Consider the following 288,358-nt stretch of genomic DNA (forward strand, 5'->3'; position numbering starts at 1 on the left):
TCAGGACTGAAAATGGTGTTTTCCATCTTCGGCCAATACAAACCTTCCTATATATTCAAAGTGTGGTTTTTCAGCAGCTACCAAAGTGACAGTGGAGAAGGGACTGGAATTTGCGCAGTTCCTATTGGATGCTTTCAGCAGGTTGTAAAACTTCAAGTAATCTGCTTTTTAGATAGAGCCTTTTTTCTGTGCAGGTTGACAGATGTAGGGGAAAATGCCCCATTTGGCAAACAAGTCATTCACAATCTACTTTTACTTCACAACAATTCATGTTGTGCCATGTAAGTTGTTGGCAGCAAAAGTACATGACTGAGCAACCTGCCTGTCAGCCCTCCAGTGCTGAAGATAGGATGATACAGGTCAGTGGTGAAATTCAATTTTTTTTACTACTGGTTCTGTGGGCGTGGCTTGGTGGGCATGGTATGGCTTGGTGGGCGTGGCTTGCTGGGAGTGGCAGGGGAAGGATACTGCAAAACCTCCATTCCCACCCCACTCCAGGGGAATGATACTGCAAAATCCCCATTCCCTCCCCACTCCTGGGGGAAGGGTATTGCAAAATCTCCATTCCCACCCCACTCTGGGGCCAGCCAGAGGTGGTATTTGCCGGTTCTCTGAACTGCTCAAAATTTCCACTACCGGTTCTCCAGAACCTGTAAGAACCTGCTGGATTTCACCCCTGATACAGGTGATCCAAAAGTTGGGAACCCAGAGGTATAGGATGATGGAGACTGAAGTTGTTTCAAGGGAGTTCCTGCTAAAGCAGGAGAAGGAGGAGCAGGAGTCCTCACCCACTCCATAGATCATCTTCTGACAGATTGCCAAATTTACCACTCTGTTGTCTGTCAGCATCTGCTTCCTTTCCTAGACCCAGCCCTACACCACTTTAGAAATGTCAACTGGTGATGGCTTTTCCCACTGGCATGAATGAATCACTGAATCGAACAGTGTACTGTTAGCCCAACACCCTTCGCCAGTCTTGTTAATGAAGCAGAATGGAGATCTGATATGTGGATTGAGAAAATGTACAGCAACATACTTTATATCTCACCTATGTGGATGTATACAAACCCCCAGATTTCTTACTAGATTGTTTCTATGTATTCTAGAGTCTGTAAATCCCATTGTTCATGCTTACATTTCTGGTAGTCATAGTTTAGCTAAGTTTAGCTATTATAGTTATAGTTTATAATTATAGTTTAGCACATACCTAATGTGCCTCAAGTTGTCTCCTTCTGTTATTTAGCAAGATATTGCTAATCCCATCATGCTTCAGTGGGGTCACAATGGGGGTCTCCCATGAGGCATGATCGATCGGTTCCAGGATGCCCTGGGCGATCAGCTTATCCAGCTGCTCGTCTACTTTAGGCCGCAGGGCAAATGGAACCCGGCGGGGCTTCATCCTAATTGGGGTGATTCCCTTGTCCAGATTAAAAGAGATTGGCCTCCCCACAAATTTCCCCAGCTTACCATCGAAGACTTCCTTGAACTCTTCGATGAGGTTGTCGAGTTCGTCCCTGCGAATTTGGTTGATGCCTTCGATTGAAAGCCCCAGCGGCTTAAACCACTCCACTCCTAGCAGGTTCGGTCGGCTGTCCTTCACAACGGTGATGGGAAGCTTGCCTTTGAACTCGTTGTAGGCGACTCGGATGTTGGCTCTTCCTAACACTCCGATGGGGTTCCCCCCAAAGTCGACGAGCTTGGAGTGTAATGGCTTCAGGTCTCGCTTGGTGATGTTGGGTTGCAGGCGCTTCAATTGTTGCCAGTTCATGATGGAGTAGACCGAGCCCGAGTCTACTTCCATTTCGCAGGGTGCTCCCTCCACGTGGATGGTCACGTGGAACTTGGTGGCATTGTCTGAGTTCGTGTGTGCGATGGTCGTCTGGTGGACCGCTCCGCTCCGGGGAAAATCATCGTCTCTGCGTCTGGATGGGCCAGAGGACCGTTTGGATGATCTCTGGTAATCCTTCCGATTCTCGCGGGGATGGTGGCTGGATGGCTCTGGGGCTGGTTCCTCGGCTCTGCAAGCTTCGGCGATGTGACCCCTTCTGTTGCAGCGTCGGCAGGTCGCATCTCTCCACTTGCAGGTCGCCCTGGCATGGTCCCCTCTGCAGCTGGCACAGCGCTCCCCCTTGTAGCTTCGTTGGGCAGTTTCCCGCCTTGGGGGTCTGGATACCTTGTGTACGGTGGACTCCTCCTCCGACTCGGATCCAGCTGTGGAATCCTTGGTTGATGATTGCGTTGTAGAGCGAATCTTGTGGATTCCCTTAGCTCTGCTTACTGCGGCAGCCACTTTCTCCGAGATTTCGGATGCGGTGGCTTCCTCCACCACATCCTTGAGCACGAGTTTCTTCCTGCTCAGGAATTTCTTTTGCAGGCCTCTGTCCCTCATGCCGAAAACCACACGGTCAGCGATGGCGTTGTCCACGTGGTCGAACTCACAGCTGGCTGCGATCTGGCGCAGGGCGGCCACGAATTCTTTGATGGTCTCACCTTCCTTTTGGTCCCTCTGATGGAAGGTGAAACGGTTCGCCACTGGTGTTCCAGTTGGGGCATAGTATTCTTCCAAGATCTGCAGTAGGTCCGTCCATGGCACTTCTTCGATGTCTCGTGGTGCTACGAGATCGATTGCCTTATCAAGGACTTCAGAGCCGCAGTTGGCCAAGAAGATGCCCTTTTTTCGGTCATCATCGGCATCCCTGATGTTGTTGCCTCTCAGGTATTGCCGAAATTTGACCACGTAGGATTTCCACTTGTCCTTCCCTGGGCGGAATGGAGCAAGGGCTGGCAAAGTGACTTCAGCGGATGCCATGCCTTCGGAAATGCCTACTGTGGTTTCAGGTGCCGGAGTCTTGGTCTTGTTGGCTTGGCGCCACGAGGTTCGTCTCTTTCTCTAGTCCTTCGTCGCCAGTGTTAGATCGGCGCAGGAATGGAAGATGCGACCAGCTCGTTACATTAATAACTTTATTTAGGAAACTGTAGCAAGACTGACTGCGCGCTGCCGGAGCTCTCCTTATATTCGCTCCGGCAGTCGCACCGCCCCTGACAGTGATTTAAACTTTCCCGCCCGATGGCTGGCAGCCAATCTGGGCGGATGTCCTTATAAGGACATAACATTAGGCTAATTTATGAGGAGACACTTTCCTTGCCTTGTTTTGACATGACTATCTTGTTTTGGTGCATATAAAGGTATCTGTAATGGTAAAGCACTTTTACCAAGCCTAGGTCATCTGGAGCTCTGAATGCATGGAGAATTTCATTCAGTGAACGCTATAAAATTTATTTTTATGTGTTTGTTATCTCCCTGAAGGCAGTGGAATGTTCATGTGTATGGCTGCTAGGAGGTGAGGTGCCGTCAGAGACAGGGCTAGTGAATGGCATCTCCAGCCCTTGGGGAGACTTTTCCCTAGACACAGATAATCACTTCTGAGGAAGACTTGAGCTGCCGAGACAAACAGAATATGAGAGTTCCAGGCTCTAGAATTGATTATCTATGGTACCAATCTGGTTATTATATTACAATTTGTCAAATAATTGAAGGAGCACTTTATCATTTCTGTTGAAAATCTCCAACATTAAAACATCCAATATTCTAAATTGAAGCAACACAACGTTATTTGTTTTATTCTGGAATTCTGTTATTCTTAGTAACAATTCAACTGTAGTATTGGGGAAAGGTTTCCTTGGGATGTGCAAACGTTTCAGGAGGGACTTTCCCTAGTTTCTTGGGCTGTAAGACGAGAGGGGAGAAATATACTTTCAGACTTCTGATAGGTTTAATTCTGTTAATGTAACCTTACAATAAAATAGAATTAGTTCATCTGGACATGCTTCCAATCTGGGCAAGACTGGCAAGATCAAGGATCCCTTGTGAGATGTTTGCTATGCTCACAATTCTTTTGTGGGCTAAGCTGCCTCTTAATTTGCCCCTAATCCTAAACTGCCTATTCATTTGGCTGTGGCTTTTCCTGTATCTCCCAGGGTCATTCTCACATGCCATTGTATCACCAGATTTCTAAACCCTTCCTTCCTTCCATATTACCAAGCATCTTGGAATTAATTCCACCCTGTATACATACGCACTTAGTAGCTTCATTAATTCTAATACTTGTTTGTGATACTTTAAGACAGGGGTCCTCAAACTTTTTAAATAGGGGACCAATTCACGGTCCCTCAGACTGTTGGGGGGGGGGGGGGCGGGCAGACCCAACATTTCCAGGAAAACCTGGAAACTTTCAGATTCGGGTTTTCCCAGATGTGCCAATATGACATCTCTAATAAAATGGAACTTTGAGGGAACTCAAGCCTTGGAGTTTTCTTTCATTGGGGGTGTTACTTGGAATCCTGACAGCAGGGGTCCCTGCACAGGATTACAGTTACATAATGCATTTCTATGCTTATTTATACTGAATTTCACAAAATTCAAGGGACCAGTTACTTTTCTTTAGTTCCTGTGACTAAGTTAATTGGCAATAACTGACCTTGGCTGATTTTTAAAAAACACGGTAAGATCTGGTTATACTTAAATGAAAGACCACCAGGGATTTGGTCTTGATTAGTAAGTAAAAAATAAATTGAAAAAGTTCTTGAGAAAAAGTAACAGCTATCCTTTTCCATATTATTGTGAAGGAAACTATCAGGACATCCATGAAAGTGCTTAGAAGTCAAGCTGGAAAGAAATTTTATTTTCTAATCTACGGAAGAAACATCAGAGAAACTGGGTATATGCCAGGGGTGAAATCTATTTACCTTCCTTACTGGTTCGGAAGTGCACGAGCCACACAAGTGTGCTCACTTTGCTTGTGCACATCACATGCGCGCATGGACCCTCTGCGCATGCGCAAAACTTCTGTGCATGCACAGAGGGTAAAAAACACATTACTTCTTGGTTAAAACCAGGAAGTAATGATCACCGGGTGGGTGGGCGGAGCCTCGCGCCGCCATCGTTACTGGTTCTTTGAACCATCATCATGATCGCTACCGGATCAGCCGAACTGGTCTGAACCGGGAGCATTTCACCCCTGGTATATGTCCAATACAGGGAAAAGAAGCTGAATTATTATTCTCACATAAGTATATGGCACTGATTCACTCATAATCTCGTCCCACACATCTCTATCTGAGTCAACCTCTAAGGACCAAAGGGAAGCATCTTCGTAAAGACAGAAGAGGATTTGAAGAGGATAATGATTCTGCAACAACTGTTCCAGCCCAGTGATTCAGGAAAAATGATGCTCATGGTAAGGATATAAAAATAGACACAACTGAAGCCTAAACCTCTTTGAAAGACTAGAAGAAATCTGGTATTCAAACATAAAGGAAAATATTTATCACTGCAGTGGAAAGCTCAACCATCTTAAATATCATTTGGGTTCTTCAAATAAAAGTGCCAAGAGTGCACGAAAGAACTAGGGGAGGAAGTAAAGGGTTCCTTCACAAGGATGAGTTTTTCCCTCAGTTAAGGAAAGTCAAAGAACAGAAGGGCCTGTTTTTCCATCTTGGGGGAGAAACGTTTGATCCACGAAAGTCTTGTTTTTTAAGATATATACTAAGAAAGCAAAATATTAGTCTACATCAGGTAATATATATTGATTGTCATTGATGATATTTACAAAGCTAATCAAAACTATAAATGCTATTTAAGAGTCAAAACTATTACCAATTAACAATGTTACTGAACCTGGTTCAAAATGCATAGGCTTTAATTCTATGACAATAACATTTGCTTCTCTTTATCAAGTTGATATAGTATATCACATGAATATAAGAAATCATAATTTAATAACAAATGTATAAAATGTACCCTGTTTCCCCCCAAATAAGACATCTCCTGATAATAAGTCCAATCGGGCTTTTGAGCGCATGGCAATAAGGCCAAGTGCTTATTTCAGGGTTCCAAAAAATATAACACAGGGTCTTATTTTCAGGGAAACACGGTAACGTATTAAGGCAATATCATTCTTCTTAGTGGCATCTACTGCTTTTGTGAATTTTGATAAGATCTGTATTCTTCCATGGTCAGGTGGGGGTGCTAGAGACAAAGGTTTAATTGGCCATTTTAATTGGGAAGAACTGCAGGTGTATTAACTTAGGTTCTTTCAGACTTCAAAATGGGATACTGTTGGCTTACTGTCTGTCATTCCATGAAGTTGCTTATGTGCCAATCTCTATTTATTATCATGTTCTGCATCATATTTGATTATTGATTTGATTCACGTTGTAGATCTGAACTCCTGTATTCTTAAAACATATGTTTGGTTCAACTGTCATATCATGCAGACCTCAATACGTTACAGAAAATAATTGGATTAAAAAAGTGGTGAGTATTCTTCTTTCACGGAAGTGAGGCTAGTAACGTTTAGTTGCAGGCAGGAAAAAGAAGATTGCTATCTTAGGTCAGAATCCTAAATGCATGCACTTAAGAGTAAACCTTTCCCAAGTAGCTTAGTTGAAGGATGACTAATAATTTATAATTCTCAGTTAACCCACTGAGAATGTTGTGAAAAAGAACTCCCATTTTTGAGATGTCATCCCCATCTATGCTATTTTCTTCTGCTTATCTTCTAAATTATCTATTGCATCCTGAGTGTGCCAATATATGAATATACCTCCTAACTGGTGGAATGCAAATAATGTTGGTTTAGTAGGGTCAACATTAGTTATCCAAGTTTTCATAGAAGAGAATGAGTGTGCTTGTGGATTTTGGTTGTATTTGCAGCATATAGGCAAAAAGGTACTAAAACTAGCTAATATTGACATTACAATAATTGGGTAATCCTGCACGTAAGGTGGTATAATTAAAGCTAATAGCCTAGCATAATCTTTCTTACTAAAGGTACTGTTAAAAAACATTTTGTGAAAGTCTTAGCTAACAACAACCATGATTGCTTGTGGAGATCCATTTCTTTGGGTCCAATTGGTGACAATCATAGCATATGGAGCATTGTAATTTGGAATGCAAGAAGAATAAAGAGCATGAATTAGTAATGGAAATTAAAGTCAGTAAAGCAGTATCTATGGAATTAAAAGGAAGCAGAGGGATAAATAAAAATAAAAGTGATCTGATTTTTTTGGAGTGGAAAGGGAAGTGAAAGTATAGGTTTAATCGTGAATGAAAAAGCTAAAATATATGTTAGAATGGATTTGTATTATCAAGGTTGTTGTGAGTGAAAAAGGAACCCAGAGGCTGGTGACAACTGCATTTTATGCTCCAGTGAATGCTGATAATGGAAGAATTAGAGACGACTTTTGGGGGAAATTGTGCAACATTCTGAATGAATGTGAGCCAGCAGTAAAATTCTTCCAGTAGGTGACATGAATGGATAGAGGAGAATGAGATGAGAGAATACAGAAAAAGTAATTGAGCCATCTAGAGACATACGAATAAATAAATGGCTGATGAGTTCCTGTTTAGAAAAAGATGTGTTTATTCAAAAAACAGGGTTTCGGAGTAAATTTATTCATATATACAGACAACAAAGAATTAGGTTTATATAAATGTAGAAGCATGATTGATTTGATTGCTTTTGATGAAAGATTAAAAGGATTAATGAAGGATGTAGGGAAAATGAGAGGTTCTGAACATAGGTGCTTCTTGGAGAAAATGGACATGGAAAAAAGGAAAGAATTAAGGAAGCAAAAATTAAAGTAGAACAACTGCAGAAAAAAAATAGTACACCTATGGAAAAAAATGGAATATGGTTCTAAGGAAACAGGACAAGGAAACTGCTTAGAGGGAAAATAATATCATTTATTTGTTTATTCAATAAAATTTATATGGGCATTCACTCACATTGACTCTGGGCAGCTTACAGAAATAAAGTCCTAAATAACAAACACAATAACCCCCACCCCTCTGGCGATAACAATCAAACAAACACTTGATGGGGTCCGTATCTCTCTGAGGTCCCGAGGCTTTCTGGCAAAATCTTATCTTTAGGATCTTTCAGAAGAATATCAAGGTGGTGCCCAGTCTTATCTCTTATCATCTAAAACAGGAGTGTCAAACTCGATTTCATTGAGGGCCACATCAAGGTTGTGTTTGACCTCAGTAGGCCGAGTGGGCATGGATAGGATGGGTGTGGCTGGGATGGGTGTGGCCAGTTCGACGTCCTGCAGCCCTCTGCTAGCGAAAACGGAGCCCAGGAGGGCCGCACGCCTTCCTCCTGAGCTCCATTTTCGCTGGCAGAGGCAATATGGGCCAGTTCTTTGCTCTTTCCAGGGTGGCCCCGCAAGCCAGATCTAAGCATCCCACAGGCCGGATCCAGCCCGCTAGCTTTGAGTTTGACACTCCTGATCTAAGAGATGATATTCCACCAGGAGAGAGCCACCATGGAGAAGGCCTTTCTTCTTGGTCCCACTAGATAGAGGTCTTTAAGAGAAGGAACCTATAACATACTCTGCCTCCCCATTCTAGTAGATTGCCATAGAAGTTACATGGCATTACTTTAGCAAGAATATAATAAAGAACACTTAGTGGAATGAGGAAATGAAAGAGGCTGTAGTAGAAAAATGCATTTAAGAGAACAATTGTTGCAGCATGTAAGGATAATGCAAATGTTCAAGTAGTGAAAGAGAGTAAGGAACAATTTAAGATGAAAAGAGAAAAAGAAAATGTGTTTATTTTGAAGAAGTAAAAACTGTTTGAAAATGGGTAGAAATCAGCTAAACAAAAGAGCCCAGGCGAGTCAATGAAATTAAACATAAAAGTGATGAAATGCATGACTTCACTTTTATTTTTGACAATAAATAAAAATCATGTAACGAAGTCATGAAATAATGAAATGAAACGCTACAAGAAATACTTTACATATTTGTATGGAGATAATAGTGATGTATCAAAGAATAGAACTGTCAGAATATTGCCTGCATATGATGCACCAGAGACTAGAAGGGGTTAAGTCTTTACAGATATCACATGTGACTATATCAGCCAATGAACTCTTTTATTGGACTCTTACCCAGAAACCACTTGGACATCTTCCCTGTTTTTTTCTCTCTCTCTCATCTATCTCTCAGCAAGACAACACGTGAACTTATCTCTCCTCTCAACATCTGAGTCATACAGTTAGGGTAAAAGGTGCAACAGGACACCCTGTTCATTATTGTATGCATGTATATATTTTGTAAATAATAAAACAACCTTTTGAACCTGAAGCTGTATTGACCAAATAACTTCCTCATAGAACCAAATGAGCACGACCATCGATATATATCTGACAAGAACAGAAATACCTGCCATAAATGTGCACATTGCAAAAACAATAATAATGATACTCATAAACATTTTGATATCTTTGATAAATAGGAAGGCTACGTGTGTTGATAATGCAACTTGGATGATACGAATGTGGTTTGTTCATGGAGTGGCTGAACAGCTTTTTAAGTGCAGGTGTGAAAGCTGCAGCTGTACATGACAAGAGGAAGTAGGTGGTTATTATTTTCCTTTATAACTGGAAAGACAGCAGCAGCAACTGACAGCAAAAACTAGGGCATTTAAATGTGCCTGGGATGTTGTTTGTCAAAATTCAGATGGAAAGCATGGATGTATACTTGTTAGGCTCTGAGGGGTGCAGGAACAGTCTGCAACTAAGTTCTAAGTGTTTTCATATAGAAGGTGAACATTCAAAATAATAAAAATTGCCTCTGGGAAACTTGGAAGGTGGCTGTACCACTCTCTCTTTCTTTCACACCCAAACTCCTCCCCACACATGTGGCAACACGTGAAAGAAAGGATTCAGGAGTTGACAATGAGCGCATTGGGGAATTTTAACAAATTATTCAGAAATGTATGAATGTGGAAAAAAAAGTATTTTGTATGTTTGCTGATTTGGAAAAAAACAGGATAAAATTAATTATGACAGATGCTGAGTAATTTAGAGTTGAAGGTTAGGTATTGTAGGTGAGAAAAGCAATTCATGAAGAAATACAGCATGTGTGGATAATAAATTGGTTAAGAGTTGAGCAGAACACAATATACACAAAAATGGTGCTAGAGGTATGTTGATTGGGAATGTGAAGGCATGCATGATTTTGTATGTCAGTGGTATTGGGTTTATTGACCAGGCCACATTATTTGCAGAGAACTTTGAAGAGATTACATCTGCAATGAGGCATTTCAACAACAACAACAACAACAACAACAACAACAACAACAACAACAACAAAATCTATCAATGTAGCTGTGTTTGCCAGAGAAAATAAATTGCAAGTTATATATAAGAAGTGAAAAATCAGGAACAGGTGGAAGAATATGTTTCCATTGGTATTACACTAACTAAACATTGGGAAATGGGTAGAGAAAATTGAAGATGTACAATTGCTGTAGAAATATAGTGGATATATCTGATCTGTTGCAAAAAAAAATGAATGTTAAAAGAAAATGGCTGCATAAAAAGCTTAATTGTGTCCCTATATTATATAGAAGTGAGAGTTGGATATACCAGGAAAACCAAATTAAATGGTGCCTGGGCTACTTAAGAGGTGTATATGCTAAAATAAAGGGTAAAACAAAAGTGAATGGATACTGAATGATTGTAGCTACAGAAGTACTTGGAGATTTGCTTGTATCGATCAGTGGGAATTGAATTGCATAACCAATATATGAATATAAAAGAGAGTTCATGACATTTTCAAAAAGAGAGAAAAGGTTAAACAAAAGGCAATGAAGAAAACAGTGTATGGATACTGTGGAATTAAGAATGGCTTTGGAAGTTGCTTTTGTCAGAATGATCTGTTGATCAGATAAGACCAGCTCTTTCAGAGATCCAATCTTGTTCAGAGCCAGGGTTGTGCCATTTCAAATACAGAAGCTTCTAGACCAGGGCTGTCAAACTCCCAGCCCATGGGACGGATACGTCACGCGCTGGCTACACCCATGCCTGGTTTAGCAAAGGGAGGAAAAGTCTGAATATGTCCTGTGATGCCGCTGTGACAACATGAGTTTGACACTTGTTGTCAACTTGTTTCATCCTGTCTACTCTCTCATTGCCAATATAGATGATGTTGGGTAAGAAATTCTAATGGATCTTCTGTCTATGGAGATTCTCAGTCATCCCAAAGTTATCCCAAAGTTATAGATGTTTCGCTTCTCATCCAAGAAACTTCTTCAGCTCTGAGCTTCTTGGATGAGAAGCGAAAGTCTTCAAAGAAAAAATAGAAAGTCCCCTCGCCTCTTGAAAAAGCACCTTTGAGATAATGGATCTCCTGTTTGTCTCAGTGAAAAACAATACTTAACATATTAATTCCTCAGTTGAATAATTCCAATAGCTACCTTTGTCTTGCCTGTCTGTCACTGTTGAGTGTCTGTTCAACATGGCTCTATATTTGATAAAACCTCATATGTTATGTATGTTTTCCATCTTCTGCAAAATAGCCTTGGGGAATGGGACAAAAGTGAAAGTGGGTATGGGGAAGGAAGGAAAGATAAAACCTTCTCCTCATCATAGCCAGTTTCAGGGGATTGCAGCATGGGGCCCAGAGAAATGTGGAACCTTATGAGTAGAGTAAAACAGGCTCCAGGCAAGGAATGATATGGAAGAGGCTATAGTGGTTATCTCCATTATCCCACTCCTGAGAAAGCGCTTTCAACTACTTTGAGCTGTTAGGATTTTCAGGTCAGCAACTGTGGCCTTCCTCTCCATTTGCTAATGTGTTGACCAACAGGTCATTTTTTTTGGCTAGGATTTTACTGTATTGCAATTTTTTAATCCAATTTTTTCTTTCTAAATACATCTTTATCTTTTAGTTCAGAATTCCTATGAGCATTCCTCATTTTGCAATGTTACTCTAGGCCTGTGATAGCAAACCTATGGCACGCATGCCAGAGGTGGTACGCAGAGCCCTCTCTGTGGGCACGCATGCCATCGCCAGCTGCTCTTCTGGTTTCCGGCGCTCCAGCACACACAAAGACTAGGTGGCCGGTGCAAGCATGCCGGCCAGCTGGTCTTTGGGTTCCTGGCGCTCCGGTGCATGCATGCACACACACAATCTGGTTTGGCCACTCAGTGCCGAAAAGCTTCACCATCACTGCTCTAGGCCATATGTAGGGGTGGATTCCAAATTGGTGTGGATCATTAAAAGTCATAAATGAGTCCTGACTTTCACAGATATAGTCTGGATGAAACCTGTTTATGGCAATATCATATGGTTTGCTCTTTAGCCTATGCCAACAGCAAAAACAATTCAAGCAGCTTTCTCAGGTTGCTGGCTTCCAGATGTATTGTTTTCAATTCCCAAGATTCCTAGCAATATTAGCCAAAGGAAACGAAGCCAACATGTCTAACTGGGGATTATGGAACTCAGATTCAAGTGTCTCAGAAGTGCAAGGATGGGTATACCTTATAAATGATCTTTAAGAAGCACCGTATGAAGAGTTGTCATTTTTACAGATGTCATAAGGATATTGACAGACAAGTCAAAGTTTTTAAGTTGCCCATGTGTCTACAGAGTCAACAGAGATATTGTTCTGCATTTCATACATTCTTAAAATCAATCTGGAAATAAGGATAGGCACAAATCTAAGGACTTGCTCAAAAGGAACATGCTGTAATTCTCTCTTGTTTTCAAATCTGCTTTTCCCATTTGTAATAGATGAACCAGGGGCATAGAAAAGGAATTTTATTATATGCCTTCCTCCAATTTCATCATGGCATAATGACAGAAATAAAATGTGTCCTGAAGAAACCTGAGGGCCATGCTGTGCCAATTAGAATTTGAGATATGTTGCCTCGGGTTAGTATGTCATCCACCTCATTGCATCTTTGAAGGCTGTTTCTGAGGAAACTTAACTAAGTCACAGATGTAGCCCATAAAAGCTTGTTCAATATGCTTGTTAGTTCTTAAGATACTAGAGCAGAGGTCTTCAAGCTTGGCAGCTTTAAGACTTGTGGACTTCAACTCTCAGAATTCTTCAGCCAGCTATGCTGGCTGAAGAATTCTGAGAGTTGAAGTCCATAAGTCTTAAAGCTGCCAAGTTTGAAGACCTCTGTACTAGAGGATTCTTGGCTGTTAAAGATAGTTATGCTTCTCATTATTCATTGACAATCCTACTCTTTCCATTCATTGTTTCCCCCCCTCCCTCTCTTGCTGTCCCTGCAACAGTTCTGGGTAAATTTGTGTCTTGGTGTATGTGCATCAGAGGTGGGTTTCTGCAGGTTCTGACCAGATCTGGAGAATCGGTAGCGGAAATTTTGAGTAGTTCGGAGTAAAAATTCTGACTGGCCCCGCCCCCATCTATTCTCTGCCTCCCAAATCCCAGCTGATCTGGAGGAAATGGGGATTTTGCAGTATCCTTCCCCTGGATTGGGGAGGGAATGGAGATTTTATAGTATCCTTCCCCTGGATTGGAATAGGAATGGAGATTTTACAGTATCCTTCCCCTGCCATACCCACCAAGCCATGCCCACCAAGCCATGCCGCGCCCACCAAGCCACACCCACAAAACCGGTAGTAAAAAATTTTGAAACCCACCACTGATTTGCGTAATGAATGTGTGTATAGTATCTGAAGCTGAAGAAATGAAATTTAAATCAGTTGACCTTATAGATTAAAAATAATTTAGCCTTTTAAAGAAAAAACAATGGGAATACTGCAGCCTAGCACTGCAATACTCATGGAAATTAGTGCTATTTGAAGAGCAATTTCAGAGCTGCCCTATAAAAATTGGCTAACCTAACTGTATCTACACTGCAAGAATCCTCCCAAATAAATCAATTTAGCATTCTAAAACTTCAAACACAATAACCTATGGTATATTAAAGACAATTTATTATCACATACATTTTAAGGACTATAGTCTATTTAATTAAATGCTAATTCAACATCAGTTTATTGTGGCAGAGAAGTGCAAGAAGGGTATCCCTGAGGGATCCACAACACTTATAAATCTATAAGCAAAAGCAAACTAATATTCAATTGCTTGTTTTAAATAATTTATTTTTCTAGATTTCTGTGTTACTTGATTGGATTACCATGATTTTAAGAGAAATCTAAAGCATCTATTCTGCTTTGAAGATAATATAGATAAGTTACATTATAAAAATACGCATGCTTATAAGAATTTTTTTCATTCTACATAATGAACTGGTTTATTTATTTATTTATTTATTTATTTAATTAAATTTTTATAATAGGAAGATGGAAAAAGAAAGCATCTTACATTTGGCTTTTGATTTTGCTTCAAGCAAAAACACTTGTGTTATTGTGTCATTTCTATGTATTAATTAGCAAATCCAAAGTGTGATATTGTAGATTGGAGTGTGTTTGTCTCCTTTTACTATCACAAAATTTTATTTATTTATTTAGCAAACAATAGATGTTATTTAGGATTAAATAATTGCTTTAACTTCTTTTGCTTTTTAACAATTTTATTATCAAATTTCCTTGACCACTGTCCGCCCAGTTTGGGGGAGACAAATGAATTTTGTCTAGCAATCGGACTAAGTAGCAAGAAAGGATGGCAGATTTTTTTTCCTCTGCCTGACTCCGACTCTCAAGTGCCCTTTTGGACAAGCAGTTTGCAGAGAAAGAATTATTGATATTGTATATGACTGTGTAGCTCAATATATTGTTTATCTAATTCAATGTTAACCAGATCCAATTGTTTTGAACTAATTGGGATACTGCTGAGAACTTGGCAAGGTCTCTCTGAGATGCTGTTCCCTGTTTCCCCCCCCTCCCTCCAATCCTTTCGGGTGTTCTCTTCAAAGTTTACCTTTACCTACTGCCAAAGGTTTGAGTTTCCATCTTTATTTTGCAAGAATGCATAGTGGCCCCAAAATCTTTCTTGGAAATGTTGTTAGAGATTGCCACTGCTTTGCAACATGCCTATTTCTAATCTCTGCCCTTAGAATATTCCTATTGCTGTAGTATAGGATGATTAGAACAGATAAAATTTAAATGATGACATTGATTCAACTTAAAATGTACTTTATTTTTTAAAGATATGACATTGGAACAACAATGGCTTTCTTAAAATGAGATGTAGACTTCTCATTAAAGCAGATAAATACCGCATAGAAATGCCCTCTTACATAACATTAGGGAAAAAAAGATCTATTTTATATGCTATTCCTTCCTTCTTTTCTCTTCATTCACTGTTTTTCACATTTAAATGCTAACCACAATTTGTACTTTACAGACAGCTGCTCATGATCAGAAGACTCTATATCAGTTAATCCGGCTCACAGCTGGACCCATACTTACAAAAACATGCTTCCCTTCCTCTCCCCCACTAGCTACTGCTCTGCTGAATACTCAAGGAATCTTAGCAAAAAATAGCAATCCGCTTGTTAAATTACTTGGCCTGAGGAGAAGGAGGAGGAATGCTGTGGTGTTCATATGAGTTAGTGGATCAGCTAATGGATATTCAACTGCAACCAGGGAATGTAGCTCCAGAAAAACACACATTAAAAGCTAAATATTATATGCATGAACGTGGCACTCTTAAGCAAGTGCTGTGGAGTCCAGCGGTCCCATTAAAGCCCTCTTGAAGAGCTTTTGCAATTGTTGTAGTGGCTGCCACTGCAACTCTCTACTATTGTGCACAGAATTATAATGCAGAGAATTAAAGCATAGTTCTACTTAAATGATCTTAATCCTCTACCTGGGCCAGGTTGATCAATTCTGCATTGCAGGATCATTAGCACAGAGACAACACACAAGAGCAGTACATTTTTCTCAAGGCTGTGATTTTTACAATTTGACATATGGCTGTAAAAAGTATCAGAATGAAGAAAAATGATGACTTTGAATTGTGTTGCTAAAGAAAATGGTTAAGAATACACTGGATTTGCAAGAAGTATTCTTCATTTGGCAATAAGACGCCAATAAAGAAACTAAAACTGTTATTTTGGAGACATAATGTGAAAGCAAGAGTTACTGGAGATGACCCTGATGCTTGGAAAAATGAAAAGTCAATTGAAAATGAAACTGAACAGAGAAAAACAGCTACAGTAAATATCATTGATGGTATCAGTGTAAACTCACAAAGAACTTCAAGTCGTACTGACAGTACTGGCAAAATGATGTCTATCAGGTCTCCAAGAATCAAAAGAAACTGTAGACTTATTTGAAAAAAAAATTGAATAACATTGAGCAAGTTGAGCACAGAACCAACACCAACATCAGTTTTGCTAAAGAGATTAGCTGTGTTTTCTGTTGAAATTTGCAACTAGTAGAAACTTCCCAAAGAATACAGTGGACCAGAGCTTTGATTACATACCTACAGCCCCCAAAGTTTCTTCTATTGTTGTTCATGGTAGCATTTCTGGGAATTGCCCAGGTGCTGCTTATTGTAAATCTTCTATAGCTAGTTTACTGACAACAAACTTTTCTCTTAGAGGTCTCAGTTGTTTTGTTATAGCAGATCAGAGCTTTCCTGTCAGTGTTTTGCATCTTTTCAGATGACTCTGTTTTTCCATCATTCTTTTCTTTCCAATTTTATGGCTTTTGATTTCTGCATTTTAGGTTTTTTTCTTTCATCCTCCCTTCCCTGCATTTAAGTTGTCCAAGAAATAATTAATATCCTTGATTAATAGAATATATATGTTATGATGACAATGATCAGTTATTATCTGTTATTATTATATACCAAATAGCTACATATCCCTCAAGTTCTGTTATGTTACTTCATCATAATGATAGTAGTGGTGGCTGCTCCTCAGAGAGATGAGCAAAGAATGCTGGGAGTGTACAACAAGAGTATATACTTCTAGCAGAGTCAGCCAAAATGTGAAGGTCATTCCAGCTGCCTAGCTAAATCAAGCATGCACCTACATCGGGCAGCAGCAATATAGGAAGATGCTGAAAACAATGATAATTTTATTTACCAGGGCAAAGGCATTTCATTCTGAGCATGAAAAGGCTCAAACTACAAACTACTCCATGGTGGTGCAATGGTTAGAATGCAGTATTGCAGGCTAATTCTGCTGACTTCCAGGAGTTCGATCCTGACTGGCTCAAGGTTGACTCAGCCTTCTATCCTTCTGAGGTCGATAAAATGAGGATCCAGATTATTGGGTGCAATATGATGCTCTGTAAACCTCTTACAGAAGACTGTAAAGCACTATAAAATGATTTATAAGTATTATTGCTATTGCTATAGCTACACCTATATTTTACCAAGAAAACAACATGTATATATATAAAATAAAGTTACTGATAATTGAAGTGTGGATTTCTGCATCTTAGAATCAACTGTCAAAGCAAAGGAATTAGCAATCAAGAAATATGCCACAAAGCGGCACTTGGTAGGGTAGTAATGAAAGCTTTGGAAAAGATGTAAGACATGATATGTCTATACTTACAAAGATCAGTATTGTGCATATTTTAATTGATTTTCCTGCACAATAAAGAATAAAATTAGACTAAACGATACTGTGATTTCTTCCAACTCCACAAGTCTATAAATTTGCTACTACCGGTATCAGAATGGTATATAATAGGAAACTACATTCAATCTAAAAGCTCCGGTATGAAACATCCATATCCAAGCTTCAGTTCAGTTAATTCCTCTAGTAAAGCATTGAGTGCCTTTACAGGTAAACTGGCAAAAATCTAGTTGCACAATTACTATACTATGCATGTGTGATACACAAATATTTATACATAGACAACAACACTTGACTCTATATTCAACTCACAAACTCCTTTTTGGGAATCATCTGAGCTGATGACCTCATAGCTTAAACATCCAACATTTGGATTTCTCTGCTTTTTTTCCTATCCCATTTCTTTTTAGCGTTTTACCAGATGACGTGTTTTTTAAGAACTCATAATCTCGTACATCCTTTTATGTTGCTTCTGCTGGTTCCAATGAAACAGTTATGCATTATTATTGCAGTTATTTATAGTTATGCAGTTATTTTTTATTTCATGGATCAATACACCTTCTAACTGCTTGCACTTATCTGTCTGTCTAATCTTCATTTTTAAGTCTAGAAATCTAGGAGGAGCTAGCCTTACTGAGATAAATGTTCCTGTTTTTAATGAATCGATTCTTGGAAACTGGGGAAACACATGTATCACTACCATGTTTTCTTCTTAGATTATATCTTACTTTATCAAAATGTTGGCCATAAACACATACATACTAAATCAGAGGTTTTAGATATCAGAGTAGCTGAAAACAACATGCTCTGGCTTAATTTATGCATATATATATATATATATATCTACAATTATCTGGTTAAGATAAACAATCCTTGTGAAACTGGCTATTTTATAGTATGCTCTCAATTTTAAGCAACATTAAAGCTTCCTATCCAAAAACTAACCCAAAGTGCAGCTACTTTTACTTCTTGACAGGACATTAAGGCAAATGGAGCGCGTGTATGTGAATGTTTGTGTTGGGTATAAATATGAAAAGAAAACATGGAAAAATGACATATTTTTATTTTGTGGCAGTTATCTAAAAGTTATTTTGTAAAATGGGTGGCCTTTATAGCTGGCAGGGACTTAACTTACACTGCTCTAGATTGTCAGCTCCAGCGTGTTGTCGGCATGGAGCTGCCATTCTTGGGGGGGAGGAACGCACAAACCTCGTTTCAGCCCAGCATCTGCTTCATCAAGCCTCCCAGGAACTGATAGGATTCACGGGAGGGAATAGCTGGGGGATGACATCATCATGGCCAGCCGGAAATAATAAATGGATTAACTGTTGAGATGCTGGTTGTAAATACTCAAGTGAATTAACTATTTAGATGCTGGTTGTAAATACTCAAGAATTAAACATAAGACAACTTCTGGATCACATTGGAGGGAGCAGCATGCATGATTGGGTGGGTGGTGATAACTAATGGATAAATGGTGGTTGTAAACACAGGGCAGTAGCCCTAACAAGATTTTCATCTGCGATTGTCAGTGAGTGCCAAGAAGTGATTAAATTAAGGTAGCAGCCATCCAGGTTTGTTTCCTTTTATTTCCTTCTGTTTGGAACATGACATAGATATAACTAGAGGTGGAACAGTTGCTTTCGTGGTGTGGAGACAATAATTTGGTCCTTAACACAAATGAGACCAAGGAGCTTATAGTGGACTATAGAAGGAATAGATCAGACAGCCAGCCCTAGCTTATCAATGGAGACCGAGTGGAGCAAGTGGCCAGTTTTAAGCTTCTGGATGTTACCATAAAAGAGGACCTGACCTGGGCCACTCACATTGCAGCACTGGTCAAAGGCTGGAAGAGCCTTGGTGGCACAGCAGACTAAAGCACTGTTAAGTAACACCAGCTGCCAGCAATTACTGCAAGTTCAAATCTCACCAGGCTCAAGGTTGACTTCCATCCTTTCGAGGTAGGTAAAATAAGGACCCGGATTGTGGGGGCAATAAGCTGACTTTGTATAAAAAAGGACACCGCTTAGGGAGGGCCAAAAGCCCTACTAAGCAGGTATATACAAAAGTATGTAGGCTAATGCTTAACGCATTGTAAGCCGCCCTGAGTCTCTGGAAAAGGGCGGCATATAAATTGAACCAATAAATAAATAAATAAATAAATAAATAAATAAATAAATAAATAAATAAATAAATAAATAAATAAATAAATAAATAAATAAATAAATAAATAAATAAAAGGGCTCAGCAGAGATTATACTACCTAAGACTTCTCAGGAAACAACAACTGAATGAAAATCTGCTGGTGGCCTTCTACTGCTGCACCATAGAGAGTATCTTAACTTACTACATCTGTGTATAGTTTGCAAATTGCACAGTGGCAGATAGGACAGCACTCCAGAGGGCCAACGTCATTACCCAGAGGATCATTGGTTGCCCTCTCCCCTCTTTGGAAGAGCTTTATAGCTCCCGCTGCCTTCAGAAAGTTCAAAACATTCTTAAAGATCCATCTCATCCTGGGCACTCTTTTTTGGAACTATTACCATCTGGCAGACGGTATAGGATAATAAAAACAAGGACAAATAGGTTGAAAAACAGCTTCTATCCCAGGGCAATAACCATACGGAATTCTACAGTATAGTGCAATATTGAGTTTTCAATTTCAATTATATAGAATGTAAAGGATGTATGTTTGTGTTTTTATTTTTATAGTTATAATGTACACTGAAGACAGCATTTAATTTTGTTGTACCATGTGCAATGACAATAAACTAAACTAAACTAAACTAAACTACAATTTTTTGAAATCATACATCTCATATAAATTGTCCAATGCTTCATGAAATCCAGTGGTCAGAATGGAATGGGATGCTGCTCCCAAAAGATCAGCAACATGCAAGCTGGTACCTTTAAGATGTATTGGATTCCTGTCATCCTTACCAGTTACTATGGTTCTTATTACAATTAGATAATGGGGATTGTCATCCAAATCATCTGGAATGATCCAGATCATCTGGGAGCTACCAAGCCTAGCTAAATCATCTCCTCTTTACTCCCATGTCCAACACTCCACTTCTGCCAAAAGCCATCCTATTCCATGTGCTGAATAGGACTAATTATGTACAGAATTCCTGGGATTTCCAGCAAGCTATTTCACACTCTTTTCCATGAGGCAGTTAATTTCTGTATCACAAAATACATACATTAGTGAGTCTGGACAAGACATCATTATGTTGGCAATTTCTTTTCTTGCAATAGTCAGGGCTGCCTCTGCTGAGGAGGCAGTGGTCTAACTTCTATGCCTTTTTCTGCTATACTAATGGAAGTGCAAACTGGACTGTCCTGCCATTAAAAAAGGAAGAGAAAATGAGGGTTATGTCTTTTCCACATGATCGCTGGCTTCATCCCACAAGCAGCATTTTTTCATCTCTGCAGTGCTTCACAATTTAATCAGTGAAAATACCTACTCCTTTGTCTTCCCTCACTGCATTTTTGTGGTGAGGAAAAACATTGTGTGGGGGGCATGGCAAAGTCAAAATGGTGAAGAAACAATGAAGGAATGTTGGCATGGCAATTTCAATACAGGAAACAGCCATTCAGGAACCAGAAAGTGGACAAGACAGGAGTTCTTGCCAATTGAGAAACATCTGCCTGCACTTTCAGAGGAAATGCAGCACATTTATCTTTGTTGTGTTTTCTCTGGAGCAGCAACTGAATTAATTAACTTAACAATATGTGAAGACCACAAAGAGAACAATGTTATATGGTATTTTTTGAACAAACCTAAGGAACATATTTTTGAGGATCATAAGGCAGATATCTAGATATAGCCACTGTTGTAGATGTTTCTCTTCTGATGTAAGGACTGCAACAGCCACTATGTAGGACAAACAAGCAGAAGACGAGCAGAGTGCATCCATGAAGACCACTAACAGTCAAAAGTCATGATAAAAACTTAATTGCACAACACATGGATAGATGTAACCATAGTTTTAACTGGGAAACTGATCATCCTAGATAAAGTCAAATTCAAAAAACAATAGATACCCAGAATTCCTTTGACAAATTGTAAACAAGTAGACATAAACAGCATCTACATACCATCCAAAAGAGACACCAATGACTAAAAAAAAAGAATAAAAAGCCAAAACAACTAGATGAACAGAGATTAACACCAAGATTAACAGCAGATCAACAATCAAGAAGTAAACAATACCCCAATCAAGGAACCACTAAACAAGCTAACAGTAAACAGGCTAATCAAAGAACCACCAAGATCATCCCTAACAACACTGACATAGCAAGATATTAGAATATAAAATCAGAGCAAATCCCACTCCTAACAGCACTGATGATATTATGGCATTTGGGTAATGAAATGTTTGCAAGAAAATAATCAAGCTCAGAGAGCACCAAGGAACCTTTGTTTCTGTTCTGTTCTAATTATTTATTACTGTCTGTATCTAGAGTTGCTTTAACACTGAGGCAAATAACATGCAGATTCAATAAATAAATGGTAATTTCAAACATATAGACCTTACAATGTGAAAAAGCTTTCCATAGGTTCTTTACTGCATTGAGGTGTTGATAGTTTATCTGTATCTCCATTGTTTTTCTTCTGTGACCCAATCCCTCCAAATATAGTTGCCAAAATTTGATAAGTTCATTTTGTGTGTTTTTGAGGTAAGAAACAGAAAAACATAATAGAAAGGACAAAAGGTCTAGGTATACCTACTCTAAACCCCAAGAGATGTTCTGTACTGTATTTTTAAAGTAAATAATCACCACAAATATCCCCAAACTCAGGAAAAAAAGGAATCTAATCTCTGCTTCATGTGTGATATGACACATACACTTTGATCCCTGCCTCACCCATTAAGCTGTTGCTATTCCAGAAAGAGCTGACGACTCATACCTCCAAACTAGTGTAGTGTATCCTTGCTGTAAGGAACAAGGGATAAAGTGTATTTCTTCCCATATAATTATTATTCCCTACTTCACTTCTGCATTCACTTGGAAATTTATATTAAAGTATCCATCAGCACAGTCACATCCAAATTACTTGTTAAGGAACTTGTCTGATTTTTTTTAAAAAAGTTATGATTTCTTGATTTGAAAAAACTGTAGAGAAACTTGCTTCCTGGAACAAAAACAGTATTCAACTTCATCAGTTATGGAAAATAAAATACTTGTAAGCATATTTGCATAAATATTTAACAGGCACTCAAATCCTTGCTGTCTTCATAACATGGCAACCTATCCCTTTGCTCCTCTAAATAAGCTGCTCTGGAATTATTACTAGAAGCAAGACTTATTCCTTTCCTTCTGGACTATAGTCCGGGCATAGCTTTCTTCCTTGAAATTATTCTATGGCCCTAAGATATCATCTCGGATTCTACACAACAGACCTAATCATTTCTGGTCTTTATTTATTGAATATCATACAATGTTGCTTAATTATTTTGCATCTCACAGAACAAAAGAAGAGCAAGAGCCAGCAAATAAGAACTGATCAAAATTTCAGTACCCAAAAAGCTGCTTTATGCAATAATTTGATTTTAGTCATTTTGGGAACTAATATTGAAAAGTTGGCTTGTCAAGTCGCCCATTCTCTAAACTCAGCATACACATGTTGTGTAACAAGAGGCCCAGATAGTTTTCAGTACTGTATGTACAGTATCAGCTGACTAGCTAATGTTTCCTGCCATCCATCTATGTTTCCACTTGAATGAAGCCAGGACATAAATACTTTATTTTCTCCAGCTGTTGTAGGACAAGAGAACTTGGTCTGGAAAAATGGAAGAGGAATAGCATAAGATTAATAGGTATGTAACCATAGCAATACAAAACATGCCTGGCATCATAAATATGATTTACAGGAAAACTGTAAATTAGATTCTGATAACCATTTGTGTTGCTTTTTACAAATAGTGTCATTTAGAATAATAATAAAAAGCTCTGATTTCTAGAGTTTGCCAAAAGGCATGACAATATATTTTTTTAACATGGAAATTCAATTTGGTATAAAAATAGCAAACATTGCCCTAAAAACCCCTTTTTTGTATGCCTCAGGGATTTTTTTTCTCAAGAGAGCAGTTTTTCCTGTGGCAAGAGAGCAGTTGTAAAAACTGCAATTTATTTTCACAAATGTTCAGCATTTAAACCCAAAACCTGACCATAAAGCTGATTGTTAGGATGGAATTCTAACTCTATAAGAATTAAGTACCGCCAAAATGCATTGAATTTATTTTTAAGCAGATGTACAGGCTTATCCTGTTAATGATATCATTAATCTTTGACTTCCCCAAAACTGCTTTTTAGACTCATCACTCAGTAGCAAATAAGATATGGAAGATACAAAGTGAAAATTGCTTACAGAGCCATACTGAATGTTGGGGTTATCCGCCATGATTTTACAATCTGATTCCAAAATACTTCCTATAGAATTATCTCTAAGAATGAGAAAGAGATAAAAGGCAAGCTACAGTAAATACATTGGTTCACATATCCTATTAAATTATAGTTGGTGTAATCATGATTTTAGATGCCATAATTAGTTGAGTTCATACAACATGCTTTTGGCATATAAACTACAATAGCTAGGTTCATATATCATCTAAGCTATGTTGTTTGAGCTTAATTGAGTGTACTATCTGAATTGAACAATTCTATTTAAAATACCAGAGAGAAAGCTCAATAAACTACATTGTCAAAATGTAGTTATAGTTAGTCATCAACATCACCACCACTACCATCATACTGCTAGATCATATTAATCTCTGAAGAAAATGTACCAGTTTATTTGATTCCATGGCTTGCTTTATTATGACAATAGAGTAACAACAAAAAAGTTATAATACAAAACATCCAAACATAAAAAAATTCATGGCAGAAATAAAAAATAACTGAACTTTTCTCAGATTCAACTTTAAAAATGAATTGCTACAGCACATTTGGCTACTTTTCTAGAAATTTAGAATATTGATAATTTAATAAAAAATGCACACCGGCCTGTTGAGATCAACTAGTAGCATTCACTTGCTATTTTTTTTTCCTAGATGAAGAGTTCCCACAGCCTTGAAGGTGGCCTCTATTTTGAACCTGTTTGAATATAGGCAGGGGTGCATAGCCTGAGACCCCAGGGCCACATGCAAGACCTCAGCGAAATCCAGATGTTATATAAAGAAAACATTATTAAATTCTTTCTGATGAGCAATCATAGGAAATCTATTATTTTTAGCAGCAGAAGCAACATCAAATTTAGTAGAGTGACAGGCATGTCAAAGGGCTTAAAGTCAGAAACTGTACGTTTCTATTCTCTCTAGGTGGATTTTGAATTTTTTCATGGTCAACCCGATTACTTTTGTCAAGTTGTATTATGAACACTTGGGGGGGGGGGAAGAAGCCCTACCTTGTTTGAAAACCCTTATCAAGAAAAAAAGTTAACACTTCTTTTCAGATATTTTTTGCATAGGCATCTACAGATTCAGACAACAAATGAAACGCCTACAGAAGTCACATGAATTTTTAATTTTATTGTTAGACATCCCAAAATATTGTTATAAATACAAGATACGTGAAGAGATTGCTACATTCTTTATTTTACAAAGTAATATTCTGTAAGTACATTTATATACAAAATTTACAAACTTATTCAGACAACTATGTCTCTACATTCACAGAATACTCAAGTAATTTAGAGAAAAGTTGATTTGTTTGATTTGGCAAAATAAAGTCAAACAAAAAGAAAGCTGTTTGTTTACATATGAAAAATGTAGAATTAAGATATCCACAAAAAAAATCAGTTGATTAAAGATGCCATTTTGATTAAGTCCTTTGCTAAAAAAATATTGATTTAATTCAGAATTAAATTTTGAGTCAATGAAAGCTCTTGCCTAGATCAAACTCCAAATTTATGCAACCTTCCATATTTTATTTCATCAGTGTTTTACAATTTCCACGGTAGTGTACCCTGTTATTTTGTGGCACTAGCTAGGTTACAAACAGAGGCCCAGGGAGCTACTTCAAGCAGGTACAAAAAGGTTCATAGTATCTCTCTGTAAAATGTGCCTTCAAAACTCCACACTATTCAAGTATCTCAAGACTTAAATATTTCAATATCCCCTTTCTTCTTATATAACTTATTTTATTCCTTCCTTTTTCAAGCCAATCCCTAACCATCTAACTTTTAAACAACCCATCCCTCCTATTAGCAACTGTCTAGTTTTGATTTGGACTATTAGTGTTATTAATTGTGGTAAAATTACTGCTAAGCTGAAATGTTTCTCAGTACCATTATGGACAGATGTTACAAAATGAACTCGACTTAGAGACTTTCAGGAAATGCCAATCTCTATCCCTATAATGAATAACAACGCACTGCTATGGCATTATATTGCTCTCTGCTGCTGTTTTTATTATATTGTCGTGTGCTTTAGACCTTTAGATCCTATACAATAAATAAATAGACTGTAACAAGAAAGTGTCAAGGACAGAGCTCTATGTACAGCAGTTCTGAGCGGAGTATTACCTACCATTCTTGGTTCAAGTACTTGGGGAAGCCCATGCTCATCAGGAACTCCATCTGCAAAGATCAACATACTGCACATGCTAAGTATCCTGTCAATTCATTAACTGAAACATTCTACCCCAGAGAAAAGGCTAGGTCATTCAGGTTGGTGTTGATGTATTGCATTAAGGCAAAAATCAATTGCATCTCTAGCACAAAACAGGTTAAATAGAAGTAATGCCAATTGCTATGGTTGAAATCAGAAATGGAGTTTGAAGGACATTCTCCCCATTCCAGAGAACTTGAAATTGCTGGAGAAACATGAAAAAGGTGTCAATGAGTAAGAGAGAACAAAGTAAGAAAAAAAGGACCCAGTAAAAATGGCTACAATTTGTATGCAATATGCTTTCAGGCAGTTAATCAGGCTTGTCCAGGCCTTTCTTTGTAAAACTAGATTTGAATAAAGATTTAAATAGGAAACAAGATGCCAATGGCAGTAAGACTAGTTTTTTAAAAAAATCTATATTCTTTTAAAAATAGCATACATTGCATATATTTACCATTGCTTGCACAAAGTGTTTCGAAATGGCAAATACCATTCACTATTCACTGTTCTGTGTTAACAGGCTGATACTTTAATTTCAGTATTTGAGCTATTGTAGAAAACTACAAAAATGCTAAAAGTGGGGATCCAGTACCTATTCTGATATACAACAAGCTGCGGTTCAACATGATTGTAGTCAAAACTGAAAAGTAAATTCCAAAAAAGTGAAATCCTAGCTTTTGGTCAAAAGACATATTGACCTAAAAAGGCAAGCATTATGCAGCATTAAAGGTGACATTAAACAGCATATTTTACAATTACCTAGTGATTTTTCCTATGTTAACTTAGGTGTAATATTTTTAACATGACCATAGAATAAATTGGTTAAATGAATGGACCTGTACCCATGTCAAGTTATCCTTTGCCATAGATTCATAAAGACATAGATTTAGTGCAAATATTGACTACAGATGAACAGTTTCTCAGAACACATGTATAAATATGAAATTAAAAAAACTATAAGGGCGACAATCGATTCAGTGAATTATTTCCTTCCTCGGCTGTAGAAAGTTTGACAGTTGTCAGCTTACGAGGAGGATGCTGAGGGCTCTTGCGAAGATTATCATCCATCTGCAGAAGCAAGATAAAGGCCAGTTTGGATATTTGAATAAAATTACTCTTAACATTGTTTACATTGTAACATCCAATCATTTATTTTATAACTTAATTATATACACAATAGTGCAATTTTCTTGAGTTCAAAAATAACATTAACCAATAAATTCAATGAATTACCTTATGAATGCCATGCATAATTTTTTTTATACTTCAACCGCTTAACTCTGACTAGTAAGTATATTATTTCTTGTTTATCCATTAAAAGAAATGGAGATGTGGCCCTTTAAAGATTATCTATGTACGAGATACACTTTAAAGTATTTCCTATCCAATTCTCTGTAATTCATCTCTCTTTTTCACCATGTTCTGATTTTGTGGGCCTGATTCATTCAGCTGACCTGACTAAACATTGTTGTATGCTTTATTTCATGTCATCACACGAATGATAACATGCTTTCCAATTTATCTGCACTAATTTCTTTTCCCCTCTCCCAGGGAGTTAAGTGTAAAACCATGCAGCTTCCCATCAGATAAGAAAGCAGTTTAGAAGTAAGTGGAAAAATGAGAGATAATATTCTTGACCATTCAGAGTTAATACTACTATTTCCTTAAGATCAAACAATGGAGAGCGAAAAGTACTACTAATAAAGTTAAAATATCTGCCAATGACAAAACAGGAAATGAGCTTGTTAAATATTTATTTAACAAGAAAATTAGAGTCAGACAGCAATTGAACACTGCCCAATCGTTTAAGAAGTATGTTCCCTCCAATGATTCTGACAAACCACTGAATATCTACTGTTATATAAAGTTTCTGCCGAACAGGAAGCTACAAATCTTTCGTCTAAAGTTATGGTTAAAAAGAATTCGTGTCTGCAAAGAGAAACAAATACTGAAAAGTTGATTGCTCTATCTTAGTTGCCAACTTCCTCCTGTCCAGCTTTGCTGGCTGGGGAATTCTGGGAGTTGAAGTCCACCAGGCTTAAAGTTGCCAAGATTGGAGACCCCTGCTATAGATGATTAACAGGTGGAAGGGTACTGACATCAAATGGCTAGAAAATGTATAATTTATCTTAATTTACCAAAGTAATAGTACTTTTTGCTCTCTGTTGCTCTTTTTGATTATCTATCTCAATTTTTCTATCAGTAATAAAAGACTCTATAGGGAAAATACATCACTTGATTGGAATAAATAACCAGAATGAAACCAAGACTGAGCAAGCATCTCTAGTATCTCCCTCTATTAACACTTTAATTTACATTACAATCTGACAACTTGTTAGGAAATAACTGCTTCTAATCATTTTGACTGATAGTTTATTGTATTTATGGAAATACTCTTTTATCTCATGGAATATTAATGAGTGATTTACTTATCATTCCTTTATTATTTACTTAAATAGTTGAGAACACATAGTTAGCTGTTATATTTGAATTATACTTCTCTATTGAATCCTGGGGTAGTTTAGGGCTGTTAATTTCAAACCAGATATTATTAAGACACCGTTTCGTGCTCACAATGCTGCTGAAACTTAAACACTTCATCAAATGCTAATTAATTTATATATGCATTAAGAAGTCAAACATTTGTGGAGATATATTGCTAATTTCCTTGCATTAAATTATATAGAATTATACGGGATGATCTAAATGCCCAAAAGGAAACTTAATCCTGATCACTGTGTTAATTTTTCTTATGCACCTAGAACACTGCGTTGAGTTCTTTCCACGGACTGCATTTTCTCCTTGATCTTTTCCTTTATTGGTACTGCATTTTAGAAAGGGCATTGATAAATTTGATGATGTACAGAGGAATGCAACCAATATGATAAGGGGCCTGGAAGGAAAAATGTAGGAGGAATAATTATAGGATTTCTATATGTTTTGCCTGGGAAAGCTGTATGGAAATGTGATAATTATCTTTAGGTATTTGAAAGGCTCTCATGTAGAAGATGGGGGGAAATGTTCAGTTGTTTAGAAAACAAGACAAAAAATAACAAATTTAAATTATAAGAAAGTAGATTTCAGGTGGACACCATCATGGTGAAAAGAAAAGCATCTTAGTTTAATTGACTGAGGCTTATCCATCTAATCTGTGCTTCTATGTGACTGACAGGCAGATGGATGCAATAATCAACTTTCAGCTGAGGTTTCATTTTATATCTACAAACTATTTATTCAACCTTGTTTATTTAGTACTCTCTAGAGCAGAGCTGTCAAACTCCTGGCCCAGGGGCCAGATGCGTCACGAGCTGGCCATGCCCATGCCCACACCTGGTTTAGCAAAGGGGAAAAAAGTCCAGATACATCATGTGATGCGGCCGTGAGTTTGACACCCCTGCTCTCGAGCCTTATCTTTGGCTCATTTCAACACTTTACCCCAGGAGTACTAGATGGGAAGTAGGATCCCTACATCGAAAGATGCTGTCCTTGTGGTTGGAATGAACTTGAAACCCTATTATTACTGTAATAATGTTATATTTTGATCACACATTTTTAATTATGCATGTATAAGAAATCCTCATGTTACTTACTACCAGTTGTTCAATTTATGATGGCAGTGAATGAGGACTTACAATGGATACTGGGAAGTCTGGCCATCACAGCATCCTCACAGGCATGTGATCAAGATTTCCAACGTTCCATGCCAGCTTCCCTCAAGCAAAGTCAATGGGGAAGCCAATAGGAAGTCAGAAGTACCTTGTTTAATTGTCCATGTGGTACTTGTTTAACAGCAGCAATCTGGACCACCAGAACTCCTGTCGCTAAGCAATGTGGTCACATGATGCCACACTTCACAACTGTATTGTTTAGCAATAACAATTCCAGTACCAATTGCAATCATAAACTGAGGGCCAACTATATAACTGAAGGCAGCAAACACACCTAATAATCTTGCCTCCTATTCTCTATACAACATCTCTATGACCTGGGTTGGGCTGAGAGAAAGTGACTTGTATTTGGTGTACAACAATATCTTTATGACCTGGGCTGATCTGAGAGAAAGTGACTGACTCAGAGTTACTCAGCTGGCTTTTATCCTTAAGTGAGTGCTAGAACTCTTAGTCTCCTGGCTCTCTATTGGTATTTTTTCACTACACTATACTAAATTATGTGCAGACATATCTTGACCATGCCTTAACAAAACTGCAATCTTTATGAGGGAGAGGTAATAATTTTCTATCAGCAGATTGGAACCATACCATCACCAATATGGTGGCTAAGTTACTATTTTTAATTATTTCCATAAGAAGTCATATAAATTTGGAGTGATGACATTATGAAGTATTTATATTATTTATTAAATTTATATACTGCCCATCTTACTATCAAGTGACTTGGCAATAATTATTGCATTTCTCTTGTATGTTTTATATTGTTTTATAATAATTTATTCAATTTCTTCCTTCACTGATTTTAAGTCTTAATTTTATAAGTTTTATATGACAGTAATATTGACTTGGCTATATCTGTCATTGCTTCTGAAAGCTTTTTTTAACCTTGCTGGTCAGTAACTTCAGTTGCAAAAACTGTCTTCTCTAGAGTGAAGGTATTATTGCAGCTTGGTCTTGGTAGGCCTCAAGCAATCTGCCATAGCTCCAGAGCCTGGGAAGCCTATGTTTAGTCACTATGTCGTAAGCATGGCAGTTAGTCTTGTTGATTCATGGCTTGATTAGCTGTCACTCTCCATCTTTGGTATGAAAAAAATCATTAAGCAGCTCACAGGGGACAAAGCTGGTATATTAGTACCATAACTTTTATTTTTTCATATTAATACATTAATTATGCCTGAAAAGACATAGACCTTCATGCCCTTAAATTATTTTGGATATTTTTATTCTGAGCCAATCAGAGTTGCTAGATAATGACTAAATACAATAAATGTGTATAAATTCATAAAAGCTACATTTAAAATGATATTGTTGAGGAGGGTTAAAGACACTTTGTGCATCGAAATTTAATTACTGATTAAAATTTGTCCTAGTTGAGCTAGTTCTTTTAGTATTTACTGTTAATTTTTAGTTGAGTTAGATGATGGTCACTTTAGGGAATCTGTTTTCATGTTTTTTGCCAGAATTCCTACTATCTGTTGTTTATGAAAGGGCTAATGGATCCTTTGTAGAACATCAGAATAATGTAAACATATCCAAAGGTTTCAAATGTTGGAGTCTGAATTCACAGCCTTTTATAATTTTACTACTCCCAAATACTGAAAAGCATTTTCTAGGGTATGTTCTAATGCCTGGCCACCTGCTTTGTTAGATTTAATAATATTCCTTTTGATCAAATTTGTCCTTCCGACTCTGGAAGTGCTTAAATTATTGCCTACATTTTCCATATTGCATTTGTATATAGAAATATACATAAGGCCTATTTGATAGCTTCCTTAATTCTCAGATGACTTTTTTCTTTCTTTTATCAAATAAGCATTAGTTATTGTTAGGTATAGATTCTAAGTACTAATTAAATAAAACCCACCCAAATATTATAAGGAATCTTTCTGCTCCTTTAAGTGGCTTATATAGCTTATATATTGCATGGTGGTATTATGTGAATTGTCCATACTGTACCCAAGTGATATATTTACTTACTAAATATACTTATGTACTGCCTACTCCCTTTTTTTAAAATCAAGTGCAAATGCTGAATTTTTAAATATACATAATCTACCAATAAAGAAGAATATTTGTACATAATCTAATGCTGAATATTATCAGTTATTTCAAAACCTAAATTATTGATACACAATAATTTAGGGTTCAATCATCCAATGGCAATTTCATATATTTGTGCAAAAGAACTGCCTCAGTAAGGCAGAGAAATGGGCTAAAGCTAAAGAATGAGACACTATTAAAAGAAAAAGCAACATAAAGATCATAAATGCAGAACCATTCTTCTCTTTTTCCCCCCCCCTCCCGCAGTCTATCATCTCATATGATTTTCTGCAGTGAAGGTCACTACAGGCATCAGAGACTGAATAACATAAAAGCAGCTGAAACCAACTGCAATAGGAAGCATCCCAAAACTTGGGATGGATTCTGCTCTCCTTGGCTGCTCTTTTCTACTTCTGGCTGTCATTCTCTTTCTAGCTAATTAAAGCCAAAAGTACTATCTAGCCCCTATCTATCAGTTAGAAAATCAGAATGAACAAGAACCTTTTCAATCAAATTAGATTCCTTGTTCACAAGCTGTGTAAGTTTCTGGAGATTCGCATCAACTGTATCTTGTCCCTCCGGAGAGGTCCCTAAATAGGCAAGACACACAGAAATAAAATTAGAAGCAACCAAGAATCTCTACAAACATTTCAAGAATTTTCAGAGAGAAAGCATCATATAATATATGCTAATAGAGTCCTAAACCTTTACCATTTTTAAAGCCCTTACAAATTTATAAGGCAGATTTCAAGATTTCTGGTGAAGAATTTATTTCTAGTATAGACTTAGTGCAAACAAGCATCTGTAGATTTCAAGATGTATATGTGTAGGGACAAGTGTACATTTACCTGAGAAGTTTCGTCTAAAGTAGCAACTCAGAATATCATCACAGAAGTGACATAAATTAGGAAGCTGCTTCAGATGTTCCTGTAACTGGACTTTAAGGAATGGTGCTTTATAAAGAGGTGCAAGAAAACCAAACACGAAGGCATCAAGAGTTGTAGGTCTAGATATAATAAATACATGACATTATTATCTAAGTCCCTTTAAAAACGTTCAGAAATATATAAGTAAAATGTTACGTTTGAACATTTTGAATTCATACAAATGTAAAATGCTTGACTATAGAAATAGTCAATAAATTGCATCATTATTTCATGGTAGTTTAATAATCTAATAAGACTGTATTTTGTGAAAATGACTAATTTGTCTTCATTATTTATTATTTATTTGACATATGGCATCCACAGAGGTCATGCAATCACTGATATACAAGACTAATAAACCACATACATACACAAATGTAAGTTCGAATAAAGCATCAGCAAATACATGTATGTGAAGTGTGTGGACAATATGTAGACGAAATAAAATACTGAATTAGGGTAAAAACATTATAAAATTGTTTTAATATGACTCCATAGAATCGCAATAGGATAGATGCTATAGTTCAATATCTAAGGAAGTAACCCATCTAACTGCTTCTACTGTTGCTGCGATGAGATCATCCCAGATGCCTTTAAACTTCCTGAAGAGACTTTCTCGGACTATATGTATCATCATTTGCTCCAATGCACCACAGACACATTGCAGGCTTTCGGCCATTCCCCACTTAAAGAGCTTTGCCTTACTTCTCACATGGCCTGTCCTGATTCTATTCAGATGGCTCCATATTTTTCGGGGCAGCTGCATTCCTGGAAGTGGTTTTATTGGTTCCACATGATCTGTTTGCTTATAGTTGTTAAGAGTCATCCATTTTGATTGCCATTCTTCATCTAGATTGTAAGACTGCGGTATGTTATTCCAAATTGGTTTCCTAGACTTAAACTGGTGCAAGATAGAGAATCTAATATTTTATGTTTTGGTAGATCTCTAGGAGTCCATGGATTGTTTATCTTATTCCACTCTCCAACTGTTTGTTGTTGTCACCTGACATAAGGGGGAGGCAATGTTAGAAAGAACATGGAACCAGGACACTGGTGTAGATTTGAGGGTTCCAAATGTTATTCTTATTGAATCATTAAGATAAACTTCAATCTTGTTGGTATGACAACTTCTTCCCCATACAGGTGTACAGTATTCAGTGACAGAGTAAATTAATGATTGTACCATTGTATGCAGTGTTTATGCTTGTGCTCCCCATCCTGCAAGTTTCCTAATCAAGTTGTTCCTTGTTTTCAATTTTTTCCAGTTACTTCAAGATGTTTTCTAAATATGAAGGATCAGTCAAGAGTTGTCTTCATCAAATGGGCTTAAACCAATTAATTATAACATTCAACTAAGCAATTGCAATTAGCTGCAGGCTGTACATGCAAAGCAGCAGTTTTTCTGAAGTGTAAAGCCTATTATTAGTAATGTCAGCTGTCAATGCCAGAAGATGGTCCTCATACAAAGGAATTGATAAATGAATAGCTTTAAGACAGATGTTAATGTTTGGAATATAATCTAGATTTCATCAGCAGACATCAAATTAAGTCTAACCCTTATATAAACAGATGAAATTGGCTTCAGGATAAATCTTTTATCATGTGGCCCCAGAAAATCTAGATTGGAATTTAGACAAGGTACATAAATCTCTTCCATGGCCATATTATTGATTCAGATATATGAATGTGTTTTTTCTCCACATGAATGTAATTATGAAAAAGATGATTTTCCATCATTAAAGGAAAACAGCATCCTGAATGTTATACAAAAATCAACATCGCTTCAGCATGCAATGCACTGAAAATGGAAACACACAGAAGGTGAGGCCCTTTTGCAGAGCAGGATCTGAGAGCTATACCAATGAAAATAACTGGGCATCATTGTCTTAGTTTTAGCAATTTAAAGCTTTCATCAAAAGCACCATAAAATAGTGCCGTAGCAGGAAAGCTGCATTATTATGCAGAGAAATAACTTCTGATATCTACAATTTAATTTTTTTTTAAAAAAATCCACAAACTGGGGAGGGTTCTAGAAATTTAATTTAGTTGGTAATCAAATTGGTAATTGGTAATGAGGAAATTGCCTGGTTGAAAGAGGGAAGAAATGGCCACATTAGCCGTAAGTAACCTGTTGATGATCAAAGGACATGCAGTAAACATGGTGTGTAGTAACTATGTATATGGCTCTTGGTGATTAACTTGGCTTTTTAAAATAATTGTTAAGCCTGTTAAGAATGTACGTTGTACCTTTCTTGCTTTTTTGACTCAAAATTGTGGGAAATTATGCCACTGATATTCAAAGTACAAGTATGTCATTTTATATAGAATCTGAAGGAAGGTGTTCTTGAATTCTTTTTAAAATTATTTTTAATTAGTCATCATTTAGTTTATGGTGATCAGTAATTGAACAAGTGTTGATACTAAAAGCTGGCAAATCAAATAAAGTCTTAACATACTTTTAAATACAAAATGTAGTAGCATTAAAATGCCTTACAAACACCATAAACATTCTATACTCACTTATTTCCAAAGAAAAATGGAGATGAGCCTAGTCTATTTGACAGAAGATTAAGACACTCTTTTGCATCTCTGTAGATCTAAAATGGAGAAAAGTTCATCTGCACAACGTTTCCAGTACTTATTTCAAATCAATGCAGAGTCTTCATAATAGATAGTAAAGTATTAACTTTTACATTATCTATCCTATATCACAATGTTAAAAAATGTGCCATTACAGACATAGCCACTTGCAGCCAAACACAATGTTGCTAAAATGACATGCACGATGATGTCATCAAGCAAATGCTATTAGCACACTTTTGTGCAGGGGTGTTAAACTGGTGGCCCATGGGCCAGATGTGTCACGTGCAGGCCACGTCCACCCCAGTTCTGTGAATGGGAAAAAAGTTGCGAAACATCACGTGATGGCAACATGATGTGGTGAGTTTGACACCCGTGCTCATGTCTTAATGTTTAACAAAACTGCGTAAGTTGCATTATTTGCATAACACCATCTCTTATATGCTGTCATTTGCTCTCTCATGCAACGGTTACAGACTATCTTTATTAATCTTAAAACAGTTCTGAGAACTTGACTCGTTTGTGGAAACATACAAAATATCACAGCTCTACTTACTCCATTATATATTATCCTATTTTCTATTTTTTAACAGGATTTTACAGGAGCCCTGGCAGCACAGTGATTAGAATGCAGTATTGCAAGCAAACTCTGCCCACACCCTGGAGTTCAATCCTGATGGGGCTCAAGATTGACTCAGCCTTCCATCCTTCCGAGGTCGGTAAAATGAGGAACCAGATTGATGGGGACAATATGCTGACATTGTAAACTGCCCAGAGAGTGCTGTAAAGCACTATGGGGTGGTATACAAATGAAAGTGCAATTGCTATTTTTCTCTGTGGCTGATTCATTTTATTATCATATTATTCCTACATATCAAGAGTACCAAACCTATATTTTGAGACAGTAAATATACTACAAACTGGAGTGAATGTGATACCCCAGTCTTATCATAATTAACAAAATTAAGAATCCTTCAAAAACTAATGAAAAAAGTTAGCTCCATGTTGCATTTTTGTTCCACCTACAATGTTCCTTGAGCTTCCCAAAAATGTTGTGCAACCCTCAGGCATCAAAAACTTGCTCATTTTTGATAACCTAATTTATCTACCATAATTTTCAAGGAAGCTACCCCTGAATTTTGTAATGCTTCAGTTAATACAAAATGCAGCAAAATGCATATCTTGAATGTATTTTTCCATTCAAACAAGTTATCAAAAAACAAGTTATCTGCTTTGAAATTAGCAGATTTCAAAGCAGTGATGCTAAAATTAGAAAGTGTCATTTTATAAATGTGTTTTAAGGAAGTTTCTGGGGAGAAATTGCCTCTTAAACTTTACATCCACACAAAAAATTAAAAAATCCAAGATGTTGCTTTAAGACCCACAGATGTACTAGGGTTTGAGTATAACTCATGGGCTGCCCATCTCTACTATTAGCAGTGTATATGGTATGTATTATAGCATACTATAATAGCAACACTATTGCCTTGTGTATCATGTTGATGGGCTACAGGAGTATAGAATAGAAAAACAAAACCCCAAAGAAAATTAAATTCAGGCCATCTCTTTTCTAAAAGGACACTCTAATTCATATTAGATTCCAATACATGGAACGTATCAGAGAAAATATTGCTCATAGGTTTCAAAAAAAGCAGTAGGAATTTTAGCAACACAGATAAAACCAGTCTGTGGAGTGCTTTTACAATGGTGGATACTTTTTGAGCACTACTTTTGTGGTGAGAATTCTCTCATACTGATTGCAAAGGTTGCAAAGAAAGTTATGTAAAAGCTCTGGAAAATGTTTCTGTATGGTAAACAATTGTTTTCACTTATTGCTTTAATTTCTATTTTGAAAAAAAGCTGGAGCAGGGCTTTAGATTTAATTCCAAAATAATGCTTTGGCATATACAAAGGTATAAACAAAGTACTTGTCTGGAACGCCTTCAAGGTTACAATTTTTCTTAGTTTCTATAGCATCATATTAGATCAATCTTTTTTTAATGTTAGTAATAAAGTGCAGGGAGGAGGGATTTGGTTTAGAAAGCAAATGGATCTTTCTATAATGCTCTGGAAAAAAATGAAGGTGTTCTCCCACAAAATTAGAGTCCTTCTCAAAAGAATATATTATCTGTAAACGCAAGACAAGATTGTATATTCTGCCTTGATAGAATGGTAAATATTCTATAAATAATATCAAACAAAACAAGACACCACTACATTCTGAAGATTAAACATCTACCATTTTATGAAGTAGACTAGTAAACAATACTGCATTTATCATGCAGTGATAGTACATCTGCATCAATTTTAATTGACTAAGAAATTTACCTGAACTTCTATTTCAGTGATGCTATAGAGCGGAGGCCCTCCCTTTGTCAGCAAGATCCTATTAAGAGCGTCCCTGGACATCTTTCTAGGTAGGTACCAACTCAATGGAAATGGAATCCTTGAAGCAAACCATGGTTTTGTCACATTATAGTAATTATCAGCTTCAATCCAAAAAGTATACAGCTGTACCATGAAGATAAAGAATGTTAATATTCAGGAATGAAGACACATTCTATAAAGACTACAATATCCTTTTAATTCCTAAAAACTAAATTCATATATATATATATTTACTGAAGCTTTTATCTCTAAATTTGAAATCTAAGAGTTTATACATATACATAGCCCAGATTTATGACTAGGGAAATTCAGCACATTTATTATAATGAAATGACTAGCAATAACACTTTTCTTCCTCTAAGGCATATTCTTCCTGAAATATAATTTGTGTAAATAAGCAATAAAAGTAATTAATTTGAAAAACATACATGGTAACAATAGTTGAGCACATATCACACCAATGTATGACTTGTTTTGATCAGTTGCTCAACAAGCCACAGAAATTTGGTTCAAACACAGCAAACCATAATGTCAGGGTTCATGAATCTTGCTAGCTAAAATCAAAATAAGTAACATTATGGTTTAGCATGATGTGTGAATATAACTTTGAAATTTCAAACAATTTCATAATTAGCTTAATGATTGTGATATCACAGGCCTCATTTTTACAAACTGTAGGCAGAAATCTACATAATAAAAATGTCAAGAACATTTGTAGGTTTTTTTGCTTGTGCCACTTTGCAATATAAATATAATATAAAATCCATTTATTTTGAAAACTAATAATAAACTATTGCATATTACTGCTTCTTAATTTCATTCACTTTTCTGCATTTGCAGTTCTATGTTTTGTATGACCCACCTACAGAAAACATATAAATATTTTAATAAAATAAATTAAAGAACCTTTTTCACCTTCTAGTTTTCCTTTTGAAATATTTTAATAAAATCTCCATTTGCAATGTGAAATAACACAGTCCAGACTTAGGCTGAACTATTGTTTTTAAGAAGTAGGCCATACAAGTATAATTTACAAAGCTGATTAAGCTTCCTGTTTAGTTGACTAAAGTAATCTCATTTTCAATTATAACTTTAAATGTTGATTTTAAACATTTTAAATAGACACTTCCTTAAGTGTTTCATAGCTAACACTAATCCCAAATTAAGTTCCATTAATTTCAGTGATAGAAATATGAGAAGATTATTAAGTTATACTTAATAATCTTCTCATATTTCTAGCACTGAAATCAAATTCAATTTAAAACTAACAGAACATGAAAGCAAAATCTGCTGCTTGTGATTGGAGACTGGATTGCCAAAGTTGGAAATATTAAGGAAAATGTTACACTGCATGGTTCAGGGTGGATTTAATTTAAATCAAGTCGATTTAAATCATGATTTAAATCACTAGTAAAAAGGCTTGATTTAAATCAACTCGATTTAAATCATAATTTTTAAAGAGCAACTGTCATCTCTGTCCTGCAGCGGCTCCTCCTCTGACCCGCTGTTGACTCACCGACAGTCCCAATATTGCATTATATACAGTCTCATGCTACATAACTAAGTTCCATTTCATGCTGAATAAACTAAATTATTAATGTATCTTAAATAGAAAACTGTCTTTAGATAGATTTTTACTCCAAAAGAATTTTATTAAAATAAATTTGATAAAAATAAAAAAAATCTGATTTAAATAAAAAAAATCTCATTTAATGTTTTTTTTAAAAAAATCATCGATTTTTATCCACCCTAGCATGGTTTAAGAATCGAAAATGAAGGAGGACATCAACATATCAATTTCTGCCAATCTATTATTTCTTTATAGCTAACACTATCTTCAAACAACCAAATGATACAGGTATCCATGGAAGCACCACAATCAAATTGACTACAATTGCTAAAATAGGTTAGAAGAGTTTGCTTATGGTATTAAACAGAAACCCAGGTGCTGACTGTGTAAGAGATTAGAAACTACAATGTACAGGTTCTAAGTTGGGCTAAAGAACAAGAAAAACAGACAGTTTCCACAATATGAACATATATCTACCATTTTCAGAGAACATCAGGAATCACTTTGAAGTTCTGAGGTCATTGACACAGAACCAGAGGAACTGGCTAAGGAGGAAAGTGAAAAGAGACTGCCAAAGATGAAGAAACAGAAGAACGCAAACTGGATGTCAGGGAAAAAAACCATCAAAATTGCCAAGAAGAGAAGAGAAGCCAAAGCCAAGAAAGGTAAAAACCTGAGGAAGAAACTTAAGAGTTTCAGAGAGCTTTTAGAAGACACTTGAGGCACTATTAAAACATCTGTAAAGACACAGAAGATAGAAGCAGACATTTAAAAAGGATAATCTTGTGAAAAAATCTCTGAAGAAAGTTTCAACCTCAAATTGGTATGCTAAAGGATGCCAATGGACAAATAGTAATTGATTTGAAGGAGATAAAAGATCAAAGGAGCACACTGAAATATTACACAGTAGAAATGTCAACATCCAAGATATCTTAAAACATATTCACTATTTACACAAATCTTAGTATTAGAAGATGAAATTATAGTAGATCAGCACCCTCGTCATTATCAAGTCAGAAGGCTATAGGAACTGATGGAATATCCACAGAAATATGGCCAACAATAAAAGAAGAATCATTAAAAGTTCTAACCAAGCTATGCCAGCAAATCTGGAAAATAACACAGTGGCCAATAGATTTGAAGAGGTCAATCTACATTCCAATACCAAAAATAAGAAACTTAACAATGCACACACACTTATCATACAATATCCTTAATTTCACATCCTAGCAAAATAGTACTTCAGATCACTGAACACAGATTACAGCCGAAATAGAAAAACAAACACCAGATGTTCAAGCTGGCTTTAGAAAAAGCCAAGGAACATGAGACATTTTGCTGATGCAGGCTGGATAATTGAGAAAGGCAAAGAATACCAAAAAGTTAGTATGTGATCCATTGATTATAGAAAGGCCTTTGATTTTGTTAATCATGTCAACCTATGGAATGTGCTTAGAAAAATGGAGATTCTAGAATATCTCATTGTTCTAATGTAAAACCTAATACAGGATCAAGAAGTCACAGTATGGACAGAACACGGCAAAACAGATTGGCTCCAGATTGGCAAAGAAGTGAAACAAGGATGTATCCTTTCATTTATTTAACCTATTTGCTGGATATATATTAAGGGAAGCTGGGTTGAAAGAGACTAGTGTGATTTTAAAACTGGAGAAAGAAACATCAATAACCTGCATTATAATTATTATTCTTGACAGCTGAAAATGAAAAGAATCTGCAAACCCTAATAATAAAAGTCAAAGAGTATAGTGAAAATTGAAATTAAATAAAAAGAAAACCAAATAACATCAGGTATAAAAACAAGGCTTAGAATTGACAATGAAGATATTGAAGTGATAGCTTCTGCTTTTTAGGATCAACCATCTAGTAAAAGAACAAATAGTCAAGAAATACGCTACAGATTAGTATTTGGTAGAACGGCTAAGGCCTTTGAAAAGATGCCATGATGTGTTTATACTACAAAATTGAAATAATGCTAGCAGTAGTATTCCCTATGCCACTTCATGGGAGCAAAAGGTGGCCTTTGAAGAAGCAGGATAGAAACAGTACTGTTATTGACAATTTTGAACTCTGGCATTGGAGAAGCATCCTGAGAATACCATGCACTGCCAAGAAAACAAACAAACAGATCACTGAATAAATCAACCCAGAGTTCTCTATGAAGACATAAATGACTAGGTTCAAATTATACTATCTTAAACACATTATATGAAGTCCTAACTCTGGCGAAGGAGCTAATGCTGAGCAAAATGGAGGAAAGAAGAAAGAGATGATTACCTGTAAGACTGATACATCACTAGAAGACTTGAATGACCAGTTTAGCATCAGATTGTCATAGAGAAAATCAATCTATGTAGTTGCTAAGAGTTAACTCTAACTTGATGGCACATAATTTCAAAGACAAAATATTAACTTTGGCACATGTAATAGCTCTCTATGCCTATTTTTAAAAGTATCCTCAAGTGATCCTTATCTTAGTGCAAACCTACATAAACATGACATTTACTGACCATTGCCTAACATTATCCTGGCTTTTCTAAATCACTAATGAATTCTAGTGATTTCTAGTATTGCTTATGTATCTGCAGTGCATGTTGGATAAAAGACTGGCTAAGTACTACTGCTTTGCTGCCATCATTTTTCAACATGTTACAAAGTCAGGAGAAACATCTGCCAATCATGTTTTTGCAGCAGAAATGGAAAGAGTGCAACACTGGGCTCTGTTGGATGGCTTTAGGCCAGTTTGTGTACTGTTGTTTCAACAAACCATTCTGGCATAAGACATTTGTAAAGTGTCAACTCATTCCCATGCTGTTTTCCCTGAGAACAATTCCTGGTCTTTCATTTCACTGTCATGTTACTATAGCCTTGAGGAAACCAGGAGGAACAGTAGAAAAAGTATTCACAAAAATATGAACTAAACGTTTTAGTGCCATAATGCAAATCCACCCAACTTCTGACACATCTGCAGGTTCCTTGTGTAGCACTAGGTGTCCATCCAATGAAAACACAAAGCTATCTTTAGGCTGAGTTTGCCCATAAGCACCCATACTGATAAGTATATTTACATCTATTTAAAAGTGAGGAATTGATTAAAATAATTCTCTCAAGCTCAGCAGGAAATGAATAGCAGAATGGTGACAGAAGAGGCTTATTGGGAACCAACAGGGAGAGATCAACCCACTGCTAATCACCTGACTTCATCTCCAATATAAAGGATAGTGAAACATAACAACCTTGCTAAATCACAATAAGTGGAGAAACATTATTTTAACATTGATACAGCTATGTACAATTTAAGTCTGACAATCACACTTGTGGACCAGGGAGAAGATGAAGGCCATAATTTGAGGATGGAGAGGAAATAACTGTGCTATGGTTAAACGCAAGTTGAGAGACTAGTTGGCTCTTACCATAGCAGGATGTAGTTTTTCTTCAAGCAGTGCAATATATGCCAGTGTGTCAGCTCCATCCTTTGAAGACAATTCATAATCAGCATTATATTTCTGCCAAAAAAAGGCAGCAGAGAGTTATATGAAACTTTCTAAAAAGAAACTAGATGTAATAACTGAAGTTACACATTTTATATTTCACTAAACACATGGTATAATAAAAAAATAACATTTCTTTCTTTTTCTACATACTTAAAATGCCTGTTTGAAATGTTCTGAACATGGAAAATTGTGTTTTCAGTTTTTGCTTTGAAACTGCAACCAATGGAGCTTTGTGAGTGTTCCTGATGTCTACAAGTGTTTTGTGTTTATTAAAAAAAATATTTAAGCTATAAAGATCTAGAGAATGCATTGGCCAATAAAAGGTTTCATCTCTATTGACACTGGATAGAGTTAAATGAGGTGAGATATGATGGAATGTAACCTGGGAGGGAGGGAGTATATTCCAGAGAAGAGACAACTGAGTTCAGATAATTTGTGTAAGAAAAGGAAAATAAAGACGGCCCCTCCCTAATAATTCTCTTGCTTCAGTTTGGCAAGATTTTGTCTATAGGTGTCGAACAATACAGAAATCTGCTTGGAAGAATCACTCTGTATTTTTCTTAGTGTCGGGAGCCTGACATAGGGTGAGGGAGAATCAGTTAAACATGGACTGCTCTCTGCTGATAACTGTTGTGTTGTGTTTGGGTTGGGTTTTTGTTTTTGTTTTTCTTTGAGGAAGTTAAACTGCATGGGTTGCAACATAATGCTATTGTTCCTATGGAGTCTTTATGTGTTTTATCTTTCAGGCAGGTTACAAAATACCAAGGTGTATACTGTGCATATGCATCCTAAATTATGTTGCTATGCTGCTCTCCTTTCAGAGTATTAAATGCATGAAACAATGTTACATTGTCCGTTGAATTTTAAAGGCAGGTTGTTAAATCCAAACAACTAACAGAATTATCTACTCTCATTCAGTTCTTCCTACTTCTTAAAACATCAGAATGTCTCATTATGGATACATTTGTCATCAATAATCAATTCAGTTCTCTCTGGTGGTGGGCTCCATATTATTGAAATGAATCCAATAAATTACTGGAGCTGAAACAAGCTTGCTTTGAACTACAGTTAAGGAAGCAGGTTAAATTATATTTTGTCAACTGTTTTACATATAGTCCTCAACTTACAATAGGTCATTTAACAACTATTCAAAATTACAATAGCCTTGGAAAATATGCTTTATGGTCTATGAGTACTTTTGGCCACCATAAACGCCATGGTGCCTCACAAAAAAGTATGTATAAATGTTGCTTACATTGATTCAATGGGAACCTTTGAAATATATCTTTTTTAAAGTTATGCTTTTGGCATAGTATATAGTATATACTATAATATATAACAGGATGAATTATTATTTGCATGAGTCTATAACAACAAAGGAAGAAAGCAGCTGATGTCTAGTTTCTATTCTATGATAAACATTCAAAACATTTCAAATTGCACTCTATCAGAATATTCTGAAGAAATTATGGATTTAGGAGACACAATTTGGTTCTACAGTAAATATGCATACCAATATCCAGTTTCAGAGTGGCTCCCTAAGAGAACAAAATATAATTCCCTCTGCTGACCAGATGCTATAGTAGAAATCAATCTGCAGCCATTCTTAACTGCTTCACCATTCATGAATTTTACTTTAAGCAGAAGCCTGTGATTTGAGCAAGGTAACTTAATTTCCTTCAGTTCTTTTGTAAGCAGTTTCTGTTAGCAGAAGAGTTAAACAAAAAAAGAGGAGGAATTCTATGTGCCAATAAAACATGGTTTTTATTTGCCCTGATGCGTTTCAGGAAATGTGTTCTTTTTCAAAGACACTTCTAGAATATCCATGAACTGACTCTGACAATTTGTTCATGTACATTCCAGGAAAGAGTGCCCTTGAAAAAGAACACATTTTCTGAAACATCTTGAGCCAAGTTTTTTTAAAAAAACCTTTTTTTACTAGCACCTGGGATTCCTCCCACTCACGGTTATTTACTTTACTGCCCGCCTTCTCTTTTAACATTTTGGAATTCTACAATGTTTGATATAACAGTAACCAGGAAAGAGGGAAGGCATAGCTCAGTATTACACACCACCTTTACATGCTGAAGGTCTCATGTACCTTCAGGACTGTTAGAAAAACTTCTGCCTGAAAAATCTACCAGTTAGTGTCAATAATACTCGCATAATTATGATTCAGTGATAGCAGTGTTCTAGGTTTCTAATTTCTACTTGACTCCTTTAGAAACAGATCATCTAGTCTGAGTCTAGAAGAGAAGACTACAGTATTAGACTTTAAACAGTTTTCAACTTTTCTTTCCACATGGATCATTTTAGATTGTTAGGCAAATGTTTCTGTTACATTTTATTATATCATGGAGCTCTGAAGTGATTAGAAGAGATGAAATTCATTTAGAGCAGGGGTGTCAAATTCAACGTCCGGGGACCGGATCTGGCCTGCAGGGCTGCTTTGGAAACAGTGAAGGACTGGCCTGCGGTGCCTCTGCCAGTGAAAATGGAGCTCGGGAGTGCTGCCCTCCCGAGCTCCGTTTTCGCTGGTATAGGGTTGCAGGAGGCCACTGCAGTCAAAAATAGACCTCAGGAACCCATTTTCGCTGGCAGAGCACTCAGGCCACCACAGGAGCCCCCAACACAAGTGAAGTCAAGCTGGCCATGCCCACCTTAGCCACGCCCATCCCGGCCCCCTGAAGTCAAACACAACCCTGATGTGGCCCTAAAATGAAATAGAGTTTGACACCCCTGATTTAGAGCATGTATGGGCATGCAGATCATGCATATCAATATTTGTTAAATCAAACATATTTTAAGGCATCATTTATTTATTCAATAAAATTACTACATAAATACATATCTGATGAAGTAACTGATTAACATACAACCATTAAAATAAAACAATAAATATATAAAAAGAATTATTTAAAAAGTAATTAAAAATTCAACTATATAGTACAGGAAACAGAAGATTAAACACTACAGCCTTCTTTCCCCGAGACCCTACCAGGCATGATAACAAAGCCAGTCTTGAGGGACCTCTGGAACATCAAAAAGGGATGGAACTTTTTGAGAAGAGCTCTGGTGGCTCAGCAGACTAAAGCACTGTTATTAACATCCACTTACATCTGCTGCCTGCAAGTACTGCAAGTTCAAATCTCACCAGGCTCAAGGTTGACTCAGCCTTCCATCCTTTCTAAGGTAGGTAAAATGAGGACCCAGATTATGGGGGCAATAAACTGACTTTGTATAAATATACAAAAGTATGAAGGCTATTGCTTAACGCATTGTAAGCCTCCCTGAATCTCCGGAGAAGGGCAGCATATAAATCATTTTTTTTAAAAAAACTAACCTAATATGGGTGGGGGGAGAATGTTCCAGGCGAGTACTACAGCAGAGAAAGCCCACCTCCTGGGACTGAAGAACTAAAGCATATCCTAATGGGATGGGCAGATGTAATTGGGGAGAGGTGATCCTTCAGATAACCTGGTCTCCTGCCATGAAGGCTTTGAAGGGTTAAAACCAATACCTTGAATTGGATCCAGAAGCAAACCAATGCAGCTCCTGGAGCAGATAACTGTCCATGCCGCTGCAATGCATTCTGCACTACCTGAAGCTTCTGAATACTCTTCAAGAGCAGCCCCATTACAGAAATCCAATCTGGAGATGATTTGGACAGAGCCTCCCGATCTAAGAATGGGTGCAGCTGGTGCACAACATGCAGCTGTATAAAGGCCCTCCTAGCCACAACTGCCACTTGCTACTTGAGCACGAGTTATGCATCCAGGGGGCCTCCAAATTACACAATGGGTCTATCTGGGGAAGTGTGACCCCATCCAGCACCAAAGATGGCAAAGTCCTAGAACTGGTAAATCCCCAAACCCAAACCCACTCAGTTTTTCCAGGGTTCAGCAGACCCTCACATTCTAGAACCTCTCAGTTTCTAGGCACTTGAATAAGAGGTTTATAGCGTCACTTAATTTGTCAGAGACAGATATATATGATTGGGTATACCAATGATACCTCATATCAGGGCAAGGAATAAGCTTTCTCATACAGCTTCATGTAGATGTTGAATAGGAGAGAAGAAAGCACCAAACCCTGCAGCACCCCACATGGAGAAGGCTGAGGGCAGGATCTCTCCTCCCAAATCAGCACCAACTGGAATTGACTCTTGAGGAAGTAGGCAAACCAGCTCAACACTTCATAGCCCACTCCAAATCCTCTAAGCCAATATAGAAGGATATCATGGCCAATGGTGCTGAAGGCTGCAGAGGGCTCAAGTAGAAGAAGAATAGATGTACAACCCCATCCCTCCCTCCTCAGAGATCATAGCAGTGGTGAAATCTAAACCAGTTTACTACCGGTTTGCTGGCTGCGCATGCACACTACGCACCAAAGGAGAGATGCGCGTGCGCAGTGCATGCCAAAAGGAGGCATGCGGTAAGTAAAACAGCATTGCTTTTAAAAGTAAAAAAAAAAAGCTTCTGACAATCGTGTGGCTCAGCTGATCATCAGAGGCTTTTTTTTAACTTTTTAAAAGCATTTTTTTAACAACCAATTTGGCCGAAGAGGTTATAGAAAAAATACTTTTAAAAGTAAAAAAAAGCCTCTGATGATCGCGCATCTCAGCTGGGCATGGGCGGGGGGGAGCAGGGGTTTTTGCTACCGGTTCTCCGAACCACCCGCTGCCATCACTACCGGATCGGGCAATCCTGTCTGAACTGGGAGCATTTCACCCCTGGATCATAGAAAAGCATGACCAATGCCATTTCTGTCCCATATCCAGGCCTGAATAGTGCCTGAATGTGATCCACACAATCTATTTTTGTTATGCAACTACCTTCTCAATCACCTTCTGCAAAAAAGCTAAGTTAGATACTGGATGAAAATTGTCCAGTATGGTGGGATCCAGTAATGGTTTCTTAAGAAGGGAGTGAACCAGTGCCCCCTTAAGAGGTAAAGGAACAACCCCCTCACTCAATGGAAAATTAAGATTATTTTTTTAATTTAAAAAGGTAGCAATACAAAGAATAATCCTACTGCAATCCTATATCCTACGATCACAAAAACAAAAGGATTTGTACTATGTAGCTGGTATCAATGCTAACTAATGGATGTGCTACATCAGTGTTGCCGAACCTTTTCGGCACTAAGTGCCGAAACGGGAGTGCAGGCACACATGGGAGCACCAGAAATCGGAAGAGCAGTTCCCCAGCACTTGGTCTTCTGGTTTCTGAGCTGCATGTGCGCATGAAGACCAGCTGAACCCGGAAGAGTAACGGGCAACAGCTGGGGTGCCTGGACATATGGCTCTGCGTGCCACTTCTGGCATGTGTACCATAAGTTCGCCATCAGGATGCCATATTTTCAGTTTCAAAAATTCCACTTCTCTATTATACCACTAATAGAGCTATGGTTTGTAGTAATCTAAACCTGATATAATTATGTCAGAGAAAGTAAAAATAGTTTACTGCTAATACTGTCCATTTAGTATAGAAAATTAAATTAACTGGTACCAGTTCTTCCAGTATTCCTGTGACAAAACTATATACAGTACTAACAAATATAAAACAACTCTACGGTATATCATCCTTACTGTTTAAACATACTGAATAGGTAATAGTAATTATAAAACCTACCTGTTTTCTTAAAAAGTTTAATATTTTTGCTGGCTGAGAAATAACAATATCATCAGATATTAATAATGGTATACTACCTAAAAAAGATTAAATCAGATAAGATCATATAAACAGAAGAACTGCATTGATAACTCAACAGACCCTAAAGTTTGATTATATCAGATAATGACTAGTTCAGTCATGCCTTTGTAATAATGCTTACACGTTGCAGTTGTGATACTATATCAGCATACCAGATGAGTTTGGATGGGTTTTGATTCTGTTACTAGATAGAGATTATAGCTCTAAATGTTGACAATCTATTATGCTACCTAATTCCTCTTATATGATTCACACATAGCTTGCATTGTGCAATTATGTTTTAAACCATGGGTCCCCAACCCCCAGGTCACAGACCTGTACCAGTCCATGGTCTGTTAGGAACTGGGTTGCGCAAACAGCAGGCAAGCAACCGACGCTCCATCTGTGCATGCGCGGGATCTAGGTTGCGCGCAAAACCACTCCTCCCTCCGGTCTGTGGAAGACAATATTTCTTCCAAAGCCAGTCCCTTGTGCCAGAAAGGTTGGGGACCACTGTTTTAAATAACAGAACTGCATCAAAGCAATTTATTCAATATTTTGCTGCACTTGCCTTGCAACATAGTGCAGATATAAAACAAACTTTATTTAGATTCTATCCACTGTTTGCTTTGTATTTCAAGACTGGACTATAAGCCAAGTCAAACCAATTTCTTATTTAAACAGTTCTAAATATATATACAATCAGGGTGAGAAATTGGAATAGTTGTGGAGGGCTGGTGCCGGCGTCCCCCACGCCCACCTATCCCTTGTTGCCTCCCCCTCCCACCACCATGGGTCAGACAGGGGCAGTCAAAGGGCCAGATGTGGTGCATAGGCCATAAAATGCCCAGGTCTGACTTTAAATGTGCCATAAAAATTTTAAAATATTAAAGTAATACCTCTTGGTGCGTTCCATGCATTATCTATTACACTGATTTTCAATGGTGCACCGGAAAACCTGGCATAAGTCTGTAATAAAAGTTAAAAAAAAAAACACAATTCAATAATATACCATTCAGAAATTTTTAAAAAGAGAAAATGACTACTCAGCTTGGAAAAACAGCATCTACTTATTTCCTTTAATGTTCATGCTTGTGTTATGCTCTTGCCATAGTAAGCATCAAAGCTATAATAACCAATAGGAAATTATCCATTAATTCTACGAATTTCAGTGGAATATTAATTGGCCACTAGATTTAAAGAGCTGGGTTTTTTTTAAACCAATATTTAACAAAGCAAAATAGTTGAATCCTACAAATAGCTAAATAGTTGAATCCAGTTTAGTCTAGTGGTTAAGATGCTGGCCAATAAAACAGGAGATTATAAATTCTAGTCCCACTTTAGGCATGAAAGCCAGCTAGATGACTGGTCCAGTCACTCATTCTCTGTTGGCCAACTCACTTCACAGGGTTAATGTTGTGGGGAAAATAGGAGGAGAAAGGAGTATTAAATATGTTCACTGCCTAGAGTTATTAATAAAAATAATGGCAGAATGGCTGGCTGGCTGGCTGGCTGAAGAAACAAACAAACAAAATAAAATCTCACTTCCTGAGATTATAAATACATATATTTGGAAATGGAAAATATCCATTTTTAATTTTTCCACATATGAATCTAGTTTATCCTAAGACAAACAATATAGGAATTATAAATGCTGACACATATTTTAAATCATTATTAGCCTCAGAATCAGTCCTGAAAGAACACAAGACTTCCGAATGAAACCCAACTTTCCTCAATCCAATGCCCTTGAATGTACTACTTTTTCAAGTTTTATCAATCTCATTCAGAATGCTCAGTTTTACAGCATACTAAGAGTTGTAATACAAGTATTTGAAGGGCACAAGTTTGGGAAAGGCAGTTTTAGTCAATAACATTAATTCCTGTGGAGCTTCTGTGATGTTACCAGAGACATATTTGAGACATATTTGGGGGGCTGCCACAGAGAAGATGGAGTCATCCTATTTTCCAAAGCATCAGAAGACAAGACAAGAAGTAATGTATGGAAACTAATCAAGGAGAGAACCAAGCTAGAATTAAGGAGAAAATTCTGACATTAACAAGTGAAACAGCTTGCCTTCAAAAGTTGTAAGTGCTCCATCACAGGTAACTTTTAAGAAGAGACTGGACAATCATTTGTCTGAAATGATATAGGGCAGTGATGGCTAACCTTTTCCCGTCGTGTGCCAAAAATGGGGGGAACGCAGGGAGGTTGTGCTCTCATGTGCCCACACCCATAATTCAATGCCCCCCCAGCGCCCCCCATGTATGCGCGCACAACCCCACTGCGCTCCCCTGCTTTTGGCACGTGACGGCAAAAAGGTGGGCCCAGTAGGCCCATTTTTTACCCTCCTCAGGCTCCAGAGGCTTTCTTGGAGCCTGGGGAGGGTGAAAACGGCCTTCCCCATCCCTTCGGAGGCTGGAAACAGCTTGTTTCCCGACTTCCAGTGAGCCCAGAAGGCCCGAAAATCAGCTGGCCGGCACACACATGCGTGCTGGAGCTGAGGTAGGGCAATACTCACGTGCCCACAGATATGGCTCTGCGTGCCACCTATGGCACACGTGCTATAGGTTCGCCATCACGGGTATAGGGTCTCCTGTTTGAGCAGGGAGTTGGATTAGAAGACCCCCAAGGTCCCTTCAACTCTGTTATTCTGTTATATTGTTGGGGGCAATATGCTGACTCTGTAAATCACTTAGAGAGGGCTGTAAAGCATTATAAAGCGGTATATAAGTCTAAGTGCTATTGCTATATCATATTTTCAGAGACCAGACGGTCCTCTTCTTCAGTTTAGCCCCATATGTGTTTGCTTAGAAGTCAGACCAATCATTAATCCTATTTTTATAATATATATACCCAGTGTACTTCAGACACATCTGCCAAAGAATGGCTTTATTGTGGAATGAGCCTCAAATAATTAGCATCTAAAGAAAAAAACCATGCGGATTCCCTGAAGAAAAACAATGCAAATTCCATGTCTGCATATAAAAAAAGGAAACAATTAAAATATTGTAGTTCAGAAATAAGGTCAGAGGAAGTTTGCCTTGTGAAGATGGAAAGCATCGATCTAATAACTCAGGAAATATATCCTGCAGCTATCAGATTATAGCAGTTTTTCAACTCCATGCTTTCCAAATGTGTTGGAATTGGGAGCATCCCTCATCATTGTCAAGCATGGTGGTTGGATTAAATTAAGACCGGCATTAAAGGCAATTCCTAATTACTTTACTAATTACTTTATCTGGGAGATACTGCCCGTCCCTGCGATGCACCAAGGTATAGACCTCGAAAGCTAACGCCGCAATACTTAATCCATTTTATTTCCATCTAGAATTGATGCCCCATTTATGCAGACTCGTTTCAACTTTCTGGGGAAGACAGCCCAACAACAGCCATGAAAACGCGGACGTTCCGTTTCCCCAGTTCTACTCCAGGGACGCGACCGGGCCCACCGGGCCGGTTCTTGCAGCATCCAGAACCGGATAACCCTCCCGTTTTTGTAGGACGTCGCCTTCTATAATCTATAGCAGCAGTTTTCGTTTCTCCTCCCCACAAGAGGCTTTCGCTCGCGTGACCTGGCAAGTTCCCCCCCCCGTTACCATGACAACAAGGCACTCGGCGTGCACAGAGGGCAACCCCCAGTCGCCGCCCCAGCAACTCAGCTCCATTGAAGACGCCATGTTGACACCGTTCACCTTTGGCCTCGCAAAGCCCCGCCCCGTGGGTCGTCTTCGCCTCGCCGTAGGCTGGGCGCTGAGGCTGCCGCTTGCGCGTATGACCGTTGGTCTCGGGGACGAATGAAGCGCGTGCCCGAGTCAACAGCTTGCGCGCGCGGGGGGGGGGGGGCGGGCAGAGGACCTCCCAATCGGGCGTTCTAAACAGGCAGGCGCCTTCCCCAACCTGGTGCTCCTCATTAAGTTCTGGGGTGTAAAACATGGGCGATCTCAAATAGGAGCAGGGAGGTCGTGTTTTGAATCTTTTTTGCTGCCGAATCACCTGATTTCTTGGCTCTCCAAAATCAGACAGCGCAGAAATACGCTGGGGCTTTTTCACTTTCTCTTCTCTCCCCAGCCAACATTTCTTTTTGTGGGGCATAATGATGAGGCGTTCAAGTTCAACGTACGTGAAAAGTAGTTGGTGGGGAAAGCTGCACTTGGCAGTTCTCTAGGTCCAAACTTGAGGTCTTCAAACTTGGCAGCTTTAAAACTTGTGGACTTCAACTCCCAGAATTCTCCAGCCAGCTATGCTATGCTATGGTATGCTGGCTGGAGAATTCTGGGAGTTGAAGTTCACAAGTCTTAAAGCTGCCAAGTTTGAAGACCTTTGTCCAAGAACGAACTATTGGCGCTGTCAAGAGATTGCTATGCAAAAGACTCACTTACCTTCATTTTCAACAAATTCATATTTTACGGGCAAAACAATGTTAGTGAAATAGGGCTCACCTTTGTAGCATGCATAGATTGGCAAGGTACTTCCAGCTAAGGCCATCTCGGTTAAGTGTAAACACTCCCAGCTTCAATTTTCTGCACTTAAGGAAGAAGCTTTCTTGATACAGTTCAACAACGCTCAGCAAAAGTTTTCTAAAACAACAACATTGAATTAACTTATTCACTGACCATTTACAGCTTCCTCACAAGAAATGGCACTCAATCAGATATTTCTTAATACTCTAAAAAAATGTTGACCTTACAACATAGGTCACTGAAGCAGAATCTTGTGGTTTTATTGCAAGTGTCATCATTTGGCTTTAAAGAATGTGATTGTTATTGATTTATGTTCCCCAAGAAGGCTAAGACAACAAATGGGTGCTATTAAGTTTATTTTCCCCAGGCATTAAAGTATCACTTCCTCTTTCAGTTTTATCCTCAGATAGGTTAAATGTATAGACAGCTTTAAGATGGATGGACTTCCACTCCCATAATTCTCCAGCCAACTTTGAGAAATACTGGATTAGACTGTGAGATAATGGTTGGTCAACTGAAGTTCCTTGTCTGAGGATGATTAGACTCTGGCTCTTCCCAAAGTCCTTCTCCTTCTTCCGTCATTGGACGTTGGCAATCATATTTTTATCAACAGCCGCTCAAAAAAGTGCTGCTGAGTCACTTAGATTTTGAAGCCATGATGTTCAGAAGCCTGAACCTTGTTTGCCTTCAATCTTTTCCTGGAGGATTAAGTGAAGTATGCCGTATTTTTCTGGATGTTGCATCACATGTCCGAAATATTCTAACTTTCACTTTTAATGGTTTTGATAAGTTCCCTTGGCATTCCCAGGAGGCTTATCCCAATGTCAATGCAATGCTTAAGCATAACTCTTCATTTTACTCTTATACTCTCTCCCAATTTTATCTGAAATTCTTTACATAGAATGATCATTTTTACATAGAATGATCAGTTTATGGCTTTGTGACTGAAGGAAAATGAACTTGGATTTTCAAAATTTGCTGATCATATTTCAACCTTTAAGCCATTCTTCTTTTAAATGTTCAGTGTTAAACACGGGTTGTTGACAAAAACACAATTTATTTCAGATATTATAAACTATAATATCCTGGATTGTACAACTAAGCCAAGAGCACATTAGGGTGGGGATGATGTATGCACCCCAAATTTTAGAACACCATTCCACAAGTTCTGTATTAAATTAACATGTAAAGTTTTCAAGATCTGTTTTAGAAAAGCAGTCCTTCAAAGAAAATATTCTGCGACTTTAAAAGAAGATCTTGGGGAAAATATTTGGTTTACTTGGGGATAGAAGAAAAACTATTCTAAGGCACACACACAGTATTCTTTGCAAATTGTCCTATTGAGTCAATGTTACTGTTAAAAGTTTTATGGAAAGTTTATGGTCTTTGCAGAATGACTTAAAATATTTTGTGGTTTCAATAAACCCTCTGTAACTAAAGCTATTTTTTAGTTTATGCTTTCTCCACCATGGATACAGAAATTCACAACCTTAATAGTGAAGCAAGTAAAGAACACACAAAATCATTTGGCTATTTTCCACATTTCTGGTGAATTAAATGTGTTTAAAAATTACAAGTTAACCTTTGAATGTATTTTGTGGACCATTTTTCAGGGTGCATCTGAGAAACTTCTAGTGAAGCATTTACATAGTAATCATTCTTTCAAGTAAACATGAATTATACAAAGATGTAATTAAGGCAACAAAATACTTTCGTTGTACAGCAAAATGTTCCTCTGATAGCCCAACCTTATACTATTGCCACAAAGTAGGGCACCTAAGACACTGATTTTGTGAATCTTGACTTTATTCCTAATGTCACCTTTCTATATAATTCTTTTTGACTTATCTTCTTGGTGTTTCAGATACAAATTCTACCTTTTAGAGGATAAACCTATGCTCCTCTATTTAGGAACACATCTGTTAAACTCAGTTGGATGTGTTAGCTTGCTCTTTTATTTACATGTTTATTATGTTTATGCCTGCATAAGATTCTGCTTTCATTTGCTTTATCCTTTAGTTCTCCCATTTTTCTTTTTGCCAGACATCCATTAATAATGTCATCACTAGTGCCCAAGAAGCTATCAATCTCTATTTTTTTTTCAAAAGTCTTTTTAAAAATGTTTTACTTTAACAAGTTTGATGTAAGAATTGATCACTTCATTAGATGTGTAACTTGACTTTCCTCCAGGAAGTCAAGGCCTTACATACAGTGTTCTTTGCTCACCACAACAAATTGAGTCAATGGAGCTGACAAACAGCATTTGGTTTAAAGTCATCCAATGAGCTTCCATGTTTGAGGATGAACTTAAATCTGGGTTCTTCTTGATCCTACCACATTAACCAGGTTGCAGATACAGTAGATAGACAGACAGATAGAGATATTTAGATATCTATATCTTCTTCTGTCCATCCATCCATCCATTTTATCTCAACACCAAAGGCTTCACAATTCAGCCCTGAACTATGTATATACACATTAGTATTACTAGAAGAAATAGAGAGTGAGATAAGCTATAGATCTGGCACTCCAAATAGGGGTGACATAGCAATCTCAACTTCTGTCACTGTTGGTCTAGGTTGCTGGGATTACTAGAATTTTAGTTGAGCCGCATCTGGAGATTGCAAGCTCCTCATTTTTGCTAGAGCTCAACAGTGAGAAATGTTTTTATTGCCAGAGGCTACATTTAAGATTTTTCTGAGGAGTAAGAAATGTAAGAGTGGGCAGATGATAAATAAATAAGTAGGTATGCAAATGGATTTTCCATCTTTGGAGAAGATTTATTTAATTTAGTATTAAATTATCCTTATTATAACTTGCACAAAGATTTTCAGGTTACCATAATGGTAACTCTATAATTATAATGGCATGGAACTCAATTAGTTCTGTATTTGATGTAACTCCTAGATTCTAGGTTACTAATTGGCTAAACAGTTGTGATATCATTTAAAAACAAAAGCCAAAGCATTAATACTATTTTTCAGAATCAACAATTTGGAGCTTATTCATGTGACAATTGAGCACCTAGTAGTTAGAGAAAAATAGTAGAGTTTATGTATGTTGGCTCACATACCATATATTTTGGCATACCTTGGCACATACTGAATAAGGTATAAGCAAATTTTAATTTGTAATGCAGAAATTGAATCCTGAAGATGGTGGAGGTATACAATTAGCTGACTTACAAACTTTTCCCCACAATTGTCATCTATCCAGGCAGGATCTGAAAAGATGCTGGCACTTGTAATAGTTAATTCCACACTAACTAAATTAGAGTTAGGCAAAAAAAAAACAACAACCCTATTAAGTCCCATAGTTCCTTAATAATCTGTTTGATGCTGCAGGTTGGGTCAGCCTACAGCAAGAAGTGAATAGAGGCAAAGCCCAAAGTACCGTATTTTACTTTGGATATTCATCTTTTTGCTCTTTCTGACATCCTGTTCCCTCCTCCAGTAAAGAGCAAGTAGCTCTTAACAGAAGTCTAAACTTGGCAGATAGGAGGGAGGGTGGGTGGGATTGAAATTAGGCCAAGGATTGCATGAAATTAACTGGAGAGCCCTAAATTGCCCACACCTGCCCTAGGCTGAAGCAATAGTTTGATTCAGCAGGAAGCATTTTCACATGCCATGACTTCAACAATACTCCATAAGCATGAAGTCACAATGATCTGTATCTTCTTACATTCATACACATTAAATTAACCTCCTCAGGATATGATCCAGAATAAGCAATTTGAGAATAACATGCCTATTTTTCTCAGAACCATTTTAAAGAAAAGATAAAGATTCTTTTGTTCTATTCTAGGAATAGGATTTAGAACTTGTCTTAATCTATTACTCATTTCTCAGAGCACTGACATTTTCTTAAATAAAACCAGCACAACCAGATCAATTTTCTATGTGCCTAAAATGCACATAGAAATTTGTGATTATATAAACAGAAGGGAAAGAAACATTGTAAAAGTTGAGTTGAAACTCATACTTTAGCTCATGTGAAAAAGCTAAAGATTTAAAATACAATAAACGGTTTCTTGTCCCAAGTATCTAGTTAAGGCTATTTGTCTAGTGCAGAGTTTTAAACGTTTTCAGGCTGTGGAACCTATTACTTAAAAAAAACAAAACCTTTGACTCTTAGTCAAGAGGTAAAGCTCTATTTCAGTGATTCTCACTCTTAGCAACTTTAAGATGGGTGAACTTCAGTTCCCAAAATTTTCCAGCCAGCATCTAGTTAGTGATAGAAAACTAACTGCCTGAGTGATACATTTGGGTAGGGAGTTTTTTTGTCCTTAGTCCTTGAAGAATCTCCATCAAGTTCTGAGGAGTTTAAAACTCTGGTCTAATGTATAACCATGAAATCTCTGAGAACCAACTTATTCTCCTTTTAACCTTAAACACAATTTGAAATCTTATATATAAAACCTACCCCTGCTACTGATTATCAATACAGTACATTTTAACATGAATCAGTATCAGTTCAATGGCAACAATCCCTTTATATGGAACAAAACAATAATGAGGATTTAAGAATAGCAAAAACCTCTCAGAGGGAGATGGGTGGTTAAACATGAAATATAAGATAAGTAGTCCTCGACTTCTGACCATAATCAAGCCCAAAATTTCTGTTGCTAAATGAGACAGTTGTTAGGTGGGTTTTGCCTCCTTTTACAACCTCTGTTGCCACAGTAGTTAAGTGAATCACTGCAGTTGTTAAGTCAATAACATGGTTGTTAAGTGAATATGACTTTCCCATTGACTTTGCAGGTCAGAAGGTTGCAAAAGGGGATCACATGACCATGGGACATTGCAACCATCATAAATATGAACCAATTGCCAAGCATCTGAATTTTGATCACATGACCATGGGGATGCTGCAACCGTCATTAGTTTGAAATGTCATTTTTAGAGCCATTGTAACTTTGAACAGTCACGAAATGAACTAAATGAATAAGTCAAGGACTACCTATACCTGAAATCAACTGCAACCAAGGTATTTGTGGAATATTCATTGAGGTAATGTACAAATGTGCATGAATTTAAATATGTTCCCCACGTTAATAAGTATTAGCAATCTGTCTTCAGTTTTGGCAGTTTCATAAATTAACAGATTAAAGTGTCAAGAATTTAGCTTTATTAAATAAAACAGTAGACATTAGGGTTGTACACACTTCTAAAACCAGATGAAATAAACGCTTTAGACTTCACATAAGCACAGCATCTATGCCATAAATTAAAGTAGCCCAATGTTTACATATTTCTCTTCTTTAAGAACTCACTCACTATAGTCCACGTGATTCATAAAGTAGGGGCGCTGGGTTGTTTTTTTTCAGGGTCAAGCAAAACCCTGAAAAATGGTCAAGATAGCTAAATGAATTGGAAATAATGCTATGCTTGTAGTTGTCCAAGGTCTAAAACCCTTTTTTCAAATCGTTTTGCAACAGATAACCCTATTAGTAAAATGAATATCTAAGTTATTAAAAATAATATCTAAGTGCAAATTTACACAAATGTGGAATTTCATATTTCAAGGTGTTTATAACTTATCTATGGATTGAGACATTTGTTTTGTTTCCTTCCCATCATAATTATATGACAGTATAAATAAATAAACATTTATAAATAGATATTTGTATATCTTACAAATAGATATTGTACAGAATGTACAATATTACATTCTGGATTCCTTTTAAACTAAGGTTATTGTCTTCTTCTTTTCCTTAAATCTCAGGGTACCCTGGATTTTCTGGTGGTCTCCTATCCAAATCCTAAATTGGCTTATTTTAGTGGATTTGAGATCAGCCAAAGGGGCAAAGAAAACTTTCAGAAACTCTCAAAAAACCAAAACACTGTGCTCAGTAGCCCCAAAATTTAGAATGATAGCTGGGAGAAAAATACAGGGAAAAATGGGTGATGAGAATAGGATTATATTCCTTGTAGGAAATGATTGGCTGGAATTCTGAACAGGCAAAGACTGGATAGCCTCTAGTCGTAATGGTGAAACTATGGCACGCGTGCCCAAAGTGGAGCAGAGCCATGTCACCTGGCATGTGCGGTGTCACCAGTTCTTCTTCTGGGTTTCTGGCTGCATGCGCACCTGACGATCATCTTACCTTTGCTTAAGCTGGAAACTGGAAGAGCTGGTTTTCCATTTTCGTGCGTGAGCATGGGCACCAGCCAACTGATCAGCGCACGAGCATGCATGGCAGTAACCGGAAGACTTGCTGGCCAGCGGACATGAGCGCTCCAGAAACCAGAAGTGCCTTATCTGGTGCGTGCATGGCCCCTGGGCAGCTCCTGTTCCTGGTCGTGACCCTGACGAGTGTGAAGCGTGTGCGTGCGCGAAGTGCTCCCTTTTCAGCACTTGGTGCCCCACGCGTGTGCATTCCCTTTTTGGCACTTTGTACTGAAAAGGTTCGCTATCACTGGCCTATAGCATTTTCTAGCAGGTAGCACTTGCTTACCTATACATTAACTCAATTAGAAACCTTTCCTAAAACATAGATACTGTTGCTCTGATAATGTGGTTAATAATCCCACTAAATGAGGAAATAGATTCTTAGAACTATGGGCCACACATATTTAATTAATTTTGAATTTCAAAAAGTTCTTACAAAGCCATAATTGTTGGATAACTTTTGAAACTTGCTGCTTATCATATGGCATCCTGCTCTCAGTTTTACTATGAAACATTAAAAAGGAAATGATTCCTGAACAAAAATTAAGCCTGTTAGCATTTTATGAAAACCACATAGATGCTTTCTAAGAGTGCTGGATGTTTATGTCAAGTGACAAAAGACAGTGATAGATTTCTAATTGCATTTTCAGAGAAAAATAATAGTCCTGACCTCAACACATACAGACACATCACTCAGAGGTGCAGAGCTGATTATTTAATCATAAAGCTCACACATAAATATACAAAATAAATTATAAGAATTAAAAACTAATAAACCTAATGCCAAATCCTCTGCATATTTAACCCTAATCCTGGGACTTACTCCAAAATATGTGCAATCCTACTTTTGCATAGGATTGCATCATAAAGAATTAAAGTTCCATTTCACAGTCAAATCGGATTGTTCAAAATCTGCACTGAACATCCTCATAAATTACAAATTATATATATAAAAAAAAAATGGCACTGCTTCTTGTGTACTCTATGTTGTTTATGAACTCTATCCATGCATCCTGTTCCCATCTTCCAGATGCACATGCCTTCCAGAAATGGGAATCAAAAGCCCATTACATGTGGAGAATGCCAAGTTGGGACAACAGCCCATTGATCTTCATGTTTTAATTGAGTTTTTTAACCGGCAACAATATCAACATAAAGTTATCATCACTGCTCTGGGCAGCTTTGTAAATACTCTCTACCAGGGGTGAAATCCAGCAGGTTCTGACAGATTCTGGAGAACCCGTAGCAGAAATTTTGAGTAGTTCGGAGAACCGGCAAATGCCATCTCTGGCTGGCCCCAGAGAGGGGTGGGAATGGAGATTTTGCAGTATCCTTCCCTGGAGTGGGATGGGAATGGAGATTTTGCAGTATCCTTCCCCTGCCACGCCCACCAAGCCACGCCCACAGAACCGGTAGTAAAAAAATTTGGATTTCACCACTGCTCTATTATACACGTGCTAAAATTAGGGGCAGTTTTTATCCCTCATTTGATTCGCACATATTGATGATCCCGAGGTTTGAGTTTCCAGATCCCGCCTGGAGATTCCTCCAATAGTAGTTGGCGGCGGAAGCGCACGATTTGGTCACTGGAGCCCAGTTCGCTCCCTTTCGATCGCCCCTTTTCCTAAATCGATTCTCCAGCTCTTGCTGGAGTGGGGGAGGGGGCGGGGGGAGGGAGGGGCCTGGCATCAGGTAGCTTCCCCTTTTCTTAAGGGGGAACCGGCCGCTTCGCCTCCCCATTCCGCGCACGTGTACAGGCAGAGAGACCAGCGGAGCCTGGAGGAGAGCAGAAGCAACTGAGCCGGCAAGCGGGCTGTGGGCGGGATGAGGAGTCAGCGGACAGGTCCTTTCCTTCTTCTGCTGCAGACTCTGCTGCACTTTTCTCCCGCTTTTCGCGCTCAGCCCGTCCCTCAAGGTACGGCGGTCCCTCTTGAAGACTTGAGGGATGAGGGGATAGGCGGGGAGGGGGGGAGCCTTTTCGGGTTTTGCCCCTCGTTCCTGCAGCTGCACTTTGGAAGAGAGAGGGATGAGCCAGAGTAGGTCAGGAAGTTATGTCCAGGTTGGTCTCCCGAGTTCCTGCTGAGCAGGCAGTTTGATGGGCAATACATGACAGCTACAGGATCCTCAAAAAAGTATCTAAATAATTTTCCTTCCTTTCTCTCTGTTCTGCGGAACTGTGGAAGAATCCTAATTTAGAGATCACCAGTGCCAAAGATGCTGTTTTTAAGTAGTACACCTTGGAAAAGGGGGATTCAAATTGTGTTGTTACCAGAAATCTGTTTTTCGAGTTCAGATTTTGATACTCCCTCAGCTTTTCTCTTACATGAGTTTTTTTAAAAAAGAAATTTCTCTTTTAAAAAAAATTGTAAATAATCATTTCCATAGGTTTGTGGATCTCTGTCCCTTGGGCATCGATTGCCACACTTTGCCATAGGCACTTTGAGATAGACATACACACTTGTTTGTCTTTGTTCAGTCTCTGCATCTTCCTCTCTTGTTAATAGCCAACAATATTAACAACATTATATTTTAAAGATTTCTAGCTTGTGCCAAGGATCTCTCATTTGAATGCTATTAGTATAAATGTGTTTTGTTTAGGTAAGAAAAAGAATTTAAAAATTTGTTATTAGACAGTCCTGTGAAAGACCATATCCTATGCCAAAACTGACAATGGGACTTAATCCCATGTAAGTTTGATGTGTAAAGCAGTGTTAGAAAAATAATTATTTGTTAACTAAGGAATACTCTTGTTAATCACAATGTGATCTTGTTCTGGGTAAATGTAAAGAATTTTGTTTATCCCAAATTGATTTGTTTATTCAAAATCATACCCTGCCATCTGTTATTAAATAAAACAAAACAAAAAGAAAATAATAAGATCTCACTTAGCTAGAACTACAGAGCAATGAAAATCAAATAGAATAAAGAGGTAAAAAGTAGAAATAAAAAGAGGAACAAAACCCAATAGGGCTCAACAAAATCAATTTCGTATTTCTAAAAGGCCACTAAAGAAAATAGGTATTTCCAGTGTCAAAAATTATATAGAATCTTGAGTCTGCTGGAAAACTTCTCACTTCTTCTTCTAGACATCATCTAAAAAGAGGAAACATATTGGAAAAAAAAGATTGAATGGCAAAAACGGATAGAGATTTGTTTATGCTTTAAAGTACTATAACATAACTTGAAATCTAATATGTTTCCTGTTAGTGGGCAAGACTGTGATCAAATAATTTATGAGTCTACTCAGTCTGCTGCTGAAGAAGTTGAAGGGCAATTCCAAGTCCTCATTTCTTCCCCTAGCTCTTCATTTTTAACTACGTTAAAAAGAAAGGGTACTTTTTTGGAGAACTGTATTCTGTAAAGATAAACATATAGTCACCAAGTGGAGGAAGACTTATAAAGTCAGCTTAGGGTGAAATCTGATGATTCCCGTTGAGGGACAATGACCAGAGTCCTCTTACTGATGAGGTTTTTTGAAAGATATATTGAATAGTTAAAATGTTCTCATGTTGCTTAATAAAAGCCAATGGAATTTATTTTTGAAAGAAGAACAGTTTGAAATAAATTTAGGCATGATCCATTGAGATTTCCTATGTGCATTAAATCAAAAGTACAAATCTTTTTCCAAATGTTGTAATCTAATTATGTTTAGTGGGAAAGGAGAAAAAATTAAATATATAAATTTAATATTAAATATATAACTAGAAGGTAGTCATCTTTAACTATTTTATTTGCATTTAAATGTAATCTAATCAAATTTATTTTTTTCTAGATTTCCAAAAACATTTGTTTTTGGAGATGAGTTGCCAGGATGCCATTTAAATGTAAAATGTGGCATTGAGGTCTTAAAAGTTTAATTGTGAATCATGGGTGGCCATGTGCAACTATGTGTGAAATAAGTTGAAATGACACTACAATTGCACGTAAGCCCTTTTTTCATGAGTCACATGGAGGTTCTTTTTGGAAATTGTTATCACCAACTATTTAACTTCCTTTTTCTCTCTTTATAGTATTGGATCTCCTCTCAATACCCAACCAGAAACTAGTAAAGACCTACTTACAGCAGGCATTGGCTGACCCTACTGTCAATGAAATATATGTGCTCTCAACATTCAGACTACAACCAAAAAGTACAGCCCTTATATTTGGGTTATACTCTTCCAATGAAAACAAAAAATATTTTGAGTTCATAGTAATGGGGCGAGTAAATAAAGGTAAGTTGTACACAATGAAAACATTTTATGTACTTTATATCTGCTAACTATTTGAGATCCATTCTACAAATGTAGGATATTGCTTAGCAAGTTTTCTGGCAAGAAGACTCATAGGGTTCTGGGTGGCTTTTGTAGAATCAATTAATGCAATTAGATACAGATGTTCTGTGGACAAAGTTTTTCTAATCTTTTCAATCTTCTCCTTACTTTGATTCTGGGACCCTGCTCATTTAAACAGAGATTGAAACAGTAATTAGGCCAACATTAATTCTGAGAATTTTTTTTTGTTCTTCATTATTGATATGTCAGCATCTCAGACCTGGGAAAAAAGGGAGGAAAAACAAGTGTTTCATTCCCAAAGTAGACTGAGAAAAATAAAAGAAAATAATTTTGTTATCTGATGTCTGGTTCATTTTGTTAGTTCCTTAGAGCTTTTCTTAACATTTTTCAAATGTGATGACGTTCTTCTTGAATAGTGGTATAAATAGGGGTTACTACAATGCTGCTAAAGAAATTTTAACAGAGCTAAGTTAAGAAACAAGGAGTCTGAACACAATTATTTTTTATTTTGTTGAATTGTTCACTATGGTATTTGTTGTTTTTTACTTTCAAGGAAATGTATTAGTTTATGGCAAAATCTTGTTTCTATATTTACACAATCTTAATCACTGTTCATTCCTTCTCTTTGCTAACAAGATATCCCAAACAAGTAGCTAAATGAGTCCCCCCCATTTAATTATTTATTTATTAAATTTATATGCTGCCCATCTCACTATCCAGAGTGACACTGAACCACTTACAATGCAATAAAAATGGAAACATAAAAGCAATTATATAGAAACAGTTAAAATTAAATACAGAAAAAGAGTAAAACCATTTTCTTATTTTCCCTTGAAAAATCCTGTTTCAAATTACTGAAGAATTTGATGGATAGCGCACATGCTGAATTCTGCATATGAAAGAAAAGAAAATGATATAGTTGATCCCTGAGTTTAGCTCTGATTGAGAAAGTTAAATATTCCAAGTGCAGATGCTTTCTACAATCAGACAACAGAGCAAGGGGATGCTTGGTTAAGCTGAATTTTAGAGCTATGGCCCAGATCTGAAATATAAGTACACCTCGACTGGATCAAACAAGGCCTATCTCCGCCTAGCAGTTTTTTGTCAATCTGAATCTACCAGGTTGCTTGCAAACAGGAGATGGAGACATACCCCTTCTATCCCACTGTTTCCTATAATTGGCATTTGAAGGCACGCTACCACCAGATGCAGTGGTAGGCTGCTGCCGGTTCGGACCAGTTCAGGCCGACTGGTAGTTCCGATGATCACCTGGCCCCGCCCACCTGCCCCCACCCTATCCTGTCCTATATTTCCTTCTTTCTGGCTCAGCTGATTCACGCAGCACAGCTAATTTCCATGCCTTCGCTGTTCTACTTACCGGGGCTGCCTTAGAAGGTAAGCAGCTGAGCTTCAAATTGCTATATTTTGAACACTGCGTGCAAGCGCATTAGGCACGTGCACGCTCAAAGTGCACGTGCAAACCGCATGCCCACCGAACCGGTTGTTAAACCTGTTAGAGCCCACCACTGACCAGATGTAGCACCAAATCAAGATTAATAACCCTAAGTAGACTCAGTCTCCTTCCCTTTTAAAGCCATCCAAGTCATCACATTCTATGATAACTAATTCCACAGGTTAATTGTGTGTTTTGTGAATAAGTAATTTCTTGTATGAGTCTATATTGCAGTATGGAAATTTTTGAATGGACAACATGAACAAATGAAAATTGTTATCCAGAGGAAAAGTGAATGAGGAATGTGCATCAACTTTTTAATTAATATTGTAACCAAGCCGACTACTCCATTTAATTGCACTTAAATCCATCCCACAACATTTAATAGATTTCTTAATTTTTAAAGAATGATTGTTGAGATGTATATTCAGTGCTCTTTTATGTGTCCACATATTCAGAAGTAAGCCTCATTCAAGAAAACATGCCTTGATCAGAAATCTTCACTGAGGATTAGATGCAATTAACTTAGTATGTTAATCCTATCCTATTCCTTTGAATACAAACAAAAATGCAAGTATGAAGCACCATTTTTTAAAAGGCCCTTTCTCTCAACAGGAGATAATGCCTTCACTAGGATGATGCTTGCTTTGATGAGTTGGACATATATCATATAAGACTAAAGAACAGATTTTTTTTGCTTGCGTTTTGTAACCAGCCCCTGCAATTTTACCATATTAGAAATAGTAAATTTAAAGGAGAAAAAGAATTTTGGGATTAAGAGCTTTGTGTGTTGAATGGGTATATGTGGGTGTTTTGGTATGAAACAGAATTATAGGCATGTCTGTGATGGAATAAAGAATTGGTGTGTGAATTGTGTGGATTATTAGTGTGCTGTTTCTTCAAAATAAGAACATATGACTCAAAAACTGGAATTTTAGAGTGGTATGGAAGGTACCATTTAAATGTTTCGAATTAGTCCTGTTCTGACTTTTGCTTTAAAAAAATGTGATAAGAAAATGTTTATTTTAGCCAAATTAAATTAAGCAAACAAAATATATAAAATAAACTTCATGACAGCCATTTGGATCTATTTTATTCAATGGAGATAATGAAAAAAACCAACTACTTCAGAAAAATGAAAAGTTGTTGCCACTCAGGTGACCTACTCATTGTTTGAAAGATATGAGAACACATCTATAGCATGATATTCATTTCCATTGGGAGGGACAACATAGTAGCTATGGACTAAAGCAGGGCTACCAAAACCCCCGGGCCTGTTCGGAACCTGGCTGCACTGCTGAAGGTTACCAGTGAGCAAGCAAAACCAAAACCACCCCAAGTCCATGGAAAAGTTGTCTTTCACAAAACCGGTCCTTGATGCCAAAAAGGTTGGGGACCACTGGACTAAAGGCATTAAAGTAAAAAGGCCAGATTAGACATCATTTGGTTGTATCATTTATAGCCTTCATAACTGTCTTTTTACAATTGCATGTAGACTTGTTTTATTTAGGCACCAGGCTACTTTTGGAACTTAAATATCCTTTTCCACCTTAGTTGCTGGGATTTAGTTATAGAACAACATTTTTAAATTTGGAACTTTCTTGTTAAAAATGCTGACAGCAGCAAGAATGTTTTATGCACAAAAATGGAAAGATACTTTAATTCCCACAATGACTGGCTGAAGAAACTGATGGAATGAGCAGAGGTGGCTAAATTGATTGCCTTCATCAAAGAAAAGAATACAACTAACTTTGTTCCCAATTGGAAACTGCTTCTGGACATTGTGCTTGAAGTGGAAAAAAAATGAAAATCTTGGGTTTTGTTGATTAGATACGTTTGTTATTATAGGAATGACTAATATACAGTATATTACTATGTAACAATAAATTGTTGAGGCTGTATATTAATATCTTAATCTACTGTGCTAAAGTCAATACTTGTCTTTCTTTTCCCCCTTTCCCTCTATACTTTCCCTCTTCCCTTTTTCCTCCCCTGTTTTGCCACTCTCTTCATTTTTCTCTGTAGTTAGTTTATTTTGATAAGCTAATAATCAATTAGAATAACATTTTTAGTTCTGGCTGGATTTTTCAGTGGTATCCTTTCAGTTTTCCTCATAAGGATGTGATTGGAGGAACACATTTCCAACCCCCCCCCCCCGGTCTTTTTCTATTGTGTCTAAGGCTTTCCAGTGAAATGTTTCCTGTACTCCCATTTTTTCTTCCAGCAATTGCTTTGGCAGTATAATTTGCTTTCTAAGCTTATTTTCCTCCAGCCTTGAAACTGACTCCTGCTTCTCTCTATATATCCTGAAAGCATTTCTTGGAGTCCTTTGATCTACAGCTTTCCTGGCTCACTTTCTTGTCTCTTTCTCTATGAATTTCCCATTCTATTAGCTCATTTGAGATTTTTCTTCTTTCTGGTTCTTTTTCTAGCTTGAACGACACTTGTATCTTCCGGCCCACTTCACTCCATTTCCTCACAGTTTCTTTCTCTTTTGGTCGCTCTTGTTTAGTCTTTTTTGCTCCTCTTTCACTCCCTCTCCTGTTTCACATCTTCTAATTTGTTTGTGCCCCTCACCACCCTCCGAATATTTCCCACATCATTTATATGCCTTCACATTTTCCAGTTTCCTAGCTTTGATCAGACACAGATACGATGTGGTCTGGTTTCAGGGAGGGTTGAAAATGCAACACCTGCTTCTAAAATCTGTGAAAACATTTATAGAATCTCTTGGGAAATCATGGTCTCTTATAACCACAGAACAAAGAAGAACCAAAAAACTGGGAATATTCCTGTTTTACTGTAAATCCTCAGACCATGGGATATAACCAGGATTCAGTGAAAACACCTTTTGATCTACCTTTGCTTTTGATCTATCTTAATATTGGAGAAAAGCTTCTTTGATGTCCTTCTTTGATCAGAATGGCAGTCCTTCTCAAAGTAGAATCAATGAACCTCAACACAAAGTCTTGGCCATTTGTGCACAGAGAGAGATGCATTTTACCAATAAAGGAGAATATTTGTAGCTCAGGGTTGAAATGAGGGGCCCTTGGTGCTCTCTGAACTTGGTTGTTTTCTTTGTTTCATTACCTAAACCAAGTAACATCATTCCTCAACTGAATTATGGGAAGTGTTTATTCATTATATTTAGAGTGTGTTGTAACCATATCTATGATCAAAGCCCTGGGCATTTCACATGTAAAAGAAACGGCTTTGATCATGCAGCTGTAGCCATTATCTTGACGTTATTTTTTTGACATCCCTTCTCCTTCAATATCCTATCAACCATATAAATCTTTCTAGATTGGATTATTGTAATTAACTCTATATGAGACTATCTTGGAAAAGTCTTTTGAATCCTCAGTTGATCTAAAAGTGGTAGTGAGGATGTTAAGGGATGTTTGCTTATTAAATGATTTTATAGCTGCTTTGAAATAGATGCATTGGTAACTAATAATTTTTTAATTATTCTGTCATCTTGTTTGCAAGATTACACATCTTGCCTATTATCAAACTAGTCATACAACCATAACATAGTTAAAATTCAGATATCTGATCATGAGAGATGCCTGTTTGATCCAAAAAGGAACAACTTCTCAGAGGTCAAGGTCAAAGAACTAATGAGGAGAGCATGCTTGAAACTAAATTAGCATTTGCTTTTAATTTAATTTTTAATTAGAATAAAAAATAGATAAATTATTACAAAAAATCCATAACAAAAATATTTAAAAAGAAAATAGTAATACATAAAAACAATTAGCAATATAATCTGACAACTAGTTCTTTCGGACTATTGATTTAGGGAAAAGATCTAGTTAATCATGAAAGGACGAAGAAATAACAGTGCAGAACAGATTTTTATAAATGTATATTTGCTCTTTTCATATTGGCAATTTTTATTCCTTTTTGAATTAGTTTTCTTAGTTTAATAATTTTTAGGTAATGTCTTTACAATGTTCCAACTGTATCTCTGTTATATCATTGATATTTTTATGGAATTTATATAGTTTACAAAGTGCTTTAAACTGTATCAAATTATGTAAGCATGACAAAGGTGGTGTAGATAGTGTCAAAATATAAAAAAAATATTTTTCTATAAATAATCTTGGAATTGTGCTGCTTTACGCAAATAATTATAGGTTATTAACAGTTAAAAACATATTCTAGAAACTTCATATTTTGAGATTGTTAGCTCTGAATGCTACCAATCAAAATTGTATAGTTCATCAATCTTTTCTACCTTGATACATTTTATTTGCAAATAAAAAAGAAGTGGGGGTACGCAAAAACCTATAGCTGCCAAGGTTGCCTCAAACTGATAGGAAGCATATAAATTTAATAAATAAAAATAAATAAATAAATACAAGTGGCAGATGCAATACTTATCTTTCGTAATGTTTATGAGACAAAGTAATTATGCAATAACACTGTCAGTGATTCATTGCTCATTTGACTAATAAAAGGAACAACAATAGTTAGGGAATTGATTACTGTTACACCTGTATTGCGGTTAAAGACACTGAACTTGTCGCTGGAAAGCTGACAGCCCAGGTTTCAGACATGAGTGCTGCTTGATAAGGTGACCTCCCGTTTCTTGCCCTGGCTCCTGTCCACCTAGCATTTTGAAAGCATGCAGATGCAAGTAGATAAATAGGTACCACTTCAGTGAGGAGGTAACAGCATTCCATCCACCTCAGCATATAGTCATGCTGGTCACATGACCATTGAAGTGTCTTTAGACACAATGGCTCCCTTGGCTAAAAAATAAAAATAAAAATGAGCATCACCCTCTAGAGTTGGACATGACTGGACAGGGGAACCCTTTATCTTTACCTATAGCTGCATTATGGATTAATGAAGCTGAATGTGGATAATGCCCTCATATTGATACAGAATTCACCCGTATAACCCTAAGATTGGGATAGGGTACGTTATCTACTGTGGTCATTAAGGGTAACATCATGGACTGTATCTTTATTGTCATAGTGATATATTTGTTCTTTAGAGGTGTTACATTCAAAATACAACAGATTTTGAACATTATTAAAAATACATTGATTTAAGTGGGATAGGTTAAACATCTAATTGGTTGAGAAATGCAGTTTGTCTTAAAGTTCTTCATTTTCTTTAGATCATAAAAACTGACTGGGTTAAAACAATAAAAACGTATTTGCTAGAAACTAAGCAAATAATTACCGAAGCATCTGGGAATTGAAAGGCTCCCTTTTGGGTAGGCAGCAATATTTTCAGATGCTTCCGCATCCGTTCAATATCACCACCATCTGTAGCTTCTCTTTGAGACAAAATGGCTTACCTTTAAAAATTGTTATAAATGATGTGACTTCAGTTAAACACAATGCTTTGAAACCCATTCAACTATTTGATGAGATCTCTGGTATCTTACATTTTGTACAAATGACACTGTTTCTCAGAAACAGAACAGGGACTTTTGGGTTCCCCACATTGAAAACAACTTCATTGTCTATTGGCACCAGTAATTCAAACTTTTTTTTTGTAGCACAAGGGGACAGAAACACAGATGTTTTAAATATAATTATGCCTTTGGTCCTAGACAGCATTTCCCTCCAGCTCTCTCCAAAAACAAGATTCCTCCCCCTCAGATGTGCCTTGATCTTCCATCCAATCTTGCTGCCTTCAGGCTTTCCAGTCTCTTGGTCCTTTGCCAACTCTGGGCTCTTCTACCTTCTTCTGTTTTTTCTTGCTCACTGACTTTCTGTATAGTTCTGCTCCAGATCTTACATATGCAGGAGACCTGCCAGATTCAAAGGCCAGCATTTGTTCATCTAGCTAAAGTTGCAATGCAGTGAGTGAGAAAACAGTTTCTTCTGTACGTTTCTTCCCACCCAGCCTTGTAGCCACATCATACCTCAAAAGGGCATAAAGAATCTGAAGTCCAAGAAAGCTGAGGACAGTTTTACTCAAAACTTTATCTCTGCTTAAGATAGTCCTGAGGTCATTTCCTTCCTTCCTTCCTTCCTTCCTTCCTTCCTTCCTTCCTTCCTTCCTTCCTTCCTTCCTCCCTCCCTCCCTCCCTCCCTCCCTCCCTCCCTCCCTCCCTCCTTTCTTTCTTTCTTTCTTTCTTTCTTTCTTTCTTTCTTTCTTTCTTTCTTTCTTTCTTTCTTTCTTATGCTTTCCATCTTGCCATCGTGGCTTTTTATTTTGTTTTGTTCATTTAAAAAATAAAAATAAGTGAAGTTCAATATATTTATTTTATCTTCTTTGATGAAAATTATATGATACTTTGTATATTCAGAATTAACCTTAGTTTTGAGGAATAAAGTGCAGATTAGATGTATTATTTCTCATATCATATTTAGTTTGATCCTAAGGAGCTGCATGTGGACTAAGATGAAAATGGAAAAATGGATTAATATAGTATTATGTACTTAGCATGGACAAGGGACAGGTTTATCTGAATGTTCTTTGCCAAGCAGTAAAATATCTTAAGCAAATCATGTTCTACTTCTATTTCTGTAGAGCTAGTTAGGAAATAGAAATTAGATTTGTGGCCAAGTCCAAGACTATCCAGTGACTCTTTGACTTCAGATTCAAGTCCAATAATCTGGCTACAAGGTTACACTACTGTTTCTTTAGCAATATCTAAGAAAGTACTAGTTTCTAAATAAGCTTGTGTTAAGAAAAAAGTGGTTTCTTTGGTGCTGCAGAAACTCATTCCAGTTTAGCAAATAAAATGTACTATAGTTATAGTTTACTATGGTATATGAACCAGACTTAGGTCAGCTTTTCCTAACTAAGATCCTCTATATTGGATTATCTCATAGAAGGGCATTAGATTGGAAGAAAGCTGCATTCCATGTGATATTTAGGTTATCATCTGTCCATTCATCCATATGGATAATGTACAAAGGAATATACAACTAGGTATTTATTTATCATATTTATGTAGCTATCCATCTCACATGACAACAGACCATAAAAATAATTTTAAAAGCATAAAAAGTATAAAAGATAATATTATTATCAAAATGCTAAGAAAGAGTGTCAAGACATTCTCAACAATGATGCCGCATCAGTTCACTGTTCTTTTGTGACTCCGGGCCTGTTGATATAATTGGGTTTAAGGAACCTAGGAAAGTCAACAAAGATTGGGTCAATCTCACTTGTGGGGGGGATAATGTTCTATAGGGAGAGTGCCACATCAAAAAAGGCTTATCTCCTGGGTCCTGTCAAATGTAACTCCTTAGTAGGCAGAACCCACAACATAACTCTTACTATACCTGAAGAGGCAGACCTTCAAATAACCCACTGTAGGTGATAGGCTAGCTGAGCCAGGAGGAGGAGTCAAACAGGGGCTTAGTCTAGAATCCCTACATGGGCACAAGAGGACCCTCCAATTGCCCATGTAGGGATTCTAGACTAAGTCCCTATTTGACTCTTTCCCCAGCCCGGCCAGCCTCTGTCCTACACCCAGGGCCATGCTATGAAGGGATTTAAAGATCAGAATCAGCACCTTGAATTGGATGTGGAAGCAAACTGGCACAAACCTGTGTAACTCATGTACCGCATTCTAGAGGACCGTGCCACCATATTCTGTACCAGCTGAAGCTTCTGGGTATCTTTAAAGACAGCCCCATGTACAGCATATTACTGTAGTCCACCTGGAAAGTGACCATAATACCATATGATATAAATGTAGATATAGATACAGCTGTAAAGTCAAGTAGAGGACTGTATTGCTACAAAAGAGTATTTTCACTTAAGAACAGCTGTGTAGGCAAAGAGTTGCTATAATTTTATTTTCACCTTCTCAAACAGACTGATAATTTCTACTATATGTTGTGAATTTTATTGTATTCATATTTTCCAATAATATTATTTGCTGTTAGTTTCTCTGAGATATTTGAGGAACGATGGGAAATTAAATGCTGTGATCTTCCCCAATGTGCCTTTGGCTGATGGAAAGCGCCATACAGTCCTCCTTCGGTTAAGTGGAGTGCAGCATGGCAACAGTAAAGCTGAATTGTATGTGGACTGTATGCAGGTGGATTCTGTTCAAATTTTGCCTAAAATCTTTTCGGAACTGCTGCAAAGCTCAGAATCCATAGAATTAAGAACACTCCAGAAGAAATCACAGGTGAGTACTGAAGGAGGGGAAAAATGTTTGTGATGGAACGGCTTATGGCCCAGGAGCTAATGTACTCCTGATCCATATTTGCACGCCTGGAATCTCCCAAAATTCATCGCTGAAATCTGGTAGCAAAATGGCAATTTTTAGTAGTATGATTTTCAGAGTTTTTATTGTAATAAAACAAAGATGTGTGAAGCCTTCTCTATCTTAGCATGCTTCGTTTGCTTTAAAAGAAACATTATCAGCTCCCCCAACATTAAATAGGGGATCAGAATTTCAGCCCCATCCTCCAGTGAAATCACTGCATTGCTGCCATGTCCTTTGCAGCCCATAGTGCCCTTTCATCCCAAATAAAGGAGAACAGTTCAGATTCTAAGCCCAAAACGTGGCCTATCCTTTGTGCAGTACAGGTAGTCCTTGAGTTACAACTATTCATTTAGTGACCTTTCAAGGCTACAATAGTAGTGAAAAAGTGACTTATAACTTTTATTTCATACTTACGACTGTTGAAGCATCCCCATGATCACAAGATCAAAATTTGGGCACTGGGCATGTATTTATGACGGTTGCAGTGTCCTGGGATCATGTGATCACCTTTTGTTGCCTTCTGACAAGCAAAGCCAGATTCACTTAACAACAGACTCACTACCTGTGAGCTGTTACTCACTTAACAGCTCCAATGATTCACTTAACAACTGGGGCAGGAAAGGTTGTAAAATGGGGCAAAATCCATGCAACAGTTGTCTTGTTTAGCCACAGAAATTTTGGGCTCAATTGTGGTCGTAAGTCGAGGTCTACCTGTATTTTGCCTTGTTTCTGTATTGACAGCATCTGTTCTGATCACCTGTTGACAGCATCTGTTCTGGCCATGTGCTCACCACAGATGGGATGGGATGGGAAGAGTGTGCAGGCAAGAAGAGGGAATCCACCAGGTCAACTCCCTTGGCATAATACTTGAGTGAGGTCTTTGCAAGGTCCAGTCCCCCTCATAACTGAAAGAGCTCTGCTGCATTGCTTGCTTCTTTCCTGTTCCCTTTTCAAAGGAGAAGAACATATGCACACAGCATGCAGAATAGAACACAGACATATGCTGGCTGCATGAGAGGCAAAAACAACAGCTATATTATTCTCCCATACCCTATGGAGATTACATGAAAAAAATGACCTATTCATGAAGTTGCTAAACTTCTTCTGGGCTGGAAGTTTTTCTCTAGCCATGGAATTATTTTATTGGTGAAACTATATCCATGTAGCTCTAATATATTTCTAAAGGAAAGGTTTGGCTGCTTCATATATATTCAGTGCCTGTTTTCCCTGCATGTCAATAGTCAGAAAATCAAGGTATAAATCAAAACAATAAAATGAAGTCAATAGAACCATCTTTCCTTGGCCCCCTATTTTTTATTGTCCAGGAGACTTTAGATGACTTGAAGCTGATTGTGAGGGGGTCCTTGTCCCAAGTGGAAACTCTCCAAGACTGTTTTCTCCCACAGACAGAGCCACCAGTTCAGTATTCAGGTAAGGTTGATATCTTGATTGTAAATAAATTAAACAACTCTACATGAAACTGTTATTTAACACCTTCATACAGCTGTATTTTTATCTGGGACTCCAAGCCATCTGCTCACCATATGCTGAATGCACTTCCAGAGCAGCAGGATCACTCAAGGAGTTCTTTAACATTAGATGTTCATGTTCTTAGAAATATATTTGCTTGGTGGACATGTTTCCTAATATTTCTTGACTTAGCAAGTCTTAACAGCCAAAAATAATTTTAACAATTTCGTTGGCAAATGAAATCTAAAAGAATATGGACGTGTAAGATTAGTATATTTAGTGTATCAATTGAAATTAATGATAAATATGTAGAGTAAAATTATATTATTTATTTATTTATTTATATCCTACCCAGCAATGACTCTGTGAGGTGGGTTGGGCTGAAAGTCAATGACTGGCCCAAAGTCACCCAGCCAGTTTTCATGCCAAAAATGGGATTAAAACTCACAGTCCCCCAGTTTCTACTCTTACTACTCTTGTTCTCTAGATCTTGGAAAAGTCACAGCTTTCTGCTCTCCTTTCCTTTTATTTCAGGGATGGGCAACATTAGGATGGTCCTTAGCATGTGGTTAATAGTTGAGTACTGCCAAGGGGGTAGGGCCATAATGAAACATATGGGTGGGGCTTGGTTGGGGAAATTTAGGGGGCTGTCTTTCTTTTTTAATCTGAGGGATGCCTATTTCCAATTTCCAATTTCCACCTGGTACATTTGGATGGAGTAGATGTGCTCTGGGTCCCCTCTATTAAATGTTGTCATCTTGTGGTAGCAAGGAAATATGCCTTCTTTTTTTCAGCCTCGGCCCTGAAACAGTCCCCTCCCCACCCTGAGACACAGACAGGGGTTTCTTGCCAGCGGTTCTGGGAAGCCCATAATACTTGGCTTTGCTCCCAGATCAAGAATTAATGTATTTGTGGGACTCTTGTGCTTGTATTGTTGTGGTTGTTTTTAATTCAAGCTGTCATGTTTTGTTTTAATGTTTTTTTAAATGTTTTAATCTCTTTTAATTGTGTATTTGAATTTTGAATTTTATAAGCTGCCCAGTCTTCTAAACTGGGTGGCCATTGTAATGAATGAATGAATGAATGAAGGGAAACTGCTGCCAGCATTCAACAATCATGGCCTGAGGGAGTTGGAGTCTTTTGGCTCCCAAACCACAGTGAGATGCTCCCCTTGCTTTATTTTTAAACCATGCTTGGGTTGGAATATCTTTCCAATAAAGAATAGTTCCCTGTAAATTGGAATGCCTAAGTATCTTATGGTTAAATGAGAATTTCACTCAAATTCAACTATATGATATACTTAGTGTTTGAAAGGACTGTATCACTGCTCGTATTGCTAACATTTCTGATCTTACTGTATTTTCTGTTAGTTGCTTGATTGTCATACATGTCTCTACAGGTGACTTTAACAGGCAATTATTAAGTCACATGTTGCAAATGAACCAGGTACTAGTTGAAGTGAAAGATCTCCTCAGACAGCAGGTATTTCTGAGCTTTCTGTTACAGCTTCTTTGTTTTGCTCTAAGAAATACTGTATATACGATAATATTATTTTAGGAAAGGAACTGATTGTGTTCATATGCCAAAAAGATAGTTTAATCTTCTTCAATTTAGTTCTTAGTTCTTCTTTCATTTGCTGGATTTCTGTTCCCAAAATTGAAAATGATGTTTCAGAATAGGAAGATGTGTCTAATTTTATTACATTATTTATCAGCAAAGAGCCCATTCATGCAAACACTTTTAGACCTGCCAAAATTATGAACACTAGGACTATTTAGGCTGAGAGCAAGAAAATGATGCAAGAAATGTGTGTCATAGTTAAGGCCCCACTCCAAAGGTATTGAACTGACTGATCACCTGACTAAGAATCTAGATTTCCACTAGATTTAGTTGCTGGTGCACAATTTTAATTCAGCAATCAAGCTGATTACTTGCAATAAAGGTAACATTCATGAAAATGATCATATGTAAATTTTAAATTAATACTTTGGTTTGAGAGATGTACATTTCAAAGCTTAGACTTAAGTGTTAGCTACTCTATGTACTCTATGTACTTCTAAATTCATCAGAGAGCTAAAATATGAAAGGGCAGCTGTTTACTTGGAACAGACTTGGCATAAGTTCAGCATGAATAATTATGCTAGTATCAATCTCATACTGATGATTTGCAAACCTAAGCTATGTTATAGCATTAATTGTATAATGTGCCTTTTATGGACAAAAAGTAATGAAGTCAGAAGAATTTGAGGTAGATGGCTCTATTTAATACATTTTATTTGTTCAACTAAGGTTAAGGAGACAGCATTTCTGAGGAATACCATAGCTGAATGCCAGGCATGTGGTAGGTCCTTTTGATCTCCTGGGTTTAAGTAGGATTTTTATAAACTTTACAATTAAATCACAAGAAACCTGTTGTTATGCTTAGCTGCTAAGTATATAGTTAGATGGCATGAAATGATTGATTTTTATGGGGCTTCCTTAAATAATGGTGGAATTATGCACATAGCCTTAATTGATTACTATAGCAATTAATTTAATAGCCTCACCCTAAGCATGCTAACTCAGTAATTGTGTTATGCATGCTGCTGTTCACATAATAATTGCAGAAATGAACTACTCTGATTCAGTAGGAGAAATGACCTGCTCACTTACTGAGGGATATTCTCATTGGCTCTCTCAAGATTTACTTGATTTAAAATGCTATACTTTATCATCATAGGATTGGGAATCGGAAATTTTCCCACTCCTTCCCCACTTCCCCCGAAACCCAAGTGTGAAGCCGATACTTGTTTCCCGGGGGTACACTGCACAGACACAACAGATGGGTACCAGTGTGGTCCTTGTCCTGAAGGCTTCACTGGAGATGGAATTATTTGCAGAGATATTGATGAGGTGAGTTATTCTTTGAGTGCTTTTCAGGGCTAGCCTGAGGTACAGTATTTTGCTATCCAAGATATAGATGAAGACCAGAAGCTGAAGCTAACTTAGAAGAGAATCAGGTTTTCTAGCACACCCAAAGGCAGCAGGTGAGTTTAAAAGTTGCAAGCATCTGGGTATCTGTGAGGGAGAAAAACAGAGGAGAATTACTTCATCTGCCTTTTTGCATTTGTTCCCTATGATACAGATAGTCCTCAACTTACTGCTGTAATTGAATCCACAATTTAAATCATGATAATGGTTAAGTGAGTCACCATGTGACAGCGCATGAACTTTTTGTCTTTTATGTGGTGATTTTTAAGCAAATTTGATGGTTGTAAAGTGAATGCTCTGGTCATTAAACAAACACAGTGGTTGTTAAATGAACTCATTGTTTGCTATGGGATTTTTTTTTACTTCTGGTAGCTAGAAGTAGATACCACTTTCTGGCAAAAACATAATAAATCACAGTAATATGACCACAGGGGAGCCTGGCTGTCAGATTGTACCTCGAATGCAGATTGTAATGGGTCCTTTGTACTATAACTTCAAAAAGTCGAGGATTACATACAGGTGTGTCCCTTTACCTAATGGCATGATTGGTCCTGCATAGACAAAAACATGCAGTACTGAAGATCAATGCAATCCAAGCAATCTTATTCTTTGGCTAAGGATAATTTCTCAATGTCTAGAGCACCCATATTTCAAAAAAAAAAAATAAAAATAAAAATTGTGGGGCTCTTTTTTAATTCTAACATTAGAATTAGGGATTCAGAATGTGAGTCAAATAGAGCATCTAACAAATATCTGCACGTTTAACTTAGTTGGCTGGATGCCTTATAATTAGCATGTAGTAAAAACTGGAACTTTGTCTTTCAGTGCCAATATAAACCATGCTTTGCAGGAGTGCAATGTGTGAACATGGCTCCAGGTTTCAGATGTGAAGCCTGCCCACCAGGATATATTGGGCAGATCATCCAAGGAATGGGAATAAACTTTGCCAAAAACAACAAACAGGTTTGTCATCTCATTATTGTTCTTTGCAACCAAGTGCAGTCTAGATCCTATCAATATTTTGCTTCATATAGCTGAACTAATCTTTCTTCAAGATCCAATTAATAATCACTGTACAAATGCCTGCATCATTTCTGTATATACAGCAAAATATAGTTTATAGTATTAATAGGTTACAAGCGTGATGGCTCATCAGAGAGGGCACACAGGGCCCTCTCTGATGGCACGCAAGCCGTCGCCACAGTTCAGCTCCACTGTGCCTGCACGTATGTCTCCTGCCAGCCAGTTGGTCTTTGGGTCTCTTCCGCACATGCACGGGGGGGCAAAGTGCATGCATGGGACCGCACACACATGTGGGGGGGGGGCTGCAGGGGGAGCTGCACATGTATGCATGGGGGTGGGGCGCATGCAGGGGGCTGCACGTACATGCGTGGGGACGAGGCACAAGCATGGGGGCCATGTGATCTGTCCCCGTCTACACACACACACAAACACAGCCAGCCGAGGGTTAAGAAAGTACTTGGCACGCACACAGGTCGTTATCTCAAACTTGGCAACAATATAAGCACCATCTGCCAAGAGCTTTACTGCAACAGATAACATAAAATTACATACGCATTGCAAATAGTCCAGCAAAACAATATCCCTTCGGCAGCTTCAGACGTTGTTCAAGTGACTAGCCAGAGTTCGTTTTTGTTCGTCACGGAGTTTTACCAGCCACCACCCTCTCTTATATAGTCTCTGGGGGTGTGGTCCAGTGACTCAGTTCTAATCCCTAGCACGCCTCCTTAACTGCTGCAACCGTTTATCACGCCTTCGTTGGCGTGCATCCAGGAACAACGGCTCTTCTTCCTCGCTCTCATCAGAGACACCTGGCTCCTGGCTAATCTCCTCTCCCTCGGCCGGCACCTGAGACAGTGCCAGAGGGGAGGGGCCTGGAGAGGGAGGCCTGGCTGACTCCTCTCCCTCATGTTCGGAGCCTTCTTCCTCCGATGAGTTAGGCTCAGAGGGCGGGGCCACAACACCATGCACGCATTGCATTTTGGGGGTTTGGGCGCACACATTCGCGCACACACCCATGCACTTTGGGCACTCGGTCCAGAAAAAGTTAGCCATCACTGGGTTACAGTATTTATTTCAATTGATGGCCCACTTATTTTAAGGCCTCCAAGGGCTTTGTAACATTTAACATTTATTTTATCATTGTTTTGTGTCTGGCCCAACATTCATATCCTTAGGTGCTTCACAGTTAGCTTTGTTGAAATATGATACTATTATGACACATTATACCCTTGCCCTTTCTTGAGTGAAGCTTCACAGGTTCTCCCCACTTCCTCTGAGGCACCCCCCGGTCTTTACCTGGGATTCTGTCCAGTTGTAAGATTGCTTAATGCTACAATGGGAATGCTGGGATTTCGGAGCAGTCACATGGGCATCTTGCTTTAGGACTGTTTCACTCTACAACCGAGATTCTGATCCCAATTGTGGTTGTAAGTCAAGAACTACCTTTAATTTAATTTTCATCTGCTTCTCACTTCAAAGGCTTGCATTCATGACCATTCAGCATTTATGACCAGAAAAGGCTGTGAGTGCTTCAAAAAAGAGATTTGAGGTCTGCTGGTGTCTCTGAAGTTTCAAGTTGCTCCTTTTTTTTTTCTAGACCTGCAACTTTCTCTGATGTTCTGTGATCAGATTATAACAAAATGGAAACGTTGTGATTTAAACTTTTCTTCCTTCTTTTTGTACTCTGGGTTTTGCTTTGTTTATTGTCCTGCCTCATGATGAGTTCTAAAAATCTCAAAAGTTCACTCATTATCTTGGGAGCTTACATTGATTTATTTGATTGGGTTTTTAAAAAAATGATCTTATAATTTTTTAAAATTAAGAAAATAAATGCCTATAATTTTTAACTACAAGATAAAGCAGCTCAAAATAAAGACTTCTCTACAAAGAGCAAATATAGACTTAATGTGAGTTACGTGTGAAATGTTTTGCTTATTTGCAATAACAGATTACATTTGTTCCCTAGTTAGTTTAATAGCTAAATTTCCTCTCTTGTATCTCCCAATCCAATATATCCATTCTCTGAAATATGTATTCAGTTATATTGTCTCAATACACCTGCTGCAGTAGAATGATTTGCCTTTTTCTTCTACATTAAAACTCAATTATGATTTAATAATATAATTCTTTAAAAATATTCCTTTTTCTATATTTTAAAATATATATTCCTTGCTGTAAACATTTTATTCTTAAATAGAGGATCTGTTAGAGTCAACTTGCTTTTTTAAAATTATTATATTAGGCTTGCTTGGACATAGATGAATGTCAGCGTATAGCAAATGGAGGTTGTGTCCCAAACTCCCAGTGCATAAACACCATAGTAAGTATTACTTACAATTGTCTGAATTTACTCATTCTTTAGATTTCAGAAATAACAGTAAAGTTATCTTGCTGATGATTTTTTTGCAGTGAATAGAAAAAGGCACAGGCATATTAATTATCGCAATAGCAATAGCACTTATATACCGTTTCAAAGTGCTTCACAGCCCTTTCTAAGCGGTTTACAGAGTTAGCATATTGCCCCTAACAATCTGGCTCCTCATTGTACCCACCTCAGAAGGATGGAAGGCCGAGTCAACCTTGAGCCAGTGAGAATCGAACTGCTGGCATTTGGTAGAATTAGTTTGCAATACTGCATTCTCACCACTGTGCCACCATGGCTCTTATATCCTTGACTTATTACTAATTAATGGCTAAAATGATAAAAACATGGAAGTTTGATATTAATGGAAGCATGACACAAACTGCTTCCTTACTTTGAATAAGTTTTGATCTCCAAGGCTAGATGAATTGCATCCAAGACATGGACATTTGTTTGTGAGTGGGGAGAAGTGTTAAATGATGACATGTACATCATGACAAAAATGTTGGAAAGCCTGTATAGTATGTAAGGCTGGGACTTCCATCGTGAAACGAATGTATACATTTATTTATAGACATATTTATTTATATTTTGCATTTCTAGATCACCTATCTCCCTCAAGGAGGGACTCTGGGTGGTATATAGTATCATTTTACTTCATAATGGCTTTCTGCAGTTGCTGCAAATTACAAGATATCAAAAGAAGTTGCTGATAGTTTAACTCAGTGTTTCTCAACCTTGGCAACATGGCTGGCTGAGGAATTCTGGGAGTTGAAGCCCACCCATCTTAAACTTGCCAAGGTTGAGAAACACCGGTTTAATTAAATGTATAAGGATTATCTTTAAGACTTCTTAGATAAATGGGTAAAATGCCAAATGACTGAAGAACAAAAATTGAACCTAATCTTCAAAAAGGTGTAAAAGGAAAATCCAAGGAACTATAGAACACTTAGTCTGACAAAATGTTCGCAAAACCCCAAAGCAGATCATAAAATAAATCTGACCTGTTAAATATCTTGAACTCAATTCAATAATTAGAAGTCAGCATGGATTTGGCAAAGAGCAAGTCTTCCCAATGTAACCTCATTTTTGTTGTTAGATCTTCTTTGATAAACTGTAGATCTAATATATATGGATTTCAACAAAGAAACTGTGAAATTCTGAGTAGCAAGTTAATAAGGGTGGACTGGATAACAAATTAATGATTTTAAGATAGAGGAAGACAGATTCCAACTGAGCATTAGAAAATATAGCAAGTCAGCAATGGAACCACTTACCTAAGTAGTGGTTGTTTTTAGTCCCTGGTTGTTTTAGTTGCAATGTTTAGTTTATGGATTTATGTGTTTTTCTCAAGGGTTCTTACCACTGTGGTGCTTGCAAGCCAGGATTTACTGGAGACCAAGTCAGAGGATGCAGGGCTGAACGAAGCTGTAGAAATCGTGTTTTGAACCCTTGCAGCATCCATGCCCATTGTTCAGAAATAAGACAAGGGGACATCTTGTGTGTTGTAAGTCCGTGCTCTTCCCATTATTATTTAATATATATAAAACTTACTCTAGAGCAGCGATTAAGAAGAAGAGAAAAGCAAGAAAAAGAAAAACATACATGAAAAATCATATTTTATAATTTATTTTTAAAATATGCTATAGTAGTATTTTGGAAGCAAATTTGTATCCATGTTTTGTTTGGAATTTTTACAAAAATATTTCTACATTAATACATTTTTAAAAAGTTTCTTAGTGTGCCTACCTTTCCCAATTTAATAGCTTTTGGATGTGTTGGGACTGCAGAATGTTAGCCATATAATCAGTCATCATCTCACCCTGCCTAAGAATTTTGGAAGTTGCAGACATATCTCATTTTAAGCAACTCAGAACTGAAAAAGCTGTAGTATGCATGTGTAAAGAAGGTCTAGAATATGTTCTAAATTTGATACTATTATGACATACTGCAGGCTTGCCCAATTTAGTATACTTAGATATTATGGGAATATAGCTCCTGAAATTCATTGGCTATGCATGTGGAAATTCCAGGGCCTAAAAACTCATTCAGAAGACATTAGAAAGCGAAGGCTGATATACAAGGACAGGAATCAAATTCTTTTTGAATTTCAGTTGAAAAAGAAAGAATAGGAAGGACTGTGCCCACAAAGACATCTCCAATGTTGCTTTCATTATGTAATACTTTTGCTCACAGTGTGGCATTGGCTGGGCTGGTGATGGCTTTCTGTGTGGAAAAGATATAGATATTGATGGCTATCCAGATGAAAAACTTCCGTGCTCGGCTGACAGCTGCAAAAAGGTTAGCAGTTTGACAGAGGCCTGAGTGACAAGATGAGTATGTTTCATGTTTGTTTCATGTTTCAAAATTTTATCAAAGAACTGCTGGAAAAAAAGAGAACTGAAAAACTATTGTGTCCTACAAGTATAGTGAAATACAATATGTATCCCTTCTATTGATGCTAGTTGGTGATTACCAACACTGCAATCCATCTCATCTGATGGCACTAGTTGGAAAAAGATGCTCTATTGTGTTTACTTTGTAGGACAACTGCATGTTCGTTCCAAACTCTGGACAAGAAGATGCTGATGGAGATGGTGTGGGAGATGCCTGTGATGATGATGCAGATGGGGATGGTATTCCTAATGATCAGGTACTGGTTAGGAGTTGGTGTGTTTTCTATAATTAAGCAATACTGCTACTAGTCTCGACTAGTATAAAAACTGTATAAAAAAATTACTCTACCTCTATATTGATTTTTTCACCATCATTGTACCAGCATTTTTGGCACATCTAGAGATTAAAAATACATTTTATGCAATAGTATAAATAGACCATGTCAGCTAGTAAACATGGTAAGAATAATTGGGGATGGGGGAGCATTTTGTTTTCCCAAAGTTGCAATAAAAAAAAGAAGTTTGAAAAGAACATTTTTACTCTGAAATCACGATGTCTTTTTAAAACTAAATGTTACTTTTTATTTTGTGGGGTACCTCAACTACAAAAATTGGGCCACAAGAATCTGACTAAAGAAAGTGAGTAAGCCTATCCTTTTACTGTTAACACTATGCAAAAACTTCAGTGGCTATAAGTTGGGAAGGATTTACATGTGTTAGATTTGTCTTTCCAGTAATTGTAAAGGTTTCTGCAGCTGTCTGTGCTCTGGGTAACAGGTAATGTTCTTGATATTTAGCCTTGTTTTCTCAAACAAAGGAGAAACTCTGACACAGGAAGGCCAAGAGGGACAAGTGATGTCACATACTTTATTGTATCGTTGTACAAATGATGCAATATTCATCAATCACAAAAATTTATAATTCACAGCATTTGCATGGTATCATAGCTCTACTGGATGCTTACAAACGTGGCATCTTTTAGTGTGTTTCTCTCATCCATTCATCTGTTTGTATAATTTTTGTATTCAGATGACCAATATTCTGTCTCCCAAATATACTCAAAGTTGATGCAGATGATTTGGTTATTTTCTTACCCATTCAGATAGGAGGCTGCAGTGAGCATAAATATGTTTGCATATTTGCAAATCTTTACAGGATGCAAAGAACCACCAGGTTTTAGTGCCACCTGACAGGGCCACCTGAAAGGGCAGTGACAACGAATCCATCCTAGGTCCCATTAGATTAGATTGTTTAATCAAGGGGACCCAGAGTATATCCTTCCTATTAGACTTCATGGGGGGGGGGGGCAAAAAGAATTGGAGTTAGACAGTCCTCTAAATAATCTGGCCCTGTCTCATGAAGGCTTTAAAGGTGACAATCAGCACATTGAATTGCATTTGGAATTGCAACTTTCACAGGCCTGAAAACAAAGGAAAGCTGACGTAAGATCACAAGCAAGTCAACATTTTACTTAGCAATTCCTTCATTTAACAACATTTGGTTGTCCTGGAGCAAAGACTGATGATACCCAATCCTGGCCATTAGATGACCTCGATCAGTGGCTTCATACAGAGATTAGGTGGGAGAGGGGAGAGAGTAAAACCTTGTACAAAGCAGTGTCTAAGGCTAAACTTCTAAGAAAGATTTATCTAACTCTCTATTTCAGGACAACTGTGTCTTGGCTCCTAATGTTAACCAGAAGAATAGTGATCAAGATATCTTTGGTGATATTTGTGATAACTGTCGCATGGTATTAAACAATGACCAGCGGGACACTGATGGAGATGGCAAAGGAGATGCCTGTGATGAAGATATAGATGGAGATGGTGAGTCAATCTTCATTTCTGAGACATATTGAAAAATCATGTAGGCAATTACATGTAGCTTTTAGGGCTTTGTAGTTTGCATATCAACAATCACACTTAGGCAACTGTATATGCTTTCAAGTATTTCAGACCTGTTTTCTCATATCAGTTTATCAGAAAGCTACTTTTGAGTCAGATAGGCAGTGACCTCATTGCCACATCATGGGCAGGAGATGGGAACACAGCCTTAGATTGAAAATCAGGCAGACCCATCTACGTTCATTCTTTGCTCTGATATTGGAGGCACTGAAATTTATAAAATCTTGCCTGTGACAGAGCAGCAGCACAAAACTGAAGGTGCACAGATGACAGATCCTTTTTTTTCTAGGATACTCATTTAACTAACAAAAAACAATTTCTTCCTGGTGCTTGCAAGTATTCCTGTTCAATCGCCTTCACCTCATCCCTTGGGCTGGAGCCATGATTGAGGGTTGGCAAGGCTTTGGATTCAAACTCTCTTCCAGCACACCTTCACCTAAACCCCATCATGTTTCTATTTCCCTATTTCTTGATCTTGAACAGATGTCTGGAAACAGTGTCAATGTGCAGCAGGGGATTTTTGGCATCAGATTTCTGGTTGATGCTCCTTATTTATGCTTCAGAAAGTGCATCCTAAATTATCCTGTGACCTCTGAAATATCTTCCCAGAAATATATGTTTGTAGGCAATGTGTTTTATTGATTTTTATTTTTATGCTGTCTTATATTTTAAGTATTTATTATGTATTTTATGATATATTTTGTATGAGGCATATACTTTGACATATGAAGCATGGATAGAATGCTACTCTCTCACACAAGCCATGCACAACCTGGGAGACCTAGATTCTTAATTCCTGCTTGAAGAGTAGGTGGTGATTATGGCTATGAGGATCCATTGCAGTGGTGGGTTGCCCCCGATTCGCACCAGTTCTATAGAACCGGTAGTAAAACCGGTGGGAGGCTCCGGTGGGAGGCTCCGCCCACCGACCCCAACATCATCAGAACACTTCTGCACATCCACAGAAGAGTACGTGCATGTGCTTCGCTCATGCGCACGCAGCCCCGTTGCAAACCGGTAGTAAAGGTAAGTAGAACCCACCTTTGATCCATTGGGGGAATTTCCATTGCATCCAGTACCAACAATGGAAGCTTTATGTTCTAGGATGACATAAAACCCATGTCCATTTGGCCTTTCCTAAGGATGGTAACAAAAACTGAGTAGGGCCAGGATACACCACCTTCATCTGGATCCTACCAAGGCTAATCCACAAGCGATATCTTTCCATCTCTCTCTTTAAAATAATATTGCATATAAACACATACAAAAAGCAAACCAAATAATAATTTGAAAGATGTCTGCCCAGTCAACTCATTCTACTATTCTATTTTAACAGGCTACCCTAAGAATTAAGATGTGGTAGAGTAGTGATGAACAATCTTTTTATGGCTAGGTCCAGTATTTATTTTTCCTTCCCCCCCAGCCATGGGAATATATCCATGTCAGAAACTGAAAAAAATGTCAACCTTTTTTTTTTTACATGGATGGGTTCAAATAGTACTTTTCACAGTTGTTTAAGAAAACCTTTCCTCCCCCCCCCCCCCGGCCGCCATGGGGAAAAAGAAACCCGGAGTCAAAATTGTGATGCCAGAACTTGGTCATTGTATTTAAATTTCTAGTCTGGGCACAGCACGGAAACGGCATTGGTCGCGTTGGTTGATGATCTCTGGAGGGCTCGGGACAGGAGTTGCTCCTCTGTTCTGGTCCTGTTAGATCTCTCAGAGGCTTTTGATACCATCGACCATGGTATCATGCTGCACCGGCTGGAAGAGTTGGGGGTGGGAGGCACCGTGTTGCGGTGGTTCTCCTCCTTTCTCTCTGACCGGTCTCAGTTTGTGTTGGCAGGGGGGCAGAGGTCGACCTCGAGGCCTCTCATCTGTGGAGTGCCGCAGGGATCGGTCCTCTCGCCCCTTCTGTTCAACATTTATGTAAAGCCGCTGGACGAGATCATCCGTGGCTTCGGGGTGAGATACCACCAGTACGCTGATGACACCCAGCTGTACATCTCCACCCCAGGCCACCCCAATGATGCCCTTGAAGTGATGTCCCAGTGCCTGGAGGCTGTGCGGATCTGGATGGGGAGGAACAGGCTCAAGCTCAACCCTTCCAAGACTGAGTGGCTGTGGCTCCCGGCATCCCGATATAGTCAGTTGACTCCATCACTGACTATTGGGGGCGAGTCTTTGGCCCCCACAGAAAGGGCTCGCAATCTGGGAGTCCTCCTGGATATGCAGCTGTCCTTGGAGGAACATCTGACAGCTGTAACCAGGGGGACCTTTTGTCAGGTTCGCCTGATTCGCCAGTTGCGGCCCTTTCTTGATCGGGATTCCCTGTGCACAGTCACTCATGCGCTCGTCACCTCTCGCCTTGACTACTGCAACGCTCTCTACATGGGGCTCCCCTTGAAGAGCACCTGGAGGCTCCAACTGGTCCAGAATTCAGCAGTGCGGGTAGTGACGGGAGCAGCATGGCGCTCCCATGTAACACCGCTCCTGCGCGAGCTGCAATGGCTCCCAGTGGTCTTCCGGGTGCGCTTCAAGGTGCTGGTTATCACCTTTAAAGCGCTCCATGGCATCGGCCCTAGCTATCTTCGAGACCGCCTGCTGCTACCGACGACCTCCCATCGTCCCGTGCGCTCCCACAGAGAGGGCCTCCTCAGGGTGCCATCAGCCAATCAATGTAGGCTGGTGACCCCCAGGGGGAGGGCCTTCTCTGTGGGGGCACCTACCCTCTGGAATCAGTTGCCCCCAGAGATAAGGAGAATCCAAGACCTTAGTGCCTTCCGCCGTGCCCTTAAAACCCACTTTTTCCAGCAAGCCGAGCTGGCTTAAGAAGAAATTTTAAATGTTTTAATTGGTTTGTATTTTTAATTTTGGGCCAAATTTATATATATTTTAATTGTTTTTTAATATTTGTATTTTATGTTTTTTAATTCTGGCTGTACACCGCCTTGAGTCCTCAGAGAGAAGGGCGGTATATAAATTTAAAATAATAATAATAATAATAATAATAATAATAATAATAATAATAATAATAATAATAATAAATTTCCGTGATCCGGTCTGGGAATATATTTGGACACATTTTTCACCCCATTCTGGTGTCTTGGTGATCATAAGGTAATTATGTCTGTAATTTTATTCAGGGATTAAGAATGTTTTGGACAACTGTCAGAAAATAGCCAACTGGGAGCAGAAAGATAGAGACAATGATGGTGTTGGTGATGCATGCGACAGTTGCCCTGATATCAGCAATCCTAATCAGGTGAGCAGATAGCTGGTGGATCTGCAAAGACACCAGTCTTCAGTGGAATTAAAAATGAGAATTACAAATTGCTGTCCAGTTTAAATAAGACTAATAAAGTTTCCAGTTTATTAGTCTTACTTCAGGCTTGTAAAAAAGTATTTTATGAGATATATTCAAAACCATCGCTGCTTCATCTTACAATTACATTCATAAATTTGCAGCGCAGTCAAGGATAATTGAATTAATATACGTAGTCCTTGACTTATGTCCACAATTGAGCCCCAAATTCATGTTGCTAAGCAAGACAATCTTTTAAGTGGGTTTTGCCTCATCTTATAACCTTTCTTGCCATAGTTATTAAGTAAATTAGTAAAACAATTGTTAAGTGAATCTGGCTTCCCCAACAACTTTGCTTGTCAGAAGGTTGCAAAAGGTGACATGACCCTGGGGCACTGCAACCATCATAAATAGGAACCAATTGCCAAGCAGCCAAATTTTGATCATGTGACCATGGGGAAGCTGCAATGATTGTGAGTGAAAAATAGTCATAAGTTACTTTTTTCAGTGCCATTGTAACTTTGAAGGGTCACTAAACAAATAGTTGTAAGCCAAGGACTATCTGTACCAAATCAGAACAGTTTTTAAATACCTAATCAAATGACTGCTTCAATATTTTCTAAAATGGAAGACTTTTATAAGCTCCCAGAATGTCAATAAGATAACGGTGACAGTTTCATTTGGCCACAAATATTCAGAAAGAGAAGAAAAGCCTATTGTGAAAAGTTTCATCCAGACCATTTTCCCCAAGTATCTTTAAATGGGATTCCCTCCAGAATTCTCTGCAAAATGCCAGTTTGGAAAAGCTGGTGTAGATAATTGTTTTTCAGTACAATGTATTTACCTGTAGAGATGCAAATGTTAATATTTTAACTGAGTATTGTATTTATTTGTGTTATTTATTTAAAACATTTATATAGCTGCCCATCTTAAAATAACTCTGGGCAGCTCACCACCAATAAAACTGTATAAAAACAGTTTAAAACAATATATAGGTAAGGGTAGTGCAACAATAGTAATATAATCTTTTAACTACCTTATACACTCCATTTTGAATCTATGTGGTTCAATATGAATTAATTTAAAGGGTACCAGATGTTCAAGTTCTTCAATCTTTCCTAGAACTTCTACCTAAGAGCTTTAAATGAAAATGTCATCTTGAGTATATAACTTCTTTCATATTCTTTTGAGTTCTCTTAGTTCCACACTCATATAAATTCATGGAAGAACTACATGGCAGTTTTTTCTACAAGGTAGTATACAGTATTCCTAACCTTTCAACTTATACCATGTAATTTATTTTTATTATTATTGGGTTTTACAGTCAGACTCTGACAATGATCTAGTTGGAGATTCCTGTGACACCAACCAAGACAGGTAAGTTAAAATTTACTGTAATATGCATTAGTATTGTGTTTCTCAACCTCAGCAACTTTAAGATGTGTGAACTTCAAATCCCAGAATCACAATTTTGAATCACAAAATCAGAGAGTTGGAAGGAGCCATGCAAATCACTGAATCTACTTCACTCAGAGCAGGAAAATAAATTATAATTCCCAGAAGATGGCTGTCTAGTTTCCATTTGAATAAACCCAGTAAAGAAACATCCACTCTATGTAGTCTAATTTGTTCCATTGTATGAACTGTTCTTGGAATGTATATTAACATTTTTCCTACAAAATGTTTGTCTTCGAGCCAAGTGAAATGAAGTAGTCCAAATCCATGATTGGAATTGTTATCTCTTTGATTTTTTTTTTGAAAGGTTTCCCAATGGGACAAATATTCAAGTATAATTACAATTACAGGAAATAACATTTCTGCTCTACTTAGCATTGGTCACAGCCCACTCTAAGTCCTGTCTCTTCTTCCCCTGACTACATTTTAAGAAGGGTTCCTAAACTGAAAAGGGCCCAATGTAGGGCATCTGGGATGATCAGGGACTGGAAATTAAATTCTACAGGGAAATAGAAGAAATTGGATGGGTTTAGCCATGCAGAAAATCTATTGAAGGAGGATAAGATGGTACTTTAGAGATTTTTTTTTTGTCATCACAGAATATACAATACAGAATTATGATTCAGGAAAGCGGATTCTGGATTCATGTTAGGGGGAGCTTCTGAGCAACAGACATTTTCAATATTTTTTCAGTGAAAGAAGCATACCATTTGTTCTGCTTCATGTAGAAAATAGAATCATCAACTAAGAGGATGCCAAAAAAGAAGGAAACAAACAGAACAAAAAACTATTCTGGTTTAATTTTGTGCAAAAAAAAAAAAGATACTAAAGTCATGAGCATCTGAGAGAGCAGAGGAGCAAATAATGAAATGTGCATCACCATATTATTGTGTAAACACTGCCTCTTTTGTACTTGTGTTATGTTGCACACAAGTATGTAATGGGTAGACCTGGACAGAATCTTGGCTTGCTGTGTGTCAGCCCTTCAAGGTAAGCCTAGTCAGGAAATAGTCTCCTTTAAAGCCTATTGAAATCAGAGGTGGTATTCAGCTGGTTTGCACCGGTTCACCCGAACCGGTAGCGGAAATCATGGGTGGGCCTTCTCACCCGCCCTGGTTCTACGCCATCCTATTTAGGCACGAAGCAAGCGTGCACACGTGAGGCAAACCGGTAGTAAGATAATCCGAAACCCACTGCTGATTGAAATTCTATTGCTGCAGTGTATAATAACAGAATCTTGAAAGTCTGATGGAGTGTTTTGCTCTTCCCTCTTATACCAAAGAGAATCAAGATGGTTAACTTTCTCACCCTTCTTCTCTTTCAGTGTTTATATAACTACCCTTGCACTCCTTTTTTTGTGGATGTCTCAAATTAAAGTAGGGTTAGTTAATGACTAAATGGAAGGAAGGGGTGTATGAAGTTAACCTATATTATTAAATTAGAGAGTTCTCACTCGTCATCTGCACCATTTGTCTAATTATGTCAATAGATAGTATAAATTATTTTTTATCTCATTTGCTTCAGTTTTTTTAATCGTATCAATTTATGCCATTTGCATTATTTATGTCATTTACAATGATGTAATTATCAAGGGCATTTATGGAGGGTATTAAAGAAACGAAGGGTATGGAGGGTATTGAAGAAACGAACAATCATTTAATCCCACCCGTTTTAAACTTTACTGGCAATTATCTTCATTTTTGGCTTCAATTAGTACTGACATCTGTCAGCCCTTTAAAGTAGACCACACTAGGAAACCAATGCCATGTGGCTCTGTTCTACTTTTATTGTAGAGCTATGTAACAGAATTTTGCAAGTCTGAATGTGCTTCCCTCCCTTTATCTTTGTGTGAACTAGGGAGGAGCTTATCTACAATATTCACTTCCTTGTTCTGGACTCAGATCCCTTTTATCTATCTGTTGCCTTGGTAGTGGCTCTTCCTTTTGTCCTTCAGGGCCATTCCCCTTGCTGTCTATATCATCAAGCATACTATGAATGGAGATGTTTCTAGCACTCTGTGAGATGACACAATGCCATGGTTTTTACTCATATAAGAATATAACCCATATCCTTACATTTGGGGACTTATCTTCATTATTAACTTCACTCAGCTTCAATATTAATTGAGCTGGCTGGAATGATGGGAATTGTCCTATTATGTTTAAGAGCCAATGCAGTATAGCAATTAAGGTGTTGCACTAGGACTGGAACACCAGACTCAGGCCTTCTTCAGTCAGGGAAGTATATGGAGTGACTTTAGGCCAGTCACTCTCTCTTGGTTCATCCGCCTCATAAAGTTGTTGGATGGAGTATTATCTCAACTGCCTTGAGATTTGGTTAGGATGGTGGGATACAAGCAGATAGATAAATTGGGAGAAAAGGGTTGGAAGAGATTGCTTGGGAACATAGACATAGGAATTAGCATATTATGTACATGTGTTTTTTTCCTACCTTGCTGTACCCTAGTGATGGGGATGGACACCAAGACAGCACTGATAACTGCCCCACAGTCATTAACAGCTCCCAGCTTGACACTGATAAAGATGGTTTGGGGGATGAATGTGATGATGATGATGATGACGATGGAATTCCTGACCACGTCCCTCCAGGGCCTGATAATTGCCGGCTGATTCCTAACCCAGGACAGGAAGATGAGAACAGTAAGGCCATTCTCTTTCTTTTCAGTCCTCACTTCTGATTTTGTTTTTGAATTTATTATTGGTGACCTAGTGCTTCATTCCCCTGAGCTTTTCTGGCTTTTATGGGTTTCTCTAGCCTTCCTCTTTACTGTAGGGGGCATTAAAAATGAGTCCTTGTCATAATTTTCTCATCCAATTCCTTTACATAAGGAAGGTACAAAACTCACCGACTCCCCTCCAGATCATGCCAAAACTCCTCTATACTGTGTAGTTCCAGGGCAGTTCAATCATTTGGGAAGTATATCCTTGAAATAGGAAACAGTTTGATGTGTCCCAGGGATGGTCTAGCTCTGAAACAGGCTGTTTTATCCAGATTGTCATGTTTGGGGAACCTTCAAATGCTTTGGCTTGGTGAAGATCCATTGCCAAATCAGTAATTTTTGCATATCACTTTGCATCTTATGCTTTGGCAAATGAACTTATTTCAAGCATCGGTTTAAACTCCAGCTATCAAATGGCACTCCTTAAACACTGAATTTTGGTTTGCAGGTGATGGAATTGGTGACATTTGTGAATCAGACTATGATCAAGATACAGTGATTGACCGGATTGATGTTTGCCCTGAGAATGCAGAGGTCACCCTGACTGATTTCAGAGCTTATCAGACTGTTGTCCTGGATCCAGAAGGAGATGCTCAGATTGATCCAAACTGGGTAGTTTTGAATCAGGTAAATACTTTTTGAAATCTAAAAGTAGCCAGGAATGAACAGTTGGACAATCTGACTCTTTATTTGTTTAGCAAAAAAACCCAGAGTTGTCTACAAACAAGCTAGAAGTAAATCACCTGAGCAGAAATTTGCTTTGAGAGTTAGGAAGGAGCCCCTAATAAATTTGCTTTCTAAGTCAAGAGGTAATACTTGGTTAACATAAGAACCTTAAAGGAAAAGCAGTAAGAGCCATTCTACTCAGGGTGCTCTAAGATTGAAAAGTCCAAATCAATGTAAAAGAGTCTGCAGCTTTAGCATACAATGTTTATGGCATGTTTCTTTTCCTGCCCAAAAACAGCAGGGATATATCTGTATCAAAACCAAGCTTGTGGTTGTCTTTGAAAAAGTTAAGAGGTTTAAGTAGCCAATGGCCATAGTTCAGCTGGTAGCAAAGAACAAGTTCGAAAAAAGGCACAGAAGCAGAAACTGACATTAGAAGCAACTCTATGGAATGATAGAAGAGCAGGCCCAGTGGCTGAGAATCATAACCAGAAAGAAGAGATTTAGAAAATGCTGTGCACTGCAGGAACCCAAAAACAATTGTCAAGACTTTGCAGATAAAACAGGAGTGGCCAGGAGAGAAAAAAATTAACTGCAGGATGTGTCAGGCTTTACCTAGCCAACACCGAAAGTCAATGATTCAGAACAGATGATAGATTCTGTTTATTGCAAGCGCTAGAAAAGCCATTGAAGAAGAAATCTAACAACTGCCAAGAATAAAATGCAGGCCATATTTATTGCAAAAACAAGTTTGTGTACCTCTTTCTACTGCCAGCATTACATTACAGACTAAGAATTTCTTGCTTGGGACAAGAGTTAACAGTTGGCATCTAGCCATTGTTACGATAACAATCCATTTTGATGTCAGGTGTTTTTTCTAACTTTGCCAGGTGGTGGATTCCTAAAGTGCAGAGGGGAAGAACAATTGTTGGAGCCAAAAATACTACAAGATCCTTAAGCCATAAAATACTACAAGATCCTTAAGTCATAAAAAAGAAAAAAATCAAAACATTGGCTTACAAACTGTCGGATCTTTGTTCTCTAATCACTAATGCTTAGAGCTCATTCAACTCATAGTACAAAATAACAAATATGATTTCACTGATACAATGGAGATGCTGGGATGCTTCCAATGGTGGGTTGCTCCCGGTTCGGGCCGGTTCTATAGAACTGATAGTACAACCAGCAGGAGGCTCCGCTCACTGACCCCGATGTCATCAGAACACTTCTGCACATGCGCAGAAGCTTCTGCGCATGCGCAGAAGAGCACCCACATGGCCCTGTTACGAACCGGTAGTAAAGGTAAGTAAAACCCACCCCTGGAAGCTTCCCATATAGTAACTAAAGCTGGGCTGTCAAACTCATGGCCTGCGGGCCGGATACATCACATGCTGGCCATGCCCATGCCTGATTTAATGAAGGGGGGGAAAGTCCCAATACATCACATGATGCTGCCATGATGCCGCGAGTTTGACACCCCAGAGATAGAAGCCATTGAAAAGGAGAGGGAAATCACACTGTTAAGAATATGCATTCTTGCTCATAAGTTTAAATGAATGAACTTGCTAATGCTGTAGAAGCATCTGGATTAAGAAAAAAGAGAGGAACAAATAAAAGCAGTTTTGTTGTTACTGTTTACTATTGCCTGGCTGACCAAACAGAAAAAGCAGATAATGCCTTCTAAAAATGCAGATCTTTCAAAGAGGCACGGAATCATAGTGATACAGTAAGAGATTTTAATTACCAAACATCTGTTGGGAGATAAATTCTATCCTGGCCTTTCCAGTTCTAATTTGTCTTGGTAATAACTTTTTCTTTAGAGAATGGAAGGAAGTACAAGAGGATCAACTGTCCTTGACTTGATAATATTCTATAGAAAAGACTTGGTTGAAGAATTAGTAGTACAGGAAAAAAATGAGGAAATTGAGGAAAAATGACCATGTAACATTGGAATTCCTGATTTTACATTTATACATATACAGTATAGACTCAGATATGTCACATTATTCCCTTTTGGGTTATAATATTATGCAAAAGACAGAAAAATAGAAGTAGACAAAATGAAGGCAGAATATAAGAGAAAAAATTGAATTCTAATTCAATTTAGTTTACACAAACACTATACTATTTTATGCCATTCAGTGCCAAGATTAGTTTTATACCAATCTCTCCATACTTTTCTGTCTTTGCACACCTTTCTTATTTTCACTTTGTAGACAGTGTTTATTTAGCATTTTAAAGATTCAGAGAAATATGAAAGAAAATGAAATACAAATAAACAAAAATTGAAATATGAAAGAGAGTATAGTTTTCCAGAGCTTCCAAGTGAGGAATGGTGAGGTAGGACATCTCTGAGTGGAGAAAATGACTTTGAATAAGACCAAAGGACCAGTGAATTTTTCACTTGGTGAAAAATTAACCATAAGCTTCAGAATTTAAATAATTAGAAATAAATGGCAAAAAGCTGAATAAGAATTTTTATGATAGTATGATAGGCATGTATGTGTGTAGAGAGCCAATTTGATGTAGTAGTTAAGGCACCAGGCTAGAAATCAAGAGATTATAAATTCTAGTCTTGGTTTAGGCATGTGACTTTCAGTTAGTCATTCTCTGTCAGCCCGTGGAAAGAAGCAACAATAAACCATTTCTGAAAATCTTGTCACGAAAACTACAGGAACTTGTCCAGGCACTTGTCAGGAATAAAAAATGATCTATGCAAAAAATTATGTGTATGTACATTTACAAAAGAGACCTTTCTGAATTTATTGGTTTGATATTTTTGTATTTTACTGCAGGAAGCAAAATCTAATTTCTTATATTCTTTGTTTCACTAATTGTGTTACTTACATTTTGCAGGGTATGGAGATAGTGCAAACTATGAACAGTGATCCTGGACTTGCTGTAGGTATGTACCCCATTTCTCTGAAGATAGTTACAGCAAATCCATACACACAAAAATATTTTGGGATAATCAATTTAAACAATGCAATTCACTCCCCATTCTTCAGCCAGTTGAATTTACAATAGAAGTGTTCATTGCGTCTCTCCTTCCAATTCTTCATCATTCTACTTAATAGGAAGTGCTCATCACAGAAAGTCTAGTGAAGAATGAATAAGATGCAGGTGCACCAGTCTCTTGTAAAGGGCAAGCTTTAATTCCTTCATGTTTGGTTAAAGACTAAGAGAACCAGGACTTGGAAAAATCCTTATTTGTGCCTTGAAGTGCTATTGAGCCTCACTGAGCCGTGGTAGCACAGTGGTTAAATGCAGTACTGCAGCCTACTTCTGCTGCCTGCCGGCTGCCTGCAATTTGGCAGTTCAAGTCTCACCGGCTCAAGGTTGACTCAGCCGTCCATCCTTCCAAGGTTGGTAAAATGAGGACCAAGATTGTTGAGGGCAATATGCTGACTCTGTAAACTGCTTAGAGAGACCTGTAAAGCACTGTGAAGCGATATATAACTCTAATAGCGACTGCTATTGTTAATTAAAGTGGACAGTGGTGGGTTTGAGTGGCAACCATGAGACTTGGCATAAAACAGTTGGTATTTGTTGATAAGTCTTCCTGGTGCTGGTGGATTGGGGCTCTTGGATCCAAAAGAACCAGCAGTCACTTGCAATGGTATTTCCAGTGGGGTTGTTCTTCATATGTTTAGAATTGTAATTCCCATAGTTTTCTAGCTTTCATCGATACCAGCGAACAATTCTGGGAATTGTCCCAAGGCATGTGGAAAACTCCAGGTTGGGGAAAATCTTATCAGTGAATCAGATTCTATAATTGCAGATGGTTTGGATTTCACGCATCTGTTTACATCTATTGAATAGGTTATACAGCTTTCAATGGAGTTGATTTTGAAGGCACTTTCCATGTGAATACAGTAACAGATGATGACTATGCAGGCTTCATTTTTGGTTATCAAGACAGCTCCAGCTTTTATGTGGTAATGTGGAAACAGACGGAGCAGACCTATTGGCAAGCCACTCCATTTCGAGCTGTTGCAGAGCCTGGGATTCAGCTGAAGGTATTGGCTTAAGCAAAATGATAAAGGCTTTCATCTAACAATATGCTCAGAGAGAATTGCCAACATCTGTGTTGTATAACATTACTTTGTTGGGATGTTTTACAGACTGAAAAGACCATTATAGATGTTGGCATTCCTTAGAATATGGAAGAAAAAATGTTGATAGATATTTCTTTTTTTAAACTTGTCTGTGTGAAGGCTGTTAAGTCAAAGACTGGGCCTGGAGAACACCTCAGAAATTCACTTTGGCACACTGGAGACACTAATGATCAAGTCCGATTGCTATGGAAAGATCCACGAAACGTTGGCTGGAAAGATAAAGTTTCCTACCGCTGGTTCCTACAACACAGACCTCAGGTTGGATATATTAGGTAAAGCTTTGAGGCAAGAAGGGCCTTATTGTTTTATATCCATTTTCATGGTATTGACTAACATGTACAGTATTTATATTTACCCATCCACAAATTAGTACCCATGTATGTTTATGCACATGTACACATACCAACAACTGGGTTATACTTGCTGAATTGAATATATGTCTTCATACTACTAAACTGGTAGGCAAGGAAACCCTTTGCACGTACCTGCATACACGTTAATCAAATCTAATCTTCAAAGTTTGAAAGATTTCAATCAATTCAATATTCATTCCTCTTTTCAGCAGTTATATGTACACTTATAAATTTACTTTTTTCTTTAAAGTTACACCATGACTCACTTCTTTCTATAATCTATCCTGTCTAATCATCAAAATCATATACCATATCTTATTTTTTTCTGTTTTATGTAAAAAGCCCATCTAGAAAGAATGTTGACTTATCAAGTGAATTTCTCTTATTCTGACGGTCAGAAAATCTCTCTTTAGCTTAAATTGATTACGCTGAATCAATTCAATATTTTGAAGCAAATTACAAATTACAAAGTTGAAGGGATTCAACTAATTTTTTGGGATCAAGCTGATATTCAACTTGAATTGTGCTTGATTTACAACTCTCTAATAGATATAATAACAAAAAGGTACATAAATTAAATTTAGATATAATAGCCTGTGTGTTAAGTTTCATTGAACATAATGAACAAGGTTGGTAAAATGAGGATCCAGATTATTGGGGGCAATACGCTGACATTTGTAAACTGCTCAGAGAGTGCTGTAAAGCATTATGGAGTGGTATATAAGTTTACGTGCTATTGATATAATGACAGATGCTGCACAGAGAATGAAGTCACTGACATTTTAAACTTAATTTTGTTTCTATTTCGAAAGGGCAAGATTTTATGAAGGATCTGAACTGGTAGCAGATTCTGGAGTAACCATAGACACCACCATGCGTGGAGGAAGACTTGGTGTTTTCTGCTTCTCTCAGGAAAATATTATTTGGTCCAATCTGAAATATCGTTGTAACGGTAGCATTTTTCTTCCATCCATTTTCTTGCATAATCAAAACCCAACTGAATAAAGGCTAACTCCATTAGTACGGTTACACGAATAACTACATCTTTAGTCACCCTTTTACATAAACACTGCACTACACCAGCCCACTATTTTTTATTTGTAAAAATGCATATGGTGCCATTGTGAGTTCCAGGAGTTTTCCTTATTTTAAAAAATGATGCTTTATTTATTTTAATTAAAAGAATCTTTTAAAAAATACTTTCCAGTGCTGAAATGGCAGATCAGTCTTGCAGTTGCATAGCGATATTGCATAACTCCTCAGCTCTGAAGTTGGGATTCTTTGGCAGCAAACAGGCCAAGCAACAGTGTCTTTCTTTGCTTAGAAAGAGAAAGTCATATGGGTCATTATTAGTTCAAAGCTTTCCACACAGATTCAAAGCACAACCTCTTCCAGCCATGTTTCTCATTGGCTTTTCCTAGAAGTGAATATATACTGTGGAGGCTGAAACAGCCACTAAATGATGTGCTGGAGACTTAGACTAAATCTGTCATTCACCAGATTTGTCAATGGGGAACCAGAGTGGTTCAGGTGCTGAACATGGACCAGGAAAATCAAAGTTCAAATCTTAGTTGATCATTTTGGATGATCAAATGACTTTGGGTCCATTGCTTTCTCAGGCCAAATAAACTGGAGGATAAAATTAAGGGAAAGCTTAACTGCTCAGAGAAAAGAAAAAGGCAGAATATAAATGCAAAGAAGTATTATTCTGTTGATTTAATTCTTTTTCAAATTCTTTTTCATTAGAGGTGCATCTCTGTCCTTAATTTTCATTGGGATGATAGAATAAGTACAGGGAGGTTTTGACTATTAAAATCTGAGAAATCATCAGTGTAGCCTTGGGGAAAGTTTCCACTGAAGCTTGCTCTCTCTTTAGCAGAATTATAATTTGGAAGACAAGAAATGACATGCTTGCATTCATATTTAATTAGTGAAGTACTTTTATTTAAAGTTTTATAGCTATCTCTACCATATCCTAACCAGCAATTTTTTAAAAAAACTCAGAAGTTTAGTAACTACTGTGGGCAGTGATTCTATCTCCTTTCTTGATTTCAGATACAATCCCAGAAGATTTTCAAGAATTTCAAGCTCAGAAGTATGGTGTTGGAGGTATTTAAGGAGAATCAAGAATGCAAGATATTATGGTGACTAACAGTGCAGTACATTTTTAATTCTTATATAGTTGTGTGTGTATAAATGCCCAGTTCATTTGCTATGATTGATAAATAAAAAGATAAAAGTAGATTAGGGTTTCTTTTGGTTTTCATTTAACTTTCAGTTTTCATTTAATTTTCAGTTAAATTCAAGATTTAACTTCCAGTATGATTTTGTAGGAAATAACAGACAAAGACTAATAATGTGTTACACAAAAACATCTTGATCAGAGGCTGTGTATGTAAATGATTTGGTATTTATAAGACACAGATATGGAAATAATTTTGCTTGCTAATTTATATATTGATTCAAATCCAGAACTAAGTGCAATAATTGATTTGAATCTCACACAAGGAGGGCCTAGCGGATTAATTTCCCATAGAAATTGCCCTGTAAGACCAATTTTTCAGTAAACTGACACCCCCAGTAATAAATCACTCCAAATCTCATGTTCCTCCTCAATTATAGTATTTACAATGGTTCTGATTAGTCATAAAAGCATTCACAAGAAGGGTGGATGGTAGGATTACTTTTAATGACTTCTTTAAAGTCCCATCCAAATGGTAAATAATCAGAAGATGGAAGAGCAAGATGTCATCCAACAGCCCTCCAGCAGATGAAGCAGACTTTAGATCACTGCATTAGCTAACACAGCTTCCTCTGATCAAACACATTTTCATGTTTATGTTATCATTCTGGCCTCCTAATATAATCAACACCTGGCTGCTCAACCCACTTACTTCAGCCCTCTGAGGAAAATCAGTGGCTGCTTCACCACCTGGAAACCGTTTTAGGACAAGAATAAACATGAGGGCAAAGTCAAGATATCTTTAGAGAGAGGAGGGAAAGGGATCCTAACATTTGTGTTCCGATGTGATTAAACTTTGCTAAATGTCTGATTGTTGATTTCTTTTTCTTCTCAAGTTGTGTTCTGTAAACTTACTGGAAGCAGCAGAGTCAACGTTCTTAATGTATTTTCTTGGGATAATAACCTCTGGGCAACTCTGCCTCCACAGTGTCTTTCTCAATCTTTGCCAATACTGGCTGGAGAATTCTGGCAATTGAAGTTCACACATCTTAAAATGGCTAAAATTGAGAAACACTGCTCTACAGCAGTTCAGACCCACACTGACCTTACAAATGTATCACGAACTTCATTCCTACTATTACTTCTCTTCTCTAAAGCTCTTCCTGCCAGAATAACCACTTGTATATAAAATGTGAGTTTAATTCACATTTGGTAATAAGCCAGAGATTCTTTAAATGTAGTTTGTTGAAATAAGCACAACAGGTCATATTCATTGGAGGTGCCTTAATTGTGTTGGGCTGTCACATTTATTGGAGAAAACAGAAATCAGAAGCTAGCACTCTTGCAACAGATTATACAGTCCTATTTTCGTTTATTAAGCTCTGTGGCATAGATTGAATTAATAAATTAGCTCCCAGTATGAGAGAAAAATATACCAAGGCAAAAAATGTAGCAGCTTTTAATGGACACATTTAGGAGATGCACACAGGAGGCTTTCCCCCACAAATATGTAGCAAATAATGAGCATGTCACCAACTGTTCGGAAGCTGTGCATACAAAACAGATGTTGTGCCCACCATTGGCCACACGGACCCAAGAGTAGGGGGTTGTAACCCTGTTAAAGGACGCTGGAATTGTAGCAACTAGCTATCTGAATGGATAAGGAAGACTTCATTGCCTCTGCTTTAAAAGAGGGGTCTGAAGGCAAGAATTAGGAACCCCTGCAGTTTTCACCTACTGTTCTTCAGTTCAACATTTAGCTTGCAAGTGATCTACTGTTTACTGGGCTGTCCTGGGGCTGAAAATCAGTGCTTCTGCTTCTCCCCCATCCCTTTATCTTTTCTCCAGTCCCTGCTTCCATGCTGAGCTTCTTCTGGTCCCCGCTGGTTTCAAAGACGTGAAAAGTAGCCAAGGCTTCCTTTCACATGAAGTCAGCCAGCTTGCTGAGTGCTGAAATAGCTGCTAAGCAGAGGCATTCATTCAATGGCCTAAGAATGGCCTCCTCCTCCCCCACCCCCGCCCTGCACAACACAGCACATGGCGAGACACACAAGGGTGCCTGTTGGAGTGTTTATATACTTGTGCGTGTGTTGGAGGGTGTTTATATATATTTCAACAGACACCTGTGTGTGTGTTTATGAATACACACATGCCCCACACACTCCTTTCTGGATTATTACAAGCTTTGCATTAACAGTTGGAAAAAAAATTAAATGATAGATCTTGCATGTTAATCTCAATGAAGCAGGGAAACATGGGCTGTTGCTTGTGTATCATTTTATCCCCCTGATTTCACAGCTCCAATTGTCTGCATTTGAATCTTCCATCCACTTATGCAAGGACAGGATTACAAAGAAACATCGCTGTTGCATTGGATGAAGTTTATTGTTTCAAATAGGATGACCTAGCTGCTGAGCTTTCCTACAATGTAGGGGGAAAAAAATCAGTTTTCAACATTAAAACAAGCCTAAGCCAGGTAAGAAGAGTCAGAAAATACTACAGGTAGTCCTCAACTTACAACGGTTCATTTAGTAACGTTCAAAGTTACGATGACACTGAAAAAAGTGACTTATCTCCCTTTTTCAATTACCTTTGCAACATCCTCATCGTGTGATCAAAATTCAGATGCTGGGCAACTGGTTCATATTTATGACCGTTGCTGTAGCCCAAGGTCATGTGATCCCCTTTTATGATCACCTGACAAGCAATGGGGAAGCCAGATTCACTTTACAGTCGGGTTACTAACTTAACAACTGCAGTGATTCACTTAAATACTGTGGCAAGAAAGGTCGTAAAATGGGGCAAAACTCAACAAACGTCTCACTTAACAGAATTTTTGAGCTCAATTATGGTCATAAATTGAGGACTACCTGTACTCAGTTCCTCATGATATAAAAGATCTCGAGTCTATCCCATATTATAGAATTGCTCACAAGAATGTCCTCTCTCATTAATTTCAATGTCCTTGGGTATATTATTTAATATATTCCATATAATAATAAATTGTCCAAGAGCATGACAGTTTAAAGAGCTTTCTTCACTGTTTAAAAGCCAGATTATCTAGATTCCACAAGTCTGCAGCGGTCACACTTATAACAGCATGGTTGCAGATGGTGTTGATGTGACCCCAGGATGCTGCAACCATCGTAAAGACATTCCAATTGCCAGGTACCTGAATCTTGATCAAGTGACTATGGGGATATTGCAACAATCGTTCACTAATCTGACACTCTAGATGTGTTGGTTCAGCTTTCAGAATTCTGATTTGGAATTCTTTGAGTAGCCATGCCAACATTTCTAATAGGCACCAACTAGAAGAGGGAGAGCTACCTACCTCTTTGTAGATTTGATTGGTAAACGATCAAATTTTTTTATCAATGAAAGAACTAGACTTTAAATCAATATAAACAAAGGCATTCCTGTGCTGCTGTTGAGCAGAAGGAAAGATTCAAAATTCAAAAACATAACTTGGTTTGATTGGAACTCCTTTTTGAATTCATTTTGTTTCTTTTTACCTTCTGAAAGACACATACTGCTGTAAAGATATTCCATCAGATTTTTCATGTGAGATAGATATTTACTTTCTTATTTATTTTGAGGGCAGTGGCTAAGACGCTGAGCTTGTTGATTGAAAGGTCGACAGTTCAGCGGTTCGAATCCCTAGTGCCGCGTAATGGGGTGAGCTCCCGTTACTTGTCCCAGCTTCTGCCAACCTAGCAGTTTGAAAGCATATAAGAAATGCAAGTAGACAAATAGGGGCCACCTTTGGTGGGAATGTAACAGTGTTCCATGTGCCTTTGGCGCTTAGTCATGCCAGCCACATGACCACGGAGTCGTCTTCAGACAGCACTGGCTCTTTGGCTTTAAAACAGAGATAAGCACCACCCCCTAGAGTCGGCAACGATTAGCACATATGTTACCTTATAGTGCCATGTATGAAAAATTTATCATGAACAGCAATTTGCTTGGGAAGCAGTTGGAAGAACTTTGTTGGGTTTTTTAAAAGATCACAAAATAGGGTAGAAAACTCAAGTACAGCCCAAAGTCAGTTGAATTTACTAAGAATTTAATAAATAAAAGAAGTCTACACACTGAAGGAAAGCCCCAATAAAAACCATGAATCTCAAACACTGATTGAATTGATGTGGCATTCACGTCATTTCATCATGTTGCAAATTTTTTGCACAAAGAAAATTAGTCACCAGGAAGAATATGGTATTTGGCTTTTTCTTACTTTTCCCCCTCTATCAGTAAAATTCTTACTATTTTCATGGGAGGCATTCAAGCTTTGAGCTTCCATTTGTCTGTGAGGTCATGGTGAATTTTCACAATATGCTACCTTCTGATCAAGTTAACAAATTGTCTAGGTCAGGGGTTTCCAACCTTGGCAACTTTAAGACTTGTGGACTTCAACTCCCAGAATTCCTTAGCCAGTTGAAGTCCACAAGTCTTAAAGTTGCCAAGGTTGGAGACCCCTGGTCTAGGTTCATTCAGTAACATACCAGTCAACAGTCTTTTAGCTCTGTGGGTTATATGAGTACAGCCAGGTGGGGCAGAAGTGATTAACCCTTTAACCTGGGTTTTATAAAAAAAAAACTTATAAAAATTGTAAGATATATTGTAATATAATCTATCTTTTTTTCTTCAACTCTATAAAGAGAGGAACTGCAGATCATGTAGTTTAACTTCCCACTAGGTGGCAACAATCAGCTTAGACTTCCCAATTTACATTAAACTGAGTCCAGATTTACATCAGGACATTTCATACAAAATGTTGCACTTTTTATCAATTTTGGTTAAATTCCTTACCTTACTGATAGACCCATGGATCATATAATGTAGGCTTTCTCTTGAGTGAAAGTTATAATGATAAATTTCCACTCTATCTATCTTTAGGATACTCAATTTTTTTTTTGTCCATGGAGTTTGATGGACCATACTTAAGTCTGTGATAAATATCCTAAACTTGTTATGTAATCTGATTCACATTATATTTCTAAGTTAATGGGTGGTTTCTTAGTTTCTCTCCCTTGAATTGACAGTAATGGCTTAGACCATGGGTGTCAAACCCGCGGCATCACAGCGGCATCATGTGACATTTCGGGACTTTTCACCCCTTCGCTAAACCGGGCGTGGGCGTGGCCAGCATGTGACGCATCCGGCCTGTGGGCAGCGAGTTTGACAGCCCTGGCTTACAGACTAAGTGATTTAGGTCACCTATAGTAGCGGATGCCTTTGTTCATCTCTCTTCTGGTTCTGAAATGTTAGTTATTTGAAGAAACAATTGACCTATTTAGCTGCTGCAAGAAGATTGCAGACTGACTACAAACAATGGCAGACAAAGTAGTAACAATGTTGCATTGGAATATCTGCAAGTAGTACCATTTGCCTGCAAGTAAGAACTGGTGGCACTACAAAATAGATGAAGTAATAAAAAGTGAAAAAGCTAAATAGCCTCTGCGACTTTAGAAATTGAACAGATAAGGACTTGCCGCACTAACAATCCAAACTCATCAACTGTCGATCAGAAAGATGTTGCTGAATCTGTAGGCAGCAGAGAAAGAATTGCAGAAAAATCCCAAAACCCAAAGACTTGCAAATAGAAGAATAACTGTAGCAAAAGAAAGCAAAGTTAATACCAATATTAATAGGTGTCTTAGGTACAATCCCAAAACAATTGGAGCACCACTTGAACATCATCGGCATTGACAAAATCACCATCAGTCAATTGCAAAAGGCAGCTTTATTTGGAACAGCTTGCATCCTGCAACAATATCTTTAATACCATCAAACAACATCTACCTATCCCACATCCTGCGGAAGAACTTGAAAGATGGATTAAAATGCTATATCCATTCTAAAATACTGGCTGGCTGTGCGGCCAACCATAAAAAATAATTTAAAAAACTATACTGGGTTAATGAGTGACCCAGAATAAACTATGAACCATTAGCTGAATTTGTCATCTTGCTTCCAAAACAAGGTCCAATAGTTCCAAAATATGCATAACTTTGCGTAACATTCACACACCTGATGGTCATCTTTATTCTCCAAATGTTTCTGGATACTCCCTTGAAAGAGTTACTGGACACTCAAGAGAAAATGAAAGGCTAATTACCAATGTCCAACGACAGGAAAGGCTCTGGGAGGGTAATCTGGGAAGAGCTGAGATTAAATAAAATAATAAAATAATTATTATGCATTCACAGTTCTAGAGTTTACTGGCATAGCTCTATCACTCTAAACACCATACTGGTTTTAGCGGAGATTCTGGTGAGTAGTTTGAAAACACAATGTTTCCGATCATTTTTAACCATTCAAAGTTTTTCATGATCAAAAGAAGTAAAGAGAGTTTTCCACTGCTATTTAGACACAATGTCCTATTTAGATGTAGAGGTTTAGCAAAAACCACTGTAACAATAAAATGCTTCTATTTTTAGAAACTTGTACTTTAACTCCCCTATATTTTTCTTAACACTATAGTTTTGTGATTCAGTTTAAATATAACCAGGAGAGCCTTCTACTTAGCAACCACAAAACAAGCTGTCAGAGAGTTCTCTCCAGAGCAAATTGTATCATACAATTAAGCACTCAGCAGGGAAAGCCTGCATTAGATGACCTAACACTTTCAAGAAAAAAGACTGTGTTGTAAAGCACAAACTCAATAGCTTTCCTGTTAATGTTCATATTTTACGGTTTTAGCTTTTTGTTTTTCTAATTTTTTATAGTTTGATGGTTTGCTTCATTATGTTCTGTCACTTATAACCTGGTCATCTCATATTTGGACTATTGCAATGACTTTACATGGGGCTACCCTTGAACGGTATTAAGAAGCTACAGTTAGGGGGTCCTTGATGGCCTGTGTAACACGGCTGTTGCATGAGCTGCACTGCAGAGTCCTTGATCTTTGTCAGTTATTAGCTCTGCTTTCTCAGATACATCTTCAGTTTGTCATACCTCTTCTGGAAGCCTCTCAACTGGGGTGGCACTTATGATCCTACTTCAGCTTTCCTTTGCTTTACAGATCTGTGGAAGTCATAAATACAAGGACTGGTTGCAAATTTATTTTATTATTGTCATAACTGAACAGTCACTAAGTGAGGCAGTTGCTAAACCAGGTCTACCTATATTCAATAGAAATCAATTAGTGGAGATTAACGGAGTTATAGTACCTTTGTTATATCAATCACCATATGAATAAAAATCTTGCTGATACTTTTAGATATGCATATATTATTGATTACTTATGATTAAAGCTATCGAAGGTTGAAAAAGATTCGAAAGTCTAAATATACAATAGAAAAGTCATGCTGCAAAATGATGAGAATACACATCCCTTTCCCAGTGAAATATTTGCTCCCGAATTGGAAACTGGTTTTGATTAAAATTATCCAATTTTTTTCTAAAAAAGCTACCAAGAGATAAAAGATATAAATAAATGGACGCGACCATGAATATATGACATACCAGTAATTGAAATTTTTAACAAACTCAAATTTATTGATCAAGGAATTACATCTATAATACTTTTTGAATATGAAGTTATTCTTGAAAACTCCAACAAAACACTTTAAAAACATCAGTTGCTTGACTTGTACTATGGATTCATCTCAAAGTCTCAACCATTAACTTCCCCCAATATAGACTTACATTTCATGCAAGTAAAAACTAGTGTATACAGAATAAAGTCCCTGGATATTTACAAAAGTTCAACACTGTATCAAAAGCTTAAAAAAAGAATTAAAAAAGAATTGCATATGAATCCCAAGATGAAAATACAGTAAATAAAAATAGTAAAGCAAATTATTAGTTTCTCTGAAGTTAAAATATTGCAGCTTTATCAAGCTGCTTAGCTTTGAAAACAGGCACTTCTTTATCATCGTGGTTGGTTTCCACTTATCAGAAATATTAAATGGAAGCAGCTGTTGTAATTAATGTAATTCACAAAAAAAACAAAAAAACCATGACAGCACCAGCCTACTAATTTTACTGTAATTTTTCCAGCACATGGGAATTGAGCTTCCACAGATAAATCAAAAGAAAGCAGTAATGCCCATTTCCTAGTAAGCTAATTCTTAAATTTACAATTTCAATGTAATCCTAAACATGTTTAATCTGAATGTATTCTGGTGTATTTCATGGTTCTTACTTCCTGATAAAGAAGCATGTTTGGACTGGAATCTCCAAATGAAACTTGATAGGCATGGGAAAAACCTCTTATGTCAGATTAGGAATTGGAAATGAAAAATGTTTATTACCACTGAAGATACAGTTCAAACTATGATAATAAAATTACTTTGAATTAAATTGTTTTTTCCTAATTTATCTACTATTGAATTTAAATATGAGTGCATCGAAATATATTTAGGGATGAAACTGAAGAGATGCAGCAAAGATAAAGAAAATTAAAAAAAATTCACAGACCTAAAAATACTCTTTGATAAGATAGAATTCTTATTTTGTTGTCCACTATTCCTAACCGAAAATGCATCTAGTCCCACAGTGGCTCATAATAATTAATTGCACCGACATTTACAGTGTTGCACATCCCAGTCAAATTTTCAGGTTCCATGTTTTGTCACCCAATTAATTCACAAAAGGTGCTTTTCATTAATATAAATAAATATTTTTATACCCACAAATCTTTCTCATTCACAATCCAGATTTGTAATAATTTACTATGAGATCTATTACAGAATAAAAACCTTCTTGACCTCATACTCTTCCCACCAAATATGACATCTCATCTAGTGAAGTGTTAAACTCTTTTTCATCTATCTAAATAAAAGGGTTCAGGTGCATGACTTCTTATGGAATACCAAATACATATGCACATATATTCAAGGTCCAGCTGACTTGCGATATTGAATTAAGATGTGTTTTTTCAGTGTCCCTTAAATTCAGATAATAAAAAAAATATTTAGAAAAAAACCTGTCTCAAAATGTAAGTGTTCCATGAGAGAAGCACTATCCTAACCATCAATGTTAGGAAAATGATTATACAGATAACCTTGTGATTTATTAAATCAATGGAGTTATAACAAAAGCAGTTTCAAACGTAGAATCCTCTGGTTGGGCAGCAGAAAGGTGCTAGAAGAGTCCATAGGTAGAGAAGGACACAAACCCAGCAAGAAGCCATTTTAATCCAGAAAATGGACCAGGTTCCAACGAAGAATTTTTCAATTGCGGCATTTTCATAACTACGATGAAAGGGAGTGGAGGTTACCAAATTTGCTGACACACAAATCAATTCTAGAAGGATGATGCACTGGTCCAATTCTCGGAGGACTTATTTCAAAGAAACCATACTGATCTTCCCTGGAACCGGTTTCCTCACATTAACTACTGTGTTTCCCCAAAAATAAAACCCTATCTTATATTTTTTTGAACCCCGAAATAAGCGCTTGGTCTTATTTTCGGGGAGGTCTTATTATTTTGGGGCACATTGAGCAAGACGGGACTCCTCTTGCCATTGTGCCTGATTTCCAGCTCTGTCTAATCCTAACCAAAAGAAATGGTGGGGACCGGCTGCGCATGCGGTTAATATTTTTGGGGAAGGCTTATTTTCTGGAAGGGCTTATTATTTGGGGGGGGCTTATTTTAGCGCATGCGCTCAAAAGCCCGATTGGTCTTATTATCAGAGGATGTCTTATTCTCAGGGAAACAGGGTAAGAAATGTGTGTACATTAAAACACATTCAGTACTACTTTCTCCCAGATAGGATAACACCTGCATATGATTCTGCTTTCGACTAATTTGTGCAAGCCAGACATCATGAATTTAATTTTTATTACATGTCTTGTAAACCTGTGATAAGAAATGTGATTTTAATAAACCATTTCAGATTGCAGTTCTGTAAATGCCAGCCATCATTCATTATCGTTAATTTGCAGTGCAACAATTAAATCTAAAATATTTACTTTTGAAACTTCTATTTGATGTATCCTGTTTCCAGAAACAGAAAGATGGATTTGTGCATTTAAAGTATCTAATTGCATCATCTCAGTAATCTTTATATAACTGGGCAGAATTATTTACCTGATTTTACAGGGAACGAGGTTTATGCTGCAGGAATGAGTTGTTTAAAACCACCAAATAGTTTGTGTGAAAAGTGAGATTTAATTCAGAAGCTTCTGTTACCCTAAGCATCACCTGGCAGAAGACTACCATGTTTCCCCGAAAATAAGACCCGGTCTTATTTTCTTTTGACTAGGACTTGTTTTGGGGGGATGTCTTAATTCTCCCCTCCCTTACCCTTCAGGACAGCTCAGTGTCCCAGAGAAGCCGAAAATGGCACTTTGGCTCCAGTCTCTGCTACCGCAAAATGCATTGTTGGCGCTCACTGGGCATGTTCAAAGCCAGCGAGTAGATGTGGTTGGATCACAGCTGCAACTTCTTCCTGCTTTATCTTTGCCCTCAGTTGGGAGCGGGGTGATTCATGGCGAAATGGTGGGTGAATTCGCTTGTGAGGTATTCCTAAAGCCTCAGCAGGAAGGGTTGCTTGGGTAATAGACTGTAGGTCTTCGCGAGGTTCGTTGCACCAGTTGTGGCAGGACGTCATGAGGCTTGTGGGAGCAGCTGCACCTGCATGACGAATCTCGCGGCACTGCCACTGCTCGCACACACAACGCCACAACAAGTCCTGTGGTGTCCTGCTGCAAGCAACTGCGCCGGTGTAACAAGCCTAGCAAAGACCCATTTCTGCCGGAGTTTGGGGGAGAGAAACAAGACAGGGTCTCTGCTGCATCTGCTTTCCTTGCGTGCAGCTGAAAATTCACAAAAGGTGAAATGCCAAGCTCGGCCTGTACCAACAACTTGAGTATTAACCCCACTTTCTCAACCTACTACCCAAACGCCCCTCCCCTCCTGATGAGGCTTTAGAAATACCTTGTAAGCGAATTCACCCACTATTTCGCCACGAACCACCTCGCTCCTGACTGAGGGCAAAGCTATAGCAGGAAGAAGCGGCCACTCGTGTCCCCTGCTGTAAGTGGCTGCTGGGCAGCGGCGTGTCGGGGCATGGGAGACTTGGCTGCGGCGGTCCTAAGGTAAATGGGTGTGGGGCGCGTGGGGCAGCTCCACCCTACCACCCACACTCTAGTTTGATTTTTACACCTGGGCCTCACCCCACCTCGTACAACCAGATGGTAGATGGGGCTTAACTGGGGCTTGTTTTCAGGATAGGTTGTATTTTCGGGGAAACATGGTAGGTTTCTTGAGGGACAACTTCTTCCAAGAACATCTGCCTATTTACGTGATCCCAGAGCATGCATCTTTCACATTTTGTCATCTTATGGGACCTACAGTGATCTCCCTCCCTCTCCCCCCAACTTTTCTCACCTTTCAGAAACTGTCACGGCCTGAGTCTTCTCTCAGGCATTAAGGGGCCAGTGGAGTGGAAGTCCCCTTGTGGTTTTGTTATGTGCACAGTTGCTATTTTATATTTGGTGTTTTGTATATTAATCCAGTCAGGAGAGTAATTTCATTTCTACCCCATTAGGTTCCATGCAGTCCTCCCAAATTCTTCTCCAGGAGGCTAGACTGCCTTGGAGCCGTTATGAAGGAGCTTACTGGAGAAAGAGGACCAGAGGGGTCCCCACAACGTAACATCAAACTGTACATTTTTTTCAAGGGACTTACTGGAACCAATGGGTAACAGTCATCATCACGTAAAGAGACGCCAGGAAGAATACAAAGTGGAAATAAGCATAGCTGTATACTGTTCCTTTCTTTTCATCATAAATTACTCTCTGACCGCTTTTTTTCCCAATTTGCTCTTCAACTTCAGCTGGGTAGAACAAACATAAAGAGAAATATAATATACTTAGATCTAAATCAGTAACATATACTCAGAATGAAGTTAACAATGCAAAATGACCCAGTGTTGAGTTTGAAAGAGCTGTTTTAAGCCTGGAATGGCCCTGCGACAGCGGTTTTAACCTCAAAACACTTCTGAAAAAAATTGATACAGCCATTTTGCATTTGAACAGGGTCTTCTCAATTCTGAAACATTTTGCACCCCCATACTATACACACTTACCTGGGAAAAATCCCTGGGATTACTTTTCAGTTAACCCAGTTGGATTGCTTTGACTGAAACTCAACTAAAAAGATTGGGGCCAGGAATCCATTCTTAAAGTGGCATGCTAAAACTAACCATATTCAATTAGTCCCCTTTCATACTTATTTTTCTATAAGAGTATTTTTGCTTTAGTTTTTGCTTTAGTATAGTTGCTGGTCTTTGGTCAAGGAATACAGTCATCAAGAGCTTAAGACTCGTGACCTTGAGAATTGATAGTACGGTCAAGCATCCTGACTAGAAGAGAACCAAAGGAAGCTATCTGAAGTGGCTCTTCTTCTGTTTGATATGTGCTTTCATATTGATTTCTCCCTGGCCTTGATATTCTCCCCACTTGTGGAAGGACACAAGAATACAAACTTTACTACTGAACTGCAATCCTTCTCACTGTTGAGAATTTTCTTCTCAGTTTAATGGCAATTTATTATAATTAATTCCAGAAGAAAATATATTCCACTGACACATGGGATGAAAATGCTATTTTCCATCCACAGATATGTTCTTTTTAAAGTTGTGTCTGTAATCAACATGCTTGTGGTTATAACATATATTTCAAGTTTTATGCTTCTTGTGTGGTTATATGGTTTTTCTCCACACACAGAAGCAAATCTAAAAAAGAAAAATTGCAGTGCTTTAAGATGACAAAAATAACTTTTCAAAGAAATCTTTTTAATACTCATGTTTTAAGAGATTCTATATGCATTTGAAGATTCTGAAAATGCTGCCATATCTCCAAACAGGCTCTCTCCCACTCCAAATATGTGATAAACTAACATCCCATGTAGCCTTTAAAACTCAAGTCTTGCTGGTGAAGGCAAATAACTGGTAGCTGAAAACTCCAGACTAATCCAAAAAAATAAATCATAGTAATTCTGTTAATATTAGTAATTCAGAATTTATTAACTGCAGCCTTAAAAAGAATCTATTTCTGTGTCTGTGTATGTTTAAAACATGATGAAACATTTTTATAGCAATTGATAGCACTTTTTATAGAAGTTGATAGCACTTATCAACTTGTATAAACAATGTGCAATTGTGCATTTTATTGTTGTGAGCCACCCTGAGTCCATTGGCGATAGGGCGGCATATAAATCACATTAAACTAAACTAAACTAAACTTATAAAATCTACAAACCAATCAAATTCAAAGGTAATCAGAATTAGAAATGTAGCATGACAGTTCTCAAGTTTATTTATTTATATCCTGAGTGGATGCGGTGGTGCAGCAGCTTAATGACACTGAAACTGCTGGCCAGAAATGGCCTGCACTCCAGCAGTTCAAGCCCAGCTCCGCAAGATGGGGTGAGTTCCTGCCGCTTGTTCCCCGGTTCCTGCCCACCCAGCAGTTTGAAAATATGAAATATTGCGAGTACATAAATGGATATCACTTCAGCGGGAAAAACCTAGCTGTGTTCATGTGTGCGGAGAACGCAAGATGGTGCTGGACCTGGTCAGATGCGAGGCAATGGAACACGAGGAAGGGGAGCCCAGCAGAGCCAGCAATCCAAGCGCCTCTAGTCAGCTGGTGTAATCTAGTTTGCCCCCTGTGGTGCAACTAGGATAAGCACACAAGTGTTGAACAGAATGAACTAGCAATTTAAGCTGTCAGGACTGCATTGTGTCTAGCATTTGTAGATTGCTGTATGTCATACGCTAAATAAATTATTATTAATTATTATTAATAATAATTATTATTTTTACAAATAACTCAAGACAGCAAACATATCCAAGACACCTTCCTCTTGTGAGGTGGGTTGAGCTGAGAGAGAGTAAGTGGTCCAAAGTCACCCAGCTGGCTTTCATGGCTAAGGTGTGACTTGAACGCACAGTCTCCCGCTTTCTCTGTTTTAAAGAATACAAATCTGCACGAAAGAAAAAAAATGGCAATTCTTACCATCTCCATCAGGAGTACAGCAGAAACAGCAGCGAGCTATCTATAACAGAGACACAAAACCAAAAGGTTTTTTCCACTAATTCAGAAACAAGTAAGTCAATACTGATACTCCTCAAAATATTTCAATGAAACATTATTAGTAAAAGGACAACACTGGATTAAATTCACTGTACAGTGAATTTAAAACCAATCAAATTAAGTTGTAGTCTTTCTGAAGTACTTTCATTTTTGTTCAAAGGACCATGGTGCCATGATTTTTATATTGGCAACTTTTTCTTTCGTCAATAGCTTACATTAAAAAGAAAAAGCTTGAAATATATGCTTGCAAAGAATGGATTTTGCTCTTTTAGTTTTTTTCTTTGAAATCAGAGATTGTTTTTTTATAATAGCAACATATAGGTACTCCTTGCTTAATGATAGTAATTGAGACTGGAATTTCCATTGCTAAGCAATGTGGTCACAAAGCGAGACACCACATGATTGCCCCAGTCTCTGTTGCCAGGTTCCAGGAACTTGTGACTTCCTATTAGCTTTCAACCAAGTCAATGGTGAAGCCAGCAAGAAGTTGTAAGTCCCTGTCACAAGCTTTTCCTTCGGTGGCTAGCAAGGAGGCAGGCAGGCAGGGGAGTGCTATGGAGTGTGGCCGAGTGGCGGAGGGAGTGCTGTGATGCATGAGTGCAGCGTGAGTGCAGCATTCCTTCCCTGATTCAGGCTGTAGAACATGCGTGTGGCAAGGCTGAGAGGTGCACAGCTCTGTGGTGTGCGACTGCAGTGGAGCTGTGTGCATATGGTGCAAGTGTGGCAGGGCACAGTTTGAGTGTAGGTGGGCTGGGTGTGTAACAGTAACAGAGTTGGAAGGGATCTTAGAGGTCATCTAGTCCAACCCACTGCTCACGCAGGAGACCTGTACTAAGGATTCGAACCGCCAAACTGCCGACCTTTCTGATCAACAAGCTCAGTGTCTTAGCCCCTGAGCCATGTGTGTGCATGTCATGTGTGAGGGCAGCTAGTCATCTGCTCACCCTGTTGCCTAGGGACTCCTTGGGAGAGAAAGTGGCGGGAACAGGAGCAACTTACAATCTTTCCTGCCAGTTTCCCCACTGACTTTGTGGGAAGCCAGCAGGGAAGGTCGCAAATAATGATGTATCCATGGGATACTGCAACTGTTGTTAAGTGCAAGCCAGTTGCCAAGTGCCTGAATCATGATCATTTGACTGCAGGGACACTGTGACTGGCGCAGTCCTTGAAATTGTTAAGTCTCACTCGCTTACAACTTTGAATGGTTATTGAACAAGTGGTCGGTCAGCAAGGACTATCTGTATGTATGTATGTATGTATGTATGTATGTATGTATGTATGTATGTATTAGATTTCTATGCGGCCCTTCTCCCGTAGGACTCAGGGCGGCTCACAGAATAAAAAACATATAACAATAAATAAAACTAAAAACATCAGGGAATTTGCTGAAAAAGCCATGTCTTCAGTTCGGCGCGGAAAGCGCGGAGGTCGGGGGCCGTCTGAAGCCCGGTGGGTAATTCATTCCAGAGGGTTGGTGCGGCCACCGAGAACGCCCTCATCCTGGGGGCCACCAGCCGACGTTGTCTGGCCGATGGCACCCGGAGGAGGGCAGTCCTATGTGACCGCACTGGGCGGTGGGAGGCCGGTAAGAGGTGGTCCTGCAAGTACCCCGGGCCCATGCCATGTAGGGCTTTATAGGTCAAGACCAGCACCTTGAAGCGGATCCGAAGAGCCACTGGTAACCAGTGCAGCTCGCGCAAAAGAGGTGTTACACAGGAGTAACGGGAGGCTCCCGTAACAACCCGCGCGGCTGCATTCTGGACCAGTTGAAGCCTCCGGGTGTACCCCAAGGGCAGCCCCATGTAGAGGGCATTGCAGTAATCCAGCCGAGTTAGCTATGCAATTTTGTAATATACATACAGTGGGGCAAAAAAGTATTTAGTCAGCCACCAATTGTGCAAGTTCTCCCACTTAAAAAGATGAGAGAGGCCTGTAATTGTCATCATAGGTAGACCTCAACTATGAGAGACAAAATGAGAAAACAAATCCTGACAATCACATTGTCTGATTTGGAAAGAATTTATTTGCAAATTATGGTGGAAAATAAGTATTTGGTCACCTACAAACAAGCAAGATTTCTGGCTCTCACAGACCTGTAACTTCTTCTTTAAGAGGCTCCTCTGTCCTCTACTCATTACCTGTATTAATGGCACCTGTTTGAACTTATCAATATAAAAGACACCTGTCCACAACCTCAAACAGCCACACTCCAAACTCCACTATGGTGAAGACCAAAGAGCTGTCGAAGGACACCAGAAACAAAATTGTAGACCTGCACCAGTCTGAGAAGACTGAATCTGCAATAGGCAAGCAGTTTGGTGTGAAGAAATCAACTGTGGGAGCAATAATTAGAAAATGGAAGACATACAAGACCACTGATAATCTCCCTCGATCTGGGGCTCCACGTAAGATCTCACCCCGTGGGGTCAAAATGATCACAAGAACGGTGAGCAAAAATCCCAGAACCACACGGGGGGACCTAGTGAATGACCTGCAGAGAGCTGGGACCAACGTAACAAAGGCTACCGTCAGTAACACACTACGCCGCCAGGGACTCAGATCCTGCAGTGCCAGACGTGTCCCCCTGCTTAAGCCAGTACATGTCAGCCACCAATTGTGCAAGTCTGAAGTTGCTAGAGAGCATTTGGATGATCCAGAAGAGGATTGGGAGAATGTCATATGGTCAGATGAAACCAAAGTAGAACTGTTTGGTAGAAACACAACTCGTCGTGTTTGGAGGAGAGAGAATGCTGAGTTGCATCCAAAGAACACCATACCTACTGTGAAGCATGGGGGTGGCAACATCATGCTTTGGGGCTGTTTCTCTGCAAAGGGACCAGGACGACTGATCCGTGTACAGGAAAGAATGAATGGGGCCATGTATCGTGACATTTTGAGTGCAAACCTCCTTCCATCAGCAAGGGCATTGAAGATGAAACGTGACTGGGTCTTTCAGCATGACAATGATCCCAAACACACCTCCTGGGCAACGAAGGAGTGGCTTTGTAAGAAGCATTTCATGGTCCTGGGGTGGCCTAGCCAGTCTCCAGATCTCAACCCCATAGAAAACCTTTGAAGAGAGTTGAAAGTCCGTGTTGCCCAGCGACAGCCCCAAAACATCACTGCTCTAGAGGAGATCTGCATGGAGGAATGGGCCAACATACCAGCAACAGTGTGTGCCAACCTTGTGAAGACTTACAGAAAATGTTTGACCTCTGTCATTGCCAACAATGGATATATAACGAAGTATTGAGATGAACTTTTGATATTGACCAAATACTTATTTTCCACCATAATTTGCAAATAAATTCTTTCCAAATCAGACAATGTGATTGTCTGGATTTGTTTTCTCATTTTGTCTCTCATAGTTGAGGTCTACCTATGATGTCAATTACAGGCTTCTCTCATCTTTTTAAGTGGGAGAACTTGCACAATTGGTGGCTGACTAAATACTTTTTTGCCACACTGTATTATAAAGAAAAGTTTAAAGATTTTAAAGAAAAGTTTATTTTTTAAAAAAAAAATCTGTATAAAATATTTATTAAAGCAAAGGAATATGCCTCAGTTTTGACAAATGATTATTACAGCACGCAAATACATCCTGTAAATGCACGTGTTTAATTTTGGCAGTCCCTAATTATGTTCTTCCAAATAAATATGAAAACCAAAATAGCAGTGTAAAAAGTTATGTTTAGCAGATATTCTGGTCTCGGAAATCCTTGCGAGATGCAGTTAGCAATGTTGCCATGCATATAAAGAGTCCTTCACAATGTGACTAACAGTCAAGTTCAGATGCAAGAAAGCCTCTCTATTTAAAAGAAGCAGCTGGAGAATTATGTTTACATTTCTAATCAGGAGACAAAAGAGCTTCTGTCACAGGGAAGAATGAGACCTACAATTAGTTGCCTGCTGCTAGTCTTCTCTTTATGTTTCCCTACAATAGTTCTTGTAGTGCTCTTTAAGAGCAAATGATCTAAAAATAATGCTATTATGGTACACTTCAGTACTACATTTCTGAGCTCTCCCGTGCAGCTCGTACTGTCCCAGACAGCATCCATCTGTGCTGGCTCTTGCTTAGCACAAGAACACTGCTTTCTGGTAGCACTGTCTGAAGTGGCAAATGTGTGATACCACATGTCGCAACTTGGACATTGCTGCTGGTCCAAATGAGATGGAAAGGATAACAATGACAGCAACATTATGGAAAGCATTAAAATAGGTTAATACCCAATATCCCAGACAAGACATTGAGGGAGGGGTGAAATGCTCCCGGTTTGGACCGGATCACCTGATCCGGTAGCGATGGCGGTAGGTGGTTCGGAGAACCGGTAGCAAAAATCCCTGTGCCCCCCTCATGCCCAGCTGAGCCGCGTGATCATCAGAGGCTGTTTTTTTTACTTTTAAAAGCATTTTTTCTACAACCTCTTTGGCCGAAAAAATGCTTTTAAAAGAAAAAAAAAGCCTCTGATGATTGCGCGGCTCAGCTGGGATCGTCAGAGGCTTCTAAAAGCATTTTTTTCCTGCAACCTCTTAAGGTTGTAGAAAAATACTTTTTAAAGTAAAAAAAAAAAAGTTGGCCACACCCACCCAGTCACATTACCCTCCCCCCCACCAAGCCACGCCCACAGAACCGGTAGTAACAAATTTTAGATTTCACTCCTGCATTGAGGCCTTTTTTGAAGTATCTCTTCAAATGCTAACACTTCAGTAGCACCTGCAAAAAGTAGCAACTGGTGGGATACTAACATAAACACAGGTTTTAGATCTTCTGTTAACTCAAACAAGTTGGCAGCAACAGATACTAAAAACCGAATTGTGTTTGCATTTGATTGTGTTTATACAAGCCAGACCAAGATACAGATAGTTGGTATGATAGTTGACTTGCCCAGAAAATATGAAGCAGCACAGGTTATGATATCAAGACTCTGAATATTGTGGCTTAACCTCCTTGAAATTATAATGCTGCATTTATTTCTTCTTTCTCTATATGTAACTTCACATAACATAGAACGGACTACAAACCACTAATACAATCAGTATCTGCACATACACCCTAGTGTAAAATGTATTTTCCATCTCTCTGTATTCTATTGTTTTTTTCTTCTACGCAAACAGCCTTCATCTACGATATTTAGAATCCTCCTCAGCAAAAACTCTAGTTTTCGTAATATGTGAAACTATGTTAAATTTCTAGGTGAGCTTCAATAGACAGTAAGTAGCAAATGAACAAAATATTTAAAAAATATGATGATAAAACTTGAAAATATGCAACTCTGTGGGATCATTTGTTACATTGTTATAATCTCTGAATCCAAATATTTCCCCTGAAGGAACACAACATTATAACCTTATCTTATAGTTATTTGCTACTGTACATCAAAGTAGGGCTCACTTTTAGAATAACTAACCATGAAATGTAGCCAAACTACATGTTTGCATTTGTAGACTTGCTCTAATATGGAAGCTTCACTATGCAGATTTCTGTTTCAGGGGAGAGGAAGAGGGCATCATGCCAATAAGGCAACAAGACTTAAGAAAAAGAGACCATCTTTTCAGAAAAGTACGGTAACTTTTGGAGTGTAAGATTCTTTTTGGAGTATAAGATGCACTTCCCCCCCAAAAGTGGGTGAAAATTGTGGTGCGTCTTATATACCAAATGTTGCTGAAGACTCGTCCACCCACCGGCCCCCACCCTTCGGCCATTTTCAGCCTTTGTGTGTCACGTTTTCGGCCTCCGCACCAGTGGTGGGGTTGCTGCTGGTTCACACTGGTTCTATAGAACCGGTAGTAAAACCAGCGGAAGGCTCTGCCCACCGACCCCGAAGTAATCAGAACGCTTCTGCGCATGCGCAGAAGAGAGCGTGCTCGTGTGAGCAAAGCAAACCTGCGCGCGTGGCCCCATTGTGAACTGGTAGTAAAGGTAAGTAGAACCCACCCTGCTCCGCACGCCCCGTTTTAGGTTGCTGGGATCACCACAACACATTGCCGCTGATCGCCGCCTCTGCGCATTACATTTTTTGCCTCCATGCATAGCGTTTTCTGCCTCCCCACGCCCTGTTTTTTTACATTTTTTTTTACATTTTATTAAATTTGTTTTAGCCTCCGTACGTTGTATTTTCAGCCAGTTCCAGGAGGCAGCAGTGGCAATCTCCGCCACCTGGAACCAGCTGAAAATGCGACGCACGGTGGCCAAAAATGGCATGCAGAGGCAGAAAACACAATGCGCTGAGGCAACGATCAGCAGCAATGTGCTGTGGTGATTCCCGCAGCCTGGAACGGGTCTAAAACAGAGCATGCGGAGGCCAAAAATGCGATGTGCAGAGGCAGCGATGGGCTCTGGTGATCCCTGCAGCCTGGAACAGCTGATTGGCGGTATTCCGGGAGGCCGATCCAACCGCCAATCAGCTGTTTGTGCTAAATCAGGCTGTGATAACGTGCTGAAACTTACCAGGCTGCTTGCTGTAAGGACACTAGCCAGATGAATACTGATGAATGCTGGTAAGCAGAGGTAGAATTTTTTTTTCTTGTTTTCCTCCCCCAAAACTAATGTGTGTTTTATATTCCGGAGCATCTTATACTCCAAAAAATATGGTAATCTCTCAGCCTACCTTGTTTGGTGAAGCTTCTATATTAAAGTGGCAATTCAATAGCCTTCAATTTTGGAATGAAATAAGAATCTGTTCTGATTTGACTTGGTCACGTTTAAAAGCTAATCAGAAAATAGAGAAAAGGTTAAAGGGAAAGGGAGGAATGACTATTGTAGGTGTGGATGTCTCATCAAGAAGCTATCTGTTTTTAGGTAAAAGCAGGGGTGTCCAATCTTGGTAACTTTTAAGACTTGTGGACTTCAACTTTCAGAATTCCCCAATCAGCCATACTTTCTTCTGGCTGGGGAATTCTGGGAGCTGAAGTCCACAAGTCTTAAACTTGCCAAGGTTGGACACCCCTGGGCTACAGCAATGGGTTGTATGACAATAAAGACTCACTTCAGTTTCAGGTGTTACATATATCCCTCTGAGTGCTTCAGAGCTTGCTCGTGTTGTTGAGGTCAAACTGGAGAAAAAAGCAAAAAGGAATGATGGGTCTGTAGTAATACTATATATTGATGTACAAGGGATATTTTCTTTTCATAACAATATATAAAAGTTTCAACAAGATGCCAATTCCTATGGGATTAAATTTAACATAGAAGCCTTGAAGTTGAAACAGCCTTGATTTATGTAAGCTGCCTCTTTCGGGGAAAGCAATAGAAACCTGATAAAAATGGTCTATTCTAGCATTTTTTCCCCTTCTGTTCAATCGTATCTGGTTCTTGGGAGACTGCATAAGGCATGCATTTATGCTGCTGTGTCCTGGGCTCATGTGTGATTACCATTTGTGACCATTCTAGTGGATTTTCAACAGGCAAAGTCAATGGGAAAAGCTGGATTCGCTTAAGAACCACACAATTCACTTAACAACTAGAGATATTTGCTTAACAACCATGGCAAGAAAGGCAGTGGCAATGGGCACCATTCACTTAACAACTGCCTTGCTTAGCAATGAAAATTAAGTTGGAGATGTACTTTGTATACTAAATGTATTCCTTGACCTATGACCATTTAATGATGGTTCGAACTTACAAAAGCCTAAGAAAAAGTTACAACCCATCCTTGAAATTATAACAGTTGTATTACCCTGTGGTCACATGATCACAATTTGGGCTCTTGGCAATCAGCTGATATTTACAAAAGTTGCTGCAAATTTCCCAAGCAGCTTCCAACAAGAAAAGACAATTGGAGAAACTGGCTTTGCTTAATAACTGTGTGATTCATTTAACAGCCTCAATAAAAATGGTCATAAAATCAGATCTGGTCATATGAAGATTTTTAAAGACTGCATTGCTTAGCGACTTTTGATTCCAATTGTGGTCCCAAGTCAATGACTACCTGTAGTTTTTCAATTAAGTGTTTTTCAATTCCTTAAATAAAAGTTAAAATAAAATATATATTTTAATTTGATAGATAACAAGCTATTGCAGAAAGCTGTCAAATAGTTGCTCCCCTCTGAGAAGTAAACAGATACCTGTCTATTTGCATAAAATTGTATTACAGATGACTTACCAGGAATATAAAATGCAACAGAATAAAATTGTAGTTCCCAGCCCAGTCACCAAATTTTCATCTGTTTGCAGCCCTTGGCCAAAGTCAGGCACACAGATTGTTTTATTATTTTGATTCTCATCTAGGACTTGAAAGAGAGCCTACAATTAGCACAATTAATTTTATATTTCATGTATCCAATTATCTACATATGCTTTAGCTTGGACAATGGCTTGTTCCTGTCTTTCAAATTCCCTCAAATTTCCTGCATCTCTTAATTTGTGGAAAATCTTCTAAGTCTGTGCAGCCGATTTCTGAACTGTATGAGGGCTGCTGGAGGAAGCAGAATTGATTCCCTCTTTTGATTCTAAAAATAAAAATTATTCCATTTAAAAACAAACAAATTACTTTTAAATATGGAAAATATTGAAACTAATTGTGATTTAAACATCTTAAGAGGTAACTTACAAGATAAAGTTGCTGCAATTCCTTTCTCTTTAACTAGATGTATTAATTGATATAAAGTAGTACATCTTACACAATACATTTTTGGTGGCGTTGTTGGGAGTTTCCAGTCTGGTGATTTCAAAGTGCGCTGGATTTTCAGAATTGCCAATTAGCACAGGCAACGTAATTTGGAAAGTACAACGTTGAGAGAAGGGTAATTTTACATAGATGATCGGTGCACATGTATATGTTGATTTTTAATTCAAGATAACTTACTGATTTCTGGAGGTTTGCTTGAAAGAGATGAGAAAGTGAGATACATGACATAGCAGCTGATAATGCCTGACTGCAACAAACCAGAATGAGGCTGACCTGAAATTTTAAAACAGGGATACATCTGTAGACTTTTCTTTGGTAAAAAAGTTCACGCTGTAAATAATGTTTTGTTGAGCTCATGGACCTTTAATCTTAAATTCAGGGCTCCCCTGCGTGGACAGAAGGAGTGCTTTAGCTGAATAGAAACAGGAACCATAGATCCAACCCTAGTCACAGAACAAAATGTATGAGGATTAGATCTCTGTGAAAGTTATGACAAACCCTTCAAATTACTTCTCCCTGCTATTCTGCCAGTCCATCAAAAGAGGGACAAATAATTCAGTTCCTGAATTATGTTTTCTGTCAGCCAAAGTGCATTAAAAGTTCAAGAGAATAAAGTGAATCTTGACAAAATACAAACAGCTGAGAAAACTCAAGTTAAACCTGAACTCTAAATCTCAGTTTAACACACAAACATGTACTTTAATTTCCCCAGAATAACCACACTGAGAAGAAGGGGTGTTGGGGAAAACAAACATATACCAAACACTAATAGTTTAAATAGAGATTTAGTCATGTTTAGAAATCAATGAACACAAACAATTGTGACTAACAGAAATCTCTTTGATTTCAAAAGGACGGGTTCTAGATCCCTCAGAATCTCTTCAGATATTAACAAAAGATTGAAATTTTTAATGTTATTATTATTATTGTTTAGACTTCTATACCGCTTCATAGTGCTTTACAGCCCTCTCTAAGTGGTTTACAAAGTTAGCATATAGCATATTGCATATTAGCATATTGCATTAGCATTAGCATATTGCCCCCAACAATCTGGGTCCTCATTTTACCCACCTCGGAAGGATGGAAGGCTGAGTCAACCTTGAGCCGGTGAGATTTGATCTGCTGACCTGCTGAACTAGCAGTCAGCTGAAGTAGCTGCAGTACTGCACTCTAACCACTGTGCCACCTCGGCTCTACCCAAAGGAAATGTGACCCAAAGGAAATGATTAAATATTGAGTAGTAGTCATTTTAACAGTAAAAAAAATGTTTTCATTTGCCTCACTCATTCCATTCATTTCTTAAAATATAGTCTTCAGCAACTTAAAACCCAAGGTTCAAGAAGGCTGTGTATTCCTGGACTATTCCAAACATAAATAAACAGAAATATATAAAAAAAGAAAGTTGTTTCTTCACCATTTCTCAACCCCTGAAACAATCTTCAGTTCCTGCTACTACTTATTTTAATGAAAAATCTGGAGTGCTAGGCTATGAATTCCCAATCCCAATAATAAATATTTCCTTTCCACAATACAGATAACAATAGAACTCTTGAATCTTATATTCAATATATAGAATATATTGAATCAGAATTGATTTTAATTTTAGTGTATCATAGGGTTATCTGGATAGTAATTAATAATGCATACATTCCCTTAGGAATAGGATGTAAGAAATCGCCTTAATTAAATTTATGCAAATTAAGCATACTTTGAGTAGCTATGGTCTACTTCTTTAGAGGAGGTATTTTATATGACCTGCTGTTTAGTGGTTTTTAAGAGTTGGAAGCCAGGGATTGAATTTGGGACCAGCTTCATGGAAAACATGCTGTCCCCCACTGAGATACCACCATGATGTAACCTGACTACCATGGGGAACTTCACATGAGTGGACTGACAAAGCCACCAGTGGATATACATTGATTCCCTTCTACAAAGAGGTTTCAATTGATATGTCAGAGATCATGGGTGATAGACCAAAAAAACCTGAAATTCAATCGAGTTTTTGAAAGCTGGGAAATATGGCAGTTAGTAATTCCAGATTTACGTCTTATGGTGGGTCTCTCCATTACTTCAGAATAAATACTATTTTGTGGCAGAAAAAGATTTTTAAAATGAAAGCAATAAAATCAAACTTGCCTATGCTTTACAACTACTGCATTTTATAAACAAAGCAATGTTTTAGTTTGCAGTTTCAGTGTTAAGAGGATATGAACAGGCTCACTTTGTCCAGACAGAATATGAGGCCTTTTTTTTCTACTATTGGTCCTATGATCTGACCTTCTTTGAACAATCTTTTTATTTTTTCACAGATTATGATTTCTGATAAACTAAAGGATTGAATATGACTAGGAAATGACCTCCAATTCCAAGCAACCAAGTCCAGAGTGACAGTAAAAGAAAGCTTGCTTACGGTTTTGAACACAAGGTGAAATGGCTACCACTGAAATAAGCAAGCACAAGCCGCCATTGACGCCAAGCAGGATCTTATTAAAAGTACAGCCATCAGCACGGGTATAAAAGACAGCCATCACAACTAGAGCTCCAACAGCCACGGAATACAATACGAGAGTCACAAGAGCTAAGGAGCCGTACCAAAGTTGATTGTGCTTTGTGCCAGATGTCCTGTTTCAGAAAGAAAAGCAATTACACATTAAACTTGAAGAAAAACAAATGATTTACAAGCTCCCAAAGGAGATTAGTTCATTAGGCCTTTGTGAAGTGGATTAAGAATTAACTCTTTATGCAAAAAGATATTGTTCTTAACCCACGGGTGTTCAATTATTATTTTAAATTTACAGGGTATTTATTAATTAATTTATTAATTAATTAATTAATTAATTAATTAATTTTTCAAATTTCTATACCACCCTTCTCCTATCGGACTCAGGGCGGTGAACAGCCAAAGTAAAACATTTGTACACAAAAGTTAAAATAGATTTAAAATAATTAAATAAAGTTTGGCCCATAATTTAAAACATTTCAATTCAAAATCAATTTCAAATTTTAAAAACCCACCATAAAATCAGGACAGCCCGGCTAACTGAAAAAAATAGGTTATCTCTGGGGGTAGATTGTTCCAGAGGGTAGGTGCCACCACAAAGAAGGCTCTCCCCCTGGGGGTCATTGTCTGGCCGACGGCACCCTGAGGAGGCCCTCTCTGTGGGAGCGAACTGGCCGGTGGGAGGCAATTGGTGGCAGAAGACGGTCCCGTAAGTACCCCGGCCCTAAGCCATGGAGCGCTTTAAAGGTGATCACCAACACCTTGAAGTGCACCCAGAAGTCCACCGGAAGCCAATGCAGCTCGCACAGGAGAGGGGTCCCCCGCGCGGCCACATTCTGCACCAGTTGGTTGCATTTACTGTAGATAACTGCATTTTATTAGTTTATACTGTGTCTAGTTATACCAGCAATATTACTGAGTAATATTTAACTTATTTCACTCCAAGTGCATGGTCCCATGCATTTTACTGATCATCCTAAAGTTAGGTTTCTCTTAAGCTTTGCTGGAGAAATGGGAAGTAAAACTTGGGGACAGACAGGTGACTTCCCAACTCAGCTTATAAAATGTGTATTTCTAAAAAGGTGTTATGTCTTCAATATTTAAAGTAAGGTATGTGGGATACGTACACAAGATTAACTTGTGATCAATATGGTGAAACATATATATGGCTAAAAAAAGACACCGTTTTGTTTTATGCAAATTAAAATGGTTGATTTAAGATAATCTAAAGTTTACTTTAGGACAGTGGTGAAATCCAATTTTTTTTTACTATCGGTTCTGTGGGCGTGGCTTGGTGGGCGTGGTGTGTCTTGGTGGGCATGGCAGGTGAAGGATTCTGCAAAATCTCCATTCCCATCCCACTCCAGGGGAAGGATACTGCAAAATCCCCATTCCTTCCCCACTCCTGGGGGAAGAATATTGCAAAATCTCCATTCCCACCTCACTCTGGGGCCAGCCAGAGATGGTATTTTTTGGTTCTTGGAACTGCTCAAAATTTCCGCTACCGGTTCTCCAGAACCTGTCAGAACCTGCTGGATTTCACCACTGCTTTAGGATATATTTGGAAAGACTAAAGATATTTCTTCTAAATTTAGATTACAATAACAAGATCTAAAAACCTTGAGAAAAAATGGATAAGAAAGGTAAACAATTCAGTAATTGTTAAACCCCATGAAGATTTAGATTTTATCTTTAAATTTAGATTTTTTTTTATTTATTTTTTTTAATTTGATTTATATGCCGCCCTTCTCCGAAGACTCAGGGCGGCTTACAATGCGCTCACAATGCGCTAAGCAATAGCCTTCATCCTTTTGTATATTTATACAAAGTCAGCTTATTGCCCCCACAACTGGGTCCTCAATTTACCTACCTTAGAAAGGATGGAAGGCTGAGTCAACCTTGAGCCTGGCGAGATTCGAACCTGCAGTAATTGCAGGCAGCTGGTCTTAATAACAGGGTGCTTTAGACCACTGTACTACCAAGAGATTTAAACTCTCTTATGAATGTCACACATTTTTAATAACCGAAACTAACAGAACCAGCTGAGGGAATGTTGTAGCAGGCTTGTTTAGCCAAGTGAAAAGTATGACAGACAATAAATAGGAAGTAAGGTATATAAAAAGCTACAAACAGAGGAAGCTGGATGGTTAAAAACAAAGAAACAATTGAAGAGGAAAAACTGAATGAGAATGCCTGCTGTAAAACTTTAACACAGATCAACTGTGATTCTGATTTTTTTAAAAAAATAAAAATAGTATTCAGTTAAATGGACACTTCCTTTTATATGCAGGCATAAAAGAAACGTACCAGTTTTTATTCCATTTGTGTGCAAATTCTACAAGGAGGATAAGCTGAATGATGATGAAGAGGAAGCCTCCTGTAGCACCAACATAACGCCATGCTGCAGAAAACATAAAAATTGCTTTGTTAATTATGACTCATATAGAAAAATACCATTTTTATTCATTACATTTATAAATTAAATTGTGGTAAGGAGGATACACCTTAAATATATTCACCAGATATATATACATATACATATATATATACCTGTCTTCTTAAGTTTTTGCGGGTGTGTATATGCAAAAAATTAAAATCTCGGGTGTTTTCCCGCGTCATGTTAAATAAGTTAGTTAAAATGTTTAAAATTCTGGTTAAAATCCTAGCTTAAAATCTTCTAAAAATCCTTACAGAGCACTCTGCAAAGTCCTTTAAAACCTTAGCTAAAATCCTACCAGTACCTTAAAGTTTTTCTTATAGCAACGTTTCGACAGGCTCACAACCCTGTCATCTTCAGGCTCTTATCTAGTTTAGAAGCTGTGGGTGACCTCGCAACACACCCACAGCTTTAAGAAAAACTTTAAGGTACTGGTAGGATTTTAGCTAAGGTTTTAAAGGACCTTGCAGAGTGCTCTGTAAGGATTTTTAGAAGATTTTAAGCTAGGATTTTAACCAGAATTTTAAACATTTTAACTAACTTATTTAACATGACGCGGGAAAACACCCGAGATTTTAATTTTTTGCATATATACACACACACATACATATATACATACATAAATACATACCTACATATCTGTCTTCTTAAGTTTTCGTGGGTGTATGTATGTAAAAAGTTAAAATCTCGGGTGTTTTCCCGCGTCATTATAAGTTTGTTAGTTAAAACATTTAAAATCCTGGCTGGGATTTTAGCCAGGATTTTAAACATTTTAACTAACAAACCTATAATAATGTGGGAAAACACCCGAGATTTTAACTTTTTATATACAAACACACACACACACACACACACACACACTCCTTTCTAGCAATTACTTCCATGTATTATGGACCTCAATTATTACTCAATATTGAGAAAACACAGGTTTTGAATACTAATTGTTACATTTTTAACACAAGTTCCTATTATATAATGCATGAATATTAAAAATAAAGACTGCATGCGTAACAGTAGATATACAGTATATATATATATACATACACACACACACATATACACATACATGCACATACATGTGCGCACACACAAACACACATACAAAGAGACACGTATAGCAAGTTAAATTATTTTGCAAAACCGCAGAAAATTTTTAAAAAATCTTCTTTAGGCATGTTATACTTAAAACAAAAGGTTAAAAATGCATGAATCCTAAAAAGTCTCTATATAAATACATTCCAAATTTCAGGATGCGATTAAAATTTAAACTTTTCCAACATATACACATATAGGCATTGCCATCCAAACAACAGAAATAAAGCATCTATTGTTTTTTTGAAACCCTCAAATAATCCTGAATATATTTCCATCTTCATAATGAAGTTCATTGTCAAGTCTCTCTGTTTATTCACAGAGGAAAACACAGAAACGGACAATCTGTAATAGCCTTCTTTTTGCCTCTAAAATATGTTGTGTTTTGGCCACATTGGCAGAGAATTATTGGAGGTTGCCTTCAATACATTTGGTCAGGCCCAAGTAATAGAAAGCTATTATACAAGTAAAGCAGCTCCTGCTTACAGATAAAATTGGCATGAGCTATTGGCAATGCACGTTATGTCACACTTGAAAAGAATTCAAGAAGTGCCAGTGCAATTACAGAAGCAACTGAATGCAGGGAGTGGTTCGACTGCATTTAGCTAGAGAACATTATGACCTATAATTTTAGATAAGAGAAAGAAAGCTTTCTGTAGTGAGTATTCATAATGAAGGCTGATATTTTTTTGCTATGCTAGTATCAGGGGCTTGCTCCCCAGATGCTGGGCAACAAATTGAATACAGTAGGTAAAGAAATGAACTGAAAGTTAATTCAGTGTTCAAAGAGCAACAAGTCTCAGACTTGAAAAAAGCTGCTCTTTTTGAATTAAATGTCTTAGTGCCAGAATAATATCTTGCAACTTCGGTCAGTTACTCAACTTAAAAGTAGAAATGGTTTGAAAAAAGGTTTCTGATCATAAATATCATGTTAAATAGATTAATTAAAAACACTGTTAAATGTAGAATGCTACCCAGAGTCACTATTTGTGAACTGGGTGGCTATACAAACTTGATAAAATAAATAAAATGAATAAAAATCAAAAATCAAAATTGTGCTGCACGTGTCCTAGGGCACTCTTCTTTTTCCTCCAGAGTTTGGACTCTGCCATCTACAAGCATCTGTGACTAGCAAATTGCCTTGATTAATTGGAACTGCTACCTAATATTAGTACAGAGAAGGAGAACGAAATGGAAACTGTGCAAGAAATCCCATTTTGCATGGTAAATGTCATCAAACTAAAGACTAATTAAACTGCAGGAAAGTTTAAGTGCAGTGGCTGCCAGCCTACCCCATTAGAAAAGCAAATACAGTTTGCTTCAACTGTTATACTTCAGGAACTAATTGAAAGTTTAATTTCTACAAGCTATATAGTTCAGCTGCACAATAAGCATTGTGGTGACAGGATATTTTATTTGAGGAACATCTAAACTTTAAAATACTCTTTCCCAGACTGAGAAGCTGTTGTGACTACAGCTTCCTTGCTAAGGTAGGGCTTCCTTGCTAAGAAAGGGATAGGAATTTAAGCTGAGAAAGAGTAACTTCCCCTTCAACAGACTCTTAGCTTTATCTCCCTTCTCCACTGCAGTGTCTTCCTTTCAACCTCTCCCCCACTTCCCATATCCTTCCCAATGCAAACAAGAAGCTGGCTTTTAATTCCTTGTACAGTTGGCCTTTTATTGTAGGGCCCCATTTGAATTGTGCAAGATTTGTTACTGAAAAACGACTTGGAAAAAGTGATGTCCTATTGTAGAAAACTTATTTTAAACTAAGAATGGCTTAAATAGGTAAGACAAAATTATGAAATTAAAAAAAAAGCTTTGCATTGGCTTTGTTTTTTTAAATTTGTGTACAATGCTACACTGCATTGTTAATTGCAACACCCAGCATTTTCTGCTATTTTCTTGGGTGTTTGGCCCAATATATAAATATGAAGCTATATTTTTGCAGCTGGAATTATCTATGTTCACCAGACTTATATTTTTCACATTTAACGAAGAAGCATTATCATCTGAACCATTATCTAAAGGAAGAGGAGGATTAATTTACTATATCCTCTAAAACATTAATGTTGATGTTTCTACATAGCTATTTTTCATAGTCTAAACAACAGAACGCAATCCAAACAGTACACAAAATCAACACAGATCTGTAAAATTCTTGTATCTATAGGGAAACAGCTGCACTATATCTGCAAACCTCCCCCCCTTAAAAAACAACAATTTCTGCAAAAAACCCCACCCCTAAAACAACAATTTCCAAGGCAGTTTTTATATTTATTTATTTATTTATTTATTTATTTATTTATTTATTTATTTATTTATTTATTTAATCATATTTGTATACCGCCCTACTCCCGAAGGACTCAGGGTGGTGAACAGCCAAGATAAAATACAAAGACATACAAAAGTTAAAAAACTATTAAAAAAGATTAAATAATTTAGGCTCAAAAGACAAATTTAAGATATCCAATTTATCTAAAAACATTTAAAACCCAATTTAAAAGGGAGAGTTAGGACAGACCAGCCTGTTGGAATAAAAACGTTTTTAGGGCACGGTGGAAGATGCGTAAGTCTTGGATCCTCCATATCTCCAGGGGGAGCTCGTTCCAGATGGCAGGTGCCCCCACAGAGAAGGCTCTCCCCCTGGGGGCCGCCAGTCAACATTGTTTGGCCGACGGCACCCTGAGGAGCCCCTCTCTATGGGAGCGAACTGGTTGGTGAGAGGCTACTGGTGGCAGAAGGCGGCCTCGTAAGTACTCTGGTACTGAGCCATGGAGCGCTCTAAAGGTGGTAACCAAAACCTTGAAGCGCACCCGGAAGACCACTGGGAGCCAGTGCAGCTTGCGCAGGAGGGCGGTCACATGGGAGCACCACATCGCTCCTGTCACCACCCGCGTGGCCGCATTCTGGACCAGTTGGAGCCTCCGGGTGCTCCTCAAGGGGAGCCCCATGTAGAGAGCATTGCAGGCGTGAGGTGACAAGGGCGTACAATTATAACTTTAATTGTACATAATAGTGTGGAAATTTAATTTAATCTGCATCCTTCTATTTTTTTTAAGTGCAGGAGGCGGCAAGCGTGAGGGCCGATGGGAGTGGGAACACAGCTACCACTGGCCCCAGCCTCTTCATCCCACTGTCTGCTTGCGCGTGGCTGCAATGGGCCAAGGTCTTGGCATGTCCGGCCTCCACCTGCCCTGCTGCTGGGACACTTCTGGCCGCCAAGCGGCTGTCAATGTTGCTGCTGGCCTTGTGGGGGCTCTTCGCCCTCCTGGCACAGCGGGTGTCAAGCCAGGGCATGCCGAAAGCTTGGCCCCGATTGAGACAGCAGACAGACAGTGGGACGGAGAGGCTGGGGCCAGCGGTAGCTGCCCAAACACTTTTCGCCCAGAGGGAGATGACACTTTGTTTGTTTGCAAAGGGGACACTTTGAAACGGAGCTAATCACTCTGTTTCAACCGTCCCCTTTACAAGCACACAAAGCTTCGAGTCTCTGTCATTTCTCCGTCTGGGTGAAAAGTGTTTGGTCGCCTATGGGGTGCTTGGGAATGGAGTGATTTGCTCTGTTTCAAAGCGTCCCCTTTGTAAGCAGACAAAGCTTCGTCTCCCTCTGGACGAAAAGTGCACAGCTGAGCCAGGCGGAAGCAGAGATGATCCCAATGTGCTGCCCACTCTGTCCCACCATCTCTCGGCTTGCCTGCGGCTGCATTGAACAGACACCCGCGCAGGGCGTTGGGGTCACCTGCTTTCCCCATCCCCTTGCCTCCACCTGCTGCTGGTGCCGACGTGCAAGCTTTCTGCGAGCCTCCTGTGAGTCAGGAAACTGTGCAGCACGTCAGGATCGCCTGTCTTCTCCTCTCCCCACCTCCTTTCTCAGATTTATCGGTATTTGCACTGTGCCAAGGGGCCATTGGGCTGCGCCTGCTGTTGGGCCCCGGACGCTTGCCGCCTTTCGTGCTGGCCACACACATCCCCGGGCTTATTTTCGGGTTAGAGTTTATATAAGGCCCACCCCAAAAAAAACATGCTAGGGCTTGTTTTCAGGGTGGGTCTTATTTTCGGGGAAACATGGTACAATCCCATCGCCCCTTTGCTATGTCTTTGTCTAAAGTACAGATGCCCACTTCTGCTCATTTTTCCGGAAAGAAACTGGACTGGTGTAAAAAGGCACCATTCTATGGCTGTTTCTCTCAACAGCTACAATGGTTGTGAAAGACTGAATTTTTAATGAATGTAGCATATCTGTATATCCTGTTAAAAATGTATTAGAAGGTATACCCTTTGGTAAACTGTAGCTCACTTTTATCAGCTGCATATAGTAGCTAGAATTTCACTTGGGGTAAAGTGGAAGGAGGGGAGAAAAAGGGAAAAGCAGGGTGATTATAAATAAACAAATTATATGTGAGTTAGATTACAAGTACCTTATCAATTAACAATTGTAATGGGTTAATTGTATGATGGTTGAAGTTTTCTGAGATTGCCTAAATCTTTTGGTGTCTGTGAATGAAGAAATCTCTTGCTCAGTGGTGCTATTAAAGATTCTGTTTTTCCAAAACTGTCACTTTTACAAGTGCCAAATAACCCTTCTGGCTCTTTTCCTACAATGTATCACCTATAAAATGATACCTGTATATATTCGACTGTGGAGAAAAACATATGACAGTTCTTTTTTAAAATGTGTACCTTTAAGAAAGGTATCTTGATCTGGAATGAAAAAGGCTCCTGAGCACATTGCTGCCAAGATGAGAAGTTTAATAAACCAAAATCTGGAAAAGAAAAGAAAAAAATAGACAGGAAAAAGAAAAGAAATAGAATTACTGTACTATACTTTAATATCTCACCAGAGAAAAAAATGTGGAAAGTATATATCAGTAGAACAAATAAAGAAGAGATAAACTACTATGTCATTACATTGGTGAGAAAATTCAACTGTTTAGCATTGAGTACCCCACCAAAACTTCAATGAAAAAATCCATCTGGCTTACCCATTGTGGATGTAGGCACGACAGCTTTTGCTATTGTTGATTTTAATTGTGAGTAAAAATAAGATGAAAAAGAAACACGCCGTTCCAAAACATACTCGATAAACCGCAGAATAGCCCACCAGCTTCTCACAGGAGTCACCTGCTTGAATATGTTGACATACTGTTTCATAAAAATAAATCTGAAATGAACAATGAAGTACAATGTAGATAAGATGCATGTAACTCAATGGTGGGTTGCCCCTGGCTTGCACCGGTTCTATAGAACCGGAAGTAAAACCGGAGGGAGGCTCCGCCCACCGACCCCAACATCATCAAAATGCTTCTGCGCATGTGGCCCTGTTGCAAACCGGTAGTAAAGGTAAGTAGAACCCACCCCTGATGTAACTGTGTATGATGACAACTATATTAAGCAGTTTGGAGATATCTGTGTTACTTTCAAATCTATCAAGCCAACATTTATTTTACTTATATACAAAATTTGGAAACCATGCTGTTCCTTCATTTGCATTTCCTAGCAATTTATTTCTGATTCATACAAGATGCTTTTTCATCAACAATTGTGCAGTTAGTACAACAGCATTGGAAACTATGAAGGCAAAACATGTCTTTTGGGTATAAGTTGCTGACCTCTACTATGAAGGTGGTCCTTGTTTAACAGCCACTCCTTCAGTGGCTGTTTGGATTTCCAACGGTGCTGAATGGGTGCTATTTATGACTGGTTCTCAAAGTTCTGGCTGTTGCAGTGCCCCCCCCCAGTCATGTGATAATGATCTGGGTGCTTGGCAACTGTCCCAGACTTCTGACCGTTGCAGCAAATCATTGGTCATGTGATTGCAATTTGCCATCTTCTCCACCATCTTCCCACAAGCAAAGTCAATGAGGAATCCATCAGGAAGCCGGAGGTCACAATCACATGAGCTTATCATTTAACAATCCACATTTAATGACAGTAAGCAGGGACTGGCAGGAATGCCTTTGCTAAGTGGCATAGTTATATGATGGTGCATTTTGCAACTGCATTGCTTGGCAACAGAAATTCCAGTCCTAATTACTGTTGTTAAATAAGGAATACTTGCAAAGCATTATTTCTTGATGTTCTTTGAATGATTAGAAGGCCTTTAAAAGACTGCAGAAGTAAAATAGCAGAAAAGTGGGAAAATTCCAGCCCTCTCCTCACTTGCTTAAATATTTGCTTTTGAGACCACACTTTATTCCACAGAAAAAGATCAACAAGTCACCCATTTTGGCCTCAAGCTCACCACACTAATTTGCAACTACACTCAGAAAGCAACTTAAAAGCACATTTCCATGTCCTTGGTTATATCCTAGGACTGTGCCTATGAAAATTTGTACCCACCCTCTCACAAATGGAACGGTCTATAAATAGAGGCACTGATATAGAAATATGCAGACATACATTCACACACCCATTTACAGTTAAATAAAAACTTCTCTATAATCTCATAGGCAGGGAGTTCTGAAAGAAGCAACTGAGCTGAACATTAACATAGCTGGGTATTTTTCCTTCCCTTTCTTTTTTGGCTATAAACAGAGAGAACCCTTCCAAGCTCAAAACATTTTTCCATGTTTAAATTCTGTTTTCAGAAAAACCTGAGAGGGTCTAGAGAAAAATAACACAGAACATAAATTTAACTTAAACTAAGTGTAAACTAAGAAAATGTAGAAGGTGTTATAGCCAGTTAATGATAGAATGAAATGTTATGTTGTAAATTAGAACTATTTTAGTACTTTGAAAATATAGGGCAGCAGATCCAAACTTTGACTACACCTCCTCCCTCTCTCAATGTACAAGAAGTTCTGGGAGCAAAGAGCCAGCGCAGTAAATTGTAATGGTTAATGTGTCAGACGAGGGTGAGAGAACACATTCAGTCATGAGGCTCAGTGGGTGAGTTTAGACCACTGTTTCTGAAACTTAGCAATCTGAAAATGCATTGACTTCAACTTCCAGGATTCCTCAGTCGGCAAGCTTTATTAAACAGAGAAACAAAATCATGGGTATTTTCATTCACAATTTTCAAAATTATGTGTGCCTACTAATAGCCCAAATGATTTCATGGTAAGTATTAATTAAGGTAATTACGACATTAAAGAACACAATGAAGAAAAAATTAGGGGATGAAATGAACATTTAAAAAAGACTGGATGGAAAGGCAAAATCTAGATGTGTTTCCACTTATCTTAGCCAATGTTAGCAACTTATGGATTTGAGAAAGTACGCTGATCCAAACTGTTTTTAATAATGTCTGAAAACATTTTTTCAACGTGATAAATCAGGAACATAGCTAATGCTTTATTAATCTTTTTCAGACAGGAATACCGAGTTTAATTGATTAGGAATAAAATTCTCTGTTCTCTCATGAGAAGACATCTGTCCAGGATAAGGGAGAAGACTGAAACCTATTTTCGCTTATTCTGCGCTCCCCTCCCCCCCTCTCTCACAGACACACCTTTCTTTGCTTAATCTCTCTGCCTATGAGCGGCCAGGAAGGCTTGCCAGAGATCTTTTCAAAATCCTGGCTACATACAGCCTCCAATGCTGCAAACCGTACTTCTCAGCACTAAACTGAGAAAATATACTAACTATAAAAATATATTATTATCAAATGTCCTCCCCTCCCAATGCTTGATATGCAGCATGGGAAGACAGCAGAAAACCAAACATTCAAAATCAATACAGTAAAATTATTTTTTTAAAAAAGGACAAGCACTAGTAAACTATACTACTCATCATGAGAAATCATAGCACACTGCTTCACCAGCAACATTTACGGACAAGGCTGTTTGCACAATCTGGTGAGCTTGACTCATAATTTTTTACAGAAAAACTACTGCGGCAATTTTAGTAGATACTGACTGTAAGAAAACTTATCCATCGGTTCTAGAATAGATGCATCATTTTTAGTGACAAAGTCCATAGAAACGATTGACTATTCAGTTTCAGTAGCTTAGGAGGAATCTTCCTGCAGGAATCAGGTGGAGGATTGAGGAAGATTGGGAGGGTGTGTGTGTGCTGCAGCATTTGTGGTCAATTGTAAAGGTGAAGGGGGGGAGGAGGGAGGAATTATAGTGGCTATATACTTTGGAACTAGGACATAAATAGCTTGGGGGTTATCTGCCATAACGTTGAACCGGATGCTAAAGAACTATTTGTAAAGTAAGGACTACCTGTATTGATTTTATTTTAATTGTTGATTGGGAGCTGATTGGGAATTCGATACAAGATGGGCAGCTATATAAATGCTTTAAATAAATAAAGCAATAGAGCTTGACTCAAAGGAGATTACTTCAAAAAATAATCAGTGAGCAGAAACTGAATTACTACAATCTTAGTGTATGGAATGGAAAACAGACAAGAGTTCCAAGAAAGGATTCATTTGCATCCTCTCATTCAAAGCACTCAAATTTCAGAGAGCAAGCATTTTTTTGTCTTTGAGAAAACAGTTATCCATTGTACGGCTCTTCCTACTCCTCAACTTTCAAAGTGAAATACAGGATGAAATATTTGGCACTGTTGAACCACACACAGTTTGGGGTCTTTCAAAATGTCTGAAACAGTTTATTATAATTGCATATGAATATATGTTCTCTCTCTCTCTCTCACGTACACACCTATGTAAAATTATTGTAATGCTAAAGTACAACATAAATCATGAGAACAGTTCAGTATTCATCATTATGCCTTCCAAAATTTTACAAAATTCAAGTCTAATATAAAATGGTTCATTCTGTAAGTTTCCTTCAAAGTTCAAAAATATCATCTTTTCATTCAAAAACTTATTCCAGCACCTCCCTATTTCCTCCTTGGATCCCCAGGAATTAAATGCTTTTACTTACATGTTCTTTCATTTGTTTTGCTACGGTTTCTGACATCATGATGCAAGAGATGAGAGCCACCAAGATGAAATACAAGGCATACATAAAGCGGGTGCTAGTCGATTGTTTTATCTTTGGGCAACAACTGCAGCAAAGGGAACATCCAGCAGTACCACAGCAACAGGCCAACTACAGGAGTGAAACGGGGGAAAAAAACATCACTTTAATTTGACATGGCAAAATAACAGCAAAATCTGTTCCATCTCCCCTTCCATGCATTTGTAACTTTCCTTTCTCTTTTCTAAAAAATCTTTAATAAAAATATCCTGAGAATTAAAAAATGTAATGTTTTGCTATCTTTTTTTGATAAAAAAAAATCCTAAATTAATGTTTTTTTAAGAAAAGCAATAGAACATCTTAGAAAGAGCGAACAGTGGTATTTGCCCCATTTGCAACAAGGGCAGATAGAAAGGGCAAACAGTGATATTTATATATGGGCTCATAACTCCATCCAAATGGTTTCATTTTATCAGAGTGGATTTGATTTAAATCGAGTTGATTTAAATCACAATTTAAATCATGATTTAAATCACTAGTAAAAAGGCTTGATTTAAATCAACTCAATTTAAATCATAATTTTTAAAGAGCAACTGTCATCTCTGCTACTCCTTTGACCCACTGTTGACTCACCGATAGTCCCAGTGTTGCAGAATATACAGCCTCATGCTACATAACTAAGCTCCATTTCATGCTGAATAAACTAAATTATTTATGTATCTTAAATAGAAAACTATCTTACGATAGATTTTTACCCCAAAAGTTTTTTATTAAAATAAATTTGATAAAAATAAAAAAAAATCCGATTTAAGTAAAAAAAAATTCCGATTTAAATCAAAAAAATCTTGATTTTTTTGATTTTTTTTAAAAAAATCACTGATTTTTATCCACCCTGCATTTTATTAAAATAGTATGGTTCTACATCAGGCGGAGATAGAATTACAAACTTGAATTCTTTTTTGACCCATCTTGGGCTATATAAAGTTTGTTTTTTTGGAATTACAGACCATATTCTTGTGACACTGAAAAGAGAGCAGAGAAGAGCAACAAAGATGGTTAGGCAGCTAGAGGCTAAAACAGGGGTCTCCAACCGTGGCAACTTTAAGCCTGGAGGACTTCAACTCCCAGAATTCCCCACTGGGAGAAATAGCTAAAATTTTATAAGACTGTCTCAAGATTCAGAAGAATCGTGACCGATTGAACACTGGGATTATCTAACAAAATGCAACTCAGTAATGAGAAAAGTAAGGTCCAATACATAGGCAGGAAAAACCAGATGCACAGGTACAGAATAGGTGGTACCTAGCTCACAATAGCAAGTGTGAGAGGGATCTAGTAGACCATAACTTAGGTATGAGCCAGCAGTGTGCTGCAGCTGCCAAAAAAAGCTAATGCAGTCCTAGGTTGGATCAACAGAGGAATAGCATCCAGATCACAAGAAGTGATAATACCACTTTATACTGCATTGGTGAGGCCACGCTTGGAATATTGCATACAGTTTGGTTGCTGTGATATAAAAAAAGATGCTGAGACCCTGGAAAGCATTTAGAGAAGAGTAACATAAATAAGGGGTCTGGAGGCTAAATCATACGATCAATGATTGAGGTTACTAGGTATGCCTAATCTAATGAAGAGAAGGACTAGAGGTGATATGATACCAGTCTTCCAGTACTTAGGAGCTGCCACAAAGAGGGGGTCGACCTATTCTCCAAAGGGGGCAGGACAAGAAGTAACAGATAGAAGATCATTAAAGAGAGATCCAATGTAGAACTAAGGAGAAATTTCCTGACAGTGAAAACAATTAATCAGTGGAATGAATGGCTTGCCTCCAAAAGTTGTAGGTGCTCTATCACTGGAAGTTTTCAAGAAAAGATTTGACAGCCATTTGTCCAGAAAAGCCTTGTTTGTGTAAATGCTGTTTTGTATTTAAGACTCAGAAAATTCCCCCAAGATTTTGACTGATCAAACAAAAATCAGGAAGTTTGTGTCCTTTGTGCTAAACATCTAAAACCAAGCAACAATTGACTAATTACTTTCTTGAATGTTTTTTATTCACTGCAGTATATAAAGTATTATGTTTTTAATAGGTTTACATAAAAAATATTACTCTTAAATTGTTCATGCAAATGATTTCATATCTCACTTGGCAACCCGTAGTGATAAAATCCTAGGCAAAACGAACCGCAGTGATCATACTAAATGGAGATTCATACTAAAGGGTTCTCTACATAATCTATACAGTGGCATAGGAGAGGCAAACTGGATATTAAAATACAGCTTCCAAAGAAAATCACACCCTACAATCTTTTTTTTTCTTGAACGCCTACAGAAACTGGGATTCTGCTCCAAGGTTACTTAACCAGTCTTTCAAGAGCAGGCTATTGCCAAGTTTTGCTGAAACTGAATAAATTCCTGTTTGCTGAAGGATCTGAACCTTGATTTGCTAAACCAAGTTTGCAACTAGTAATCTGTAGTGATTCAACCTCTTTTTTTCTTAATATAGGTGAATCTTTCAGGCTGCTGCAATACCTAAATATTAAATAGACATTTCTTTTACAAAACATCATTTTCAGAAAACAAAACTCACAAACGGGAGACACGCCTGCTAAAGTAAGCATGACTTAACCTACATGCAAACTTGCCTTTCATAGGTACAAAGGCCGCCATGTAAGGATCTCACACTCATACCCATTAGTGTACACACACACTAATATACATCAATGTTGACTAGAAGCAGAAAAAACTTAAAATATTTTTCCCAAGCAAAAGAAACTAAATGATAACAGCAAGCATGCAACGATTTAAGTCTTTTTTCTTTGTACTAGAATGAACAGATATGGTTTGTTTTCTGTTTCCCCATCTCACGTTTTCTGTGAAGAATAAAAATAGTTTTTTCACACCATTGTTAGCAAAAACAATACAGTACCTTGTAGCCTTTCTCTATCCCAAATGCATCTGCTAATTTAGTGTTCAGTGAGAGTGTATGGAATCCTGCCTATACAGTATAGGTAGTCCTCGATTTATAACACTTTATTTAGTGACCATTCAAAGTTACAATGGCACTGAAAAAAGTGACTTATGACCATTTTTCACACTTATGACTGTTGCAGCATCCCCGTAGTCATGTGATTTACATTCAGATGCTTGACAACTGCCTCATATTTATGACAATTGCAGTGTTCCAGGGTCATGTGATTACCTTCTGCAACCTTCTCACAATCAAAGTCAATTGGAAAGCCAGATTCACTTAACAACCGTGTTACTAGTTTAACAACTGCAGTGACTCACTTAACAATTGTGGAAAGAAAAGTCGTAAAATGGGGCAAAACTCACTTAACAAATTTGTCACTTAGCAGCCAATTTTCGGCTCAACTGTGGTCATATGTCGAGGACTACCTGTATTGTATCTGCTCATGAAGAAAGGAAGGAAGGACACGCTACTCAAGGCCGGCCAGAGGATTTCAAAAAGAAAAGGCTGTAAAATAAAGCAATATTTCTCACCTCTACAATATCAGAAGAAGGGGAGAACGGACTGCTCTTTTCTCTCATAATAGAAACTCAGTTTACTGCTTTCAAATATTCTATATATTCACCAGTTGAGCCAGGACATTTATCCACATTTTAATTAAGGTAAATTTAAGCAAGACTCTTATGCAGCAAAAGACACACTCCTTTCTGGGCTCCATTTCTAACTGCATACATTATTTTCTAATGAATACTAACTTGTCCAGTTGTTTTTCAAAGAAACACTAAGGCGAGGCAAGGTATGCACTGCTCTAGAAGTATCTGCTTATACTGTTGTTTTAGCAGAACCCACCCTTTCGGACTGTGACTTTCAATATATATAAAATTACAAAAATATATGAGACATCAAAAAATGGAAATTCTATAGTACAGTAATGGCTAACCTTTTCCGGACCAAGTGCCCAAAGCACGCGTGCAAATGCGTGCCCAAACCCCTAAAATGCAATGCATCCCCTGTGCATGCATGTGCAGCCTCCCTGCACGCACGGCAGAGACCCGATGACCAGGTGGCTGGCAGGATGCACACGTGCATGCGCAATGAAGCTGAAATAGGATGACGGCTTGAGTGCCCACAGAGAGGGCACCACGTGCCACCTGTGGCACGCCTGCCATAGGTTCACCATCATGGCTATAGTAGATAGGAAAAAATTAATAGAGTAATAAAATAACCATCTGAAGATATCTGGCATTCCTTGAGGAGGCATTATGGTTGTATTCCTTTATAAAAACAGAGTTAAAAATCACATTTTTTGTTAACATCAGAAATAAAAAAAACACTGAACTCCATGGAGAGGAATGTACATATAATAGTCTAAAAATATCAGGTTTCAGATTAAAATAAAACAAAATCAAAAGCTAGTTTAAGTTTACATATGAAGCATAACTATTTAAAAATGATCGAATTATGAATTCAAAAACATTTAAAATGTTTTCCTTGCTGGGTTTCTTTAAACATAAGCATGTATGTCAACTCAAAATTAAATCCAACTAATTCAGTATGTCTTTATTCAATGTAAGATTGGTATACTACTATGAAAATCCACTAAATGAGCCCACACACAGTGCTAAACTATGATATGCCCAACAGCCTAAAAATTAAGCAAATCAATAAAACATGCTTCAGTTACTAAACAAATTAAGTATGTGGTGAATGCTTATTGCACAGATCACAACTGAATGGATGTGACAACAGAATAATCCACAAACCATTCTTTATGAAGTCTAGTAATCTGTATTCATGTAATATGCTAAACAAAAAAATAATACATGATGTTAAAATTTGGTGCAATGCATTGTACATAGCTAAACAGAATAGTGAATGTTGGTGTGCTACCTTCTGAAAAGTACTCTTAATTGAACTGAAATATGTTATATTTGTTACTTCACATTTAAGGTAATTTTGTCCGAATTTCATTTACAAAAAAAGAGAAAAGGTTTCATTGCACATGCAGTCTAGAAGTAGGCAAAACAAATTGATGGTTTCCTTTCTAAAATAAGAAAAAGTAATTGATTTTAGCAAGATATCTATATTTTACTGATAGTGGCTGTGACAGGAAATCCAATGAAAGCAATTTATTCGTCTGATTCAAAAATTTGACTGGCGATTGAATAGGGCCGTGATGGCGAACCTATGGCACGCGAGCCACAGGTGGCACGCGGAGCCATATTAGTGGGCACGCCAGCTCAGCTTTGGGGTGCATGCGCGTGCTGGCCAGCTGATTTTCGGGCCTTCTGAGCCCACCAGAAGTAGGGAAACAGGCTGTTTCCTGCCTCTGGAGGGCCTGGGGGGTGGGGGTGGGGAAGGCCCGTTTTTCTTTCTTACCTGGCTCCAGATCCTCTCTGTGTATCTGGGAATGGCGAAAACAGCCTTTCTCACTCCCTTGGAGGCCCTACGGAGGCTCAAAGGGCCCATTTCCCCACTCCCGGTGGGACAGGAAGTGACGTTTTTTCCTGTCCCCAGCCTCCAGAGACTCCTAGAGAGGCTCCTAGAGACTCCTAGAAAGGCTCCTAGAGACTCCTAGAGAGGTTCTGGAGGCTGGGGACAGCAAAAAATGTCACTTCCTGTCCCACCGGGAGTTGGGAAATGGGCCTTTTCAGCCTCCGTAGGGCCTGCAAGAGAGTGGGAAAGGCTGTTTTGGCCGTTCCCAGATACACAGAGAGGATCTGGAACCAGGTAAGAAAGAAAAACGGGCCTACCAGGCCATCATGTGCTAGGAGCAGGGGAGGGGTTGCGCACACATGCGCGCGGGCACGTGCGCGTGCGACCCTCCCCCGCCCCCCCCCTCTCCTGGCACGCGATGGCAAAAAGGTTAGCCATCACTGGAATAGGGTATAACTTAATGCCGTTGGATAACTAATTTATTTCTGCTGCTTGTATTAAGGATAGTTTTTCATATATTGGCCCCTTCAGAATTAGTTTACATCTCTGAAATGTATAACATTCTAAGCAAAATGTTTGTGGAGATGAGATGCATAGTACTCAAACAGACTGCCAACAAAAATAATGTAGAACCACCATATTAAATAGGGGCAGAAATTTGGCATATGGAATAATAATTACACATCCTATCACAGGGGTGGGTAACTGTGGCCCTTTTACAACCTGTGGACTTCAACTCCCAGAATTCCTGAGACAGCTTGGGTGTCTCAGGAATTCTGGAGTTGAAGTCCACAGGTTGTAAAAGGGCCACAGTTGCCCACCCCTGTCCTATCAGTTGCTCCTGATATCAATGGCCAAAATATATGTAAATACACGTTCACTCCAGTTCAAACCTCATGGAAAAAAATACATCAATGTCTCATTTACAACATGAAATTCTCTAAAAATATTTGCAGGATTGTTGCAGGGGAAAAAACTGGAGGAGAGTGCTACATATAACACCTTCAACTCCCAAGTGGAATTAGAGTCAGTACTTTTATCAATCAAATAAATGAATTGTGATCCAGAAAGTTCAAGGACACTTTTTGTCATCCATTAAAATGTAATTATCTTCTGGGAATGTCTATGTTAACATTCCTGGGAATGTCTATGTTAACTGTTTTTATGGCAGAGGTAGGAAACAGTTTCAGGCTGCATGTTGACCCAAATTCCTTTTCTGTGAACTTCCTGATTGCAATTCCTAATAAACAGAATCACCATTCTGAGACTAACTATACAACAAATATATGGTAAATCCTAATATAGATGCATGAAAAGAAAATCAGCATGCTATAATGGTTAAGGCACCAGGCTAGAAACAGGGAGACCATGATCACATTCTAGTCCCACCATAGGTACAAAGCCAACTGGGTGTCCTTGAATATGTTTGCCCTCTCTCAGCCCTAGAAAGGAGGCAATGGTAAACCACTTACAAAAACCCTTGCCAAGGAAACTGCAGGGATTAGGCTGGCCTGTTGCCAAGAGTCAACTCTGAAGGTGTGAGTTAGAAGTAAAAACATACGCACAGATTCATACACAAACATGGACATGCATATACACCAATTCAGTAAGGTGTGAAAATTAAAAATGTGAATTATGCATCATTGCATGTTTATGTATCAATCTATGTGTATTCTTCTATCTACTAACTCACATCCATGAAAGAATGGAGAATTCTGCCCTTAGTCTTTAGCTTGAAACCTGTCTGTTTAGTGTAGTCTAAAAAATGCAATAAGTACAATAAAAATATAGAAATTGAGTTATTTAGAGCTGGTATATATTTTACTCAGTATTATAAACTGTCCCCCCAATTTAATTTAATTAATTAAATTTATATGCCGCCCCTCTCTGAAGACTCAGGGTGGCTCACAATATAGGTGCCTTACTATTCTTAGATTCAAGATGTTGACAGGCATTCATTTTTGGGGGGATACTGTTGAGTACTTTTAAGTGTGATAGAACTAGAACAAGTAGACACCAATCTATTAGTTTTTCATAGTGACTTCCTGGAGTCCTAGGCAGGCCTGGGGAGCTCTAGAGTCTGTAAAACCACAATTTCCAGACTTCATCACCCTTGGCTAAGTAATTGAGGCTGCTGAAAGGCCAAAGATTCCCTACTCCTAGCCCACATAGTTGTCATTATAGATTAGTTTATCTGTCAAAACCTGCCAAACCAAAATTAATTTATGATTGAGAGTTACCTTACATTTATAAATTTTTGACTAAAGGAGGAGATCCTTGTTTGCAACAGGTGATCAGGCAAAAGGTGTATTTCTACCTAAGTACAGGACTCTGCTTTTCTCATCACTGAACTGTATCTTGTTGGATAGGCCCCAATGTCTGTAAAGATCCTTCTGAATTTTGAATCTATCTTCCAAGGTGTTGGCAATTCCCCCAAATTTGGTGTCGTCTGCAAATTTGATGAGTTCCCATTCTATCTAGGTATCGAATAGGCAGTACCTGGTTCAACAATAGATGTCTAGGATCTAGATGTCTTAATGCAGGGGTCTCCAACCTTGGCAACCTTACGACTTGTGGACTTCAACTCCCAAAATTCCTCAGCCATCATGTGCTGGCTGAGGAATTCTGGGAGTTGAAGTTCACAAGCCGTAAGGTTGCCAAGGTTGAAGACCCCTGTCCTAGTGGAAAAACACTAAGTGTGAGTCCGCAGTGTGCTACAGCTGCCTAAAAAGCCAATGCAGCCCTGCATTAATAGAGGGATACCCTCAAGATCACAAGAAGTAATAATACATCATAGCTATCTTCCAATACTTGTGAGACTGTCACTGGAAGGAGGGTTCAAATTATTCTCCAAAGCACCTGGTGGCAGGGCAAGATGTGATGGATGAGAGCTGGTTAAAGAGTGATCCAATCTAGAATTAAAGAGAAAATTCCTGACAGTAAGAACAATTAATCAATGGAACAGCTTGCCTCCTAGAGTTCTGGGTGTCCATTGCTGGAGGTCTTCAAAGAAAGATTGAACAGCCATTTATCTGGGATGCAATAAGGTCTCCTGCCTTGGGTAGGAGACTAAAAGACCTCCAAGGTTCCTTCCAGGCTTATGATTCTAATATAAGGATGCTATTATGGTTATAATTACAAGGACCAGTTGTAAGTCACGTTTTTCTTTCTAGATCACCCAAAAGTGGCTAAGTGTTGCCACCAAGCTAGGCAATTTATTCATTCATAGGATCAATTTTAAAAAAGAAAGAAAGAAAAACAATATACTGTATACAACAGCCTGTCTATACTATCCAGAACCCATTTTTTGTCAAACAGCAGCAAGCCCTAAAATATTTAACTACAATTTACTAAGATAGGAGGACTACATATTTTGAGTACTAACATCTGTCTAAACTTTTAGTTGGCTTACTTCTTAATACTACAGATTGGCATTCTGCCTTTAAACCATTCTTCTTCAACCTAGTATTTCTCCAACTTAGCCAATTCTCATGATGTCCTGGAATTCTAAAACTTGAGTGCCAGTACATTTGGAATGCTTAACTTTTTGTTTTGGTCAAGATTTGAGAAAACTATGCAGTAGTTAATTTAAGAGTCTGAGCAAAGCTAAGAACTACAGAACATCATAGAAAACCACAAAAAATTGGAGAGGAGAATAAATTTTATTTGCTGTTGCTAAGAATATTTTTTAAAAATTATATGGCATGTACACATGTTCAGAACTAAAAAAAAAGAAACTGAACTATTTCTCTTCATGTAATATAAATGTATAATAAAATTTCCTTACTAAAACTCACCACAGAAAATTTCCCGTAAGTTCCTACTAAAAATGCAAGTCCTTAATTTTATCAGAAAGTGTTAATTTGAATTTCACACTAATTAAATAGGACCTCAAAGCTAGCAAGCTTATAGTTAATTTTTTTAAAAAAATATGTAAACCAAGATGTAATATAAATAAAAATGTAGTCACACAGCCAATCTTGTATCTACATTACATTTATATGCAATGAATCCTGAAAAAAATTATAAGTTTTCCACTGCAGCTGCTTTATTTAAGACAGAGGTCAACTTCTAGTCTCTTGAGACGCTCTATAGAAAAGCCACATGTAAATTCCTGTTTCCTGTGAAATATAAGCAAAAACAAATCATTGCTGTTCACGTAATACGGCAGTTATTTCTCTTTCAAAGGAGAAAAAATATTTCTTTCTTAATCTAGGAATTCAGTTCACTCCAACTGGAGGGCAGATAGGTGATCTCTGTCACTGAAAATAACACCGAAAGCCACATTATGGTTTGTCTGGTCTAGCACAATGGCTGAATCCAATACTGGCTTATTCAGGAATGCTTGGTAAACAAATCAAGCTTAGCTCAGTGTGTTAGCCGAAAAGATGAACTAGCTTTAAATTGTTCTCTGTCATCATATGGTAGAAAAATAACATATTTGTTATTTTTGTCAGCAAGTGGCAGAATGATAGTCACAAAACAATTGTCAGCTGCATTAAATACAGCTCACAATCCAACTAGGATGAAATAACTGACTCAAAATGAAAAGTAAGAGTTGAACCTGGGTAGTGCTTGAATGGGACACAAGGAAATCGTGTTTCTATAGCAAGAATGTCAAACTGGCGGCCCACAGGCCGGATGCGTCACGTGCAGGCTACACCCACCCCAGCTCTGCGAAAGGAAAAAAGTCACAAAATATCACGTGACGGCAATGTGACGCTGTGAGTTTGACATCCGTGCTCTATAGGCTAGACTGGTAACCATTTTATACTACTGCCATAAAACCTATATGTGTGTTTTTATGTGCCATTTCTCCATGAAATCACCAAGACAGAGAAGTTGATCAAAAGCTTTATCTTACAAAACATGCAGTCACCCTAATTTTACACAGTTCCTGCTTTTTATTAGCTTTTCATTCTGATGTAAAGGGTTTTAAAGATGTCCAAAAAGTATTTCTGTAGAATGTAAGAAAATGTGTTGATTGGGGGACTTCCAGGGGAAGAACTGACAGACTAAAGATGGATCTGAAATACAGAACTGGCAACCATAGCAGAATGAAGAGCCAGCAAGTGGACTGGTTCTTCGTAATTCCTGTTCAGACAAAGACAGACTTGAGATCATCCACAAGTGCACCAAATAGTTGCTCCTCATGAGATTGCAAAACAGTAGACTCAGCTGATTTAGAACTTTGGGAGACGTGGGAATAGCCATCTGTACCTTTGAAAGGGTGCTAAATTTGCATGCTTTCTTTTCTTATTGCTTTACAAGATCACTATCACTTTTACTAACCATTAATTGCTTGTTAGCTGCTTTTCAGCCATTAGGACAAGTTTGACAGGACCAGGTGAGTTCCTTCAATATTCAATGAAATAAAGTTTTAACTACAAGAAGTTTTTAAAAATATTTAAATATTTGTCACCTCACGGTTAGATTATTGCAGCGCCCTCTACATGAGGCTACCCTTGAAAAGTGTTCGGAGAGTACAGTTGGTCCAGAACGCAGCTGCGCGAGCTGTCTTGGGTGACCTAGGTACACGCACATTACACCAATTCTCCACGAGCTGCACTGGCTCCTTATTGATCTCCGGTCACAATTCAAGGTGTTGGTTATTACCTTTAAAGCCCTACATGGCTCAGGGCCAGGGTATCTTCAAGACCGCCTTCTACCGCATAACTCCCAACGACCGGTAAGATCCCACAGAGTTGGTCTCCTCCGGGTCCCGTCAGCTAAACAATGCCGGCTGGCGGGCCCGCGGGGGAGGGCCTTCTCTGTGGCTGCCCCAGCTCTCTGGAACCAGTTACCTCCTGAGGTCCGGACCATCCCCACCCTATTGGCCTTCCAAAAAGTGGTGAAGACCTAGCTTTTCCAGCAGGCCTGGGGCCGTTGATCTCGCTCTTGCGATCCAGCGAGATCCGGCCATGAATGATGTGAATGAGTTTTAATGTCTTTAATGTTTTTAATTTTTAAATGTTTTTTATAATGATTTTAAATGCATTGTGAGCCGCCCTGAGTCTTCGGAGAGGGACGGCATACAAATTGAATAAATAAATAAATAAATATTTTTTTTTCCTGAAAAAAACAGCAATATCAAAACGTCTATGGAGATTCTCAATCATCCAGGTCATAGTTGACCCAAAGGTGTTTTTCCAAAAGGCAATTGAACTTTCTTGGGTTTTCTTTTTTTCATTTGAAAACATTTTGCTTCTCATTCAAAAAACAAACAAACAAAAAAACCACCCAAAAGTCCAGTTGCTTTTTAGAAAAGCATCTTTGGGAGAAATATCAAACTGATTAAAACTTTAATTTTAGGAAGTTACAAACAGATTAAGAGTTCAGATAAATTTGAATACTTCCCATGGGAAAATTCTTTTGTTCTGAGGTTTTTTTTAAAAGAAACATAAGATTTTAAAAACTGGACACTAGAGGGAACTAAATATTACAATTAAAGGAGAACACAAACTGCAAAAAAGTGTAATGACTTACAATTACAGAATCAACCAATACTGGACAAATTTGAAAGATATTTTTCAGTACTGGACTCAAAACATTAATTTTAATACCGTAGTATCAACAGAAACATCTGCCTCTATGTGGAAACTGTCAAAATATATTACAGAAGAGGAACAAGTTTTACTTGACAAGATTGAGACTGAATTGAAACTGGATTTACAAATTACAGGCTACAAGAATGCAGTGGAAAAAGATGTTAACTGTTAAAAAGAAACTGGCTGATTTAATAATTAAAAGGGATATATAAACAGTAAACCAAGAGAGTGAGATGGATAATTTTGGATTTATGAAAAAGGCTTGTTAAAGCTTAGAAGAATCTCACGAGAAGGGACAAAGAAAAAAATGAAAAGATCTTAAATTTTACAACATCATTTGAATGGATTAAAGATTAAGATTGTCAGAAGTAAAAGGAAGGAATATAAAATTGGGTTATTTGACCAAGTTTAAAATATTATTTCTGATTACGCTTAAGGACTTTTGCTGGCACCAGGACTGAAATGACAATACTTTATGATTGGAATATAGATAAAAGATGGGATAGAGGAAGAAACGATCATTTGTGGTATTTAGGATGAGGTGATATGTTAGTAAAATTGTTTATAGTTGTGATGAAAGTGAGAAACAACTTCTTTATATATCACTTTTTCTTCGCTATATTCTTATTTTTTTTCCTATTTTTCCTTTCTTTTCTGCATCTTTTATTCTATTTTTAAAGTTCATATTAGTTTTTACTGTTGTAATTATAATCTTTAATAAAATCACTGTACTACCAAAAAAGAAAAAAAATCTGTTCATTGGGTTAAGACTTCAGTACTGTGTTCCCCTGAAAATAAGACCCTGTCTTATATATTTTTTGAACCCCGAAATAAGCGCTTGGCCTTATTTTTGGGGAGATCTTATTATTTTGGGGCGCGTGGAGCAAGATGGGACTTCTCTTGCCGTCTTACCTGATTTCCAGCTCTGCGTTTAATATATTTTTGGGGAGGGCTTATTTTAGGGAGGAGGCTTATTTTAGCACATGTGCTCAAAAGCCCAATTGGGCTTATTATCAGGGGATGACTCATTTTTGGGGAAACAGAGTAGACACTTACTAGATATGAAATACAAAAGGTTAAAAAATGAACATGGCAAGATTGTCAACTGGACACCAAATTCTATACAAGCTGTTAACATATGTGATCACCAGTTGAAAATTAAGATGCTATCAAATTTCAACCATTCTTTCATACATTAACATATTTTACATGTACAGTTAGAGAACATAAATACTCCTTTATGTTATGATTTATGAAAATAGGAAGAATTTAATCTAGAATTTAGAATCCTGATTTTTCTCTCTTATTCTGCAGGCAGAATGGAAAATTATATAGGGGGAAGGAGTCAACTTCCTCCATCTCCAGGACAACTCCATGTTATTTACAGCATAGGAAATACAAATAATACAGAAGTAGGTGCATCCTTTTTTTCCTAGAGATTTGCTGTTCCTGATTGAAAATTGTCAATTTTCTTGTTCAATTCTTATTTGGAAGAGGGTGTAAAATTTTAACAGTACAAAAGGAAGTTTGGAGGCAGCACATTTGTACATGATTTCCTTCATCAAGCTATTATAATAACCTAATTCACATGTTGCACTAATACTATTAGTCATGCTTTATTTAAAGCAACTATGCTTTATTCAGTAAATCATAGTTCAGCAGAACATTGTAAACTCCACCCCACAGTAGAAAAGTTAATTTTCTTAGGAAAAGCAAATATAATACAGATATAAAAGTTACAAAAAATGCATACTACTGAATTTAGACAAACTCCCAGCAACTTTAAATTGGGATTGGGTTGCATGATGACAACTGTGGACATGACTGTAACTAAAGAATACAATAACTATTGTTTTATCAAAACACAGATGCTAGCAGTTCTTTAGTGAGTATTCTTGATTCTTTTGCTAAATTCCTTTGACAGCCCCGCCGGTAATAAAGCAGGTCATATATACTTTACAAACGATATAGCAAATTGACCCGGAGAAAAACAAAGCAAAATCTCAATCCCAGTCTGCAATCACCAGTTTGGCCCTGATTTCCGGTTTAACAACTAAGAGCAAGGCTGTGAAAACGGCAAGCGATCCCCGACGCCCATTCAACCCACAGGGAAAGCAATCTGCAGCTGGGAAATCATTTGAAGCGCTCAATGAGATCCTTAGTTCGACCCCAGGATCTCCTAAATGGCTGGGAAAATCTGGTGAGGAGCCAGGCTTCCGCCGGAGAAGCGCCAGCGCATCTCCTGCCCACCGCGAAGGCGCGGGGTGAACGGCATTGTCCGGAGAAAAGAAGCGCTGGCGCAGCCCCCAAAGACACTGCGTGCCACGAAGCCAAGGTGGAGCCGTTTAGCAAGGCTCCCTGACCCGGGATAGAAACCCAGCGGGCTGCATTCGCGCGCGCCTTACCTGGCCGGCGCAGCAGCGCGCAGACATGGTCGCCGCCGCGCAACGCTCTCCCCGCACCTGCCCACACTCTTCAGGCGCCTGGCGGCCTCTCCTGACAAGTCGGCGGCGGCGGGTAGCTGCGGGGTCCCCTCCGGCTCAGAGAAAGGCGAGCGCAGCCTGCTGCGGTGTGGCCCCGGCGCCCAGCTGGCCAAAGACTGACCCACCTCTCGGGTGCAACCCTCAGGGCGGAGAGACAGCTAGCTCCAGCCCAGCCCAAACAGTGGGATTAGGCTTCCGCTGTCGTCAGTTTGCCTCTAAGGAGCTAGATGGCTTTCCGGTGCGGGGGCCGCGTTAGAAGAGAGGGAGAGGGGAGAGGATCTGGTAAACCCAGCGGCAGGCCACCTGTCCGCGTTCACACGCCCAGGGACTCTGGTGGGGCTCGGAGGTGAAGCGCAGGCGCGATGCCAGGCGGCTTGGGCTTTCCCGAGAGAGAAGTGGGGGAGAGGGAGGAGTTGGAGACGGACGGCCGCGCTTGTTTACGAGGAGGCAGGGAAGCGCCTGCCGCGGTTAGCGCTCTGCGTCGGGGGCTAGTCGCGGGGTGGCCAGGGCAGCCGTCGTTTTCAGGGAGAAAAATGCCTGGTGGGTTCCGCTAGTAAGGCGACTCGCTTCACCCCTTGCATTTTATTTTGCGTCAGAAAGCGCCTTTCTGCTGGATGAGGCTGAAGCTTGCTTCTCGCGCTCCATTTTTTATTATTATTGTTTTGGCAAGGAAAAGCTTCAGAGCTGCTCAATTGTTCGAGCATCGTAGGTGCTGCTACCCCATCTTTTTATTGAGCCTGTGTCTTTGCAGTTGCTTTGTACATACGTTTTATAATTGTTTATTTTTCCATGTATTGTGTATTCTACTCTGAGTTGTATTTACCATCTAATAAGCATGTCATTATTTTTTTCAACCCGTTGACCAAGAGATAAGTTCCTGGAAATGCATGGAGACTCGGATGCAGTCTTGCTTTTATCAATTTTCCTTCTTTTCCCTGTCCAGTATTTGTTGGTGCAAATCTGTTGGTTCTCATCTTAATGACTCAATAAAAAAAAAAAAGACATATCAAGGTGGATGTGAAAATATCAGTCTAGTTTTATAAAAATGACAATTATGAGAATTATAAAGATACAAAGGGAATTCTGAGCTTTATGAGGCACTGAGTATAAGAACTGACATTCTTATATTCCTGGATCTCAGCAGCTTTCAGAATTTTTTGACTAGAGTCTAGAGCAGGGGTGTCAAACTATTTCATTGAGGGCTGCATCAGGGTCGTGTTTGGGGGGGGGGGCGTAGCCAGCTTGATGTCACTCGTGTTGGGGGCACCTGTGGTGGCCTGAAGTTCTGCCAGCAAAAACTGGCTCCAGAGCTCTGTTTTCGGCTGCAACAGCCTCCTGCAACCCTCTGCCACCAAAAACGGAGCTCCAGAGAGCTCTGTTTTTTGCTGACAGAGGCACCCTGGGCCGAGGCCCACTGTTTCTAGGGTAGCCCCACAAGCCGGATCCGACCCACGGGCCTTGAGTTTGACACCCCTGGTCTAGAGCAATATTTCTCAACTTTTGCAATTCTGGGATTTGAACTCCACAAAGTTCTGGAAATTCTGGGTGTTGAAGTTTACAGATGTTAACATTGTTAAGATTGAGAAACACGGCATAGAACATCGTCCTGGTGAGATTAGGCTTTAGGAGCAATAAGTACTTGTCAGTGTTACTGATTCTTCCTGTTGGGACTCAGAATATGGACTCATCCTGTGACACCTCAGTTGTTGGCCATTGTTGCGCACAGTGCTCTGTTTTCCTATATGCTTCTTTAAAAAGTACATGAAATTGGGGTATATAATCATTCAGAACTTTGGAAAGGGGGCCAGAGGCACATTGAAGACAGGATAACTCTATGGTTTGTTACTCTAAAGCAGTGTTTTTCAAATTTGGTGACTTTGAAAAATTCTCCCAGAATTCCCCAACGAGCCCTGTTGCCAAGTTTGAAAAACATTGCTCTAAAGAGTAACTATAAAAGCATATTATAGACCTAAGAAATGTAGCAGAAGCAGTGGTGGGCTGCTGCCGGTTCAGGCGAACAGATAGTTCTGACGACCAGCTGGCCCTGCCCACCTGCCCCCGCCCTATCCTGTCCTATGTTTCCTTCTTTCTGACTCTGCTGATTAGCGCAGCACAGCTGATTTCCGTGCCTCCACTGTTCTACTTACCTGGGCTGCCTTAGAAGGTAAGCAGCTGAGCTTCAAATTGCTGTATTTTGAAAGCTAGGAGCAAGTTCGTTAGGCACGTGTGAACACGCACTCACAGAACCGGTTGTTGAACCAGTTGCAGTCCATCACTGTGCAGAAGCATTTGAAAGCCCCTCTTAGGGGAAAAACTTATGTTCAGCTCAGACTAGGCAGCAGGTAAGGAAATAGGTGAATGTAGTGGGAAATATTAGCATTTCATATTAGTAGAATAGGTTATAAGTAAATGCAGGGATGTTCAGGAGTAATACAGATAGTCCTCCATTTACAACCACAATTGAGCCCCAAATTTCTGTTGCTAAGCGAGACAATTGAGTTTTGACCATTTTATGACCTTTCTTGCTACAGTTAAGAAAATCATTGCAATTGTTAAGTTAGTATCGCAGTTGTTAAGTGAATCTGGCTTCCCGGTTGACATTGCTTGTCAGAAAGTTGCAAAAGGTGATCAGAGGTTATATCCCAACTTTTCATATTCCTGAATTTGGGATTGCTATTCAGTCACTCTTGTCTTATTTCTCACCTGCACTACTGCATTGTACTTGGGACAGCCCTTGCAACTACTCAGAAGCTGCAGTTGGTCCACCTAAGTATCCTCATATAACATCACTAATGGCTTCTGGATGTTTGTGAAACCATCTAGCTCCACTTACCATGCTTTTCCCCCCCAGAACCTGACCCATGGAATAACCTCTTTCCTCCCCCTCCCCATTGCAAATTCCTGAATCTGCTGGTCGTTAAGAATGCTTTGAAGTCTCAGTAACCAAAAATGATATATGCACCTATTGTAACTATAAGTTTTTGTTCTTTGTTTTGAATGGGAAGCATAAAATTATGAAATAAATAAGTCCACAGTTTTTTCCACGGACATTCCAGTAATGTCTTTGATTTAGTTCATGTTATTCATTGTTATGTCTTTATTTCAATCCATTTTTTTAATTCTACATACTTTTTAATTCAACATCTGCTCAACATCATGTCTTCAAAGTATTTGAGTTTTTGCTTGGTAGTCTAGTTTCTCAAGGAGCAAGTAGCTTTATCCTATATACTGAAGCATATAGTTAGAACAAAATATTTTGGCCTTGTCTCTGCCTAACAGGGATATTTGGAAAAAGAGTTTCATTTCTAATCTTTGCATTTGCAATTTATAATTTTCCAGTTCATTCAGCTAACTGTTCATGTATTTATACTTAAAACATTTTTACTCAGCACATCATTTTTTTGTATTTTTATTTTTTTTAAAAAAAGTAATAAAATACATGGTTATTATGTATTGAAATACTACATACATATTACATACATTTACAAACATAGCTTTCTCCTATTTTTAATTGATTTCGCCCAGTTCTCACATTTGGTCTTTTCAGATATCATAGCAGCAGATATGTTCAAGATCCTCATTTCCCATAGTTGTCAAAAAACCAGTTTTTTTGGTAACCCTGAGTGGAAAAAATACACATCTCATATTTTTGCATATCAGTTTAGCAAATTACTATGTCCTGATCCTTCTCAAAAATTTATTATATTTATGTATTGTTGGGAATATATAAAGTACAGGTTTTACTATCTATTCCCAATCTGAATGTGGAAACGGGGGGGATGAGGAATTTCTCTTCTGAACTTTAAATAAAAAAGACTATATTCAATAAATACAAATACTCTTTTGCTTTATATTGGTATTCTCATGAAGTCTAATACAGGTTGTTTCCAAGCGATAAAATTTTTTGCTGTTTGAACAATTCCAGTAAATATTTTCTAGTTTTAGGACTGTAATCTCTGGATTTTTCCAATTTGTGAAACATAAGTCATCAAAACTGAATCTCATTCAGGCAGAGCATGGCTACATTTCTTTTACAAATAAAACTAAATCTTTTAGAAGGTTTTTCTGCTAAAAAGCAGTCTAGAAATGTTTAAATAAAAACATTCTAAATAATGGTAACATTAATTGAACTCTTTAAACCAGGAATGGCAAACCCACTTTCCTGCTCCCTTACTTTGGATAAAATGTAATATATGTTTATTTTAAACATTGGAATGATGTAGTTAAATATGCTTTTGTGCATATTTATATGTGTGCATGAAAAGTAAAGATGACTGTGTGATCAAAGCTCTGTCCCTATTAATAGAATATGGAGCATACATAAAAATAGATGGTTTCGACCACATGGCTGCAGCTGCAATTATGACCTTCATAAACCCTCTTTGTGGGTGCCCATGGATATGGTAGTTATGGTATCTGACAGGTTTAAGTTCAGACATGGAGACCCAGTGCCTGACTTTGGTCCAGTCACCCCTCTTAGCCCAACCCACAGGGCTGTTATAGAAATAAAATTAAATAAGATCTCCATATGAAAACCATAAATTTCTGGGACAAAAAGCAGGATATAAATTAGATTAATTAACATAACATCCAAAACAACTGATCATAATTTTACCTTGATCTTTTCCATCCACTCTTTTCCTTTTTAAATTAGGAACAGGATTTTGTTGCTCTTTCAAAGCTTCTGCAGGGCAGTTGGGTCTTGGCAATTGACTTCCAGGTGTTGGTGCTGGTCGATTACTAAAATACTCATGTTTCAGTGCCTGAAATGCAAAGAACAGAATAAGTTGCATCTTTCAAGCAACAGTTCTCTCTATACAAGCTGTATTTAACATGTTTGGTTGTATGAACTTTTCTTCGGTTAATTAAAAGTTTTTGCATGAGTCGGAAAGAAATATAATAGTAGTAAGAGAGAATATCGCCATAGTTCTATATATTCCATTTAGAATTAGAAGTGATACAGGAGTTGAAAATGGTGTCACTGTAAAGGTAAAAAGAAGGCAATAAGATGTCCAATGTTAGTATTAGCAAGTTAATAGCTTTGGTACACTTAAGAACATGTTGCCAGCATGTGCTGCAGTCAGACTTGGAAAGTCTGGACTTGTTTGGGACCAGCTAGGAACATAGATTTATCATACTAATTTAGCCTCCAGTAACTTTGTGCCCTCCAGATACACTGGATATCAGGTCTTTAATCTCCAGTTAACTTGTTAATATTGTCTTGATACGTTCATTTTGATAAAATATAGGGCTGAACAGGTAGAACATATCAAAGCCTGATCATTCTCAGGAATCTAGAAATAGGCAGGCAAGCTAATTAATTATAAATAAGTTAGGTTAAGTTAGGTGCCAAAACATAGAATAACAGAATTGGAAGGGAACTTGGAGGTTTTCTAGTCCAACCCCCTGCTCGAGAGACATCCCCCATCCCCCCATATAGAGACAGGCAGACACAGACAGACAGATATAGATATAGGCTCATAGGAGGTATTTGATCCTCCACATCACTACTGCAGCTAGGATACTATACGCGCAAGAATGGAAAAACGAATTAATATCCACAGAAAATAAATTGATTTGGAAAATTACAGAATGCGCAGAGGCAGACTGGTTAACGAAATTACTTAGGAACCAAAAAGATTCTGATTATTACAAATGTTGGAATTTATGGTATAATTGAGTGAAAGAAAAGGGGGGGAAATGAAATGGATTGTATTAGTGGTATAGGCGCAGATTTGTGTACATTAGTTGCAATAACCTTGTATGTATATATGTAAAGTATTTTTAAAAATGAAAATAAACTTTTATTTAAAAAAAAAGGAGATATAGATATCCCCTGCTTGAGCAGGAGACCCTAAATGCTATGAAATAAAACAGAAGCTCCTTTGAGTGCTATTCTTTATACAACCAACAACTTTTAAACAAGAAAGAATGAGGAAGTGAACAGATTTGCGTATAATTGTATTCCTTAACCCCAAACACAAACATCCAAAGAGGGCTGAAAAAGCTAAGAAGGTATAGGATGCTGAATGCCTGCAAGGATGGGGTATGGAGTACCTTTAATAAAGTACAGGTATTTCTCTACTTACAACCACAACTGTACACAACTGTACTTACAACCACAAGCCCAAAATTTCTGTTGCTAAGCCAGCCAGTTAAGTGAGTTTTGCCTCATTTTATGACCTTTCTTGCCACAGTTGTTAAGTGAATCACAGCAGTTGTTAAGTTAGTAACACAGTTGTTAAGTAAACCTGGCTTCCCCATTGACTTTGCTGGTCAGAAGGTCGTAAAAGATTATCACATAACCCCAGGACACTCCAACCATTATAAATATGAGTCAGTTACCAAGCATTTGAATTTTGATCATGGGGATGCTGTAACAGTTGTAAATGTGAAAAACTCATTTTTTCAGTGCCATTGTAACTTTGATCAGTCACTAAATGAATGGTTGTAAATTGAGAACTACCCGTAGAGAAGGCTTGCACACTCAGTGGTGTTTGCAGAGATTAACAAAAATAGTGTCAAAGTGCAGGTCCCTTTTCTAAGATTGTTGTGATACAGCATGTATGCCCAAAAAGGCAGAGGTTGTTATGTAGTGCCATAGCACTGCTTTTATCATTTTCACAAAAGCAGCAAGATCTTTATACAACAAAATATTTTGTATGAAATCAATGCAATACAAAACAATCATAAAAGAATAGTCTATACACAATTAATAGACATGTTTGTTGCAACTATACCTCATGTTTTCTGGTGGGACCTATAGGACTAAAATACATTTCTAAGTATCTATGCCAGGAAAAACTTTTAGTGTGACCTGAGAAAAAAATGAAAACCACAAGAACAGCTGAAGCACATAACTAGATGTTCCCAGTCTTTAAAAAAATAAAATAAAGGCAGCTCTATCTGGAAACATTTGTTCATATGGAGTTCTCAAGAAAGGGTTTAGGAAAAAGGTCTGAAACATTTTGCTAATGTTGATTAAAAAACACACCAAACCAAGATCTTAAAACATATGTTTTTAATTACAAATACAATATGGGAATAAATTCAGTGGTACTTGCATCTTCTTATAATAAATTCTGTTGCAAGCACTCTAGCTACTTGTGGGGCCTCAGAGAAAGGGAAGTTATTGGTTCAGTGCCCATTCTTCTTCTTTGCAGTCTGAGCCAAGGGAGAAATTGCTTTGCCACTAAGTGCTGAGAGATCAGGCACACTTCTCCTTTCCACGAGCTAGACACAAACCTTGCTCCCTTCTCTCCCTTCTCCATTGCTTAAGCTGCTTTACCTAACTGATTGCTTGAGTTGGTGGCCCTAGATTTTGGCTGAAGAAGTCCTGCCTTGCAATTTGCTTTGGCTGAATTCAGCCACCAGCCTGATTCAAATTGGCCTTTCACTTATCATTTTAACTTTATCTTGAGAACTAGCTGTCGGAAGGCAAACTGAAAGTTATTAACTCACTGATAATATCAGAAACAAACTCACTGCCAAGAAGATGGCCTGAAAAGGGCAATAGGCATGGAAGATGTGGGGTTTTTTTTTTACATCAAAATAGGGCAGTTTTGTCAACATTTTTTTTTGAGTACACTAGCAGTAATTTATAGGGTAAGTTAAAAATACCTGACTAGCTGTGAGCCTAGTACAAGGATCAAAGCGAAATAAGCCTTGCAGTAATTCCAGCAAATCATCACCGGCAGCACTGAAGATGTGCTGAAATTGCATTCCAGGGAAACTTTTAAAAGTAACATAATCTGGAAGATTTGTCATACCCTGTTGGAAGAAAAGGAACCAAGTATAAGAAAAGGTTAGTTACTATGAAATGATAGTCTCCCATCTATAAATACAATTTAATTTTTCAGCCAATCAACTTACAGGCCATTGCTCCTCCGTTGGCGTACCAAGGGTTTCAAAAATCTTGGTGAGCTGATCCAGATCAGAATCTCCTGGCAAAAATGGAACCTATAGTAAGATGAACACACTGGGACTCAAAATGTTTAATGATTTGGCTTTACAAGTCTCAAGAGTTTCTGAGCAATAAATTCAAACTGTGGCAATAAATTCTCTACATTGCGAGACTCTGGATTTTTTTTACAATGATTGGAGAATGATTTAATTCCATACAGATGAGAGGGAGGAGAAGGATGAGGAGAAACCCTGGAATGACTGAAGTGATGGCAGAACGAAGAAAAGGCCTCTCCAAGCAATCTGTTCACTACTTCATCAAGAGGGACATGAGAAAGAGCTTGGCAAAAAGAAAGACAGAGTGTCCCACTCCAATGTGGCTCAGACTCTACCCATTATTAGTATCAGTTGAAGGAAAGCAACCCTAAACGTGTGAAAATTCTTAGGTTTTATGGACATACTAAAGATGATTGCAGAGTACTTTTCCTCCCCCCCCCACTCCTCCCCAAATGTGACTCTTACCTTCAAAGCAGCTCTATTTTAATGAGTTGCTGGACTCTGGAATAATTTGCGGGTTCATCTGGCTTTGGTTTTGTTTTTTTCCTACTGTGATGAGTATGACAACTGATTTTCTGTTTTAGTAATGAGGATGCTCCCCCCTGCTTAGTACTCTACACCAGGGGTGTCAAACTCACATCGTCACGGCACTGTTTGACAGCCCTGCTCTACACAGTCACTTAGGCTGGGGTAATCTATAAATATAGTTAAATAAATAAGATACTTGTAATGGCAGAAGGAATAACCTTCAGGAACAGCCTCTATCAAGACAATGGTTAGATAAAAGAAACCTGAGTCAGGGGCAGAACTGTAACCTAAGAAAATCTCTCAGTCAAGACTCTCCCTAGTTCTCTTATTTGTTAACACCAACAGACTGAATGATGGTGCAAGAAGTGAAATTTAATCTGTCAATCACTTTCAGTCAAGCCCTGTTCCATACTTACCCTTAGAAGCAATTCAGCCAAGATGCAGCCTACTGCCCACATGTCCACACCCACTCCATACATTCTAGCTCCAAACAATAGTTCGGGTGCTCGATACCACCTGTAAAACAGGTAACAATCAGATTACATTGTCTTTCTTCACTGAAGAGATTTAAGGTACAAATGTGTCAATTTTTTTTTTCAAAGTACAAGTTTAAAACAATATAAAGAAAAAATGCAGATAAGAAATCAGATATAAACAATGAAATATGGGTGGATAGTTAACAAATCTCTTTAAAAAATCATGTATGAGTAATATAGTACATCTTTAAAAGCTTACCATAGTATGAGATATTTTATATCCTTTTCACAATCAAGCTATGTAGAGAGAGAGAGAAACTACTAACTTGTTCACTGTGTTTGAGGATGAAAATATTTATTTAAGTATAGACTTTTCCTACAGATTAATACCTTAAAATTAACTTGAAAAAATATTTTTAAAAGTTGAAGAAAAAGTAATGAACAATACAATTAATATCATTAATACCAAATCTTCAAAAGCAGAGTTTCTAAAAAGCCTCATGGTTTTAATTCAGCTTAAATTCACCATTAGGCTGAATGAGTCCTAACTGTAATTACTCATGTTAACAATAGAGGCAATTCTGAAGTAACACATGCACTGAAAGTTCTTAGAAGAATTAAAGTTATTGGTAAGTAATAGTTGTATGGAAAAGATGCATAATCAGATCTCATTTTCACATAACCGAGTAGGTATGCAGCAATTGGTATATTTCCTTTTATCAACTTTCTATTTACATTTCTTCCATTTCCTTCCATGTCCATTCTCCACACCCCCAAGATCCAAAAATGATCTTTCCCCCACTCAAAACCACTCACCACCCTTGTATTCTTATTCATTCCCTCAATCCTTCAACACAATCACATTAATCATTTTTAGATTTATACTTTCTTTGCCAAGTGTATATGAATACATTTATGCTCAACCACATATTCAAAACAGACAGACTGTTTTCTAACTCTCACCATCTGCTCTTCTAATTTATTTGTAGGTCACTTCATAGACCAATAGTTTTTTTTCATACTTTCCTATTGTGGTGCTCCCATTTGTTCTTTATAGTTTAACAAAATAATTTCTTCCTCATTTGTATTCATTTAAAATATTGCATGATTTTATCCAAAATTCATTTTTATCATTGTTAAGTGGAATATGTCACTGTAATAATGTAACAACAACAGTTTATGGTTTCCTACTTTCATACAAACAACATATTAGAGATATATTTTAGTCTTTCATTCATAATTAAATCCATACTATTTTCCTACATGTAATTAACTGCATTCTCCAAGTTTAGCCAACCTTTGTTAAATCCATCATCTTTTTCTCTTACTTACACTGACACACAATGCACCTATTCTTTCTATCAGTTATTAATGCATGCTTTGTATTATTTATTCTTCTTACATTTTAAGACACAATCTTCCATATGCCATGGGCATAATTAGATGGCCTTATAAATATTGGCTACCACCATCACTACTCAACATAGCTTTGGTCCTTGAAGACTTTTCCACAGCATTATTTGTAAAACAGAGGTGGTGTAATCTAGTTATCAGCCACAGTTGTACCCATGCTACATAGTGTAGTTTCTAAGTGTAGGGAGAAGTCATTTTACCCGGTACGTCACAAGAACAATCAAATACAAGGTTTATTCCTAGCATGCTCACATTATTTTCTGTAAGGCAGGATCTTTATTGCAGTGACTATATTGCAAGGCAATATACTATTGTAAAAGTATATTTTATATATGTATTTGTAAAAGTCCGGTATAGATTAAAAACAGATTAAGAATGAGTTAAAAATATAAAAATACTTATATATACGTTAAAAAAAGAAAAACCTAATTTACTTTTGGAAGAGCTCCTTACAGCCGTTGCTGCCTGTCCTCCATCTTCCCATTTCTTACGAAGTATAGTCATGTGAAAAAGTAATTACATCCCATGTAAAGGTGAAATAACTGAACAATAACAGCAAACCTCTGAAAAATTGACTTTTAAACATTTTTTAATTTTGTAAAAATATCATAATCTCTGTTTAAAACTAATCTGGCAGGAATCTAAACCTTCCAATTCAGTGTCATTATATATAATGAGAAGGAAAGGAAATAATGATTAAAATGTTCATCTATCCCAGGATCTGAAAATATATTTCATATTATACTACCATCATAAATTAAGCTCTGTTTTTAATGTACCACTATGTAATTTACTGTATTTATATTCAGCTAATGTGGAATTTACTGTTTTTACTTTAGCATTACATTAAATAAGTACCAGAAACATCTTTAGTGTCTGTTCTTCTGAAATGTTTTACGTATATAGGACCTTTTCCTTATCCCCAAAGCAAGAGAATCCCCCCACCTCACCCAATAACTATGATACAGTCTGTCCTTCTCTAAGATATGGCTATAAAATGATTATAAGAATAGCTTATTTGTATGCATTGAAGTTTTCTTCCTTACCTTGTGACTACTTGATGTGTATAAACTCTGTTTGGACTTCCAAAAGATTTTGCCAAACCAAAATCAGCTAGTTTTAAAACTCCATTTTCATCCAGCAACAAATTATTTGGTTTAAGATCCTTGAAAAGAGAGATTGAGTAAAAATGATAGGAGTATGTAATATTCAAATAAAAATACTTTCTGTTTAGAAAAGGAGTAACTTTTACACTTATAAAAGGAATAAATCAAGATATCAAAACATGTACTGAGAAATAGGTTTGCAGGAAGCAGATTACGTACATATATGATTGAACAACCAAACAGAAAAAATACCTAAACTTTTATGCTTATTTCTGTCTCTGAGGATATGTGAAGTCCATAATGTATTAGAAACAAATAAAAATTTAAGACAAATATTTTTACCCTAATGATCAGTTTATTATCTGTTATGTCTCTTTATTTTAGCAACATATGTTTTTCCACCATTGAAGGCATTCTGAGCAAGTTACTAAAACATACCATAAATCCAAATGATATATTATTTGAAAGTATTGGCTTTGTGAGAGGTATTATACTTTCAGAAAGATCACCATTGTCTATTAGGACAAAAATAGTAACATGACTGCAAACTACTTAGACAAATAAATGAAATTTGATTTAGATATTAACACTTCAGATTTAATTAAGACCAAGACAAAGAATTTACCAAGAGTTCCATCATTCTAGTCCCCCAATTCCTGTTCTAAGAAGATCACTGTTGGCTAGAAGTCCATTCATTTTGTCTCTATGCTTACTTACCCTATGAAGAATCCAGTGTTCGTGTAAATATTCTAATCCCTGAAGTGTCATCAGCATATATGCTTTGATGTGGGAAGGTGTCAAAACAAGACTAGTGTCCTTTATTATAACCTGTAAATAAATATATTTTTATAAACTGCAACCACTTAATAACTAAGTTTACACACGTCTGTATTCAAATACAGAACAGACCAATTCAGATGGTACAAAACTTCATGGGAATAGTAGTGAGGAACAACAAACATGGAGGTTTCCAGAATAATGAATACTTTTCACTGCAGACTTACAGAAGATTAATTCTTCAATGATATTAGGAATGCAGCTTTACCGAGTGACAAGGCTACTTTCCGCTAAAGATTATATGTTTTTGTGAAATCTCTATAGTGCTCCCACAAGATACTAAGCTATAACCTGTAGTTTACAAACTCCAATGATTGGAGTCACACTTAATGTGACTTGCTTGGTTTTGGCTTAAGTAAATGGTAGGAACTGAGCCACAAAGTTCAGAATTATTAAATCTTAGGACATCAGTTTGTCTTAACTTAGTCTCATTGATTTCTATGGCTCTCTGACAAGCATGATCAAGCTGACCCACAGTTTCTATTTAACAAAAAGTTATCTGAGACACATCTCATTAGAATATTTTAGGTCTAATTTAAATGAATACCTCCTTAAGCAATTTACTCTTGATAAAAGCACTATCATCTTCAGTCTTCTGTTGCATGAACTTGTTACTTTTTTGGACTATATCAAATAGGTTGTTTTGCAGTATAACTCAATTATTTTACTTGTCTTCAGAATAATGCCATGTACCGTATCATGTTTCCTATATGACTTAGAGGATGAAAACCTCTATTCTCAATCAAAGAAAATGGAATTAGGGACAGAATGATAATCATTTCAGTTACACATTCTTAGACTTAAAAGCAATAAGATACCTCAAAAGGATTCAAGGACAAGTTAAAGTTGAAGGAATGAGAAATATTTTCAGACATAAAACAATTCGTTAGGTTTATTTAATAAATCAAGTGACACATTCTACTTTTCTATTTTTCCTAGTTTTTCCTGCAACTTTGTGACTTCTTCCCATGAGTTTTGATTACGCATAGTGATTATGATTATTGACTATGTATAAAGAATGAAACTTTCCTCTACAGGAAATGTTAAACCAGTGGAAAATGATTAGTTTAAGCAGTCTTACCTCTAGATCAGTTTCCATAAAATCAAACACTAGACTGATGTTTGATTTGTGTCCAAATGCATCAAGAAGCTGGAAGAAAAAGACATTTAGATGTTTGTTCTTGTTTCATAAACGGAAATAGGTCCAGGTGTAAAGAAATTCTGAGAAAAATAACCTGGGGTATCTTCTTCCTGCTTGGCCAATTCACAAGCAGTGTTAGCTAGCTGGGATGCATGCTAAGTTATCAGGTGATTGCTCTAGCTACTCTTACTTTTCTACAGTGTCCCAAAGTGATACTGGATCCAGCTACCTGCTGTGTCCAGGAGTGCTAAACTGGAAATTTTTTAAAGTGAGGAAAGACACATCTTTTCCTCACAGTCTGACAACTTCTTAAAGATATCAAGTATTGTGATGGCTCTGCCATATGTAGGGAATATTAACAGTAGAATATTAATCTGAAAGGGTGTTTGATTCTTAAAGAGAATTCTTATAATTTTGATAATTACTGTTGCATATAGTTTTTGGCCATACATTTATTCATACTGTAACATGGGGTATATGTAGAGATTTAAGTTTGCAAAGTTCTTTTTAACTGAAAGATATGTTTTTCAGTGTCTTGAGTTCCCTTGGAACTCAAGCATAATAGTTAATAAAGGCTTTCTCAGCAAGTAACTCCAAAAATTCAGCTCATGGATTCATAATTAATAGCACTTAGCAAAAGCAATAGCACTTAGACTTATATACTGCCCCATAGTGCTTTATAGCTCTCTCTGGGCGGTTTAAAATTTCAGCATATTGCCCCCCAATCTGGGTCCTTAATATCTGAAACTAAGGGGTTCATTACTATTAGAAGATTACATTCTTTTATTGCAATATATATGGTTTCTTTCCACTTTAACATAATCAAGATTTACCTGAAACTGAACCATGCCATTTGCCTTTTTCATATTATCCTAACATACATAGAGTACATGGGTGAACAGAAAAGTGCCATAGGTAAATAGCTTATACAAGAATGTAATGAATTAGGTCTAATACACAAAGGTTTTTCCAAGTAATTTTTTTCCTATCAACTTTAGAAGATTGATTTTTCTGGGAAGTCTCATAGAAATAATTTCTAGCCAATTATATTGATAGCAAGGTAACAACATAACAAATATTTTTTTAGATAATACTTCATACTTACTCCAATAATATTTGGATGGCTAAGCTCTTGCAGCAGTTTTATTTCTCGAAGTGCTGTTCTATTTATACCTTATTTGAAAGAACACAAAATTAAAAGACTTTGAGGTACCTTAGGTGTTTCAAAGACTGCATTAATAAGGAGGGCTCAGTGCTGATAATTCTGTCTTGATGATTTATGTATACATTTGTAATAGTGTAATGCCCATAAGATTCAACTCTAAAAATCCCAAATCTATTTGAAGTGATCAGCCCTCTTAGAAGGACCAGACTCTTGTTCTGGACTTTTCTTCTAGATCTTAGAAGAAAACTTCCCCAAGTAAGAATTGTACAGTAATTGCTTTATGTTTCTGATTTAATCAGTAGAATTTCCAATTAAAAAGAAAGCAAGTTTCAGAGAGATTCCTACAATTTCCTATCTTCGTATTCAATGGTGAATTACAGAAACTAGTTTAATAGTATCCTAAAGCAGTTTCATGATGAATAGATTAAGCATGGCATCAACTTTCCTCATAAAATTTACACAAACACACCATTCTTGAATATTTCCATTTACTGTATTTTTCACACTATAAGACTCACCTGACTATAAGATGTACCTAGATTTAGAGGAGGAAAACAAGAAAAAAAAAAAATCAGGCGGAGCCTGAGAGGACCACATATAGGTGTCCTGTCATGTGCCAACTCTGCCTATTGACTCCTGCACTGCGAAAAAGAGACAGAAGAGGCGGGGTTCAGCACTGTAAAAGGACCCCACCGCCATGGCTTGGCTGCAATTCACCAAAGGATCGGCACTGGTCCACTGTTGGGGACCCGAGGTAATACACTTCACCGTCTGTGACGCAATATTCGCTCCATAAGACGCACAGACATTTCCACCACTTTTTTTTGGGGGGGGGGGGCGGGGAGTATGTCTTACGGAGCGAAAAATACGGTATATCCAAGATTCACTCAAATATATTACAGAAAAAAGAGTAGAATTATATTTCACATTCTTTGTATCCTGAGTCATGGGGAAAAACTATTTCCAGAAAAGGCTAGATCCCTATGCATTTTCCCATGTGATGCCACATTTCCTCCAAAATGCATTGTTTCTACAGTAGGTTGTGATGGGGACAAAGGGAGACTAGAAAGATAAGAGCTTATTTTCTATGGGGTAGAAAATTAGGTGCCCATATCTATACTGATACACTTTCAAATTTTAAATTTCTAAGCATCATTAATCAGAGTACAGTAATTACATATGCCTATATTATCTGTATCCACAATATCACTACACTGGCACTCTAATAATTGCAAACTCAACAGCATGCAAAGAGCCTGAAGTAGTCTACTTCAGATATCAGCTACCCTTAATATGCAGTAAATCTTTAAGATTAAGTTCAAAGGCCATATTGTTCATTCCACCTGATTGCGAATCAAGTGAACAATTTAAGTAATTTTGTTTGTCATGTCATCTGAGGTTCAGGGTTAGTAAGTAAGGTTTTATTCTTTACAAATTCATTGTAAATGAGTATGTGAATGCAGCGTGTAGTACCGAGACCTGGGTAGGCAAAGGCAACAAAGTCATGCAGTCAGAGATTTCTCACTCCTAGGTTTTGAGTATCTCATCTGTTTGATGTGGTCTCAAGGCTGGTGTTAAAATCTGCTGTTTTGGGTGTTGGGTGACTTCAATTTCCATTGAAGTCTTAGAGGTGTTAAGAGTTTGGGAGCTCATAGCCTCTGTGGCAACTGTGGGCTTGTCCCATGTGATTTGTCACAACATATAAGCAGTTGGGCTTGTTTTGTCTGATTAGATATTATGATCTGCATATGGAAGGAAATTAAATCTGCCCTTTGTTATGATCATATCCCTTCCTTTTCCAGATGATTATGGCAGCTACTAAAAACCTTGCAAAGCAAACAGACTTTTTGGATAGTCTGCTCTAGTTGCCTTATGAATTCAAAACGTTTCTGGTAAGCACCTGGATTTTTTTCTCAATTCATATATCCCAGGAGAAACTGATGGTGATTCTCCAATTTCATGTAGTGAGGGAGTTAGAGGGTTGCAAATGTTTTTTTTTTCTGTTAGTGTTGCTGCATTTTGGAATTACCTCCCCTTAGAAATTAGATCAGCCCTATATTGTTGGCGTTCAAGAAGTGATTAAAAACAGAGGTTCTCTTAAAATTTTGTAATAGGAATTGACACCAACAATTTTAAATTTATGTTGGGATTGGTTTATTGTATTCTTTTCTCTGCTTTATTGGGGATGTTGTATGATATTGTTTTGATATATATTGTGAACTGTAGAGTGTCTTTCCAATTGTGAAAGGGATAATTGTGAGGGATAATTCGAGTATATAAATAAATGTGAACTGGGATTTCCTCCTAATCACCGTTCCTTATTTCATCTTTCAGAAGCTACCTAACAAAGAAATTTTTACTTATTAGGTATTTCAGATACTTACCATCTTTAGCTTCTGATCTGTGTCCAAGTTTTATCTAGAACACAGAATATTCCCTTTTAACATATGCAGGTCAGAAACTGCAACAGTTCAGTAACACCTTTAACAGACAAATATCTATGCATATAAATAAATATACATGTTTATTTATACATATTCATAAAACTACACATACCTATTACTATATATTTTATTTCAAATATTTCAAACAGTTTAGTGCTTACAAATGTTTTGTAGAATTACATATTTGTGCCAATCCTAACTAGATGTCACAGTAAATCAAGAATCATGTTTAGTAAGGTATGATGTAAAAAAAATTGTGGACCTATATATGGAGTTTAACTTTGTTCCACTTCACAAATACCATCAAAAATCAAGAAAGTCTCTACATAGTTTACATTATGTATAGTGAAAGTTGTGTTTCATATGCCAAATTTAAATTCAGGGATCCAATAGGTTTTAGTTAATAATGTTTATCTACTACCCCATGGCCCAAATCTTCATTTAAAAATAATTATGACAAACTGTAAAACTATTTTGAAGACTTAAATTTCCCTACTGCATATGTTTTAATTGGAGGAGACTTTAATGCCAGAATGGGATCCAGTGATAAGATACAATATATACTAGCTATCATCAATGTACCAGTAAGGAGACTTATTGCTGCAACATCAATTCAAAGATAATATATCTACCTATATTGGCTATTGTCTAGCTCAATAAACTTGCTGTCTGAATTTTGATATCATAAAAGGGGCAATATTGAATGACTGTGCAACAGGGTATATTAATTGGGAAACAGGAATGAGCACTACAGATTATACCACAGTCTCAAATAATATGATTGCTTTATTAATTTCATTCTACATGAGAATGGGCAGGTTAAAAAACAATAACAGATCAATGTCCTAAATTTAATGTAGCCATGACTTCTTATGGCTGATTTTCTTGCTGCAAATGCAGATGCAAAAGTACCATACCTATAGCCATGGAATGTATTAAGAACTGCTGATGGTTTTAAGACTGCATTTTAGCAAAACAAACTTTCTTTGTTATTGTATTTATAGAAAATGTAAGATAAAACATAAATTATTTGAGAAAAACTCTTGGTTTTCTTTTCAGGTACTGTATTTTTCGCTCCATAAGATGCTCCTGACCATAAGACACACCTAGGTTTAGAGGAGGAAAACAAGAAAAAAAAATCTGCCTCTGCCTCCCAGCGTCCATCTGATATTCATCTGGCTAGCGTCCTTGCAGCGAACAGTAAACAGCCTGCCTCCTCCGTGTCTTCCACCGGGGAAGACTGGAGCTTCGTCTCCGAGCAGCTGATCGGCAGTTAGATCGGCTTCCTGGAATACCGCCAATCAGCTGTTCCAGGTGGCGGAGATTGCTGCCGCATTCACCACTGCCTGTCGTCCATATTCACTCCATAAGACTCAGAGACATTTCCACCCACTTTTGGGAGGAAAAAAAGTGCATCTTATGGAGTGAAAATTATGGTAAATAAGATGAATTCTTATATATACAAGAAACAGGCTATTTCTTTTTACTTTAATTAAATGATTTTTCCAATTTATGTTGTTTGCAGAGGAATCCATTATCTTCTGCAAAAAATATTAGTGTTTTTCAAAAATATGTCCCTTTTATGTATATACAGGGTATTGGTCACACTTGCTGTATCTAAATACTGCCTCCCTTGAACTAATGGTGTAGCCTAGAAAAGCACACTAAATGCTTTTCTTAATCTGAAAATTACAGTAGAAAACAAGTAGTAGTAGTAAAGTAATTTCAGGGAAGACTACCTGCTATTATCAATGATTTCTCCCAATTTTTTTGGTAAGCTCTCAAGAAATGCTACAGTTCTTCAGAAACAATTTAAAAACCACAAATCTAAAGTTTCATTCTACTTTATACACATTTGCTGTAATATTACAAACTCCAAGAAGTGAAAGAACTGGCTTTGTTAAAATACTATACCAAGCTATGGTTAAGAAAACTTCATGTATAAGTAAGCCAACATTTTTAGATATGCTTTCTCGAACTCCATATTTTCATGAAGCTCTAAGCCATAATGTGTAGATTCATCCGTCCTCCCTCCATCCATTGAGGCATCATGGTCATCAGTTGCTCCGATTTACACATATTGTTAAGACATGACTCATTATCAACTGATAATTATCTTAACTTTTGCATTTGTATGTTTTTTAATTTTGGCTGTTCACCGCCCTGAGTCCCTTCTGGGAGAAGGGCGGTATACAAATTAAATTAATAAATTAATAATAAATAACCATGAGGCCTAAATTGATATTGTTTATGATGCCAACATGATACCTACAGTATATGAAGTACATTTGAAAATCAGGATGTGTGTTGAAAAACAACTTCAGAATATAGTTAAAGGTTCAGATCTAAAATCATTGCTGCATTTTTAATTATGGTTAAACAAAGGATGATCTGAAAAAGCATAAAATAGGGCCAAAATATGACTTACTTTTTTAATAGCAACAATTTGATTTGTGTTCTTGTCTCTTGCTTTATAAACAGTAGCAAACTAAAGAGAGAGAAAATACCCTGAATATTAAACAAATCAATTTTCCAATGATAAAGCAACATCATTATCCAGTTTTATTTACTTGGAACATAAAGAGGGGAATCTGTTCTTTCAGAACCTGAAAATACAATTTCAAATACAATTTCAAATCCTCAGGATGGCCAACAGCAGTACAGGTAGTCTGTACAGTAAGTATAAACTGTAGTTCAGCAATACCTGAAGAAAAATAGCAACAGCACTTAGACTTATATCCACAGTGCTTTACAGCAATGGTCCTCAACGTTTGCAGCTTGGCGGCCCAGGGGGGAGAGGGGAGCTGGACCGTGCGAGTGGCAGACTGGTGCACATGCTTGCGCATGCACAGTTTAACTTGCGAAAAGTTGATCTGTGTGCGCATGTGCACGAAAGCTGGCCCCACCATTTACACAGCCCGGTTGTGAATAGGCCATGATCTGGTAGTGTGCTGTGGCCTGGGGTTGTGGACCACTGCTTTACACCACTCTCTGAGAGGTTTACAACATCAGCATATTGGACCCAACAATCTGATCATTTTCCTGACCTCAGCAGAATGGAAGCCTGAGTCAACCTTGAGCTGGTCAGGATTGAACTCCTGGCAGTGGGCAGAATTAGCCTGCAATACTACATTCTAACCGCTCCATCACCATGGCTCCTGAAGAACAACTGGTTCTTCATGGGTGGGAAATATGTAGTAAGATTATGCAAAATATTCAATAAAATGCAGCGGTACAAGCAGCACATCCATCCTAGAACATGAAAACAAGGTCTTCTCCAGAAAGCTTGACATGTCAGTTTATGCACTGGCAACACTTTTACTGGCAGTGGCAGAGAAGCAACTGTGCATAAATCTTTGACCTATGACTACAATTGGAATCAGAATTTCTATTACTAAGCAAGGACATTAAGTGAATCATGCTCAATTTTATATTTTTTGTCATAGTTGTTAAACAATTCACTGCAGTTAAGTGAATGACATATGGTCCGTAAGTGAATCTGGGTTCCCCATTGACTGTGATTATAGGAAGTTTGCAAATGGTGATCATGTAACTCCAGGATGCTGCAACTGTTGTAAATACATGCATGTTGCCAAATGCTCAAATTTTGATCACATGGCCATAGGAATGCTGTGACAGTCATAGGTGCAAGGATCAGTTGCAAGTCACTTTTTTCAATGCTGTTGTAATTTTAAACAGTTGTTAAACAAATGGTTGTAAGTAAAGGACTACCTATAATTACAGCATAAACTTCAAGGCAAAGCTATTTTAAACATTATAAATTACTGTGAAGTACATATATATGAGACTTTAACATAACAAAGCATTCATCCAAAAGACTGTAAATCTCTAGTTAGAAGGGTTTCCTATACAGAAGCAATGCATTGTTATTTGTCCAATTAGCAAACATTCAAAAGGCTATGCTATAGAATTTAATTTCTTTTTGGGTGAAAGATTAGGGATATCAACAATATTTTGTCAAATTTAATATCAGTCTCTAGCATCAGCTTCCCAAAAGAGAGCTCCTGTCTTTTTATCACTATCCTTTTGCAGAGCTATTTTCTTTTTTGGCATTACTTTATAATTGTTGTTTCTATTACCATTAATTATTAACCTCAGTTTGTACAACTTTCTTAATCAGATGATTAGCAAACAGTCTAAATCAAGATAAACATACTGCATAACAATAATATTTTGTGACCATTTGTTTGGAAGAAGTAAAATATTTGAGTATAGGCTGAGATACCAAGCACAGAATCACTGGTTTTCAGACTAAGTCTGGTTCTCTGCCACTATTTTAATAGATTATTTTGCTGTTTACTTTCTAATTGCTAAGTTACATCTTCACAATGCTGTATGAAACACGAATCTGAAGAAAGCAAATTTAGAGGCTGCATTTGCCTTACACGCTTATTGCCTGAGGTTTACTCAAATAACTCAATTTTCTGTATTAGGGATGAGGTGGTACTGCCCAAAACAGACAGTTACAGCTTACTATGTTACACAAATATCTATCGAAGGATATTTTCTCATAATTAAAGATCAGAGATCAATGTAAACTGATTCCAAATTAGGGATGTGTAGGATTACATAAGATCTCAAGAAGCCAGAAATGCCACAGCTTACTTTCCTTGGGGAAAAAAAAAGTGGCCTAGAATAAAAAAATGCTGGGGGGGGAAGTGTCTGATGAGGGGAGAGAAGATGCCTCTTCTGCAGGATCTGTGGCATAAAAAAGAGTTTGCACAAAGATCCTGGGGAAGACCAGATGACAAAGGCAAAGGCATTTTTTGGTGTATTCGTTTGCCTCCTTTATATTAAAAATAATCAAAGCGCTTCAGAAAAGCGAAGTGAGCCAGCAGTTATGTTGGCATGACGCACACGATTTACTGAGTGAACGTTTATCGCCAAATGTAACGACTCCTAAAATTCAGGCAGCCACGCTTTCACCTCTTAGCTACTCTACCTCGCAAGGTTGCTGGAAACAGAGGGAAGAAAGACCTTCCTAAATTCCCTTCTAGAAAAAAAGGCAAGGTGTAGATTAGAATGACCTCGAGAGACAAAAGAAGACCTCCGGGCTATTTCCCTCCATATATAAAAATAAATTTTATTACGGTCACAAAACAAAATTACAGAGAGCAGAATTAAAAAGCAGATGAGGCCGCTATTCCTTACCTGGCCCTCACCCAGGAAGTCCAGTTTTTCGTAGCGTTTGGCTCGCGCTCGCGCATCCATGACGACGCGGGACCAGGGAAGCCTGGAAAAGCGATTTAAAACCCTCCGTAGCTGGACAGGATCTTTAAAATTCCGAAAACCCAAACTGCAATTCCACTCCGCCGCTTCCGGCTTCCGGTTTAGCACTCTATGCTTACGCATGCGCCGCACGTTGACCAAAGACGCTTCTGCCGGCCGGGTAACGGCGTCCAACGCGAAGAGCGCAACAGCCAGTGCTGGGACTCCGCTGTCAAGGAAACGTTGGGGGGGGGGGGAGGAGCGCGAAAATTGGATAACGCGCTTAGCTCGACTGAACAGCAGCAGCGGCAGCATTCCCTTCCAAAACTTGGCTTTGGAAGGAATGCGTACTTCCTATGAGTGAAAACATGATACAGAATTTTTCAGTTTTTAAATGACATTATCTGCCACGTTTTGTTCCTTAGATGCTTTGCACCCAGTTTGTAATAGGTTTTAATCACGATCGTGGCACATTGAACATTTTGAGGTGAGGCGGAGAGAGAAGCAGCACTTTATAAACCTCTTAAAGTGTTCTACTTATGCTAGCAAGGTGACCTGAAACATGCAATAATTAGAGTTCAGTTAAGTGGCCAGCTATGTGGAATTGGGGAAATACCCCCCAGAGTAAAAATAATCCAGTGATCGGTTTCAAAATTTTTTACTACCGGTTCGGTGGGCGTGGCAGGGGAAGGATACTGTAAAATCTCCATTCCCTCCCCAATCCAGGGGAAGGTTACTGCAAAATCCCCATTTCCTCCTGATCAGCTGGGACTTGGGAGGCAGAGAATAGATGAGGGTGGGGCCAGTCAGAATTTTTACTACCAGTTCTCCGAACTACTCAAAATTTCCGCTACCGGTTCTCCAGAACTGGTCAGAACCTGCTGAAACCCATCTCTGCCAGAGGATTAAATCTGCATTTGCTAATTGGTATGTATATACACTGCTCTAGAAATCATAGTTAATAACGAATCATGTCCGAGAAGACAACTACGACCAATTTATCTGATCCCTGTCATGTCTGCTATTCAGATACTGGTAGCATCTGTTGGTGAGATCCTAAATTCCACGCCCACACTTTTGATGGTAATATCAATATTTTTTATTCAGAGAGGAAGGGCTGGTACTGATCTGGACTTCCAGCTAAAATTTACACATAGAGCTGGAGTGTATTAAAATCTTGCCAGATTTCTTCAGTTAGTCAGAAATATTCATCTGTTTGTAGACAGTGAATTGTTTTGGTGAAACATATTTGAAAGTTGATTTGCTTTCTTTTCCTTAAATTTCACCTCCAATTTGCTGCAATGTTTGACTGGCCAAGCCTTGAATAAAACACTACTGTAAAACGGATCTAATGGTAATTTTTCTGAGATGAAATAGCATAATGGTCAGACATCCTCTTAGCTCTTTTCCAGTTGTGGGGCTGGTTATTGAACCCTAACAACAGGTAGTCCTCAACTTGTCATTCATTTAACGATTCAACATTATGACACACTGAAAAAAGTTACAACCGATCCTTGAAGTTACAACTGGTACATCAACTTCAATGGTCACGTGTTCATGATTTGAATCATTGGCAAACTGGCTTGCAGCATCCTGTGATCATGTGATCTGTTTGCAATACTTCCAGCTAGTGTCCAAGCAGCACTCAGTGGGCAAAGCTGTATTTAATTAATGATACTGGTGATTTACTTAATAACTTGGGCCATAAATGCCTTAATGACTAGGGCCATAAATGCAGTCACATAATGCCTGACTTAATGACTGTGCAGCTTAATGACAAATTTTCTGGTTCCAATTGTGGTTGTAAATTGAGCACCTGTAGCAGATGCAACTAGGTGTTTTTCCACTAGGCATGTCTTGTACTTCCAGTAAGGAATATCCACATTTCCTGGCAATATTCATTGTTCATACAACTTTTGCCATTTCAAATACAGTGAAGTTGCTTTGAATTTATTTTTTTGTAAATTTGCTTGTATGTTTGGGATTATTATCTGGCTGCATGTCTTGCTTCAGTTGATGGCCAAATGGCTTGGTAGTCTCCTGAAAAATTCTGATACAGATATACATATCAGATGATGGCAAGTCACATCAAACATCAAACATTTCACATGTTTTTGTTGTGAAATGCACTGTTTAATTCCTTCTAGATACAATAATGCCTGTGAAAAAAATCTACTTTGACTCATATCATTCATTGAACATTCCTCCAGAAGTCTGCAAAGTATGACTATATATCAGTGCTTTAGAAATGTTTTGCATTTTTTCTATATTGACAGGCATTTTTATAAGAATGACATTTTTACAGAGATCTTCATTAATTTGAGTGAACCATTGCATACTTTTAAAACCTAGGGGATGAGAATCTGTCTAATGAAAGTAATACTTGTCAGATTGGCATGTTGCAGGGCTTGATTGTTAAATTCTAGAACAACTGCCCTTTGTTCTCTCTTTAACAATTCCATACATTAAAAAAGGAATTAGTGCCATATTTTTTTCATTATCAGCATATTATATGTTGGGTAACTTTATGAAATGAAATAAATACCAAATATTAATTATTTACTTAAATTCCTTTTATATTTCACTAGGAACATTTAGTGTTTGCAAAAATTCAGAAATTCTAAGAGGACAAATACTTTTTTCACAGAAGGGTAAGTAATGGAAAAAATAATGAAAGTGCACAAAGTATGTTTCAGTAAAGGCAGGCAGCACTGAAATGTACATTCTATTAAGGAGGTGCATTCAAGATTCTGTACTGTGGTTTTTATTAGCCAACTCTCCAGAGGCGTTTGCTATATTTGTATTATTTGTTTCACACCCGTCTATAATTGGTAATTAGAATTCATTTGGGTTTTGTGCAAATGCTAATATAGAACAAATCTTAAAATACATATGAAGAATATATCAAACAATAGTAGAAATGCAAACAGTACATTCGGTATCATACACAAAAGTATTTTTACAATAATAAAAGGTGAATGGCTTAATGGACATTTACCTACTGATTTAGTAAAAACCTTCCATACACATTTGCATTGTAAATTTGAATCCTTTTCCTACTTAAACAGAACAGATGAAAATTCTTCTCAAGTTTGTGTAAAAAATTATTGTTTCAAATAACATGTCTCTACATTGATTGTATAGTTCTTCTTTCCTGTCATAAAAACATATATGTGATAGCAAGTACATGTTAAAAATGAAATCAAGTGTTGATCACAAGATCTATGAATATATTCATTTGCAGTTTCAGTGCTGCTCCCTAGAAATAAATTTTGTACGTGCTTCATATAATTCACTGATGTGTATTATCATGTACTAAGTATTAAATACTATAAATTATACTTCATATCATTCTTGATTTATATATTAGTAGTGTACAAATCAGTGCTACCCACATCAATCAGCACACGTTTTTCCAGCTCCCTGATTCAGTGACTCAAACAACCCAATCATGGAGATGTTTTGATGTGCAAGTGATGAACTCCCTGTAAGAAACAGACATTTTGATGGAGCAAAGTAAATGTACGCAAGAAATTCTTACACACTGCAATTCATGGAAATTTCTAGAACTCATCTGAGCTCATTGGTATTAGCTGATTGACAAGTAAATATTACAAATATTTTCTTATTACAATGTAGTCACTAGGATTAAAGATAGACATATGAAAATAAATTCCTGTCTATTCTGAACCAAATTTAACAATTGTGTATGTTGAGGTAGTATAGCACTCAGAAAGGGAAGAGCTGGATTATTTCTTTTTCTGAAAGAATATTGTGCATACCTGTAGATTACATTGTACAATGAGTCCACTAACAAAATTTGTCAAATTTTGATATGGCTAAATTAAGTTTAATTCTCAGAGTTGTTTGGAAGGACATGCTACTTACTAGAAGGAACTAATCCTGCATTGTTCAAACTCTGAAAACAACATGGTTATCTTCAGGCTATTATTGTCATTTTAATAGTAGCTATTTTTAATTATTAATGTATCAATAGCAACTATAAGAGATAAGGAAACTATACTGAATAGAATGAAAAAATAAATTTCATCAGGCAATTAAAGTGGATGCTTCTGGTTACTGAAACAGTATTCTCTTTGAATGAGACATAACCACTTTCTAAAGCGATTACCTTTTAGTCTCTCACAAAAGCACTTTGGAAAAAAAAACTTTCCTTTGACCTCCTTTAATATCCAGAGAGAGAAAATGAAGAAGGACTTTATTGTAAGTACAAGTTTGTTATTCAGCAGTTACAAACTGCACAATGCTCCACCTTATTCTGGACCTCCACGCTGTAAAATAAAATATTATCTTTTAGCAGAAACAAAAATCAATTCTTGCAACATTGCTGATTAGAATGATATTCATCATGCACTCGTTTACTTCTTTCCTATAGGAACTCAAGTTGATATACATAATGCCCCTCCTATTTGATACCACAACAGCAATCTTGTGAGGTGGGCTGAACTAAGAGAACTGGCACAAAGTCATCCAGTGAGCAGTAGCTGAAGGGACTAGAATCCGATTTCCTCACTCCTACTCCAATACCTTAACTATTTGTTTCTACTGCTTTCATACATACTAGTGACATTCTCTCTTTCACTCCCATGTGATTGTTTCAGCTCCTTCACTCAACAACAAGTTCCATTTGATTCGGGCACAAGCCAGACGACATCTGAGTGCCAACTGGAAAACTGTAACAAACCAAATGCTGCCATCTTAATTAAATTTTAGGAGCGAAATTAAATATGCAATTGAGTGGTTTTGGAAAAACAAAAATGTAAAATTAAACAATGATAAAATACAGTCCAAGGGACACAGTGGTGCAGTGACTAAGACGCTGAGCTTATTGATAGAAAGGTCGGCAGTTCAGCGGTTCGAATCCCTAGTGCTGCATAACCGGGTAAGCTCCCGTTACTTGTCCCAGCTTCTGCCAACCTAGCAGTTTGAAAGCATGTAAAAAATGCAAGTAGAAAATAGGGACCACTTTGGTGGGAAGGTAACAGCGTTCCATGTGCCTTTGGCGTTTAGTCATGCTGGCCACATGACCACGGAAACGTCTTCGGACAGCACTGGCTCTTCATCTTTGAAATGGAGATGAGCACTGCCCCTAGATTCGGGAACGACTAGCACATATGTGCGAGGGTAACTTTTACCTTTATCTTAAAATACAGTAGAGCACAGTACTTGAGGATTAGAAAATGGAATTAGACATTAATTTCTAAACGGAATTAAAGTCTCCTGAAATCAAGTAATTTCAGAAGATTTCCAAATAATTAAAAAATAACATTTGGAATAATTTCAAGCCACTGCAGTGTTGCACAAATAACTACCTAAATGTTTTTGCAATGCTGATCTTGCAATATTTTTTCTACATTTGATTTCTGGCAGTTTTCTTACTAACTACTTTGAGTGTCTGAAACAGCATAAATACAGATTAGTTGTTCAGTAAGGAAGGAGGGGAGAGCAATTGAGCAAATCTGTTTCAGCATTGTAATTGTTTCATTTATTACAATTCATACCCTGAGACAAGGTCTGGTGTTCTGAATGTTTTAAAACAAGGCTAACCAATCATATTGCTTATCACAAGTCGATAGAGATATCCAACTCCAGATATTTCAGACCAGGGGTGAAATGTAAAATTTGTTACTACCGGTTCTGTGGGCGTGGCTTGGTGGTGGTGGGGAGTAATGTGACTGGGTGGGCATGGCCAACTTTTTTTTTTTTTTTAACTTTTCAAAGCATTTTTTCTAATGCTTTGAAAAGCCTCTGCCGATCAGGCAACTCAGCTGGGATTATCAGAGAGGCTTTTTAAAAAATACCTCTCTGACGATCCCAGCTGAGTTGCCTGATGGCAGAGAGGTATTTTTTTCTCTGCCGATCAGGCAACTCAGCTGGGATCGTCAGAGACTTTTCAAAGCATTTTTTTTACCACCTCTTCGGCCAAGAGGTTGCAGAAAAAAATGCTTTGAAAAGCCTCTGATGATCCCAGCTGCATGATCATCAAAGGCTTTTTTTTTTTTACTTTTAAAAGCATTTTTTCGTTGGAAGAGGTTATATAAAAAATGCTTTTAAAAGTAAAAAAAAAAAAAGCCTCTGATGATCATGCGGCTCAGCTTGGCATGGGGAGAGGGCGCAGGGATTTTTGCTACTGGTTCTCTGAACCACCCGCCACCATGGCTACCGGATCGGGTGATCCGGTCCGAACCAGGAGCATTTCACCCGTTTCAGACTCAGGCTGCTTCAGTCAGATACTCCAGCCTCCCACCAGCTCCAGGTAATATGCCAAGCTATATTGGAGACTACCAGTTTGTCTAAATTAGTTGTGTCAAATTCAAGATTATATGTTTTAAAGCTACCGAACACTTTTCTCTTGCTTATTTTTGTAGGGGATCTTTGGGAGAAAGTGACTAAATTCCCACTTAGAAGCATTCTTGAAAAGATAGGACTGAATTTTTTTTCCTCTGTGCCATACATTTATACTATGAGGGGTTCCTGATCATATCAACAACAAACTTGGTAAAACTATTTTACCAAAGAGTATTACCAAATACCAAAACTATTCGGAAAAAACAATCACCAATAGGTGAATGATACAAAGTAATGAAAAGGATGGATCTTGATCTTGAAAAGTAGAACTGACTTAATAGAGGGATATTCAACTTGTACGTTACGGAATTACACTAATGCTGGAAGAACAGATTTTTAAATTGGGATTCCCCTGGATTTGTGTTGTTGGATTTCTTAACAGCATTTTATGCAATTGATGCTAACTACTGCTTTATTTAGGAAGAATGAACCTTCTCCATGTAGCTGATAGGATAAGGGTTTCATGCAATTCTACTTGCAGCCGTTTGAACTTGGTTGATAACTGAGATAGCACAGAATTTCCCATAAGCTAGTTAGACAAACAACTAATGAAGTCGCAAGTGAAATAGGTGGCTGTATAACTTCAATCAATTTATTTAGTACTTTTCATAGAATATTCACTTTTGACAGGGATTTTAGGCCCCCCAAGTTTAATTACAAAGTATTTTTCCACTGAATTTATTTGGTTCTTCATCTGTGGTTTCAGTTTGGCTGATACGAGATTGGGAGTTATAATTTTTAGCTGTTTTAACCATATTATGGTGCTGAAAAGATGGATTCATATTGCCAAGGATTTTGTTTTGCAATAGGCAGTCCATTCATGGTTTAAATCATGCTCTTAATATTTTTTTGGTAGAATCTAGAGATTATTCCATCTGAAATTCATGAGCTAATCATTAAAAATCTGTAATGTGAAATAAAACCAATACAATGCTAAACATTATGTATGATTAAAGCCTAGTTCCAACCTTCTGATTGTACTGCTTCTGTACCATACATACATACTCTCAAAGAACTAGTTTCTCATCACAAAAAGCAAACCACAGTCTAAATTTTTATTTAATAATTTGATTTTTTAAAAAATGGGTTTTGAAAATAATACTAATATTTTAATTTTTTTTTTTAAAAAGAGAACTTACTTGAATGTATTCCATTTCTTCAACTGACATAGGTTTCCTCCTGTATTTCTGAGGTAAAGTTCTTATTAATTCTGCTGTGTCAGGTATACCTTGTATTCTACCAGTAAATAAAGTATTTTGAGAAGATGGTGCTTTGTTTTCTGCAGAAAATTGCGAGGCTATCCCATGAAGCGGAGGCACTCTTGATTGTAGAGACTCTTGCACTGGAACAATAAGAGAGAAAATTAGGAAAAATACTCTGGCCCTACATCATGACTACCCATGTTGGTCTATTGCAGCAAAACACTGCCGCTACCTTAAAGGCGCGATAAAGTTTCCTGATCTGGCCTACCTCAAAGAGCTGACAATGTCAATCTAGTCCTGATCATTGGCCATGCAAGGTGGATATGATGAGAGGGTTGTAATCTAGCACGGAGAGTCAAGGATTAAGGAAGTTTGGCGTATATACATCATGTAAACCACTGAAGTTAAATGGTTAATTCAAAAAAGAATTAACTGAGACTGAGACTTAAAGTTTAGAAGTCCCCAGAAGAAACAATTACATTTGAGTACAACAGTGAATACTGTCAACATCTTAGTGCTGTGAAAAAATATTTTATTTTATATATCAATTTAAAAAAAAATTATTTCCCATTTTTATTATTTTTACAAATAATTCAGGCAGTGAACATATCCCACACACCTTCCTCCTCCTATTTTCTCCATAACAACAACCCTGTGAGGTGAGTTGGGCTGAGAGAGTAACTGGCCCAAGATCATCCAGCTGGCTTTCATAGCTAAGGTGGGACTTGAACTAATGGTCTCTTGTTTTCTAGCCCTGTGCCTTAGCTATTAGACCAAACTGCTCATCTCCTTCACAGAGCAACACACTGTTATAAACAATGAATTGCAATTCAAATGTCTTGAGCATAAATTATGGTAAGGCATGGCTCCATGTGCACTTAGTAAAGACATACTTACTATAAGGTTTTGGAGTACTTTTTCTGTCTGGAAACTTAATCAGTGGTGTATGTGGTTTGACTACCTAAAGAAATGGGGAAAGCAAGTCAATATATACATTTCTATATGTGTGCAATTCTGCCAAGAAAGAATAAAATTTATGTCTCTTTGTAGACTGAAAGCCAAATTGATGTAGCCAAGTTGAGAGCTGGATTAGAAACCAGAAGATTATGAATTCTAATCCTTTCTTAGGCATGAAAAGCGGCTCTTTCAGCACAACCCTCCCCACACCAATATTGTTGGTGTGAGGAAAAAAGGTCACAACATTATGTATATTGTCTTAATTGTAGAAAATAAAGAAAATATATAAATATAATAATGATGATGTTTCAGTGGAGATTAAGTGGAAGCTCATATAGTATCAACTGAACCAGGAAACCAGAACTTAATAATTTAGGACTGGAATGAATTTATCTACTTTTACAAGACTGCTCTGCTTTATCGATTTTAAAAACTTGGACTCATTCCAGTGCTAAAACTATCGTATTAATTCTAGTCATACTATTTATTAATTTGCACTCAGATGACATCCAAAGAAAAATACAACCACAGTTATTACATTTCTTCTATTGTTTTTGAGGAATATTACTATCTGCAGATTTGTACAGTTTGTCCAAAGGTTTATTTTAGTATTGCAGAGAAAAAAAGGGAAGACTAGGTTCATACATACATAAACAAGGAATGATCAAGGAATATATTATCCTTTTTCCTTAAGGAATTCTGTGAATTTGGCAATTATTTATAGCATTTTTATTCTGCCACTGAAGCCAAAAAGGATCTCTGAACATATTATATTTTGATACAAAATAAGAAAATCCCTGCTTGTCTCTCCTTGGCACAATTTGGCAGAAAATCTGTTACTAATACAAGAACACTTATGTGCCAGCTTTATCCTTTTTTATTCAGATTTTTTTTCATATAAACTTGAAACATTCTGAGTTTTGTGTTTTACAGAACCCTGGCTGATCTGAAATGGTTCAGTAGAACCCGTGGAATGTGAAAGTTTGTTCCTGATTAAAAACCATTTTCCCCAATTTATGCACACCAACATCAACAAAAATATTTTAATTTTTGATCCAAGTTATCTTGTATTTGCAGAGTCAAAGCATAAACATTCAGTTGTATCACCATTAGTGTTACAGAAACAAGTACAGTAATTGTTAAAGTGTTGTAAAGCTGAGAGGTAAATCTAACAATTGAGCAGATGGTGGGAAGAAAATGAATGGAAAAAAGCATATGAGGAAGGGGGGAAAGAAAGATACATGCAACAGGGAAAAACTATCACAGAGTCTGAATATTAGTTCATGACTCACATTTCTAAATTTTAAAAAATCACTTCCCACAATAGAAGTGAGGATCATCCATAGAAATTGAAGAAGAATCATAGGCCATTTAAACCGCTGGTACTAATCTTCTGCTTAATGCAGAAAATCCAAATCAAAAACATCCCAGATAGATATCTATCAAGACTCTGCTTGAATACATCCAATGGTTAACTCCATCATATTCAAAATAGCCAATAAAGGCAGCATGTTTAGTAGGCAAAGAATGGGAGAAGAACTAGATATGACAAAAAGGAGATACGATATCCCAGCCAATGCATTTTATATGTTTAAGTAACCCCAAAGGGAACTTGCTGCACCTCAGCTTTCAATAAGTCCAGCCAGTAGGAAGAGATGGTTAAAACTAGTTTACTAACAACTACTATAGGATCACACAGAGTCTACCTCCCAATACCTCTAAATGCTTGACTTCATAACAGCAATGGGTAGTTCTGGATAGATGTACAACATGGCATAGGACCTGAATATCTACGAGACTGCCTTCTGCCTCCGATAGCCTCCCACCGACCAGTACGCTCCCAGAGAGGGTCTCCCCAGGGTGCTGTTGGTTAGACAGTGTCGACTGGCAACCCCCAGGGGGAGAGCCTTTTCTGTGGGGGCACCCGCCCTTTGGAACGAGATGCCCCCAGAGATGCGTCGGATTTCTGACCTCCGTACCTTTCACCGCGCCCTTAAAACGTTATTATTCCATTAAGCAGGGCTGGCCTAAATATTTTTAATGGGTTATTGTATTTTAGATGATCGGCCAAAACTATTTAATAATTTTAAATTGTTTTTAACTTTTATATTGTGGGTTTTATCTTGGCTGTACACCGCCCTGAGTCCCCTGGGAAGGGCGGTATAAAAATTTAATAAAACTGAAACTGAACATGGGTGGCTCTAGATTTTTGCAAAGCTGTTCGAATAGCAAACCATGCAATTCAATGATAAAAGGGCCCCTCTAACTTTTTTAAAAATGTCAGACAAATGTTTGAGTGGATATTTATATTATTTAGATTTATAATATTTCTATCAAATATATAGTTGATACTGTGATGCAACGGCATAAAATCCTGATTCACATTTAGCCTCGTTTCCAATTTGGGAAACATGTTTTTAAAAATATGTACTTTGCCAACAGTCTTGGCAAGCATTTATGGAATAAATCTCCAAGTGCCGCCCTTTAAAACAACGTCTGCAAAGCCTCTTCGTGTTTGGGCTTCTCAGCAGCCCTTCCCACAAGCTGGTGTACCTCTACTTGGAGAGGTCCGGGAGTTGCAGTCCAACAAAGCGGATAACACGCGCGGAGAAATCTGATCTACCGATTTACTGGGGAGAGAAAACTCAAGGTTTTAACCTGTACAAGACCGCTAGGAAAAGTCTCCGGAGCGGCCGCCGTTTTCCCATGAAAGCTGCCAGGGAAGTGTCTGAGGCTGGCTGGCCAAGACTGAGTTAAAGATACCCGGGTAGGTCGAATCCACTTTCCAGGACTGGCGTTCCTTCTCCTTCCCACTCAAGGACACCAGCACTGATTAGTGCAGCTCAGGACCAAGGATTCGCTTCCCAACCTGCAGCCTCCCGCAACCTGCAGCCCCCAGAAACTTGCACAGAAGTGCAGCTGCAGACAGTTCCCAAGCTTTCAAAATACTCGATTTGAAAGGCTTACCTGGATGACCCTACTGGCGGCCGCCATCTTGCTGCCCATGGTGATACCCCGCCCGGTCAAAGGAAAGAGCGCGCCAGAACAAAGCTTTGTGGGAGCGGTAAGGCGGGGTCTAGCTAAGCCCCGCCCTCCATGAAAGGCACGGCTTAGAACCCAACGGAACAGCTGTGATGTATACAGAACGTGGTACGGAGTATTTTTCATGCAACGATCGAATGAGGGATTGGCGGGTAGCCAGTGTTTTATTTTAACTAGCAAGTGATTTATTGATCCACCTTCTATAGCCGCCCATCTTAATCAATGACTCTGGGCCGCTTGCAATTTAATAATACTTGTTTAATTTCATTAAAATAACTGGTTGCCCTACCCAAACTTAATGATTAGTTATCCCTTGTTTAAAACTGATTCATCCAGCCTTACCTAGTTGCCATGTAGCAAATAACTGTTTTCACTATGCAAATTTGTTTGCTTAGCACCTTTTCATATTTACACAAAAGTAGCATGGCAAGTACAGGCTGATCTTTTTAGAATATCTGCAAATACAGATATTTGCATGATGTGTTTTGGCCTACAAGAGAATATCCAGTCAGATTGAGTTAAGTCATTTAGAAGCATTGAGTTTTTCTCTTCATCTATCGGTGATACTTAGCTATCTTCTCTGTGACCTTCAAAAGGGAGAAAAGATTTGTGTAAGCTCTAGTTACATTAACTAGAAAATACTAGTTTCATGTCAGATCACTAGAGTACACAAAGTATTTTTTTTAATTGCCAGCACAGCTTCAGTACTAAAGCACATTTATTGAACCCATTAATATTTCATTTTAATAAAATTGTGAAATCCCCTTACTTTTTTTGGCTTTCAGAAAATATTGTTCAACTGAAGTACCTACATTTACTACATTGTATATTGTATTTAAATTCACACCCCCACCACTGGACAATTAATTTGACAATTAACCTTTCTTAAACAAATCTAGCAAAATCAGTTTACCTCTGAAAGCAGGCTGCACAGTATTTAACAAATTCTTCTGTTTCACAAGCCTTTTTGTATTTTAAACTTCTCAATAGGGCTTTTCTAGTAATAAAAAGAATCAAACTTTTTTTTATAGGACAGCTTTTATTGTCTTAAAATATTTTTTCCCCCTAGCGTACTCGGCTTCAACCATTTAAGAAATTTCCGGGCCTCATACAGTTTTTGCCACTGCCTCTGGACATAACCAGTTTGGTATTTTTCTCAAACTGTTGCCCTAGAAGTGCAAATGGTAACATGAACTTTAGTTATAACAGCACCGTATTGTGAATTGTCCACCTTTTTGTTCTCTGATGTTTTTCTAATAGGTTATTTTAAAAGGGAAGATCCTTCAGATTTTTATCTAAGTACAGCGCACATATTGGCATTGAGATAATTGGGAATTTTATATATCTAATGTTTAAAGAGCAAGATCCTACTGCCATTTTATATGGATCCTTGTGTGTCTTGGTTCAAAATATTTATTTCTGTCTGGGAACATTAACAAGAGGCAACCTAATAATACAGAACAATTACAGTGTAACATTTCTGCAAAAAATTCTTTATCAACATTTAGGAGATGGCCTCCTATTTAGATATGGTTTTACTATATTATCTATTCATTAGCTATAAAAAACTACAGCAGATATAAAGAAATAGAATATTTCAAATATCTTACAAGAATGGCCTAGGGAGAAAATATTGTTCAATAATATTTGACAATGTCAACTATGAATATTTGAACTACTGATGATTTGTTAGAAATCCACTGAAATTAGACATAAAGAATTGTAATAAGAATGTAGCAAAAAAACAAGTTGTATCATACATATGCATACATAACAAAGCACAGGCTAAATTGTGATTGAGAGTGGCTACCTTTGTAAATATCTGCTTTTGCCAGAAGGCCTATTGCTCTGTTATTACTGGAATCAGCAATTGGAAATTTATGCAAAATTAAGAGAAGAAGATGTGAATTATTTTACAGATAAATGACTCTCCTGTAATAGCTTCTTGGATACATTTACAATGACTAACAGAATTTCCCTTTTGTTGCTATATCAATCGTACTTCAGTGAAATATATTCTTGTACAGATACCTAACTCTTAGAATATGACTAGTATATTACAAAAACCTGATAGATTACTCTTTTATCTCTGAATATGGAAATCACAGAAAGAAAATATAGTCATTCTTGATGTTTCAGATGCTAGTCACATTTTTCTCCAGTTGTAGAACAATTGTCTTTAATGTTGGATCCTTTGCCCAATTGACTCCACTTCCAGTAATAAGGTTCTGCAATAAATATTATTTAAATATAAAATCAGCTAATTAATTATATAAATGTAAATGAATAAATAAGGATTTTTGTCCTCAATTATATTGTTTTAATATGCAAATAAATACAAGTTCCACAACAAAATAAGCAATCAATTATTGCTAGGTTGTATAATTTGTAAATTATATTATGCTTCTACAAGGAAGTGTTTTCAAATGTTTATCTACACAATATTTGTTTATTCTTAGAATATGAATGTTTAATAAATTCCATTTATACAGGCAGGTCTTGATTTATGACTGCAATTGGGACTGCAATTTTACAAACATTTTTACCATTAAGTGAATCATGCAGTCATAAATCTGAATCCATCCTCCAGAAAGGGCATTTTTGCTGGAAACCTACAAAAACGATGCAAATTGTGGTCGTATGACCATGGGAGACTACAATCGGTCATAAATATGAGTCATTTATGTGAGGAGTACCTGTAATCTGAATAAAAAAAGGGATAAAAGTGTATTGCATATAGAGCTTTGTTCTACATTATACTAACCTGTGCAATTTATACCTGTAGCTATAATAATAATTATGGTGGTAATAATTTCTATCAATAAACATTGAAACACTCGATGTCTACAGGTGGTCCTTGTTTAAGGAAAACTCAAACATACAAGAGAAGTGGTAGTTACAACTGGTCCTTGTATTTATGTTGTTCACAGCATCCCTGTAGTCAGGATTAAGATCCAGGTGCCTGGCACACATTTTCTACATCATAGCATCTCACAGTCACAATTGCCATTTGTAATTTTTGCTGGCTTCCTACAAAGTCAATAGGGAAGCTGGCAGAAAGTCACAAATGGTGACAGCACGACATCTTCACTTAATGACCTGTCATGATCCACTTAACAACAGCAACTGGAAGTGCTGGAATTTTCATTGCTAGATAGTGTGGCCACATGACATCATGCTTTAGAACTAAGTCATTTAGCAATGAAAATTCCAATCCCAATTCACATAGCTAACCAGACTACCTGTATTTGATATCAACATTTTAATTTTCATGTTTCATATCTAGTATAAATTAATCCATCCTACCAAGTAAGACATTTTTCTATCTATACAAATACAACTTACCTGGAAAATGTTTTGAACCAATGTAGTCATCTGAATTTCCTTTTGTAAATTTTTACGAACTTTCTTCAACATTTCACCAACCTCCATATTTTCTAAATCCTCTTTTTGTTTTCTCTTCATATCATATATTTGTGCCAGTTTACATTCTCCAGTTCGCTTTAATTCTATTGTAGTATTGGATGGGGAGGAGGGAGAAGGAAGATAGCAAAGCTACTAATTTCAAAAAATGAATTCAGGAACATGCCTTACATTCACTATATTTGTGGATTAAACTAATGAAGTTAACATTTGAAATTAAATTAAATTTGTGTTATTTCAAATTAATTTATCTTATTGATTTTTTTTATCACAACGAATTATAACGTACCTAGTCTGCTCTTCTTAACCTCATTCAATTTTTCTTCCAGTTCACGGGATTGCTGCAAAACCAAGTAATTTATATAAATATATGTATATATTAAAAGTATCCATACATCCAGGTTAATACAACTACAAAGATTTAATTTTTCAAATAGGTTACACCATTAGTTTCAAATGATGATTTTTTAGACAATAGTCATTATCATTTTAATATAAAGGATACTCACCTGCTTTGATTTAAGTATTGCTGTACTAAGCATCATGATATGTTTAATGGTATCCCAGATAAACCTAATGAGAAAAATGCAGAAAAATCAACAAGATCTACTAATATGTGAAACAAAATCACGTTAGATAAATTTAAAACACCGGAATATCTTGCTTAATTCTTTCTCAAGCTACAATATAATTCTTCTGTTTCCTGCTTCTTACAAAATGCTTTGACTGGCAACATTAAATGCAAGAGAAGAAACAGACAAAAGAGCTACAAATACATTTCAATATTGCCTTCTAAAATGGAAAAACATTGGCTTTAACAGGTTTAGCTAACCCATACTTTTCATGTATTATAGTATTTGTATCGAAATAGTATACTTTACTAATCTTCCTGTATGTTTCATTACTTTTTCCTATCCAACATACTGGGAAGCTCTAGAGATCATTAGTTGTAAAGACTCTCCCGGAACTCAATCAAATATTTTCCAACATAATTGGATGAGAAAAGTCTAGTCCTCAAATGCCCAGGGTAGTAATTTTTTAATGTTGCATTTTGAAAGCCCTTTAAATGAAAATGCATTATAAAAAAAGGTAAATTCAAATTATCATTAGCAAAATTCATTTGTAATCCGAAGTAGTAATATGTAATGGATTTGCATCCATGCTTGCTGTTTTCATTCCACATATGGAATGTATTACAGTTCCTCATTTGAGATATATGTGATGGGTCCCCTATTCCATATGGTTTGTTGAAGAAGATGCCAACAAAGAATGTAGCCACATCTTTAAGTAAGGTCTGATAACACAAAAATGCTTTCTTTCCAAAGTGGGGCTACTTTGGAAATGCAAAAATGTGTCCTAAAATGTTAGAAAGGATGGCAGAATCTCAGGTATGTGATCTAACTGGAAGCTGATGTGGAATTGACTACTTCATTATTCCAGGGATCCTACAGGACTGTTGTCTAGATTTGCATAACCTCTAAAGTCAATGATCAAAACTACTCTTTTTCATTATAGAAGAATATGGTATGGTATCAGGATTTAGACTGAATCAGAAAAAAACCAAGATGATAGTTAAAAATATGACAGTTGATCAAAAGGAGGAACTGGAAAGGAAGGCAGGCTTTGAAATAGTATCAAAGGTGAGATATCTAGGAGTGCAAGTTGCAGATTCAAATATAAAATTGTTTCAAAATAATTATGAAGTGTTGTGGCGAAAGGTACAAAAGGATATGGAAACCTGGAAAAAACTGCAGCTGTCTTTACTTGGAAGAATAGCAGCAGTTAAAATGAATGTTCTACCTAGATTTTTATTTTTGTTTCAAATGATTCTGGTGCTTAAAAGTGATAAATACTTGACGGAATGGCAAAAAGGAGTGAATAAGTTTGTTTGGAATGAGAAAAAGCCAAGAGTTAAATTGAAAATTATGCAAGATGTGCGTGAAAGGGGTGGTCTTAAACTTCCAAATCTGCGATTGTATTATGAAGCTGCAGCGTTTACACAAGCAAGTGACTGGTTTGGAAGGACAAAGACTGGAATATTGAATATTGAGAGTTATGATCTTGAATTTGGTTGGCATGCATATTTATTTTATGATAATAAGGTGGATAAAGCATTTAATAGCCGTATACTTAGAAGCTCCTTGATGAGAGTATGGAAGAAGCACCGACTCAAATGGGATTATAAAATACCGTTGTGGTTGGATCTTGGTCACATTATACGGAATATAAATATAAAGTCACTCGGGGGGTTTTTATACAAAGAAGTACTTTTTAATGATGGGGGCAGATGGCAACTAAAGACATTGAACACACTGTTGGAAGAAGGGATTAATTTAACTTGGTTACAGTATAATCAACTTCAATTGAGATGGAGAGAAGATCAAAAAACTGGTTTAATGTTGCATGAAGAAGAATTGGTTAGATAGATAAAAGACAAAGGCCCAGTGCATATTAAGAGGGTTTCCAATGTTTTGTTAGAAAGAAACTCAGAAAATGAATTGGTTAAAGATTGTATGATAAAATAGGCGCAAAATTTTGGAGAACCAGTTATGATGGAAACTTGGGAAAAAATATGGGTTCAGAATGTTAAATTTACACAGTCGCAGAATTTGAGGGAAAATTTTTATAAAATGTTTTATAGGTGGCATTTAGATCCTAAGAAATTGTCATGCATGTATCCTAATGTTCAACCGAAATGTTGGAGATGTGATTGTTTAGATGCTACATATGATCATATATGGTGGACATGTAAGAAAGCAAAGGCTTTTTGGATAAAAATTTGGTGGGTTATGCAAAATGTCTTGAAGAAAAAAATTCAATTTTCTCCTCAATTGTTTTTACTGGGTATAGTTAAGGGTTTTTCAGTGGGTGAAACAAAGTTGATATTGTATATGGTGACAGCAGCTAGGTTACTGATTGGTCAATATTGGAAAAGGGATGATATGCCTACAATTCAAGAATGGACTTTGAAGATGGCCAGTTTTGCAGAAATGGCAAAGATATCAGCATACTTAAAAGACCGGACTCAAGAGACTTATGTATGGAAGTGGAAGAAATGGATAGATTATGTGCAGAATAAATACCAAACTAGGAAGTACCAGATAGCTTTTAGCTAAATGTTGTGTAGAAATGTATAGTTTATAGGGGGCAAAATAGCTTATTGTTATGTAGAAATGTATAGTGCACAGGGGGGAGAATAGAGGGGTGGTAAAGTATGATATAATATAATGTGGATGGATTTCACCTTGGGGAAGTCATGGGGAGAGGGGAGGGCTTGGGGGGGTTAGGGAGGGATGGGGGGGAAATGGGGGAAAAATTGATATTTGTAAAACTTTTTCAATTAAAAAAAAACTACTCTTTTTGAAAGTGAAGAAGATGCCTGCTATACTTTTTATCTATTGTGCCTTAAAATATTTTTGATTAAGAATTACAATGCAAACATTTTGATCAATAATGCTCACTGCTAATAAAGTTTATTGATGATTCTGACAATGGTTTAGCTGTCACATCAGAATAACATCCATTTGTTCTAAAATTGTGTTCTAGATTGTGATTGTAGTTGAGATATAGCTACATCCTAGAGGAAGCAGACTATTTGGACCTTTTCAGTTAAAGTTCAGGCCTGAGAATAGATGGTCATAAGCTTTAGTTAACTATTAACCACATAAACAGTATGGCTGGCCAAGAGAAGATTCTTCTCAAGTATACTGTAGATGTTTTAAAAATGCATTCCCTTCCTGATTCCAATGCTTACTTTGAATCATCATCTTCATTTTTCAGTTTGGTTCTAAGGGCATCAGTTATTTGGATCCTATAAAACAAAGGGTAAAATAGATAGAAGATCTCCAGAACTTAAAATATATTATCCACTTAGCTTTTGTCAGAGTGCTAACAGTCAGAGTGTAAAAACTAACATTGAAGAGATATTCACCTTTATGCATCATTGATCAATTTGGCCATTGCGTGCGATAGGCCCATCCACCTACTTCCCACCTATAATTAGCGCTGTCGTTTTTACTTCAGACATGTTAATCGATGGAGGCTTAGCTCCTGTTGCTTCCTCCCCTATCGTGCACCGCTTGGGCTGCCCATCCTCAGGGGATGACGCTGAGCTGTCGGATATTGTTTTAATGGAAATCTCTCTGGACCCTTCCCACACACCACTGCTCCTCCACCTCACAGGCACATTTAATATATCAACCAAATTTGTTTGTTGTTTTGCTGGTGATCTTTTGACCGCCCCGGCTCGTTCCTCATTATCCATGTCTATTATGGCTTGAAGGTGCTTTGCCAGGCTCCTCGGCATTTGGCCCGGGCTGGCTATGCCTCCACAGGACAAATCTACATGCCCAAAGGGAGGGGGGGTGCCGTCGATCTCTACTCCCCAATCGAAATCAATCTCTCCTCATCCTGCAAGATCTTTCCTGGTGCCTCAATGCTTGGTATGCCGGTAGCAGGTTGATATGCCTATTGATGGAGTTATTGTTGGAAAACCAGGCTTCTTTCAATAGGCGTCCCCCTTTAGTTGCATTGTGGGCAACAACTTCAGCCTCTTGAAAATTGAACATGTGATTGTGCTCCATATGTGTCACCAAGCATTGAGGCACCGGCAAAGATCCTGCAGGATGAGCAGATCCCTATTGACCGGGGAAGCCAGCAGGGAAGGTTGCAAATGGTGAATACTTGATTATGTGGTGCTGCAACTGGTCATAAGTGTGAGCTGGTTGCCAAGTGCCCAGATTATGATTACAAGTACTGCAGAAGTGCCAGGCTGGTTGGAACTTTGAGAACTAGTCATAACTGCCATTCATTCAGCGCCGTCATAACTTTGAGCAGTAACTGAATATATCAATTTAGATTTTGTTTTACTTTAAAAACTATGGTTTCTTGGTAGAATTATATTTTTAATTGGCTTTATTGGACACATCTTGTAGATGTTATACAGAAATGCAATAAATAAAACAAAGCAATAGGGTCTTTACCTTTGTAATGCTAAAGTTTTGTTTTGATACGATAGCCTCATCTCTTCCAAGTCTCTTTCCAATTCTTCTATGGAACTAAAAATAACAGGGAAAAGATGTTTAATAATTAATAATTTGTATTCTCTCAGAAATTAATGTTAAGATCATTTGTTTCGTATCAGATCTAAAAGAGTTTTGCTGATTGATAGAGTGACTGTCAGACAGAGTGACTCTATATAGAGTGATAACCAGATGGTTATCTGTTTTGATACTAGATGTGGATTTTTTTTTCATGTTTGTCAATAGAACGTAAAACAGAAAACCAAAATGTAGTGCTAACGTATTTCAGATTAATACATTGATTCAGAAATATTTTTTCTTTTTAATAGAATTTCTATAACAACAGAATAGGAAAAGGAGGATGTAAGCTTATGATTTGTCATGGGCATACTGAAAACTGAAGCATAAACATCTTTTGATTCCTTAAACTATGAAAATAGGATAGGATGCAGCAATATAACTAGTGAACAGATATAAGGCATTAATGGAAGAAGTAGCTTAATGCTTCTCATGACCAGAAAAGGCATATACGATACATCAGTCATAGTAGTTACCTGAAGGACACCCACCCCCACATATTTAGTATGTATTACTCTGAGATACATTTTCTAAGAAAGAAATTCTAGTCAGATAAATATGGCATGTTTTCAAGTAAAACACAATATATTAAAATTTTTAAAATACAAGTTTCCTTAAAAATAAAGAAAAGTTAGATCAAATAGAATATTATCATGCTATATATAACAAATTTTGAAAACATACCCCTCTAATATTTTTTCATTTCTATCTTGATCCGGAATCTTTTCTGCAGCTGCTAAACAAAAAATATATATTTATAAAAGATAGCTGAACAACCCTCCCATCTCTAAACACAAATATGGTATAGAAAACTCCTATGCTACAGAGACTTGACATTTTAATTTTGCTATAAACTTTAACCTAATTTTTAAATATTTACTTTCACATTCTAAAATAACAAAATTTGAGTTTTTAATGATCCACTTACCTGAATTGATTACTGTATTATATTCCATAAGATGCTGACTTATTTGTTCCTTGATTCTAAAATAATGAAAAAACAGTCACAAGAAAATTAGAAAAAGAAAATGTAATTGTAGCAGTCACTGCAAGACTAAATTGGATTAGTGTTTACTGAAGATTTTAAACTCATAAACTTAGCTTATGTACATTTACATATTTAAAATATCCTAAATTTAAATTTGGACAAATTATAAAACCATTGCAATATGAGCACGGTTTTTCCATTTACACCACTGTTCACGGCTTTTAAGTTTTCCCTTTTGTAACTTTTTGTTGTGGGAATTCACTTTGCAGGCCGTCAGTTTTTAGAGATCTCAGGAGCAACTTTTATTAAAGACATCTGAGGATTGCTTAACTGAAACAACACTAGAAACATTTTGATATATTAAAACTTATCTTGCTAGTACTTCTACCTCCCTAGGTTCAAAACAGTCGCTTTGGAGGGAAACAATGGGGAAAAAAGATTTCTGGCTCTCTAGGTTTATGTTCAACAATATTCCTCACAGCTAAAACAACCTGCATTCCAGCCTTCCTCAGTTTCCTTTGTATGTCGCCATACTTTTTTGAAAAGTATGTCCGCACAACTGGTGAGGGACCAGCTTTAACCTGTCTTCACATTCAGGCCTGCGGCTATATATCTTCATCTTTACAACTGTAGGTTCGCCGTTGCGGGATTTCCCCAGCTATCAAGGGATTTGTTTAGTGTGGTACTACTCCTGTGGAGTTTCCGATCAGGACTGCAAAACTCCAGACCACCATTAGATGAAACCAAGAGCTAAGAGGGTTTCTAAAGGGCCCTCTGAAGTTTTGCTGCCGCTAGAATGGCCTCCTGAGAGAAGAAGCCCTTGAAGGGTTGTATGTAAAGCCGACAACGACTGACTGACTGAGCTGGAAGAAGCTTCTTGGATTAGCAGTGAAACGTCTTCAAAGAAAAACCTTCTGTAGCCTGTTTATGCAGTTTGCCTATAATCCACCATTATATTCTACAGAAGAGTGTAATGGCTCCTCCAATTCAAGATTGCAACATTTCATGGATTAGTCAATGATTAAAGCGAGACACAAAGATGGAATTATGTCCATGTGGTGTACATTATCTGTATACTTTGCTTGTAATGGTGAACACTCTTATGACATATTTTAAAAGATGGTTTGCTGAGAATATTCCCTGTTGATATATCTGTCAGGAAAAGTGATGAACAGATAAAATTGCTCAGACTGGCCCCAGGAAATATTATATTAGAAAGATCTGTCACAATAGGAAAACACATCTATCAACTTTTTTTTCTTTACTTCTGTAATAGAAATTTAAGTGGCTATAGATAGAAGGTGAAATGCCAGCACAGTTTTTATTCACTGACAAACCTATTTCTCTCAGCAGAACCAGATTGACTGAAAGGTAATTCTCTCTCCCTTTGTAAACTCTTTCCCCCATATGCCTTAAAAACACGTTCTAGATTTGGGGAGACCTTTAGAATCAGATTTTGTAAGCAAGGGGAAAAGGGATGAAAAAGTCCATTTTCATGTCTGCTCATATGAGATTCAGTTTCACCTTAATCACTTGGGGAGCAGCCTGATTCCTTTTCTTTTATAGACTGTAAGAATTACACAACATGGTGACATGAAGATGTACTTTTGCTATGGTGTATTATTAATGTATTTACTTACCATAAATTCAACTTTAATCCAAATTAGATTACATGTCACATATTTCAAATTATCCACAAAACCTTATAATGCAGACAAGATACCAAGCAAGGGAATATTATGGATCTTTCTTTATTTTAAAATAATTTTTATTGAGTTTTTAAGTTTTTAAAAACAAAGTAAAGAAAAATACAACATACATTAAAAACACGTAACAAACATAACATTACATCATACAGCTTACTGTAAAATATAAGTACGTAGATGAAAGATTGAATAAAAATAGAGCATATATATCCATGTCGATACAATAAACTGGAATATTATGGATCTTTTGTATATCCATTTGTAAAAGTGCAATTGTCCCAAAGGTGCTTTTTTTTTTCTGGAGGCAACTGGACTTTGTGAGTCTTCCTCCCCCCTCCCCCCCCAAAAAAAAGCACTTTTGGGACAAGCATGACCTGGATGATTGAGAATCTCCATATAGACTGACCGATAGAGCTTGAGCAAATCCGGCGTCTTCTCTTTCTCTTCGTTGAAGAGTAAACGGGCTCCTTCCTCCATCACTCCTTCATTGGGATTACCGAAAGCCGCCGCCGGCGCTGCCTTGTCTCCTATCTCCGGAGAGCCCGCTACTTCCATCCCGGCAACGCCGCCCAAAACCCTCTTTTCTTCTCACCGATTTACGGGAGCGCTCTACCGCGGCTCCACGGCGGGCCGCTCTTTCAAATAGCCCGCCGACCGAACTCCGCCTTAAGTGAGAGGAGTATCGTCAGATCGACGATGGATTGCTCTGGTCTGCTCTCGATCGGCAGGGAAAGAACGGCGCTCTTTACTCAGGCCTCGTGAAGAAAAAAAAAAAAACGGCACAAAAATGTTGTCGCCCAGCCCAGCGGAGCCTGGGAATAGCTTAAGGGAAGCCTTCCATTGGCCGGGGACGCCCAAGCGGGGTTGGAGGTGGGTGGAGAGAAAATGGAGTAGAGCAGGGGCCTCCAACCTTGGCATCGTTAAGCCTGGCGGACTTCAACTCCCAGAATTCCCCAGCCAGCTTTGGGGGCTGGGGAATTCTGGGAGTTGAAGTCCGCCAGGCTTAAAGATGTCAAGGTTGGAGACCACTGGAGCTTTGCTGGCTGGGGAATTCTGGGAGTTGAAGTTCGCCAGCCTTAAAGATGCCAAGGTTGGAGACCTCTGGAGTAGAGTGTTGGAGGTGGCATTTCTGTCTATGGAGCGTCGTTTGCTGTTCTGGGTTTCCCCAAAAAGCGGGACAGAGACCTAAGTGAGAGCAGGAATAAGTTAAAACCAGGGAAAAATTATTTAGGCAGAGCTGCAATCCTAAACCTTTCACTTGGAGAGAATTTGTATCACGGTGGCTCACGTGCTTAGGACGACGAGGGTAGACAAGCAGCAAGCTCGCGATCGAGAGTGTTGCCTTGGGTCGGGGGTGAGCTCCGATCATTTTCTCAAAGCTCTTGTGGATTCGAAAGTGTTGCCCCAAAGGTGCCTTCCCTCCCTCCCCCCCCTCCCCAAAGAGGCAACTGGAGTTTCTGGTTTTTTTGTCTTTTGAAGACGTTTCGCTTCTCATCCAAGAAGCTTCATGTCTTCAAAGAAAAACCAGAAAGTCCATTTGCCTCTTTTTTTAAAAAAAAATTGATTTATATGCCGCCCTTCTCCGGAGACTCAGGGCGGCTTACAATGCGTTGAGCAACAGCCTTCATACTTTTGTATATTTATACAAAGTCAGCTTATTGCCCCCACAAACTGGGTCCTCATTTCACCTACCTTAGAAAGGATGGAAGGCTGAGTCAACCTTGAGCCTGGTGAGATTTGAACTTGCAGTAATTGCAGGCAGCAGATGTAAGTGGATGTTAATAACAGTGCTTTAGTCTGCTGAGCCACCAGAGCTCCTTGAAAAAGAGCTTTTTTCTCTTGAAAAAGCACCTTTGCTTCTTGAATGAGAAGGGAAACATCTTCCAAAAAAAAAAAAACCCAAGAAAGTCCAGTTGCCTCTTGGGGGGGGGGGGGGGGGGGGAAGGCACCTTTGGGACAACCATGACTTGGATGACTGAGAATCTCCATAGACATTCGAGCCTGTGGGTTCCTGAATAGATAGGTACCACTTCGGTGGACACAGCAGTTCGGTGGTTCGAATCCCTAGTACAGGTCTCCTGTGTGAGGAGAGGGTTGGACTAGATGACCTCCAAGGTCCCTTCCAACTCTGTTACTGTAACATTAATGGAGACATGAAAGGAACTCTCTTAACTGGGCGTCCTCCAGGCAACGGATGATCCTTTCAACCTGGAAGGGCCTTGGTGCTTCCGACAGGATTGCCATGCCATGGCATTTGATAACACTTCCGAATTAGGTGGTTTAGGAGTGATTTAATATTAAACCCATGTTTACAGAAAGTGATATTCTATTTGGGGAGGGTGTTGAATTTCTAGATCTTGAAAGGGACCTCTGGGGGGTTTACAAAATCAAAGCAGTTTACTAGATATTGGAGACATTTGCAAAAATTTAAAGCAATGTCATTATTTTGTTAAGAAATTCTTTTCATGAAATATCTACATTTTCACCTGATTTAATATTCTACAAATGCATCGTTTTAATTTTTTCTCATGGTAAATATAAATAAACATAACTCACACAAAAAGCTCTTTTGGGGCCCTGTGTAATTTTTCCAAGGTGGGGGAATAAAGTTTTAACACAACTCTAGTCTCATTGCTCTGTAGAGATTAACATTATGTGAGTTTCCAGAGATTTGTAATACACATAACACTATTACTAATGGAATAATTGGTTCCCAGACAAGCAGCTGTTTTGTAGACAACCAGCTGCAAATTTGTTATCATTGAGGAAATGCCATACCACCAATTCTAGCAGGGTGGGCATTCTGAGGATCATCTCAGTGAAACAATACCATCTTGAAGGGCTAAAATGTGCCTTCACTGTGTATTTCAATGGAACAGTTCCCAAATGAATGAAGCTGGTCCTGCTTGTACTGATGTCACCTAATTGGATAAGTAGACAAGACAACTCAGCATCACAAACTTGGCTTTTCTCCCAGGAATTGGGACCAGATTTAGTGGAACCCAAGACTTGTGAATTTGTACCTGAAGATTGTGAGACACCTTGGCTTTTGCACTACAGTACTTGCTATTTGTGTCTGTATTCATGTGCTTTATATTGTTTTGCATTGTAAGTCACCAAGAGTTATGTGCTTAATATGGTGGCTACAGAAATTTAATAAATAAGCCAACTATTCAAGAGACTTTAAAATCATGGTTTGTAAAGCATCAGTTTTGGTCTGAAGGAGATGCTAAAGTGTCGGACAGCTTAAATAGACAAACCTGCACCCCATATTACCCTATGGGTATTCTAGGTTAGCCTTTTTAAACATGCAAGCAAGGCTAATAACTTTACTTTGATAATTGCATGATTGGGATGCTCTTCTGGGGAAAAAAAAAAGCAAGGTCAAGCTACAATTTGAATTTTCAGAAAACCAATGATGTGAAAAATAGGAGCCTGGGAGATATGCCTAATCAAAACAGGTAGCAATGCATTAAATGAAAAACTAGGCCTAATGTGATCAGAAAATTTAAGACCAAGCATTGTTGGAACTTGGCCTGGTGTAATGTAATGAATAGAAGAGGTTCAAGTCTACTTTCAGCCATAGAACTTCTCCTTAGCCCAGCTACTTCACAGATTTGTGAGAAATAAAAGGGAATCCTACCTTGTATTCTTGAACAAAAAGCAGGATATTAAATAAAATAAATTCTACTTAATTTGATATTTAACTTAACTTGCCTAAATCTGGTTTATTTGGATCATAGTTTAGCATACTTAAACTTAATTGAAAGCAAAAACCTACATACTTAGTTTTGATACGTATATATTTAATATTTACATTCCATTATATCAACAGTTTATGAATGAGCTACAAAGAGTACCACTGGCAACATACAAAGATGGAAATAAAAGCTGTGGAAAAGTTCATTTGCAGCTATGATTAATCAGAAATAAAAATGTCCATTTTAGGGTGTGAAAGCTCTGATAGCCTAGAACAAAACCCTTCAAATGTCCTGATTAGATATAAAGTTTATTAAATAACAGAAAATATTTTCCAGGTTTTGAAAAATATTTTTTCTTACACTTAAAATGCTGTATATTATTAAGTTTCTTCATATTAAAAATCAGTTGCCTTATAAAACCATGCTATATATAAACGCAAAATATAACTTACAGTAAGCGTGACACATCATTTATTGAATTTGAGTTACAATAACTTTTTACTAGTTCTGATTTTTTGTCATGTCATAATTTGTCAACAAATTAACTTATTCTGAAAGTTAATTTTGCCTATACTGTTTCATATGACAATATTTCTTGATGTATCTAAACACATAATATTTAGCATCTTTTCCATTTTATGGATTCACTAAAACAAGTAATTAGGAATGGTCATTGTAATTTTTATTACTTCAGAATACAGATAATGAAAAATCCCTCTGAAAAAATAAACATAACTTTTTCCTGTTTGCTGGTCTTCATTCAACAGATTATATAGGCATGAGCTTCCAATATCCTAGTTTTATTTTAAGGCTTAATATCTGACAAAACAAATGTTAAGTAGACCATGACAACAGTTGAAGTAAAAGTAAGGAAGTTTATTAAAAACTTTAAGAGAATATATTATATACACACACAACAGTGACACATGGTGTCAACTTTGTCCAAACAGTTAAATTATATTTATTTCAACAATGGTTTAGCCAGATCCTGTACGACTGCAGAATTCAATGCTGGAAGGGTGCTAATCTTGGCATGCTTGTTGCTGGCGTATTTATTTTTGATAGTCTAGGGAGAAACATGTGATTCATTATGAAATACTTTGTTCTAGAGCAAAATTTCATTAACATTTTTACTGAATGTTTAAGGCAGCCCGTTTATCAAACAAATGTTGAGGAATATATAACAACCATGTGAGCCACATAATCAGCATTTCTTAAATATTTAATAGATAACCATACTGCTATATTATACAAAAATGTCCTAGGAATCAGAAAATTGAAAATCCTGAAAAATGTATTGAGTAATTATGAAACGACTAGCATAGTAACTTGCTTAGGTACAAAATGGCTGTCCCAAGGAACAGAACCTATCCAGAAGGAAAAAAAGACAGCCCATTACTTAAGATTGTTTTTCCACTAGGGAACTGTTTTGGGGTGGTCCATGTTTGAAAGAAGATATAGGTGTGCTAGGAGATTTTTGCCAAGCTTGGAACAATGTAGTTCCACCAGACAGAAGTGATTTGGGAACTGGGGATAGAACGGGGGGGGGGGGAAGGCAAGAGCATTAGCAGCAGCAAAGGAGGAGGAGGACAGAGGCAGACACAAAGAGATATGCCAAGATGGATTCTTTGGCAGTGATGGCTAAGGTGGTCAAAGGAAGAAGAAATGTGCCATGAAAACTGGGAGGCTGAGAAATAGCTACTCAGGAAGCCACTGAGGGAGTAATATATACCAGTCTTGCTCTACTCTACTCTACTCATTCTATTTGGATGTTATTTTGTCTAAAACACAGAACAACCAAAGCACTCTGGGATTTTGTTCTAATGATCCATTGGGCCTCTGAAGCCTGGTGGTTTGCTTGTTCCAGGTTTGGGGGACAAATATTTTCTGCACGCTTCCGCTCTTCCCATCTTATACTTATTTTCTCAGAATGCCTATGAAGCCATTTGGGCCTTAGATTCTTACAAATAAAGACACTCTGACAGGGACACTTGAGAGTTGTCTACAGGCAAATTGGTGTTCATGGCATTATACTACATTTCCTTACCTTATAGAATTGCAGTAGTTGCTATAAATTACAAAGTGACTATTACTTTGATAAGCAAACTTACTTTGATAAAAGCTTTCTTAATAGAGGATAGTGGAATTAAGCAGAGATGGCAGATTATCCTTCTTACCCCTCAGGCAAAGGGTAGGCAGCCATATAGTGAAGCTTTGATTTGGATTTTTAACACTGAGCTAGTGACCTGATGCTCTAAAGGCATCTTCCAACCCCTGGGGGACTATTTAATTCGCAGCCCTTCCTAGGATTTATTCTTGAAGATTGAGACTTGTGCTTTTTAAGTAAGGGTCAGTACAAGTAAGCAAGTGGATATATTTACCATGTGCTTTATAAGGCCCCGGTTTACCAACATTACATTCTTTGCCATATGCTGCATCACAGGAATAAGAGTGTCTTCAGTATAATACATGTAGTGTTGAAGAATTGGCGTCTAAAGGCAAGAGGTAAATTTATAAATTAAAGATTTGGAAGATCTTCTGGTTTTCCAAAGAGCTGCCTTCCATGAACCTTTTTTGAGAGCCTTCTATTAATAGCAAACTGAAAATTTTAGGTATATTCAGGACCAAGTAATGGTTTGCTTACAGATCTGAACTAGTTTTATAGCAGAGAAAAAGTGAATTATACCTTCCAACTCAAATTTCTCCATCATGCTAATCTGCTTCAGTAACACCTGAACAACAAACATTACTTCAAGCATTAGTTGGGAACAGCAGCCTGGTTATTAAGTGAAACTGCTTATGATCTTATTTCAGTTTTCCTTTGTTTTACAGACCTACAAAGGTCATAAATGCGAGGATTGATCACTAAGTTACTTTCTCATCACCATAGCTGTGAAGGTCACTAAATCAGTCGCTAAATAAACACTATCTGAACCTTTTCCTTTAAGTTAGGGTTCTGTGACTTACCCACTCTCCCTCTGCCAGAACTTTAGTAGACAAACAAAAAGCTGCAGCTGCAATCTGGGAAGGAGGATAATGTACCATTTCATAATCGACCAGTGCAAGTTCCATCAGGTATTTTGCCAATGAATGCTGATTTATATCTGCCTAAAATAATCAGAATAAAGATGTTATCTTCATTGTCCTACAAATCTCATTAAGAAATAAGTTTTTTATTACACATTGCATAAGATTAAAGCATCAAGTTATTTTCTCTAATTGCATATATGTAAAGAGAAACAAACCAAAAGCTTTTTAAGTACCTTTCACTGGAAAACAGCAGCCATCACTATATACCATTGTGTTAACTTTGCTTTTACAATTAGAATTCTATTTATATCAAAATGAGAACATTCATAAAAAATAGAACATATTTTCCAGTTTCAATATTTAAAAGAGCATTACCTCTCCAATTTTTGATGCCCTCCTTAGGAAATGCAGTGGAAGAGGGCGACCAAGGTTAAAATCCAGTGATCTTAAGATTTTCATTTCCATTTGCCTGATTTGTAGGTTGGTGTAAGTATGATCTGTCACGTAGGCAAAGTCACCAATTTCTGGTGGAAACATTTCTTCGTATTTGCTAGCAATGAACATGGCTGATACACCAACCAGTTGTAGCATTCTTTTGGCTACTTTGTTATTCTGTAACAGAGTTCCCATCAGTTATTTTTAAAAACATTCTGAAATGTTGAAAAATAATGCTTATACTGTCCCAATACGGTATTTACTGATCAGGCCACTCATTGTCATTGGATAAATATATGTAGGTTAATTGTAGAACAAGTTTAAGAGTGTATGTACAGGTAGTCATCAACTTACAATCATTCACTTAGTGACCAAAGTTACTATGGCATTGAAAATAATGTCTAAGGCTGATATGTCCTTGCTCTTATGACCATCACAGCATCCCTAGTCATATCATCAGAATTCAGATGCTTAGCAAATGGCATGTATTTATGATGGTTGCAGTATGCTGGGGTTCATGTGCTCATCATCTGAAACCTTTCCAGCTGGCTTCTGAGAAGCAAAGTCAATGGAGGAAGCCAGATTTGTTTAAAAATGCAACTCACCTAACTGCAGTGTTATCAAGTGCAAAGAATCAGGACCATACATTAAGATTGCAGTTCAGAAGATTTTTTTGCTCAAGCCTATACACAAGGATCTAGACAACTATAATTGAACACTAAACTGGTGCAAGTTAAGGATCAACAGAATTTAAGGAGTTGGAGTATACTGTGGGAATGTAACAACTCTAGGCTGATGATTCATTTAATCCCTCCCAGCTCTGCCTATTCTATTAAGTGTTTACCACTTAATAAAAATTTCACTTAATAAAAGTAATAAAAAAGTTTGTAAAATCAGGTAGGATTGAAATAACCTTCTTCCTTAGCAATGTAAATTCTGGTCCCAATTGTGGTTGTAAATTGAGGACCACTTGTATCCATTGGTCAGGCTATTCATTCTCATTAGCTAGACACATATGTTGATTGCAGAGTAATTTTAGAGTGTATTTATTGTTTAGCTCCTGGCAATAGCAATGAAAGGAAAATGCTGCGGGTGAGCCAAGCTACTACTCAAGAGAAAGGTTTATACAATGGAAATCTCTAAATTAACATTCATATCTTGATTTCAAAGAAGCCACATTACTTAAGCTAAATTTTAGTGGAGAGTTCTCATTATTCTGTTTGTTCAAATTTGGAATGAGCTCTTTGACCAGTTTTCCTTACCTGAAGAAACCGATCTATTATGGCAACCGTCATGTACATGGTCTCCTGCAACAGTTTGAATTTCATCTGAACTTGCACAAGCCAGTCAATTAGAATGGCTCGCATATTTCCAGTAATTTCCTGACCTGCTAAGTAGTTTGCTTTCACCGATTGCTGACCCTGTAAGGAACAGAAACATGCAGGATGTTAAATTATGTATTTCCACCTCTATAATTATGTCCAGTCATTGTCCAGTTTGTTTAGACATATCTCCCAATATGAAGCCCTCTAGATTGTGGAGAAAGTTCTTAGCTTCTTTCCCTAGTTAAATCACCTGAATTTTAGAACAAGCTACCATCTTGTGCTCTCAAACATAGTTTACTGTGATTAATATGAGCTTAATAGCTTGACACCTAACTACATGTAAACATAGCTACTTGTAGTTTATTCAAACTACAGGTAAACCAAGATTTAAAAAATTATCCCCCGTTTAGATGTTTAGTGATACTTCAGAAATTGTGCTAGAGATGTGATAACTAATTATCAACAGCAATCTAGTATTTGTAATAAAATACCTTACAAAGTAGTTTTAATTCCATGGCCATATGTCAGGCCTGATTAGCTCTTTAAACCAACCTCAAGAACTTTCAAGTAGTTGTAGATGTCCTTCACATATTCACTGCAAAGGTTTGGATCAGAGACATCATCTGTATCTACATCTTTCACTTCAAGCAGTACGTCCGAGAAAGCCTGGCATAATATGTCCTCTGCTGGAGCACAGCCAGATGTTTCCATGGGACTTGGGGATAGAGACTCCAACTGTAAGAAAAAATATTATCTTTAGTACTTAACCCACAATGTTGGAAAAAAAATATGCAGCATATTTTTGCTTAATTCAGAGCATTCTTCTTTGGACCCACAGACGTTGTGCCAGGAAAGGCTACATCATGTGTCCCTAAGGATGCGTTTGTTAGTGTTTCATAGATTGAAGTTGCAGCTATCTCCTATGGATGTTTCACCTATGTACTTCTAGCTGTGGCTATAGATATAATTAAATTCATTAGTTGGTTCAATGATGTTGCTTATGGACATTTAAATATAAAACCTCTACTCATTATCCATGTTTTATTGATAATATCAAGCCTTACTTTATACCAAGGCAGGATCTAAAGTACAGTTGTAGAATGGAGGTAAATTGAAAGGCAAATCTTTCAAGAAATTGAAGGGTAGAGATGCTACCCTAATTGTGCAATGGATTAAAAATGTAATATTGCTGGAGAGAAAGCAGCAGTTCTGACTAGATTATACAAACTGCCTCTTTGCATGGTATATTGTTTAATATCAATGTATGTCACCCATCTCACTATCAAAAGTGGCACTTGTTTATGAGCAAATCAATTGACTTCTTGATTGTAGGTTAAGATGTACTTTACATTTTTGTATTCCATCTCAACTAGCATCAAGTGACTTAACAATGTAAGATAAGAATAGAATAGAATAGGAATAGAATTCTTTATTGGCCAAATGTGATTGGACACACAAGGAATTTGTCTTGGTGCATACGCTCTCGGAGTACATAAAAGATACATTTGTCAAGAATCATAAGGTACAACACTTAATGATAGTCATAGGGAAACAGTCAATATAAATCTTAAGGATACCGGCAACAAGGTTACAGTCATAAGTGGGAGGAGATGGGTGATAGGAACGATGAGAAGATTAATAGTAATAGACTTAGTAACTAGATAAAGTAAAATCTTCCACAAAATGACCATAGAAATAAGTTCAGAATATAATTCATATTAATAAAAGATTGTTAGGTAATTAGGAATACCATCCTAAACCAGAATCAAACCTAGAATCTTAGCCAAAAGATGTTTTGCCTATCATAGCTAGATCAGGGCTAACATATTTCTTCACTGCCATCTAGAGGTCATTTGAAATTTTGCAACCTATATATAAAGCCTAAACCAAAGTTTGAAATTGCAACCTATTAAAAGTAAATAAAAATTCTAAAACTCATGCTTCCTGCCTACAAGTAACAACTACAGGTTTACAAACCTAAATGAAAAGTCTTTGCTCCTAATTACCCATGATCCTTAAACACTTATTTACAAACCTTAACAGGTTGTGGAATTGGCTTTTCTTCTTTCGCTGGTTCAATTGGTTTTTCAGTAGGTTTTGTGATTTTCCGAGTAGTCACCTTGTCCACGGCTGTAGGCTTCAACATTTCCTAAGTGGGAAAATGGTGGGGGAAGGAAAAAAAACAGAAGATAGGAATAAGCAGGACTATGGCTTTACTAACTCCTACTGTATTAATGGATAAAGAACAGGCAAAGAAATGATTACCTTTTTCACTACGTCTTTACACTGTGGCTCACAAGCTTTGTTGCCGATGTCCCCCAATGCAGTCCTAGGCCTCAAAGCTGGTTTGCTAGCAGCAACCCCTCGCTTACTGAGGGCCATTGCGGGTTTGGTTTTGTTCTCGGCATTGACCTTTGTGTTCTACCACAAAAAACAACAACACACATTTAAGTGACAAGAATATGCAGAAATATGTACACAGCATTATGATGAACTGGGAAGGAAAACTACATATTACTTTCAAGTAGTTGTGGGGGGGGAACCTCAGTTTTACTTTAGGAGTAGGATTCAATTATATACATTTAACAAGGCAAGATGACGCTTTTTCCACCCGCAATGGGCTACCTCGACTTCCCCGTTGAAATATAGGGTTAGAAATACGAGATGGACCTCAGGAAGAGGGAGGAACAAGGTATATTTGTCACGCCGCCATGTTACTCGCTCCATTACCGCACCTTCATCATTGACAAAACTAGCACAACTGATCTTTGAAGCAGATTTATTTACAAGTAAACCCCACGATGCTCAAAAGGTATCCCCCGTTAAGTTAGGTAAAATTTTAGCATAAATGGCCGGCAGGCTCCTACAAATCCTAACATGCAATACCGGCTTAAAGGTACCCCCCAGGCAATTTCCTCCATACCCGGGTGACCCGCAAAGCCATGGCCTAGGCTGGATTCCTAGATCCTCACGACCCGTCTGCTTCGAATCGCTCCCTTGCTCGCCCAGGACCAAAAGACAGCCGATTACTGCTACGGCACGAGTCCGATATCCCCTTTGCCTGCCGCTGCAAGTTTAAAACTCGCACCAGGCTGCGCTCATTGGCTGCTTTTCTGTTTCCGCCTCTTTCTATTGGCCGCCCAGCGTTCTATTCTAAATGCGTTTCTACGACTACGGAAGGCTGATTCCTCCATGAGTTCGAAAAAGGAGGCGTGGTTAAGAGGATTGGCAGGTTGGCTCACACGTCCTTCAGTTTAGTGCTCAGCTGGGAAAGAAAAGGTTATAACTAGGAGGGTGGGATAATTGTGGGTGGAAATTGCGACCGATGATCGCTTTGAAAACTTAAAGTACGTTTAAGCATACGTTAACTAAGACATTTTTGGAAAAGATCAGTTGTTCCTCTAATACAAATAATAGATCACAGCCTACAAAAATAAATGGGTTTCTTTTGAAAATTATTAAAACCCCAGGTCTGTTTCATTTACGATCATCGTATGTGCCAGTTTGAAATTTGGTGTATCTTAGTAAACCAGTACAATGAAGTGCATCATCGTAAGTACAGCTGATACCTCTTTTCCCAATTCCCAACCAGGTTCCCCATAAATGTAAACGTGTATCATTGTCAGACAAGCAACACCTATGGTATGTCTATGATTGCACGTGTCTGCTGGAGCAACTGCATCTTTGCTGGTCATAGAGATGTTAAAATGTAGATGAAAGAGATGGAAAGTTGGATGCTCCTGATTTCTTATTATTAATGGATATTTATTATTTTCACATAGAGGTTACTTACCGGTATATAGAAAAGCCAGGAATTTTACTGTCTCAGCAAGAGACAGATAAGCTGAGAGATAAGCTATTGGGCTTCACTTGAAACATACTGAGCATCTTAAACCTCCTCTACTTGAATGGTGAAAGAATTAACTTGGTGGCAAATCGTAATACTTAATATGTTCACACCAAAATATATAGAAGGCAGATATTCTTAGGTTTTATTGATCAATAACATCTTGATATCACTTTATTATATATGTGCTTTTCAGAGGTGGGTTTCAAATTTTTTTTACTACCGGTTCTGTGGGTGTGGCTTGGTGGGTGTGGCAGGGGAAGGATACTGTAAAATCTCCATTCCCACCCACTCCAGGGAAAGGTTACCGAAAAATCCCCATTTCCTCCCGATCAGCTGGGACTTGGGAGGCAGAGAATAGATGAGGGCGGGGCCAGTCAGAATTTTTACTACCCGTTCTCCGAACTACTCAAAATTTCTGCTACCGGTTCTCCAGAACTGGTCAGAACCTGCTGAAACCCACCTCTGGTGCTTTTATGTGATTGAAAAGAAATTGTCCTGTTAAAATCTAATGGTATGTAAAATCTCCAGGTACCAAACAGCACAATCCCAGAAATGCCTCCTCAGACTGGCTTATTCCCAGGTGAAAATAGGATTCAAAATTTAGGACCCTTAAAAGCCTTCAGTAGTCACTAGGCTGCCATATTGTCAATGTATGACACCTGTTGATTTCATGATGTCATTAAACTGCTGCTGCTGTTATGGAGCTATTGAAGCAGTTACTTGTTTCCAATAAGCAATGGTTATGTTGGCTGATGACTGTTGTAGTTGTGGGGGAACACCAGGCTGTGTAAGGTTATCATAAAACCTCTATGGGTCTTGTGTAGCCATGGCCAATACATAAAGAAAACTGACTGAGGAAAAACATCTTCACACAATTTAAATAATAAAACTGTTGAAGGACATTGTAGTCATACAGTTGTACTCTACTCAGTTTGAGTAGAAACAAGTAATGGTCATTTTTAGGTTTTTATCCTGCTGGTCAGAAGATTTCTTCAAATTGAGCTTGATTTCTAGTAACTATATAGAAGTATTCATATAGTTTGATTAATAGCAACATGAAAATGCATTCATTGCTAGTGCTTGCTTCTAAGACACTTCTTTACAGCCTGATCAACAGCCGTTGGATTTCTTCTCATTCAGGTCCAACTGTGCTATGGATATGGTGATGGTGAATTGGGTTTGTTAGATGGTGCCATCTGCTGTAATGGCTTGGGTTATATTTACTCAGTTTGCTTACCAAATATTGTGTTGGACTCTGGACAAATTATTTACATTTGTCACATCCATTAAGTCATGTATTCTGCATTTTAACACAGAATGAAACTTAAACGTCCTGGATTGTGCCAAATACCTTTATCTTCATTTAAATGTTGACAATACAAGATTCAACAGAGACATAATGTTGTCTACATATTTGCTCAACGTTCATAGCTCTAGAGTGGTGGGGAAGACAAACTGCATCATATTAAGCAGAAATGTAGTTCATTATCATAAGGGGCATAATTAAGGACAATTTTTTGATACATATAGACAATTGCCTCCATTATTTGAAATACTGAAAGGGTCAATGATATTTAAGGGAAATTAATCCTTTAATAATCTCATTCTTGTTACATTTGAAATGAAGAAACATCCTTCCCAGTCCTATGTTCTGTTTCCAATCTCACCATCACCTATTCTGCTTGTTTCAATATGTGTTGCCATAACAAGTATTGAACTTGTCTAAATATTCTATGCCATTTTAGAGGAACTCTATAACTCCTTAAAATTCTATAGAAAATTGTACTCACAGTATCGTTATCATATAATCAGGGACATATGACTCAAGGCAGAAAACTCAATTGTCACTGAATTTTTCTAGTTTTAAGCCTGTAATTTATGCAATAATTTCACTAGATACTTATAAAAATTATAAAGTATTTATTTTACACAGTGGTTCAAACTAAGGAACACAGAAGTGCAAAAACAAAAAAATATTTTCCTTCCCTGATTTGTGGTTACCAGGGATTTTTCCTTCTAAAAAAATTAATTCACCTGACAATATTTCTATAGCAGAATCTATTTTCCTTCATTAAAAAAGATGTCCTTAGAAAATAGGATTGTATACAGAAATGGAATTAATATAAAAATGTACATTTGTATTTAATGTTTTTAAAAATATTTGCACTCAATGTGTAAGTACACATACACCAGCAAAACTTCAAAATAACTTTGAAGACAATTTTTTTATGGAGTCTGCTAATGTCCTTTTCAAAGCTTATGAAAACAATTTTAGGTTGCAATGGGAGAGAATTGTTCATTATTCCTTCTGGAGGAAAGTGTACAATACATTTGTGCTCATCCACATTCATATAGCAAAATCAGTTTAATAAGACACCAAATACAATATTTTACATTGCCATTATTTCCACATATACAGCATATGTCCTAGGTGTCCCACATTTTTATAAACCTCTTGATCTGGTTTTAAAGGTATATTAACAGTTTGTCTAAAAATTCTGTACATTTATGTGCAAATTCTCTTGATGAAATAATGAAGATAGTGAAATTGACAGATGTGAACTCCAAATTACATGATGTAAGTACCATCCTTGTAGTACTTCATGGATTCCATTTGTTTTGTCATTGCAAGGACATCATGGAACCCTGTACTGAGGCCAGACATATGCTGAAAATAAGCTTCCTTTTCCACCTGGATAGTCAAATTGTTAACACCAGAATCTTTGAGAACAGCTGATACCTAAACAAAAAATGAACAGTAAAATACAAATGTTAAATGTTTAGCAAAACTCTCTCTGAAGATCTAAGGAAGATAAATGTTCTTAGACAAGAAATATTATTCTATCACCTAGATTGTAAAACTTCTGCATGTGAAAAATGTATTTTCTTTAAAAGCTTCTTTCTGGGCAGCAGAGGAATGACTTGTTCTCTCAGCAAGTCTAACCTAGGATTCTATTTTTTTCTATTGGCATAATATGCACAAAATCTACAGTGAAAGCACTGATCAATCTCAGCATCATTTTTTTTAAAAAGGAAGGAAGGAATAGAAAAATGCATTAAGCAAATTACATATATGTTGTACTTATTTTTTTTGAAATGTAAAAAATGGGTAAAGTGTTCCACAGTTCCATCCCTGCCTCATCGAAGTCATCTTATCACTGCTACACCTGTTGGAAACTTCTGGAAATAACTTTGAAAATGAATAATCCCCAGACCAAGATTGCCTTCAACAATGCACACACAGCGGAGTTACATGCAAAACATGTTAAAATTACCTGCCGGTTTAAACATTCTACTAATTGAAGACAATGAACAACTTTCAAAACATGTTATCACGAAGGTGGTTTTACCATTTGGTTGTACTATTGGCGACTGACATTTCACTAATCTAGAGAAAGCCATAAGTGTGAGAACTGAAGCTTCATGAAGAATGAACATACTGAGCTACCTGCTGAATTATTCTCTGTTCCATTACTTCTGACATTACTTGTACATGTATTGTGCCTGCCACCACATTAGCAGAGTGACCCCAGAAGTGAGGATCTCTGTAGGAGATGACACCATCTATGTTCTGGATCTGTTAAAAAACACAGGATAACGAGTAATAAATATTTTGTAATACTGTTCAATATTATGCTTCTCCAAAAAAGTCATTTGTATGAAATTATAGGCATTGTTACTTCTAACCTTTTCTAAAGCCACGTGCAGATCTTTTTCATGTTCTGGAGGCAGTCTCAACAAGAGTACTTGGCAAGCATCTTTTATTAGAGGGATAACACTGAGAAAAATCAGCGTAGCAATAAATAGAGAACAGAGTGGATCGGCTATCAACCATCCAAACTGTTGAATGAGAATTGTTGATATGATAACACCAACACTGCCAAGGGTATCTGCCAAGACATGTAGAAACACTCCTGGAGTGGAGAAGGAAACACAGATCATTAATACACTTAGTAGTTAAACGACATGAACAGTAGAAATAAGTACTCCTATCAAGTACTCTAATCAATCCATATCAGATTTTAAAACCTGATATCCTAAAATATTTTTATGATCTATTTTTAAAAAATATTTATTACATTTGTATGCCACTCAACTCCCAATAACTATGGGCAGATCACAAGTAAAATAAAGTCAGAAATAAAAATAAAGAATAAAAAATAGCAAAGATAACAAGAACTGGATAAGAATGAAAAAAATCAAACAACAAACACACACAATCCAAGGCCAAAGGCCTTTATCTTATATGTCATTAAAAAACTTCCCTTTTACGACCCTGTAATCCCTTAATTCGGGGTAGAGTCAGGGCGACTGAATAGAATTGAGCGTTTACTGGCTGGATGCCCTTCCTGTTAGATGCCTGTCCTTATAATAAGATACATTATATGTCATTCTATGATAAATAAAAACTGAAGTCATAAAAAATCCATTGCTTTCTACTTACCCCTCATATTAGTATTCATGCTGCCTCCTAACGATCCATGCCCGTGTCCATGATTATGAGAGTGCCCGTGGTCATTGTGGGAATGGCCATGGCCATGACCATGGCTGTGATGGGAATGACTGTGTTCATGTGCATGGCATCCTCCTCGAGAAGGCCCGTGGGAATGGGCATGGCTAAAGGCACAGATACCAACAAGGTTTACTATCAGTCCTCCAACTGAAACAGGCTGCATGAAGGAGAACAAAGAATTTTTTATACTTTATTTAATGCTATTAACTATGCCTAAGAAAACAAAGAAACCAGCCCAAAGCAACTCCCCGAGGTTGTTATTCTCACTCTATATGCCCATTTACAGACACTTCAGTGTTATTGCCACATAAAGGTAGTAAAATTTCAATGGCTCTGGCACATAAAGGCTTTCTGAGTTGCCAGCCTCAGTTCTACACATTTCCCGCCATTTTTTCTCTGAAGGAAAAGCACCATTTAAAAATTTTTGAGGTTAAAAATTTTGAGGCCAGCTAAGTGTGCTTTATTTTCATTGTCATGGGAAAGTTCTATGAACTTAACAGCATCAGAAATGCTTGGAAAAGTGAATCCTGTTTATACTGAATTTTAAAAATGCTTTGGAGCAGTATTTTTAAAGATTATATAAAACAAAAATTCACAAACTTACAGTCAACATATTTGTATCTATGTCTGGAGGATCAACCAGTCTGGCCACGGACTCAGTGAAGACAAAGAAAGCTATTACCATGAGAAAAAGTCCGTTAATAAAACCTGAGAGAATTTCCACACGGCCAAACCTGCAATTGAGAAAACAAGGAATAAGACTAAAGAGAAAATATACTGAGATGTTCTGAATACGCTGAAATTTCAAACTATTCTGAGAATCCAAGATTTCAGATAGTCCTTGTTTAACAGTACTAATTGGGACTGGAAACTCCATGATTCTTTTTTTAACAGATTATTTTATTCCTAAAGTTAAAATACAAATTCCAACCTCCCCCTCCCCAAATACAAACAGAAAAGCAAACAAAAATAGAACATTTAAAAATCTGCAGTAAAAAGAATACGACAAAAACACACATATATAATTATATTCCCTGGCTGACTGCTGTTAAATATACTGCAACAATATTAGTTTCGAAAGAAAGAAAGAAAGAAAGAAAGAAAGAAAGAAAGAAAGAAAGAAAGAAAGAAAGAAAGAAAGAAAGAAAGAAAGAAAGAAAGAAAGAAAGTAAGTAAGTAAGTAAGTAAGTAAGTAAGTAAGTAAGTAAGTTGACTGGAAGACAGAACTAAAAGTCTAAAAAAGGCTCAATCCCCATCCTAACCCAAGGCTTTGGATAGGAACCAGGTATTTAGTATTTTGTTGAAAATTAAGAGTTGGGAACAGTCTGTCTCTCCTCCTGGTTTGTAAACCACGGCTTTAAAAAAGTGTCTTAAGACAATACATAAATTGTGATTATTCAAAAACAATATATTATTGTTTACTTTAGTGTAAATTACTGCAGGGCAGTGCTGATGATTTTGCTCAATTTCTGCAAGACAAAATCGCTCAGATCTGGACGGGTTTAGACTCTGACTGGGCAGGGTCTGATGAGGAGATGGGAGCAAGCCTTGAAGGCAACATCTGGGTTGACTTTGAACCTGTATCCGTAGATGAAGTGGACAGGATTGTTGGTAGATTGGGGCCTCCACGTGTTTGTTGGACCCGTGTCCCTCCTGGCTTGTTGCGGCAACCAGAGAGGTGACCAGAGACTGGATCCAGGCGATTGTCAATGCTTCGCTGAGGGATGGGGTCTTCCCCGCCACCCTTAAGGAGGCGGTGGTTTGACCCCTTCTCAAGAAGCCTGCCCTGGATCCAGCCTCCTTGAACAACTTTCGTCCCATCTCCAACCTTCGCTTTATAGCGAAGGTTGTTGAGTCCGTGGTGGCACACCAAATTCCACAATTCCTGGAGGAAACGGATTATTTAGACCCGTACCAATCGGGCTTCAGGCGCGGACACAGCACGGAAACGGTATTGGTTGCTCTGGTGAATGATCTCTGGCGGGCCCGGGGTGGGGACTATTCCTCCATCCTGGCCCTACTTGACCTCTCAGCGGCTTTCGATACCATCGACCATGGTATCCTACTGTGACGACTTGGCAGGTTGGGGGTGAGGGGCACTGTTTTGCAGTGGTCTTCCTCCTATCTCTCGGGTTGCACGCAGTTTGTCTGGGCGGGGGACAGAGATCCTCCCTGAAGCCCCTCACTTGTGGGGTGCCTCAGGGATCGGTTCTCTCCCCCTTGCTCTTTAACATCTATATGAAGCCGCTGGGTGAGATCATTCGCAGTTTTGGGGTGAGATATCATCAGTATGCTGATGATACCCAGCTTTACATCTCCACCCTGGACCAACCCAGAGATGCCCTTTCTGTGATGTCTAAGTGCCTGGAGGTGGTACGGGTCTGGATGGGTAGGAACAGGCTCAGACTCAAACCCTCCAAGATCGAGTGGCTGTGGTTGCCGGCATCTCATGGTCTAGTGGCCCCATCACTCTTGATGGGAGGGGAGTTGCTTACTCCCTCTGAAAGGGCTCGCAATCTAGGCGTCCTCCTGGATTTGCGGCTGTCCTTAGTGGACCATCTGGCGGCCGTGACCAGGAGGCTTTTGCATAGGTTCGCCGGTTACGCTCTTTCCTAGACAGGGATGCCCTCCGTACCGTCACCCAAGCTCTCGTTATCTATCGTTTGGACTACTGCAATGCCCTTTACATGGGGCTGCACTTGGGGTGTACCCGGAGGCTCCAGCAGGTCCAGAATGTGGCCGCGCGGGTTGTTACGGGAGCTTCCCGTTACTCCCGTGTTACACCTCTCCTGCGCGAGCTGCACTGGTTACCGGTGGTCCTTCGGATCCGCTTCAAGGTGCTGGTACTTACCTATAAAGCCCTACATGGCATGGGCCCAGGGTACCTGCAGGACCACCTTCTGCCTGCCTCCCACCACCCTGTGTGCTCACATAGGACTGCCCTCCTCCGGGTGCCATCGTCCAGACAATGTCAGCTGGTGGCGTCCAGGATGAGGGCGTTCTCTGTGGACGCACCAACCCTCTGGAATGGGTTACCCACGGGGCTCCGGACGGCCCCCGACCTCCGCTCTTTCCGCTGTGACCTGAAGACATGGCTTTTCCAACAAATTTTCTGATCTGATAGGTGATTTTTAATTGGAGATTTTAATTGATTATTTTAGTAGCTATTTTTATTGTTTTCATTGTTTTAATTTCTGTGAGCCGCCCCAAGTCCTTTGGGAGAAGGGTGGCATATAAGTATAAGAAATAAATAAATAGTGTAAACTGAGTCTTTTCATTATGTTTATTTGGTGTAAATTACCTATCTTTTAGTCTCACAACTTTGTCTTTATACCCTTTAAGAAATCTTTATAATTTATTCAGTATACATACCCATAGGAGAATATACGGGTTGCTTTCCATCTAGTCATCAGTGCTGCAAAGAGACCCATAACTAAAGCTGAACAGTCAAAAAGCATGTGAAATCCATCCGAAATTAATCCTAGACTATTGGTCCATACACCATAAAATAACTCTATAAATGTAAAAGCCTAAAAAAAATAAAAAAAATATGTTGTCTTTGAAAATGAAACACATTTTAGTGTTACATATAAAACTGATTAGAAAAATTCATATCTAATGGGAAAAAAAAATAAAGATACATATACTACTCTACAAAGTATAATCTGGAAGAAAATTATATTCTCAATAAGCATTTCAAATGTTTGCTTGTATAAGAGAGAAAATTATACCTGAGAATGATTTCTGTTTCACAACTATTAAAACAGAGATGTAGAAAAAAGTTTCACTGCTTGTCTTTTGAGCTGTGGTGGGACAGTGCTTAGAATGCAGTATTGCAGGCTAACTCAGCCCACAGCCAGGAGTTCGATCCTGACCAACTCAAAGTTGACTCAGTCTTCCATCTTTCTGAGATCAGTAAAATGAGGACCCAGATTGTTGGGGGCAATATGCTGATATTTGTAAATTGCTCAGAGAGTACTATGAAGCACTATGGGGCAATATATAAGTCTAGCAATAGCAATTATATACATCTTCACAGTACTTTTACAGCCCTCTCTAGGTGGTTTACAGAATCAGCATATTGCCCCCAACAATCTGGGTCCTCATTTTACTGACCTTGGAAGGATGGAAGGCTGTGTCAACCTTCATCCACTCAGAATCAAACTCCTGGAGTGAACATTGAGTTAGCATGCACTACTGCATTCTAACCACTGTGCCACTGCATCTGCAGTATCTGCAGTGCTATTGCTATAGTTTTTTGCTTTTAGTAATTTAGTATTTTATCTAGCTTTGATAAAAGTAAAACAATCCGCTGATCCATTATTTCTTTTCAATTTGCAATTTTATGCCTGAACGTTTAAAATACATAGTTTAAGACAGGATCAAAAATGTTTTTAACAAGGCTTTTAACAATGGTTGGGCAATGTGGCCAAGGAAACAGCTAAGAGAACAAAATATCACCCTATTTCCAAGAGGAAACAGAAAGTAAGTGCTACTCCAAGTCAATCAATTCCGCACACTGAGATAGAGCTCCTTCTTGTACAGTTGCAATTTTTGAGTAAGACAGCATATTCTGGACTTTGGAGTACAAATCTTGGATGAAGCTGATTAATATTATCTAGGAACATACAAAAGTAATGGAAAGGAACTCTTACTTTAGTGTTTCCTTCTCCCACCCACTTTATATCCTATGACCAACAATGTCTCGTCCCATATCACCTAATGCTTTTGAATTTTGTCATCAGTTTTAAAAGCAGCTGCCCTTCAGATTAGTTCACAAGTCATTTACATAGTTCTGTAAAACACTGTCATTAGTTTTACTGCTGACTAAATGGATGACTTAGATCCTTAAGGATATATACATTTTTTGTGAAGTTAACATTCATATGAAAATGCAGAGAAATAAAATTAATCTCTGACTGCAGTCCTTATACATAAAACTGTTTTATCAAGTTATCTATGGAGAAACTGGGATTTCCTTGAGAAGCTTCCATTAAGATGCAGTCTTTTGTCTAAAATTGTAAGGCTGGACTATATGATCAGTGCAGACCCTTCCAGAGAGGTTTACATTAAACGGAGGCTTCTGTTTTATTCTCAATGCCAAATAACAAAAAAAGTAATTTCATATATTTCTCTCTCTCTCTCAAACTCACACAGGATTAACTATTTTAAAGATAAGCTTACCAGATTTAGGCATAGAAAATAAAAGATCTGCCTTGAATCAGACTCCTCAAGAATTTGCTTCAGTGATTCTTTAATAAATCGAGGCAAGGACTGAGAGCTGTGTTGTAAAGCATCGCCCATAAAATTGTACAGTGGTATTCCTTCTGGAGAATAACCAATAAGAGTGCCTTTCTGCCCTTTCCGTGTTGGGGAGGAAAGAATATTGGCAGCTGAAAAGGGAAAAAAAAGCCTATATCACACATGAAATACAAACGCATTTTAAAAAGTTCTTTTCCCAGAGACTCAGACTATTCAATATTATATCATACTCGCCACTTAATCACCTAATGCATAGGGTGATATTGTTTCTTTGTGCTTCAAGTTAAGCCCCATGATGGTATTGAATTTATTTATTTAATCAATGTATGCGGCCACCATCTCAACAATGAATCAGGGTGAGGAACAATATTAAAAAGATGAAACAAAAACATATACAAAAATTAAAATACACAGCAGCTGAGAAAAACAATAATTAGCAAGGCCTTGAGATGGGCCTGAGCACTAGATATGTTTTTTAAAAAATTAAACAACTAATCACTCATCTTTCATGAATTGACTAGCAAGAAACCTCCAATTAAAAAAACCTGATCTATTTCTGCAATTTAGCCTATGGACATGTTAACCAAGGCAGGATTTTCAAAGGAGATAATTCATGCAATTTGATAGGTACTGATAAAAATGAAGCAAGGAATTGCTTTCAAAGAAAATCTAGAAACTCCAAACCTAATAACCTTGTCTTAATATGGCAACAGAATAACCAACAGGGAATGCCTTCCTGCATGTGTACACAAGTTTAAGTTCAGAACACTTAGTGTAACTTATTATTTTAAAATGAACAATGCAGTTCTCTTTGAACCAAATCTCTATAGTAGCAATAGTGATGATTTACAGCTAGAAATTTCAGCACAGTATTTGGGATAAAAACACTGCAAATGAATGCATTTTGTGATATCAAGGTCTTTTATCAATACATGCAAATGTCTTGAACAATATTTCACTATGTCATACTTACATAGTATAAAGAAAATGGCACTGACTACCACTCCTCCAGATATAACATGCTCTGTAGTTTCCTGGTGTGCTGGTTTATTCATAGCACGAAGCTGGTTTGTTATTGGATGTGTCCAAAAATTACCAAAAATTAGAGCACTTATGAAAATGAGAAAGGATCCGTAACGGGCACATTTAGATGCTTCCATCTTGACAAAACACATAGATTCTACATAGAAGTCCAAAATTATGACAAAAAAGATTACACTTAAAAAGGGCATGATGAGGGAAGGCCATGATTCTACTTTGCTCTGCAATCAAAATATGCAAATATGTAAATACAGGCAGTAATATTTAAATATTGTTATACATTATTGAACAAATGTATTTTTCTTCACTTTTGAAATGAACAAAAATTAGCATTGTTTATCAACACATTTTAGGATTTGAAAACAACACTGTGTAGTCAGGATCTCTTAACAGTTCAGGAATAAGTACCTACAGGATTATTAAGATAAATAAATATATACTGTAAGAAAATATCGTGCGAGATCAGATTAAAATCCCTGAGTACAACATTAATCACAAATATCCAAGAACTTACTCTAGTAATCACTACATCACTACTGTGCATCACAGTAAATTCAGAATTTTAATTGATCAACTTTCCAATTAGAAAGCCAGTTTGGTGGTTAAGGTACCAGGCTAGAAACCAGGAAGGAGATAATGAATTCTAGTCCTGTTTTAGGCACAAAACCAGCTTGGTTTTGTCAGCCAGCTTGGTGACCTTAAACCAGTCACTCTTTCTCAGCCCTAGGAATTAGGAAACAGCAAACCACTTCCAAAAAACCTTGGCAAGAAAACTGCAGGGACTTGTCCAGGCAATTCCCAGAAGTCAAGAATGACTCGAAGATACCCCCAACACACTTTCCAATTATAGCCCGTTACATTTATAAAAATAGTTAAGGAAAGGGTAGTAAAATTTATAAAATTATAAAGACAATGTTCTTAAAGCTAGCAAGAAACTGGGTTAAACTGATGAGTTATTAAAAAAATGAAAGTGAAATTTGGAGTGGTGAAAATCAGCTGGAATTTTGATATCAGTTTCAGAAACAAAGTGGACTATAGTTGCATTTCTAACTTCTGTAATTGGCAAAGCATATGTAATAGAAGAGCCGTGGTTAGAATGCACTACTGCAGGCTACTTCTGCTGATTGCCAGCTGCCACAGTTTGGTTTGATTCTGACCGGCTCAAGGTTGACTCAGCCTTCCATTCTTCTGAGGTTGGTAAAATGAGGACCTAGATTGTTTGGGGGCAATATGCTGACTCTGTAAACTGCTTAGAGAGGGCTATAAAGCACTGTAAAGCAGTATATACAAGTCTAAGTGCAATTGTTATTGTTAGCATTCACCTATTCCTTCATAATTTCATCTAATAACTATTATAGTATTCTCTGTGTCAAGCTGTGACACACTGCAGGAACCTGCCCCTTCAAAGCCTCTTTCCCTTACCCTGAACAGGATGTGCTATTCTGCTTTGATTGCCCCCCTCATACCTTTATGATAAAGGTGGGATAGTCACACCAGGAGGTGCTTCTATTTTATCCATTTTGTTCCCTTTCTCTTTGGGAAATGGGAGAAGTGCCAAAAGCCACTTCTTCTAGAGAACATGTTTCAAGATGAAACTGCAGAAGCTTCAATCCCGACATCCCCATTCTTTTGGGAAAGGCATGGTGCAAACAAAACTGCCTCTCCAAGAGTCACGGCTTGAAGGTACTGACTCCAGTAACAAAAATGACTTAGATATAACATTTTGACATCAGAATGCTGCTTTCTCTTTAATAGTCAAGTGATGCTAATTACCTCTGTTGTCAGAGACAAAACAATCACCCAAGGACACAGAAGGAGAACTGAAACAAGATGTGATAATGATTGAAGGCGTTTGGCTCCACCAATATCGACTGAGAGTTTTCGGGAAGCTGTGTGAAATCCAACTTTACAACACAATGCTAATACAAGCAAGATTACTCCACCCTACCAAAAGAAAAAAGAAAAAGACTTCAATTAACACTTTAAAAAACAAATGCTCAATATTCCTTTAAGTATATCTCTATTAATAAACACCACAAACTTTACATTTTTCTCAGAAAGCAGAAGAAAGATGCATATAAAATTATTAGCAGCCCCAGAAATTTGTAAACAATTGATAAAATCAATGCCTACAGCTGTACCTAGTGAAATCCAAGTTTCCAGTTTCCTAAATCCAAGTCCTGTGCTCCCTAACATACTGGTACTACCATTATGATACAAATACATAATAAATTACTGCAAATTGAAGGCCATTAAATAAAAAATTATTTGTTAATGATGTTGCAATACAACATAGTATTTCTACTGTGAGGTAAGCTGCCCTAAGTACAATGGGATTTTCCTCCAGGTAAAAGATGATTTTAACACCTCCTTCACCTACAAAGATACTTACATTTAAGGACTGTGCATATCCAAAAAATTTGAAACAATTCAGCAGAAACTATTAATAGTACTTTTTAAAAAATGTTTGCTAACAGTAACCAATTAAAATAATTAAGTTACTAACTTTTCAACAGTTTATTCAGCATTTACCTTATGGTCTGCAACTCCTAAGAAAGTGATGACTGTATAAAGCATATGGGTTAGAGCGCTGTCGTGATGTCCTTCAGCTAAAAAATTTGAAGTTCAGGAAAATTCTGCAACAGGACCTTATCCCTGTCTCATTCAAGCATAGATAACAACATTCTGATTTCTATTAATTACTTTCTTAAAGAAATTAAATGAAAGATAATCCCTATAGTGAAAAAATGAGTTTCATCTGATTTTTGAAGGATAAGCTAAGCAATACTCAATCACAAACGATTGCATTAAAGGTGAAAAACAAGGGAACAAGTAAGAGGACTTTTTAACAATCTGGGCAAATATTTTGGAATTGTTTTGTTCATGGTATAATTTTCCCAGGCCTTTTTTTTTCTTTTTGGGTTTTTGTAAATGTTTATATTATTTTGTTAGCTGTTTATAACTCTTTATGTTAATTGGTTGATACCTCTTTAAAAAAACCAATCATAGAACACACAAATTAGAAACATGATTAGAATGCATATGCTAAAATATATAGTAAATAACAATTTTCAATCTAATGGGAAAGTTTTCAAAGTGAGTTATAACCTTTACATTGAAATCTTATGGAAAAGTCTTCCACTATCAATTCCATCTTGTTCCTTATTTTTTACTCTTACCAAAGGTAGTGTTCCATAGCCTCAAACAGAATCTGAAGACATGCCAAAAATCTGGATCTTGATTTATTAAGAAAGCTGGCTCATTATATTGCAGATTGTTAATGGCCTCTGAAGGAGAATTGTGTGCTTTATGTTCTTAAGGGGGCAGTACTGTAGTAATTATTTATGGGACCAATTTAAGAATTCTTCAATGTGAAGAAATTATCATTTAGATTCTAATTTTACATTCCTGATCAACGGAGTTGAGGAATTCATAACCCAGCTACAATTTTACTTGACTGGACTTAATATTTTTGAGAGGCTGAGGTTCATAAAGTAACAAGGTAGCATACGACAAGTGGGCACCACTATTTTCAGGGAGTTTGCAGGATTTTTTTTTTTTAAACTGATTTAGATAATCCATGAATTATGACAATAATTGGGATTGAAATTTCCATCAACAAGTGCTCTGATTATAAGAGGGATGTCATGTGACCACATCATTTAGCAACAGCAATCCCTGTTGTTGTTATTAACCAAATCTCAACAGTCACTAAGGATCCACCCTGATCCAAGCAAGTCTTGGCTTGGTCCCTTTTGAAGCATCCTCGCAGTCCTAAATACAGGTAGGTTGCCAAGCACCCAAATTTTGATCATGTGACTGCAGGTATGGCCATAATTTTGGGGACCAGACATAACTACCATTTATTCAGCAATGCCATAACTTTCAACAGTCGCTGAACAAATGGTCATTATGTGAGGACTACTTCTATACTTATTTCACTACTGTTATCAGCTGTTACCTGTCATAAGATGTTGGAAAATTGTGCTTTCAGCAACCATGGTGAGAGAGGGTTATGATCACGGTAACAGCTGGTTTTACAAGCTGCATGGAGCCCTCTGACCTAATGCTTAATTGGTGTTATGATGCGTATCTACTGTGGATTTTCCTAAATAGCTCAGTAGCTTTCTGGACTGACAACCGCATTCTTCTGACCACCCTGCATGAACGCCCTCAGGAGGAACTATGATGATGAATTTCCAGTCATTTTTGGTAATCAAAAGGCAATACTGAGAGATTACTGCTTTGACCACAGACATTGGCCAAGGGATATTGTAGAAAATAAAGTATCCTCATGCTTTTAACTTTGTACGAAACCATTAAGTTAAATTGTCTATTTGGCAGCATCAGAGCATGCTGAATCTTTACTTTGTATATGCCCCCCTCTCCGCCCCCCTCACCCTCCACCCCCCTCACCCTCCCAAGTTTAAAGAACTACTCCTTGCTTTAAAGCAGGGGTGTCAAACTCAATTTCATTGAGGGCCGCATCAGAGTTGTGTTTGATCTCGGGGGTGGGGTGGGGTGTCAGGTGGTGTGGCCTAGGGGGGGCGTGGCCAGCTTGACATCACTCATGTCAGGGGCACCTGTTTTCGGGCAGTAATGGCTTGCAGCCCTCTGCCAGCGAAAATGGAGCTCCAGAGGGCCGTACGTGGCCCTCCCGGGCTCCATTTTCGCTGGCAGAGGCACTACGGGCTGGTCCTTTGCTGTTTCCAGGGCAGCCCTGTGGGCCAGATCTAAGCACCTCATGGGCTGGATGCAACCCACGGGCCTTGAGTTTGACATCCCTGCTTTAAAGCTTCAAATGATCTGGTTCAGGGATAGGGATTATAGCAGAGAATTATAAAGAGCACTTGGGGTGTCAGTTTTTTATACTTTCTCACTAGGGATAAATCCTGATTATAGTTAAGTACCAGTTTTTCATAAGAGCTAAAGATATTACAGTAAAGTTATTTTACTTTCTATTGTTTGGAAACAACAGCAGGTTAAGCTGTATTTTTCAGTTTATTCTGCTTGCACATTAAAACAAAAATGCTATATTCCTTGCAGAGCATAATGGTATATAGACAATAAACAATAAGCATTGTTATATATAGGCAAAGCAAAAAAAGCCCAAAACCTTAGATCTTTTCATTACCACATTAATTTACAGGAGTGGAAAAGGGTATAACTATAGTTTCCTTTCTCATTATTTTTCAAAGAAGAAGAAAATTAAGGAAATTAACTACTTTTTTAAAATAAAAACCAACATGCCTCAGCATACAAAAGTATGCTATTACATAACCACTAATAATAGTGTTACGTATTAGCAAATTTATTTCAGAAATAGTAGTTCAATTGGGCACAATTTCTAACAGAATAAAGTACTTCATTTTTTGCAATATGTTAACAGTCTTAAGCAGCTAGTAAAAAAATTTCTCTCTATTATAAAATCAGAAAGGATACGGTGTTCTGCAATTTTAGCCATGAGATCATCATTATCAAAAAGCAGCAGGCAGATCACAGCAATTATAAAAAATGCCACACCTCTAGTCTGGGGAAAAAAATGGAGAAGCTGGTTATAAAAGGAGACAAATACTCTGAATAACTTGTGGCAACAAAAAAAACAGATAATATGAAAACTTTTATTACATAAAGTTTTTTGTAAAACCAATGATACCTTTGCTGGTCCTCCTTTGGAACTTGTGAACAGGACACTGAGTAACGAAATGACAACAATATCACTATGTTCAAAAATCAACACAGTTCTGCAAAAGAAGAACACAGCCAAAGTAACCAAATTTTGTTAAGACACTAATTTGAAAATCTGAGGCTCACTCAAACAGTATTCTGGAATTCTTTCTACCAACTTAATCAGAACAGTTGTTGCAGTACCTTCTCATCTGAAGGTGGGGGATACAGTATATCATCTGCTGAGTTTTGCAAGGCACAACAGAAATAAAATTCTGCCTCTCTCTGATTCAACGATGGTCTACATATTAAAAATTTCATCCATATTTTCTCAATATTACTCTTAAGTAACCTTGCACAGAATAAGTACAAGTCCTACCCTTGGAGAAACTCCTTCTGCATCACTAAATGGATCAATTTCTGAAGACAGAGGTATAGGATTGCACTGAAGGGATGGGTCTGGCCTAACATAACTTTTGTTTTGGGCTACCATAAAGATATGAATTCTAGACCTAATATACTGGTTAAAAAATGGTGTTAAGAAAAAAGATTAAAGCTTCTCCAAGAGTTATAATGTAAGTTTTAATTCACAGTCCAGGAAATCGATGCTACTACCATGGACATTTGTGGTATCTCAGTCTGTTTTAAGATATTGTATTGTAACCTTTTAGTTTAGCCTTTTATACTTCTGTAAGATTGGAGGCGGCTAACATACATAAACTTGATTTGTACATCACATTTTTCATGGATAAACCCACAATATATTTACCTTAGTGGTCCACACAGAGTGAGGCCAAAAAACCACAAGAATGATATTATACAACCAACAACGGCATGTTTAATTATTTTGATCCACTGGAAGAAAAGAAAAAATGCATGAGGATTCTTATACTCAATTCTGAATCCGAATTATTCTCTTAAAAAGCACACACAATGTTTTGTTAGATTATTTAACTCTGAAATACACAATTCAATAATTCATATTTAAACAGTTTTAGTACAATTGCAGAAATATAGAATTTTGGAGGCCATTTGATGCCCACTAAACTCTTTTCTCTGCAGTATCCAAAGCTCTATAGGGCTGTAACACCAAACTCTACCATCCTGAGAAAAACACATAAAATCAGCTTAACATAAAATGAACTATTACACATTGTTTTTAAACGTTTTAAAAAACATTTAAAAACTCCAAAATTCTCTCCCCAAAAGGAATTGGATAATTTCAGCCCTTATCTCACAACAAAATAATTTCATTACCAAAATGCTACACCCCCAATTCTAGACTGAACTAATTCATTAATATATAGCAAATGAACTCAGAATACTTGTCGCTAAATTTTCTCACAAAATACTGCATACAACTTCCTCCTAGAAGGACCTCAATATTTTAGCTTTCAGGAAGCTGGCTCTTCCCCCAAGCATTGGGAAAGGGTAAGGTTAGAGCTGGGGAATTGTATTTGGTGATGTACTGTTTGTTGTTGTTATTGCTGTTTTGGTTTTATTTTTGTTGTGAGCCACCCAAAGTTGTGGCACATAAAATACTTTAAATAAATGCACGAAATTAAATGACACTTCTGCCTGTAATACAGATAGTCCTCGACTTACCACCACAATTGAACCCCAAATTGTTCTTAAGTGAAATATTTGTTAAGTGAATTTTGCCCCATTTTACGACCTTTCCTGCAAAAGCTGTTAAGTGAGTAACTGCAGTTGTTAAATTAGTAACATGGTTGTTAAGTGAACTGGCTTCCCCATTGACTTTGCTTGATCACAAGATCTCCAGACACTGCAACCATCATAAATATAAGTCAGTTGTCAAGTGTCAGAATTTTGATCATGTGACCATAGAGATGCTGTTATGGTTGTTAAGTGTGAAAAATAGTCATGTCACTTTTTTCAGTGCCACTGTACTTTGAACAGTTATTAAATGAACTGTTGTAAGTCGAGGATTACCTGTAATAGCAGCTAATATATAATTTCTTGAACTGACAATTGAGCTTTGGTTACTTTAGAGAATGGCATTTGGTCTTGGATTGTAAATATAACAAAGTATAAATAATGTAGAGAACTAATATTTTGTTTTCAAAGTATTTCAATAGGCAACCTGATTAAATCAATTCTTAACTTTAATAAACTATTGCAGAGACAGAAATATGTAACAGACACAATATTTTTAAGCTTTCTAAAATGCATTTTCCAATGCAAATCATGAAAAATATATTGAATCTTTCATATGATTTAATATAATTTTGGGGAAGTTTCTGCAATACTACAATTGATTTCCAACTGAAATAAACGTTCTGTCATTCTAATTCTATATGCTATGTTCTGATCTATACATATACACAGCTTGTCTAGACACTTTAACAATTCCTTTAAACAAGTTCATATAAACATGATCTCTGTAATCAAAGTTCTACAGACCTGATGCTTAGTTACTGGCTTTCCAGAAGAAAATGGTTTTTGAATCAAAATTGTAAAAAATGCAGATCTGTACAAATACAAAATCCTGTTAGTCAATGACTGCAATTTAGAAAAAAAGATCAGTGCCTACATTATATTTATATATCCTGTAAATTTGACTATGGCATTTTAAAGCATTCATTTCACAGAATAAAACAAATCCATCGTTTCTAATCTGGAACCCAACACATTTTATTTCATGTAGGAATTAATATGGATTTATAGAAAGCTACAGAAAAACAGAATTTCTGCATTGTTTATGTATTTATTTCTACATACTTATTTAAAAGATATGTAGAAATAAACTTATAAATACATCTGCAACATTTTTACTAGCCAGTTAACCAAAAGTAATTTGCAAACATACTTTTGACAATGGTCTCAACTCTAAATTAATGCTAATTATTTTAGCAAACTAAATTTTTTTGTGACAAAATAACATTCATTGATCTGACTGACTCTAACAGCGACTAGAGATGGCTATGAAAAAGAATTAAAATGAGGGAGTATGCTTGGTTAACAGGACCATAAATTTTCAACAGTCCTATGAGCTCAACAAGTCTATGATGATGGCCACCTCCCCCAGGAAAAATGTTTAGATACAAATGTCCCAAAGATGCTTTTTCAAGAGGCAACTGGACTTTCTTATTTTTCAGCTTGGAGCAGAAGAAGCTTCTTGGATGAGAAGTGAAACATCTTCAAAGAAAAACAAGAAAGTTCAGTTGCCTCTTGAAAAAGCATCTTTGGGACAGTTGTGACCTGGATGACTGAGAATCTCCATAGAAGTTTAGATACAAAACAAATGATAATAACAAATGCTGGAAAAAAAAAGTCAACTCACCCAAGTTTTACAATGAAGATAAATTGTACAAGGTGAACTATTTTCAAGAGATCATAGGATTCAAATAATCCTAGAGCCTTCAAAAATTTAGTTAAGCATAGTAACACTATATATTTAGTCAGGCTGAAAAGAAGAAAAAAAAAGTTAAATGTTAACTTTTCATTCTATACAATTAGGTAAACGTATTTTAGGTAAGTTAACTTTCAATGTATCAATTCTAGAATTAAAATTGGAAAAATCAAAAGTAAGACAATTCAAAAGATTTAATTACTTAACTTGAATATATTTTTAATGGATAACTACATGAAACGATTTCTGATTTATAATGCCCAGTGGCTAATCAAATACTTAAGGTATAAAATGCTATGAGAACTAAATGCACCTGTCTTTATTTATACTCTGGAATTATATGAAGTAAGCATAATTGTACTATCCATGATGCATTTGTTCCTCAAAATACTATCCCATTGTTAATTTCTCTGCTTTACTAGAAGTTATTTAAAACAAAAGATGCATCCTGGATTGGTCCAGTCCAGTACTCCTAATAGCAAACATTTACTGTGTTTCCCTGAAAATAAGACCCTGTCTTATTTTTTTTAACCCCAAAATAAGCACTTAGCCTTATTTTCGTGGAGGTCTTATTATTTTGGGACACATGGAGCAAGTTGGGGCTCCTCTTGCCGTCTTACCTGATTTCTAGCTCTGCGTTTAAATATTTTCGGGGAGGGCTTATTTTTGGGGGGGGCTTATTTTAGCGCATGCGCTCAAAAGCCCGACTGGGCTTATTATCAGGGGATGTCTTAGTTTCAGGAAAACAGGGTACTATTAGCAAATATCCCACTTGCATATTTATTGATTTATAGTCCAATACAACAATTTAATATGCATGCATAAGTTACATACAACCAAGACACTCAAAACTTTAAGGAACTAGTTTGACTTCTACAATATAGGCTAAAGTGATAGATAAAAATGAGAAATAGATTCAGTCCTTACGATTCAGTGTGTTCAAGTATGGTTTTAATATGGGAGATTGAGGTCTGTCCAGGTTACCATCTAATAATACATTGACTTTAGACCAGAGGGGAAAAAAAGGCTCCTATGGGGATTTTGGGGGAAAAAAATCCGGGAAGAATTCAAGGATGTGGTAATTCGACTATAATAAAAATTAGTAAATTTTACCCGGTTATCTAAGTCACAGAGTATTTGCTAGGGTTTTCTTGGGGTCTAAGATAAATAAAGTTGGTTTTGACAAATGAAAATATTTTAAAACTGAACTCTGAATCTGGCTCAGTGTAGGCTTTACTACACTAAAGAAGCTTAGTGTAAAAGAACTGTTGCTATTCTAGGTGAATAGTGATGTATGACTAAAGGAAATTGTGCATCTATTTTGTTAACTGGGGAGCCAGTTTGGTGTAGTGATTAAGGCAGCAGGCTAGAAAAAAGAAGCCTCTGGTCCATCATTAGGTACAAAGCCATTTGGGAAGCTTTTCCTAGGGGATAGGGATAGGGATAGGGATAGGGATAGGGATAGGGATAGGGATAGGGATAGGGATAGGGATAGGGATAGGGATAGGATAGGATAGGATAGAATAGAATAGAATAGCAGAGTTGGAAGGGACCTTGGAGGTCTTCTAGTCCAACCCCCTGCTTAGGCAGGAAACCCTACACCACTTCAGACAAATGGTTATCTAATCTCTTCTTAAAAACTGATAACTTCTGGAGGCAAGTTGTTCCACTGATTAATTGTTCTAACTGTCAGGAAATTTCTCCTTAGTTCTAAGTTGCTTCTCTCCTTGATTAATTTCCACCCATTGCTTCTTGTCCTGCCCTCAGGTGCTTTGGAGAATAGCTTGACTCCCTCTTCTTTGCGGCAACCCCTGATATATTGGAACACTGCTCTCATGTCACCCCTAATCCTTCTCTGCATCAGACTAGAGTAGACATACCCAGCTGCAGCAACCGTTCTTCATATGTTTTAGCCTCCAGTCCCCTCATCATCTTTGTTAGACGACCATGGTTAACTACTTTCGAAAATACCGCCTTAAAATTACATAGCCATCTCTCTCTCTCTCTCACCCACCCACACAGACAGACAGACAATCTTTAATAGTTTTGCAGAGAAGAAACCTAGCAGGTGTAGGATAACATAACGAAGCGACAGGTGGGAAAGAACAGGTGCTTGTTGTCCCTGTCTGGCTTTCACCGCAAGGAATAAAGAACCTCTGATGAGGATACGGGGTGCATAAACTGCAAAAAGTCTAACGGGGCTTCGCCGCGTCTTCCATTGAAAGACCTGGCCGAGAAAGCCTTTGCTCTACAGAGACGATGCCTCCACGTTAGCCCGGCTTGCAGGCGGCGTCCTGTCAAAATGACCCATCAAAAGAAATAAGAACCCTCCTCGCAGGCTCCGCCTGGACCCGCTCGCCCTCTCGGCTAAACGCTCCCGGGACGGTCAGTTACCGGGCGCTGGGTACATCCACAGGCCCCAGCCGCCCGCCTCTGGCCAGGGCCTCGCTGCTGCTCCCGCTGAACTTTTCTTCCATTGCCGGCTCTCACGCCCGGCCTCTTCAGCCGCCACCGCCGCCGCCTCCGCCGCCGCGGGGCCTCCTCATCCTCCACGGGCGGAGGGCCGGGTGAGCGAACAGGTAAATGACAGCCCGCAGCAGGCTCAGCCCGCCGCGGAACAGGAAGAGGCCGGTGAGCCAAAAGCCACGTCCTCAGCAGCCGCCGGAACTGCAGAGAAGCGGAAAGGAGAAAGCGGGGACCGGAAGAAAGGTGACACTCGCTGCTCAACTTCCCATCTCTTCCCCCGCTCCTGCCTGATAAATGGATTCGCCAATCAGGGCTTTAGGAAATGGCATGAGGCAGCGCCATCTATCGGCGTATGTCTGCATCGCTTTCTCCCTGGAATGATACAGTACAATATTTATGCCCGTTTTCTCTGGAGCAGATTCTCTCTGACCCGAGTCCTTCAGAGACGGTCATGTCACATTGTTGTTTCTTGTAGCCCGATTTATTTTGTTGGCTATATGGGCTTAGATTCAGAGTGAAAATCTGTGGCCTTCAAATATTGATATACCAGAGTTCCTATAATCTGCAACTGCCTTGGCCAGTGGTTCATATCTTTCTAACTAGAGGGTCTGTGCTTGAATCAGAAGCTCTCCAGTGGGAAAATACTTGCCCTGCTGTGGGCTGTGGCTTCTCCCCATTATTCATTGGATTCACTTAGAATTCTCTTATAAAATAAGGTACAAAGTTGTAGTCTAATAATAACTCAGGAGCAAGTTCCAAAGACTTGGTGGAACAACTACACTGGATTGCAATCTAAAGTCTCCTATAAGAAGCTTTCTCAGAAATACACTCCATTCAGATTGAACCCAACAGGATTTATATTACTGGATCAAGTGTTCTGCTTATGACTGCAGGCCAAGAGTCTCCTCTTAACTTACCGGGTGCCGTGTGATTCCTGGCTCACCATGCTAAGGAAGGAGTGTAATTTCATACCTTGCCATCCAGGCAACGGAGCTTCAATTTGTGACCCTAAATTCAATTTCACCCTCTGATATCTTGGCCATGGTACTTAATCTGTCTGCTTGGCCCTTGTGTACTGTCTGGATTTTTTGCTGGAAGCTCAGCCAAATTCTTGGGCAGAGTAATAAAGGTGAAAGGTGAGACTGGAGCTGACCATATCTGACCCCAATAAGGCAGCCAACTCACCCGGGTTTTAGGTACATATGTCTGTGATTTCAATGCATCCTCTTCCATTTGAGTAAATCACAGCAAGCCAGTTTGATTACATATGGGCAAGGTCTTTGTATCAGAACATCCTTCTGTTCCAACATCACTTCATTCAGATTGATTACCTTATAATGTATTTGTACGACATGTCTTCAGAGGAGAGGAAAGACACCTAAGTCTAAGCAATGCTGTAACTCAGGGGTACAACCGGAGTGCCTAAAGCAACATAGAACCATCAATTGTTTTGGATGCAGCTCCCAAATACCTCTGAATATTATTTTGAAATTGTATCCCTTAATTACACCTGCTTTCGGATACTATAAATGTCCCATATTTATGTTAAAGATAAACAATCTTTTCAGCAGAGGAGGTGCATGTTTTCTTCTTATTCTGCCGGAAGGCTAGAGAGGGCATTGTATGAGTATGATAATGAAGTTGTCAGTGAATAATGAAGCATGAGTAATAAAGTTGGGATATAACTGTATTGAATAAGGCTGTAATTATGGAGTTGATCCCTAATTTGAAGGCTTGCAATGGTTTTTCAGCAATTAATGTCTTGAGCCTTGCAGAGGCTTAAAACTTTTCCAAAACTATTTATGATGTTCAGGAAGATTTACAATTATATTAAGGCGTTGCCTTAATCAGTGTGGTGTACTAGTTATGTTGATGGACCCTGAAGAGGTTCAGATCCATCCATAGTCCTGAAAGCTCACTTGATGACTTTGGGCCAGTCAATCTCTCTCAGGCTCAACTTACCTCAGTCATTCTTGTGAAGAAAACAGAAAGAGGAAACATTATATATGCTGCCCTGAATTTTTGAATGATAGGCAGATATAAATGTAATAAACATATAAATATATGTTATCTTCTCTTGCACCAAGTCCACTCTGGGAGGGTTTGGGGGTTTCAAAGATGGTTTGCAGCCTAAAGGCTGCAGTTGACCACTTTTATCTCGGATCAAGAACTCTACAATTAACAATAAATATTGTCTATGATCTGTTTCATATAAAGTTCAATTTCAAAACTGGGAAGAGCCATGTTAACACAGTGGCACAATTATGTATATTGTGTGATTTTGGCTAAACATATGGAATGGACATAGCTTGTGGTTTGTTAATCATAGCTTACACTTGATGCATGATTTGTGGCTTATTCAACTAAACATAGTTAAGCAAACGAACAGTAGTGGAATATGTAAACTTGGCTAGTGAGATATACGGTATATTAGAGTAGCAACGCATAGGACTAAATAAAGAAAATATCTAGAATTAGAACTGGAAAGGACCATTTAGATCACCGAATCCAATTTCCTGTCTCTGAAGGAATCCAATCAGAAACATATTAGACAGTTTGTATTTGTATGACTAACCTTGTTGTGGTATCCTTACTATTTATATTGACTGTTTCCTGTAGTGACTGTGTGGTATTTGTCAGCCTTGCTCACTTTAAACTTATTCATGCAAATGCGGTACTTTTTACAAAATCAAATAATCTCTTGTAAACTATAAGGCTTTCATTCATGAAACTCTAACCTTTAGTTATGAGAAATGAATGGATTAAAGAGCTATCTGCTATCAGTAACCTGCAAATTTCAGTTTTAGAGTTTCATTCTGTGATAACAATTCTATATGGAACTTTGGTTTCTTGCTGAGATTATTGAATTTTCCCTTTCCTGATATTACTTAAACAGTGATGGATTTTAATAGCATAAATAGCATAATAATATATATTTTATATCCAGAAGGGGGAGATGTTGCCAAACAGAGAATGAATATTTAACAGTCCAGAAAACTTGACCTCCAGAAGACACCCACTAGTAATAGGGGAAGAAAAGCATGACTGTTTGCATAGTTCTTAAAGTTTGGCTGCAGGCAACAACAATGGCTTTCATGACTATTTTGCACAAATAGATGGCTATGTCAGAAAGAAGTGTTAATGGTCCAGATCCAAAGTTATTTATTTATTTATTCAGCACATTTCTATGCTACCCACCTCACTGACTCCAGGTGGCTTATGTGATATGCAATATGAAGGCAGTCTTGCTGACTTTGGGCAACACTTCTGTCACAGTCTCAAAAGGCAACTTAGAATATACATTTCCCTCTATTTCAGTGGCATACATTGTGATCCTATTAGAGATTTGCATCTTACTTGGGCTTTGAGATACCGATGTCTTCATAGAATTTAAAGTAAATTCTGAAAGTTAGACTTTTAAAGAAGAAAAGAAAACCAAAAGCTACTTACTCTTGTTCTCACAGAAAGGCCTATATTTAATAATAATAATAATAATAATAATAATAATAATAATAATAATAATAATAATAATAATAATAATAATTTTATTTCTATACTGCCCTTCTCCTGAAGGACTCAGGGCGGTGTACAGCCTGATTAAAAGCACAAAGACAAACAAAATTTAAAAATTATTAAAATTATTAAATAATTGGCTCAATTATAAAACCCCCAAATTTAAAATCCCACATTTAAAACCAATTAAAATCTTTACATTGATAGCCCTGCCTGGCGGAACAACAAGGTTTTGAGGACGGAGATCGGAGATCTTACGCATTTCTGGGGGCAGTTCATTCCAAAGGGCAGGGGCTCCCACCCCTGGGTGTCGCCAGCCGACATAATTTGGCCGACGGCACCATGAGGAGACCCTCTCTGTGGGAGCGGACTGGCTGGTGGGAGGCTACTGGTGGCAGAAGACGGTCTCAAAGGTACCCAGGTCCAATGCCATGGAGCGCTTTAAAGGTGGTAACCCAAACCTTGCATCACACCCGGAAGACCACTGGGAGCCAGTGCAGCTCGCGCAGGAGGGGTGTCACGTGGGCACAACGAGTTGCGCCCATAACCACCCGCGTGGCCGCATTTACTCATACTAATGAATAAATTAGTTGCTGCTATTAATACATTTATGATCCCATTCAATTGTTCAATTCAATTGTTTATCCAGAAATAAGAATACGGATTATTTCATCTTTTATAAATATTCTGATACTGTGGGATGTAAATATGCTGGAGATGTGTAAATTGCTGTTATTGAGAACGATTTTTTTGTTTTAGTTGTTTCTTGTTTAGGTATTTTGTTTTTTGTTTTTAGGATGGTATCAAAATGACAAGTTATTTTGGTGGCAACATTTTTTTTTTTTTTTACTGCAGAGAAGGTATTTATTACAAAAGAAGAAACATTTAGGAGCATCAGAAAAAACGGAGATTCTGCAAGCAAACACACAAAAAAGACAGAAAACACACATACAGAACTGGAAACAATCACAGGAAAGCAAATACCAAGTTGATAAATGCTACAAATATTTTACCAGGAATCCACTATGACCACATCATTGTAAACAAATAAATGTAAGCAATTATGTATAAACAAACAATTAGTCTCATAGAAATAGTCCTGGGTCTTATTCTAAAACTTCCTTCAGTGCATCATTCAATGAGTGATGGGTGAAACTGAAAATTAACCCATGCACATGTATTTATCTAGGATTTTATTCATCTTTACTACACATTTTACTCTCACGGCCATGGGTTTATCAAGCAGTAACCTTCCTTCAGAAGGACAATTGAGGGAAAGGCAGCTGAATAACAAAAGTGACTGAGTGTGGGGAGGATTGTGTATGTCTCTGGCTTGTCCCTCCCCACCACTGCATGCTTTTGCCTGAGAGGCTCTGACATGTGTTAAGGCTTGGCTTTGTATTTTTGGTTCCCCCATTCTGCTGTCTGTGGCTGCACTTTCCATGGGAGGTTTTCAAATACAAAAATATTTGTATTTGAAGAGTGGAAGAGCCAGTGGTTTCAGGGAAGCATGCAGACGGCTGCATTCCATGGCCCTTTGGTCCAGTTTCTTAATACCACCACTAAGTAACAGGATCTCCTGTGAGAAGGGGTGAATTCTAACTCTGGCATTTGCTGATAGGAAAACAAATCTTGCTAAAACTAAAATAAAATGCTGGCCCCCTTTGTAGCCTTAGAAAGACAACGGGTATTGAATTAATGTTAATTTCCACTTTGCAAAGGAGAACTTAACGTTCTTCTTCTTTTCTTTTAAGATCATGTGGAATTAAAGAAAGAACTAAGCAGCCTGAATGGGATTTCCTGGCAATGTATAGAGAAAGGGCCCAGGAAGTAAGTAGTTATAGAAATAACAGGCTTTGTCCAGATACACTATCCAGCCTGTTATTATTACCTGTTATCACATTTTGTGACCTGGTGTCCTCTGAATGAAGTAAGGTAAAGGTAAAAGTTCCCCTCGCACATATGTGCTAGATTCCCAACTCTAGGGGGCGGTGCTCATCTCCGTTTCAAAGCCAAAGAGCCAGTCCTGTCCGAAGACGTCTCCGTGTCATGTGGCCGGCATGACTAAATGCCAAAGGTGCACGGAATGCTGTTACCTTCCCACCAAAGATGGTCCCTATTTTCCTACTTGCATTTTTTACTGGATGAAGTAGGAAGCACTTTTAAGGATTCCAGTTTGGTCACTGAAAATTGGGGAATTGCAATCCCCAACACACCAAGTGACTGTTTAGTTGGGAAAGACTGATTTAGTAAATGAAGAGTTTCTCTCTCTCAATTTGGCCTTCTAGAAAAGAAGAAGGATTCTGTGCTTTGCTTCTTTGCAGAGGTCACATTATTTTGGCACTATAGCCTCTGCAAAGGTTAGAACCGTGATGGCCGACCTATGGCACGCAGAGCCCTCTCTGTGGGCCCGCGTGCTGTTGCCATCTGATCTTCAGGTTTTCAGCAGTGTGTATGTGGGCATGCACATGTGCACATTCTGGTTTGGGCACTCTGTGCCGAAAAGGTTCGCCATCACTGGGTTAGAACAGGCTATCTTCTTTAACATGAAACAACATTTACAATATTTAAAATTTGTGTCAATATTATATTTTTCTTTGAACGTCCAAGTTTAAAGTGCCTTTGTAATAAAATAAGGGAACGGTGCAATGGTGAAATCCAAATTTGTTTACTACCGGTTCTGTAGACCTGGCTTGGTGGGCGTGGTGTGGCTTGGTGGGCGTGGCAGGGGAAGGATACTGCAAAATCCCCATTCCCTCCCCACTCCTCGGGGAAGGATATTGCAAAATCTCCATTCCCACCCCACTCTGGGGCCAGCCAGAGGTGGTATTTGCTGGTTCTCCGAACTACTCAAAATTTCCACTACCGGTTCTCCAGAACCTGCTGGATTTCACCCCTGGAATGGTGGGGTGCAGATTTAAAACTTCATTTCTGTGAAGGAATTCTTTCTGCAAAAAATGAAGAAAAAACCAGGAACTAGCTCTGTTCAAGAAAGCAAACTGCTCCCTACTCACATGTATTAACACAGGACTTTTGCAAGCAGTGACTTGGCTTGTGTTCATTTTCTTTTTCTACCTGAGCAAAAATAGTTCTCAGAAGAATGCCTGGTTAGGTTTTCTTTTCTTTTTGTTTTTTAAATTCTCAGAAATACCACTGCTCTTCGGTTCATAAATGTCAGAAGCATTTCTATGTACTGCATAGTGAAAACAAGACAGTACATGGCCAACAAGACAGGTCCTCAGATAAGTGCTGAAATGTGCTTAATCTTACATTCCTTTGAAACAGTTGCTAGCTTTTTTTATAGTAGAGCTCAGAACATTTATCATAACTACGCAAATTATCTCTCTCTATGATGGTGTCCAACACAGAGCATATTTCTTTGAAGTGGACTCTTTATTATAGCCAAAATATTCCTTTTTCTCCTTGTTCATTTCCAAAGTCATAGATATAATACAGTAATATAATTTTATTGGACATATATTATAGAATGAATGACTACAATTTAAAGAACTCAGATTTGGTAAGGCATTTGCAGTTGAAATGATAACTTACTGGCTATTGGCTAATGCAAGGGTCCAGATCAATTAAATGGCCATCTAGTACAGTCCTTAGGGAAGCGATATCTCACCATTTTCTTAAGGAAAGGACTGACTGAAATTCGGCATCATTAATTGGACCAATGTCTCTCTCCCATGAACATTGGAGAACTTCTGAATAAGTACCTTATTATATGAAATATGAGATCTTCACGTTTTGCAGATCATAGTCACATGAGATCCTCTGTTAACAACCTACAATTTCCTGAGCCACAAGCAATGCGGACATTTGATATTGTGCTTTATGATCATATTGCTTAGTGAGGGAAATTCATGTTGTTAAGCGTGGACTACTGGTAACATCATTTATACGGTTCTGAATATAGATGCCTAGTGTTATAGTATGTGAAAATGACCTTGGGAGAGAGGAGGAGGATCCGCACACTTCCTCTTGTCTGCCAAGGTCATTCCCACATACTATTTACATATAGCCCTTTCCTGAGAATGCATAACAGAATTATAAGGAACATTTTACTTCCTTCTTTTTAATTAGCCACAGTTAATTAAAAGGGACCATCCAAGAGTTTGGTGACTGGAAAAGAACAAATTTTAAAACCTGTGTTAAACATTTGACTAATCTCTATTAGCCAAATTAAGATGAAACATGATTTGGTAGCTTTATTTATTTTATATAGGAAGCCCTCGCAATGGTTCTGCACTCACTCTACAACTTTTTCTTTCTTAGACTATCTCCTTCAGCAATCTAAAATGTGGCTGGGAAGAATTCCTTTCTCTTTGTTTTCTTCTGAAGTGAGAAAAGATCACCTTCTCAGGGCAGAACATCATTGTTTATTTCCTCCAGTCCAGTGGGGGAAATGATAGTTTAGAAATAGAGTTTAAATAGGACATGTCATCATTTCCTGAAGCTCTATCCTCTGAGTTTGGTAGGATGGGAAGTCTAACCGGTCCCTGCCTCTCCTTTCCTAGTTCATTTTCCTTCAAAAAATAATTTTGTGTGTGTGTATGTGTGTGTTTGTGTGGTGAGGAAGGTGATTCTAAATGACATAATGCCTCTGTATGTGTACCTGTATGTATCTGTATGTTTCTATACATTTGAAAAGGAAGATTTTGGGGAACATGCTATTTGTTTTATTTCCTACAAGAAAATGAAATGACAAAAGTCATTATGTGTTGAGTTGGCTATCTTAGATATGCATGGGTAAATCATGCCCACTCACTTAAAAGTTTGTAATAATGCAACCTGACATGCATTGCCCTCCTTTTGTTTATTATGAGAGTTGTGTTTGTCACATCCTAAACATAAAATGATTATTGAAAAGATATGGTTATATCGTAAGTGGCTATTGCTATAAAAATAAGATTTTCATATTCAAATATTCAAATATTTTGCAATCTCATTTGTTGAAATGCTTCAGGGATTTTTGAACTATGTAGCTAATGTGAAATTTCTATCCAAAGGAATTTTCAACTGAGGTTACATTGGCATATGCCCATTGAGAAGATAGATATAAACATTATCCAAGGTTATCTATCAGTTCAGAATCAGGGCCTACTGTAGCTCTCGGCCAATCCAGTGATGTCATGTTCTTTCCCCAGAGTCTAGAAATTGTACAGGTCTAGATGAGAGGAACAGAGTTAGGCTCAATCCTACCAACTGAGTGACTGTAGTTATATGGGCTCTTTGGTCCTTCTATTTTTAGTCTATATTGAGGGTATGTTTCCCCAATGAAATCTGGTATGCAGTGTAGAGATGGTCTCAGAGTTCCTGTTCCTGGTCAAAGAGATAGTGAGTTGCAGACAAGAGGGGTCTCACACAGATTCGTCTACTGTGTTAGTTACACCCATTCCTACATTGGGATGGTTACTCCTGTCCTAGTCACCTCGTTAATGGACTTTTGTGATATAATCCTTAAAGATCTGGCTCTGGAATGCAGCAGTGCAGGCAGAGTTGGGCATGCTACAATATTATGCCATAAAAACCATGTTTTTGGGCCATGGTTTTTCAAGCTACACTGGCTACCATTTGGTTTCCTGGTGCTATTCTTTTTTGGGGGGAAATTAAAAAAAAAACCACTATTATTAACTATAAAAATATGAAAAAGAAAAAATAGAAATACAAAAAGAGTAAGAGAATAAAAGAAAAGAAATGATATATAAAAGATGACTCTGCCCCCTCCAAACAAGCATAAGCAATTGTGGTAACTTAACGACACGACAAAGTAGCAACTATGCAATGAAATATCTGCAAGAAGTACTATTTCCTCACAAGCAACAACTGGTGGGATTACAAAATAGACAAAGTAATAGAAAATGAAGAAGTTAAAGTGTGTTAGAATTCAAACAGACATCTGTCACATAACACCCCAGACTTAACAACTGTCAATAAGAAGGACAAAAAAAAATGTGAATATTGGACACTGCAATCCTGGAGGTAGAAAATAGAAGAGAAGGAATTAGAGAAAATCATAAAATGCAAAGATTTGCAAATAGAAGTAGAATGACAAGAAAGCAAAGATAGTACCAGTAATAATAGGAATCTTGGATGCAATTCCAAAACTTCTGGAGCATTACTTGAATATCATTCATCAGCATTGACAAAATCGCTACCAGTCAGTTGCAAAAGGAAGCTTTGTTTGTCTGTGATGATATCTTCAACACCATCAAACAACAATATTTGACTATCCTAGGTCCTTGGGAAAGGCTCAATAGGTGGATAAAAGTGCCAAATTCAACCTGAACATCGGCTGATATCAGAGAATTCAAGAGATACTGTATAATCACTAACACTAGTAGCTATTGATAGTCATTTACATAATGAATTATTCTATTCCTTTCTAAAACCATCTAATGTGCCATACATCTGATGACAGCAGTTGCATAGTTTAATTACAGTTTGGGCATAGGAGTATTCCTTTTATTGATCCCGAGTCTTCCTTTATTTAGATGGGAATCCGAAAGGTATTTTCAAGGGACAACTAGACTTTCTGATTTTTCTTTGACAACGTTTCACTTCTCATCCAAGAAGCTTCTTCAGCCCTTTAGCTCTTCTTCAGCTTCAGAGCTGAAGAAGCTTCTTGGATGAAAAGCGAAACGTGTTCAAAGAAAAATCAGAAACTCCTCTTGAAAAAGCACCTCTGGGACAACCATGACCTGGATGACTGAGAATCTCCACAGACATTTAAATGATGGAAAATTATTATACCGAGCAGTAAGATCAGGATGCACACCTGGGCCTTATGTACTTACATCAAAATTCCAGAAAAAAATCTATAAGCTATGAGGTTAGCATTGTGGCATCATGACATACATTTCCTCACTTTTCATGTTCTATTGACACCTATTTCCCTCCCCCCCACCCCCCAATATCATTCAGCCTTTCTGAGCCACTGCAGCTGCTATGTAACAGTAACCTCTCAGGGGAAGTCCACAGCAAGAGACAATGTTGACCCTTCCATTCACATTTTCTGTATGTGTGCATTGCTCTGGTCATTTGATAGGTGAGAGGACACTAACTATTTATATTGCCTTCAGTCTCCATCGCTTGAGAGTTGGTGAAATAATATGTATGTGATGTGCATTTGGCATCAGTTACTTCTACAGCTCACTGTAACAGCATTGCCAAAAAGGCATTAAGAATTGTTAACCTAATCTTGTGAAGCTTCTCTGGTAACATTGTACTGCTAACTAGGACATACAAACCTTTGCCAGACCAATTCTTGAATACAGCTCATCCGCCTGGAATCCACACTGTATATCGGACATTAACATGATTGAGTGGGTCCAGAGGTATTTCACGAGAAGAGTACTCCACTCCTCTACTCACAATAGAATCCCTTATGCCACCAGACTTGAAATTCTGGGCTTGGACAATCTGGAACTGCGCCGCCTGCAGATCTAAGCATAATACACAAAATTATCTGCTACAATGTCTTACCTGTCAATGACTTCTTCAGCTTCAACCACAATAATACACGGGCAAACAATCGATACAAACTCAAGGTAAACCGCTCCAAACTCGTTTGCAGAAAATACGACTTGAGCAACAGAGTGGTCAATGCCTGGAATGTTCTACCTGACTCCGAGGTTACAGCCTCAAACCCTCTCAGCTTCAACCTCAAACTGTCTACTGCGGACCTCACTGCATTCCTAAGAGGTCCGCAAAGGGAGCGTACATAAGCTCACTAGCATGCCTACCGTCCCTGTCCTACTGTCCCCATTTATCTATACTTACTTCCTTTGTTTATGTTTATACCTATACCTGCTATCTTGTACATATTTGACAAACAAACAAACAAACAAATTCATTTGTGACAGACAGTGGAATGAAAAGGTGCTATCTGGTGAGATTTTATTTATTTATTAATTCAATTTTTATAGCACCCATTCCAGCCAAGTGAGTCCTGCAGATCCTGTTTCATCCCCCACAGCTGATGCCTTATTTTTTTTTTTTGTTGTTGTTACCTTGACTCTTTTTTAATCCATCTCTCTTCCTATTTCCTAGAATGGCTTAGATTGTAGCAGAACCTGGTCAATAGTTTATTTACCACTAGGAAGATATTATAAGGGACCTGAATAGGAAACAGGTTGTCCATAAACTGATGCATTGCAAAAAGAGAAAGAAAGGTCCAGCTCTGCTCTAGTTCCATATATATCAGCACAGAACCACAAAGATATGGCTCAGATCCTGAAACCAGCCAGTATCATGGGAATGAGCAACTCCAGAATCAATTCAGAAGTGGCTTCAACATCATGAGTGGCAATGTTTTATTTTGTAAAAATCATATATTAGGAAAAACAGTATTCTGCTTCCTTGATGATGTCAGCTAAATGATTTTCCATTAAAGAAACACCTTTACTGCTACTCAAGGACATAATAACATACTCTTATGTTTTAACCATGTTCTTTCCTATCATTTAGTGTTATCCTGTATTTGTACTCAGAACGTCATTGTGTTACAGAAACTAAGGCTTTAGGGCAAAGGATAAGCTGTATGATCTAAAAAAAAAGGAAGAATTGCCATATCTCTTGTCAGATTTATTTACCGTAAACATGACATATTTGATCTTTCTGCTACCTGGAAAACATTTTGATAAATGTCATTAAGAATCTATTGCTGAGAAAACTGAAATCAATCAGGAAATCAGTTTTAGAAATATTTAGTAATGCCCGTTTTTATAGTTGAGTTGGAACAAGAATAATTGTTATGCTTTCCAGGATTAATCCTTTAAACCTTGTTCTATATTTTTTTTCCAGTTCAACAGTAGAATAGAATAGAATACTTTATTGGCCAAATGTGATTGGACACACAAAGAATTTGTCTTTGATGCATAAGCTCTAAGTGTACATACAAACAACAGAGTAATATAATCATAAGATACCAATAGGAGAAGATAGTTGAAAAGACGAGAAGGATAATAGTAATACAGCCATACTATATGGATATATATCCTTAAACATGAGACATACTGTGGGAATTAGGTGTTCAGCAGAGTGATTAGTCTAGGAATCCCATAATTAACGTATATAGTTATTTGTGCAAATGAAAAGAAATAATGATGTGTTATTACAGATTGAGTCTAGCAAGAAGAGGATATTTGAAAAGAATGCACCAGTTTTGGAAAGAACAACACCCAGATTCAGAAATAACAGAACAGAGGCTACCATATCAACATCAATTGATAATGCAAAATAAAGTATTCACAGAAACAGAATTGGAAGATTTGCAAAGGACTACCCAGGGCAAAGAAATCAAAGCCTTGCCAGAAGTACCTCAGATTGTAGAGGCAAACCAGGGGAGTTGGCAGTAGGAAAGCCAGCACAACTGTTGAATTATTTTCATTCCAAAATCAGGCACCCTCTCTTCTCCCTCAGAAAGAAAAAAGCCTTTTAAACTAAAAAGTAGAATCATTGAAACAAAGAATTGCTGAGAGTGTAGAACAGCACAAAAATAACAGAATAAGGTTGCAGCTTATTCCAAAGAAACAGCTAACACAAACATTAACATATGCTAATACTGCAATATCAAATATAAGCACCTGGTCACTGCAAGAAACAAACCAACTAATGTACAGCATAGCTGCAGTTATGACTGAATACTTGGAGATGCAAAATCAACAAGGAAAAAAAAAAAGTCAAATGGTGCATCACCAAAATGGAACATCAGGTTGGAAAATAAGATCAGCAAGCTGAGATCAGATGCAAGCGAACTAAAACAGGTGAAAGAAAAGCGAAGAACAAGAAGACCAAAGAATATCTGATCAAGAATTATCACCTAGAAACAAGGAAGATCAAGAAAGCCTTGGAAATAATAAAGCAGCAAATAACAGCTACAGCCAAGAAGATCAGGAGATATGAAAGCTGAATTGCAACTTCAGACTCTCCAATTTCAATCCAACAGAAACATTTCTTCTACCAATCCATCAATGGAGAGGCTACAGCAGTGGTGGGTTGCCCCTGGTTTGCACCGGTTCTATAGAACCGGTAGTAAAACCGGTGGGAGGCTCCGCCCACCAACCCTGACATCATCAAAATGCTTCTGCACATGCACAGAAGCTTCTGTGCATGCGCAGAAGAGGCCCTGCTGCAAACTGGTAGTAAAAGTAAGTAGAACCCACCCCTGGGCTACAGTGAATGAGTCAACACCTGACAAGGAAGAAACAGTGCAGTTCTGAGTACAGATACAGATAACTCAAAGAAGTCTAACAAGAATGCAGCTTGGTTAAAGGAGGTGGATAAGAATAAAAAAGCTGAAAAGAACACATAATAACAGCAGAAATGGGGGAGAAACCATTTTGCAGGAAACCAGAAGTAAAAGCCAGAAACTGGAAAATAATATAGCATATTAAAGTGAGCTGATTGCCAAGGGACCAAATTAAATGACCACAGATATATATGTGTGTGTGTGTGTGTGTGTGTGTGTGTGTGTGTGTGTGTGTGTGTATCTTTTTTTGGGGGTGGGTGGGGAACCCATTGTCATTTCAAATGGCTGTTAAGTGACTGGCCATAAGTTGAGGACTATCTGTAGTACCCCACTATCGAAATATTGAGAGGAGTCTGACATGGACAAAATCTTCATGCAAATACAAAGCTAGGTAAGACATTGTGTGTAAAACATGACTTGTTGAATCTGCACTTTGATAAACTCAGTCCTCTTTTTCAGTTTTGCATCCACAATATCATCTTCTGATCAACTAGGGAGCTCTGGTGGCTCAGCAGACTAAAGCACTGTTATTAACATCCACTTACATCTGCTGCCTGCAATTACTGCAAGTTCAAATCTCACCAGGCTCAAGGTTGACTCAGCCTTCCATCCTTTCTAAGGTAGGTAAAATGAGGACCCAGATTATGGGGGCAATAAGATGACTTTGTATAAATATACAAAAGTATGAAGGCTATTGCTTAACGCATTGTAAGGCGCCCTGAGTCTCCGGAGAAGGGCGGCATATAAATCAATTTAAAAAAAAAAACCTGATATAAAAGAACTCTAAGCACAGCAGGACAGATATAGTGTTCCTCTACATCTAGCAATCTTTTGAATCAGAGTCTTTCCTTTCTATGAGCTCTGCCTGCACTTGAATTTCTTGGTAATTTTAGGACACATCTTTGGAGCATAATTTGCATCCAGTTCTAGAGGCATTCTAAATTTAAGTATCTTATGGTTTGTTTTTAATGTTCTTAGCTTTCATTATAAGGTAAAAATATTAATTTTTATAATATAGATTCCTGACTTCCCGTTAATAGAGTTTAAATAGAAATATGTTTTGTTGTGTTAATGCAGCAGATTTGAATTAGAGTTGACAAGTTTATTATACATTTTAAGCTCTATTGTGCTGGCTAGAATGAATCATAAGATATATTGCACTGTACCTGACCAAATGTATTTTTAACAAAAAAATAAATAACGTAAAGCATAACAAACCAGACAGGCTGCACTAATCTTTTAATCTGTTCCTTATTTCAGAGTTTCAGAGCTCTCATACTTCATTTTGTAACTATAGTCCACTCTAACATTTAACATGCATGAATAAAGAATAATAATGATCTCTTGTTCACATAGAAGTGTTGCAGACACTGATACTACTTTTGGAATTCAGCTTTATGTGATATTTTTATTTTTTAATCTGAGAATATAGTTATTCACCAGGGTGGGATCCTACCAGTTTAACAACTGGTTTGCTACGTGTGTGTGAGCAGTTTGGAGAAAACTCACCTTCTGCATTGCTGCCAGCAAGGAAAACAGCTGAGGCGCGGCAATCCACTCTACCGCGCTGATCAGCAGGGCTTTGGAAACGGAAATATAGGTGAGTATAACACAGGGGCAGGTGGGCGGGTCCACTTCAAAATCGGAGCGAACTGGTTCCCTCACGGCTGATAGTCGGAGCTAACGGTTCGCCCAAACCAGTCCAAACCGGTAGAATCCCACCATTGTTATAGACATAGTATGATGTTTCACAGCTCTGGAGACATTACTGTTCCAAAATTATCTAGAAGTAAAATAAAAGTTTTGTTTAAATGCATTTTAAATTAAAAATACTTTATATGTACATATTCCACATTAGTGCTTGAACTTGGCAGTGATAAAAAAAAGAGGCCAAAAAAGAGTATTTGGTAGTTAGGATATTTTGGACATCTGGAAAAATATGGCATACTTCACTTAATCCTCCAGGGAAAAATTGAAAGCAAACAAGGTCCAGGCAGAAGAAGAACATCATGGCTTCAAAATCTAAGGAACTGGTTTGGACAAAACTCAGCAGCACTTTTTGGTGTGGCTGTTGATAAAAATAGGATCGCCAACCTGATAGCCAAAGTCTGATGATGGAAATGGCACAACAACAAGAAGAAGAACATATTTGGTAATTGGACAATTGCAATGCACTTATACATAGAGCTTCCACTGAAAACTACTCAAAAACTGCACTTGGTGATTATTGACAATTTAGGATTGCTGTAGTCATATAACATTGATATGGTGGATGCTGCACTAATTTCTGTAGTAAGAAGAAATTTTATGGAAGATATTAACCCATGGAAATCAGGTGGTTAACATGATTGTATTATTTCACTTGCAAGTAAATTTAAATCCCATCATTGGGAGGAAGAAATGGTTTGTTCTCAAGAGATTGGGAACAAGTTATTGTTGTTTACTATATACACTGCTCAAAAAAATAAAGAGAACACAAGCAGAAGGCATCCGAGATCTGAATGAATGAAATAGCCTTATTAAATACTTTGTTCGTTACATATAGTAGTTTTGTGTTCCCTTTAGTTGTTTGAGCAGTGTATAAACTACTGTATGTAAAGAACAAAGTATTTAATAAGGCTATTTTATTCATTCAGATCTCAGATGTCTTCTGCTTGTGTTCCCTTTATTTTTTTGAGCAGTATATATGAGCCTCAGTGGCACAGTGGTTAGAGTGCAGTACTGCAGGCTACTTCTGCTGACTGCCGGCTGCCTGCAATTTGGCAGTTTGAATTTCACCAGGCTTAAAGTTGACTCAGCCTTCCATCCAGGGGTGGGTTCTACTTATCTTTACTACTGGTTCACATCATGCCCCCGCGTACATCCTCTTCTGCGCTTGCGCAGTAGCTTCTGCACCTGCACAGATCGCCTATGATGACGTCTGGGTCAGTGGGAAGAGCCTCCCACCAGTTTTACTACCGGTTCTTGTGAACCAGTCCGAACCGGGGGCAACCCACCACTGCTTCTATCCTTCCGAGGTGGGTAAAATGAGGACCCAGATTGTTGGGGGCAATATGTTGACTCTGTAAATTGCTTAGAGAGGGCTGTAAAGCACTGTAAAGCGGTATATAAGTCTAAGTGCTATTGCTATTGCTATTGCTATATATGGGTACAAATAATGAATGGCCATCACAGAATCTGCATGTGTTAGATATATAATAATTTCTTATAAATAGTGATTGGAAGCAAGAAGCATGGTTTTAGGTTAATTAATCTTAGTATGATCAACTTATAAAATGCCACCCAAATATATGGGGCATTGGGATTCATCTATGGGGCTCCAGAGTGGTGTATTTGGTTTGAACTGCTCCCTTCACAAGGTTACCTTGATCCTTCCTTGCAGGTTGAATATTGATAAATAAACACGAATACTTTTCTTCTTACCTCAGCATGACTGTAGTCCTGGATTCTCTGGCTATGCAACACAATGCATTCCAGCCCTTTTGGTTAAGTACACAGCAGAGAGCAAGGAAGCTATTTAAGGCAGATTATACATAGTTAACAACTTTTGCTTATTGAATGCTACATTGTTTAGAGGTTTTCCAGTTCTGGGCTGTTAAAGTTGATAGTAGGTTTCCAGGTGTGATCTATGATAGTTGTAAATACACAGGCTTGGTATGGCTTAGCTCCTAGGAATTTATAGGACCTCTTTCTCTAAATAGAATGAACCCATTTTCAGTCAGAGGACCCAACATTCACAGATGGCCCCTGTTTTATGGAATAACCTTGTTCCTTGAGGCAAGGTTGGTGCCCAATTTAAGGATTTTACTTTCTGTAAAAAAGGTGCTGTTGCAGGGGTTTCAGGGTGAGAATGGTGCTATCAAGGATTATGGTGGCATGTTTTTTTGTATGTTGTATGTTTTCTGGTAGCCTGGTGATTATAGCTACATACAAAATCAATCAATAAGTAAATTAAATTCTGTAAAAAAAATCAGAATGAAAAGAGTAAATGTTCAGGTTATCGTGGCTTCATTAAAAGCACAAGCTGTTTATGAAAAGAAGGCACATAGAAAGAAATGAATGACAGAATTGAATGAATTCTTTTGCCAAATAACTCTTCTGAAACATTAAAATTAATTGGCTAAATTAACATGAGACAAATAAACACTTCTTCTCAAGCAGAATTCCATCTTCAAAAAAAAAAAAAGGGGGGGGGCTGGAATCCAGAGGAAAGGAACTGAAACCCCATGCATTCAGATTACTAGGGACATGGAAAGCAGCTTTATGGCACAGTAAGTAATTGGTCAATTTCACCTGGCATTTCCAGTTTTCAGTATTAAAATAAGCCAAAGATACAACTATCATCTTTGGTATTTTAGGTGCTGCAAATTTAGTGTGAAGAATTTAGTTGCACTGTTTCAGAAATACATCCAGAATTATATGCTCCGAAAAAAAGTATGTAAAAGAGCAATAACCATCGAGATTAAGCAGAATAAAATAGATTGTTCCAGTTCATGCAGTCACTGAAATACAAAGCACAGTACTATATAATTGATGAAGCCAGGAACAGCACCAGATATGAATGTATATTGCTATTAAACGCTATAAAACATTGGATGAGCTATGCAAAGATAAGATTTTTTTCCAGTCCCTGGGTTCTGTTGCTTGATCTCATGCCATGATCCAGAGCTCCTCTCCTGCTCATTTTTTTAAAAAATGGTTGGAATTAGTAAAGTTTCCCAATATTTCAGCAATCTCACCCTAGGATCTAATGCGATCTCATGTAGGAACACTGAAATCAGTAAGTACATTATACAACATCTTATAAGATTTGTTAATTTTAATTACTTCTATTTTTATAATTTGTTTGTTGACTGTGAACTTTATTTTCAAGTGAAAATTACATGCCTCAGGCATTATGTTTATGAATTAGACCAAATAGTAGGTAAACTGTTTTCAAAAACTGAGATCAAAGTATTCCCTGCTACAATTTGAAGTTCACATATTTTTATTTCTTGCCTAGAGAATTTTGTAAATTTTGTGTATCAAAACTGACTTCTGTGCAGTACATGGGATTTCAAAGATCTGAACTTTAGACATATTAATTTGGAAATTCAGTATTCAGTAACCTCAATAATATTTGAATTTAAAATTCAAAGGATAAATTTATATGTGTACAGGTGTATACATCATCTCTGTCTCTCTCTCTGTATGATACCATATTAGATTGATAGTGATACAGTCTCTGTATCCCAAGGTGCCCATTTAAAAAAATAATAAACTATTTAGTATTCTAGTAGAGAAATCACTAAGATGTACACATTAAGAACTGATCAATATGCCATAAAAGATGATCATTAGGAAGATGATACTTCCCTAGCTTGTAGGCAATTATTTTATACTATTTTTGATTAATGATTTCATTTTAGCTGCTTCAGTGTTCTGTGGTCTTCATTTGTTAGCAATAATTATAGGACACCATGCTTTGCTTGGATCTGAGTAATTCTGACCAACAAATATGAATTAAAATCAATAGAAATGTCATTAGCATCCCACAACCATTCCTCATGCATTCACTTTATTAAAATTTCTAAAGTGTGAAATATGTATGACAAGTAACGATGTTTTAATCTTTCACCAAGGTAACAATTGAAAGCTGATTGATTCCTTTCAGTATGTCATTCAGTAATTATAAAATCAAAATGATGGAAGGTTGTAATCAAGAAAGATTCAGGCCCATATACCGTTGTTCCTCCATGCAAAATAAAATTCTAATTTGCATCCTGATTTTAATCTGAAAAGATAATGAAACTCCCATTTATGCCAGTATAAATAAAATAGATCAGTAGATAATAACATGCTGGGGAAAAGTTGCTTAGTTTTCTTTCGGTCAGCTTTAGGTCATCTAATAAAAAAAGCTCTCTATTTTAACAGGTTTACAATGTAGAACAAAAATGGATAAATCAGAACTGCGATCATAATAGAATTAAACAACAACACAGTAATAGATCAAGCAGTACAACAATAAAACATTTTAAAACAGAGAACAAATGGGTGAAATATTGAGTAAAATGTTAGAGCTATAATCTTATTTATAAATAATTATATTTATAAATATTTAATATTTAACTTTTTCACTATTAAACCTGTCTCCTTGTAGATTTACACTTATTTGCATTGGATGAGGTAGGGTCTGATAGTTGCCACAGCTATCTTACTGCTTTTTATTAGTACTACTTTTTTCTTTCCTCTTGATTGGCCCATTTGAGAAAACCAATAGCCATCCACACAATTTAGGCAACTGTGTGCATCTATTTATGCTGATTCTGAAAGATTTGGGTACTTCTAGATGAGATTTTCATGGCACAAACATCTTGCCTTATTCAAGGAATTTTTGGTGTCCTGCCTACCTTTCTCTACCATTCAATTTTCCCTTTCGTTGAATGGCATCAGAGCTGTCCATCCAGAAGAATCCATAAGTCCCATGTTTATTAATCACTTTCCCTATTTTCTCTGACTTCCTTTCTGGTTATGCTATCAGGTTAAAGCATCTTAAAGGTTATTGAAATCTGCTGAGGTTGTCAAAATGGAATTAATGCTAGGGAGATTGGCTACCCGTGGCTGGGATAGTTTCTGGATTGGTAGGACTTTTGTTGCTCCTGATCTGTGTGATTTTCTGCCTTCAATGCTGCTTCAGTTTATGGTCTGTAGATGAAGCTTCTTTCTGCTTCAGCTGGAGGTTTGTTGGGCTTTTGCTCTTCTCTAGTTGGAGCTTTGCTTCTTCCAGATTGGTTCAACCACTTCCAACAAGTATCTGGTTGACTTCTGACTGCCTCTGCTCTGGTTTCTCTTGTGCTAACTGATTCCCCCATCAAGTTTCCCCACTTTTCTGCAGGGAGGGGGTGAAAAATATTCAACATGGTGGCTGCAACCATGCACTTAGAGCCTTTCCTTTTTTTTACCTGGGTTGTTCGATCCTGCATTGACCTCCTCTAGCTGACCTGCTATCTGAATTTCTGGGACTGCTCCTGCCTCTGTACTGCCATGGGTCGACTTGCCAACTCCAGCCCTCCATTGAAAGTCAGATGATTCTAACTCACACTCCTTATCTGGCAGGGTACATGTACTATATGAGTCAGCTGGGTAGGAGGAAAACCCTGGAGGCTTCTAATCATATAGCTAGCCTCTCATATACCCAACATTTGTTTCCTTTCCATGTTATAGTTATATATTGGCAACATTATTTATAAACTGCCAACTTCACTGCCTGGCCTCGTATTATGATGCTATCTTCATGTGCTTTTGTAAAAATGTAAAGATGTCCAGAAGAAAAATGATGTTAAAAATGATGTGGGCACATAAGAACCAGATTGACAAAATATAATAAATCATTTCTGGGAAGAAGAGCTGGACTGCATGTGTAATGAAATGCTTTAGCATTACATCATTTCTATCATATCTTCCAATGTCTTGTATTTTAGTGCAAATGGTATAGCACATTAGTAGATAAAACAAAAGCAGCAGATGTACAATAATACATTCATTTAAGAATTGCTTTTTTATATATTCATCATAAATTTGAAAAGATTTTTTTTTGTAGAACGATATATCTCTGTCTTGGGTTGAACAATTCTGGGATAAATTGTTGTATATAGAAGTCTAAAAGAAATGCAACTTTTATTAGGTTTTACAGTTTCTCATCATAGATTTTAATTAGGCCCAGGATGGGAGAATCTCCACCTTCCTGAAATCCCATGGATTGCAAAGTAGACAATACAGATTCACTATCTGTCATACAAGACACTTTGAGTTTTGCTTATTGATGGTACATCTGATAATTTGCAAAGTTTCTAAGATGTCAGTATTAAGAAAAGACAGAATATATTAAAAGCCAAGAAATGGTTCTTACATACTCTCATTCATGGAGTATAATCAGACTGGGAAGAATTATGAAATGGTAGCAATTTGAAACATGGATAAGCAAAGTATAGTTGAAAATATTGTGGTATCGTTTAGGGGGAAGTCCCATTGGTTTTCCATCCCATTTATTGTTATAACATCTCTTTTTTTCATTTGTGTGTGTGTGTATAAATATATAATTTATCCATGATGCTCTCTGAGGTTGGTGGTTTTCTTGCAAATGTTTCCTTACCAAACTAGGCAACATCATCAGCGCTAGAAGCAGGAGGGGTTTACTTATTTTTATATATTAGTGGCTTACCCTGTCAGTGTTCATGGGAGGTTCTTGGTGGTTTTTTGAGTCAGTTCAACCTTGACCTACAAATATTCATGTGTGTGTGTGTGTGTGTATTGCAGCCCTAGTTCAGTGAACTCACAATTCACTAGTTTCTGGGATTTTTTTTTTCTTTTTCTTTTCTTCTGGCAGCCAGCAGACCCTTTGCTGCCCATTGGGAGACTAAGATAGATCTATTTCGGCCTTATAAGGCTTCATCAGTTAGCCACACCCTCATCTCATGTATCCTCTTTGTAAAGGTACAATATTTGTTTTTCTTTCTTTTTCGTAAGTTTTATGTGTATGTCTCTTTAGCCAGGTACGTAGGTAGAACCTGGCTAAAGAGCATTGCCACTATCAGTTGTGATCTTTTGATTGTCATTTCCAATGCTCTCTGCCAGCTTTCTGCAAGGAAAGTCAATGGGAAAACTGGCAGGAAGTTGGAAGTTGCTCCTGCTCCTACTGCTTTTTGATTGCCTGTGGTCATTCTGTTTTTCTGTTTAGATAAGGAAATATCTCTGAAACAATGACACAATAGGTTATGGGTTGTCTGGTATTTTATAAGCATTAGGCAGGAGTTAAACCAACTCCATTGCTGTATGTTTCTGATTAGAGAGTTTTCAAAGCTTGTATCATGAATTTGATTACTAGCAGTGAGATCATGATTCTAGCTCAAGCCTTGATATTGGACTTGTCAGAGCACCATGTCAACAAACAAGTTAACCTAACCCTAACCCCCTGTAGATACCTGGTATTACCAATTTGAAAATATGGTGTTGAATTTGTACCACCATTTTTGGAGAGGATTTGTGTGTCTCTCTGTGAGTATGGTTATGTATATTGTGGGAAGCCAACCCGCCCCCCCTCCCCGAAAAATGAAATATTTTGAGGAATATTAAAAAAAAGGCAGGATAAAATATTTCCCCTTAAACAGAAATAAAAATCTTAAGAGGCAGAAACTCAGAGCCCCAGCTCCCTGCCCCCAAGCAGATATTGACCTGGGGCAGCTTTTAGAAATGCAGATTTGGTAATCCATTACTCTGTGCAGCAAATTCTGAACAAAGGCAGATTAGCCCTCACCCAAGATGCAAAACAGGGCAAAGCCATTAATTATTGCATCACCCTCAGAAACTTCAACCAAACTTAGCTCAGACAACCTATAGAGCCAGCTATGACCCCTACATAACCCCTACAACAGCTAATAGAATACATGTTCTTGCACAGGAACAGGAAGTTCAAGTGCAAAGCTCAGAGAGGGTATAACCCCCCCCCACACACACACATGGAGATGACATTTGGTCAGCTGCCCAGAATCTCATATCCATGTGGTTCTGCTTCAACATTAAACCAACTCCAGCCTCCAGTGGCCTCCAACCTCCAACCAGCCTCCAGCCTCCATTTTTTCTCCAGTGCCTTTCACCCGCTTGGAAATGAACCAGATGGATATATAGATGGATGGATATATAGCTATATAACTGAACCAGATGGAAAGGGAAAGGTAAGGTGACCAGGCCTGGTGGGGCAGGGAGAAGGCCCAGGGCTCTTGAGAGTGGTTGAGCAGTGGGAGGAAAGAAGGAGGCCTGTGCATAGATGAGCTTAGCCAGCCAAGGCCTAATAACCTGCAGCAGGTTTCTGCATGCCAGTGGCCCTAGCTGGCCACTGGCCTAGCCTCCCAGTCCATGGTGTTTGTGCAGGTGTGTATAGTTGCAGCTCTCCTGTGGTTGTAATGGCAGGTACATTGCCAAGTATTTGAATTTTTATCACATGACCACAGGGGCGCTGCAATGGTTGGAACTTAGGATGGGATTCAAAAGTCCGTTTGTTCAGCTGCATTGCAATTTTGAAAGGTTGCTGAATAAACGGTTGTAAATCAAGGATTACTTACACTATGAAAGAATTCATTGTAACAAAATTCCAGAAGCATGTGGTACAGTTGTTTATTAATTCATTGTACAACAGAACACATCATACATAGAGCTGATACATTCCTAACCAAAGGAAGAAAGAGCGAGCTATTGCAGAGATGGATAACTATTTGTTTTATGCATGCTGCCTTAATCATTAAAGAAAATCTAGGCAGTTTACATAATGGAGTTAGGCAACAAGGAAAACCAGGAAAAATTAAAAAAGGAAAATCAACTGTAGAATTGCATTGGGGAAGACAAGCAGAAATATAGTTCCAGCAGTCAAAAACACCATTGGGAAGTGGATCACTCCTTCCTACTTAAGGGCTTTTACAGCTTTATGAAAACCTTTCTGCTAATTCTGAGCAGCATCTGATGCTGTTTTCCTTGACCTGTTGAGACAAAACATAATTGATGTGAAGATTATTTGGTTGTTTGTCTTGGTGCGATTCCACGTGTTGCTACCTACAAAAACAATGCCATTATCAGACAAAACTGACATTTGGAAAGACATTGGATGGCAATACAGACTGTATAATCAAATATATGGGGTTATAAAAGTCAATGGCCACAATGATGTGATCCAAGCCCTGCAGGTTAAAAAAAAGGCTTAGGTTCAATCATTTAGTTCTAGCTGCCGTCTTTACTTTTTTGTCTTCCTCACTATCACATCCTTGTCCTATCCTGTTCTTGTACTGGTATGATAACAGTAGAAAGATACATCCTGGTTGGAAGGAAATACAGACAGTCAACATATTCCATTCCTCTCACCCTCCCAATCTCTCCCAAACCAGTTTCAAGCTGGACTTTGATCATTTTCTCCTCTCCTGGCCTCAAACCCTGAAATCAGGCAGAGACACCATGAGTCACCCAGCTGTCTCTCCAAAGGATCAAACAAGGATTGCCCTCTGACCTTCACCACTCTTCCAGTTAACAAAAATCCTCTTGTCCCAACTCCATAGGAAAAAGAAAAAAGAAAGTTTGCTTAGATCTCCTCCATCCATGTTTGCAGGAACCTGATGTACCTTTTCAACAATTTGCAAAGGAAGAAACAGGAGGAGGGCAAGAAGAGGGAGAAGAGGAGAGGCTTTACATATGGAAGCCACATTGCTATGAAGATGTCTGTTTCCTGCATCTATTAAAAAGTCTCTACAGTTATGCTGTTGGATGAGTAACATGGCAGGCTATTGTATAAAGTGTGTGTATGGGCAATTATAGTGCTGGGGGAGGTATAGCTTGCTTAAGGCCAAAGCCTGAATAATGGGGTGAAGTTAGAATTCAGGGCAGGCTACTGATGTTTTAAACAGAGAGAATCAAGCCAGTGAGGTTGGAGCATACTTGTTTGCATTTATCCAAGGGTATCTCAGGGGAGAGGGAGGTGTAACAAAGCTTCAGGTAGCATCTACGTGAAGTCCTGCACCTTGCCACCTTACTATGGACAAGAACACCCTTGCTAGCATCCATACAGTGGAAGGCCTGGTCAAACAGAGAAAAAGCAAATAGAAAACCAGACTATTCACAACCCAACAATTTGCCAAAAAAAAGGAGCTTTGATGGTTTCGATTAAACTGGCAGAGTCAGAAAAATGCTGACTCATATGTCAGGCTTGAAAGACCCGGACCACATGCAAAGTTCCAATTAAATTGATTTATTACTACTCATGCCTATGCACAGGAATGTACTCAACTAGCGGTTACACTATTTTGGTGCTAGATAAGGGTCAATGTAGTTCAGAGGGGTTAGACTCAGTCTGTTTGTGGCTGTGTTGTGACTAGGCTGATTCCTCTTCAGGTGCTGCCCCACATCCTATACCTCCTCTCCTTTTCCTCCCAAGCAACCATCCTGTGAGGTAGGTGAAGCTGAAGAAGATGGTAACTGTTCCAAAGTCTTCCAGTGAAGTTCTATAGATAGCCACGGAGTTGAATCTGGTCTCCCTACTCCTATTCCAATACCTAAACTATTACACTACATCAGGGGTGTCAAACTGCATTTCTTCGAGGGCCAGATCAGCATTCTAGTTCTCCATAGGCCCGGGTGGGGGGGAGCGGGGAGCAGGGGGGAGATGGGATATAGGGGGAGATGGCCCCCTATGCCCCATTTTTGGCCTGAACAGCCTCCTGCAGCACTTTACCAGCCAAAATAGGGTGCAGGGGGGGCATGCAGGGCCCCCCACACCTCATTTTTGCCCTCCATGGCCTCCAGCAGCACTCTGTCGGCCAAAAACAGGCCCCACGGAGGCCGAAAATGGGCCACCGGAGGCCGCATGTGGCCTGTTTTGGCCAGCAGAGGCACAGTGGGCCAGTCCTTTGATATTTTCAGGCCAGCCCCACAGGCCGGATTTAAGCACGCGGCAGGCCAAATCCGGCCCATGGGCCTTGAGTTTGACACCTCTGCACTACATGGTTGCATTATAAGTAATTGAGGTATGGGTTGAGGCAGTAACTATCTAAACGCTAAATTTTTTGGAAATGTTGAGTTTTGTATAAAATCCATTTACTAGTGTTTCTCAACTTCAGAACTTTAAGATACGTAGACTTCAACTTCCAGAATTTCCCATCCTGGCTGGAGAATTCTGAGAGTTGACATCCACACTCCTTAAAGTTCCTGAGGTTGAAAATCCTGCAGTAAACCAATGTGGAATCCAGATTAGGGTTAGATTAGGAATGGAGATTACCCAGGTTTGAATCCCCATTTAGCCTTGGCTTGGCTTTGCTCCAGGGTTTAGAGTTTAAATTCTGAGTTTAGAATGCTTCTGGAACCCCTGTCATATTTTTTGACTGTTGTTGTTGTCTGGGCAATTATGTTTTGAACTGTGTTTTAATTGTACACTTGATATTTTGTATGATGCCAAGAATCTTTTTGGACCTCAGGAGCTTTAGTGTCTAATAAATAATATAAACCCCCCCCCCAATCTATTGACCTACTTGTAAGGGATTTTCTGAGGATAAAGTTATAAAGGTGGACTCCTTTATGTGCTCCTTAAAGGTCGATTTCTGTAAAAAAAAAAAAAAAGCTAAATAATGACAGGAATGTTCTATTACATGTAATAAATATATAAAATAATAAAATCCAGCCAGGTTCAGCATTCTGAAATCTCACTGATACCAAGAGTAGAGTTAAGCTTATGTGTAACTGTCCTTGAAATTAACAACATTTAATTATGTCTGGATTGCAGTTAAAGTCCTTATTCTTCATCTTACAGAGTTTATGTAAACTATCAGTCATTCTTTGCTGCACATAAATTATCTGATAAGAGGCTTCTTGGATACTCACATATAGCATTTATTTACCAAGGATTTCTGAGGTCTTAGGCTTCCACAGAGGGATTACTGATGTTAATGTTCTGATGTATGCAGATCATTCATCCTGAAGGATTTATGACAGTGATAGTCAATAATGAGGCAAGAGTATATAGTAGATAAAAATATAATTTCTGTGCCTAAAAATAGGACCTTTTAAAAAGTACTCCCTTCTACTCAGGAAGCAGCCTTCGTTTCCAAAGTGAAATCACAGCTTGTTTGACTTCTCTTTTGTTAAATAAATATCACACAGATAAGGTTTCTACCAGAAATTTCCTATGTTTGCACAGTAATATGAATTTTGATGGGACATAATCAACCTTTGCTTATTACAGGCGATTGTAAACGTTTTACCAGCTTTCACCAGCTGGTACAGAATGCTAAATCTTTTTTTCGTTCCCAAGGCAAGAATGGCAAGGTAACCCACTTAGATTGTTGAAAGGAGATGATGGAAACTACCAGGGAGCTTATAAAGTCACTGAAGTTTTATTAAACTTTATTCTATTGTATATATTAATTTACCAATTCATATACAAGTCTCTTGATACGGGTGAAGAAGGAGAGTGCAAAAGTTGGTTTGAAACTAAGATCATGGCATCCAGCTCTCTTAATTCCTGGCAAATAGATGGGGAAGAAATGGAGATAGTGACAGATTTTATTTTCCTGGGTAGATGGGGACTACAGCCAAGAAATTAAAAGACGCTTGCTTCTGGGGAGGAAAGCTATGGCAAATCTAGACAGCATACTAAAAAGCAGAGACATCACCCTACCAATAAGTGCGTATAGTCAAGGCTATGGTTTTCCCAGTTGCAATGTATGGCTGTGAAAGTTGGACCATAAGAAAGGCTGAGCGCCAAAGAATTCAGGTCTTTGAACTATGGTGGTGGAGGAGACTCCTGCGAGTCCCTTGGACTGCAAGGCGATCAAACCGGTCAGTCCTAGAGGAGATCAATCCTGACTGCTCTTTAGAAGGCCAGATCCTGAAGATGAAACTCAAATACTTTGGCCACCTAATGAGAAGGAAGGACTCACTGGAGAAGAGCCTAGTGCTGGGAACAGTTGAGGGCAAAAGAAGAACGGGACGACGGAGAATGAGGTGGCTGGATGGAGTCACTGAAGCAGTAGGTATGAGCTGAAATGGACTCCAGAGGATGGTAGAGGACAGGAAAGCCTGGAGGAACGTTGTCCACAGGGTCGCGATGGGTCGGACACGACTTCGCAACTAACAACAACAACAACAACAACAACAACAACAAGTCTGTACTTGTGCTTCACTTTAATTTCAAAATTTGGAAGAAAGAAAATAAATACATATATACATACGTATAACAGGTATATGAACTTTGGGCGTTTCCCATATAATTATTGAATGATTCTGGTAATCCATATGTTTGCCCCACTGTCTGCCCATCTGTTTTATAGATGTTGCATTTTCCTCAAACTCTAGGGGGCGAAAATGTTTTCTTACTGCAAAATGTATTTTTTATGTTACAAAAATATTTAATACTACCATGGTTAATGTGAAGATATGATTAAGGAAATATGTGAAGATGTGATTAAGGACATTGCCTACTTGGCAATGTCCGTCATATAACTTAAAGAGATGAAGTCATATCTTCCCTTCCTCCACCTCTTTCACTTTTTACATTTAAAATATTTATTATTCAGTTTTGAAGGACTTTGGACGTCTCTTTTATATTAAGCTCTAGCATATGTTTATCCCACATTAATGTCAACTTTTCAAGGTAGACTAGGCTGGAGACCAAAGTCATGTAAGTCAATATCACTTTATTGTATGTAGTAAAGCTGTAACAACATAATCTTGCCAATTTAAATGTGCTTCTTCTTTCTTTCCTTTAATTTCAAGAGAATGTATGAATTTAGGACTTGCCAAATTGTTTATTCATGCTACATTTTTGCTCCACACTCAAACCTCTTTTATCATTGCTTTGCTAGTAGCCATATGATTCCTGTTCCTCAAGGCCTTTCCCCTTTCCTTCTATAACTGCCAAAAAAGAAGCAGGTACTATCAAGCTACAGCTACGTTTGAAATTTATTGTTTGTAACTGAGATGCATACATTTCATAATCCCATTTCATATTTCTGAAAATTTCAGGATTAACTATCTGGTTTTTAAATTTTTTGTATCTATGTATTTTATTTTATTTTATTTTATTTTTATTGAAAAAGTTTTTCAAATACAAATTTTTCCCCCTTTCCCCTCCCTCCTCCCTAACCCCCCTCCTCCCTAACCCCCCCTCGCCCTCCCCTCCCCCTGTGGCTTCTTCAAGGTACAACCCAAATTCATAACAGATTATATAATACTTTACCATCCCCTTGCTCCATCCCCCATATGCTGACCCTTTCTTTCTAATAATATTATTATATCCCCCTTATACTATACATTTCGAAATAACATTCTACTATAACATTATATAATAACTCCTAATTTAGCATAGTAATATTATTATATCCCCCAATTTAACAATTTCTACTCATGATCTACTCTTTTACTCCTCCCCCATACATATATCTCTTAAATCAAATCTTTTTTGTATATTAATATGACATTTCAAAGCAACCTTCCACTATAAAACTATATAATAAATCCTAATTTAACATTTATTCAACTCATAGTCTGCCCATTTCCTCCACCCCCTTAGATATATCTCTTAACTCAAATCTTTTACATATATTCATATCTAAACATAATAGCCCTTTTCTTCAACTAAACAATCAATAAGCTAACCTATCTCCACCCACTTTCTTACAGAACTACCATACATAATAGTTTTTGATATCTTTATTCTTCTGCCCACACCACTAAGAAGTATTCCCTTATATAAATAAAATCCTCAAATGTCTTTAAGCTTGTAATCCATATAATATCTTCTGTAGTGTCTTTCAGCTGGATTGTTAACTCCATCACCCATATTAGGGTAACATCACATCCTAATTCCAACAGTATGTTCGGTATCTTCAATTACCATCTGCCCCCGTCAACAATAGATGTCTTGACTTCCGGTTTGCTGTTCGTCGCTGCCAGACGTTCCTTTGGGATCGTCAGCTTCCACTGCCTGTCAGAGCCGCCTTCACAACGGAATGGCGGCTCGAAAAAACTCCGTTTCCATGAGGAAACGGAGATAGAGCTGGCAGGGGTGGGTAGAACTCTCTGCGGAGTCCCAAAAGTTTTTCCTTTACTTTTGGGACGGAGCGGATGAGATGCCCCGTATCCCCAGCCGCTGCTCCGGGCTTTGGGAGACCTCTGCTAATGCAGAGCCAGGCGTCAAAAGCAAGCCTGCAAATTTAACAGATTACTCAAAGAAAATGTGAGCTGGACCTGTAATACTGAACCGCAAGTATTTTACTGATTTTTTAAAAATTACTTAAGAGAGAGGAGGAAAAGAAAGAGGAAAAAAAGCCTTTTAAAATGGCGTCGGCTGGAGGAGAGGCTGAAAGGGAAAGTCCTTCCGTTTTCTATTATTACAATGTAGCAGAATAAATACCACTGGCTACATTTGTAGACAAAACTTCGCTCCTGTGTCTTTTTATCTTTCTTTCCCTTGGAGACTTGATATTGTTGTTGATTGGAAAGAAGTCTTTTTTTTTTCCTTGCTTTTTTTTAACAAAGCCTGCCTGGGCGGAAACATGGCACTGAGACTCACAAAGTCAGATAAACAAGTAGGGGGGGGGATTCCCCCACCAACAATTTAAAGGAACAAGTCTTAACTCTTCAGTCTCAGAAACCTGATTTTAATATAATAGAATTTTTCTTAGAGGAGATTGAAAGAAGGGAGGAGATTGTGAATCAGCAACTTGAAAAATTTAAGCAGGAAATTAAAGAATTGGTGAAATCTAAGTTTGATTTTTTGCAGAAAAAATTCTCAAAAGTGGCTAATGGTTTTTCAGAATTTATGATACAGTTGGACACAAATACTAATTTACTAAAGTCTAAAATGGAAGAAATTCAAGATAAATTGGACAATAGAACTCAAAAAATTGAAAATGATTTGACAAACACTCAGGATAATAGCTTAGAAGAAAAACCTAAAATGGATGCTGATCAAAAGTCTGGTAATGTAGAAAATCTGCAACAGAAGATTGAAAAAGAGATTTTAATGGTACAATATAATTTCACAGAATATGCGATAAGATTAAGAGGTTTGCAGGAAAATAATAGAGATGATTTAAGGAAAATATCTTCTGAAATTCTAGCTGGGATTCTAAAGGTTCAACCTGAGGAAGTGTTTTGTAGGATTGACAGAGTTTATCGAACAAACTCCTGGATTGCCAAGCAAAGGCAATTGCCTAGAGATGTGGTGATTTATTTTATAGATAAAGAAATTAGGAATAATATCGTGCAAAATTCCTTCAATTCTAATTTGCAATTGTATGGAAGAAAGATTTGGATTTACAAGGAACTCCCACCTAAGATATTGATGGAAAGGAAGAAATTTGGTTTTCTGGTGAATGAGTTAAAAAAGAGAAATATCCCATTTAGGTGGGACGCCCCAGTTGGTATTATATTCAGATATCAAGGAGAAAGATATCAGCTAAATATTGTTGAAAGAGCGGAAGAATTTTATCAAAATAGGTTGAAAATGAACTTAACATCTTCAGGTATAATACAGGATAAGCAGAAGGAGCTGGAAATAAAGGTAAAATATCGAATTACAGAGACTGTACCAGATGAATTGCCTTTGGATTTATTGGACACCCCAGCTGGACTATCTACAAATTTGAGAGAAGTGGCATCTAACCTTAATGTGATGACTTATCAAGGCAAGGATAAGCATGGAAACCAATTAGGGGACATACAAGGGATAAAAAAGAAACATGAGATACAAAAACAAAACCAACAAGACCAATCTACAAAGCAGAATGAAAACCGACCAGATGATACACAATTTATAGAAAGGAAACCAGGATGGAAACCAAACCCACAAAAAGAAAAGAAAAAAAGAAAAAGGTTGCATAAAAATAGAAATTTCTAAATCAAGCAACAGTGAAGCCAGTGACTTTAAAATATGAATGATTATGTGTAAACATAGAAGAGGCGATGTATTGGTTAATATCATCCTGAGGATTGTGGCAGATCTCTGCATGGCTGTAATCTGGGGACGTGAAAAGAGCCTTAAACTGATGGATTTGAATTATCCACTTTGGAATTTCTTTTTGTGTTGATAAACATATTATAATTATCTTGAATCACAAGGCAAGAGAATTATGCTGGGGCATGCAGAAGATCGGGTTGTTACCCACTACGATGATGGGAATCAATAATCCTGATGAAACCCACAATTATTACTATATGGAATATAATTATAATGTCACTCGGGTGGTTGTTTTTACCTTTATACATATAAGAAGATATTTACTACTGACGGGGGCAGATATGATTGAAGATCCTGAATAAACTGTTGCACCAGCAAGCTATGTTACCCGATTATGGATGTTGGTTCTACCAATCCAGTGGAAAGACCTCAAAGAAGATATTATATGGATTATAAATTTAAAGTCATTGTCTTTTCTTTTTTTTTATTTAGATATAATGGAAAATATAGACATATATTTTTAAGTAGTGTGGGCAGTGAATCAAAGATATTAAGAAATGTTGTGTATGGTAATTTTGCATGATAGTGGGTGAATAAGCTAGTTAGTAGATTGATTAATCTAAGAAAAGGGATTTTTAAGTGATATATTTAGGGGAGTGGAGGAAATGGATAGAGTGGAATAAATGTTAAATTAGATTTTATGGGGAAGGCCGCTTTGAAATGTTATAGTAATATATATAGAAGATTAAATGTTAAAGTAGGACTTATCGTATAGTTTTAAAGTGGAGAAGTTATTCTATAATGTTATAGTATAATGTCTTTTTTTTTTCTTTCTTTTCTCTTTTCCGAAATGTATGGATAAAGGGGGATGCCATAATATTAATAATATTTTTAGTAAGTAAAGGTCAATATTTAGAGGAGGGAGTAAGTAATCTGTTATGAATTAGGTTTTTTTTTTGTTATGAAGAAGTCATAGGGGGGGATAGGTGGGGAGGGGGGTTAGGGAGGGGGAGGGAGAGGGGGAAAAAAAAGGGGGAAAAATTTGTATTTGAAAACTTTTTCAATAAAAAAACAATAGATGTCTTGATATATAAAAAAACAACCACCCGAGTGACTTTATATTTGTATTCCATATAGTGTCTATAGTAGTGTCTTTCATCTAAATTATTAATTCCAACCACCGTAATAGGGTAACAACCAGATCTTCTGCGTGCCCCAATCCCATAACTCTCTTGCCTTGTAGCTCAACATAAACGTAATACATTTATCAAAGAATCCAAAATAGATAATTCCAATCCATTCAGTTTAAGGCCCTTTTCACATCCCAAAAGTAGAGCGCTGCAGAGGTCTGTCACTCTCCTCAGGATAATATAAATCAATACTTTGCCTCAGCTATCTTTTCATATATTCAATCATCTCTTAGATAACTGGCATTGCACTGTTGTTTAGTTCAAAAGTTTTTGTTTTTGTAAGACCTGCTTCTTCTTTTCTTGACTTTTTGTGGATTAGATCTCCATCCTGATTTCCTTTCTATAAATTGTGTATCAACTATTTGGTTTTCATGCTGATCTATAACTTGATCTTGTTGGTTTTGCTTTTGTGGCTTAAGTCTCCATTCTGATTTCTTTTCTTTGAGTTGTATGTCAACTGATTGATTTCTATGCTGGTCTGTAATTTGATGATTCATCACATTAGAATCCAAAGCCGCCTCTCTTGTATTTATAAATAGTCCAGCTGTAACCTCTGAAGGAGAATCCAGAAGCTGCTCATCTACAAAGTCCTCTGTAACTTGTTGTTTTTCCATTACTTCCATCTCTTTCTGCTTATCCTGAATTTCTATCTCTTGTTGATTTTGCTTTTCTTTATTCCACTCATGTATTATACATGAAGATGTTGAACCCATTTTAAGAACCTTATAGTAAAATTCTTCCGCTTTTTCAACAGAATTTAGTTGGTATCTTTCTCCTTGATATCTCAATATTATGCCAACTGGGACATCCCACCTGAATGAGATGTTTTGTTTGTTTAGCTCAGTCACCAAAAATCCGAATTTCTTTCTATCTTTTAATATCTTGGGCGGCAACTCTTTATATATCCAGATTTTTCTTCCATACAATTGTAGAGTGGAATTAAAAGATTTTTGCACAATATCATTTCTTATTTCTGTATCTGTAAAATAAATCACCACATCTCTAGGCAATTGCCTTTGCTTTGCAATCCAAGAATTTACTCTATAGGCCTTGTCGATCTTACAAGATACCTCCTCTGGATGAATCTTTAAAATCCCAGCCAGAATTTCAGCAGATATTTTTCTTAAATCATCTCTATTATTTTCCTGTAACCCTCTCATTCTAACCGCAAATTCTGTGAGCCTGTATTGCATCATTGTAACTTCTTTTTCAATCCCTTGTTTTATATTTTCTGCATTGTAAGTCTCATGATCAGCTTCCTTTTTAGACTTTACTTCAGAGCTATTGTCTTGAATATTTATCAAATAATTTTCCATTCTTTGTATTTTATTGTTCAAATTATAAATCTTATCATCAACTTCCTCCATTTTAGACTCTAATAACTTGATATTTGTATCCATCTTTATAACTATTTCTGAAAAAGCATTAGTCACTGTTACAATCTTTCTTTGTAAGTTATCATACTTTAATTGTATGAATTCTTTAATTTCCTGCTTAAATTTTTCAAAATTCTGGTTCACAATCTCGTCATGTCTTGCCATTTCCTTCAAAACAAATTCTTTAAAATTAAAACCATTCTTCTGAGTCTGTAAACTCGAAACTTGTTCACATAATTGTAAATGGGGGAACCCCCCCCCCCCCGCTGCTTGTTTGTCTGGCTTTGTTAATTTTAACGCCATCCTGCCACACAGACAAACTCTTTTTGAAGAAAGAGGACTTCTCTCCAACAAGATCAATATCAGATCTCCAAGAAAAAAAAGAAACTTAGAATAGAAATTTTTTTCTTTTCTCTATTCTAGCCAGCACTGTTTGCTCCGCTACTTTGTAACTTGTTACGGAAGGACTTTCACTTTTGGCTACTTCTCAAGCCTCAGCAGTCGCCATTTTAAGCTTTTTTTTTTCCTTCACTTAGAAACGCTTATAAAATCATTAAAAATACTTGCAATTTAGGGTCCCAAGTCCAGATCTCATCCTCTTTAATTAAGCAATCTGTTGTTTTCGTTGAAAGGTTTGATCTCGTCGCCTGGCTCTGCAAGAGGCAGAGGTCTCCCGAAGCCCGGAGCAGCGGCGAGGGAAATAGGGAGCCTCATCCTGCTTCGTCCCCAAGAGTAAAAGAAAAACTCTGGGGACTTCGCAGAGGGCTCTACTTGCCCTCGCCTGCTCTATCTCACATTTCCTTATGGAAATGGAGTTTTTCGAGCCGCCTTTCAGATGTAAAGGTGGCTCTTTACGAGCGACGGGGCTGGTGGTCTCAGAGGACCGTCTGATGGCAACGGAAGTCAAACCGGAAGCCTATGTATTTTATTGTTTGGCTGTTCACCGCCCTGAGTCCTTCGGGAGTAGGGCGGTATACAAATCAAATAAACTAAACTAAACTAAACTAAACTAAACTATTCCATGTTCTTTATGTCTTGGTTTTCCAACATCCAACATTTACAAATCATGTTTTAACTTGAATTATTATTAAAGAACCTGAAGAGTTGGAGAGCTGATGCATCTCTAGTTTTAAAACTTTGCTTCTTTACATTTGCTGTCTGCTGTCTTCTACTATATTTCGTAGTCTATATATTTTATTGGCAGGACATCTTGCTGTTGTTGTGTAGGATAATACATTTTCAGTAAATGATTCTCTATTATTTGATTTTTTTCTTCCCAGCCTTCCATATACTTCAGCAAATTAATATATCCTGTAAGTAGTATTTCCATAGGTTTGGGGGATATATGTAATTTGCCATTCACCACTTGCAAGTGATTTAAAAATATACTGCAGGTTACTCTGGTCCAGCAAATGTTAAATAAGTTAGAGAGAATGGATTGTATTTTTCAAATATGCCACAAAGGTGCCATTAAACAAATGTGGACTATAATTGACTGTAATGTATAACAAATGCTGAAGTGATAAACTGCACAGTTACCTCAACTTGCCTGTATGCCAAAATTCATTTGGCAGCCATTTTGACTTTTAAGACTGCCAAAGCAGCATTGCTGAAATGATTATTTAAATAATGCTGTGATACAAAGTCTGCTGAAAAAAAAAAACCACCATTGTGTGGAAATGACTTCACAGTTAATTACAAATGGGACTAATATCTGTGGTGACTCTGTGGCATAATTGTCAGTTTCACTGGCAAGACCTGAGCGACATTGCCTGGGCACTTCATTTAGTATGGTTCTAGGCTATCTGACACACGATTTGGTGCAGCTAGATTAGAATCCTGATTGCATATTAAAAGGAAGTTATTATAACAGTTGATTGTCTTTTGTCACCAGGAAGATGCAATTCTTTTTTTAAACATACTGTCCCCATACACAGAGCCAGCTTTCGGCTGAGTAGGCACTGATCGAGGGTGCAAAGGTTAGGGGATGCTGATCAGGGGTGGATTCTACTTACCTTTACTCCCGGTTCGCAATGGGGCTGCACGTGCGTGCTTGCTTCACTTGTGCAGAAGCTTCTGTGCATGCACAGAAGCATTCTGATGATGTTGGGGTCGGTGGGCAGAGCCTCCCTCCGGTTTTACTACCGTTCTATAGAACCAGTCCGAACTGGGGGCAACCCACCACTGGTGCTGATCCCCCCTTCTTTTGAATCATTCTAAGAAATGCAAATGTCTGTTTCGAGGAGGTGGCACCATCAGTCACTGTGATTTGATTATGTGCCATCTAGTCATTTTTGACTCCTTAGCAACCACATAGATTTTTTTCCATGACAATCTGCTCCCATCCAGTTCTTTCAAGTGTTCCAATGGTGTACTCATTGCAACTGTAATTGAGTCCATCCACCTTTCTGCTGGTCACCCTCCTCTTCTCTTTCCTTCCAACTTTCCCAGCATTAGAATATTTTTAAGAGAATTAGGTCTTTGCATAATTGTCCAAAGTAGGATAATTTGAATCTAGTCATCTGTGCCTGTGGTGAGAACTCTGAGTTGATTTGTTCAATGATCCATCGGTTTGATTTGCTCAACCTCTCAACTTGTGATGGTGCTGACCAGTATGTGTGTGTGGCATGTTGTAAACTAACCCTTTCTGGCCTTTCCATGACTTTCTAGATTCTAGGTTAGAGTTGTAGAGTTGCGTTTTTATATCCGCAAAAGTTTGCAAGTCGAAAGTTCGTAAGTAGAAGACTGTCTATAACAAGTTCTGGCTGAGAAAAAGAATGAACTCTTTTGTGGGAGAAACTAGCCAAGAAAATCAAACCACCATCAAGCTTTCATTAGAAATTTATTGTAGGGTTTGTGTACTTGAATGCCTGGAAATTATTCTTCACAAATTAAATCAAAATGATTTAAAATAAATTAAAATAATTTAATTACTGTAATTGAAACACTGAAAAATGTTAGTGATTATATTTTCTACTCCGTCTGGTGGGGTGTAATTGAGAAATGAGCCTATCAGCAGAATGCAAAATTAAATACTAAGTTTACAGCTTTTTCCCATTATTATAGGACAGGTGCAAAGTCGAAGACACTACCCAGTATTAAGAATGTAGGTGTATTCACAAAGCCCTCCACAACTTTCAATGGAGCCTGACCTGAACAGTCACCCTGCAGCTGCAGCACTGTGTTAAGTATTATATAGAAGACACTATCTTACTTATTCTTCCTTGGTTAACCTGTGAACTTGGCAGGGTCACCAGGCTAATTGTGTAAGATGAAGCAGGGCAGTGGCATTGACAAAAAGGTTTATTGTAGTGTTGTAGTAAATGGATAATAGAGGGCATCTGATGACAAGCTTTCAAAACCGTTTTCAATACTCACATTTGTGTGTAAATCTGCGGAGGATGGAAAGGAAGAACAAATAGGGTGGATTGGGGAGAAGGATTCATGGGGCAAATAATAAATGTAGATTGTTGCCTGTTAAAGCCAGGGAGTGGCAGATTGGGGGGTGGGGGAAAAACTGTGCTCATTCTTCTACAGTCTAAGCTTACACTTTCCTTTATTTTCAAAGAACAAATCTTGGAGGCACTGGGAATAGAGGGCTTAATGGTGACCTCAACATCCCTGCTGTTAATTTTGATCACGATGGGGATTTATTCCACAGAAATCAATAGAAAGCAGCGCATCAGTCATTCTGACAGAACTGCTTTAAAGTCAACGTTAGGAACAAAGTAATTAATTACTAAAAAGAAGCTTTTCCTTTTTGGCATGCTAGGGAGACCCATGCAACTTACTTTGTTGCAAAGTATATCTCAATGTCAATTGAGCTTTTTATTCATTTTTCAGTTTACGGGCAGTAGGCCAAGAATTCATTCTTACCCAAGATCCAGCTGTAGGTCTCACAACTGCTGTCGTTTTACCACTCAAATTGTTTGGAATCTATTTTATTTGTGAAAAGCATTTTATTAGTGAAAAGCAAATAAAATAGACCCTTAAATTTTGTAAAAATTCTAATCAATTAAAATGGAAAAGTATTTAATAGTAAGTGCTGAAAATGTGAAAAAAAATGTCTTCAAATGCCTATCTCCCCATCCTCCTGAGAATGGACCCTGTAGGATGAGAAGGAAAAGGGAAGGAAGGAGTATTTTGAAGATTCAGAGTTTGCCTATAGCTGGAGGGAAAAGAAAAAAACCCATAAAGGATGGGTGGCATCAGATATTGGAATATAGTACTAGAGAAAGGCAGGAAGATTTTACATCCTTCCCCCCAGGAAATATATTCTGCTTCAGATGCCAAAATAGTTTAATTGACCATTCATGTTCTGTACCTTCGTTTGGAGGTAGGGCCATGCACATCTGCAGGATAATGATGGGGGCAAATTATAACACGCCTGATGATGTGATCATGCAAATGCTACATTTGCATTCTTGCCTCAGTAACTATTGCCATATTGACACCACCACTGGTCAGGGTTAGGAAAAAAATTGTCACTATACTTTAGCAACTTAGACTTATATACCAGTTCATAGTGCTCTTACAGCCCTCTCTAAGTGGTTTACATAGTCAGCATATTGCCTCCAACAATCTGAGTCCTCATTTTACCCACCTTGGAAGTATGGAAGGCGGAGTCAACCTTGAGCCTGGTGAGATTTGAACTGCAGCTAGCAATCAGCTGAAGTAGCCTGCAGTACTGCACTCTAACTACTGCGCCACCTTGGCTCTAAAAATGTCTTGAGTACATTTGGATGAATGTGTTTTATGAATATATTCCAATCGAATGCTCTAAGAATGTAAATACATTATATAGGTTTATGGCACCTCCATACCAATGCTTTGGACTACTTTGGGATTGATTTCATTGATTGATTGATTACAGATTGATCTCATGACATCTGTTTTTGTTATCTGAATCAATTTATTTCTGAATGCTCCAGTTTATTGGAAACAGAAACAAAGCTGGTATTTTTCTTTGAATTATTACAGTTCTGTGGATCTTACAATGTTAAATTTCATATTGGTGGGAAATCTCACCATGCCCTGCTTCTTGGGTTCAATCCAGCCACTATTTCAAATACATTTTATTTACAAGATTTTTACCTCATCCACATCTCATGACTCTGAGCTAGTGCTCTTATCTATCTCAGAAATTCAATATTATGTTATGAACATTATGTCTTCCTGTACACTGGATAAAAACTGATTTTCCTCTCCCCAATTAAACTACTATAATAATACACAACTATGAAGTTACTGTGAAAATGACCTGACAGCCTAGATTTACAACTGGCTGATTTCAGCAATTGGCTTCAGTCCATGTCCTTCAAATCTATGATCACTATACTCTATAGATCGCATGGCTTATCATACATTCTATGGTGAAATTTAAAAAGTGCATCTTCTTCAATTTTAGATGATTGCTAGCATATATTCTTGAAAATAAAGATTTGTAAGAAAAATATTGTAATTTAAATACCAGTCTTTCTGATGTTGTAAAAAGTAGGCTTAAGATTTATTTAGTTTTTTTTGCAGTATGTTAGATGTAGGCTTAAGATTTATTTAGCTTTTTTGCAGTAATTTTTGTCACAGATGCCAAGAAAGTTTGTTCTCCTTTCCAGTTGTCCGTGTTGTTTGTCACTTCAGATTTCTGGTAATCCTGTGGAAGGATGAAGCAGTTTTGTCACCATAGTTCAGGGGTGAAATCCAGCATGTTCTGACAGGTTCTGGAGAACTGGTAGCGGAAATTTTGAGTAGTTCAGAGAACTGGCAAATGCCACCTCTGGCTGGCCCCACAGTGAGGTGGGAATGGAGATTTTCCAGTATCCTTCCCCCAGGAGTGGGGAGGGAATGGGGATTTTGCAGTATCCTTCCACTGCCACACCCACCAAGCCACACCATGCCCACCAAGCCACGCCCACAGAACCGGTAGTAAAAAAAATTGGATTTCACCAGTGCCCTAGTTTAAGGTGACCAGATTTTAACATTGGTAAAGAGGGACATTGTGGGCGTGGCTTATTTTGTGGGCGTGGCTAGCTGGTCATGTGACTGGGTGGGCGTGGCTAGCTGGTCATGTGACCGGGTGGCCATGGCTATGTCTATAGGGTAAGGTGAACAGATTTTAACATTGGTAAGAAGGACACCATTGTGGGCGTGGCTTATTGTGTGGGCGTGGCTTGGAGGCCATGTGACTGGGTGGGCGTGGCTACCTGGTCATGTGACCGGGTGGCCATGGCTATGTGTATAGGGACTACTCAGAGGGCTGAAAAGTCATTTCTGACAGGTCCTCACACTTTTGACTGGTCCTCACACTTATGACCATCCTCACATTTATGCCCGTGCAGCATTCTTAACAACCATGTCACTCATTTCACAACTGCTTCTCTTCAACAAGGTGACAAGATAGGGCAAAAATGTAAAATGTGAGGACAGTCGTAAGTTCGAGGACTGGTCAAAAGTGTGAGGACCAGTCAAAAATAACTTTTTCAGCCCTCTGAGTAGTCCATATGCACAAAAGGACTAACCAGAGAGCTGAAAAAAGTCATTTCTGACAGGTCCTCGCACTTTTGACTGGTCCTCACACTTATGACCATCCTCACATTTATGCCCGTGCAGCATTCTTAACAACCATGTCACTCATTTCACAACTGCTTCTCTTCACCATGATGACAAGATAGGGCAAAAATGTAAAATGTGAGGACAGTCATAAGTTCGAGGACTGGTCAAAAGTGTGAGGACCAGTCAAAAATAACTTTTTCAGCCCTCTGAGTAGTCCATATGCATTAAAGGATTACAGCAATAGAGAGGGATGAAGGAATGGAAATTAGAGTAGGAGTGAGGGTAAGAGAGGGAGGAAGAGAGGAGGAGAAGGAGAAAGAAAGAGGAAGTAGGGAGGAGAAAAAGAGGGTGGGGGGAAGAGAAAGTAAGAAGGAAAGAAAAGAGAGAGGTGGTAGGTTTGAGGAGAAAGATTGCTGTACAATAAAAAAGATGAAAGGGAAGAAAGCCCACCCCAAGCAAATATAAAGATATTAAGATAAAGAATGAATTGTTAAACTTTAAAGAATAAAAGAGAACAAATATGAATAAATAGCAATAATTAGAAACACACATACAAACATACAATGTATTTTCTTTGAACAGAATATTTGGCTGGTTCACAAATTTAAACAGCGTTTAGTCATTTCAATTAAATTTACAATTTCTATATTTCCTTTTTGCCATATTTATTCCTCATCTATTTTTTTAAAAAACCAATATTACCCTTCATCCTCATCTCTAATCTTAATCAAATTCAATTTTTCCCTTCTATTCTATATTATACCCCTTCCCATTGTCATCTATTTTTATATCCATCCTCACATTGTTTAATTATGTAATTATGTAATACAGTTGTTTAATACAAATTCAACATTTTAATATAGATCAATTAGTTATAAAACTATCTTTTTTGTATATTAATCAATATGAACATGAATATTCCAATTATTTCCATGCAATCCAATTTCTTACAAATCAATTAATTATATTTACCAATAATAATAAACCAAATAATTTCTCCCATATATTCCTCCGAACCACAACTTAACCATTTCTGCTTTCAACACAATATACAATTAATAGTATCTCAATTATTACAATTCCCTAGTTAAATACAGCTTTTTTTCCTTTGTGTTTTAAAATCTTGAACTCTCCTCCTAAATTTCCCATTGTTTGCAGTTTTTCACCTACCTTTTTTGGGGAGGAAAAATAAAAATAAAAATAAATCTCTCTCTGCCTCATTTTGTCACGCTGCACCAAAGACCCTGGTTTCGGTTTCGTTTCTGAAGCTTAGCTAGGGGGAAAAAAAACTGCTTTACACTGATTGCCTGTAGGGCGGCCCTTTGAAGCCCCGGGCAAGAGTTTAAACAGTTTTTTTTTCTTCTAGCCATCAGCTGGGGCTCAAGAAAAATCGGGACTTTTTTGAAACGCCGCGGGACGCGGGACAAATTGCTCAAAAGCGGGACTGTCCCGCCAAAAGCGGGACGTCTGGTCACCTTACCCTAGTTCCATCTAGGAAATAGGACACTAAATAAATGGTGGTCTTAGCATTATTCTGTTGGTTATCTGAAAGAAAAGTGGATAGTTTGTGGTGTTTTTTCCACATGTTCTACTTTTCAAGGACAGCAAAAGGGAGGGCAATCACAAACTGTGTTTTAGGAAGTTTGGGGCACTGGAAATGCTGGTGGCATAAAAATGTCCTCAATTAAATTATCTATTGACAATATTGGATGCTGACTTTTGTTACATTCATGAACAAGCTATCATTGTGGCTGCAGTAAGCTTGCTTAAATATTTTTCTTTCTTTCTTTTTTTTTTGAAGGATATATTTATGTTAATTTAGACTTAATTGTTCTGGTATTATCGAAATGTGTGCATTATTAAAGCACAACACATCTGGAAGTGCCAAGTTGGAGAAGATTCTTTTATTGCCTTAGTGTAAACATTTTTTTTCACAGGATTTTACCTTGTTATAACAGCTGCTTGGGAAAAAAGGGAAACTCAAAGGTTTGCAAACAGAAAGAAACGGAGCAAGGATCAGTCAGTAGGCTGGAAGAAGAAAGGTACTCCTGTTTGCCAGACATTCCTTTTCATTTTTACTGTGTCATCTTGCTGACCCAGAGTCCCCCACCCATTACTTTTACATCCCAACAGCAGTATATTGTTGTGGCCCATCAGCGGCCTGTGCAGCTAGTAGCTGATTCCAACAGCGAGGAGGCTGGTGTGGTGCTGTGCCAGCAGCCTGTGCATCTGGCACTCGAGTCGGACAATGAGGAGGCTGGAGAAGATGTGGTGCCAGAGGCGGGGATTCAGTCAGGGCCTTCAGAACCTCCAGAAGCTCCTTTAAGTGAAGAGGACGAAGAGGAGGAGCCTCTTCTCGATGCACGGGCACACAGAGCTGCCAAAAGGCAGGAGTGGCTCCTCAGGAGGAGGTCTCCTTGAGAGTAAGGCTTGGGGCTAATTGGCCACTCCCTTAGCCTATTTAAGGAATGACGACGACTGAGGCAATTTGCAGGGAACAACTTTGTTTACTCTCCTTCGCATCTGGATTTTAGTTCTCTGCAAATTGCTCCTGGGCTTTCTGCCAACCATAGTAAGATTACGATTATTTATTCTTTGGATTCTTGTAGGCTGTTAAGAAAGTTAATTTAATTAACAGCCTTTGTTTGAAAAAGACTAATTTAATTTAGTAAACTAAGGTTTGTACAGACTTTGTGTGTGCTGCGTTCTTTGGGGTCCGTAGCAGAACATATATATACTATAGCATTTACATATATATACTAACGACTTACAACGGTTCATTTAGTGACCATTCAAAGTTACAATGGCACTGCATAAAGTGACTCATGAGTGTTCTTCACTGTTAAATTGAGTTAAAATTGAGTTAAAACATAAACTGTTAAAATTGAGGAGGCTGTGAAAATATCTGCAGACCCCTCATATCCTGGTCATAAATTGTTTCAACTTCTACCCTCAAAACGATGCTATAGAGCACTGCACACCAGAACAACTGGACAGTTTCCCCCCCCACCCCATGCCATCACTCTGTTAAACAACTAAATCCCACAACACTGTCAAATAATTTACTAAGACTGTATTACTATTATTCTTCTCTTCTTTACTAGTATCTATCTCTTTCCACTTATTACTATAACCATGTTTCTTGTATCCTTCAATTTGTATTGTTTTTGTTTCCTAGTACGATTTGATAGCTTATTAGTAACCTTGACTATCACTAAGTGTTGTATCTTTTTATTCTTGATGAATGTATTTTATTTTTCTTTATGTACACTGAAAGCGTATGCGCCAAAGGCAAATTCCTTGTGTGTCCAATCACACTTGGCTAATAAAGAATTCTATTCTATTCTATTCTATTCTATTCTATTCTATTCTATTCTATTCTAATTCTAATTCTAATTCTAATTCTAATTCTAATTCTAATTCTAATTCTATTCTATTGCAACCTTTGCAGAATCTCCATGATCATGTGATCATAATTCAGATGCTTAGCAACTGGCTCATATTTATGACCTTTGCTGTGACCCAAGGTTACATGATCACCTTTTGTGACCTTCTGACAAGCAAAGTCATTTGGGAAGCCAGATTCACTTAACAACCAGGTTACTAACTTATTAACTGCAGTGATTCACTTAATTACTGTGACAAGAAACTCACTTAACAAATGTCTCACTTAACCACAGAAATTTTGTCGTAAGTTAAGGACTACCTATATGAATTACTGATTTAGAAACTCTTGTTTATTTTATGGTACTGTTGGCTTAAACACTTTCTCACTGACCTGGTGATGAATGAAATTGTGATGTACGTGGATCACTTGAAAAGCTGAATGGAGAAATAATGCTTGCTTGTTTTTGTTAGAATTGCTGAACTTGTCTATTCTTCTATTTATTTCCTTGGCTTCTATTAGAAAAAGCTCTCTCTTAAAGTTCAAGGCCTGGATTGCAGGGTATACCTTGATACATCTCTTCTCCATACCCACAAACCAAAGGAGTTGGTTTCGAATAATAGGAAATGACAGGTTAGCCTGAAAAGCCTATTGTCTATTCTTCTATTTATTTCCTTGGCTTCTATTAGAAAAAGCTCTCTCTTAAAGTTCAAGGCTTGGATTGCAGGGTATACCTTGATACATCTTTTCTCCATACCCACAAACCAAAGGAGTTGGTTTCGAATAATAGGAAATGACAGGTTAGCCTGAAAAGCCTATTGTCATAATAAAGTGATTTTACTGTCATTACAGTCCTTTCATTCTCTGCATGAATATTTTTATTAAAATTATTTTTAAATAAGTTTTGATTTCTTAAAAACAATTTAGTAATATGAGGAGAGAGAGACAGAGATAGAGAGAGTAGAGAGAATAGCAAAGAATAGCAAAAAAGTCAGAAGGGAAAGAAAAGTTTCAGTATGGGCAATAAATAATATTTTCTGTATGCTTTTTTTCCTTTCTGCATTTGCTGGAAACAACCAGAAACTAAGAAACAAGGTTTTTCCCCCTTTCTTTTTCCATTTACTTGCTCTTGATAGAATGCAATCATTTTTATACCAAGTTGATAATGCTGTTCTTGAAAGGATTTCACAAACTGTATGTGTATTTACAGTTATATTCACGGTCTTTATTGTATTTGCAGTGTGCTTGGATGTCTTATTACTATTTTAGAAGGAGTTTTTATATGAAAGAAAACAGTCATTTTTTTAAAAATGAAAAAACTTCAAATGTATTGTTAAGTAGTGACCAGATGAAGATAAATTATTGTTAATATGGAATTGGGAAATCGTAAACCAATTAATAAGATTATTGCATTGTCTCTATGATTTGTTATTGTGAACTTTATATTCATTAAATGAATCAATTAGCTACTTAACACAGAGAAAATTATAACCTGGACAAAAGTTGGATCCATATGAAGAAGGAGACTGGAAAGATTCAGGAAACAAAGAAAGAAAGAAAAAGACTTGGACAAGAAATTTATGGTTTTATTATTTGAAACAGAAAGGATTCAAATGCTAGAATTTAAAATAATTGAAAATTGCATTATTGACAATGCATCAAATAGGAGTGCTCTGGAAAATAATTTTAAAATATTCAAATTGGAGCTAAAATCACCAATTTCCATAATGATTACAAATTCTTAGAGTTCCTACTCTTGTGCATCTGGTGCATATTCTTTTACACAAACACACACACACACACACACATGTATATGTGTGTGTGTGTGTTTTTATGTATGTGTGTGTATGTGTGTATATGTATATACCGTATTTTTCGGTGTATAAGATAAGCGAATGTTGCTGAAGCCCCGCCCACCCACCCCCCTTCGGCCTCTGCCTCCCAGCAATTTGCCTTCTTGCAGCAAACAGCAAACAGCCTGGTCACCTTCAGCACAGCCTGATTTAGCATGAGCAGCTGATTGGCGGTTGGATATGCCTCCCAGAATACCGCCTATCAGCTATTCCAGGCTGCAGGGATCACCAACGTCCATCTTCACCATCGCTGCCCATCGCTGCTGCCGCCTATTGCCACCTCTGCACGCACCATTTTTGGCCTTTGCATGCCCCATTTTTGGCCTCCATGCACCCCATTTTTGGCCTCTGCACACCCCATTTTTGGGCCCGTTCCAGGTGGCCCTTATCCCCGTCGCCTGGAACAGGCTGAAAATGGGACGTGCGGAGGCAGAAAATGGAACATGTGGAGGCCGAAAATGGGGTGCGCGGAGAAGGCGATAGGCAGCAGCAGCGATGGGCGGCAAGGTTGAGTATGTGACCTATAAAATTTCCCACCGCAGTGAGCATGAGTGCTACACTTACAATCTTTCCTTGTTTTCAGCCACAATCTCTAGCAGAAGCCCTAGCGACCTCTTGCAGAATTGCAGACTCTGAACTGATCACAAGCATACAATGTTTGAAGATGTTTATTAAGTGCCAATCTCTCAATAAGCGCTGCAAATCATTCTACAAGGTATTACTACACTAATAGTAGTGTAGCATTCTACACTAATACTTTGACTTATGACCATAATCAAGCCTGGAATTTTGATCATAGGTTCTCCCAGTTGTTACCATGTGACTATGCCTGATTTTATGACATTTTTTGCAATGGTAGTTAAGTGAACATGATGGTTATCAAGTGAACAGTTGTTACGTTAATCCATTGTCCACAACAGGCATTTTTTGCTGGAGACTGGAAATAAACACTGGCTTTTGGGAAAAAAAATGTCATCATCCATGCTTATGTGACCGCGGAATGCTGCAAACTGCTGTAAATGAAATTTGGTTGCCGAGCACCCAAAATATGATCACATGACTGTGGGGGCCTCCAGCCGTTGGAACTTTGAATCTGGGTTGTAAGTAGTCCTGAGGAAATCTGTCATAATTTCAATTGGTGGCTAAGTGTAAATTGAGGACTACCTGTATCTTACCCAGTGGTGGGATTCAAATTTTTTTACTACTGGTTCTGTGGGCATGGCTTGGTGGACATGGCATGGCTTGGTGGGAGTGGCAGGGGAAGGATATTGTAAAATCTCCATTCCCTCCCCACTCCAGGGGAAGGATACTGCAAAATTCCCATTTCCTCCCGATCAGCTGGGACTCGGGAGGCAGAGAATAGATGGGGGCGGGGCCAGTCAGAGGTGGTATTTACCAGTTCTCCGAACTACTCAAAATTTCTGCTACCGGTTCTCCAGAACTGGTCAGAACCTGCTGAATACCACCTGTGATCTCACCCCGTCCCTGATTGTTATTAATAGCTCAAGATCTAGTCAAACTCGCCGCATCATGTTGCTGTCACATGACTTTTCACGATGTTTTTTTCCATTCACAGAGCTGGGGTGGCCATGGTCTGGGTGTGGCGCATCTGGCCTGCAGGCTGCTAGTTTGACACCCCTGCACTAAAAGCTTCCTTCACTCTTTCTGTGATTTCCTTTCCTTTATTTCAGCAGTCCCCAACCTTTCCGGCTTTGCAGCTAGTAGTAGTAGTAGTAGCGTTGGCAGCAGTGGCAGGCAGAGAGGGAATCGTTTTGTGTGAGTGCCTGCCGCTTGCACAAATGGAGCTTTGTGTGCTTGTGTGCTGGCCTGTCACTTCCACGGCTTGGTTCCCAACAGGCTTTGGCCCAGTCGGGCTGTAGCTCAGGGGTTGGGGATTCTTGCTTTATTTGCATTGCTCTATTGGTTTAAAGTTTACCACTGTACAAAAAATATATAAAATTTGTATCAAAATACTGAAGATGCAGCAAAGTAAGGAGAGAGATTTCTAGGTTACATTTCTCCCAGTTCTGGAATTCAAAATGTCTTTGCCTTTCACTCTGTCTGCAGGTGCTGCAAATTTTTTTAACTACATTACTTTCTAATCCTGAATCTAATCCACATTAGATTCAAATCCAAATTTTAATACAAATTATTATAAAAAAGATTGTCAGATGCAGCACAGAGACGGGATCTGAAAATTATGAAGGTGAGAAAGACCAAAAGACCAAAAAATGTTTGATGGGGAAATGGAATGAATGATTATAAATGATTATACACAAATAGAAAGTAGATGACTTTGGATGCCTTGATAAAATGTTCTTTGCATAAGACATTAGGTGGAGTTGTTCAAATGGTGAATAGAAAGGTCAAGTGAGCAAGGACTGAGTATAATCGTGATTCACCTGAGAAAGTCATGGCTGAATGAAATTTATCAGATCTTCTGAAAAGGAAAAATGTGAAATTTAAAGAACAAAAGGCAATGTGAGTGGACCAGGGGAAGGAATGATGGTTTGCAAGAATGGAAGATATGAAGAGAAAGGGAGAGAAGGAGGGAGGGACAGACCTAGTGAATGAGTTCTAGCTGGGTTTCCTTTCTTTTTAATCTTATGCTTTAGTTTTTTGGTTTACTATTACTTCGTCCTTTTCTGAATCATATACAGGTAATCCTCAACTTACGACTACAACTGAGCCCAAAATTTATGTTGTTAAGTGAAAAATTTGTTAAGTGAATTTGTCCCATTTTACAACTTTTCTTGCCACATTTGTTGAGTGCAGTTGTTAAATTAATAACATGGTTGTAAAGTGAATCTGGCTTTCTCATTGACTTTACTTGTCAGAAGATTGCAAAATGATTCCTGAACTCTGCAACCGTCATAAATATGAGTCAGTTGTCAATCATCTGTATGTAAATCATATGACCATCCATTGGGATGCTACAATGGTCCTAAGTGTGAAAAATGGTCATAAGTCACTGTTTCCTCTGCTGTTGTACCTTCGAACAGTCACGAAATGAGCTGTTGTAAAGGACTACCTGTATATGTATTGTTTGCCCTGAAATAGAATTGTATGATGGGTTTGTATGCATAGAGCAGAAATATTCCTACTTGTAGAAAGGTGGAACAATTGTTCATTATGCTTTATTGTGTAACTTGCATTCTAGTTCAGAAAGAAATTTTTTCCTCCCATTGATTAGGAAAATGTATGCTAGGATACCTACTGAAATAATTAGTGGTATGCTATCAGTTTATAATATTTATGTAGCAGTCAGATGGCTTTATTTGCAGTTGCTGTCAAGATTAGGATAAACTCGCTAAAAATAATGCTGTGAACTGTGATTATTTTAATTAATGTGGAAATTATATGGTAGCGTGCTTAGTCTTGTGGTGTTTTAATCAATTTGAAAGTCATATGGTAAGTTGTATTGATCCACGTTATAATATTCCAGGTCACTTGCTCTATTGTAGATATTAGAATTATGAACTGGACTGAACTTGGCTACTGTTGGAATAATACAAACTGATCTGCTTTAATTCCCAGTTAAATGCTCTTTCCATTGGTTAACTCTTCTGAGTTAGCCAGGGAGATATTTTAAATATATATATTTCTTACTCCTGACTGTTGTGTACTGCCCTAGCCTGAGCTTGTATTGTCCAAAAATGAGGAGTCAAAACTTCTCAATTCATGGACAAGCCAAACTTCCCAATGTCATTTATTTTGGAAAATGCTGAATTACATGATAAGCCAGAATCTCCTAAAAATATTGGATCAGTCCAAAGACTGCATTGCATACATGGAAGGCCTGTGGAGAGATAAATGGGCAGGTTGCAGATTTCACATCCCTCTCTCTTTGAAGTGAACAGGTGTCACTCTGGGTTGATAGGATTTTATGGATCTTGAGGATCTCTCTTTCAAATCAATGCTTTGGATCCAAGCCATTATGAATATATCACAGAGAAACAAAAACTGATTTTAGGATCCTTTGACAAACTGAGTATTATGTCCTTAAATATGACTTGTAAGAGGAAGTATCATTTCCAGTAATTTAAAAGTATAGATAGGAAAAACCAAATGGGGGGAGGGGAGAAACGGACTGAGTGAACTAAGTTAAGGCAAAATACCCTATGGGAGGCTTGAAAAAAGATAAACTACATAGAAAAAACAAAAGAGGACAAAAACCCAAAATACAGATAACAATTCCTGTGCAAAACAAGGTGGCAGATTAAAATCCAACTCATAATATTTCCAAAAGAATGTTGATTGAAAGGAATAAGTTTAGAGTTGAAGGTCTGTACCAGTGGTGGGTTGCTCCTGGTTCTGTCCGCTTCTTGCGAACCGGTAGTAAAAGCAGCGGGAGGCTCCACCCACCTGCCCAGATGTCATAATGGATGATCTGCGCATGTGTATTGCGAAGCGGTAGTAAAAGTAAGTAGACCCCACCCCTGGTCTGTACATTTTCTGTAAATTGTTCTGCAAAAAACATCTGTTTTGAAAAGTGGCATATCAATCCTTAAATAAAAAAAAACCAAAAGAATTATGAAAAAGTTGCTTCAAATGTTGAATTCACTTCCCTGTAGAACACATGAATGATGACTCTAGCATGACTCTAGTTCCTTATACAGGTAGTCCCTGACATACAACAGTTGGTTTAATGTCAAAGTTTCTTATGATCGGTTTTCACTTATGTTTGTTGTGGCATCTGTATGGTCACATGGCCAAAATTCAGAAGCTTGGCAACTGACTCAGATTTATGATAGTTGTAGTGCCTTGGGGTCATGTGACCACCTCTTGTTGACCGTCTGACAAGAAAATGGGGAAGGCAGATTCACTTAACAATCATGTTACTAATTTAACTGCTGTGATTCACAACAAATGTGGCAAGAAAGGTCATAAAATGGGGCAAACATCACTTAACAAATGACTCGCTTAACCACAGAAATGTTGGGCTCCATTGTAGTCTAAGTCAAGGATTACCTGTATAGTTATTTTAACTCTTTTCTTGACGAAAGAGTCAAACTGTGAGCAAGCTGATTTTTCCTGATTCTTATTTCAAATCGATTAGCATCAACCCCCCGTGCCCCATTTTGGTTGCCAGAGTGCTGCAGGAGGCCATCCAGGCCAAAAATGTTTTGGCTGACAGAGGGCTACCAAAACTAAAAACAAAACAAAAGGAGAAATGTTTCCCCTTTTGCATTTGAGCATGCAAAATGGGGCAGGAAAGGAGAAAGGGAAAGAGAAAGACAAAGAGGAAAGACAAAGAAAAAGAAGAAAAGATGAGAAGACAGCAAGGAAGAAAAAAGAAAGAAAGAGGAGATGGAAGAAGAAATTAGAATGAAGAGGGAAGGAAAAAGAAGAGAAGAAGGAAGGAAGGAAGGAAGGAAGGAGAGTATAATGGGAGTGAGAGAAAGCCTGAGGGAAGTTAGCACTTGGCCACCATAGGTGCCCCCCTGACACGAGTCCTGTGTCACACCCATCTTGGCCATGCCCACCCGGCCACACCTAACATGACCACTCCCACCCCCAGCCATACCCCATGCCCCCTGGCCCGCCGAGGTCAAACACAACCCTGATATGGCCTTCCATGAAATCAAGTTTGACACCTCTGCTTTAAAGAATCTTAGCAGGACATAAATTGTAATTCTTTCTCTTAACCTTAACAGCATAAGCTAGAACATATAGACTGCTTTGTACGTATGTGTTATATTTCATTTTGCTGCTAGGAAGCATAAATTTATTAATTGAGATGAGACGGGGATGGGGAAGAGATAGAGAGAGAAAAATTGCATGAAAGTTTTTACTTGTTTCTCTTACGGTACTGGACTCTTGTACTGGACTCTATGGCTATGCCCTTTTCATGGAAAAGAGCCTTCTCTGCCATGGCTCCTGCCCTTTGGAACATCTTACCCAGGGGTGAAATGGTCCCAGTTCGGACCGGCTCAAGCGAGTACGTAGCGATGGCGGCGGGCAGTTTGGAGAACCGGTAGCAAAAATCCCTTCCCCCCCAGCCTCCAGCTTGCTTACCTTTGCATGCCTGCCTTGCTTCGCTTGCTATAATCCCTGCAATCGATTGCATCAGCAAGCAACTGAATCTCCCTGCCTGCAATCAAGCTCATTGGTGAGCAGCTCTTTCTGCCTGCCTGCCTGCCTGCCTGTAAGTTTTTTTCCTCTTTGGGAACTTTAAAAAAAATAGTTAATTGGGGTTTTTTTTAGTTGTTCTTTTTTTAGACCTAGCCATTTAAAGTTTAGGAAGTTTTAAATTTAGCTGCTTTTATATAAAAATAAAATAAAATAAAATAATATTTGTGCAGCTTTCTGAGATTTTGTGTGTTTCTGTAGTGTTTCACTCTAACTACACAAACACACAAAATCTCACAAAGCTGTATGTGGAATTTTGTGTGTGTGAAGTGTGAAAGTTGGTTTTTTGGGCTTTTTGTGGCTGTGTGAGGTTCCTGTTTGTTGCAGGGGCCATTTTGGGTCTAGCACAGCTGCTTTTACATTGTGGGTGAGCCAGTTGTGTTGTGTTGTGTTGTGTGTGTGTAAAGTGTGAAAGTTGGTTTTTTGTTTTTTTTGTGGCTATGTGAGGTTCCTGCTTGTTGCAGGGGCCATTTTGAGTCTAGCACAGCTGCTTTTACATTGTGGGTGAACCAGTTGTGTTGTGTGTGTAAAGTGTGAAAGTTGGTTTTTTGGGCTTTTTGTGGCTGTGTGAGGTTCCTGCTTGTTGCAGGGGTCATTTTTGGTCTAGCACAGCTGCTTTTACATTGTGGCTGAGCCAGTTGTGTTGTGTTGTGTTTTGTAGGTTAAAAAAGGGCAAAGAAGTGACATCAACTTGGCCACACCCACCTGACCACTAAGCCCCACCCACTAATTAAGCCCCGCCCACAGAACTGGTAGCAAAAATTTTTAGATTTCACCCAGGGTGGATTTGATTTAAATTGAGTTGATTTAAATCACAATTTAAATCATGGTTTAAATCACTAGTAAAAAGGCTTGATTTAAATCAACTCAATTTAAATCATAATTTTTAAAGAGCAACTGTCATCTTTGCTATTCCTTTGATCCACTGTTGACTCACCGATAGTCCCAGTGTTGCAGAATATACAGCCTCATGCTACATAACTAAGCTCCATTTTATGCTGAATAAACTAAATTATTTATGCATCTTAAATAGAAAACTATCTTATGATAGATTTTTACCCCAAAAGTTTTTTATTAAAATAAATTCGATAAAAATCAAAAAAATCCGATTTAAATAAAAAAAAATCCGATTTAAATAAAAAAAATCTGATTTTTTTGATTTTTTTTAAAAAATCATTGATTTTTATTCACCCTGATTTCACCCCTGATCCTACCCTCCAAAGTGAGATCTGCGCCTTCTGATCTTCTGTAAAGACCTGAAAGGGTTCCAATTGTTGTGTACATTTGACTGAAGCAGTGAAGTTGTTAGATATTTTGCATGTACTCCATATATCAACAGAAATCATACTTATCATATTTTTTTGATTTTTAAGATAGGACTAGGTTACCAGCTGGGGACATAGATAATTCCTTCTCCCCCTCAAATCATTTGAAATCTCACTGCATCTTGTCCAAGAATGCCAAAAAGCATATGACCTCTTGTATGGAAGCTTGGGATTGCTATTAGACTTCAGGCAAGATCTTTTGAACATTACAAAATTGGACAAACGTAAACTGTTACAACGTTTAATGTATAGATGATGAGGATTATGATGCCAATTTCTGCCTTCTGTTCTAAAGCAGAAATTGGCTACCGCAGTGGTTACCACAGTGGAAGGAACTTGCTCAATGAAAATGAACAGGGTCAGAACTGTGGGGCATTTGGGATAGTACATTTTCCATGGTGGAGAATGCGCAGCTTGATATAATTGTGCATTATGTGCTGTCTGTATTTTTTTTTTTAACATGTCCTGCGCTGACCTTGCAAGTGCAACATATATCCTTGTGAACACTTGGCTTGATTAATCGTCTCATTGATCACAGGGCTTTTGATAGGGCTGTCCTGTTGCTGGCAGCTGTTTTTGGAGTACTTGGCACACTTCCTCATTGATTTGTGCTATCATGATCATATTATGCTTGCCCAGCATTCTTTACAAAGGTGACGTATAAAGTAGTGGGTCAACATTAAATTGGCACTCCTAGATGTTAAAAAACCTTGAATTATGTTGACCCTGGCAACATTCAATGCTTGCTCATTCAGCCCCAAGCTAATAAAAATCTATATTCACATCACACCAGCCATTTAAAAGACCTTGCAATGAATCATACTCTCTGTATGCTAAACTTATGTTCTTGTTACACGTTTCTTTATTCTTAAGTTACTAACCTGTCTAGGAAAACATTTTAATGTAAAATATTTAGCACCAAATATATCTTGTTCAGGGTAAAGGTTTATCCCAGGCTTCTCACCCTGGGTCTCTCCAGTGATTTTTATTACAGGCCCTCCTGATATTATATCACTATTCCCCTCATCTCCACTCACCCTTGTTGTATTTGAAACATCCTGGAGTCTCAGGTAATGGATGGCTGGTCTTTCTCATCTAACATTCTGATTCTAACACTGGTTGGTCAGAGTCCTCTAAAAATTCACCTGAAAGACGTAAAGGCTATAATTCTCTTTTAGTGCCTGCTTTTTAGGAATAGAATAGAATAACAGAGTTGGAAGGGACCTTGGAGGTCTTCTAGTCCAACCCCTGCTTAGGCAGGAAACCCTACACCACTTCAGACAAATGGTTATCCAACATCTTCTTAGGTACTATATACTAGCTTTGCACTTGGTGGCCTTTTCTACCTGAAAAAGTGAATTGTTACAATGAATTTTCTAAACCAAACGTGGCTAGATGCTCTATATGGATATGCTAAATTAATGTGTGTGCTAACAGTTTTGCTGATATACCCTTCCTTGTTCCTTGTATGACAAATCTCCAAACTTCTTTATAAATTCTGAAAAGTATGAAAAATGTTATAGTTTTGGAGCCGAAACCCATCCTCTCCCAAAAAACGGTGGAAAAAAACATGCTACTACTGTTAGTGCAATAACACAACAATTTTGCATCAATACACGCACACCAGTGGTGGGTTGCCCCCGGTTCGGACTGGTTCGCAAGAACCAATAGTAAAACTGGCGGGAGGCCCCGCCCACCGCCCCGGATGTCGTCATCTGTGCATGCGTAGAAGCAAGGCACGCAAGAGAGCAAAGCTCAGTGAACGGCAAATCCCGTTGTGAACCGGTAGTAAAGGTAAGTAGAACCCACCCCTGACACACACCTATATAAATCCCTCCCTCCCTCCCTCCCTCCCGTAAACATTGTTCTATTCTAGAAAATACAACTTAACCACAGGGGAATCTTAAACCATGATCATTTTTATGATATTGTAGTGACTCCTCTCTTCTTAACTGAAGCTACTGTTTCAGAAGGAATTTTTCTCTTCACCAAGTTTCAATTTCTAAGATCCTTCTTGAGATGCTACAACTCAACTAGGAGCTCTGGTGGCTCAGCAGACTAATAACATCCACTTACATCTGCTGCCTGCAATTACTGCAAGTTCAAATCTCACCAGGCTCAAGGTTGACTCCGCCTTCCATCCTTTCTAAGGTAGGTAAAATGAGGACCCAGATTATGGGGGCAATAAACTAACTTTGTATAAATATACAAAAGTATGAAGGCTATTGCTTAATGCATTGTAAGCCGCCCTGAGTCTCCAGAGAAGGGCGGCATATAAATCAATTTTTTTTAAAAAAAATTGTAACTAAATGATCGAACATAACTCTGTAAGTAGAAATATCTTGCAGCAAGGGACTATTGATATGTCAACATTTGAGGACTTTCCAGAAATATGATGACATTTTTTTACAGTTTTTAAAAAACATAATTTACCTTCTTTTCCCCATTATTATTTACTCTGTTCTATTACATACCGGTATACCTTTTTTGATTAGTTCACTACAGTGACATCCATTAAAAAAATACTAATCTAAAATCTTAGCATGATTTGCGAATGCTAAATGAAATACATGCCATGGTATGGCATAATATGATGATTCAAAATGCTGCTATTAGCCATTCTATCATTTTGCTAGGTTTTACTTAGTTTTCTTTTGTCTTCTTCATTTTGGAGTTTGTGTTTTTTATGTATTTCAATTATTTTCTTGTTTAAAATTTGA

The 288,358-nt window shown here is 37.8% G+C and overlaps 7 protein-coding genes across 10 annotated transcripts; 1 reads left to right on the forward strand and 6 right to left on the reverse strand.

Annotated features, from left to right (window-relative positions):
- Positions 1-22,530: 22,530 nt before the first annotated feature.
- Positions 22,531-52,010, reverse strand: MTX3 (metaxin 3). 3 transcript variants are annotated; one of them, XR_011599941.1, is made up of 11 exons: positions 51,923-52,010; positions 49,222-49,291; positions 48,263-48,339; positions 42,549-42,641; positions 37,488-37,670; positions 35,100-35,176; positions 32,502-32,659; positions 32,155-32,243; positions 25,862-27,010; positions 23,704-23,779; positions 22,531-23,115 (listed from the first exon to the last, which is right to left on the reverse strand). XR_011599941.1 is itself a non-coding variant. In XM_070935843.1 (9 exons), exons 1-9 carry the CDS (start codon positions 52,001-52,003, stop codon positions 26,897-26,899), a joined length of 942 nt encoding a protein of 313 aa, XP_070791944.1. In that variant the 5' UTR covers positions 52,004-52,010; the 3' UTR covers positions 24,338-26,896. The 3 variants fall into 3 exon arrangements, 2 of the variants coding, with proteins under 2 accessions (XP_070791944.1, XP_070791945.1); XM_070935843.1 differs by lacking the exons at positions 22,531-23,115; positions 23,704-23,779 and having other exon boundaries at positions 24,338-27,010; XM_070935844.1 differs by lacking the exons at positions 22,531-23,115; positions 23,704-23,779; positions 32,155-32,243 and having other exon boundaries at positions 26,943-27,010.
- An 11,127-nt stretch (positions 52,011-63,137) lies between these two features.
- THBS4 (thrombospondin 4) lies at positions 63,138-99,758 on the forward strand. Its single transcript, XM_070935845.1, has 21 exons — positions 63,138-63,171; positions 72,553-72,800; positions 74,207-74,312; positions 75,751-75,833; positions 76,641-76,692; positions 77,071-77,243; positions 78,147-78,284; positions 80,587-80,664; positions 82,061-82,213; positions 82,903-83,007; positions 83,252-83,359; positions 84,769-84,928; positions 88,152-88,270; positions 89,634-89,686; positions 92,231-92,424; positions 92,953-93,131; positions 96,027-96,075; positions 96,993-97,189; positions 97,388-97,560; positions 98,454-98,593; positions 99,697-99,758. Exons 1-21 carry the CDS (start codon positions 63,153-63,155, stop codon positions 99,756-99,758), a joined length of 2,589 nt encoding a protein of 862 aa, XP_070791946.1. The 5' UTR covers positions 63,138-63,152.
- Positions 99,759-107,296: 7,538 nt separating this feature from the next.
- SERINC5 (serine incorporator 5) lies at positions 107,297-151,856 on the reverse strand. The gene is made up of 12 exons (XM_070935846.1): positions 151,764-151,856; positions 137,371-137,538; positions 133,516-133,694; positions 133,214-133,296; positions 127,309-127,402; positions 124,912-125,123; positions 122,679-122,774; positions 121,977-122,103; positions 120,861-120,927; positions 113,797-113,836; positions 111,464-111,611; positions 107,297-109,023 (listed from the first exon to the last, which is right to left on the reverse strand). Exons 1-12 carry the CDS (start codon positions 151,788-151,790, stop codon positions 108,876-108,878), a joined length of 1,389 nt encoding a protein of 462 aa, XP_070791947.1. The 5' UTR covers positions 151,791-151,856; the 3' UTR covers positions 107,297-108,875.
- A 3,375-nt stretch (positions 151,857-155,231) lies between these two features.
- Positions 155,232-185,715, reverse strand: CDK7 (cyclin dependent kinase 7). 2 transcript variants are annotated; one of them, XM_070938840.1, is made up of 14 exons: positions 185,635-185,715; positions 182,608-182,671; positions 181,648-181,850; positions 171,339-171,398; positions 168,851-168,884; positions 166,407-166,474; positions 165,242-165,310; positions 164,041-164,151; positions 163,264-163,382; positions 160,745-160,844; positions 159,714-159,800; positions 159,462-159,611; positions 156,457-156,604; positions 155,285-155,460 (listed from the first exon to the last, which is right to left on the reverse strand). In XM_070938840.1, exons 1-14 carry the CDS (start codon positions 185,671-185,673, stop codon positions 155,435-155,437), a joined length of 1,278 nt encoding a protein of 425 aa, XP_070794941.1. In that variant the 5' UTR covers positions 185,674-185,715; the 3' UTR covers positions 155,285-155,434. The 2 variants fall into 2 exon arrangements, with proteins under 2 accessions (XP_070794939.1, XP_070794941.1); XM_070938838.1 differs by lacking the exons at positions 181,648-181,850; positions 182,608-182,671; positions 185,635-185,715 and adding an exon at positions 174,083-174,511 and having other exon boundaries at positions 155,232-155,460.
- A 1,618-nt stretch (positions 185,716-187,333) lies between these two features.
- On the reverse strand, positions 187,334-197,561 carry CENPH (centromere protein H). The gene is made up of 9 exons (XM_070935847.1): positions 197,332-197,561; positions 195,160-195,215; positions 194,916-194,967; positions 194,115-194,189; positions 192,887-192,943; positions 189,642-189,705; positions 189,422-189,473; positions 189,055-189,218; positions 187,334-187,937 (listed from the first exon to the last, which is right to left on the reverse strand). Exons 1-9 carry the CDS (start codon positions 197,478-197,480, stop codon positions 187,845-187,847), a joined length of 762 nt encoding a protein of 253 aa, XP_070791948.1. The 5' UTR covers positions 197,481-197,561; the 3' UTR covers positions 187,334-187,844.
- A 4,026-nt stretch (positions 197,562-201,587) lies between these two features.
- CCNB1 (cyclin B1) lies at positions 201,588-208,420 on the reverse strand. Its single transcript, XM_070935848.1, has 9 exons — positions 208,340-208,420; positions 207,682-207,837; positions 207,452-207,565; positions 205,969-206,151; positions 205,354-205,512; positions 204,032-204,268; positions 203,594-203,734; positions 203,008-203,118; positions 201,588-201,692 (listed from the first exon to the last, which is right to left on the reverse strand). The coding sequence occupies exons 1-9, from the start codon at positions 208,358-208,360 to the stop codon at positions 201,588-201,590; spliced, it is 1,227 nt and encodes a 408-aa protein (XP_070791949.1). The 5' UTR covers positions 208,361-208,420.
- Positions 208,421-211,166: 2,746 nt separating this feature from the next.
- SLC30A5 (solute carrier family 30 member 5) lies at positions 211,167-231,762 on the reverse strand. The gene is made up of 16 exons (XM_070938841.1): positions 231,517-231,762; positions 229,054-229,176; positions 228,174-228,240; positions 226,519-226,604; positions 225,739-225,826; positions 225,525-225,612; positions 222,615-222,691; positions 221,856-222,026; positions 220,015-220,303; positions 218,964-219,172; positions 217,152-217,309; positions 214,384-214,513; positions 213,711-213,936; positions 212,954-213,180; positions 212,715-212,843; positions 211,167-212,006 (listed from the first exon to the last, which is right to left on the reverse strand). Exons 1-16 carry the CDS (start codon positions 231,597-231,599, stop codon positions 211,836-211,838), a joined length of 2,322 nt encoding a protein of 773 aa, XP_070794942.1. The 5' UTR covers positions 231,600-231,762; the 3' UTR covers positions 211,167-211,835.
- Positions 231,763-288,358: the final 56,596 nt, after the last annotated feature.

This window comes from Pituophis catenifer, unplaced genomic scaffold, assembly GCF_029215685.1.
Source record: "Pituophis catenifer annectens isolate HBS135680 unplaced genomic scaffold, rPitCat1.0.hap2 SCAF_2, whole genome shotgun sequence".
NCBI classification, from domain to species: Eukaryota; Metazoa; Chordata; class Lepidosauria; order Squamata; family Colubridae; genus Pituophis; species Pituophis catenifer.

What these genes read in the sequence shown, in the direction of transcription:
- SLC30A5 (XM_070938841.1), bottom strand. Translation starts at nt 231,599, where the DNA reads ATGGAAGAAAAGTTCAGCGGGAGCAGCAGCGAGGCCCTGGCCAGAGGC. An exon ending in TGCCATTTTCTTTATACTAT is followed by an intron (nt 219,173 to 220,014) that starts GTAAGTATGACA and finishes TTCCCTTTTCAG; the next exon opens with CTGCCAATATTCTTTCCTCC. An exon ending in ATTTTCTATGCCTAAATCTG is followed by an intron (nt 217,310 to 218,963) that starts GTAAGCTTATCT and finishes TATTTTTTTTAG; the next exon opens with GCTTTTACATTTATAGAGTT.
- CENPH (XM_070935847.1), bottom strand. Translation starts at nt 197,480, where the DNA reads ATGGAAGTAGCGGGCTCTCCGGAGATAGGAGACAAGGCAGCGCCGGCG. An exon ending in AATGAAGATGATGATTCAAA is followed by an intron (nt 189,706 to 192,886) that starts GTAAGCATTGGA and finishes TTTTCTCATTAG; the next exon opens with GTTTATCTGGGATACCATTA. An exon ending in GGTTAAGAAGAGCAGACTAG is followed by an intron (nt 189,219 to 189,421) that starts GTACGTTATAAT and finishes ATACTACAATAG; the next exon opens with AATTAAAGCGAACTGGAGAA.
- CDK7 (XM_070938838.1), bottom strand. Translation starts at nt 174,454, where the DNA reads ATGCTGCCGCTGCTGCTGTTCAGTCGAGCTAAGCGCGTTATCCAATTT. An exon ending in TTATGGAAACTGATCTAGAG is followed by an intron (nt 164,152 to 165,241) that starts GTAAGACTGCTT and finishes ATTTATTTACAG; the next exon opens with GTTATAATAAAGGACACTAG. An exon ending in AACACTGGATTCTTCATAGG is followed by an intron (nt 163,383 to 164,040) that starts GTAAGTAAGCAT and finishes TCTCTTTTCAAG; the next exon opens with GATCTTAAACCAAATAATTT.
- CCNB1 (XM_070935848.1), bottom strand. Translation starts at nt 208,360, where the DNA reads ATGGCTTTGCGGGTCACCCGG. An exon ending in GTAAAGACGTAGTGAAAAAG is followed by an intron (nt 207,566 to 207,681) that starts GTAATCATTTCT and finishes TTTCCCACTTAG; the next exon opens with GAAATGTTGAAGCCTACAGC. An exon ending in TTCTGGCAGAGGGAGAGTGG is followed by an intron (nt 203,119 to 203,593) that starts GTAAGTCACAGA and finishes TCTTGCCTTTAG; the next exon opens with ACGCCAATTCTTCAACACTA.
- MTX3 (XM_070935843.1), bottom strand. Translation starts at nt 52,003, where the DNA reads ATGGCGTCTTCAATGGAGCTGAGTTGCTGGGGCGGCGACTGGGGGTTG. An exon ending in TCACTGAAATAGAAGTTCAG is followed by an intron (nt 35,177 to 37,487) that starts GTAAATTTCTTA and finishes TCTCCATTTTAG; the next exon opens with ATCTACAGAGATGCAAAAGA. An exon ending in CCATTTTTCTTTGGAAATAA is followed by an intron (nt 32,660 to 35,099) that starts GTGAGTATAGAA and finishes TATTATATCTAG; the next exon opens with ACCTACAACTCTTGATGCCT.
- SERINC5 (XM_070935846.1), bottom strand. Translation starts at nt 151,790, where the DNA reads ATGTCTGCGCGCTGCTGCGCCGGCCAG. An exon ending in ATGTAACACCTGAAACTGAA is followed by an intron (nt 113,837 to 120,860) that starts GTGAGTCTTTAT and finishes TCTCTGTTATAG; the next exon opens with ATAGCTCGCTGCTGTTTCTG. An exon ending in CTGTACTCCTGATGGAGATG is followed by an intron (nt 111,612 to 113,796) that starts GTAAGAATTGCC and finishes TGTTCTACCCAG; the next exon opens with CTGAAGTTGAAGAGCAAATT.
- THBS4 (XM_070935845.1), top strand. An exon ending in CACTCCAGAAGAAATCACAG is followed by an intron (nt 72,801 to 74,206) that starts GTGAGTACTGAA and finishes TTTATTGTCCAG; the next exon opens with GAGACTTTAGATGACTTGAA. An exon ending in ATATCAGCAATCCTAATCAG is followed by an intron (nt 88,271 to 89,633) that starts GTGAGCAGATAG and finishes TGGGTTTTACAG; the next exon opens with TCAGACTCTGACAATGATCT.